A 228605-nucleotide genomic window follows, 5' to 3' on the forward strand; every position below is an offset into this window, starting at 1 on the left:
CCCTCGCTCCCCTCTGAGCTGCCTGAACAATCTGCAAGGTCGTGTCCTCCGTTACCTGACAGTGACAGCGACAGCGAATCAAGTGATGAGTCGCCCGCAGTAACATTGGAGTTGGGGCAGGGAACTGTTGACAGTTCACCTTCTAATAGCTGTAGCCCTACTGCCCCATGGACTTTGCCCCCACGTCAAGTAACTGGGCTTCCTTGAGAGCCTCAGTGTCCTGGGTTGACTATATGATGCTTTTATCCCCAATTATGTTATGTTGAATAATAAGTTTTGCACCTTTAAGAGTGTTCCAGAGAGTGAAGCAGCGGGAGAGAAGAAGCAGCAGGTTTTTTTCAGACACCGTACTCACTCCTCCACATTTCTGCCCCTGGACTGTTGTTGTCTGCGGATGGACTGACAGTGGGACAGAGCTCTCTTTTGCTTTTAGTTAGTTTTAGCTAGCTGAGGCAAAGAAGTTCCCTACTGTGGGGACTTTTGTTTTTTTCCCTTTTCCGTGGAGCTCTTGAAACCCGCTCTGGACTGAACACCCAGGGGAGCACGGGCAGCTGCATCTGTGGCCCACCAGGCCGGGCCTGGCCTGCAACATTTCCAGCACCGGAGGGACTGATCAGAGACAGAGTGAGCTGAGCCGCAACCCGGGGAGGGACTTTCTCAGTTTGTCATCTCTTTTGGAGTGGCAAGAGATTTTATTGTTTGATATTGTTAAGGTTTTGTTGTTTAATAGACAGGTTTTTTCCACCTTTCTCCAAGGAGGTATTTTCTCCCAGACCAGTTGGGGGGAGAAGAGCAGATTGGATCTGCTTTCCTACTGGAGCTCCTTTGGGGGATTCTCTCCCAAATTTGCTCTAAACCTGGACACTCAGGAGTTTTGGGAATTTGTTAGGAAGAAAGCAGCTGAAGAAAAGAATTGGGACATGATAGAAAGATTAGGTGCTCCAAGTGTACCTCAGGAGAACAGTGCTAATGCAAATGTTGCCTGTGATAACCCTATGGCTTTTCCAGGTTTTAAAGCAGCTCCTGGAACAGGGCAGGATGACAGTCATCATGTCTTTGCCTGGAAAGTTGTGCAAAATCTCCAATCGAAAGTGGCTCAGTATGGCATTAATTCCTCAGAGGTAATGCAATTAATATGTGTAATTAATGCAGATATGCTTGCACCTTATGACATCATGCATATTGCTACTATTTCATTCCAGCCAGTACAATACAGTGTATTTCAAGAAACTTGGAGGCAAGTGGCTGAGCGCACAGCTGTAACAAATATGCAGTTGCCTCAACACGACCCTCATCATGCTGTGGGTGTTGATGCCCTACTGGGCACTGGGCCTTTTGCTAGCCCAGATTCACCGGCAAGGTGGGATCCTTCAATTTTGGCACAAGCTCAGCAAATTGGCACGAGTGCTTTAATTAAATCAATGGAAATGGCAGCTCCAAAACAGAGATATGATACTATACAACAAGGGATGAGAAAACCATTTTTGCAATTTGTGGAAGAGCTTGCTGCAGCCATTGAAAGACAGGTAGATGATGAATCTTTGCGACACAAATTCTGTATACATTTGGCTAAAGAAAATGCAAACTCAGGCTGCAGAAAGATTATTGACACTTTACCTGGGGAACCCACATTTCCTCAAATGATGACTGCTTGCTTGAAAGTTGGTTCAGTAGACCATAAAATAGCAGCTCTTGCTGCAGTTCTAAGACCTTCATCGAAATGCTATAATTGTGGACAGCAAGGGCAAGTAATGGCACAGTGTAATACCCAGAAAATAACATCTAAGTCAAGCGCAAACAGCAATGTTGTGTGCAATTGTTGTGCTAAATTTGGGCACTATGCTCAACAATGCAGGAGTAAATATCATGCAAATGGTCAGCTGTTGCAGGGAAACAGGAAGAGGAGCGCAAAGGGGCATGTGTGGAAACAAATACCCCAACAACTACAGCAGCAAATATGGGCCTCCCCAGCACTGCAAAGCTAAACATTTGTGAACAATACTAAGGGGCAACAAGTGGGTCTGCAGGGATTGATATACCCACCACTGACACAGTAACCATTCTGACAAAAGAAATGTGCAAAGTGCCCCTCGATGCCTATGGTTGAATAGGACAGGGATTGAGTGCATTTTTGATAGGAAGATCAAGTACTACAATTAAAAGGTATTCATGTGCATTTAGGACTTATTGATGCTGATTATTTAGGACAGATTCATGCTATGGTACCCATTGATGACCCTCCTGTCACTATTCAGAAAGGAACTTGCATTGCTCAAATTGTACCTTTTGTGAGTTCTGTTCTGAATACAGTGGACCGAAGTCGCGGCACAGGAAGTTTTGGATCAACAGGGGTACCTCAAGTGTTCTGGGCTCAGAAAGTTACGGAGAACCATCCAGAAAAGACATGTATCCTCACCACCAGTGGATGTCATCCAGGAACCATATCAGTAACAGGCTTGATTGACACTGGATCAGATGTCACAATACTCTCATGACTTTGCTGGCCTCAATCGTGGCCTCTCACTCATGCAAGTTTTGGACTTCTGGGGTTGGGTGGTGCTTCAACAGGTGGCCTGTCAGCCATTGTAATTAATGTGAAACATCCTGATGGCCAACAAGCTAACATCAGACCCTATGTTGCCGATGCTCCTCAAAGTTTGTGGGGATGACATTGTTTATCTCAATGGGCTGTCAAAATACGTATTTTTAATAGGGGCCACTGTGATGCAGGGCAATGAATGTCCAGTTGTAGCCTTGATATGGTTGACAGATGAACCTGTCTGGGTTGGCAACCTCCATCACATTAATGTTACTTAAGTCATCAGTTCATTTGCTTCCCACAGGAGTTTTAGGACCATCCAGGCAGCGTATGCATGCATTGTTTTTAGGTTGGTCATCCATCTCTTTGATGGGACTTTTTGTTCTCCTTGGGGTTATAGACTCTGATAATGAGATTATGATCATGGCCTGGACACTCCAACTGCCTTTCACTGTTCCCCAAAGAACTTGAATAGCTCAACTGATTTTATTTCCCCAAACCATGAGCATACCTTTTACAGACGTAATATGAAATAGGGGATTTGGGTCTACTGGAACACCCCAAATATGTTGGGTACAACCTATACTAGAACAATAGCCCACATGCCGGTGTACTCTGACATTAAAAGGGCAAAAGATAGCACTTGACAGCCTCATAGACACAGGAGTTGAAGTTAGTTATCTCTCAAGACAAATGGCCCTCACAGTGGTCCCTTGCTAAAGTGCTCCAGGCACTTTCAGGCATTGGAGGAAGCAGCCACAGCTGTCAAACCCACCACTGGATACAGATCAAAGGGCCCGAGGGACACCGTGCCTCAATCATACTGTTTGTATTACCAGTACCAATGGTACCGTGGTGGGGGATGTTCTCTCCCAATGGGGCTTTAGGATTCAATCAGCTTTTTAAAGGGGGCCGTTGGAGAGCGACACTTTAAAACTAACCTGGAAAACAGGGAAAATGGTTTGGCCCCTACCATTGCCAAAACTTTGTGTATTAACAGAGTTGCTCCAACAACAACTCCAGAAAGAGCATTTTGTCTTTCTAACCGTCCTTGGAATTCTCACATGTTTGTTATCAAAAAACAAACTGGCAAATGGCGCTTACTCCATGATCTTTGAAAAATAATGCAGCTATGGAGGACACAGAGGCCTTACAGCCAGGTCTCCCATCTCCTACCATGATTCCCAAAAATTGGCACTTGACTGTTACTGATTTAAAAGATTGGTTTTTTGATATTCCTTTACATCCTGATGATGGTCCTAAATTTTCCTTTTCAGTTCCAAGCACAAAAATACAGGCAGCCTTAGAGCGATATCACTGGATAGTTTTACCTAAGGTCATGAAAAACAGCTGTACTATTTGCCAGTGGTATATTGCTAGGTCCTCAATTCTGTTCATCAACAAATGCCTAATGTTCTTTTGCACCATTCTATGGATGATATTTTTGTAACAGCTGAACAACAGGAAGTCATGGAGAAAGCCTTAGTTAGCCCTTGTCACCAAAGCTGTAAATCAGGCAGGGCTTTGCATAGCTCCCAAAAGGTACAAAAACATCCTTCGTGGAGGTATTTGGGGTGGTGCAAATATTGGGGTCTCTTCAATTTCTCCCCAAGCTCTTCAAATTCAGACAAATATTTGCACCTTACATGATGCACAAAAATGTTTGGGAACAATCAACTGGGTGCACTCCTTGTTAGGGAATTCAAATACAAAGCTAAAAGTCCTTTGTTTGAATGATTAAAAGGAGGTTCAGACCTTTTATCACCTAGAAAACTTACATTTCAAGTTCAGCAGGTGCTGCAATGCCCAGCTGATGTCATAATAAACCAACAAGCTGCACACTGGGCACCTGAGCTGCTTTTCTTTTTAATAATCTTGCATCCAGCAAAACAGCCCCATGCCTTGATGTTTCAATGGGACTCCAATGCACCAGACTCTTTGTTTATCACTGAATGGATTTACTTACACCCCAAATGACTAAAACCATCAGTACCCAACATGAAATGATGGCCCAACTGGTTGTTAAGGCCTGACAGAGACTTGTTTCTCTTGCAGGAGGGGAATTTTCCACTGTTTTCCTACCTTTAACCACCTTTTATTTGAATTGGATAGTTCAGGGATCAAGGCTCTTCAGATGGCCTTTCCTGAATTCAGTGGACAAATCTCAATACATCCTCCAAAACATGAGTTGTTTTAACAGCTTTTAAAAGCTTTTTTTAAGCTTTTTTTTTTTTTTTTTTTTTTTTAATTGACAGAAAAACCCAAGAGGAGTGAGGTTCCACTTCAAGCCTTAAGAGTATTCACAGATGGTTCTGGTCACTCTCAGAAATCTGTGGTAGTATGGAGAGACCCCTCTTCTAGTGGGTCTAATGGAGAGCAGATTTATCCATATCTAAGTGGTCCCCCCCAATTGTTGAACTTGCTGCTGTTGTCAGAGCTTTTCAAAAATTTTCTGTTCCTTTTAATCTGCTTACAGATTCAGCTTATGTTGCAGGAATAGTGATGAGAGCCAAAGCATCAGTTTAGAAAGAGTTGAAAATTCACAACAATTTTATTGGTTGCAGCTCCTTGTTTTTTCCTTAGAAAATTGAACATTTCCTTACTTTGTTATGCATATTTGTTCACATACAGACCGTCCCAGATTTTTAGCTGAAGGGAACAGGCAAGCTGGCCTTTTAACAATGCCTGTACAACAATCTGTTCTACCTAATAAGATAGAACAGCCTAAATTGATCCATTTGTTTTTTCACCAAAATGGTGTCACTTAGATTTGGCACTTTGGCATTAGTAAAGCCCAAGCTTCAAGAACTATTGCTGTTTGTCCTGATTGCCAAAGGTGCTGTTTTCTCTCTATTGCAGGAAGTATTAATCCCAGAGGGCTTCAGAGCCTTAAAGTCTGGCATCAGACGTTACCCATTTTTGTGAATTTGGTCATTTAAAATATATTCATTCCTCTATTGATACCTTTTCTGGTGCTCTTTTTGCATCTGCCCATTCAGGGAAAACAGCTTACGATGTCTCTAGACACTTCACTGCTGCTTTTGCCATTCTTGGTATACATCTGAAGTGAAGACAGGCAATGGCCCAGTTTATATTTCCCGTCAAGTTGCTAACTCTTTTGCCTTCTGGGGAATTATGCACAAAACAGGTATTCCTCATTCCCCAACAGGCCAATCTGTCACAGGCTCATGGCTCCCTCAAACATCTCTTGGTACAACAGAAAGGGGGGCCAGAGATGGCAACCCTGCCAAGAGACTGCAGAAAGCCCTTTATGTGATCAACTTTTTGAATTGTTCTTTGATGGACCCCAACCCACCGATTGTTCCACATTTTAATCATGATTCACAATTGCAACAAAAGGAAAGAAACCCCTGCATTAGTGAAGGATCCAGAATCTGGTAAGATATTGGGGCCTTATCCTTAGGCCACCTGGGGTAGAGGTTTTGCTTGTGTCTCCACAGAGAATGGTCCTGAGTGGATTCCAGCAAAGAATGTGAAGCCGTTTTTAAGAATCTTTGAGTGCATCACCTGAAGATTCACCTTGAACACCAACATTGGCGGAGAACCCTTGTGAACAGGACCTCACCACCACACCAGCGCCTGTTTAACCTCTAACAGACTTATGTCCTTGGGAAAATGGTTAAGATTACCCAGTGGTATCAGGGTTTACAGGGCTAGGAAAACTTCTGGGGGATTGGAGACTTGGTGGATGGATAAAAAATTTAGTTAAAATAGGCTTCTATGTATTAGGTATTGTATTATGTATTGTTATGGTTATTCCTTGTATTTTACAGTGCGTGAAAAAATTAATAGACAAGTCACTTAAGAGTGTATTTTTGTTTGAATGGATAGGGGGAGGTATGGGGAATAAAACAAAAAGTACAGTGGAACTGATGAAGGGGCCTGATATCTTAGGCCTGATTGAGCAGAAACTGTGGGAGGGACAGACACAGATTAAGGCTCCCTGGGCAAGAGGGGACCAAGAAACAAGATGTGAAACTTAGTAACTTAGTGATAAGATAATGTTACCAGGTGACCTGATGTCCTCAAGAATGTGTAACCAATGGGAAATTGTTACAAAAAATGGAGCCCTATATAACTACCATACAAGTAAAACCCCCTATAAATCCCTGGCATACTCAATAAAATTGGCTTCTGATCTAAACTCAGATGTCCCCGTCTCTCCATCATCATTAACCCCCCTAGGTGGGGGGAAGATGTTGGAGAGATTCCTTTCCCTTCTCTTTGTCCTGATGTGATTTGGTCGGTACATAAATTCACTCCCTGTGCCCAGGCTGGGTCTGTTCTCCCTGTGCCAGTGCTCGGGGTGGGATCTCTCCCATTCCTTCTCTCAACTCCCAGGCCTCTCCACAGGCAACAAGAGAATGCAATAAACAAGAATCAGCCAATCAGAGAGAGCAGTTCTGATGACTCACCAGTTGCTGGGCAGACCCACAGCACCCAGTGTTCCCTGGACCCCACCCTCCCTGCTCAGTCACACCCCAATCCTCCCTGCGCAATCACAGGAGGTCCCAGTCAGGTGCAAGGCCACGGGAAGGGGCTGCGGCTGCCACTGGCTCAGGAGCTCTGAGGGCAGAAAAAAGGGGGTGACACCGGGATGGGGGACACTGGCAGGGCTTCCCTTAATGGTGCCTCCATTTGTGTTGGCCCAAGTGAGAGCTTCTGGAGAATCTCTTCCCACACACAGGACACTCATTGGGCCTCTCCCCAGTGTGGATGTGCCTGTGGGTGACGAGGGTGGAGTTGCGCCTGAAGCCCTTCCCGCAGTCGGGGCAGTGGAAGGGCCTCTCCTCTGTGTGAATCTGCTGATGTACTGAAGCACAGACAGACGACTCTTCAACTAATTAAAGTTGAAAAGAAGGGTATTTTATTGCAGTGCTGGACATATAAGGAATCATTTCCAAATGGATGTGCAAGGATTTGCAGACTCCTGCTCTCTATTTATACAGAAAAGGTTTTACATATCCAAGCAGTTTCTAAGGATGCATAATACAGAATCATTATCTGCCCACTTTGTATTATAATCAGCTGAATACCTAATATGTCTGCGCAATTGCACTGCCTTAATTGGGTCTGTGGGATTTTGAAATAAGGGAGTGGGCGTATGTGAAGAAGAAAGCTCTCTTCCTCATGGTAAACTCTTCACCCATGGCGAGTTTGCAGGACTTTTTGATCTGCTGGTCATGGTCCAAGCCACTCCAAACTGATTATTCTTAAGGCAAGATATTTCTATGGTCTCTGCTCCTCCACAATTGCTACATCTATCCCTGTCACTCCGAGCTTTACTTTCTAATATATTTGTTACTCTTTCACTAACCTATGTGATTTTTGCTTAGCTAACATACCTTCTTAACTAATTTTAAAATCTTAACTAAAATATGCAGTCTTCTACTATCTCAGTTATACTCCCAGCTGGCCCCTTGACTCAACCACAGTTTTCAATTATCATAAATACATTTCCAGCTGACCCCTTGACTCATTATGATGAGATTGGAGCTGCTCAGAAACCACTTCCTACACTCGGGACACTCATAGGTTCTCTCCCCAGTGTGGATCTTGCAGTGATTGATGAGGTTGGAGCTCCAATCAAAGCCCTTCCCACACTCCCCACACTTGTAGGGCCGTTTCCCCATGTGGATCACCTGGAGCCAGATCACATCTGAGCTCCAGAGCTCCAGCTGAAGCCCTTCCCACATTCCAAGCACTTGTGGGGTTTCTGCCAGCCACGAGTTGTCTCCACCACCTCTGAGTTCTGAATGAATCTCTGGCTGCCTTCTGGACACAGGGGGCATCTTTCCTCCTCACAGCTCCCAGGGCTGGGTTTGCAACCCCTCCTTGTGTGGGATCTCCAGGGCTTATCCTCCCCATTGGATTCCCATGCCATGGAGCTGCTCAAAACGGCCTCTCCCATGAGGTTCTGCAGCAGGGATTTGCTCTCCCTGGTCTCCGTCTGCAGCTCAGTGCCTGGGGAAGGAAAGGAAAGAAAAGAAGAGGAAGGAATGAGGAAGGAAGAAGGACAGAATGAGAAGGGGAAGGAGCTGTGGACAAGGACAGGATGGGATTTGCCTCTTTGCCTGAGGGAAGGGGAAGGAGATCCCCCCAGTTCATCCTTGGCAGGACGGCATTGGTAGCGGGGTTGTCCTGCAGCCAGAGGAAATGTTGGGCTGAGACATGAAACAGAGGAGAGGGAGAAAGGGGCAGTGACTTCCTCCTTGCCTGCCTCAGTGTCCCAGGCCATCTTCCTTTTCCTCGCAGCCTCCTCCAGCTCCATCCAGACAAAGTTTGGGATTGACAAATCCTGGCTTGGGGGAAAAACAACAGGTGAGGCCCTTGGTCCTGCTTCCCAAGTCCAGCTCAAAAAGTAACTGCCCTGTTCGCAGTTGGATGGGCCCAGACCCTGCTCATCTCCAGCCTCCCCCACCCCTCCAGGCTGACAGGATCCCCCAGCTCCAGGATTGGCCTTCGTTGCTCTCCCCACTCTGATGCCAATCAGAGTCCCAATACCAATATCCCCCCCAGCTGGTACCACTGCCCCAGCCAGTACAGTTTGCTACAGGAACTTTCCACAGTTCTCCAAAGGGGCATCTGTGTCTCACCCTTGGGGCCCTGCAAGATCCAAACATCCCCTCCCCTGAAACAAACCCTCCCAGAGATCCTCCAATGGATTTGGGGTGAGTTCCCCCTCCCTACTCACCTGTGAGATCTGGGGGGGATAGATGCTGCCAGGGCCAGGGGAGCTGCAGACTCAGTGGGCGAGTGGGAAAACAGCGTGGTTCTGCTGCAGCTCCTCCTCTTTCTATTCTTCTTCCTGCTCTTCCTTTTCCCATCCTCCGCTTCTTCTCTCCCTCCTCTTCCTATTGCTCCTCCTCTGTGCCCAATCCAGATCCTCCTTTCACACCCTTCTCTCTCCCATGGCTGCAGCGTTTGGGTGGAAGGAACCAGGGAAACCCCCATGAGCCCCCCAGGGATGGGCAGGGGGCTTGGGAATCCACCCAGTGCAGATCCATTCCCCTCCAGAGCCCCAGGGAATCACTCCAGGGATCAAGCAATGGGGACACAGTGGGATCCCCACAGAACCACCCTTTTTCTATCCCATCCCAAACTTTCCCTCCCCTCTCCTATCATTCCCCCATCCCAAGGACCCCTCCCAACTCAATCTGGGGATCCCATCCCTCTCCCACTCTGAATCCTCTTTTTCCCTGCACTCCCACCCCTTTCCCATCGTGCCTTCAGCTCCACCTCTCGTCCCTATTTGGTTTTGGGGGATGCAGGTCCCTCCTGCTCAGTCTGGGGGGTCACATCCCCCCCTTTCCCTCAATTCATGCATCTCCTGGCTGCTTTTTCCTGGGAGCAATCCCTCAGTTTTGGGACTTTTGGGGTGTAGTTTAAGAGTGTGACAGCTCTGTCTGGCTTTCCCCTCCTGTTGTGGCCTCTCAGTTGCCCCTGACACCCTGGGGGTGCTGGGATTTTCTTCCTGGGGACAAGGATGTTCATCCCCTTCCAGGAGCCCAGTGCCCGTCTGGGGCTCCAGTTCAGGGGGTCCTTGAGCAACTGCCCCAGAACCTCCCCCAGGGTCTCCCAGCACAGCCAGAGCCACTTGGCCTGGGGTCCCCAAAGGCCTCAGCAAGCCCCAAATCCCTCCCAGGAACCCTCAACTCCCTCAAACCCAGCATCCCCCACATCCCCTGCAATGGCACCAGCCATGGCCATGTCCCCACATGTCACTGCCCATGTCCCACCATGTCATCACCCATGGCTGTCTCCCCACCATGTTTCCATCCCTGTCATTGTTCCCCACATCTCCATCCATGCCTGTGTCCACCCACATCCCCATGAATGGCTATGTCCCCCTCCATGTCCATGTGTCCCCCAACTGGCTCAGGAAAAATAAAATACCTCTTTGAAGAAAAGTGGAAAAAACTGTTTATTACACAATAAAACCTAAACAATATTAAACAATAAAACCTCTTGCTGCTCTAAAAGAGAGACAAACTCACAAAGTCCCTCTGTGGGATGTAGCTCAGCTCACTCAGTCCCTTATCAGTCCCTCTGGTGCTGGAAATGCCGTGGCCCAGGCCCGGCCCGGTGGGCCACAGGTGTGAGCTGCCCATGCTCTTCTGGTGTTCAGGCCAGAGCAGGTTTAAACAGGTCCAAAGAAAAGGGAAAAAACCCCACAGTAGGGAACTACTTTGCCTCAGCTAGCTAAAACTAACTAAAAGCAAAGGAGAGCTCTGTCCCGCTGTCTGTCCATCTGCAGACAACACAGTGCAGGAGCAGGAATGTGGAGGAGTGAGTGCAGTTTCTGAAAACAAATTCCGCATTTCTTCTCTCCCTCTTCACTCTCAGGAAAAGTCTTAAAGGTACAAAACTTATTATTCAGCATAAACAGAACAGACTGGGGATACAAACATCATATAGTCCACCCTGAACATACCTTCAACATCATTCAGTACTCCCTGATGTCACCAGAAGATAGGATTGAATGCAAAAGATTTTATGGGGTTGAAAGTCAACAAATCTGCCCTCCCCGAGGAACTTCCATTGTAGGTCTGTGTCCCAATGGATGTTCCTGCTGATGGGTTTATCTAGCTGCCCACAGGGAACCAGGAAGATGTGGAGCCTCCAAGCCAGGTGTCTTCCCAACACGGATCACCAGGACCATGGATCACCAGGGCTCTGCCCAACAACGCTCACTGAGGATCATCCAATGTAGATCGTCTCATGGGGGATAGAGCTGGAGCAGTGCACAAAGCTCTTCCCTCACGTGGGGCACTCACAGGGCTTCCCTTAGTGGCGCCTCCGTTGGTGTTCTGTCAAGTGAGAGCTCTGTGAGAAGCTCATCCCACACTCAGGACACTCGTAGGGCCTCTCTCCAGTGTGGATGCGCCGGTGGATGGTGAGTTTGGCGTTTTCCTTGAAGCCCTTCCCACAGTTGGGGCAGCGGAAGGGCCTCTCCTCTGTGTGAATCCGCTCATGTTTGAGGAGATCGGAGCTCCTGTGAAACCTCTTCCCACACTCAGGACACTCGTAGGGCCTCTCCCCAGTGTGGGTGCCCTGGTGTTTTCTCAGGTCAGAGTTCCACCCATAGCTCTTCCCACATTCCAAGCAGGTGTAGGACCGTTCCCCCGTGTGGATGACCTGGTGCCGAATCAATGCTGAGCTTCCTCTGAAGCTCCTCCCACATTCCCCACACTCAAAGGGCTTTTCCCCAGTGTGGATCTTCTGATGTTCCATCAGGTGGCACTTGATGCTGAAGCTCTTCCCACACTCCCCACACTCATAGGGCTTTTCCCCAGTGTGGATCCTCTGGTGTTGGATCAGGATGGAGTTGTGGCTGAAACTCCTCCCACACTCCTCACACTCAAAGGGCCTCTCCCCAGTGTGGATCACCTGGTGCTGCCTCAGGCTGGAGCTCCAGCTGAAACATTTCCCACATTCCAAGCACCTGTGTGGCTTCTCCCTGCCATGAGGCTTCTCCACCAGCTCCAAGCTCTGGCTGGATCACAGGATGCATTCCTGGCTCATGGGGGCTCTTTCCTCCCCAGAACTCCCTGGGCAGGGTTTGCAGCCCCTCTTCATGAGGTACATTTGGGGCTTTTCCTCCTCCTCCATCAGGCCACACCCTGAGAATTAAAAATCCTGGTTTGCAGAAAAAATCAAGAGGAGAGCAGCTTGGACTGGGAAAACCTCCATGCCCAAGTTCATCTGGGAAAGTCATTGGGCATCTTGTGTCTGAAAGAACCTCCAAAATACCATGATTCAGCACAAAAATCCTCTAAACATCAAGATGCAGATCAAAAATTTCCCAAACGTCAATATTCAGCAAAAACCTCCTTCAAAATACAGAGATTCAGCCCTCACAAAAAACAAAAGCACCAACATTTGCCCAGTAAAGCTCAGAAACCCCAAGATTCAGCCTCTGTGAAAATCATGGATTCCCCCTTCCCTGGTCACCTGCTGCATACGGACAAAGCTCCTGGGGCTGGGGGGGAGGCTGCAGATACAGGGAGGAGTAGAACCGTGTGGTGCCGCCTCTTTCTGCTCCTCCTCCTCCTCTGTTCCTGCTCTTCCTCACACTCCTCTTCCTCCTGCTATTCCTCCTTCTCCTGCACAATCCCACCTTTTCCTCCCACGTCCAGGGTTTCACCATTTTGTTCCTCGACCCTGCTTCTCCTTCCCTTCTCCTCCTGCCCCAGGCCCAGCACCCGCTGCCGGCTCCCTCTTGCCCCCAGACCCACAGCACCCCACGGCAGGGGCAGGGATGGAGCTGGGGCAGGTCGGGCTGGGGCAGCGCTGGGCTCTCGGCCGCTCCCGCCCGCACTCGGTCCCCACTGCAGCCGCTCCCGCCAGGACAGCGCGGGGGGGCCCGGCCTTGGCGCTGCCCCACTCCCACCTCCCCAAATTCCGCTCGCGGGGGGCGCTGGGGCCGAGGGGGGCGCTGGGCGCAGGTGGGGAACGCTGAGAGCTGCGGGTCTGCCTGGCAACTGCTGAGTCATCAGTGCTGCCCGCTCTGATTGGCTGAGCGCTGCCTGAGGGCTGGGGCTGCAGCAAGGGGGGACACCCTGCTCCAGGGGGGGATGTCCCACAAACGGGGGACCCTCATGAAAGGAAGAAGAGGAAAGTGTCTTTACAATCAGATGCTGTGAATCTGATGAGAGATAGAGCCAGGAACTTGTACGTAAGGAAGCGACAGGAGAAGCCATCAGTTTAAGAAAATGTTAACTGATGACACAGACTGCTGCTCAGCCAAGGTCCTGCCACATTCATGAACTTCGAGAAGAAGAACAACAAAGACTTCACAGAGCCATGAATATCGGTTGCTACACAAAAGTAGGGAGCATATCAAGGGGATATGTAGTAAGTGGATTGGGAAGTCTCTTCCTCTCAAGTACACCACCCAATGCGGAAAGGAAGAGGGAGATGCAGCTGGGAAAATTAGGATGAACAGGAGGCTGTGTCAACCAACTGGAGAGACCCTGTAGGAAATGTCCCATGGCCTCTCCCTTTCTTTAGGAATGAAATTACTTTTACAGGACTCCTCTGTCTGCTTTGTGGACAGAATCCTCTGGTGATGTCAAATTTTCCACACACCTTGGGACTCGTCCGGAATTCTATCCACCGTCTGGGGCAGCGGGCAGTGAGTGCAGCTGAAGGTGCCTCACCCAGTTTGGGTGATCGGCCCCCTTGGGGGCGGCAGCACCGGGGACTGTTTGGGTACCTGAGAGTGACCAGGAGACAGACGAGTGACACATCAGGGGGGGCTGTGAAGAGTCAGCAGGGAGAGAGCACTGAAAATCTCACCAGTGAGTGCACTGGGATCTTTGGGGAGTGAGCACGGCAGGGCACCCATGGAGACAGAAAAGGGAAAGCCAGGAAGGGGTCCTGTGCCAAAGGGATGATGATCCCAAAATATCTCTGAAGGGTCCCTTGGGAGAAGGGTGAGGTAGATTGCACACTCCCTCAGAGGCAATTAAGGACTTGGACACCCAGGGGGGCAATAAGAGAAGTGGAGAAGGGATTAGGACAACAGGGGATGGATGGCATTGGTGTGCTGGGAAGAGACTGGGTGAAGGGGAGTGTGCAGGAATATGGTTAAGGCAGGAAGCAGCAGGAGGAATCTATGTGGTGAGAAAAAGAAAAGGGGAGGAAGAGAAAAATACTCAGAATTTGGATGTTTTTCAGCAGAGTCTTATCCTCAACATTTGCCGGCTGATCATTTGTATCCCCGGTTTCCAGGAGAGGAAAACAAGGAGGTCAGGGTTTCAGGGGGTTTCTCTGTGGGGGGCAGCGGCAGCACCGGGCGCAGAGGTGCGGGACCGGGAGCACGGGCTGGGGGCCTGGGGGGAGCTGCGGGGCCGGGCCGGGGCTGTGGGGCAGCCGGGGCTCAGCGCCGGGCGCTGCCTGACCCCACCAGCCCCGGGCAGGGCCGGCAGTGGCCCCCGGCCCCCAGGAGGCTGCGGGACGCCCCGGCCGCTGCCCGGCCCCGTGGAGCTGCCGGCCCTGCCCGCCGGGGGGCGCCTTTGGACACTGCGGCAGGACAGGGACCGGCTCTGGGATACGGGCTGGGGAGGGCACCCTGAGCACAGGGACGAGGAGCAAGGAACACCTGGGAAATGTGGATTATACATGGAAGGACTGAGATTTTCTTTTCTTTTCTTTTCTTGGGATCACCACAGAAACGAATGATTTTGCAGAAAGCTCAGCAGCTCTCAGAGGATGAGCACCCACAGGCACCGAGGGGGGCTGCAGGAGGGGCAGAAGAAGGCCCTGCAGCACTTGGGCACAAAGGCCCAGCAGGTGAATGCAAGAAGGAAGCAGAAAAAGGCCAGGCTGAAGGCAAAGGCCAGGGCAGAGTTCCTACAGCCCCTGAGGGATCAACCCCAGGGCCCAAGGGGGCCCCAGCACCCAGGGCACGGGCTCGGCCACAAGCACCCGGCAGAGGCATTGCCCTCCTCACCAGGGGACAGCCCACCCAAACAGCCCCTGGCAAGGAATCAGGGCTCCAGCTGCAGGGCACAAGGACACTGCAAGCACAGACAGCAGCAACCTCAGGACCAGCAAGTCCACCCCTTGATGGACATGGATTGGCAGGGCTGTCACAGCTCCCATCACACCAGGGACCCTCCACACTGCAGCCCTTGAGAACATTCAGGTGGGTCTGCATTGAGAGGAGGCCTCTCCTGATGGACACAGGGGCCTCTCAATCCACTCTGAATCTTAGACCTAATGGGCAAAATAGGAAAGGCATGGTTTAATTATTAAGGGAATAAGTGGGAAAGATGAGCAGGTATGATTTCATCAACCACTACTAGGAGATGTAGGGGATACGCTTGAAATACATTAATTTCTTTTTCTTCCTACTGTGATTGCAATTTACTGGGAAGGAATTTGGTGGCTGGATTTTTATATTGTAAAAGTTGATACAGAGGCTAATGATGTTGTACTTATGTGTCAAATGTCTGGCAAGGCCTATGCTGAAGTGAACCCACAAATGTGGACAGTCCAGGGAAAGAGGGAAAATTAGATATGGACCCTCACCAAATTACTTTGAAGCAACAAGGACAAGAGGTTGCTTGTATTGATTTAAAATCAATACCCTATTCCAAGAGAGGGAAGGAAGGGCTTACAGCTTATTACTGACTCTCTCTTAAAGGCAGGGTTTTGGAGCCAGGGATCTCTCCCTACAACACTCCAGTCAAGAAACTGGATGGATGGACACAAGGAGGAATCACAGAATTTTCAAGTGTTAAAAAGCAGATTAACTGAGGCTCCTGCCCTGGCCCTCCTAGACAGGGAGAAAGAATTTGAATTATAGGTGGATGTTAAACAGGGCCATGCTGAAGAATTCTTGTGTTAAAATGTTTAACCCAGTGGCCAGAGTGGCCTCAATGTCTGCAGAATTGTGCAGACACACCTCACATGGGAACTGAGGCCTGAAAACTGATGACAACAGGAGGATCTCCTAGAGTTCAAGTCTGGCATCAAGTTAAAGCTCTGACAACCAAAAGAGCCTCTAAATGAATGAGCAGGGCTCGGTTATTACAGTATGAAACTTGTTCAGTGGCACAGGAGGATTCAGAACTGAGGACAGGGCAAGGGTTTAACCCAGCCTCCTGTTTGAACAGCCTGGAGAGGGGCTGGCAAGAAACCCAGGACTGCACTCAAGGGACAGAGCTCCAGACCCAGGCTGGGAGAGATTGATGGGACATTCCCTGGCCTGAGGGACAAAATGTGTTTCTGGATGGCTCTGCAAGGGCAGCAGAAGGGAAAAGAGCTACAAGACAGGCTGTTATTAAGGAAGGGGAATCAGACAAAGCGCAGGTCACCGCCCCATGCTCAGCTCAACCCAAGGAGCTGTGGGTGCTTGTAAGAGCCTGGCACTGAAATGCCCTGAGCAGGAAGGCTTCAATATCTTCTGCTGACACCATGGCACCTAACAGGGGGGCAAAAGCAATTCTGACTGCTTCAATCTGACTGATGCAATCACTGCATCACTTATTAGGGTATTTCTGAAATAATTAATTCATAGAGAAGGGATTGTGGAAGCAATAGACTCAGAAAGAAGAACTAATTTTACTCGAAAGATCCTTCAGGGGGTTATGGCAGCTTTAGGAATACAATGGGACCTCCATAACCCCTGGCACCCCCTGAGCTCAGGTCAGGAGAAATAAAGAAACACTTTTGGAAGCTGGTGATAAAAACCAAGATGCCGTGGGTACAGCTTTTGCCATTGGCTATGGCAAGAAGAAGAACCAAACCCAGGGCAGATATTCAATTATCTCACTTGGAATTGATGTCTGGAATTCCTTACCCTGGTAACTCTCCACCTTGTGCAGGGTGGAGATAAGGGATGTATGTTTCAAGCAGTCTGTGGCCAGAATCCTGTCTCTTGTGAAATCTCTCCCACAGGAAGCTGGGCTGGCACAGAGCCTGCCCTGGCACTTTGCTGTTGCCAACACCCAGCCAGGACATCGGCTCCTGCCTAAGGAGTGCAAAGCAGCACCACTGGTGGCCAAGGGGCCCATGCCAAGTGTCCCTGAGGCCAGAAACAGCCGCCAGCACAGCTGAACACGGGGGGGACCCCTCAGCCTGGCCTCAGGGGCTCTGAAGCCCCGGAGATTTGCACTTCCCGCCTGCAGCAGGACCATGGCAGCCGCCCCTGAGCCTGCCCTGAAGGCAACGCAGCAGCAGCCAGGGCTCCACAGCGGGCCAAGCCCCTGGGCCTGCCCACAGATCCTCTGCTCAAACCCTCGGAAATCCTGGCCACCCTCCTCTGGCACCTCCAGCCACTGCGGCCAAGCCTTGCTGCCACTGCTGCAGCTTCAGCGCTGGCTGGGCCTGCACTGCCACAGCTGCTGGGGAGCACCACGGCACAATTCCACTCTGGGGCTCACTCACACCCACACTCTGGGCTGACTGCGACTGCATTGCTGCAAAATGTACCCATTTTGGTTCTTTTAAATCTTCTTTCTCTCCTCAGGCTTGGTTTGCCTTTGCCTTGGGGAAAGGAATTTTAAAGGTTTTATTTAAAGGATGTTACACCACTCAACAGAGATGAGCTAAACATCTCCACAGACTGGGAATAGCCCAAAAGACACCCACAGAGATAACGACCAGCAACAAAACATCAACGCCCAGCAGCAAACAGCAACCAACAGCTACCCCAGACACTGCCCCCGCCACAGCTGGAGACACCTGGTCTGGAAAAGGCTGAGAAGGAAATCCAGGAGTGTGGACCGAATTAACTCCAGAGGGGAAGGAATCCGGATCTAATAGGAAACCAAATATTAAAAACTACACCACTTGGAAGCAATGAACATTAAACCAGTGGATTTAGATTGGTTCAGACTGTAGAAAGTTTAGGAAAAAACGAATAAATCTCACGTGTCATGGAATGATCTTCTCTGCACACTCGGGCTATGTGTGGATGGAATGATGTGTGCTGCATATCTTTGCCAAAACCAAGTAATGCCTTGACTCTCTAACACTAAAGATATTGTTGGAGGGTTTTTGTTTTCCCCGCAGTTTCAGTGACAAGAATACAACAGGAGAATCGTTTTTCAAAATAATCCTACTTTATATGGTTAGGTAGGTTTGGGACAGAAGTGTGAGAATCAAGTTTTGCTATGGGTTTTTCAACGTTCACCTAGAACTGCTTTAAAGGTGACCATTTAACTCAGAAACAGTTAATAGTTTGTTTAAATATTGTTTAAAAACCAAACAAAAAACCCTCCCCCCACCTAAAACCATAACAAAACAAAAAAACAACCAAACAAATAAATAAAAAACAAACAAAACCCACCAAAACCAACAACAACTAAAAAGCAGATTCTGGGGGGGGCGGGGGGGGCTGCATGGCTGCTCCGGAAGAGAAGCTTTATTCCAGGTAGCCCGGAGAGGAGCTTCAGAAATGCAAATTAACCCTGCTGAGGCAAAGCCTGGACAATGTACCTGGGTCTTCCTACCCGGGGCAGGAATTGGGCTGATTCCCTCTACCAGCTTGCACAGATGGAATTTGCACAGCTAAAGGCAGAGCCCATGGTGAGGATATCTGACTCTGCAACAGAAATTGGTACAGCTGCAAAAGGAAACAGCAAATGGAGAATGTTGTGGATGCAGCTCATTCAGCAGCTGAGCGAGGGGATGCAGGGGGCAGCCAGGCCTCCTGATCCAGGAATGCCTAGAGAAGGACAGGGAATGAGGGCACTGAGAATAATTCCAAAACCAAAGAAGACTCAGTAAGAAAAAAACAGAGTCAATGAGTCAATCTGCTTGGAGATAGGGCCAGGGACTTCTGGAGAAGGAAGTAACGGGAAAAACCATCAGTTTCAGACAATAGAACAAACTGACACGGACTGCTGCTCAAAATTCTTCTAAATTCCTGAACTTCGAGGAAAAGAACAAAGACTTAAGAGAGCCAGGAATATCGGCTGTTCTACAAAAGTGGGGTTGCACATTAACGAGGACATGCAGTTGGCGGATCGGGAGGTCTGAACCGTCCAAATACCTCAGCCAGTGGGCAAAGGGAGAGAGAGAATGGGCCAGGAAAATGAAGATAAAAAGGAGGCTGCGAACTACAATGGCAGAGAGCGCACGGCAAATGCCCCACGGCCTCTCCCTCTGCTCAGCAATAAAGTCACTTGTACAGGACTCCTCTGTCTCCTCGGGGCACAGAAACCTCCGGCCACGTCAATTTCCCCGCACAGCCCCGGGCACGGGGCAGCCGCCTCTGTCCCAGCCACAGGAACCGGGCCGAGCCAGCGCTGCTCCGGCAGCGGCTCCTGCCGAGGCAGCGGCCGCAAGGAGACCGCGGGCAGCCGCTCCCGCAGCGCCCTCACGCCAGCGGCAACACGCGCCGGACACGGCACAACGAACCCGCCTGAGCCCCCTGCCGCCCCCGAGGCCCGCAGCGAGCCCCGAGCCCCCGCACAACCCAGCGCGCCTCCCACCTGCGCTGCGGCCGCCTCCCAGCTCCGCCGCCGCCTCACCGCGCTCCGGCCGCTGCCGCCGCTCCCGGGCCCGTACACACGCTCCACCAATGGCGACGCTGCCGAGCCACGGCCGCCCTCAGGCCGCCACCGGGGCCTGCCCCGCCCCGATCCCACCAATCAACGCGCCAGAACCACGACTGACGGCACCGTCGCCCAATCGCAGCCGGGGGCGGGCTCTGCACACGGCACAGCCTCGCCCCGCGCTCTCAGAGCCCCCCGGGCTGCGTGAGGGCAGAGCCGGAGATGAGGAACAGCTCTGGAACGGGCCCGGGCCCGAGGGGGATTGAGCTGAAAACACAAACAAACTTCTCCGCACCTCCCGCCACGGCTTTCCCGGCACTGCGGCTCCGGTGGCTCCGGCTCAGCGGGAAGCCAGGAGCCTCACTTCTCATACCCCTGATTAGGAGCATCAGTGCATCGCTTTGATTTCCCTCAAATAGGGAAAACTGCCCCAAACCCCTGTGGATGAGTGGGCGCGGGGAGAGATTTCTGACAGAAAACTCCAAAAATTGAGAGCAGGATAATGAAGAGTAAGTGAAGAGCCTTAAATCCAGCTTTCCCCCACGCCTCCCTCCTTCCAGCTGCACCTCCTACCCCGGCAGTGCCGGAGACAGGGAATGGGGCCGTGCTCACTTCATGCCCCGGGGCTTCTCCCTCTGCTCGGGGACAGGAGTCGTTCCCCTGCTGCACCCTGGGCTCTCTCCCACCGGAGACTTCTCCAGGAACTTCTCCAAGCTGAGTCCATCCCACGGGGCACAGCCCCCCTCCAAGTGCTGCAGCGTGGGTCACTGTGCCCCGGGGTCAGTCCTGCCAGGACAGGCTGCTCCAGCGGGGCCCCTCTGGCCACGGGGGCACAGCCTCCTCTCAGGCATCCCCGTGCTCCAGCGTGGCTGCTCTGGGGGCTGCAGGGGGATCTCTGCATCCCCATGGATCTGCAGGGGGATCTCTGCATCTGGCACCGCCGTCTTTGGAGGCACCAGGAATAGCCTGAGCTCTGCCCGAAGCTCTTCTCGCATTCCCCACACCCTTCCCGGCACAGGGAGGCTTTTACCTCCTCACAGCTCCCCAGGCTGGGTTTGCAGCCCCTCCTCGTGTGGGGTCTCTGGGGCTTTCCCCCCCCCCGTTGGATTCCTGCGCCGTGGAGCTGTTCCAAATGGCCTCTTCCACGAGGTTCTGTGGCAGGGATTTGTTCTCCCTGGTCTCTGTCCACAGCTCAGTGCCTGGGGGAGGAAGACAAAGAGAGGAAGAGACAGGGAGAAGAGAAAAGGCAGGAGGAGAGGAAGGAGATGGGAAAGGAACGTGGATGGATGAAGGACAGAATGAGGAGAAGAAGGAGGGTGGACAAGGAGAAGATGGGATTTGCCTCCATGCCAGAGGGAAGGGGAAGGAGATCCCCCCAGTCCATCCCTGGCAGGATGGCGTTGGCAGTGAGGCTGTCCTGCAGCGATGCTGGGCTGGGAGATGGAGCAGCAGGGAGGGGAAAGGGGCAGTGATTCCTCCTGCCCTGCCTGGCTGTCCCAGTCTGGAGCGTCCTGGCGCTGCCGAGGCCCCTGGAGCGTCCGGCACTCAGGAGCCCGGAGCTCACGGCTGCTTTATAAAGCTGACAAAGTCGGCAGGATGGGTCTGGGTATGATCTCAGCAAACTGGGTTTATTGGTACAGGAGCAGGGGACAGAGCTTAACAGGGTCCAGGCACAAAGACAGGGTGCAAGCTGAGGGCACAGGGGGTTTTTATATGGGGTAGTGAGGGTGGAGCTGAGGGTCAGGGTCCAATGGACATGGGGGAAAATGGGGCAGAGGAGGGGGTAAGGGTCGGGACAGCTAATAGGGAAACAGGGGCAGAGGAATGCAGTAAACTGGGGCCAATGGAGGGACAGATAGGGAGAACATTCTAGGGGCTAACCAGAGATGGGTAATAGGGGGTGAACTTGGGTAATTAGGCCAACGGGCCAATGGGGTAACATAACTTTCCAAAAATCAGCATGTGACAGCAAAGATCTGTGGGAGAAGCAAGCTTCTCACCATAACCTTGAAATCTATTCTTCTCTTTGGGGACCAGTCCTCCATAGCTGTGGAATTGAGACTCTGATGGTAGAGTCCTGGGCCTCCACACCAGTACATCTTTCTTTTCCTTGCAGCCTCCTCCTCCGCCGCCCAGACAAAATTTAGGATTGACAAATCTGGCTTAGGAGAGCAACAAGATGTGAGCACCTTGGGTTTTGTGATAAAGGAACCTCACTCTTTAGAATTTTTGAAAGTTTAATAAGGAATAATAAGGGACAAATCAGTAACAGTGCTGGGTGTTGGCAATGGCCAGAGGCACACCGGTTAACCACAGCAACTCTTCTTGTCTACTTTTTCCATTGTATTGTTCAAATACATATTCATAATGATTATACATATTCAAACATTTCTTTGAACACATTTACATGTTCCAGGAATTCTTTAGGTTGGTTTGACCCCCAACTTGCCTTTTTAGAGCACGTGCAGGAATCGTGGATTGCTGTTTTGAGGGTTGTGTGTCACTGCCTCACAAGGGCCCCTGTTCTGTGGTTTCAGCAGGTGACAGTTATTGACAGTGGAAGGGTCAGTGGCAGGGGTCCTCATCACATCCCTTCCTTAGATGTTATCTGACCATGCAGACGGTTTTAGGTACTTCCACAAGTACTTTAAATGAACATTAGCTATTTCACAAATATCTCTGAGTCATTCTCAGTATTGTCAGTTAGTAACAAAAATAAAAGCATTAGTTATTATTTCACAATTATGGCTACTTCTGCAAAAGTTAACATTATAATGCACAATATCAGGCATGCACTTCAATATTTTGCAAAAGCCAAAACTATAATGTATGTTTTTCACACTGTCCACTAACTAAAATATCATCCATAAATGATGTTATGAGGATATGAGCTACACACGGGTCAGGGCATTGGCCACAAAAAGTTGACAAATTATATTATAGCAAAAGCAGTGAAAAGTGATTACAAACTGTACTATATCAAACTCATTGTGATTAAGAATATTTTGCAGAAGTCAATACCTAATAGCAAAAGCCAGCACTACCTAGTTATTTATAACAAACCCAGGGCAGGTTTTTCCCTTGCATGGAGCACCTGGGCCTTCCCCGGGCCCCTTCTGCCCTCCTGCAGAGCCGGTGGCATTTTCCAGCACACACAGTTTGTAGCCAAGAGCCGGGTGCAGCCGAGAAGGCTCCAAGCGCCTCCTTCCAGGCTGACTCTGCAGGTGCCGAGGCTGCTCTGGGCTCTGCCAGGGCTCTGCTGGGGCTCAGCTCTGGGCCAGGCTGGGCCCGCCCTCCCCTCACATTGCTCCGTGCAGCTGAGTCACAGCGGGAGAGGGAAGGGACACGTCAGGGGAGTTGAGGTTTAAGAGCGTTTTTATTCAGAAAACTTTCATAACAAACAGGCTGCTCTAACTACCATAACTAACTAGCAATGCTAACTACCCTAACTAACTACCAGTTCTAACTACCATGACTAACTAGCAATGCTAACTACCATAACTAACTAGTTGTCCTAACTACTGTAACAAGAAGCTGTCCTCAAGTGCTTCATCTGCTCTGCTGCTCCCTCAGGTTCTTTGCTGCAGTGATCAGAGGGGTCAGGCTGGAGAGAGGCTTGGCTGATGATAAAAATGGGTGCTGCCCAAAGGATAAAAAATAAAGAAATGAACTGTTACTTTCCAGAGTCAAGTTCCTCACAGGCTCTGTTCCAGGAGAGGGACAGGGAAATGGTTTGAAAATCGAGGGAAGCAGGCTCAGATTAGATCTAAGGAAGAATTTTTTAACCAGGAGAGTGGGGAAACACTGACAGGAGGTGCCCAGAGATGTGGGAGGTGCCTCCTGCCTGGAAACATCCAAGCTCAGGTGAGGCAGGGCTCTGAGGCCCCTGAGCTGCTTGAAGATGTCCCTGCTCGCTGTGGGGCACCAGGTCCAGATGAGCTCGAAAGGAGCCTGCCAGGCCACAGCGGGCGAGGATTCTGCTCGCTCTGCGTGTGGAACGCAGCGAGACTGGAGACTATCGGAGGGGGCCCCACAAGAAAACCCCTCCCTGGCGCTGCTGCTTCCCCTGCAGCCCTTGGCGCTCACCTGCAGCAGCTCCTGGGCAGCCCAGCGCCGCTCCTCGTCCGGCTCCAGGCTGCACTCGAGGCAGTCCCGCAGCAGAGCCGACAGGCGCCGGGGCTCCTGCAGCTGCGGGGTCCCGTTCTGCCGGATCAGAGCGCGAGCCTGCAGGGAAAGCAAACTCAGCGCTCTGCCAGCTCCCTTCACACCCACACGGGCTCACATCCACCCCGGGGCCTCAGCCCCAGCTCCAGGGCCCCTTTCCTCCCTGCCAGAGATGCTGCTCAGAGCTCATTTTGCTATGCCAAGCAAAAAACCCAAACCCTGGGGCTGCCACAGCCACTGCAACATCCAAATGATCTCGCCTTGAGAGCCAGTTTCATTGGCCGGCTTTGTTAGTAGGAACCTCCATCAGAAATAGCCCATTTTGCTTCTCCAAATATGGACACCAGCTTACAGGCCATTTTCCACAGTCACTGTGGTCTGCCTGTGTTATTTCAGAGGATTCTTCCATCAAGTGCATCTCTGCAGTGCCACTGACACTCAAGTAAATGCATTCCTGATGCCCCATCCCAGAAACTGCCAGGCAAGAAACAGGAGGTTTGTGATGCTGAAAGCTCAGGCTTGGTGACACGGAAAAAGTAGCTTGGACTAGGAAAGAAATACATTAGACTATGAGGATGTTAAACCATCATCTTCAGGTTTTAGACAAGTTTCCCAGTGAGAAGAATCAGGGGGGTGGTCATCTTGCAAAACCTCTTTTAGAAACTCCTGCAGAAATCTTGTTGGGTTTGGGGCTGGGATTTGGGGATGGTGTGGGGTTTTCTTGCAAGATAACATTAGAGCTGATGCACTTGCTTCATATTTCCAGGTCATCCTCTCAGCTAGAAGAGCTGCAACAATGAAAAGCCCAAAGCAAATTGTTGCTGGAGATTGCAGAATATTTGTCTGTGTGGAGGCACAAGTCCTCTGGGAATTCCCTTCCCATGTGCAGAAACCTCCAGCTGCTGCTCCCAGTGCAGGGTCCCCCTGTGCTCGCAGCCTCTGCAGCCACTGGAGAATTTGCCTCTTACCATGGCCGCCGTTTCCCTGAAGTAAGGAGGTTCTCCTTCCACCATCTCGATGGTCACAATGCCGAAGGACCAGATGTCCACCTTGGGGCCATAAGGAGATCTGGTCACAACTTCTGGGGCCATCCAGTGAGCAGTGCCCACCATGGAGCTGCGCTGGTCCTGCTCAGGGCTGAGCTGAGCGCAGAGGCCAAAATCAGCTGAGGACAGAAAGAAACCCTGTCAAAGGCAGCTGCAATGAGGAAACCAAGCACAAAGATTCCCCACGCTCAGTCTGAGAATGCAGTAGTGAAGTCAGCTGAAAAAGTCCTAAGGGCTGTAGCCAAGGAAAGATGGAACTGGGCCCTTCAAGAAACCCTCAGCTTTCCTGCAGTGGCTTTTACTGATTCCCTTGGAGCTTTAGATTCCCACTGCTGCCCCTCTGGAAGGGCCATGGCCAGAGCAAAGGCACTGCTGGCCCCCTGCTCCTCTCCTGAGCTCTCTGCAGGGGCAGCCGCTCTCAGCTGGCAGCAGGGGCCGGGCAGTGCCCCCAGCAGCCCTTGTGGGGCTCTGGCCCTCCCTGGGAAGCAGCCCCAGCCCCGCAGCCCGGGAGCGCCGTGCCTGGCCAGGAACACCCACCCAGCCTGACAGAGCCGTCCATGCCCAGGAGGATGTTGGAGCTCTTCAGATCCCTGTGGATCACCCGGTTGGAATGGAGGAAATCCAGGCCCTGCAGACACTGAGAGAGAACAAGAAACACAAGGGCAAAAATCAATGGCCGGAATATATCACACCAGAAAGGACAGCTCAGAATTCTGCCAGCAGCAGCTTTGCTGTGACAGGCCAGGAGTGCAGTGCACACAAGCTCCAGGCAAACGGTTCAAGGCAAAGCTGAGAACAGCAAATCAAATCCAAACCAGAAAGAGAGTACCACAACAGCAGGAGAGAGAACAAGAACAGAGTAGAAGTGCAGTGATGCTGGCAGGCCGTTCACTGCAGAGGCTCTTTCTTCTCCAGCTCACGAAAACAACAGAGAAACAAAGCCCTGAGCATGGAGCCACTCCTGTTCTCACACCCTGTTTGGAAGGACCATCGTGTCCCAGCCATGGGAGTGACAAGCAGGATCCCTCACCTCCCGACTGACAGCTGCCATCTCTCCTTCAGCCATGCGCGTCTGTCTGACAACGTCCCGCAAAGTTCCTCCATCCATGTATTCCATGACCAGCCAGAGATCTCCATCAACAAGGAAGCTGGAAGAGGAAAGCAATGGCATGGAGATGAAAGTGCAGAGCTCAATTCCCCCATGGAAAAGCCTGGAGTGGAGTTTTGTTTCCAGGTCACTTGTCAGTGAGGACAGAATCAGATGGAGAGACATTCCTGCCAGGCTGCACAGCCCTTGGAATCTGCACAGTCTAAAGGGGAAGGAGACACCTGTGAGAAAGGAGAGGCCTTGGATGGCAAGCAGGTGAAAAATGCAGTTTAGCAACAGCCCAGATCAATGTGGAACCACAACCCTTGGCCCCAGCTGGTTCAGCTTCTGAACTCATCAGTTCCACCATTCCCTCCAGAACAAGGCAACACAACTGCCAGGGTTATCCAGGGGAGGAGGCCGTGCAGCACTTGGGACAAAAGGAGTCAGAAAACCTTTCAGAAAGTCCCTTCAGAAACAGGCAAGGCCAGTGAAAAATGGGCAAATGAGGCATTTCTGGAAACAAGAACCCGATCTTCCTGGCATCTGTAGCAATGGAAAAGGGCTGGGAAGAAGAAGCCAAGGGAAATAATTTCTGCTGTGGTTTATCAGCACTTGCTGGGAGACACAGGAAACGGGGTCAACTTGAAGGAAAAACCAAAGCAAAGCAACAAAAGCACGTGGAGGGAGTGAACTGCCAGGCTGTTATTTTGGGAAGATGTGGCTGGGTCAGGCATTTTCAAAACAGGCTACAGACTCCTGATGCCAGGAAAGGTTAACGCAGGGCCCGGGCTCAGGATCAGAGCTGAAGCACTCACCTGTCCAAAGAGTTGACAATGTTGGGGTTCTTCTTGTCCTTCAGGAGCAGGATCTCATTCACAGCTCGTTCCCTGTTCTGCCCTCTGAGACTCATTTTCTTGATGGCCACCTGAAGGGACATTGCAGCCTTGAACTAGAGGAGTCTGTGGCAGGAGGCCACAGCAAACACGGAGCGAGTCTTTGTGGAGCGACGGAGCCGGGCTGTGCCAAACTGCCTTGGGATGGGACACCAGAGCTCAGCAAGGGCCATTCCCACAGCCCATTGCTCTGCCAGCTGGGGGCTGCTTACAGGACACATGGCCAGAGACATTTGGCCTTGCAAGCTCTGCAGAAATGGTCCCTCAGCTGTCAGCCTCAAAGCTCTAACAACATTCTCTGCACCTACAGTCTTCTCAAATGGCCTCAACACTCCTACTATTATTATTCAAACCCATTTTGCAAGCAGGAGGTAATTCTGGTTCTCTGAAAACAGAGCAAAACAGCCAGGAACCCCAAACCCCTATGGGATTTGGTCATGATTTCAGATGCAACTGCTCTGTTTGAGATTGCAGAACAAGCAGACACGCACACCCATTGCTCAGGTGATCCCTGTCACAGGCTGTCACTGACACCAGACTCAAACACAACTGCAGGATTAGGAGAGAGCTTTGCTCTGGACATTCGTCTTCTCATTTCTCTCCCTCTCTCTCTGTGAACAGCTGAAGTAGGACTAAAACCCCAAATTGAGCCCAAGCAGGATCTCTCCCTAATTAGGCCTTGAGGTATCCTTTGAAAATGAAAGGCAGGATGGACATAATAGTGTTATAGTTTAGCTAAGAATAGCTAAATAATGTTCCTGTCTGAGGTTGGGATGAAGATCAATTGGGCCTCAGTCTCCAGCAGCTGATGCATTCACACTTTTAGATATGAAGGCCAAGCCAGCGTGTCCTGCTCTGACAGACACCGCTGCCCTCCTTGCATTCCTTTGGCGCTTCAGAAGGACCAAGTCTGTCCCAGCTGTGCTCTGCAGGCTGACACTGCTCTGCCTTCAGAGGAGCAGCCTGGGCAGGAAAGCTCTGCTGGCCCCCAAAGCTGCAGCCACAGCTCCCAGCAGAGGGGAAAGCCCTGGAGAGCTGCCAGGCGTGCTGGGCGTGTTGGCACTGACCTCTCCTCCAGTGGCCCTGTCGAGTCCTTTATAAACGGTTCCAAAAGCCCTGGAGACAAAACAGCAGAGAAGAAAGAAGCAGCGCTTTAGGCCCTGTCAAGGAAAGCCAGCCCAGACAGGAGATCTCTGCTGCCTGCAGCGTTCACAAACACCTGGGTGCATCGACCCTTCCAACAACAGCACAGCAGCCACCAGCCCTCTGCCATGCAAGGTGTGCAGGAGAAAACTGAGACCCAACATGAAGGAATTGGGCTGGAGCAAATCCCAAATGTCCATGCTGAATTGCTTTAGTTCAAAACCTGAGGTGAGAAATGGGTGTCTAAAGACCTAGAAAAGAATGCATTTCATCCTTTTCCATTTCCTGCCTAAGACCTGCAGGTTCCATAAGGGCCCTGCCATCAGGCAGGTGATGCTTTTTCCCCCAGAGTGCATCAGCTCTGTGCCTGTTACTGAATGGATGGGGTCTGCTACTTGTGCTAGAATAGAGCACTTATTAGTTCATCTCTGGTTTCTGTTTCTAAACCATTAGGTTGATAACCCTGACCAGTGGATATTTTTTGAAGGAAAATATTTGAAAGAAATCTTCTTGAGAACTGTTTTCTGACAGTCACCAGATGGTGAGTTGCTCTTTTAGGCAATCCAGTTCCAGAGACAGAAGATCTTCCAGGTCCTGCTCCTTGCTGCAGGCAGGACGCTGCCACCCTCAGGGGCCTTTGACGGCGCCTTCTGACCACAATTATCAATTCTGATCAGGACTGAGAGACAGCAGGATGGTAGCCCAGTGTCTGAAGGTGTTTGGAGCTCTCCTGACTTCTCACTTGATCCTGCACCAGCACAACAACCTTATGGGCCCTGCTTGTGCAGCAGTAGCTGCCGTGCACTTACCCTTGGCCAATCTGCTCCACTTCCAGGTATTTCTCGGCAGGCTCCGCCTCGCTCACGGTGTTCCCTGAAAGAAACCACGTGGAAGACGCTCCCTCCCAGAGTGAGACCCCGCCTTGCAGCAGAGCCACAACCAGCCCCACTCCCTGGGGCCGTGAGCCCCTTGGTGTCAGCCGGGGAAGGACAATAAATGGCTCGGTGACATTCAGCTGCAGAGCAACACTGGGTGCAGCTGATGCCCAGACACACACACAGCACCTGCTCGGGCACCCAGGAACAGAGCAGACGTACTCAGCTGCATCAGGCACCACTCCCCTCTCCCCTCTGGCTGCCCGGCTGTGCTGCTGTCAGAATGTTCAGCCCAGGATCCCACAGCGGAGGGAGGTTCATTGTCCTCTTCCCAAGCAGAGGGAGCTTCTCCATCCTCTTCCCAAAATGCTGCAGCTTCTCCATCCTCTTCCCAAAATGCTGGAGGTTCGCCATCCTCTTTCCAAGCCAGGGGATGTTCGCTGTCCACTTCCCATGCTGGGAGATGTTCACTCTCCTCTTCCCATGCCACAGGATATCCTCCATCCTCATCCCACACTGGGAGATGTCCATTGTCCTCATCCCACTCCGTGGGAGCTTGGCCACTCTGGTCCCACACCAGGGGACATCCACCGTCCTCGTCCCAGGCCGGGAGATGTCCCCTGTCCTTGTCCCACCCCGCGGGAGCCTCGCCGTTGCATTCCCACCCCGCGGGATGTTCGCCCTCGTCTCCCAGAGCAGCGGGAAGTTCACTGTCATCTCCCAGCACTGAGGGAAGTTCACCATCGTCCCCCAGAGCAGCGGGAAGCTCACTGCTGTCTTCCTCCTCTTTGGCCTCCTCTTTGGAAGCAGAGGGAGCCCCAGGAGGTGCTGGTGCTGCTTCTGTGCCCTGTGGACAGACGGCAGCGTGAGGGACAGGAAGTTCTATCTCAGTTATCACCTTATTTATCCTCAGCTGCACATCCAGCTGCACTAAGCAGAAATTGGGTTTGGAGCTGTTCCAACTAACAATAGGCTGAAGTTGACATTGCCACTTATTGTTGGGAATTCGATATTCCACCATGGCTAAAGCCAGCAAGCAATCCTCTGCCTGTAAAACCAGACCTGCAGCTCTTCAAAAACTCTTCAGCAGAAAAGGAGAAAACTGCCAGGGATCCCTTTGCTGCTGCTGCTGCTGCAAAGACACTGACAGGAACTTTCCTTCAGCCTCCCAGGCTGGCCCTCGACTGCCACATGCCGAGCTCACAACTTGCTGCACAATTCCAAACACCAAAGGTTCCTTTCCCACTCACCGAAGGAGGAGCTGCTCGGAATCCAGACATGAGGTGCCCTGCAATGGGAGAGGGAACATGAACCAGATGCTGTTAGGAGAAAAACTGCCAATGCTGGGAAATGCCACGGAGCAAGGCAACCCCAAGAGAGCATTTTGCTTTCACTGCATCCCTCCAGGAGCCACAGTCCCTTCCCACAGCAAGCAAGAGAACAAGCACAAAATACTGGGCTGGGTCAGTTCTTGGCTGGAGCAGCAAAGGGAGGCAGTTCCAGGCTCAGATGGAACTGGCACAGACTCCCTGCTTGAGGGAACAGAACCCCCCAGGGCTCATTGCAGATGCTGTGCACGCCCCGCTGGCTGCAGACACCCCCTTTTTCAGCTGCAGCTGCTGGCAGGAGCTCTCCCAAAGCAATGGTGTCTTCATGGCCATTTGGTTCCAAAGTCAACTCAGCTCCAGAGGAAGAACAGAAAGCACACAGCAAGCCCAAAGGCACAGATGCTGCACCGAGGGAAAACCTCAACTTACGTGCCAAGTGGGTTAAAAAATACCCCGAATAAGCCACAGAGTACAGAGTGCAAACTGCAGCAGCCACGTGCTGGATCATTTTGGCTGCGCTGCACACGCCTGCAGCCTGTAGCCCTGCAAGCACAGAAGGACAGGGCTGGGCTGGCTGCTGAGAATGCCTCGGGCAGGAGGATCCTCCGGCAGCGAGCCCAGAGCCACTCTGGGCACTGAGGCCTCCGTGTCCCACAGCAACGGGAACACCACGGGGACGTGGCGCTGTTCCTGTGACATCCCAGCAGCAGCTCACGCAGAAACCGCCTGGAAGGTTCTCCTGTGTCACAAAGGAGCACAAAGAACCCTCCCAGGGCACAGCCCATGGGCCAAAGGATGCAAGAGGAACTCGGAAAATGCATCAAACAAGGACACCCCATAGCCCAGCCTGAACACTGAGGAGAACAAGGACAGGACCAAAGCAAAGGAAATTAAAGTGACCTTTAGTCACTGATAATTCTGACTAAAAGCAGCAAGCCTTGCTCCATCTGGGATCTTTGTTCTAGTTCTAAACACAAGCAAGGGTCTCCAGTCTAAATACACAAAAGGCAGGAACTGGCGAGGAGGTGGGATTAGGAAGGAGGAGGAGGAGGAGGGAGAGAGGAAAAGGGGGAGCAGGAAGAGGAGGAGCAGGAGCAGGAACAGGAGGAACAGGAGGTTCCAGTGCCCCCTGTGGCCGCAGCCACGGGACCATCGCCCCCAGCTCGTCCTGCAGCTCAGCGGGGAGGGGGTGGTCGTCCCAAATCTGTCGGGGGGTCCCTGAGAGGGTTTTTTTATTGGGGTGTGTTTGGAGCTCGCAGATTGTGGAATTGACCCCAAATATCATCTGGTGTCTCTGGGAGGTTTTGTTTTCTCTGTGTGTGTAGGTTTGGATTTTGCAGGAGCCCAAAGCTGAGCCCCTTGGGGGGATCTTTGGGGGCCCACGTGGCCATTGCCCAGTATGGGCAGGGGAGGACATTGGTCCTGGGGACCGCCGGGAGAGCAGAGGAGGGGAACCCCTGGGACCCCCAGAGTGGGGAGAGCAGAGAGGGGCGATCCCAGAGCTGGGGGACCCCGGCAGACTGGAAAGGGGGGGAGCCTGAAGAGGAGGGACCCCTGGGATCCCTGGGATCTCAAAGTAGAGCATCAGGGGAGAAGGGCCCCCATGGACCCCCAAAAGCCCCTGAATCATCCCTGAGCAGGACGCCAGAGAATGGAGAAGCCCTGGAACCATTGGACCCCCATGATCCCAAGGAAAGGAAATCAGGAAACCTCTGGAACACCAGAAGTGGAGAGATGAGTGATAGGGAAATCCTGGGAGAGCTTTTTGGGCTGAACCTTGACATTGTGGAGATTTTCATGGACAGAAGACTCCTGCTGACTTCTACAGATGGAATTGGGCAGGAGGAGCCTCTACTCCAAGGTGTTCCCACCTTGGTTTCCCCCAAACCAGGATCTGTCATTCCCAAGCTGTGGCCAGATGGCGGAGGAAGAAAAGCCCCAGAGATCCCGCATGAGGAGGGGCTGCAAACCCAGCCCAGGGAGCTGCAGGGAGGAAAGAGCCCCCCTGAGCCAGGAAGGCAGCCGGAGATCCAGCCAGAGCTCAGAGCTGGTGGAGAAGCCTCATGGCATGGAGAAGCCCCACAAATGCTTGGAATGTGGGAAGGGTTTCAGCTACAGCTCCACCCTGATGGAACACCTGAACATCCACCCTGGGGAGAGGCCCTGGGAGTGTGGGGAATGTGGGAAGAGCTTCAGTGGGACCTCCGACCTCAGCAAGCACCACAAGATCCACACTGGGGAATGGCCCTGTATGAGTGCTTGGAATGTCAGAGGAGCTTCAGGTGGGATTCAGAGATCGTCACTCACCAGCACTTGCACACCAGGGAGAGCCCTGCGAGTGTCCCGAGTGTGGGAAGAGCTTCGTGCGCTGCTGCAGCTCCATCCCCCATGGGAGGATCCGTGCTGGATGATCCCCAGTGACCCCCGTTGGGCAGAGCCCCGGTGACCCCTGTTCTGGGTGATCCCCGTTGGGTGGGGGGAAGGTGTTGGAGAGATTTCTTTCCCTTCTCCTTGTGCTGCTGTGATTTGGTTGGTAATAAATTCCCTCCGTGTGCCCAGGCCGGGTCTGTTGTGCCCGTGCGGGATTTGCTGAGGGATCTCTCCCGGTCCTTGTCCCCAGCCAGGAACCCTCGGTTCCATTTTCTGTCCCTGTGCGGCTGCGGGGGCAGGGACAGAGCGGCTCTGGGGGTGCCTGGCATCGGGCCAGCGTCACCGCTCGCCACGGGCACCGCTGAGATCCCGCGCCCCTGGGCACGCATTGCTGGGCTCACCTGAGCTCCCACCCGCCCAGCGCCCCAAGGTTCCCCCTCCCCAAAAAACTCCCAGCCCGGGGCTGCAGCGGCCCGGAAAGGCCTCAACCAATCAAAACACAGCCAAAACGCGCCGCAGCCAATGAGAACGCGGGGCGTTGAAGAGTCATCAGTTGTGTGGCGGAGCCTCTGAGATCGGGTCCCCAAAAGTGGCGGCAGCCAATGAGAGCGCGCGGCGCTGCCGAGCCCGCCCTGCTCCGGACTGGTGCTGCCAGCGCAGCGCGGCTGCTTTGGGGCTGCTGCTCCCTGCCCGGCCCCGGCCATGGGGCGAGGGGCGGCAGCTGGGGCCCTACTGGTGGCACTGGTGGTGCTGGGAGCCCCCCCGGCTGCGGGCGCGGAGCTCTCGGGTGAGCGTGGTCGGGAGGCGCTGGGACAGGGTGGGAGAAGGGGGAAAAGGGAGCGAAGGGGGAGACCGGAATGGAGGGGGAGGAGGAGGGGACCCCCCAAAGGGAGAGCGGGAGGGGCTGAGGATTGGGGGGAAAGTGAGGAAGGGGTGGGAGACGGTGGGAAAGTGGGGAAAAGGGGAGAGTGGGACCCCAAAACAGGAACCCAGCACCCCCCACCCGGACCCCACCTGCGTCCCCCGCCGGGGCTGTTTGGGGAGGGGGCGCGTGGGGGGCGCCCAGGTCGGGCCCAGAGCCCAGCGCTGCCCCAGCCCGACCTGCCTCGCCTCTATCCCCGAGCTCCCCCCTCTTCAATCATCGCCAGATCCCCACTGGGGAAAAGCCCTGTGAGGGTGGGGAGTGTGAGAAGAGCTTCAGCAACAGCTCCGACCTAAGGGCACGCTGCCACATCCACTCCAGGAGAGGCCCTGCGAGTGCCCTGATTGCAGGAAGAGCTTTATACGCTGTTCCAGCTCCATCTTTAGTGCAATACAACAATCCCCCATGGGAGGATCCCCATTGGATGATCCCCAGTGACCCCCGTTGGGCAGAGCCCTGGTTATGCCCATTCTGGGTGACCCTTGTTGGGTGGGGGGAAGGTGTTGGAGAAATTTATTTCCCCTCTCCTTGTGCTGCTGTGATTTGGTTGGTAATAAATTCCCTCCGTGTGCCCAGGCTGGGCCTGTGATGCCCATTTTGGTGTTTGATGAGAGATCTCTCCCTGTCTTATCCCAACCCAGGAACTCTTGGTTAAATTTTCTCTGCCCTGTGCAGCTGTGGGAGGCAGGGACAGAGTGGCTTTGGTGGGTGGCTGACATCAGGCAGCATCACCCAGGCCATGGGCACCCCTGAGATCCCAGTGTGGTGGTGCATTGCCCCCTCCTCCTTTCCAGGCTGCGGTGTGATCTGAGAAATGCTTGTTAGGTCTTGTCCTTGGAAACGGCACCTGGGTTTTGCTCTTTCCAAACTTATCAGAAACACTGTCTGCTCCCAGGAACTGCTAAAAGGTTCCTGTTTTCCTTATGACCAGCCTTGGAAAATATTCCTGTCTTGGTTTGGAAAGACAGGTATCTGCTTAAGGAAGGCAGGAGCCTCCCCTGAAATGGAAAATGTAAACCTCCTCCCTCTGAATTGTTATGAATTTGAAATTAAGGGGGCTTGCAGGCAAATATATGGGAGCAGGGATAAGAGTTCTTTATTAGGGAAAAAAATACAAGGACAAAATAAACAATGCAGTAAATCCAACCAACACTGCCAGAGTCAGAACACAACCTGACATCCTGTTGTTCAGGGTGTTGGTAGCAGTCCAAGTGGAAATGTGCCTGCAGTCCTCCTGGAGTAGCAGATACGGTTTTGTTGGAGCAGTGGTCCTGTAGAAAGGGTGAAGTCTTCCTCTGAATATCCAGTGGAAGAGGCAGCTGTTTCCTCTGGGGATCCAGTGGAGAAAGCCATGCTGGTGTTCCAGAATCTCAAGATTATATCTGGGTAGCAATGCTTGGCTCCTCTCTCTGGGCTCACATCTCCCAGTGGGATGCTGTAGATCTTATCAGCCATGCAGTGACATGCAACAGCCTATTAACAACAGATGTCTCCCCTGAGGGAGGATTGGTTGTGGAAAAGGTAAGGAAAACAGAAGACAACTGCCATTCAGATGGCAAATAGAAAGCATCTTGCTTGGCAGTCAGGACATTACCCACCCCTTATTCTATTTCCATCTGCATCACAATGAAACCTTACACAGAGTTCTCACTTAAGACTAGGTTTCCCTGTGGTCCACAATGGCTTTCTCCATCTTTCTGCATTACCCATCAAGTGTAACCAGGTCCTTGAGCAAAAACAATTCCACGGATGGGTTTGTCTTTGCCTGAGGTGGGATTAATCCAAACAGTCTTCCCTAAAATGCCTTTCATATGTACCACAGGAACTTTGTCTCCCTCCACTGTGTGCAGGGGTTCAGACTGGGCAGGACCAGCTCGATTTATGGACCCTCTGGTGTTGACCATCCAGGTGGCTTTTGCTAAGTTCATTTCCCAATTTCTAAAAGTCCCCCCACTGAGTGCCTTAAGGGTAGTTTTAAGTAGTCCATTGCACCCATCAACTTTCCCAGCAGTTGGTGCATGATAGAGGATATGGTATATCCATTCAATACTATGTTCCCTGGCCCAGGTGTTAAAGCCATTCTTGAAATGGGTCCCGTTGTCTGACTCAATCCTCTCAGGGCTACCATGCCTCCAAAGGACCTGGTTTTCAAGGCCCAGGATGGTGTTCCAGGCATTAGCATGAGACACAGGGTAGGTTTCCAACCATCCAGTCGTGGCTTCCACCATGGTCAGCAGGTAGCGCTTGCCCTGGCGTGTCTGGGGCAGTGTGATGGAGTCAATCTGCCAGGCCTCCCCATACTTGTACTTGGACCATCGCCCACCGTACCATAGGGGCTTCACTTGCTTGGCCTGCTTGAGGGCAGCACACGTCTCACAGTCATGGATAACCTGTGAAATACTGTCCATGGTTAAATCCACCCCTCGGTCTTGTGCCCACTTATAGGTGGCATCTCTGCCCTGATGGCCTGAGGCAGCATGGGCCCATCGAGCTAGGAACAACTCCCCCTTATGTTGCCAATCTAAGTCTATCTTCGACACCTCTATTTTTGCAGCCTGGTCTACCTGCTCATTGTTTCAGTGTTCCTCATTAGCTCTACTCTTGGGAACATGAGCATCTACATGGTGGACTTTCACAGGTAGCCTCCCTACCCTGGTAGCGATGTCTTTCCACTCATCAGCAGCCCAAATTGGTTTTCCTCTACGCTGCCAGTTGGACTCTTTCCACCTCTCCAGCCATCCCCACAGAGCATTGGCTACCATCCATGAATCAGTATAAAGGTAGAGTTTTGGCCACTTCTCTCTTTCAGCAATGTCCAGGGCCAGCTGAACAGCTTTGAGTTCAGCAAGTTGACTTGATCCACCTTCTCCTTCAGTGGCCTCTGCAACCTGTCGTGTGGGGCTCCATACGGCTGCTTTCCACTTCCAGTTCATCCCTACGATGCGACAGGAACCGTCAGTGAAAAGAGCGTAGCGCGTTTCCTCTGGAGGCAGTTGGTCATAGGGAGGAGCTTCTTCAGCACGTCACTGGTTCTTGTTCCTCTTCATCAGTGAGACCAAAGTTCTCACTTTCTGGCCAGTTTGTAATTATTGCCAAAATCCCAGGGTGATTCAGTTTCCAATATGGGCGCACTGTGTGATGAGAGCAATCCATTTACTCCATGTGGTGTCAGTGGCGTGGTGGGAGGTGGGAACCTTTCCTTTAAACATCCACCCCAGTACTGGTAGTTGGGGTGCCAGGAGGAGTTGCGCTTTTGTGCCAATCACCTCTGAGGCAGCCGGGACTCCTTCATAGGCAGCCAAGATTTTCCTCTCTGTGGAAGTGTAGTTGGCTTTGGATCTTCTGTAACTTCTGCTCTAGAAGTTGGTTGGCCTCGAGTCTCCCCAGGCATCTTCTGCCAAAGGCTCCAGGACACACCATTGTTCCCGGCTACAGAGCAGAGCACGTTCTGCACCTCTGGTCCTGTCCTGACTGGGCCAAGGGCTACAGCATGAGTGATCTTCTGCTTGATCTGTGCAAAGGCTTGTTGCTGCTCAGGGCCCCAGGGGAAATCGTTCTTCTTGCGGGTGACCAGGTAGAGAGGGCTCACAGTCTGACTGTACTCGGGAATGTGCATTCTCCAAAAACCTATCGCGTCTAGGAGAGCTTGTGTTTCCTTCTTGCTGGTTGGTGGAGACATTGCTGTGATCTTGTTGATGACCTCAGTGGGAATCTGACACCATCCATCTTGCCACTTTACTCCAGGAACTGGATCTTTTGGGTGGGTCCCTTGATTTTGCTCTTCTTGATAGCGAAGCCGGCTTCCAGCAGAATCTGGATGATCCTCTCTCCTTTCTCAAACACTTCCATTGCTGTGTTCCCCCACACAATGATGCCATTGATGTACTGCAAGTTCTCTGGAGCCTCACCCTTTTCCAGTGCACTCTGGATCAGTTCATGGCAGATGATGGGGCTGTGCTTCCACCCCTGGGGCAGTCGGTTCCAGGTGTACTGCACGCCCCTCCAGGTGAAAGCAAACTGAGGCCTGCATTCTGCTGCCAGAGGAATGGAGAAGAGCACCTTAGCATTGTCAATGGTGGCGTACCCCTTTGCTGCCTTGGACTCCAGCTCGTACTGGAGTTCCAGCATGTCCAGCACAGCAGCACTCAGTGGTGGAGTCACTTCATTCAAGCCACGATAGTCCACAGTCAATCTCCATTCTCTGTCAGACTTGCACACAGGCCAGATGGGACTGTTGAAGGGTGAGTGGGTTTTGCTGACCACCCCTTGGCTCTCCAGCTCACGGATCATTTTGTGCATGGGAATCACAGCATCCCAATTTGTCCGATACTGCCGGTGGTGCACTGTCGAGGTGGCAATTGCACTCGTTGCTCTTCCACCTTCAGAAGTCCTATTGCAGATGGGTTTTCTGATAGTCCAGGCAAGGTGTTCAACTGCTTCATGTTCTCTGCCTCTACAGCAGCTATTCCAAAAGCTCACTTGAGTCTTTCTGGGTCTTTGTAAAGCCATTCCAGAGGAAGTCTATGCCCAGAACACACAGGGCCTCTGGGCCAGTCACAATAGGATGTTTCTGCCCCTCTTTCCCAGTCAGGCTCACCTCGGCTTCCAACACAGTCAATCCCCGTCACCCTGGCAATGGAAACAGGTTCCGCCCCAATGTGTCCCGATGGTATTAGAGTACACTGCACACCAGTATCAACTAAGGCATCATATTTTTGTGGCTTTGATGTGCCAGGCCATCAGATCCACACCATCTAAAAGATCCAGTTTTCCCATGCCTCTTCCTGGCTACAGGCAGGGCCCCCCTAATCCTGGTTATTATTTCTTTCCTGGGCACGCATGCTAGAGGTTCTCTCCTTCAAGGAGATCTGATAGATCATACCCAGCAGCTCGGTCATGGGAGGTTGAGGCTACCTTCACTTTACTGGAGTTCCCTTGATTAGTGTTTCCCTCGGTGAGTTGATGCACTCGTGCTGCCAGGACAGAAGTGGGTTTTCCATCCCACCTTCCCATGTCTTCCCCATGGTCATGCAGGGAGAACCACACGTCAGCCCCTGGGGTGTACTCTCTCTGTCTAGCTGGGGAATATTGGGCTCTGACTTTGGGGCTGTGACTTGCACTGGTGCCATATGGGAACTGTTGCTCCTCACTGTGGTGGTGCTCACAGGGGTCCCAGGATGAGGGAAGAGATGAGAATGTTGACTCCACAGAAGTCAGAAGGCTTGATTTATTATTTTATGATATATATTATATTAAAACTATACTAAAAGAATAGAAGAAAGGATTTCATCAGAAGGCTAGCTAAGAATAGAAAAAGAATGAGTAACAAAGGCTTGTGACTGACCAAGATAGTCCAGACAGCTGGACTGTGATTGGCCAGTAATTAGAAATAACCACATGAGACCAATCACAGATCCACCTGTCAATTCCACAGCAGCAGATAATTATTTGTGGAGAGCTTTGTGGATAATTGGCTAGCTGAGAAAGGCCACTTCGATGTGATACCGTTGGATAAGGATAGGGGAAACAAGCTGGGGATTAAGTAACCAGTGTCCAATCACTGACAGAGGTCATGGTGATCTTCGCTGAAACAGGAAGATGGGGGAGAAAATCGCTTGCCAGAAAATGAAGATAGCCTAGATAGAGTAGTTATAAGAATGTAAACATAGAAACAAAATAATCATTAGAGCATAGAAGTAGGTGTGGTTGATCTAAGTGTGCTTTAACCAATAATGAGCTCAGCTTTTGCAATATGTATAAGCTTCATTAACACCAATATAAATATGTGTGAGCTATCAATAAACTTTGGGATTTGCTGTTCATGCATATTGTGTGAGGCAATTCTTCCACCGTTCACGACAATTATTGTTTACATTTTGTTCCTGAGGCCTCTCGGCTTCTCAGGAGGAAAAAATCCTAAGGAAAGGATTTTTCATAAAATATGTCTGTGACACCTCACCCCTCCCTCATCTCCTTCATCTCCTCTTTGAGATTTTTAATCACAGCAGAGACATGAGCCAGCATTGGGCCATTGATCATACTCTCATCTTTCTAAGCTTGTTGGCGACAGAGCCCACTGTCTCTTGGTTGGTATCTGCATTAATCGTTGCAATGAAGGTGGTGTATTGAGATGGCCCTAGATTTGCCAGGCTCCACAACATTTACCCTGTGCACCTGACCTTGTTGGGGTCATTTTCATGCTGTCCATCCCTCCCAAAGAGTCCCTCCAATACTGCTACTTCTCTCAGCTGTTGGATCCCTTCCTCAAGGGTCTTCCAGCACATTCTATGGTGGTGCTCCTGCATGCTCTCCCTGTGGACAAACCTCTCTCTGACACTCATTAAAAGCCGTTCCTAGAGGGAAGGGGACCCTGGCTCCCTTACAAAAATCTGATTGATACCTGAGTCCTGGGTTGAGGGTCCCAAATTTCTTGCCTCACCACCATCCAGTTGCACACCTGTACTTATAAGGTCCCAGACCCAAAGTAGCCAGGTTGTATAAGTCTCATATTCCCATCATACAATGTCTTTGTGCAGATTTTGGAGATTTTTGTACGTCAGGGACTCGGTGACGATCTCAACCTCTGGGTCTCCTGAGGGTTGTGAGGGCCCTCCCTTATCTGGGTGCCCTGCTTTCATCTTAGATCTCCTTGTTTCCACAGGAGCAACTGCTGCTGGCTGTGACTGCCTTTGCAGTTCAGCTGGAACCTGGACAGTTGTAACATCTGTGGGTTCCACTGCTGCACTATTAGACTCTCCCTCTTCGAGGCACTGGGAGGGCTTCTCACGAGCTTGGGAAATGTGCTCCTTCAGCATTTGGCTCACCTCGTTTATCTCCTTCACCAGAACCCCCATCCAATCTGGGTAGTTTATAGCTGAGGTGGGCTGTGGGGCAGGGCCAGGCTCTGGGGCAGCATCCCTTGTCTTTGGGGTAGGTGTCAGGGTGGTTATCCAAGTTAATCTTCTCTTATCTCTAAATGCTAAACAGAACAAGCCTTCCAGCAACACCAGCCACTGTTTGATATCATTAGTATTTAGAGTGGATCTGAACCCTTCAAAAACTGGTAGAGCAGACCCAAAGAGATGGCTAAAGGGTTGGGAGAAGATTTCCCCTGGTGTCATTTCCTCACAGCAGGTGCTAATATTAAAGTAACCCCAAAAACATACAGTTAGTGTGTGATAGCTGTGAATCCATGTGCCTGCTTTCCAGAGGAAGTTAAAAAGCCATTAATTCCTCCCCTTATTAACCCATAAAACAAACTGGATAACAGCCACAGTAGCCTTGGTTATAGGACCCATGTTTAGATAAGGGCCTGCAAATGGGAGAAATGTAGCCACAACCACATGCCACCCAAACCAAGGTAAGCTGGACCACATGATGACAGCTTAACAAGGTTTCTGTAGCAGCGTACAAAAATTAGATTACTCAAGAACTGTTACTTCCTTTTTATTTCTGTGCCCTTGAGCCTCACGTTAAGCACCAAAATCTGTCTTGGTTTGGAAAGACAGGAGTCTCCTAAGGAAGGCAGGAGCCTCCCCTGAAATGGAGAATGTAAACCCCCTCCTTCCAAATTGCTATAAATTTTAAATTAAGGGGCCCTCAGGCAAAAAATATGGGAGCAGGGATAACAGTTCTTTAGTAGGGAAGAAAATAAAAGGATAAAATAAACAATGCAGTAAACTAAAACAACACTGACAGAGTCAGAACACAACCTGACACCCTGTGGGTCAGGGTATTGGTAGCAGTCCAATTGGAATCGTGGCTGCAGCCCTCCTAGAGTGTCAGGTGGGTTCTGTTGGAGCAGGGATCCTGTAGAAGAGTGTAGTCTTCCTCTGAAGATCTAGGGGAAGAGAGCAGCTGTTTCCTCTGGGAAATCCAGTGGAGAAAGCCATGCTGGTGTTCCAGAAACTCAAGATTATATCCAGGTAGGAATGCTTGGCTCTCCCCTCTGGGTGGAGCATCTCACACTGGGATGCTGTCGTTCTTATCAGTTGTGCAGTGACATTCAATAGCCTGTTATCAACGGATGTCTCCCCAGTTGTGGAAGAGATAAGGAAAACTGCCTACTTAACAGAAGACAACTGCCATACAGGTGGCAAATAGAATACAATTTGCTTGACAATCCAGGACATTGCCCCAAGCAGAATTTATTGCCCCAAGCAGGATAATTTCACACCAGAACTGAAGCATTGTGAATATTTGTGGTTATTGGCTTTAAAACACTAGGACATGGAAAAGGGGAAATGGATCTGTTACCAAGAGAAGCAAGGTGGGTGGGAGCAGTGGGATGAGCTCTGCTGGCAGCTCTCAGCTTTCCCAGGAAGAGGGAAGGGGCCGGATCCAGCCCCATGGATCCCTCAGGTAGTGATTACTACCAGGATGAGAGAGGGTCACGGTGTCACCCTGTCCCTGTCCCCATTCCACAGGATGGACCTGGCTGGATCCCCTTGGGAGAGGGAGCTGCTCCAGAATCCTACCTGACCCCACCCCAATCCTGCTCCATCCATCTATCCCACTTGATCCTGCCCCAGTCCTGTCCCAGTCCTGCTCCATCGATCCTACCCGATCCTGCTCCATCCATTCTACCCAATCCTGCACTGGAATCCCTCCCTGATCCCACTCCATCACTCCTGCCCCAATCCTGCTCCATCCATCCCTTCTGATACTGCTCCAGAATCCAGCTCCATCCCCACTTTACAATTCCACCTGATCCCACTCTAGACCCATGCCCTGATCCAAAATCCCTCCCCAATCCCAGTCTGTCCATCCTGCCCCAATCTCCCTCTGGAATCCCACCCTGATCCCATGCTGTATCTGCAGTGGAGCCATTCATTCCCATGTCTTTTCCTGCAGAGAGAGAAGATCCATGAGATTCCAGCACGGATCACACACTGGGATTAACCCCAGGATCCATCCTGGGATCCGCACAGAGGGGATCCAGAGCTGGATCCGCCATTGGAACTCACCGGCCGCCGGGTTGTATCCATTTCTGTCCCTCCTCCCTGTGGAAACAAAGTGGGATCAGCATCAGTGTCACAGGATTCCCAGACCGGTGCTGGGTGGATCCGTGTCCCTTCCCGACCCCCATCCCATGTGTTACCAGATTGGAGCTTCCAGACACCGAATCTGATGAGGACAACGATGAGGATGAGGATGGCAGCGATGACAGACACAGCGACCACCATGGAGAGATTCCCGCCAGATGTCGGCTCTGGGAAACATGGGATAGTGAGGAGGGGGAGGGGAATCCCCATTTAGGAATTCCAAATTCCCAATCCCCACATTCCCAGCCTCACCCCAAGCGAAGATCCCGGGCTCTGGCATTCCGGGATGCTCCACCCTGCACCGGTACTGCTCCCGCTCCTCCGGCAGCGCCTCGATCCTGGCCCAGGTGTGGAAGGTGCCGTCGCTGTTGGGAACGATCCCGCCCCACTCCGTCTCCTGATCCAAGGTTTCACCCCCCTTCATCCAGCTGACTGCGATGGTGTTGGGGTAGAATCCGTACACGTGGCAGGACAGGATCAGCGTCCCGTGTTCCTCTCTTCCGGACACATGGACATCAGGGGGCTCTGGAATGGAATAATGGTGAGGGACATCCATGGAATGGTGAGGGACATCCCATTGGAACGGGACTGGGGTGAGTTCTACCTATGGAATTCCCACTGGAATAGGATGAGAGTGACATCTGCCCATGGAATTCCCAGTGGAATGGGATTGGGGTGAGATCTGACCATGGAATTCACACTGCAATGGGATTGGGATGAGATCTGACCATAGAATTCCCACTGGAAATACTGTGTTCCCAAGTCCTCCATTCCCAAATCCCTCACAGGAATTCTGCTCCCACCTTTGCGCTCCAGCTCCTTCTGCCCATATCTGATGTGCCTCTGGAGCCATTTTGGGCAGATGTGGTTCAGATAATTTGTCCACATCTCAACCCCGTTCAATTCCTGTTCCCAGCGTCTCCTGGTGATCTCAGCAGCGCTGTCGGCCGGCACGAATCTCCTGAATCCCAGGTCAAAGGAGATATGATCCCGCCCATCGTAGCCAATCTGGTGGGATCCACGGACACTCCCATCGGACAGGAAGTCACAGCCATAAACTGTCAACCTTGTGTGGAGACCTCAACCTTGTGTGGAGACCTGGGGGGATTGTACCCACAGAGACCCCTGGAATTGTGTCCCAGCCCCACAGAGCCCCATTCCAGCCCTTTGGAGCCGCAGAGTCTGATGGAGACCCACAGAGCCTCATCCCAGCCCCTTGGAGCCCCATGGATCCACATCCCAACCCCATGGAAGTCAACCCAACAGATCCCATCCCAGCCCCACAGATCCCAGCCCCATGGATCCAATCCCAGCCCCATGGATCACAAGATATTCCATCCCAGTCTAATGGATCCCCATTGCAGCCCCTTGGAGCCCTATGAATCCACATCTGACACCTATAGATCCCATCCCAGCCCCATGGATGCTCACCCCAGCCCTACAGACCCCACTCCAGCCCCACAGATCCCATCCCAGCCCCACGGATCCCCATCCTAACCCCACGGATCCCCATCTCAGCCCTACAGTTCTTATCCTAGCCCCACAGATCCCATCCCAGCCCTACAGTTCCCATTCCAGCCCCATAGATCCCATTCCAGCCCTATGGATCACAAGCTATCCTATCCCAGTCTAATGGATCTCCATTTTCAGCCCCTTGGAGCCCTGTGAATCCACATCCAAGATCTACAGATCCCATCCCAGCCCCATAGATCTGTACCCAAGTCCCACAGATCCCATCCCAGCCCCACAGATCCCATCCCAGCCCCATGGATTCATATCCCAGCCCCATGGATCCCATCCCAGCTCAACAGATCCCATCCCAGCCCCATGGATCCATATCCCAACCCATGGATCACAAAATATCCCATCCCAGCTTAATGGATCCCCACTTCAGTCCCTTGGAGTCCTGTGAATCCACATTGGGGATCTACAGTTCCCATCCCAGCCCCACGAATCCACATCCCACCCCCATGGATTCCAACCCAAGTGCACAGATCCCATCCCAGCTCCATGAATGACAAGCTATCCCATCCCAGTCTAATGGATCCCCATCTCAGCCCCATCGATCCCCATCTCAGCCCTACAGTTCCCATTCCAGCCCCACAGATCCCATCCCAACGCCATGGATCCCAACCCAGCCCCATGGATCTCATCCCAGCCCCATGGATCCATATCCCAACCCGTGGATCACAAAATATCCCATTCCAACCTAATGGATCCCCATTTCAGCCACTTAGAGCCCTGTGAATCCACATCTGAGACCTATAGATCCCATTCCAGCCCTATGGATCCAATCCCCAGCCCTACAGTTCCCATTCAAGCCCCAGAGATCCCATCCCAGCCCCATGGATCCCAGCCCTACAGATCCCATTCCAGCCCTATGGATCCCCATTCCAGTCCCACAGCTCCCCTCACTCATCGCCGCTCTGGTTGTACTGCTCACGCAGTATCTTCAGGTTCCTGACATCACTGTGCTGGTTCCTCACATTGGTCTGGGTCCCCATATCCAATATTCTGGCTTGACTCCATCCTTTATCCACTGCATCAGCGGCTCCACCCGGCCCCGCTCGCTGTCGTAGCGCACGAAGGGGATCCCATCCAGGTACCCAATATCCATGAACTGGGGGATCCCCGGGCTGGGCTCTGACACCATCACGTGCAGGTAACGCAGGGAGTGGAGAACTGGGGGGACACAGAGATTTGGGGGGATTGAGGAGATCATGGAACAATGAAAGGGGAACTGGGAGAGCTGGGAAGGGGTTTGGGGATCCTGGGGCCAAGGAAAGGGTGTACAGGGTGGGAGAGGTGGGATGGACAGGAAAGGGCCTGCAGGGGGTCCTGGTGTCCAGGAATGGGGGCTCAGGGGGTTCCAGGGTTATGGAAAGGGGGAGAGGAGGTACAGGGACTGGGAAAGTGGCATGGGGGTTCCAGGGGATGCATGTGCCCAGGAAAGGGGATCCAGGGGTCCCCAGTGCCAAGGAATAAGGGGTCACAGGGTGGGGAGACCTGGGAATAGGAATCTGGGGGTCCTTGATGCAGAGAAATGGGGGGGGCTGGGGACTGAGAAAAGAAGGAATGGAAGTCCAGGGGTCTCAGGATGAAGGAAAAGAGGGGTCTGGGGACTGGGGAAGGCAGGATGGATGGGAAAGGGGTTGCAGGGGGGAATTGGTACTGGATAAGGGGGTGCAGGGGGGTCCCAGTGCCCAGAACTGAAAATTCAGGGGGGTCCTGGGGCCCAGAATCCCCCCAGGGACCCTCCTGGACATCCTGAGACACCTCTCCCCGCAGGACGAGCAGGTCCCGGTGCCGGGGAAGAGGGTACAGGGGGGTCTCGGTGCCCGGACATGGGCGCCCAGGAATAGGGGCTCAGTGGATTCTGATGCCTGGGAATGGCGGTTCGGGAGGGTTTTCCTGTCCAGGAATGGGGTTCAGGGGCTGGCGAAGGGGGTTGAGAGGGGTCAGTAGACTCAAAATTGGGGTACAGGGTGGTTCCCCTGTCCAGGAATGGAAGTCTAGGGCGTTCCCGGTGGCCGGAAATGGAACTTCAGGAGTTTCCCCGTTTCGGGGTTCCCACTCACCTTTGGTCGCGCCCCCCGGGTCCCCCAGGAGCCCCAAGAGCAGCCCCAGAGCCAGCGCTGGAGCCATGGCGCTGCTCCGCTGCGGCCCCGCCCACAGCCCTGGCCCCGCCCCAAGGAAAAGCGGGGGCTGGGGTGTCTGAGATGGGGGAGGGCCAGGAAAGGGGGTGCAGGGGGGCTTTGGTGCCGGATGAGGGGGTGCAGGGGGGTCCCTGTGCCTGAGAATGGAGGGTTTGGGAGTGTTCCAGTCCTGGATATGGGGGTGCACGGGGGTCCTGGTGCAGCAGAATGGGGGGGGTCAAGGACTCCCAGTGCTGTATAAGGGGATGCAGTGGGGTCCCGGTGCCCAGAAATGGGGGTTCAGGGGGGTTTCCATGCCCGGGATTTGGGGTTCAGGGGGTTCCAGGCTCCAGATAAGGGGGTGCAGGGGTTATTGGGGCTGGGGAAGGGGGTACAGGGAGGCTCCCAGTGCCCCGAAGTTAGCATTCAAGGTGGTCTCTGTGCCCAGGAAGGGGGGTTCGCCTGGAAATGGAAGTTCGGGGGTCCCCCTGCCCAGGGATTGTGGTTCAGGGGGGTCCCGGTGCCGGAGCAGTCCCCGGTCCCCGGGCGGGTCCCGGTGCCGCAGCTTGGGAGACGCGAAAGTGACCGGGGCAGCGCGGGGAGGGAGAGGGGACAGAGCAAACCCTGGGAATTCCCCTGAACCCCCCCGGGACCTGCCAGGACATCCCCGCAGGACGCGCAGGGGGTGGAGAACTGGGGGCACGCAGAGATTGGGTGGTCTGGGGGCGTCCGAGAGCCGGGAAGCAGAACCGGGAGAGCCAGGAAGGGTCCAAGGTTCCAGGAAGGGACTGTGAGAGGCGGGCTGCGGGATCCAGGGGGTCCCTGAACCCAGAAAAGGGGTCCAGGAGTCTCCATTGTTCAGGGAAGTGGGGTCTGGGAGCTGGGAAAGGCAGAAAAGGGGGTTCAGGGGGTCCCTGGGTCACGGAAAGGGGGCTCTGGGGCTGGGAGAGGCGGGCGGATCCCGGGGACGCAGCTTGGGTGTGTCACGATCCGTCCTTATGAATGGGTTTCGTGATGGTTCGTGGATTGATTTCAGGGTGCAAAAGAACTGACACGGTACAAGGGGGTTTGCAGTGATAATCAAAACAAATGCACCTTTATTGAAATAACCACAGCAAAAATGCCTTGGGAAGGAATCAGGGGAAAAAGGAAAAAATAAGGGAAAAGAGGGAGGAAAAAGAATGGGTATATAGCTACCAAACGTCAAACTGCCAAGTCCCTCCATGTCCAGCCCATGGAGTTCACCAGGCCGCGTCCAGGGAGATCTCAGAGGCACAGTTCATCTGGACCCCAATTACATTCTTTTTTGATGGGGGAAGGGGGGATGGATTTTGCAACCAAATCAAAGGTAGTTTACTGTATCTTCAGGGGGAAAGAATGGTGTTTGGAAAGGGGTACACACAGTCCATGTTTGGCAGTAGGTGAGAGCCATTGTTTTCGTGGTTGACTGCCTGCACCTGCAACATCCATCTTGCTTTGGGCAGCTTTCCTTCCCCCGCCACTGCACACCTCTCCCGGGCTGGGGGTTTCAGTCCCAGTCTCTGGAAGAAGGTGAGAGGGGGCCTTCTCACACAGGGATTTCATGTCTCGGTCTCTTGATGAAGAGGCTTCTTACATCTCGGTTTGTCTGTCATGGTGGTTATGAACGAGCAAGAGGCACCTTCTTTGGGGGGACCACCCTAAAGCCTAGGAGAAGTTCAGCCAGGCCGAGAGGCGGGGAGAATTCCAGAGCTATTGTGCAAAAGGGCAAAATGCCCTTTGAGCTCAGTGTAGCATATAGCAAATGCACCTGTGAAAACAATAATTGAGCAACACTCTCAGGTCTCAGGCATATGACTTTCCCCTGCAGGATCAGAAACTTCAGACAGGAGGGGTCTGTTTTTCAGTGCTCCCCCGCAATGACGATCGTGAGGCAGATGAGGGATATTTCAGACAGACTCTCACACGACCCCCTGACTCACAATTGTCTTGAGGGATCTTTATCAGCAGCGCTCTGGAGTATCATTGATGAGTCTTCAGGACTGGCCGTACGTTGGTAGTATAACCCGGAAAAATAGGGACAGTATGACAGAGAGAAGAAAGAGAGAGAGAGAGAGAAAAAGGAGGAAAAGAAAGGATAGGAAAAAGAGGGGGAAAAGGGAGACAATAAACAAACATAATTAATATTGATTATAACAGTATTATTTTTCATAACAATTTTCAAAATGGTTAATTGTTGCAGTGTGATGTAATACTCTGTTTCAGCTATCCCAGTTCCTCCCTCAGGTGTGCCAACAACCTCTCCCTTCCCCTTCCCCTTGCCCCCTTGCTAAGTGCTGTCCGTCAATCTTAACATTCCAGCAAGGGCATCATCTGATTGGCAAAGTTCAAAAGATGCTTCTCAGCCCTGGCAACATTGGGCTATCCAGGTGTCACTTGTCTCCTGAGACTTCCCCCCTCCCACCTGGTTGGTGCCATACCTACCCCTTCCCTCCCCCTCTCCCCGGGCTTAAAATACCCAGCGACCACGTGGTTCTGAGTTCTGTTGGAGCTGTTGCAACATTCAGAGGTCTGTGACTTAGGAATAAAGCTCTGGATCAAAACCTCCAGCAGCGTCTCCTTTTACCTTCACCATCGCCTAAAGTCTTTCCACCAGAGGTAAACCTGAGTTCCTGCTTGCCTGGACTTGTCCCAAGCGCCAGCTTCAATACCCAGCTAGCCAGGGGTGTCTCTGGGGTGAGACCACCACAGCTGCCACGTTTGGTCCAGCAGCAAGGCCAGACAACCCCAGGCACGTTCCATCCGGCAATATTGGGAATTAACTCTAAGAGTTAATTAATTAAAATAGTATTATTTTTGTAACAATTTTCAAATGGTTGAAACAAATAACAAATAATCAAAAGCAAAACAATAAACAAATCATAATATAAGCATTAACTTTAAAATTATTTTCTAAAACAATTCACTAAAAATTGAAAGTAATTCTCACAAAATCATAAATGGGAATCCAGGATTGCTCTAAAACATATATGCTTAATTTGTAATTGCCTTGTGTCAATTGATTGGGGATGTCCACAGTGTAGAGGACATCAGCCAAGTTGTGTGCATTGACTATAGACATCAATCTTGTCAGCCGTTTCATCATCCTCCAATTCATAACAAATGGGACTGATGACAAGATAAAACCAAGCACAATTAGAATCAAAAGGGCAACGATGGGTTGACACACACTGTTCAGGGCACTCGTGGCAGTAGGTGACCACCCAAAGAGGGTATCCCACCACCTGTGCTCGGCATCTTTCTTTACCCTCTCCATAACACGGTGTATCTGTCTCACATTGTGATGAACAGTCACCAGGGCTTCTGTGCGTTTTTCTTTATCTTTTTGAGGATTTCTACCAAGTCTTGATGGAGCAGCACTTGACTTACCAAAGTGAGGTTCATCCTGATAGGAGTAGGCATCAGTTTGTGAATCAGTGTGTAGTTGGATTGCAATAGGTAGTGAGAGGTAACTGGAGCTTCATAAAAGAAATCACATCCTGTAATCTTGGTAAAGTTACAAGCACAAACATTTGAATAATTTTTAGTATCTACTACAATATTCTCTATGAATACAAAATCACAAGCAGTTCTGAAGCATGCACACCTGTTGCCTATATATACAAGGACTGTTTCAGAAGCCTCATTAGGCTGAATTTCAAAATGACAGATATTTTTCTCTGTGTCTGAAAAAATGTCTTGAGCTATGATTGCATTGCTTTCACAGATGAACCCTTGTTGTTCTCGGACAAGACAAGATTCTAAATTAACAGTTTGCCATTTCTCACCCATTTGACGGGCCCATTCCCAATGCTCATAAGGATAGAGAACAGCTCCATCATTATTCAGCCCTAATGCAATCATAGGAAATATCAAATGCACTGAGGCATTACGTATGGTTAACACAAAAGCCATGGCTGTGTTTGTAATGGGATTGTAAGTTAAATTCACTAAGTTCCACCAGGATTGGAATTCTCTTTCAAAATCAGTGGCACTGTCCCAAATTATTTTCCAAGTTTCAGTAGGAAAAGTGCCTTCTTCACCTTCTCTTATCATTGAGGCAGCAACTGACTGCATCCACAATTGTGCCTGGATACAGCTGAGAGCCAAAGAAATGTTGTTTTGTGTAGCACCGAGTGCATCATTTACCAATTTGTGGTCATTTACATTTACCTTTTCCCAATTTGTCAAAATGTTTGATAGCAGCCACTGGTGTGTTCCTAAAGCCAATGACTGCAGTAGTTGTTGTAACTTGGTCAAATCTCTAGTTGTCGCAGCCAATTTTATTCATTAATACTTCTGAATCAATACTCTTTAGAATTCCCAATCCTGTTCCCACAACACCGGTTATGTCTCTTAGCGTCCGTCTTTTAAAAGAGTTCCGCTTTTGCAACCAGGTCATCCAACCCTCAAAGGGAGTTTGCAAAAAAGGTGAACAGGCCGGCTGAATTTCTGAGACATTACTTTGCATCAGCAATTTGACTTGTTTAAGAGAACCATGCTGGATTGAACAGTATTTGTTGTTGTCCTGTTTTCCTAATTATATCTGGTCCATTTTCAAAAATTCTTGGGCTAAGCATAAGCGGTAGTTGGGCTGGAGTGGTGGTGGTGTAAATTGTAACCAGTTGGGCTATAGCATTTACTATAAACTTAAAATGTAGGCCCTACAGGCCTACATTTTTTGGACCAAAGACAAACCACTTCTATGGTTTGTGCCAATGTAAAATTGTGCCAACAATCCTGTAAGCTTGGGTGCGTACAAACCTTTTCATGCTTATTTGTTTGATCTGTCAAAACACCGATTGAGGTTGCGTTACTATGGGTAGTTCTGTTAATCATTCAGCATCCCATACTAATTTTTTTCCCCACTATCCCTTGAAGCTGCCAGGTTTTTTGGTTTTCCCATTCCTGCCTAGTGTATATCTGATTTTCATGCGTAACAACAGTTGATAGTTTTAAATCCTTCATATTTCCTGAGGATCCGGAAAAATGAACAAAAGCCTGGGACCAAGGCCATTCAGTATCAAGTTGACTAAGGGTGCTCTCAGTCCTTTCTACCCACTGGGGTGTGACTACTGTACTCAGTGTGGACTTTGTTATAGCATTTATCTTAAATTTGTAAACCAGGCCTTTTAAACTTTATGGATTTGTCAAGTTATTTTGCCAACGGCATGTCACATAAGTTGGTTTAGCTAAAGTAAAATTATGCCAGCAAGCAGTAGATTTATTTCTACAATCCTTTGTAATTGCATTGTTGGTTCTGGGGCCTAAAGTGTAGTTACCAATGTACTCCTGCCAGCAGCACAGAGTGAGGGGAATTTGCTTGGTACACTCCCACTTTGTCGTAGGACACAGTTCTGTTGTAGGGATGTGCAAATAGTTTTTTCCATCTGGTTCTAAAAAATTTCCAGCACCTGCAATGGAGGTGGCTTTCTCATAGAGAGATCATTCCACTTTTCTGCACGCTACCACAATCGACTCACCAATTGTTCCAGTTAGGGTTCTAGTCCAGTCCTTCTGATCCCATCCCCACTCACTTGGGCGATATATCTCAGAGTCATGCAGCACTATAGGCTCTAGGTTCAGGTGGCGACCCTTGGGATATGATCCTAGAACATTAGTGTGATGGATGGTAGCTTCAGACCACGACCACTCAGCAGGATTCTGTCCACGGAATTGTGGTAGGATGCAGAAAAGTATCACCAGTGTTATCATGGTTCAGATGATCCTCATGTCCCTCAGGGTTCTTCCGTAAAAGTAAACACAACAGAATCCTGCCACTAAGGGACAGAAAAAGTTAGAATGATGGAATTATCCAGTGTGTATTTATCCGATGCTCTCTCCCTAGAGCATCAGAGGCTACCCATGCATGTTTATTCAGAGGGGTTTTTAGCACTAGTGGTAGTTCCCCTACAGTAGGGAGGTCCACCAGAACAGGTTGTCCAGGGTAATATGCTGGAATCTTGAAATCATCTGGTCTCCCTAGAGAGGCAATTATGCTTGGAGCTATGTGGCAAAAAACAGTGATTTTGGGACACCCATTTACCCCCCCATCTGTCATTCACACTTTTCACAGCTTCCCATAACCGAACATCCCAATTTCCCTCCTCTGGTTTCAAAAGTCATTCCAAAAGACCATTGGTCCTTTCCACGATCCCGTTAGCTTGAGGGTAGTAAGGGGTATGAAAAGTCCATTTAATTCCTTCATTTTTTGCCAAATCCTGTACAATTCTAGCAGTGAAGTGGGACCCATTATCAGATTGAATTTCCTGTGGTTTTGGGAAAATTCCAAACCATCCCTGCGATGCTTTAACAGTATTATCTCCTGTAGCTCTTTTAAAAGCATTGGCCTGGACCATCCCAGATACAATTTCTACTCCTACCAGCACAAAGTGTTTAACTCCTGACTTCTTAAAGGGTCCAATATAGTCTACCTGCCACGCGTCCCATAAGCCTTTACCCTTTCTGAAATGCAGAGGGTCATCTTCCAAAGGATGTCTCTCCAGTCTCCAGTCTGCGATTGCTCACAGGTTGATACGCATGTTTTACACCTTTCCTTGGTGACAGGCCAATGCTGGGCAAGAGCTTCCTTGTACAAATCTTTCACACCTGTGTGCTGTCTTTTTACATGCAGCCATTCTAATAGTTGATCCCAGTCCTCTGTAATTTGTTCTTTTTCAGGGGACTTAGTCTTGCTAAACCAACAGCTTTATTGTTCCACTCTCCTGCTGGATTTCCATCTGTCTGGTGAAAGGCTGCCCACCCTAACAAAATTTCCTTGGCTTGCGATGTTCAAAATTTCTTGCCACTTTTCCTTTTGCCATACTGGAATTCTGTTACCTTCCCAATCATTTTGCTGCCAAAAAGGAAGCCACTCAGTACATCCTTTATACACAGCATAGGAGTCCGTGTAGATGCAGACAGGAGAGGTATTCTGTAGCTCATGTTGGAAAGCACTCCAAACAGCTCTCAGCTCCCCAGCCTGAGCACTGCCTTCTCCCTCGGTAATGATTCGTTCACCAGAGGAAATGTGGAGGGCTGCTGCCCTGTATCTCCACACCTTCCCCTCCTGTTTAGCAGAGGCATCAGGGAACCAAGAATTTGCTGATCGTTTGGGGGAGAAAGGAGGGGATACTTTAATTACAGAGGCAGGTTTGTCATGGCTGCTGCCCAAGTTCTCAGTTTCTTGGATCGCTAAATTTTTTACAGCGTTTTCTGTTATTGAGAGAATGTTACAGTAATGTTCAATCTGAGCATACCAGTTTGTAACTGAGGCACTTTGGGCCACTGTGTTGGGGACGGGGAGGGAGGTCCCAGTAGTGACTGTCTTAATAACTTTGAAAGGGCCTCTCAAGGCAACTGGTTGTTGTCATGCATTTTTTTCCACTTCTATGAAAGCTAAGCTAACCACAAACAATCCTTTTTCCCAGGTAGTGTATCTTTTCTCAGCATCTTTAAAACCACAGGAATAGAAACCAACAGGACTTGTTGGACCCTCAGGACCCTGCTGCCAAATGTGTACTGACAGCCCTGAGGAGCCAAATCCCCATTCCAGCTGAAAGGGATCTGTGGGATGGACAGGGTCCAGTGCTTGGTGAGCTGTTGCTTCAAAAATCAGCAACTGCAATGCTTCCTCCTGAGAAGGAGTCCAATCCCATTTCACCCCGTTTGCTCAGCAAGTCATGAAGGGGCCTGGCAATTATTGAAAGATCTGGAATATGTTTTCTCCAGAGCACTAATAATCCTAGAGCTTGCTGGAGATCTTTCCTGGATTCAGGCATTTTGATCTGATCTAAAGAGGTTAGGATATCAGGTAGAATACATGTCATACCTCCTTTCCAGCAAATTCCCAAAAACTTCACTTCCTGAGAAGACTTCTGAATTTTCTCTGGGGGCATCTGCAAATCAAGACTTTCTAAGTGAGAGATTATTTTCTGCTGATGTTTCCCTACTACCTCTATTTCACACACACCCCCCCCCCCCAGAATGTCATCAATGTATTGATAAACAGCTACGTTGTCAGGTTTGGGTATTTTTTCTAATTCCTGGGCTAAAGTAGGGTGGGCCAAAGTGGGGGAGTGTTTGTAGCCTTGGGGAAGCCTAGTGAAAGTGTATTGCTGTCCTTTCCATGCGAAGGAAAAACGGTCCATATCTTCTGGCTGTATGGGTATCATAAAAAACATGTCTTTGACATCTATAGTTGCCATGACTGAGTGAGCTTTTTCTTGAATTGATGTCATTAATTCAGCCAAATTTGGGACTGCTGCTGTAAGAGGGTCTGTGTTGGCATTAAGCCTGCAGAAGTCTACTGTCAGCCTCCACTTCTCATTGGGTTTCCAAACTGGCCACACTGGCAAGTTGAAAAGAGAATGGGTATTGACTATTACTCCTTGGTCTCACAAGTCCTGTATAACCAGTTGATGCCCTCTTTGGCACCAGAAGGTAGAGGGTATTGTTTTACATGAGTAATTTTGCTAGACAGTGAGGAGGATGCAGCTTGGAGTCTAATGTTAAGACATGGAACGCCAAATGACCACAGGAATCCCTCAGAATCTTCCCACTGCCTCCCAGCAATAACATCCATCCCTAATAAATTGTTTGGAATATCCCCAATTTTGACAACTAATTGATTCTCCTCTCCATGGAGTGTGAGTTTTACTAAGGCCACATTCATAGATTCTGTAGTTCCTAGGGCATTTAAAACATAACATGGTTTCTTTGTTGGAACAATTCTACACTTCTGGGCATCCTTTTTGTTAGTGCAGAGATTTGTGCCCCAGTGTCAATCAGAAAGGTTACAAGTGCCTGTTTGAGGCCTGTGATAGCTGTGATCAATATATCTCCTGATTTATGTTTAGTGAGCATTCTCAGATCCATCCATGCTCCAGCCCTTCGCTCACCTATAAGGGATGGAGAGCCTAGTTTCTCTGGTTCTCTGTTTGCTTTGGCTCACATCCTAAATTCTGAGGGAGAGGCTGGGAGAGGGTTTCTTTTGGCTCACTGGCTGGATTCTGAGAAGGGAGGGGTGCACTGGGTTGAACTGAAAAATTCGGTTTCTGATAGTGCCAATTCGTTATTATTTTCTGTAATTTATCAAGGGGCAAACCATCCATCACCTCTCTGGGGACCCCCCTTTTAACTTCCAACAACCACCAATGGTGGTGGTTAGAGATCTGTTTTCCCTTCCCTAAATTTTCACCGTGAGGAGCCGTGATAAACCAAACACCGTTTGTTTTTTCAGATTTCTCCTCCAGGGTTTTTACAGGTCCATATCATCTACTGTAATTAATCAAATCTACTGCAACCTCGCTCCATGCCCAACCTTTATGGCTACTGGCAGGTGAATCAGATTGAGAAGCTGGGGGCTGTGAGGGGATGGAGTATGGAGTGAAACCAGGATCAGTAGATTCAGTTTGGTCAGTGGGGTTACCAAGGAATCTATCTAGTCTCTCTATGGGACCCAAGGCCATTATGGTTTTCTGTAAAGTAATTGCTGTAGGTTTAGGAAGCCCTCAAATTAAAGGAGTCATAATTTCAGGCTTTACAGGTAATTGCATTGGTGACTGAAAACCAGGAATCAACTTTTTTCATGAATCATTTGCAGGCAGGTGGCTTTGTGGGCGCCTTCCAAAAGCTGGTCGGGGGCACTGACTATAGCTAAAGGGTCTCCCCTTTCCAAAGGATTAATTCCCCTGGCCCAGAAAGGCACACATTGTGTCAGGGACCACGTGTCACGCTTATCTCCTGTTGTTAAGAAAACTCCATGTCCCCAGTACCCACTGGCCTCCTGTTCAGTTAATTTAATTTGATCTCCACCAGTGAGGGACACTTGGAAGACATATTCTATCTCCGATTCTTGTGGGAGGCGCCCAAATTCTTTCTTCAGCTTAGTCAATTTGGTAGTGCTGAATGGTATTTGTTTAGTTGTGATATGTGGTTCAAAATCTTCATCATTAATATAGTTATATTCTGTTTTAACCAAGGGTGGTCTCAAATGAGGGCAGCAGTTTTCTCCACAGTTTTTTTACTGCCTCTAGTTCCTTATGGGGATAAATCTGTTTAATGTGAGGAGTGTCTTTTCCTCTGCCTGTGTTGAGGAATCAGCATTCAGTGAATTCTTAACATGTTCCTCTCTAAGGGCAGCTTGTAACAGATGGATCTCATTCCTTTCTTCATTTAATTTTTTTTCCAAATTTCAACTAGGTTTTGAAGGGAGTCCATTATAGCTTTTTCCTCACTTCTTCACTTTAAGAGAGTTTTTATAGCTGCTGTGAGACAAGCTCCCAAAACTGAGCAGAGAATAGTTTTATTTTTGCCCAGTTTAAATTTTGTTTCATGTTGTAAAGAACATACTCTATCAATAACATTTTCCAAATTAAATCAGTTACTTTGTGCCCGTTCTTCTCCTCCGGGAGAAGGTTTGGCATTGTGTTTGGCTAGTAGAGCATAAAATTCAGCTTCAACTTTTGCGCTGAGGTTTTCCGTCATTTTGTGAAGGGACCAAAACCATGACAGGGAGGTGTAGACTTAAGGCACACAACCACACAGCCTCTGCTGTGTTTCCCTTGCTTCCCTGGGTGGGTGAAGAGACTAAATGTGCCTGGGAGGTTCTACTCAGTTACTTCAAGTAGTCCCTTCACTTCCCAGACAGTCCAGATTCACACATACACAAAAACAGTTTCCCTTTTTGCACTAAGAGATCTTTTGTGAAATTCTGAAGACAGAACCCTCAATTGAGTATGGGGGTGCTTTTCACCTAGGCATGTGCAGTTTGTGGGAAATTTGAGTCACTCCCTTTCCTTTTTAGACAACTGCTCACCCCTTTCGGGGTATCGGGCTCAGTGCGGCTGGAGTGAAACATCCTTCCCCTGTTACAGACTACACACAACCCTGCAAACCCCTCTGTCTGTCAGAATCCTGTCCATGACGGCAATTTAATGTCACGATCCACTCGTACAAGTGGGGTTGTGATGGTTCATTAACTGATCTCAGAGTGCAAAAACAACATGGAGGGGATTTCAGTCTTGATCAAAACAAATGCACCTTTTATTGAGTGCCCACAGCAGAAGCAATAGAAGGATTAGAAAGGAGATAAAGGATAGAGGGAGAGAGAAGAAGACAGGGGTGGGAATAGCTACCAACGGAGAGACAAAATCCTCGTGGTCCAGCCAATAGATCCATCTTGTCACGTTGGGGAGAATCTCAAATTCTTTGCATAACTCAGGGGTTTTTTATAGTCATCCACCAAGGGGAGAACAGATAAAAGACAATGGAGAATAAGTCTATTGAAAATGTGTAAGACAGTCCATGTTCCAAAACAGGACAAATCAATCTCAGTGGTGAGCGAGACCCATTGTTTTCAGGATTGGTGTCTATGAGAAACCAGTCTTGGTGCAGCAAACACACCTGCAGGCAACACTTGGCAAACATCCCACTTCAGTCAGGCCCGCGCCCCTGTGTTAGAATTTTAAGGGTCTCAGTCTCAGTCCTTGGGAGGGGGCTTCCCTTACAGCGCTTGTGAGGCAGATGAGGGATCTTCTATGGGGGGATCACCAGAGGTACCCCAGAAAGTTCATCTGGCCAAGAGGTGGGGAAATTCATGGGCCATTGTGATGAGCAGGGATGGTGAAGCAGGTGTAAGTGTACAGAGCAAGCCGCTCCCTATCAGCCCCTGCTCAAAGCAGTTGTAACGTGGGGGCACAGCAAGCACAGCTGCAAACAATCACTTGGCGAGCATCCACCCCAACCAGGCCAGAACTCCAGCCAGGGTCCTCAGGGTCTTCCTCTCTGTCCTTGTGACGGTCGTGAGGCAAATGAGGGAAACTTCAGACCATCTCTTACAGCAGTTTACTTTATCTCTTCCTCAACAATCCCCCCCTCTGGGAGATATCTTCTGTTATTGGGCCCTTGAGTGTCACTGCATGACTGATGAAAAATTCATCATCCCATTGTGAGATGCTCCGGCCAGAGGGAGGAGCCAAGCATTCCTACCTGGATATAATTTGACATTGGAAGAAGAGAGACAGCCTTTTCCCACTGGATTCCCAGAGGAGCAGCTTTCTTTTCCATTGCATTCCCAGAGGAAGTCCAGGCCCATCTACGCCACCACTGGACCTTCAGAGAAAACTCCACCCTTCTACAGGATCACTGCTTCAACAGAACCCCACCTGTCACTGCAGGAGCACTGCAGCCACCATTTAATAGGACTGCTACCACCACTGTGACCCACAGGGTGTCAGGTCATATTCTGACTCTGCCAGTGGGGTTTTTTTGTTTGTACTATTGCATTTGTATTTTTAGTTTTCCTCGTAAATAACTGTTATTCTTATTCCCATATCTTTGCTTGAGAGCTTTTTAATTTCAAAATTATAATAATTCAGAGGGAGGGGGTTTACATTTTCCATTTCACAGGAAGCTCCTGCCTTCCTTAGCAGACATCTGTCTTCAAACCAAGACAGAATGCCATCCATATAATGTAGGATAATGGCATCTGGGAGAGTCCTTTGGATGGGAGATAGGACAAGGGCCATGTACCACTGGCATATATAGGGGAGTTTTTCTCACTTTGGGGGAGGACTCACCGGTGGTACCGCTTCAGAGGTGCCTGTCTGTTCAGGGAGGGGATGGAAAAGGTGAATATGGGAGCATCTTGAGGATGGAGGGGGATGTTGAAAAAGCAGTCTTTGATATCAACGACCACCAGTCTCGAGTCACAAGGAAGCAAGGACGGAGAAGGAAGGCTGCAAGGGACCCATGTCCTCAATGACCTTGTTAATTTTACAAAGGTCATGGAGGAGCGTCCACCTGTCCTTGCCAGGTGTTTTGAGAACAAAGACAGGGGAGTTCCAAGGGCTGTTGGAAGGTACAATGTGGCCCTTGGAGAGCTGCTCCTCCACAAGAAGCTCGAGGGTATGTAATTTCTCTGTTGAGAGGGGCCACTGATCCACCCACGGTGGGGTGTCAGTCTTCCAGGTGATTGTGGGGTGGTGCACTCTGCAGTGGCCCCAAATAGAAATCCCGGGACAGAGGTGGAATATCAAGTCAAGCTCCCCACTGGGACAACAGGTCCCTGGCCCACAGGGTGGTGAGTGCCCTGACTACAAATGGCCTGATGGTGGCAGTTTGGCCCTCCAGTCCCTCTGTTGTGATAATACGCTCGCTCCTCATGGAGATGGCAGCTCCTCCAATCACTGAGGTGACTCCAGTGACAGGAGTCAGCTCCGGGTTCAGGGGCCATTGAGGTTGTGTAATGATAGTAACATTGGCCCCTGTGTCCACCATCCCTTGTAGGTGGATGTCATTACCTTTATTCAACTGACTGCACTTTATAAGGGGCTTGTCTTGGCCCATGATTTCAACCCAGCATGCCATTGGGTGCTCTGGGATATTGTCTATGCTTAATGGCAATAAAAAGGCTTGGGCGATCACAGTCTCTCTGTGCAGGAAGTGTGGTGGTTTTGTGCAGCAGAAAGTGACTGTGATTTCGTCACTTGGCCCAACAGTTTGTACTTCCACTATAATATGTATTTCATTTGGTCCATGAATACATTACCTATTACCAGCACATCCCTCAGGCCCTCTAGGGGTCCATATTTTCTGGTGGGAATACGATAGAAAGCAGAGTCATCAAATTGTATAGACAAAGCACTCACCAGTTGGTGTCACGTCCTGACCTGAACTTGCTGGAAAGCCTTGGTCACTCTGGTCTGTTGTTCGGAGTATGAAGAGCTCCGCGGGAATTTCCCACGTATTGGACCTCCAGAATAGTGGGGAGGGTACAGTGAAACAGCTTTCCATTTGCTGTCTTCACACGGGGCCACCCTGCAGTCTGTTGGAAGTTTTTTGGCTGATAATGCTGCTGGTGGTGGTGAGGTTACTGGTGATAACAAAACTGAGAACAGTTGTTAGAATGTCTGTTGCAATGCATACAGTGTGATGAATGGCACCTCTTTGGTGGCTGCTGGTCTTTAGGCATTTTGTATTCTGGACAGTCCTTCAAAAAAAGGCCTAGTTCCCCACAATTAAAACATTTTGCAGCATCTTGGGATGTTAAAAAGGCCCTCTCCCTTAGAGATTGCCCTTGCCACGGTGTGTTCAGTGGAAGATAATTTGTTGCAGGCCTCATCCATCTGGTTGATTGTAGGTTCTGGGTCTTAATATTGTTTTGCACTCATTGTTTGCCTTTGCCAAGGCCATTTTATTTAGCACTTCCTTCTTGGCCTCTGGGCTTTCTATTTGTCACTCAAGTGCAACTTTAAGTCTGTCTACAAATTTCATGAAAATTTCACTTGCCCTTGTTTAATGTTAGTGAAGCTCTGTGTATGTAGGGTGTCGTCGAGAGTGAGGAGCAGGGATGTCTTTGCAGCAGTGGTGATGCCACTGAGTGCAGCTTCTTGTAAGTCCTTTGCTTGGTCTTGTGGCTTCTGGAAGTCACCTTCTCCTGCCATTTGTTCAAGGGTTAAATTTGGTTTGTTGGCATCTTTTGAATATGTGTCCGCCAGTGATTTGAGATGCCTTTTTTACTGCCTCTCCCACAGCATGTACTCGACCGGGGTGTGAGACTCTGTCCAAAGTTTCTCTCATCTGCCTCACAATCGTCATTGGGGACCACTGAAGAAAAGACCCTTGTCTGAAGTTTCTGGCCCTGTTGGAGAAAGTTACGTGCCAACGGCTCCGAGACCTGAGCACAGTGCTAAGCTATTGTTCACAGGTGTTGTTTGCTGTATGCTACACTGAGCCCAATGAAAGAAGAAGGGGGCATCTTGCCTTTTTGCAGCAATAGCCTTGGGAGCTGTCCCACCTCTCGGCCTGGCTGGACTTCTCCTGAGTCTTGGGTGGTCCCCCACAGAAGACCCTCACCTGTTTTACAACCACCGTGACAGACAGACTGAGATGTAAGGAGCCTCTCCATCAAGGAGTGAGACATGAAACCCCCATGTGGAAAGGCCCCTCTGCTCCTTCCAAGGACTGGGAGTGAAACCCCCAGCCCGGGGCAGGTGTGTGGGGGAGGCAAGCTGACCAAAGCGAGATGTTTGCCTGCAGGTTGTGACTGCTGGACCAAGAAGACAATGGCTCTCGTTTACTGCTGAGAACATGGACTACCTGTTACATCTATTCTTTATTGTATCTGTTTCCCCCCCTCCCTCACAATTTTCAATAGAGTTATCATAATAAAAACCTCTGAGTTAGTGAGAGATTTCAAGATCTCCCCAGACGTGACCTGGTGAACTCCATCGGCTGGACATCAAAGGACTTGGCTGTTCTATGTTTGGTAGCTATATACCTTCCTTTCTCTTCCTCCCTCTTCTCCTTATTTTCCCCTTTTTTCCCCAATTCCTCCCCAATGCATTTGGTTATTCAATAAAGGTGCATTTGTTTTGATTATCACTGCAAACCCCCCTGTGACGTGTCGGTTTTTTGCACCCTGAGATCAAATCCATGAACAATCACGAAACCCGTTCGTAAGGATGGATTGTGACACGGGGAGAGTAGGCAATTCATGATATTTTTATTTTCATGCACGACCAAGACACGGTCAGAGAAGGTGGCTTCCAGAAATGTTTTTAAGAAATGCAACCCCCAACCATATTCCTTAGCCACTTTGCAGAGCTCCTTCAATTCCCCATAGGGGATCGGCTCCCAGGAATTGATTGCAGTCACTCTTCTGCTATGTTTACATATACTTGGCAAGCCCACAATCTTTTTGGTGGCTTCCCTCTGCAGCTTGGCCCAGTGATCCTCAGACTCAGGACTGGAATCCGGGTCTGCAGAATCCCTACTCTCATCCTCCGAGGAGGATGGAGGGCACTTGATGACTGCATGGAGCCTCTTGGGGCAGCCAGAATCTGCCTGTTTGTGGGCAGCTGTGGAAGCCAATATGGGCTCCTTCTGGTTGCTGTCATCACCACTTCTGGCTCCAATGTTGTGGGAATGGGAATGGGAGGGACCATCAGGAGAGGAGTCAAGAGAGGAAGGGGTAGGGATGGGGTGTGCACAATGGGGAGGGGATTCCCAATAGAGAGGGGAAGTCCCAACATGGACACACTTCCTGACACAGAAGGGAGGGGCAGGGTGTGATTACAGGAATAGAGAAAGTGGGAGGAGGGTCAGAGGTGTCATTTTTGGCAGAACAGGGAGGTGACAAAATGGCCATTGCCTTTGTGGGGTCAGCACCATTTTGTGGAGAAAGGGCAGAAAAACTTGGAGAGGGAGAAGACAAGATGGCGGGGCTGGCCACATTCCTGGCACCATCTGGGAGAACAACTGGGGGTGGTAGAACTGGGTACATGGGCATTGGAAAGAGGGTTAGGAGAGAGCCCAAGGCAGCATGGCCAGTGCTGCCCTGGAGAGGGGACAGAGGACACTGGGAGATGTCAGGGTGACGGTAGCAACCCTGTGCCTGCTGGCAGGATCCATCTCCCGATCCTCCCTGAGGCAGGGAAGAGAGTTTAGGGATGCGAGGGGAGGAACGGGGAGAAGGGGTGTTAAACTGGGGTCCCGAATGTTTCCCAACATTTTCTACAGACTTATCAATAAGGCCAAAGGATAAAATTTCCCCACTGAAAGATCCCCTTTAACTCAAAGAACATAGAATCTTTTCCCTATATGGTCCCAGAACTCATTAAAATGAATTCCCTCATAACATCAGGAAAATACTTGAACAACCAATGAATAAAACATTTTAAATCTCCCTTTGAAAAATGAAAATTTTCCCCAACAAGGATTCCTTTAACTTGGGTATAAACTTCCCTCTGTGGGTGGGTCAGTTTGGCTCCCATCCCCACACTTTCTCCCAACATCCAAGAGGAAAAGAAGGCAAAGGAAAGACAAAAAAGGGTGACCCCCAAATATAGTACTCACATGACAGTGGGTCAACAAAACCTCTCCAGGTTGTCCGTCAGCTTCAACCGATCTTCTCGCCTCAAGAAGGTTGCCGGTCACCTGTGCGATTCCCCCAATAAAACTTAGGAGTCTCCTCTGGGAATTGGCTGCTCTGAACATGGCTTAACTTCAGTAGCCAAAAAGCTACTGAAGACACCTCCAGGAATGCTCCGGACAGGTCCCTGTTCAGGCTGCCAGCTGTCACAAGCCACAAGCCCGTTGGTGGTGGAGAGAGAGGCAGCGGAGCCGTGACCTTCCAGAAGTGTCTCCAGTAATGAAGCCGCTCGGTGGCACAGGCACACACACACACACACACATACACAATCACTGCAGCACACACTTCTCTTGTAGAATCACCAACGACAAAGAAATGGGAAGGGTCTTTGTATGGATGCCAGAGAAGGAGGTTTATTCCAGCCACGCACAAAGGGGTTCAGGGACAAAGACAAAAAGAACAGTGGAAGGTCTGGGTTTAAATACAGGGGACATGGGGGGGGAGGGATGGAACAGAGCATCAGGGCCAATGGGCTGAGGGCTCAGGGCAGTAAAGAGGGGAGATGAGGGGTGGCAACCAATAGGGTAAAGAGGGTGGGACACTGAGGCAATATGGGGCCAATGGATAAGCAGGGAAGGGAGAACATTCAAGGACATAAATATAAGGAAAAAGGGAGGGAGAGGCCAACAGTCCAACCAGGGAAGTAGAACTGGGTACATTTGCATATACAACAAAGCATCCTGGAAGAGGGTCTGCTCAATTGCCCTGAACAGGGGAGATTTCTCCAAGTTGGGGTCTGTCTGTCTGTCCAAAGGTCTATAATGGCCTTTGTTCTGTAGGCCCACCGGCCTCCACAGACGCTCAGCGGAAAAAGGGGTTAGAAGCTTTGCTTGTGAAATTTGTGAGACATGCAAACCAGAATATTGCAGCCCTCATGATTGACCACCTGGCCGGAGAAGGAAGCCACTCAGACCCTGTTGGGCAAACCCACATTCCTAGTGAGGCCCTTGAGGGTATTACTGAAGCTGCGCATAGCACATTTTTAAAGGTTCCTGATGCTGTGAGCCCCCCAAAAAGTATTTACTTATGTAAAGCAAGGACTGGCGGAGCCTTATATGCAATTAAATGGCTGCTTGAAACAAGCTCTTAAAAGACAAATTGAGAATGACATTGCCAGACAGGTGTTGCTTTCAAAATTAGCTGCTGAAAATGCTAATGAGAATTGTAAAAAACTTCTGAAGTCCTTGTCTAAGGAGGAGCCCATCCTGCTGTAAATGATAGAGGCATGTAACCACCAGTATGCCCTTGCATAGGGCAACCGTTACTAATGAAGCTTACTGTGGGGGCTGGTATAGCAAATGCCTTTGTGTGGAAGGGGCCAACAGCAGGCCTGTTAGCTAAAGGAGTGAGAAGAAAGGAAGCAAGCAAGAAGTTGATAAGGATTCTCTCCAAGGCTGTAACTAAGGAGACCAAGAGAAGTGAGGAATTGAAGAAAGATGAGAACTTTGCAGCTGGAGGAAGTATTTTTAGAAAGTCAGTTGAAGTCACTGTAACTTATTACCAATGATGTTATGTTGATTTATTGTGGCCAATAGTTAGGGTAGAAGAAGTATAAACAATTAGAAAGTGTATAAAAGGTCAGCCATGTTCAATAATAAAGAGTTACCATCTGAGACTGCTTGTGGTCTCTGCCTTGTGTCATGACTGCCTTGAAAGCGACATCTGGTAACCCCAATGTGATTCAACACCCTTAAGAACATACTTGATCTGGACCCAAACGGGGTCCTTGTGACTGGCAAATGTGACTCACTGGGACGTAGTGGGGGAGGCGGCGTTGGTGCAGCTGAGAGTGGCGGGTGGAAGCCACAGGGAAGCCCAGACCTGATTTTCTCCTATCAAGACACCTGGAAGTAGGTGAGCCACCAACTAGTAATAATGGGAAATAATTTATCTAATGAAGAAGAGACTGTTTTGGCTACATGGAAAGTTTTGTTAAGAAATAAGGGAATTAATACTTCAGACTATGCCCTTCGTAGTATATTGCTGTGGGCTAAATCACAGGATTTTGGCACTGATCCCGACACAGCATTTAGTGTGAAAGCATGGGAAAAAGTCGGGGACAGACTGTAGGAAGTCATCTGAGTGGGAGATAAAACTGTTGTTGATCTAGCTGTTACCTGGGGATTGCTTTTTGAGGCATTAAAGGAATGGAAAACCGAGCGAGAACAAACTGAGCACGACATGGATGAAGAATCGGGGTTGATAACAGAAACTGATGAAGGGGATGAGGCAGAGGGGGCCTCTGATGGGGAACTTGGTGAATCTATCCTTGAAGAAGGTGCAGGTGCCATGCAAGTTACCAGGTAGGCTACCAAAGCTTCCAGGAAAGCTGCCAGAGCTTCTGGGCTGGATGCCAAAGCTTCTGGGACAGCTGCCAAAGCTTCTGGGAAAACTGCCATAGTATCTCCTTCTCAGACTCCTAAACCTCTTTATGTCACAGCTGCGCAGCAGCTCCTGATGGTGCCTGTATACACCACACCACTGCACCAGGTAGCTGAAATGTCTTTAGCAGAGAGAGAAACCCAGTCTTCTGCCCCCCTGCTTCCCTCTGCTCTAGCCCAGCCATCTGCCCCTTCGCTCCCCTCTGAGCTGCCTGAACAATCTCCAAGGTCGTATCCTCCATTACCTGACAGTGACAGTGACAGCGAATCAAGTGATGAGTTGCCCGCAGTAACATCGGAGTTGGGGCAGGGAACTGTTGACAGTTCACCTTCTAATAGCTGTAGCCCTACTGCTCCATGGACTTTGCCCCCACGTCAAGTAACTGGGCTTCCTTGAGAGCCTCAGTGTCCTGGGTTGACTATATGATGCTTTTATCCCCAATTATGTTATGTTGAATAATAAGTTTTGCACCTTATATTATGTTGAATAATAAGTTTTGCACCTTTAAGAGTGTTCCAGAGAGTGAAGCAGCGGGAGAGAAGAAGCAGCAGGTTTTTTTCAGACACCGTACTCACTCCTCCACATTTCTGCCCCTGGACTGTTGTTGTCTGTGGATGGACAGACAGTGGGACAGAGCTCTCTTTTGCTTTTAGTTAGTTTTAGCTAGCTGAGGCAAAGAAGTTCCCTACTGTGGGGACTTTTGTTTTTTTCCCTTTTCCTTGGAGCTCTTGAAACCTGCTCTGGACTGAACACCCAGGGGAGAACGGGCAGCTGCATCTGTGGCCCACCAGGCCGGGCCTGGCCTGCAACATTTCCAGCACCGGAGGGACTGATCAGAGACAGAGTGAGCTGAGCCGCAACCCGGGGAGGGACTTTCTCAGTTTGTCATTTCTTTTGGAGTGGCAAGAGATTTTATTGTTTGATATTGTTAAGGTTTTGTTGTTTAATAGACAGGTTTTTTCCACCTTTCTCCAAGGAGGTATTTTCTCCCAGACCAGTTGTGGGGAGAAGAGCAGATTGGATCTGCTTTCCTACTGGAGCTCCTTTGGGGGATTCTCTCCCAAATTTGCTCTAAACCTGGACACTCAGGAGTTTTGGGAATTTGTTAGGAAGAAAGCAGCTGAAGAAAAGAATTGGGACCTGATAGAAAGATTAGGTGCTCCAAGAGTACCTCAGGAGAACAGTGCTAATGCAAATGTTGCCTGTGATAACCCTATGGCTTTTCCAGGTTTTAAAGCAGCTCCTGGAAGAGGGCAGGATGACAGTCATCACGTCTTTGTCTGGAAGGTTGTGCAAGATCTCCAATCGAAAGTGGCTCAGTATGGCATTAATTCCTCAGACGTAATGCAATTAATATGTGTAATTAATGCAGATATGCTTGCACCTTATGACATCATGCATATTGCTACTATTTCATTCCAGCCAGTACAATACAGTGTATTTCAAGAAACTTGGAGGCAAGTGGCTGAGCACACAGCTGTAACAAATATGCAGTTGCCTCAACACGACCCTCATCATGCTGTGGGTGTTGATGCCCTACTGGGCACTGGGCCTTTTGCTAACCCAGATTCACAGGCAAGGTGGGATCCTTCAATTTTGGCACAAGCTCAGCAAATTGGCACGAGTGCTTTAATTAAATCAATGGAAATGGCAGCTCCAAAACAGAGATATGATACTATACAACAAGGGATGAGAAAACCATTTTTGCAATTTGTGGAAGAGCTTGCTGCAGCCATTGAAAAACAGGTAGATGATGAATCTTTGCGACACAAATTCTGTATACATTTGGCTAAAGAAAATGCAAACTCAGGCTGCAGAAAGATTATTGACACTTTACCTGGGGAACCCACATTTCCTCAAATGATGACTGCTTGCTCAAAAGTTGGTTCAGTAGACCATAAAATAGCAGCTCTTGCTGCAGTTCTAAGACCTTCATCAAAATGCTATAATTGTGGACAGCAAGGGCAAGTAATGGCACAGTGTAATACCCAGAAAATAACATCTAAATCAAATGCAAGCAGCAACGTTATGTGCAACCATTCTGCTAAATTTGGGCACTATGCTAAACAATGCAGGAGTAAATATCATGCAAATGGTCAGCTGTTGCAGGGAAACAGGAAGAAGAGCGCGAATGGGCATGTGGGAAAACAAATACCCCAAGAACCACAGCAGCAAATATGGGCCTCCCCAGCACTGCAAAGCTAAACATTTGTGAACAATACTCAGGGGCAACAAGTGGGTCTGCAGGGATTGATATACCCACCACTGACACAGTAACCATTCTGACAAAAGAAATGTGCAAAGTGCCCCTCGATGCCTATGGTCGAATAGGACGGGGATTGAGTGCGTTTTTGATGGGAAGATCAAGAACTACACTTAGAGGTATTCATGTGCATCTAGGACCTTTTGATGCTAATTATTTAGGACAGATTCATGCTATGGTACCCATTTATGACCCTCCTGTCACTATTCAGAAAGGAACTTGCATTGGTCAACTCGTACCTATTGTGAGTTCTGTTCTGAATACAGTGGACCGAAGTCGTGGCACAGGAAGTTGTGGATCAACAGGGATACCTCAAGTGTTCTGGGCTGAGAAAGTTACGGAGAACCATTCAGAAAAGACATGCATCCTCACCACCAGTGGATGTCATCCAGGAACCATATCAGTAACAGGCTTTATTGACACTGGAGCAGATGTCACAATACTCTCGTGACTTTGCTGGCCTCAATCGTGGCCTCTCACTCATGCAAGTTTTGGACTTCTGGGGTTGGGTGGTGCTACAACAGGTGGCCTGTCAGCCATTGTAATTAATGTGAAACATCCTGATGGCCAACAAGCTAACATCAGACCCTATGTTGCTGATGCTCCTCAAAGTTTGTGGGGACGACATTGTTTATCTCAATGGGGTGTCAAAATTACTACGGATTTTTAATGGGGGCCACTGTGATGCAGGGCAATGAACGTCCAGTTGTAGCCTTGATATGCTTGACAGATAAACCTGTCTGGGTTGACCAGTGGCCCCTTACTAGGGAAAAGCTTACTGCTCTGCAAGAATTAGTCACAGAACAATTTCAAGCAGGAAATATTGAAATATTCCTGGAATACCCCTGTTTTTGTAATAAAAAAGAAATCGGGAAAATGGAGACTTTTACATGATTTACGGCAGATAAATGCTGTAATGGCAACAATGGGAGCTTTACAACCAGGCCTTCCTACGCCTACAATGATTCCACAGGAATGGCAAATAGTTGTCATTGATCTGAAAGATTGTTTCTTCACTATTCCATTGGCTGAGCAAGACAAAGAAAAATGTGCTTTTACTGTGCCTTCCATAATCATGCTGAACCCTGAACCCAATAAAAGATATCAATGGAGGCTACTTCCCCAAGACATGAAAAATTCGCCAACTATTTGTTAATGGTTTGTGGCACAGGTCTTGTCAAAAGTGCAGGAGCAATTTAATAACTGCTACTGTTATCATTACATGGATGATATCTTGTTGGCATCTGATAACAAACAACAGTTATCAGCTCTTAAACAATGTGCTGTAACAAATTTGAAAGCTTTTGGTCTGATCATTGCCCCAGAGAAAGTGCAGGAACACATGCCTTGGAAATACTGGTATGTTAGTGACTAACACTCAAGTTATGCCTCAACCTGTGAAGTTAGACATTGATGTTAAAACTGCTACTGATGGACAGAAATTGGTTGGTTTAATAGGTTGGATTAGATCATATTTAGGCATAACTAATCATCAGATGCAACTATTGCATGATTTGCTGTCAGGCACCACCTCCTCTACTGATGAGAGGCAATTGACCCCAGCAGCAAAGACCCTAGAAGAAATTGAATTAGCCTTACCACACACATTTGTTAACAGATTAGATACCTATGTTGGTGTTCAAGTGTTTAATTTTGAAGGACCATTAAATACCGTGTGGAATACCGTGTCAATGAAGTGATAACTGGGAAGATCAACTGCATATTCTGGAATGGATATTTTTATCTTTCAATAAAGATAACAAAACAGTAAAACCTCTTGCTGCTCTAAAAGAGAGACAAACTCACAAAGTCCCTCTGTGGGCTGTAGCTCAGCTCACTCAGTCCCTTATCAGTCCCTCTGGTGCTGGAAATGCCACAGCCCAGGCCCGGCCCGGTGGGCCACAGGTGTGAGCTGCCTGTGCTCTTCTGGTGTTCAAGCCAGAGCAGGTTTAAACAGGTCCAAAGAAAAGGGAAAAAAACACCACAGTTCAGGAACTTGTTTGGTTCAGCTAGCTAAAACTAACTAAAAGCAAAGGAGAGCTCTGTCCCGCTGTCTGTCCATCCGCAGACAACACAGTCCCAGAGCAGGAATGTGGAGGAGCAAGTGCAGTTTCTGAAAACAAACTGCATGCTGCTTCTCTACCCCTTCACTCTCAGGACAGGTCTTGAAGGTGTAAAACTTATTATTCAGCATAAACAGAACAGACTGGGGATACAAGCACCAAATAGTCAACCCAGAATATACCTCAGGGACCATTCAGTACTCCTTGATGTCACCAGAAGATAGGATTGAATGCAAAAGATTTTATGGGATTGAAATTCAACAAATCTGCTCTTCCCAAGGAATTCCCATTGTAGGCCTGCGTCCTGATGGAGGTTCCTGCCTCTGGGTTTATCTAGGTACCCTCAGAGAACCAGGAAGATGTGGAGCCCCCCAGCCAGATGCCTTCCAACTTGGATCACCAGGACCACGGATCATCAGGGCTCTGCCCAATGGGGGTCACTGGGGATCATCCGATGTGGATCCTCTCATGGGGGATGGAGCTGGAGCAGTGCACAAAGCTCTTCCCACACTCGGGGCACTCACAGGGCTTCCCTTAGTGGCGCCTCCGTTGGTGTCGGGTGAAAGTTGAGCTCAATGAGAATCTCATCCCACACTCCCCACACTCGTAGGGCCTCTCCCCGGTGTGGATGCGCCGGTGCAGGGTGAAGGTGGAGTTTTGCTTGAAGCCCTTCCCACAGTCGGGGCAGCGGAAGGGCCTCTCCTCGGTGTGACTCCGCTCATGTTTGAGAAGATCGGAGCTCCTGTGAAACCTCTTCCCACATTGGGGACACTTGTAGGGCCTCTCCCCAGTGTGGGTGCCGTGGTGTTTTCTCAGGTCAAAGTGCCACCCATAGCTCTTCCCACATTCCAAGCAGGTGTAGGGCCGTTCCCCCGTGTGGATGACCTGGTGCCGAATCAATGCTGAGCTTCCTCTGAAGCTCCTCCCACATTCCCCACACTTGTAGGGCTTTTCCCCAGTGTGGATCTTCTGGTGTTCCATCAGCTGGCACTTGATGCTGAAGCTCTTCCCACACTCCCCACACTCATGGGGTTGTTCCCCAGTGTGGATCCTCTCATGTTTCCTCAGGCCAGAGCTGTATCTAAAGCTCTTCCCACATTCCACACACTCATAGGGCTTTCCCCCAGTGTGGATCCTGTGGTGTTGCATCAGGCTCCCCTTCTGGCAGAAGCTCATCCCACATTCCCCACACTCGTAAGGCCGGTCTCCAGTGTGGATCATCTTGTGTTGCATCAGCTGGCCCCTCTGCCTGAAGCTCTTCCCACATTCCCCACACTCAAAGGGCCTCTCCCCAGTGTGGATGACCTGGTGCTGCCTGAGGCTGGAGCTCCAGCTGAAACGCTTCCCACATTCCTCACACTCATAGGGCTGCTCCCCAGTGTGGATCACCTGGTGCTGGATCAGATCTAAGCTCCGACTAAAACCCTTCCCACATTCCAAGCACTTGTGGGGCTTCTCCCTGCCATGAGGCTTCTCCACCAGCTCTGAGCTCTGGCTGGATCTCCGGCCGCCTTCCTGGCTCAAGGGGGCTCTTTCCTCCCTGCAGCTCCCTGGGCTGGGTTTGCAGCCCCTCCTCGTGCGGAATCTCCAGGGCTTTTCCTCCTCCTCCATCCAGACACGCCCTAGGAATGAAAAATCCTGGTTTGGAGAAAAAAACAAGATGAGAGTGCCTTGGACTGGGAGTTCCTCCTTGCCCAAGTTCATCTCATAAGGTCATTGGGCATCTTGTGTCTCTAAGAACCTCCAAAACACCACAATTCAGCACAAAAGTCCTCCAAACATCAAGACACAGATCAATAACTTCCAAAACATCAACATTCAGCAAAAGCCCCCTCCAAATATAAAGATTCAGCCCCCACAAAAAAACAAAGCACCAACAATTAGCCCAAGAAAGCTCAGAAACACCAAGATTCACCCCCGGGAAAATTGTGGATCCCAATCCCCTGGCATCTGCTGCATGTGGGGGGGGGGCAACGCTCCTGGGGCTGGGGTCAGAGGCTGCAGATACAGGGAGAGGTGGAACCTTGTGCTGCTTCCTCTTCCTGTTCCTCCTCCGGTGTCCCCACTCTTCCTCACACTCCTCTTCCTCCTGCTATTCCTCCTTCTCCTGCACAATCCCACCTTCTCCTCCCACGGGCATCGTTTGACCCTTTTGTTCCTCAACCCTGCTTCTCCTTCCCTTCTCCTCCTGCCCCAGGCCCAGCACCCGCTGCCGGCTCCCTCTTGCCCCCAGACCCACAGCATCCCACGGCAGGGGCAGGGATGGAGCTGGGGCAGGTCGGGCTGGGGCAGCGCTGGGCTCTCGGCCGCTCCCGCCCGCACTCGGTCCCCACTGCAGCCGCTCCCGCCAGGACAGCGCGGGGGGGCCCGGCCTTGGCGCTGCCCCACTCCCACCTCCCCAAATTCCCCTCGCATTTGGAGAACAGGGCATGGATGGTGTTGGTGTGCTGCAAAGGGACTGGGTGAGGGGGAGTGTGCAGCAATATGCTTAAGGCAAAAAGCTGCAGAAGGAATCTTTGTGGGAAGGAAAAGGATGATGGAAAAGCAGAGGAAGAGAAAAATATTGAGGACTGGGATGTTTTTCAGCAGGGTCTTATCCTCAACATTTGCCAGCTGATCATTTGTATCCCCGGTTTCCAGGAGAGGAAAACAAGGAGGTCAGGGTTTCAGGGGGTTTCTCTGTGGGGGGCAGCGGCAGCACCGGGCGCAGAGGTGCGGGACCGGGAGCACGGGCTGGGGGCCTGGGGGGAGCTGCGGGGCCGGGCCGGGGCTGTGGGGCAGCCGGGGCTCAGCGCCGGGCGCTGCCTGACCCCACCAGCCCCGGGCAGGGCCGGCAGTGGCCCCCGGCCCCCAGGAGGCTGCGGGACGCCCCGGCCGCTGCCCGGCCCCGTGGAGCTGCCGGCCCTGCCCGCCGGGGGGCGCCTTTGGACACTGCGGCAGGACAGGGACCGGCTCTGGGATACGGGCTGGGGAGGGCACCCTGAGCACAGGGACGAGGAGCAAGGAACACCTGGGAAATACAGATTGTACATGGAAGGATCCAGATTTTCTTCTAAGGATTGGGTTTGGGTCCTTGGAGAAATGAATGATTTTGCAGAAAACTTAGCAGCTGTCAGAAGGTTAGGGTTAGGGTTGAGTTGCTGATGAGAGCTGATTGCTGGGTGCTTGGGACCTCTGTTTTTTTGGGAGTTTTCCCAGGAGCGGGGGAGGGGGGGGACGGGGGAAGGGTGCAGAGATGCCGGAGGATTCAGGCTGGGGGTAGGGGCTGGGCGCAGTTGCTGGCCCTCTCTCAGTTTTCTGTCCCTCTCTCAGGTTTTTGGAGGAAGGCAATTGGAGCTGCTGCTCTTAGGCTGCTCTTTCCACTGCTGCTGACAGAGCCCGTGTGAAAAATGTCTATGATTGGCTTTTCACAAACATTAAAATGAGTATTATACATGTTATGTTAGGAAGTTATGCTGTAACAATTTTTTTAAGTAGTGTGTTAAATGTAGTTTTAGGTTATAACATAATGTTAAAATAGAAACTTATGTATGTGGGATAGTTTTTTAAAAAAGGAATGAGGACTCACACCAGATAGCAGCCACAGGACACCTAAATCTTTCAGAGAAGAATATTTTATTGCTCAATTATCAGAAGAAATGTACTTGTTCCTGCCTTGCTCAGCCCTGAAGATGCCATCAGGATGAAGAGGAAGAAGCTGACACTGACCAGACAGAATCCTTTGTTGGAATGGAATTTATGTATCACGTATGAGATGTACAAATATGCAATGGGCTATGGTTTTTCACAGTTAATCCTCTATTAACGTGTGTCCTTTTTTGGGCTTACTTTGCCCAGGAAAAGGTACCCGAGCCGTTTGTAACTCTTTGTTTCCATTGTCTTGTATTGTCCTAAATCCTAATTGTCCAAATTTTTATTACTCTAATTGTATTACTATTTTTATAACCATTTTATTACTATTAAACCTTAAAAAGTTTAAAAACAAGTGATTGGCGTTTTTCACAATTATGGTAGCAGAGGATGGTTACCAACACCTCACTGCCGGTGCTTTAGGAGAGTCAGAGTGGGGAAGGTGCCCCCTGCCCTCTTCAGCAGCCTCGCTCTGTTTGCCCTGGGGTGACCGACAGATGCAGGTTATGGTGGACAAAAGGAGACAATAAAACAAAGACAAGGGAAAAAGGGTCCCTACAACCATGGCAATTGGCCCCCTAAGAGTAGTAATGTACACGAAGAACATGGGAAGGAAAAGGGATTGGTAAGTATTTCTCAGGGGGGATGAATGTGAGTGAATGAGAGGCGGGCTGGTTGTGCCAGACCTGCCAAGTGAGTGCTGGAGTCTCCCATGCTGCGTTTCTGACTTTCCACGGTAAGTGGCCAGTAAAGAGACAAAGTGAATGTTAAAAGGAGTGAGAGAATCCCCCGGGGTAACTGGGACTGGGTCTCAGAGAGGGGCTGGACCCCTCGGAGGAAGGGAGCAGAGGAGTTTCCTAGCCCAATCCACTAGGAAATGGGACAAAAGGGGCTCCTAAAAACCTGCTGGGTTGAGGGATAAGAGTGCCCAAGATCATCCAGAATTGAAACCTGCTGGGCTGAGGGATTAATATTCCAAGAGCATTCAGGGTTAAGCAAAATTCTGCTGGATTGAGGATATGCTCAAGAGCATTTGGGATTGGACAACATAGGTGGATTGAGAAATAAAAAAATGCCCAAGTGTTGGGGAAGATGAAACAGGAAAGCCTTATAAATATGATTGTCTGGCAAAAGATTTTGACAATATAGAAACTATAAGCAAGATTGAAATCAAAGCAAGCTTTGAGATACCTCAGTTACTGAACAACTGGAAAACAATGGTGTGGCTGGCTGAAGGTAATCCCCTTTTGATGGAACAATTCCCTCTGCTTGCAGACAGATCCGAGGGTCAGAGCAGATCCTGCCAGCTTGGCAGAAGGGGTCCAAAGAGGAGTTTTTACGGTTTAAAATGTAACACAGTGTGGTAATGTAATGATTCTTATAGGCTGTATGTAAATGCTATAGGACGTGCATCTTGTACTAGATTGGCTAGTGAGAAATAGAATATTCGACACAGAAGATTTATTGTGTTGTAATGGGAACCTCACTCTCTTACACTTTTACCCTCTTACTCTCTTACCCTCTCATCCTCTCTACCCCTCTCTTCTCTCGGGCCTGCTCCAGCTGTGCCTGGCAGCTCCAAGCAGGGCCCTGCACCCGGGCCCTTTGCAATAAACCGCAAGTTCCAGGGCCTGGCTGCAGAGATCTCTCGTCTCCATCCGTCCCGACCGTCCTACCCCCCGACGCTCCTACACCCAAGAGCATCTGGGGTTGGCCAACACAGCTGGGTTGAGGAAAATCCAATAGCACCAGGACTGGCCAGAAATACCTAAAATTGTAATAGGTGATGTGAAAGTAAAAGGTACCTTATTGTTGTTGTGTGTGTGAGAGTGAGTCACACACAAAATCAGCCTCAGCTTCCCGGGCAGGTGGGAAGGGGGGGCTGTGGAAAGAGGTGTGTGTGACCCACAAATAAGCCATTGTCCCTTGGGTGGGTGGGGGCTGTGGCAGAGCATGTGTGTGACTGCAAACGGGCCATTGTCCCCCCGGGCCTGTGAGGGGGCCGTAGCTGAAGAGTGTGAGTGACACAAATCAGCCTCACAGGTGAACGGGCACCGGAGGCAGCAGAGTCAGGGCCCTCCCAGGAGGCCGGGAGATACTGAGACCCAGAGGCCAACGCCAAGGGGAGGGGGCCACAGGGAGCCGCGATTCTCTGTCAACAGGGATCCACTTTGTGTCCTGAGCGTGTGAAAGAATGTGTGGAAGTGAATGAGAAATAGAAGCGAGTGAATGTAGAAAAATGAAAGGATATGTAATGTAGATTGTGTATTTTAAGCTTCACTATATCTCCTTGGAGAGAGGTGGATTGCACTGAAAGTAGTGTGAGAAAAAGGTTTTTTGTTTTTAAGTGTGTAGTTGAAAGAAAAGTGGTATTTAGGTTGTTAGTGAAAGTGAAAAACAGAGGCAGATGATGAATAGATAAGATCTTGAAAAATGAGACAGAAAACCAGTAAGTTGGATTACAGGGGGAAAAAAAGAAAAAAAAATAGCCCTTTGGGAGTTATGTTAGGTAACAGAGATACAACTCCTTGCAAAAGGAGAAAGTACAGGGTATGTAGTAGTTGATGGGAACAACATGCAAACTATGGAAAAAGGGAAATTAACCTTAAACTAGTAAGCTCAAACTTGTGAATTATATACTTTAAAAAGAGCACTAGAATATTTAACACAAAATAAAGGAACCATATATACTGATTGAAGGTATGCCTTTAGCGTAGTACATACCTTTAAAAATTTGGAAAGGAAAAAGATTACTTAATTCAAGAGGAAAAGGTTTAGTACATGAGGAACTTATTTCAGAGGTTTTAGAGGCATTAAAATTACCTAAAAGACATAGCTATAGTACATATTAAGGAACCCCAAAAGGGAAAGACCCCAGAAATAAGAGGAAATAATTTGGCAGATGACGAAGCCAAGGATACAGCAGAAAGTGGAGCTGAGTGAGTTATGTTAATATTAACTCCAAACGAGGAAAAACTGGAAATTCCTAAGTTTAGGGAAGCCGAGAAAAAAGAATTAAACAAGACAGGAAGTGAACAAGATAAACCAGGGAAATGGAAACTTCTTGATGGAAGACAATTACTTAATAAAATGTGCTTACTAGGAAAATATTAGAAGACATGCATCAGAAAACCCACTGGGGTACTCAAGCTTTGTGTGATCATTTTTTAAGGAACTATGGGTGCACTGGGATTTTTGGAGTAGCAAAGCAAGAAACTGAAAGATGCTTAATTTGCCAAAGGATAAATAAAAAGGTGATGAGAAAAACAACATTAGGAGGTCGTGAGTTAGCTCGTCGACCATTTCAAAGTATCTAAGCAGAAGTTTAGATTTGTTAGGCTCTGGATTTATTTGTAAAAAAACCCATTTAATCTAGAAGAAAGAGAATATGCCATAGGTTAGAGAGGAGATTTTAGGAGAATAAAAATCTTTAAAGCATGAGAAACACCCGAGACAAAACAGGAAGAGAACAAGGGGAAATGAAAGGGAGGGGAACAAGAGGAAAAGTCAGAAAGAGAGTGGGATCCTCTGCAGCTCTTGCCCCCTCCGTTCGCGGCCGAGGCGCCTGTCCCGGGTCCCGGCTCGCTGCCCGCCTCAGCTCCGCCTGCCCCGGTTTCCATCCCAGGTGCGGGCTCACTGCCCAGGGCAGCTCCACCTGCCCCGGCGCTGGCGGTGAATTTGTGTGCCCTGCTCCCACTGCCCGGCCCGCGGCCGCTCTGCCGGCCATGCTGGGGAAGATGGGGGTTGCTCTGTCCTGCCGCGTGGGCCGAGGTCACCGCGCCGACCGCACCGAGGGCGGGTCCCAGCCATCCCATCCCCGGCTGCCCTGCCCGTGCCAGCTGCGCTGGGCACCGCCGCTGCTGCTGCCGGGGTCTCCCACCTGCCTTTTCTCTGCCGGGAGCTGCCGGATCAGCCGCCATAAGCCATGTGGGGGCTGCCCACGCTCCGGCTCGGTCTCCACGGGAAGATCCCCCTCTGGCGATTCCGGCAGCAGACCCTGCCCACACTCCGACCGAGCCTCGGCGGGATATCCTCCCCTGACCCCGGCCTGCTCCGAGTTACATCCCCTTGGTAACCACAGCTCCAGCTGTTCAGGGAAACTCTCTCTCTACAGGAAGCACCTTATCTAAACACTAGGAGCTCACTTAAAAGGCAGCCCTCTCCAAATTCTTTCTCAAAACACAGGAGAAAGGCTATAGAAGGTAAAAAAGTGAAAGAGTTAGATGAAGGGATTGCTCTATTTCGGTTAAGAGAGGTTCCCATGGCAGGGATGCGCTGCCCTGCCCCGCGGGAGCCACCAGCGCCCCTGCCGGCCGTGCCCGGAACTGCACCCAACAGGAAAGCGCCGCAGCCGAAAGGCCGGGACTGGCTCCGGGCTCTGTTTGTTGGCACTGCCGGAGCTGTGGTTGTTTGTTTACTTTATTATGCACACTAGTAAAGAACTGGTATTTCTATTCCCATAGCTTTGCCTGAGAGACCCTTGATTTCACTATTGTAAAAATTAAGAGGGAGGGGGTTTGCATTCTCCATTCCTAGAGAGGCTTTTTCTGCCTTCCCAAGCAGACACCTGTCTTGTAAAGCAAGACAAGCACCCACAGGCACTGAGGGGGGCTGCAGGAGGGGCAGAAGAAGGCCCTGCAGCACTTCGGCACAAAGGCCCAGCAGGTGAATGCAAGAAGGGAGCAGCAAAAGGCCAAGCTGAAGGCAAAGGCCAGGGCAGAGCTCCTACAGCCCCTGAGGGATCAACCCCAGGGCCCAAGGGGGCCCCAGCACCCAGGGCACGGGCTCGGCCACAAGCACCCGGCAGAGGCATTGCCCTCCTCACCAGGGGACAGCCCACCCAAACAGCCCCTGGCAAGGAATCAGGGCTCCAGCTGCAGGGCACAAGGACACTGCAAGCACAGACAGCAGCACCCGCAGGACCAGCAAGTCCACCCCGTGATGGACATGGATTGGCAGGGCTGTCACAGCTCCCATCACACCAGGGACCCTCCACACTGGAGCCCTTGAGAACATTCAGGTGGGTCTGCATTGAGAGGAGGCATTTTCAGATGGACACAGGGGCCTCTCAATCCACTCTGAATCTTAGACCTAAGGGAGGGAAAAAAGGCCAAAATGTCTTTGATTATTCATGGCATAAGTGGGAAAGCTGTATGGTTTTATTCAACCACTATTAGTAGATCTGGGAGATGGATTTGAAATGCATGAAGTTTTATTTGCTCCTAATTGCTATCATGATTTACTGGGAAGGGATTTGATCGCTAAATTTGGAACACAAATTAATATTATAAAAGGTGATACAGAGGCCAGTTCTGTTGTACCTCTGTGTCAAATGTCTGGCCAGGCCTATGCTGAAGTGAACCCTGAAGTGTGGGCAGCCCCAGGGAAATAGGGAAAATTAGATATGGAGCCTCTCCAAAGTACTGTGAAGCAACCAGGACAAGTGGTGTCTAAAAGCAACAGCCTATTCCAGGGGAGGGAAGGAAGGGGAATCAGACAAAGCGCAGGTCACCGCCCCATGCTCAGCTCAACCCGCGGAGCTCTGGGTGCTTGTAAGAGCCTGGCACTGAAATGCCCTGAGCAGGAAGGCTTCAATATCTTCTGCTGACGCCATGGCACCTAACAGGGCGGCAAAAGCAATTCTGACTGCTTCAGCAAGCACTGGATCAGAGATCAAGGTATATTCTCCCCCAGGAAGCTGGGCTGGCACAGAGCCTGCCCTGGGACTTTGCTGTTGCCAACACCCAGCCAGGACATCGGCTCCTGCCTAAGGAGTGCAAAGCAGCACCACTGGTGGCCAAGGGGCCCATGCCAAGTGTCCCTGAGGCCAGAAACAGCCGCCAGCACAGCTGAACACGGGGGGACCCCTCAGCCTGGCCTCAGGGGCTCTGAAGCCCCGGAGATTTGCACTTCCCGCCTGCAGCAGGACCATGGCAGCCGCCCCTGAGCCTGCCCTGAAGGCAACGCAGCAGCAGCCAGGGCTCCACAGCGGGCCAAGCCCCTGGGCCTGCCCACAGATCCTCTGCTCAAACCCTCGGAAATCCTGGCCACCCTCCTCTGGCACCTCCAGCCACTGCGGCCAAGCCTCGCTGCCACTGCTGCAGCTTCAGCGCTGGCTGGGGCCTGCACTGCCACAGCTGCTGGGGAGCACCACGGCACAATTCCACTCTGGGGCTCACTCACACCCACACTCTGGGCTGCCTAGAATAAGATTACACCATGAGAATGTTTTTTCTAAATAATCCTACTTTCATATTGTCAGTTAGGTTTGGGGGTGAGAATCAGTTTTTATTCTCAGCAGAAGAAGTAGAAAATATCTTTATTGCTTTGGATTCTTTTTCAGTGTGTGTTTGCCTGGCTGGTGGAGATGGCAAAATTTTGGTCCACGTTTTCTGGTGTTTACCTCCAGGCTGCGTTTAGAAGAGCTTTAAAGGTGACCCTTTAACTCACAAACCGTTAATAGAACACTCTTCAAAAAAACCCCCAAACATTAAAAATACCCCAAACCCTGGCTTTTGGGGTGGGGCGCATGAGAGTCATGCTCTGGAAGAGAAGCTTCATTCCAGGCAGCCTGCAGAGGAGCTTTAGAAATGCAAATGAACACTGCTGGGCAAAGCCTGGACAATGTACCTGGGTCTCTTGCCTGGGGCAGGAATTGGGCTCATTCCCTCTGCCCCTCAGCCCAAGCTCTGCCTGCTTGCACTGATGGAATTTGCACAGCTCAAGGCAGAGCCCAGGGTGAGGATATCTGACCCTGCAACAGAAACGGGTGAAGCTGCAAAGGGAAACAGCAAATGAAGAATGTTGGGAAAACTTCACTATAAATAAATGGGGGGGAATCATCCCTCTGCCCACTCCAACATGTGCTGTCGCTGTCAGTGTTATATAGGGTGTATTAGAGCACTGAAATGTTCTTGCTACCACAAGTTCAGGGAAATCAGTTGGGAATCCAAGTATTTGATGATTTAAGTAGAGAAAAGCATCAATTGATGCAGTCCTTGCTGGAGAGCGCGGCCAAAAATGGAGAAAAGATGAACGGCCAGCAGAACAAATCCTATAACACCATGGACCAGCCCCTGGGAACCCAAACCAATTCATGTCAGGAGCCACAGAACCTATTTCTCATTTCAATGGCATCATTAGATTACAAGCTGCCCTGGGAATAACCAACCAGACAGCTCCAGCTCCTGACCTTCCTGCTGAGCAATCCCTGAAATGAGGAACATTTCAGTGGATTGGTCAGCCGTCCGCGACTGACGGCACCGTCGCCCAATCGCAGCCAGGGGCGGGCTCTGCACACGGCACAGCCTCGCCCCGCGCTCTCAGGGCCCCCCGGGCTGCGTGAGGGCGGAGCCGGAGATGAGGAACAGCCCTGGAACGGGCCCGGGCCCGAGGGGATTGAGCTGAAAACACAAACAAACTTCTACGCACCTCCCGCCACGGCTTTCCCGAAGCACTGCGGCTTCTCTGGCTCCGGTCAGCGAGAAGCCCCGGAGACTCACTACTGCTACCTCTAATTAGGAGCATCAAGGAATGGCTTTGATTTCCCCCAAAAAGGGAAAATTGCCCCAACCCTGTGGATGAGTGGGCGAGGGGAGAGATTTCTGACAGAGAACTCCAAAAACTCAGAGCAGGATAATGAGAAGTGAGTGAAGAGCCTTAAATCCAGCCTTCCCCCACGCCTCCCTCCTTCCAGCTGCACCTCCTACCCCGGCAGTGCCGGAGACAGGGAATGGGGCCGTGCTCACTTCATGCCCCGGGGCTTCTCCCTCTGCTCAGGGACAGGAGTCGTTCCCCTGCTGCACCCTGGGCTCTCTCCCACCGGAGACTTCTCCAGGAACTTCTCCAAGCTGAGTCCATCCTATGGGGCACAGCCCCCCTCCAAGTGCTGCAGCGTGGGTCACTGTGCCCCGGGGTCAGTCCTGCCAGGACAGGCTGCTCCAGCGGGGCCCCTCTGGCCACGGGGGCACAGCCTCCTCTCAGGCATCCCCGTGCTCCAGCGTGGCTGCTCCGGGACCTGCAGGGGGATCTCTGCATCCCCATGGATCTGCAGGGGGATCTCTGCATCCCCATGGATCTGCAGGGGGATCTCTGCATCCCCATGGATCTCTGCATGGAGCACCACCGTCTTTGGAGGCACCAGGAATAGGCTGAGCTCTGCCTGAAGCTCTTCTCACATTCCCCACACCCTTCCCGGCACAGGGAGGCTTTTACCTCCTCACAGCTCCCCAGGCTGGGTTGGCAGCCCCTCCTCATGTGGGATCTCTGGGGCTTTTCCTCCCCATTGGATTCCTGCGCCGTGGAGCTGTTCCAAATTGCCTCTTCCACGAGGTTCTGTGGCAGGGATTTGTTCTCCCTGGTCTCTGTCCGCAGCTCAGTGCGTGAGGGAGGAAGGACAAGGAGAGGAAGAGACAGGGAGAAGGGAAAAGGAAAAGGCAGGAGGAGAGGAAGGAGATGGGAAAGGAACATAGATGGATGTAGGACAGAATGAGGAGAAGAAGGAGGGTGGACAAGGAGAAGATGGGATTTGCCTCCATGCCAGAGGGAAGGGGAAGGAGATCCCCCCAGTCCATCCCTGGCAGGATGGCGTTGGCAGTGAGGCTGTCCTGCAGCAATGCTGGGCTGGGAGATGGAGCAGCAGGGAGGGGAAAGGGGCAGTGATTCCTCCTGCCCTGCCTGGCTGTCCCAGTCTGGAGCGTCCTGGCGCTGCCGAGGCCCTTGGAGCGTCCGGCACTCAGGAGCCCGGAGCTCACGGCTGCTTTATAAAGCTGACAAAGTCGGCAGGATGAGTCTGGGTATGCTCTGCAGCAAACTGGGTTTATTGGTACAGGAACAGGGGACAGGTAAGGTTCATCTACAACCGGCAACTGTTCATGCACTTTAACAATGACGTGGGTCAGTACAAGGACCGGGAGAGATCCCTCAGCAAATCCGGCACGGGCACAACAGACCCGGCCTGGGCACAGGGAGGGAATTTATTACCAACCAAATCACAGCAGCACAAGGAGAAGGGAAAGAAATCTCTCCAGCACCTTCCCCCTACCCAACGGGGATCACCCAGAACAGGGGTCACCAGGGCTCTGCCCAACGGGGGTCACTGGGGATCATCCAGCACAGATCCTCCCATGGGGGATGGAGCTGGAGCAGCACACGAAGCTCTTCCCACACTCGGGACACTCACAGGGCCTCTCCCTGGTGTGCAAGTGCTGGTGAGTGACGATCTCTGAATCCCATTTGAAGCTCTTCTGACATTCCAAGCACTCCTAGGGCCATTCCCCAGTGTGGATCTTGTGGTGCTTGCTGAGGTCGGAGGTCCCACTGAAGCTCTTCCCACATTCCCCACACTCCCAGGGCCTCTCCCCAGGGTGGATGTTCAGGTGTTCCATCAGGGTGGAGCTGTAGCTGAAACCCTTCCCACATTCCAAGCATTTGTGGGGCTTCTCCCTGCCATGAGGCTTCTCCACCAGCTCTGAGCTCTGGCTGGATCTCAGGCTGCCTTCCTGGCTCAGGGGGGCTCTTTCCTCCCTGCAGCTCCCTGGGCTGGGTTTGCAGCCCCTCCTCGTGCGGAATGTCTGGGCCTTTTCCTCCTCTGCCATCTGGCCACAGCTTGGGAATGACAGACCCTGGTTTGGGGAAACCAAGGTGGGAACGCCTTGGAGTAGAGGCTCCTCCTGGCCAGGTTCATCTCTAGAAGTCAGCAGGAGTCTTGTGTCCATGAAAATCCCCACAATGTCAAGATTCAGCCCCAAAAAACTCTCCCAGCAGTTCCCTATTGCTGATCTCTCCACTCTTGGGGTTCTAGAGGTTTCCTTTCCTTAGGATCATGGGGGTCCAATGGTTCCAGGGCTTCTCCATTCTCTGGCGTCCTGCTCAGGGATGATCCAGGGCCTTTTGGGGGTCCATGGGGGCCCTTCTCCCCTGATGCTCTGCTCTGAGATCCCAGGGGTCCCAGGGGTCTCTCCTCTCCTCTCCAGGCTCCCCCCCTTTCCAGTCTGCCGGGGTCCCCCAGCTCTAGGATTGCCCCTCTCTGCTCTCCCCACTCTGGGGGTCCCAGGGGTTCCCCTCCTCTGCTCTCCCGGGGGTCCCCAGGACCAATGTCCTCCCCTGCCCATACTGGGCAATGGCCACGTGGGCCCCCAAAGATCCCCCCCAAGGGGCTCAGCTTTGGGCTCCTGCAAGATCCAAACCTACACACACAGAGAAAACAAAACCTCCCAGAGACACCAGATGATATTTGGGGTCAATTCCACAATCTGCGAGCTCCAAACACACCCCAATAAAAAACCCTCTCAGGGACTCCCCGACAGATTTGGGACGACCTCCCCCTCCCCGCTCACCTGCAAGACGAGCTGGGGGCGATGGTCCCGTGGCTGCGGCCACAGGGGGCACTGGAACCTCCTGTTCCTCCTGTTCCTGCTCCTGCTCCTCCTCTTCCTGCTCCTCCTTTTCCTCTCTCCCTCCTCCTCCTCCTCCTTCTTCCTAATCCCACCTCCTCCCCAGTTCCTGCCTTCTGTGTATTTAGACTGGAGACCCTTGCTTGTTTTTAGGACTAGAACAAAGATCCCAGATGGAGCAAGGCTTGCTGCTTTTAGTCAGAACTATCAGTGACTAAAGGTCACGTTTCATTTGCTTTGGTCCTGTCCTTGTTCTCCTCAGTGTTCAGGCTGGGCTATGGGGTGTCCTTGTTTGCTGCATTTTGAGTTCCTCTTGCATCCTTTGGGCCATGGGCTGTGCCCTGGGAGGGTTCTTTGTGCTCCTTTGTGACACAGGAGAACCTTCCAGGCGGCTTCTGCGTGAGCTGCTGCTGGGATGTCACAGGAACAGCGCCACGTCCCCGTGGTGTTCCCGTTGCTGTGGGACACAGAGGCCTCAGTGCCCAGAGTGGCTCTGGGCTCGCTGCCGGAGGATCCTCCTGCCCGAGGCATTCTCAGCAGCCAGCCCAGCCCTGTCCTTCTGTGCTTGCAGGGCTACAGGCTGCAGGCGTGTGCAGCGCAGCCAAAATGATCCAGCACGTGGCTGCTGCAGTTTGCACTCTGTACTCTGTGGCTTATTCGGGGTATTTTTTAACCCACTTGGCACGTAAGTTGAGGTTTTCCCTCGGTGCAGCATCTGTGGCTTTGGGCTTGCTGTGTGCTTTCTGTTCTTCCTCTGGAGCTGAGTTGACTTTGGAACCAAATGGCCATGAAGACACCATTGCTTTGGGAGAGCTCCTGCCAGCAGCTGCAGCTGAAAAAGGGGGTGTCTGCAGCCAGCGGGGCGTGCACAGCATCTGCAATGAGCCCTGGGGGGTTCTGTTCCCTCAAGCAGGGAGTCTGTGCCAGCAGAGCCTGGAACTGCCTCCGTTTGCTGCTCCAGCCAAGAACTGACCCAGCCCAGTATTTTGTGCTGTTCTCTTGCTTGCTGTGGGAAGGGACTGTGGCTCCTGGAGGGATGCAATGAAAGCAAAATGCTCTCTTGGGGTTGCCTTGCTCCGTGGCATTTCCCAGCACTGGCAGTTTTTCTCCTAACAGCATCTGGTTCATGTTCCCTCTCCCACTGCAGGGCACCTCATGTCTGGATTCCGAGCAGCTCCTCCTTCGGTGAGTGGGAAAGGAACCTTTGGTGTTTGGAATTGTGCAGCAAGTTGTGAGCTCAGCATGTGGCAGTCGAGGGCCAGCCTGGGAGGCTGAAGGAAAGTTCCTGTCAGTGTCTTTGCTGCAGCAGCAGCAGCAAAGGAATTCCCATCAGTTTTCTCCTTTTCTGCTGAAGAGTTTTTGAAGAGCTGCAGGTCTGGTTTTGCAGGCAGAGGATTGCTTGCTGGCTTTAGCCATGGTGGAATATCGAATTCCCAACAATAAGTGGCAATGTTGACTGTAGCCCATTGTTAGTTGGAACAGCTCCAAACCCCATTTCTGCGTAGTGCAGCTGGATGTGCAGCTGAGGATAAATAAGGTGATAACTGAGATAGAACTTCCTGTCCCTCACACTACTGTCTGTCCACAGGGCACAGAAGCAGCACCAGCACCTCCTGGGGCTCCCTCTGCTTCCAAAGAGGAGGCCCAAGAGGAGGAAGAGAGCAGTGAGCTTCCCGCTGCTCTGGGGGACGATGGTGAACTTCCCTCAGCGCCGGGAGATGACAGTGAACTTCCCGCTGCTCTGGGAGACGAGGGCGAACATCCCACGGGGTGGGAATGCAACGGCGAGGCTCCCGCGGGGTGGGACAAGGACAGGGGACATCTCCCGGCCTGGGACGAGGACGGTGGATGTCCCCTGGTGTGGGACCAGAGTGGCCAAGCTCCCACGGAGTGGGATGAGGACAATGGATATCTCCCAGTGTGGGATGAGGATGGAGGATATCCTGTGGCATGGGAAGAGGAGAGTGAACATCTCCCAGCATGGGAAGTGGACAGCGAACATCCCCTGGCTTGGGAAGAGGATGGCGAACCTCCAGCATTTTGGGAAGAGGATGGAGAAGCTGCAGCATTTTGGGAAGAGGATGGAGAAGCTCCCTCTGCTTGGGAAGAGGACAATGAACCTCTCTCCGCTGTGGGATCCTGGGCTGAACATTCTGACAGCAGCACAGCCGGGCAGCCAGAGGGGAGAGGGGAGTGGTGCCTGATGCAGCTGAGTACGTCTGCTCTGTTCCTGGGTGCCCGAGCAGGTGTTGTGTGTGTGTCTGGGCATCAGCTGCACCCAGTGTTGCTCTGCAGCTGAATGTCACCGAGCCATTTATTGTCCTTCCCCGGCTGACACCAAGGGGCTCACGGCCCCAGGGAGTGGGGCTGTTTGTGGCTCTGCTGCAAGGCGGGGTGTCACTCTGGGAGGGAGCGTCTTCCACGTGGTTTCTTTCAGGGAACACCGTGAGCGAGGAGGAGCCTGCCGAGAAATACCTGGAAGTGGAGCAGATTGGCCATGGGTAAGTGCACGGCAGCTGCTGCTGCACAAGCAGGGCCGGGTGTTGTGCTGGTGCAGGATCAAGTGAGAAGTCAGGAGAGCTCCAAGCACCTTCAGACACTGGGCTACCATCCTGCTGTCTCTCAGTCCTGATCAGAATTGATAACTGTGGTCAGAAGGTGCCGTCAAAGGCCCCTGAGGCTGGCAGTGTCCTGCCTGCAGCAAGGAGCAGGACCTGGAAGATCTTCTGTCCCTGGAACTGGATTGCCTAAAAGAGCAACTCACCATCTGGTGACTGTCAGAAAACAGTTCTCAAGAAGATTTCTTTCAAATATTTTCCTTCAAAAAAGATCCACTGGTCAGGGTTATCAACCTAATGGTTTAGAAACAGAAACCAGAGATGAACTAATAAGTGCTCTATTCTAGCACAGGTAGCAGACCCCATCCATTCAGTAACAGACACAGAGCTGATGCACTCTGGGGGAAAAAGCATCACCTGCCTGATGGCAGGGCCCTTGTAGAACCTGCAGATCTTAGGCAGGAAATGGAAAAGGATGAAATGCATTCTTTTCCAGTTCTTTAGACAGCCATCTCTCACCTCAGGTTTTGAACTAAAGCAATTCAGGGTGGACATTGGGATTCGCTCCAGCCCAATTCCTTCATGTTGGGTCTCAGTTTTCTCCTGCACACCTTGCATGGCAGAGGGCTGGTGGCTGCTGTGCTGTTGTTGGAAGGGTCGATGCACCCAGGTGTTTGTGAACGCTGCAGGCAGCAGAGATCTCCTGTCTGGGCTGGCTTTCCCTGCCAGGGCCTAAAGCGCTGCTTCTTTCTTCTCTGCTGTTTTGTCTCCAGGGCTTTTGGAACCGTTTATAAAGGACTCGACAGGGCCACTGGAGGAGAGGTCAGTGCCAACACGCCCAGCACGCCTGGCAGCTCTCCAGGGCTTTCCCCTCTGCTGGGAGCTGTGGCTGCAGCTTTGGGGGCCAGCAGAGCTTTCCTGCCCAGGCTGCTCCTCTGAAGGCAGAGCAGTGTCAGCCTGCAGAGCACAGCTGGGACAGACTTGGTCCTTCTGAAGCGCCAAAGGAATGCAAGGAGGGCAGCGGTGTCTGTCAGAGCAGGACACGCTGGCTTGGCCTTCATATCTAAAAGTGTGAATGCATCAGCTGCTGGAGACTGAGGCCCAATTGATCTTCATCCCAACCTCAGACAGGAACATTATTTAGCTATTCTTAGCTAAAGTATAACATTATTATTATTTCCATCCTGCCTTTCATCTTCAAAGGATACCTCAAGGCCTAATTATGGAGAGATCCTGCTTGGGCTCAGTTTGGGGTTTTAGTCCTACTTCAGCTGTTCACAGAGAGTGAGGGAGAGAAATGAGGAGATGGATATCCAGAGCAAAGCTCTCTCCTAAACCCTGAAGTTGTGTTTGGTCTGGTGTCAGTGACAGCCTGTGACAGGGATCACCTGAGCAATGGGTGTGCGTGTCTGCTTTGTTGTGCAATCCCAAACAGAGCAGTTGCATCTGAAATCATGACCAAATCCCATAGAATTGCTAAGGGGTTCCTGGCTGTTTTGCTCTGTTTTCACAGAACCAGAATTACCTCCTGCTTGCAAAATGGGTTTGAATAATAATAGTAGGAGTGTTGAGGCCATTTGAGAAGACTGTAGGTGTAGAGAATGTTGTTAGAGCTTTGAGGCTGACAGCTGAGGGACCATTTCTGCAGAGCTTGCAAGGCCAAATGTCTCTGGCCATGTGTCCTGTAAGCAGCCCCCAGCTGGCAGAGCAATGGGCTGTGGGAATGGCCCTTGCTGAGCTCTGGTGTCCCATCCCAAGGCAGTTTGGCACAGCCCGGCTCCGTCGCTCCACAAAGACTCGCTCCGTGTTTGCTGTGGCCTCCTGCCACAGACTCCTCCAATTCAAGGCTGCAATGTCCCTTCAGGTGGCCATCAAGAAAATGAGTCTCAGAGGGCAGAACAGGGAACGAGCTGTGAATGAGATCCTGCTCCTGAAGGACAAGAAGAACCCCAACATTGTCAACTCTTTGGACAGGTGAGTGCTTCAGCTCTGATCCCGAGCCCGGGCCCTGCGTTAACCTTTCCTGGCATCCGGAGTCTGTAGCCTGTTTTGAAAATGCCTGACCCAGCCACATCTTCCCAAAATAACAGCCTGGCAGTTCACTCCCTCCACGTGCTTTTGTTGCTTTGCTTTGGTTTTTCCTTCAAGTTGATCCCGTTTGCTGTGTCTCCCAGCAAGTGCTGATAAACCACAGCAGAAATTATTTCCCTTGGCTTCTTCTTCCCAGCCCTTTTCCATTGCTAAAGATGCCAGGAAGATCGGGTTCTTGTTTCCAGAAATGCCTCATTTGCCCATTTTTTACTGGCCTTGCCTGTTTCTGAAGGGACTTTCTGAAAGGTTTTCTGACTGCTTTTGTCCCAAGTGCTGCACGGCCTCCTCCCCTGGATAACCCTGGCAGTTGTGTTGCCTTGTTCTGGAGGGAATGGTGGAACTGATGAGTTCAGAAGCTGAACCAGCTGGGGCCAAGGGTTGTGGTTCCACATTGATCTGGGCTGTTGCTAAACTGCATTTTTCACCTGCTTGCCATCTAAGGCCTCTCCTTTCTCGCAGGTGTCTCCTTCCCCTTTAGACTGTGCAGATTCCAAGGACTGTGCAGCCTGGCAGGAATGTCTCTCCATCTGATTCTGTCCTCACTGACAAGTGACCTAGAAACAAAACTCCCCTCCAGGCTTTTCCATGGGGGAATTGAGCTCTGCACTTTAATCTCCATGCCATTGTTTTCCTCTTCCAGCTTCCTTGTGGATGGAGATCTCTGGCTGGTGATGGAATATATGGATGGAGGAACTTTGCAGGACGTTGTCAGACAGACACGCATGGCTGAAGGAGAGATGGCAGCTGTCAGTCGGGAGGTGAGGGATCCTGCTTGTCACTCCCATGGCTGGGACACGATGGTCCTTCCAAACAGGGTGTGAGAACAGGAGTGGCTCCATGCTCAGGGCTTTGTTTCTGAGTTGTTTTTATGAGCTGGAGAAGAAAGAGCCTCTGCAGTGAACGGCCTGCCAGCATCACTGCACTTCTACTCTGTTCTTGTTCTCTCTCCTGCTGTTGTGGTACTCTCTTTCTGGTTTGGATTTGATTTGCTGTTCTCAGCTTTGCCTTGAACCGTTTGCCTGGAGCTTGTGTGCACTGCACTCCTGGCCTGTCACAGCAAAGCTGCTGCTGGCAGAATTCTGAGCTGTCCTTTCTGGTGTGATATATTCCAGCCATTGGTTTTTGCCCTTGTGTTTCTTGTTCTCTCTCAGTGTCTGCAGGGCCTGGATTTCCTCCATTCCAACCGGGTGATCCACAGGGATCTGAAGAGCTCCAACATCCTCCTGGGCATGGACGGCTCTGTCAGGCTGGGTGGGTGTTCCTGGCCAGGCACGGCGCTCCCGGGCTGCGGGGCTGGGGCTGCTTCCCAGGGAGGGCCAGAGCCCCACAAGGGCTGCTGGGGGCACTGCCCGGCCCCTGCTGCCAGCTGAGAGCGGCTGCCCCTGCAGAGAGCTCAGGAGAGGAGCAGGGGGCCAGCAGTGCCTTTGCTCTGGCCATGGCCCTTCCAGAGGGGCAGCAGTGGGAATCTAAAGCTCCAAGGGAATCAGTAAAAGCCACTGCAGGAAAGCTGAGGGTTTCTTGAAGGGCCCAGTTCCATCTTTCCTTGGCTACAGCCCTGAGGGCTTTTCCAGCTGACTTCACTACTACACTCTCAGACTGAGCGTGGGGAATCTTTGTGCTTGGTTTCCTCATTGCAGCTGCCTTTGACAGGGTTTCTTTCTGTCCTCAGCTGATTTTGGCCTCTGCGCTCAGCTCAGCCCTGAGCAGGACCAGCGCAGCTCCATGGTGGGCACTGCTCACTGGATGGCCCCAGAAGTTGTGACCAGATCTCCTTATGGCCCCAAGGTGGACATCTGGTCCTTCGGCATTGTGACCATCGAGATGGTGGAAGGAGAACCTCCTTACTTCAGGGAAACGGCGGCCATGGTAAGAGGCAAATTCTCCAGGGGCTGCAGAGGCTGCGAGCACAGGGGGACCCTGCACTGGGAGCAGCAGCTGGAGGTTTCTGCACATGGGAAGGGAATTCCCAGAGGACTTGTGCCTCCACACAGACGAATGTTCTGCAGTCTCCAGCAACAATTTGCTTTGGGCTTTTTGTTGTTGCAGCTCTTCTAGCTGAGAGGATGACCTGGAAATATGAAGCAAGTGCATCAGCTCTAATGTTATCTTGCAAGAAAACCCCACACCATCCCCAAATCCCAGCCCCAAACCCAACAAGATTTCTGCAGGAGTTTCTAAAAGAGGTTTTGCAAGATGATCTCCCCTGATTCTTCTCACTGGGAAACTTGTTGAAAACCTGAAGATGATGGTTTAGCATCCCCATAGTCTAACATATTTCTTTCCTAGTCCAAGCTACTTTTTCTGTGTCACCAAGCCTGAGCTTTCAGCATCACAAACCTCCTGTTTCTTGCCTGGCAGTTTCTGGGATGGGGCATCAGGAATGCATTTACTTGAGTGTCAGTGGCACTGCAGAGATGCACTTGATGGAAGAATCCTCTGAAATAACACAGGCAGACCACAGTGACTCTGGAAAATGGCCTGTAAAGCTGGTGTCCATATTTGGAGAAGCAAAATGGGCTATTTCTGATGGAGGTTCCTACTAACAAAGCCAGCCAATGAAACTGGCTCTCAAGGCGAGATCATTTGGATGTTGCAGTGGCTGTGGCAGCCCCAGGGTTTGGGTTTTTTGCTTGGCATAGCAAAATGAGCTCTGAGCAGCATCTCTGGCAGGGAGGAAAGTGGCCCTGGAGCTGGGGCTGAGGCCCCGGGGTGGATGTGAGCCCGTGTGGGTGTGAAGGGAGCTGGCAGAGCGCTGAGTTTGCTTTCCCTGCAGGCTCGCGCTCTGATCCGGCAGAACGGGACCCCGCAGCTGCAGGAGCCCCGGCGCCTGTCGGCTCTGCTGCGGGACTTCCTCGAGTGCAGCCTGGAGCCGGACGAGGAGCGGCGCTGGGCTGCCCAGGAGCTGCTGCAGGTGAGCGCCAAGGGCTGCAGGGGAAGCAGCAGAGCCAGGGAGGGGTTTTCTTGTGGGGCCCCCTCCGATAGTCTCCAGTCTCGCTGCGTTCCACGCGCAGAGCGAGCAGAATCCTCGCCCGCTGTGGCCTGGCAGGCTCCTTTCGAGCTCATCTGGACCTGGTGCCCCACAGCGAGCAGGGACATCTTCAAGCAGCTCAGGGGCCTCAGAGCCCTGCCTCACCTGAGCTTGGATGTTTCCAGGCAGGAGGCACCTCCCACATCTCTGGGCACCTCCTGTCAGTGTTTCCCCACTCTCCCGGTTAAAAAATTCTTCCTTAGATCTAATCTGAGCCTGCTTCCCTCGATTTTCAAACCATTTCCCTTTGTCCTGTTGCAACAGAGCCTGTGAGGAACTTGACTCTGGAAAGTAACAGTTCATTTCTTTCCTTTTTATCCTTTGGGCAGCACCCATTTTTATCATCAGCCAAGCCTCTCTCCAGCCTGACCCCTCTGATCACTGCAGCAAAGAACCTGAGGGAGCAGCAGAGCAGATGAAGCACTTGAGGACAGCTTCTTCTTACAGTAGTTAGGACAATTAGTTAGTCATGGTAGTTAGCACTGGTAGTTAGTTAGGGTAGTTAGCATTGCTAGTTAGTTATGGTAGTTAGAGCAGCCTGTTTGTTATGAAAGTTTTATGAATAAAAACTCTCTTAAACCTCAACTCCCCTGACGTGTCCCTTCCTTCTCCCGCTGTGACTCAGCTGCACGGAGCAATGTGAGGGGAGGGCGGGCCCAGCCTGGCCCAGAGCTGAGCCCCAGCAGGGCCCTGGCAGAGCCCAGAGCAGCCTCGGCACCTGCAGAGTCAGCCTGGAAGGAGGCGCTTGGAGCCTTCTCGGCTGCACCCGGCTCTTGGCTACAAACTGTGTGTGCTGGAAAATGCCACCGGCTCTGCAGGAGGGCAGAAGGGGCCCGGGGAAGGCCCAGGTGCTCCATGCAAGGGAAAAACCTGCCCTGGGTTTGTTATAAATAACTAGGTAGTGCTGGCTTTTGCTATTATGTATTGACTTCTGCAAAACATTCTTAATCACAATGAGTTTGATATAGTACAGTTTGTAATCACTTTTCACTGCTTTTGCTATAGTATAATTTGTCAGCTCTTTGTGGCCAATGCCCTGGCCCCTGTGTAGCTCATATCCTCAGAACATCATTTATGGATGATATTTTAGTTAGTGGACAGTGTGAAAAACATACATTATAGTTTTGGCTTTTGCAAAATATTAAAGTGGATGCCATGTGTTGTGCATTAGAATGTTAACTTTTACAGAAGTAGCCGTAGTTGTGAAATAAGAACTAATGCTTTTATTTTTGTAACTAACTGACAATAACAACTCAGAGATATTTGTGAAATAGCTAATGTTCATTTAAAGTACTGTGGAAGTAGCTAAAAGCGTCTGCATGGTCAGATAACATCTAAGGAAGGGATGTGATGAGGCCCCTGCCACTGACCCTTCCACTGTCAATAACTGTCACCTGCTGAAACCACAGAACAGGGGCCCTTGTGAGGCAGTGACACACAACCCTCAAAACAGCAATCCACGATTCCTGCACGTGCTCTAAAAAGGCAAGTTGGGGGTCAAACCAACCTAAAGAATTCCTGGAACATGTAAATGAGTTCCAGGAAATGTTTGAATATGTACAATCATTATGAATATGTATTTGAACAATACAATGGAGAAACTAGACAAGAAGAGTTGCTGTGGTTAACCGGTGTGCCTCTGGCCATTGCCAACACCCAGCGCTGTTACTGATTTGTCCCTTATTATTCCTTATTAAACTTTCAAAAATTCTAAAGAGTGAGGCTCATTTCTCACAAAACCCAAGGTGCTCACCCCTTGTTCTTCCCCCAAAGCCAGGATTTGTCAGCCCTAAACTTTGTCTGGACGGAGGAGAAGGAGGCTGCGAGGAAAAGGAAGATGCACTGGTGTGGAGGCCCATGGGAGTCTCAATCTCCCACCCGTGTAGGACTGGTCCCTAATAAGAAGAATAGATTTCAAGGTTATGGTGACAAGCTTGCTTCTCCTATAGATCTTTGCCGGCACATGCTGATTTTTGGAAAGTTATGTTACCCCATTGGCCTGTTGGCCTAATTACCCTAGTTCACCCCTATTACCCATCTTTGATTAGTCCCTAGCTCTCTGTCCCTCCATTGGCCCCAGTTTACTGCATTCCTCTGCCCCTGTTTCCCTATTAGCTGGCCCGACCCTTAACCCCTCCTTTGCACATTTTCCCCCATATCCATTGGACCCTGACCCTCAGCTCCACCCTCACTACCCCATATAAAAACCCCCTGTGCCCTCAGCTTGCACCCTGTCTTTGTGCCTGGACCCTGTTCAGCTCTGTCCCCTGTTCCTGTACCAATAAACCCAGTTTGCTGAGATCATACCCAGACCCATCCTGCCGACTTTGTCAGCTTTATAAAGCAGCCGTGAGCTCCGGGCTCCTGAGTGCCGGACGCTCCAAGGGCCTCGGCAGCGCCAGGATGCTCCAGACTGGGACAGCCAGGCAGGGCAGGAGGAATCACTGCCCCTTTCCCCTCCCTGCTGCTCCATCTCCCAGCCCAGCATTGCTGCAGGACAGCCTCACTGCCAACGCCATCCTGCCAGGGATGGACTGGGGGGATCTCCTTCCCCTTCCCTCTGGCATGGAGGCAAATCCCATCTTCTCCTTGTCCACCCTCCTTCTTCTCCTCATTCTGTCCTACATCCATCTATGTTCCTTTCCCATCTCCTTCCTCCCTTGTTCCTTCTTGTTCCTTCCTCTCCTCCTGCCTTTTCCTTTTCCCTTCTCCCTGTCTCTTCCTCTCTTTGTCCTTCCTCCCTCATGCACTGAGCTGCAGACAGAGAACAGGGAGAACAAATCCCTGCCACAGAACTTTGTGGAAGAGGCCATTTGGAACAGCTCCACGGCGCAGGAATCCAATGGGGAGGAAAAGCCCCAAAGATCCCACATGAGGAGGGGCTGCCAACCCAGCCTGGGGAGCTGTGAGGAGGTAAAAGCCTCCCTGTGCCGGGAAGGGTGTGGGGAATGTGAGAAGAGCTTCAGGCAGAGCTCAGCCTATTCCTGGTGCCTCCAAAAACGGCGGTGCCAGATGCAGAGATCCATGGGGATGCAGAGATCCCCCTGCAGATCCATGGGGATGCAGAGATCCCCCTGCAGATCCATGGGGATGCAGAGATCCCCCTGCAGCCCCCAGAGCAGCCACGCTGGAGCACGGAGGATATCCCGCCGAGGCTCGGTGGGAGTGTGGGCAGGGTGTGCTACCGGAATCGCCAGAGGGGGATCTTCCCGTGGAGACTGAGCCGGAGCGTGGGCAGCCCCCACATGGCTTATGGCGGCTGATCCGGCAGCTCCCGGCAGAGAAAAGGCAGGTGGGAGACCCCGGCAGCAGCAGCGGCGGTGCCCAGCGCAGCTGGCACGGGCAGGGCAGCCGGGGATGGGATGGCTGGGACCCGCCCTCGGTGCGGTCGGCGCGGTGACCTCGGCCCACGCGGCAGGACAGAGCAACCCCCATCTTCCCCAGCATGGCCGGCAGAGCGGCCGCGGGCCGGGCAGTGGGAGCAGGGCACACAAATTCACCGCCAGCGCCGGGGCAGGTGGAGCTGCCCTGGGCAGTGAGCCCGCACCTGGGATGGAAACCGGGGCAGGCGGAGCTGAGGCGGGCAGCGAGCCGGGACCCGGGACAGGCGCCTCGGCCGCGAACGGAGGGGGCAAGAGCTGCAGAGGATCCCACTCTCTTTCTGACTTTTCCTCTTGTTCCCCTCCCTTTCATTTCCCCTTGTTCTCTTCCTGTTTTGTCTCGGGTGTTTCTCATGCTTTAAAGATTTTTATTCTCCTAAAATCTCCTCTCTAACCTATGGCATATTCTCTTTCTTCTAGATTAAATGGGGTTTTTTACAAATAAATCCAGAGCCTAACAAATCTAAACTTCTGCTTAGATACTTTGATATGGTCGACGAGCTAACTCACGACCTCCTAATGTTGTTTTTCTCATCACCTTTTTATTTATCCTTTGGCAAATTAAGCATCTTTCAGTTTCTTGCTTTGCTACTCCAAAAATCCCAGTGCACCCATAGTTCCTTAAAAAATGATCACACAAAGCTTGAGTACCCCAGTGGGTTTTCTGATGCATGTCTTCTAATATTTTCCTAGTAAGCACATTTTATTAAGTAATTGTCTTCCATCAAGAAGTTTCCATTTCCCTGGTTTATCTTGTTCACTTCCTGTCTTGTTTAATTCTTTTTTCTCGGCTTCCCTAAACTTAGGAATTTCCAGTTTTTCCTCGTTTGGAGTTAATATTAACATAACTCACTCAGCTCCACTTTCTGCTGTATCCTTGGCTTTGTGATCTGCCAAATTATTTCCTCTTATTTCTGGGGTCTTTCCCTTTTGGGGTTCCTTAATATGTACTATAGCTATGTCTTTTAGGTAATTTTAATGCCTCTAAAACCTCTGAAATAAGTTCCTCATGTACTAAACCTTTTCCTCTTGAATTAAGTAATCTTTTTCCTTTCCAAATTTTTAAAGGTATGTACTACTCTAAAGGCATACCTTCAATCAGTAGATATGGTTCCTTTATTTTGTGTTAAATATTCTAGTGCTCTTTTTCAAGTATATAATTCACGAGTTTGAGCTTACTAGTTTAAGGTTAATTTCCCTTTTTCCATAGTTTGCATGTTGTTCCCATCAACTACTACATACCCTGTACTTTCTCCTTTTGCAAGGAGTTGTATCTCTGTTACCTAACATAACTCCCAAAGGGCTATTTTTTTTTCTTTTTTTCCCCCTGTAATCCAACTTACTGGTTTTCTGTCTCATTTTTCAAGATCTTATCTATTCATCATCTGCCTCTGTTTTTCACTTTCACTAACAACCTAAATACCACTTTTCTTTCAACTACACACTTAAAAACAAAAAACCTTTTTCTCACACTACTTTCAGTGCAATCCACCTCTCTCCAAGGAGATATAGTGAAGCTTAAAATACACAATCTACATTACATATCCTTTCATTTTTCTACATTCACTCGCTTCTATTTCTCATTCACTTCCACACATTCTTTCACACGCTCAGGACACAAAGTGGATCCCTGTTGACAGAGAATCGTGGTTCCCTGTGGCCCCCTCCCCTTGGCGTTGGCCTCTGGGTCTCAGTATCTCCCGGCCTCCTGGGAGGGCCCTGACTCTGCTGCCTCCGGTGCCCGTTCACCTGTGAGGCTGATTTGTGTCACTCACACTCTTCAGCTACGGCCCCCTCACAGGCCCGGGGGGACAATGGCCCGTTTGCAGTCACACACATGCTCTGCCACAGCCCCCACCCACCCAAGGGACAATGGCTTATTTGTGGGTCACACACTCCTCTTTCCACAGCCCCCCCTTCCCACCTGCCCGGGAAGCTGAGGCTGATTTTGTGTGTGACTCACTCTCACACACACAACAACAATAAGGTACCTTTTACTTTCACATCACCTATTACAATTTTAGGTATTTCTGGCCAGTCCTGGTGCTATTGGATTTTCCTCAACCCAGCTGTGTTGGCCAACCCCAGATGCTCTTGGGTGTAGGAGCGTTGGGGGGTAGGACGGTCGGGACGGATGGAGACGAGAGATCTCTGCAGCCAGGCCCTGGAACTTTCGGTTTATTGCAAAGGGCCCGGGTGCAGGGCCCTGCTTGGAGCTGCCAGGCACAGCTGGAGCAGGCCCGAGAGAAGAGAGGGGTAGAGAGGATGAGAGGGTAAGAGAGTAAGAGGGTAAAAGTGTAAGAGAGTGAGGTTCCCATTACAATTCAATAAATCTTCTGTGTTGAATATTCTGATTCTCACTAGCCAATCTAGTACAAGATGCACGTCCTATAGCATTTACATACAGCCTATAAGAATCATTACATTACCACACTGTGTTACATTTTAAACCGTAAAAACTCCTCTTTGGACCCCTTCTGCCAAGCTGGCAGGATCTGCTCTGACCCTTGGATCTGTCTGCAAGCAGTGGGAATTGTTCCATCAAAAGGGGATTACCTTCAGCCAGCCACACCACTGTTTTCCAGTTGTTCAGTAACTGAGGTATCTCAAAGCTTGCTTTGATTTCAATCTTGCTTATAGTTTCTATATTGTCAAAATCTTTTGCCAGACAATCATATTTATAAGGCTTTCCTGTTTCATCTTCCCCAACACTTGGGCATTTTTTTATTTCTCAATCCACCTGTGTTGTCCAATCCCAAATGCTCTTGAGCATATCCTCAATCCAGCAGAATTTTGCTTTACCCTGAATGCTCTTGGAATATTAATCCCTCAGCCCAGCAGGTTTTTAGGAGCCCCTTTTGTCCCATTTGCTAGTGGATTGGGCTAGGAAACTCCTCTGCTCCCTTCCTCCGAGGGGTCCAGCCCCTCTCTGAGACCCAGTCCCAGTTACCCCGGGGGATTCTCTCACTCCTTTTAACATTCACTTTGTCTCTTTACTGGCCACTTGTGACTGTGGTCACAAGGGTTTTCAGGATGAAGAAGAGACGAGAATGTTGACTCCATGATCAGAAGGCTTGATTTATTATTTTATGATATATGTTACATTAGACTATACTAAAAAGCAATAGAAAGGAAAAGGTTTCTTGAGAAGCTAGCTAAGCTAAGAATAGAAAAGAACGAATAACAAAGATCTGTGTCTCAGACAGAGAGCAAGAGCCAGCTCTGCCATGAGTGGTCAAGAAATCCAAACACCCACAGGAGACCAATCACGGGTCCACCTGTTGCATTCCACAGCAGCAGATAACCATTGTATACTTTGGTTACTGAAACTGCAGCTTCTCACAAGGAAAAATCCTAAGAAAGGATTTTTCATGAAAGTTGTCTGCGACAGCCACTTACCGCGGAAAGTCAGAAACGCAGCATGGGAGACTCCAGCACTCACTTGGCAGGTCTGGCACAACCAGCCCGCCTCTCATTCACTCACATTCATCCCCCCTGAGAAATACTTACCAATCCCTTTTCCTTCCCATGTTCTTCGTGTACATTAATACTCTTAGGGGGCCAATTGCTGTGGTTGTAGGGAGCCTTTTTCCCTTGTCTTTGTTTTATTGTCTCCTTTTGTCCACCATAACCTGCGTCTGTCGGTCACCCCAGGGCAAACAGAGCGAGGCTGCTGAAGAGGGCAGGGGGCACCTTCCCCACTCTGACTCTCCTAAAGCACCGGCAGTGAGGTGTTGGTAACCATCCTCTGCTACCAAATTGTGAAAAACGCCAATCACTTGTTTTTAAAATTTTAAAAGTTTAATAGTAATAAAATAATTATCATAATAGTAATACTATTAGAGTAATAAAAATTTGGACAATTTGAATTAGGACAATATGAGACAACAAATACAAAGTGTTATGGAGTCCGGGTACCTTTTTCTGGGCAGCACAAGCCCTAAAAAGGACACCTGTTAACAAAGGATTAACCCTTAAAAACAATAGCCTGTTGCATATTCGTACACTTCATACATGATGCATAAATTCCATTCAAACATGGGATTCTGGTCAGTGCCACCTTCTTCCTCTGAATCCTAACAGCGCCTTTGAGGCGGGAAGAAGTTCATTTCTTCTGATAAGAGGGCAATAAATTCTTTTTCTCTGAATGATTTAGGTGTCCTGGGGCTGCTATCTCGCTGCAAGTCCTTTCTTTAAAGAAAGTCTCTTACCAAGCATAGTTTCTATTTTAATATTTTGTAATAACTAAAAACTGTATTTAACCCACTTCTTAAGAGAATTAATACAGCATTAGTTTCTAACACAAGATGTATAATATTCATTTTCATATTTGCGAAAACCCAATCACAAAATATGCACTTTTCACAATTATAATCCCACTTACTTCCAGTCTCTCCCAGTATTGTCCCAGCTGCCGCCAGCATGGTTCCAGTTGCTTCCTCAATCAACTCAGTGAGTCCCAGTATGATGCCATTTGCTCCCAGTTGCTCCCAGTCAGGCCCAGTATGGGGGATGCTGTGCAGGGTGTGCTCGCTGTGACACTCAGTCACTCCCAGTATTAGTCCAGTCACTCCCGGTATGATCCAGAGATGAGCCCAGTGTGCTCCCAGTCTCTGCCAGAATAAACCAGTTTTGCGCTACATGGTTCCAGTTGCTCTCTTTCACCCCCACTTTCCTTCCAGTCGCTCCCAGTATATCCCAGTGTACCCCAGTTATCTCTAGCATCTTTCCAGTTCCTTCCAGTATGATCCCATTTGCTCACAAGCACTCCCAGTCAGCCTCAGTGTAGTGGCACTCACTGCCAGTATGATCCCAGTCACCTCCAGCCATGATCCCAGTTCATCCCCGTGTAAGCCCAGCAGTTTCCAATCACCCCCAGTATGCACCCAGTTCCTTTCAGTTGGTCCTAGTATGTTCCCAGTTGCTCACAGTGACTCCCAGTCACTTCCAGTATATCCCATTTGCCCCTAACATGGTCTCAGTTGCCCCCTGCAGGCTCCTACTCACTCCCAGTACAATCCCAGTATGATCCCAGTATGATCCCACTCTCCATTAGTGCAATCACAGTGTGCCCTGGCAGGGCAGTATGATCCCAGTATGATGTCAGTACAAGCCCAGTACAGTCCCAGTCACTCCCAGTATGATCCCAGTATGATGTCAGTACAAGCCCAGTACAGCCCCAGTCACTCCCAGTACGGTCCCAGTGCAGCCCAGTCCCTGGCAGTGCTGCCACTGCTGGGATCCCCCAGCCCTGTGTGCGTTCCCCCCTGGCGGATGTGCCGGGAGGAGCCCCAAGGGCTGGCAGTGGCCAGGCAGGGTCCCCAGCAAGGCCCAGTTTGGATGTGCAGCCCCCAGTTTGCCCAGTTTGCCTCTCCTTTGGCCCGGGCCGGGTTCCCCCCGCCCGCAGCGGCTGGGAGCAGCTGAGAGCCCCGCGCTGCCCATCCCGACCCGTCCCGGCTCCATCCCCGCTCCTGCCGCGGACTGCGAGGGCTGCGGGAACGGGGCACCGAGGGTGTGGCTGCTGCTGGGGGAGGAGGAAGGAGGGAAGGGCAGGGATGAAGGGGGAAAAGGAGGTGGGGCTAGGGGGGAGGAGCAGGCGGAGGAGGGATGGAAGAGGAGGGACAAAAGCGGATCAAGGCTGAACTGAGGGAACCACGCCTTCGATCCCTGCCTGAATTCGCAGCCCCCACCTGTGGGATCATCGCCCCCCCCATGGCTCCGGTGAGCGGGGAGGGGGAGCTCGGCCCAGATATCCAGAGGGTCCCTGGGTTGGGTTTTTGGGGGGATTTTGGAGAATGAAGAAGTCCAAGGCTGAGCGGAAAAGGCCCCTTGGGGGGACATCGGGGGGTGGCGGTGGCGGCTGCCAGCAGAGGCAGCCTGGAGGAGCAGAGCCCTGTGTCCCCCAGGAGCCCAAAGTGGGGAGGCCAGAGAGGGGGGAGCGCCGCCATTGGCGGGAGCCTCAAGAGCCTGGAGAGGGGCAGGGGGGACTCCTTGGAGCCGCTGCAGCCCAGAGCAGAGAATGAGGGGAGAAGGGAGCCCGGGAGCCCAAATAGCCCCGGCATCCCGAAATGGGGAGAGCGAAGCGGGGGGAGCTTTTGGGATTGCTGGGACTGCCAGCAGCCTGGGCAGGGCGGGCACCGAGGAGAATGGGGATCCCCAATCCAAGCGTAACCCCCAGTAGCTGGGACAGGGTGGAACCCCCGAACACCAGAGGGGAGGGACCAGGGACAGGGAACTCCTGGGTGGCTTTTTCAGGGCTGAATCTTGGTGTTTGGGAGGTTTTTCTGGAGCCCAGATGGCCGCTGACTTGTAGAGATGGACTCGGGCAGAGGAACCATCAAACTCAACGTGCTCATCCCTTGTTTTCCCCAAACCAGGATTTCCCCTTGCCAACACTTGGGAGGCTGCGAGGAAGAGGAAGATGCCCTGGGTCACTGAGGCAGGTGAGGGGGAAATCAGTGTCTGTTGAATGCTTAAAATCACAGGGTTTTGGAAAAGCTTCAAAAGACAAGCCTCAGAGACAGTAGAACTGATTAGAGCTTTGCAGTAACCGTAAGATTGGTCAGCAGAAAAGTTATATAAGTAGAAAGTAGGGAGAAATAGAACAATGGTCTGTGCATTAACACTTATCTAGAATAACTCCCTAACCTGCAGAAAAGTGTATCTAGAAAGATATTAGGAAGTTCCAAGCTTAATAATGGAGCTCTGTGCATTGTGTTTTAAGGCTTACAAGCAGGTATTGTATTTGAAATAAGGGAGCATTGTTTTAACCGTCAATGTGCTTATAGTGCTTGGATAGAACTACTGTCAGTATGGCTTTGCTTTGCGTGATTGGTCAAAAACCTTTTAAAGTAAGTTTTAACATGAAGTTCTTTGTCTGCTACCTGTGATGTGAGCTACTGGCATCTTCCCATTGTCATAACCAAGTAATGAGACAGATGCTGGGAAATAAAACAGCTCAAGACACGTTCCTAGCAGTCCTGTCCTGTTTGTGATTTGTGCACAGCCCCGAGCTGGCGATGAGTGCCCCTTTCCCCTCTGTGCTGCTCCATCTCCCAGCCCAGCAGGGCCCCCGGCTGCAGCTCAGCCCTGGGGGGATCTCCTTGCCCTTGCCTGTGGCACGGAGGCAAATCCCATGCTGTCCTTGTCCTTCCTCCCCCAGAGCAGGAGCTGAGCATGGAGAGCAGGGAGGACAAATGCCCGCGGCAGAACCTGGTGGCAGAGGCCGTTTTGAGCGGCTCCACGGCGCAGGAAGCCAACGGGGAGGAAAAGCCCCGGAGCTGCCGCACGAGGAGGGGCTGCAAACGCAGATGGCGGGGATGTGAGGGGGAAAGAGCCAGCCTGGGCCGGGAAGGCGGCCGGAGATGGAGCCAGAGCTCAGAGCTGGTGCTCCATGAGCAGCTCCATGATGGGGAGAAGCCTCACACATGCGTGGAGATTGGGAAGAGCTTCAGGTGGAACTGCGACCTGATTGTGCACCAGAGGATCCACACTGGGGAACGGCCCTACGAGTGTGGGGAGTGTGGGAAGAGATTCAGACCAGGTCCCATCTCCTCCTGCACTATCGGATTCACACAGAGGAGAGGCCCTTCCAGTGCCCTGACTGTGGGAAGGGATTCAAGCACAACTCCACCCTCATCACCCACCAGCGCATCCACACAGGGGAGAGGCCCTACGAGTGTCCCCAGTGTGGGAAGAGCTTCTCCAGGAGCTCTCACTTGACCCAACACCAACGGAGGCACCGGTAAGGGAAGCCCTGGGAGTGCCCTGAGTGTGGGCAGAGCTTCGTGTGCTGCTCCAGCTCCATCCCCCACTGGAGGAGGCACTTTGGGCACAGCCCTGGTCACGCACATTCCCTGTGATCCATGTTGGGAACACACCTGGCTGCTTAGCCCTTTGGTTTGGCCTTAATTTTCCTCTGCTTCACCTTCATCCTTGAAAAACTCTCCAAACTGGGTTAGATGAAGGAAATTGATCGAATATATCTGCAGTTCCATAATTTCTCAGTTGTTTTAGAGGAAATTTAGGATTTGGGGACACGTTCTGTGTGGAATGCTGCTGTTGCTAAGAGGCAGGAATTTGATCTCATCCTTCTTGTGTTGCTAAGAACTCCTCCCCTGACCCAAACCCCAACTCCACCCTTGGGATACCCTATAAAAACCCCACCGCCCTGCCTTTGCCCTGTCTTTGGGGGGTAAGAAATGGATTCCCAGAGGATCAGCCATTTTCCCACTGGATTCCCAAAATTTCAGCTTTTCTTCTCCTTCTCCTTCTCCTTCTCCTTCTCCTTCTCATTCTCCTTCTCCTTCTTCTTCTTCTTCTTCTTTTCTTCTTCTTCTTCTTCGTCTTCTAAGGGAGGAGGTTTACATTTTCCATTTCAGTAGAGGCTCCTGAAATGGGGAGACACTCCCAAAGACGGGACATGTAAAATAGTTCCTGAAAGATGTAAATGAGTTTGTCGATATGCATGAGGGTCTATGAATATGCAACAGACTGATGGAATTAAAACCAGATTAATTAAGGGGTGTCCCCGGAAATAACTCGGAGGTCTCAGTGGCCATAACAACCTTTGCTGGATGGTCCTTGTCTCCCATGACATCAGCCTGTTGCATATTCATAGACTTTTTGCATATCCATAAACTACTTTACATATTCCAGGAGCAAAATTGGCTTCATCCTGTTTGGGGGTCCCACCCCCCTTCCAGCTCAATTTAGGGTGTCCCATCCCCTTCTCAGCTCAATTTGGGGGTCCCACCCCCCTCTTTTCCCCTCTCTCCTTCCCCTTTCCAATCGTTCCCCCAGTCCCCTCCCCTGTGTTTGGTTTTGGGGGCTCCAGGCCCCTCCTGCTCCGTTTTGGGGTCCCGACCCCGTTTTGGATTAATTTGGGGCCCCCAGCCCATCCTCAGGGTCACCTTCCCCCGGTCCCCAAATTCCGCTCCTCGCAACTGATGAGTCATCAGCGAGACACGCTCTGATTGGCTGGAAATTACCCCGCGCAGTCTCTGATTATTGAACGCAGTGAGAGGCCTTGACTGTGCCTGGCAACTGATGAGTCAGAGTCGGGCCGGGCGCTGATTGGCTGAAAATCGCTGAGCGGGGCCAGTGCTCTGAGTTTCTGCCCAGCAACTGGATTGTCATCAGTACTGCGCGTTCTGATTGGTCGGGATCTGTCATGGCGTGGGGACGGGAGGAACTGGGCTTACTTGGGGTTTATTTGGGTTTATTTAGGATTTGTTTGGGGTTTATTTATGGTATTTATGGACTATTTGGGGTTTATCTTGGGTTTTACTTGGTTTATTTCTATTTATTTGGGGTTCTTTGGAATTATTTGGGGTTATTTGGGTTAATTTGGGCTTATTTGGAATTATTTGGGGTTCTTGGGGTTTATGTTGGTGTATATGTTTTTTTTTTAGGTGTACTTGAAATCATTTGGGGGTTTTTATTTTAATTTGAGGGGAGTTTTTTTTGTTTGTTTTTTGGGGTTATTTGGATTTGTTTAGGGTTATTTGGCAGACTTTTAGGTATTGTTTGGGTTTTTTTAGGGTTATTTGGGGTTTATTTCGAGTGTTTCGGGGTTCTTTGGGTTATTTGGGGTCATGTGGCGTCAAAAAATCAGGGAATGTTTCTCCTTCAAAAAACGGGAATTTTTCCTTAATAATCTGAGAGGTTTTCCCCAGAAAACCGGGAATGTTCTCTTAAAAATCCTGGACTTTTCCCAGCCAATAGCGGACGCCCCGCCCCAAACCATCCAATCACCTCCCCTCAGGAACACCGGCCTCCCCGTGCGCCAATCCAACCAATCACCACACACCTCCCGTCAGATACGCCCGCCTCTGATGTGCCGAACCAACCAATCACCGCAGGTCTCCCCTCAGCAATGCCCGCCTCTCTCGAGCTGAACTAACCAATCATCGCGCACCTCTCCTCAGCAAAGCCCGCCTCTCCCGCCCCTCTCCTGTCAATCACCACGCCCTCTATGAAAACAACCAATCACCGGGCGTCTTTCCATTGCAACTCCTGCCCTCCCCGCGCCGCTCCAGCCAATCAGAGCCGAGCCTGAAGCGGCGCCCCCTGACCCCGGGGGCGGGCATGGAGCGGGCGCCCCCCTTCCACCTCCTCCGCCCCCCGGGACCCCCTCGGGGACCCCCAGGAGCCGCCCCGGGCTCGGGCGGGTCCTGCGGGAGGCGCTGGAGAGAGCAGGGGAGGTGCTGGGAGAGGACGGGGGGCTCCGGGAGCTGCTGAGGAGGCGCAGGAACAGGTGAGGGGTCCTGGAGGGGTCGTAAGGGGAATTTGGGGAGGGGTCTTGAGGACGTTTGGAGGGATTTGGGGAGGGTCTGGGGGGAACTTGAGGGGGTTTTAGCGGGGTCTGGAGGTGCTGGGGGGGCTTTGGGGGGGAATTTGGGGAGGGTTCTTCGGGGGGTGTCACGATCTGTCCTAACAGACGGGTTTCGTGATGGTTTGTGGATTTGATCTCAGGGTGCAAAAAGAACCAACACGGTACAAGGGGGTTTGCAATGATAATCGAAACAAATGCACCTTTATTGAATGACCACTGCAAAATGTGAGAGAGGGATTAAGGGAGAGAAAAAGATAGAGGAAGAGAGAGACAAAAGAGAGAGAGAGAGAAAGAGGGGGATAGAGCTACCAAACATAGAGATGAAGTCCTTTGGTCCAGTCCAGTCGAGGATCCGCCTGTTATGTCGGGGAGATCTTGAAATCTCTGGCTAACTCAGAGGTTTTTATTATGATAACTCTATTGGAAATTGTGAGGGAGGGGGGAAAACAGATACAATAAAGAATAGATGTAACAGGTAGTCCATGTTCTCAGCAGTAAACGAGAGCCATTGTCTTCTTGGTCCAGCGGTCACAACCTGCAGGCAAACATCTCGCTTTGGTCAGCTTGCCTCCCCCACACACCTGCCCCGGGCTGGGGGTTTCAGTCCCAGTCCTTGGAAGGAGCAGAGGGGCCTTTTCACATGGGGGTTTCATGTCTCGGTCTTTGATGGAGAGGCTCCTTACATCTCAGTCTGTCTGTCACAGTGGTTGTAAAACAGGTGAGGGTCTTCTGTGGGGGACCACCCAGAACTCAGGAGAATCCAGCCAGGCCGAGAGGTGGGACAGCTCCCAAGGCTGTTGTTGCAAAAAGGGCACGGTGCTTCCTTCTTCTTCTCATTGGGCTCAGTGTAGCATACAGCAAACAACACCTGTGAAAACAATAACCTAACATTGTGCTCTCAGGTCTCGAAGCCTTTGGCTTGTGTAACTTTCTCCTACAAAGCCCGAGATTTTCAGTGGTCCCCAGTGACGATCGTGAGGCAGATGAGGGATATTTCAGACAGACTCTTACACGACCCTGTGACTCACAATTGTCTTGAAGGGATCGTCATCAGCAGGGCTCTGGAGTGTCGCTGATAGGTCTTCATGACTCGCTGTACGTTGGTAGTAGAACCCGGAAAAATAGGGACAGCATGACAGAGAGAGAGAGAGAGAAAGGAGGAAAAGAAAGGATAGGAAGAAGAGGGAAAAAAAAAGAGAGACAATAAACAAACATAATTAATATTGATCACAACAGTATCAATTTTATAACTATTTTCAAATGGTTAATTAATTAAAATAGTATTATTTTTATAACCATTCTCAAATGGTCAAAACAAATCACAAATATCAAAAGCAAAAGCAATAAACAAATCATAATATAAGCACTAACTTTAAAATGATTTTCTAAACCAATTCACTAAAAATCAAAAGTAATTCCCACAAAATCATAAATGGAAATTAGGATTATTCCAAAACACATATGCTTCATTCATAATTGCCTTGTGTCAAAGTCTTGGGGATGTTCACAGTGCATGGGACATCAGCCAAGTTGTTTGCATTAACTATAGACGTCAATCTTGTCAGCTGTTTCATGCTCCAATTCATAACGAATGGGACTGCTGATAAAATAAAACCAAACAGATTTGGTATCAAAAGGATAACAATGGGATGACACAGACTGCTCAGGACACCCGTGGCAGTAGGAGACCACCTAAAAGAGTATCCCACCACCTGTGCTCGGCATCTTTCTCCACCCTTTCCATGACACGGGGTATCTGTCTCACATTGTGATGAACAGTCACCAGGGCTTTCTGTGCGTTTTTCTCAATCTTCTCAAGGATTTCAACTAAGTCTCGATGGAGCAGCAGTTGTCTTACCAAAGTGAGATCCATCCCAATAGGAGTAGGCATCAGTTTGTGAATCAGTGTGTAGTTGGATTGCAATAGGTAGTGAGAGGTAACTGGAGCTTCATAAAAGAAATCACATCCTGTAATCTTGGTAAAGTTACAAGCACAAAAATTTGAATAATTTTTAGTATCTACTACAACATTCTCTACAAATACAAAATCACAAGCAGGTCTGAAGCATGCACATCTATTGCCTATATATATAAGGACTGTTTCAGAAGTCTCATTAGGATGAATTTCAAAATGACAGATATTTTGCTCTGTGTCTAAACAAATGTCTTGAGCTATGATTGCATTGCTTTCACAGATGAACCCTTGTTGTTCTCGGACAAGACAAGATTCTAAATTAACATTTTGCCATTTCTCACCAATTTGACGGGCCCATTCCCAATGCTCATAAGGATAGAGAACAGCTCCATCATTATTCAGCCCTAATGCAATCATAGGAAATATCAAATGCACTGAGGCATTACGTATGGTTAACACAAAAGCCATGGCTATGTTTGTAATGGGATTGTAAGTAAAATTCACCAGGTTCCACCAGGATTGGAATTCTCTTTCAAAATCAGTGGCACTGTCCCAAATTATTTTCCCAATTTCAGTAGGAAAAGTGCCTTCTTCACCTTCTCTTATCATTGAGGCAGCAACTGACTGCATCCACAATTGTGCCTGGATACAGCTGAGAGCCAAAGAAATGTTGTTTTGTGTAGCACCGAGTGCATCAATTACCAATTTGTGGTCATTTACATTTACCTTTTCCCAATTTGGCAAAATGTTTGATAGCAGCCACTGGTGTGTTCCTAAAGCCAATGACTGCAGTGGTTGTTGTAATTTGGTCAAATCTCTAGTTGTAGCAGCCAATTTTATTCATTAATACTTCTGAATCAATACTCTTTAGAATTCCCAATCCTGTTCCCACAACACCGGTTATGTCTCTTAGCGTCCGTCTTTTAAAAGAGTTCCGCTTTTGCAACCAGGTCATCCAACCCTCAAAGGAAGTTTGCAAAAAAGGTGAACAGGCCGGCTGAATTTCTGAGACATTACTTTGCATCAGCAATTTGACTTGTTTAAGAGAACCATGCTGGATTGAACAGTATTTGTTGTTGTCCTGTTTTCCTAATTATATCTGGTCCATTTTCAAAAATTCTTGGGCTAAGCATAAGCGGTAGTTGGGCTGGAGTGGTGGTGGTGTAAATTGTAACCAGTTGGGCTATAGCATTTACTATAAACTTAAAATGTAGGCCCTACAGGCCTACATTTTTTGGACCAAAGACAAACCACTTCTATGGTTTGTGCCAATGTAAAATTGTGCCAACAATCCTGTAAGCTTGGGTGCGTACAAACCTTTTCATGCTTATTTGTTTGATCTGTCAAAACACCGATTGAGGTTGCGTTTCTATGGGTAGTTCCGTTAATCATTCGGATCCTATACTAATTTTTTTCCCCACTATCCCTTGAAGCTGCCAGGCTTTTTGGTTTTCCCATTCCTGCCTAGTGTATATCTGATTTTCATGCATAATGACAGTTGATAGGTTTAAATCCCTCACGTTTCCCATGGATCTGGAAAAATGAACAAAAGCCTGGGACCAAGGCCATTCAGTATCAAGCTGACTAAGGGTGCTCTCAGTCCTTTCTACCCACTGGGGTGTGACTACTGTACTCAGTGTGGACTTTGTTATAGCATTTATCTTAAGTTTGTAAACTAGGCCTTTTAAACTTTATGGATTTGTCAAGTTATTTTGCCAACGGCATGTCACATAAGTTGGTTTAGCTAAAGTAAAATTATGCCAGCAAGCAGTAGATTTATTTCTACAATCCTTTGTAATTGCATTGTTGGTTCTGGGGCCTAAAGTGTAGTTACCAACGTACTCCTGCCGGCAGCACAGAGTGAGGGGAATTTGTTTGGTACACTCCCACTTTGTCGTAGGACACAGTTCTGTTGTAGGGATGTGCAAATAGTTTTTTCCATCTGGTTCTAAAAAATTTCCAGCACCTGCAATGGAGGTGGCTTTCTCATAGAGAGATCATTCCACTTTTCTGCACGCTACCACAATCGACTCACCAATTGTTCCAGTTAGGGCTCTAGTCCAGTCCTTCTGATCCCATCCCCACTCACTTGGGCGATATATCTCAGAGTCATGCAGCACTATAGGCTCTAGGTTCAGGTGGTGACCCTTGGGATATGATCCTAGAACATTAGTGTGATGGATGGTAGCTTCAGACCACGACCACTCAGCAGGATTCTGTCCACGGAATTGTGGTAGGATGCAGAAAAGTATCACCAGTGTTATCATGGTTCAGATGATCCTCATGTCCCTCAGGGTTCTTCCGTAAAAGTAAACACAACAGAATCCTGCCACTAAGGGACAGAAAAAGTTAGAATGATGGAATTATCCAGTGTGTATTTATCCGATGCTCTCTCCCTAGAGCATCAGAGGCTACCCATGCATGTTTATTCAGAGGGGTTTTTAGCACTAGTGGTAGTTCCCCTACAGTAGGGAGGTCCACCAGAACAGGTTGTCCAGGGTAATATGCTGGAATCTTGAAATCATCTGGTCTCCCTAGAGAGGCAATTATGCTTGGAGCTATGGGGCAAAAAACAGTGATTTTGGGACACCCATTTACCCCCCCATCTGTCATTCACACTTTTCACAGCTTCCCATAACCGAACATCCCAATTTCCCTCCTCTGGTTTCAAAAGTCATTCCAAAAGACCATTGGTCCTTTCCACGATCCCGTTAGCTTGAGGGTAGTAAGGGGTATGAAAAGTCCATTTAATTCCTTCATTTTTTGCCAAATCCTGTACAATTCTAGCAGTGAAGTGGGACCCATTATCAGATTGAATTTCCTGTGGTTTTGGGAAAATTCCAAACCATCCCTGCGATGCTTTAACAGTATTATCTCCTGTAGCTCTTTTAAAAGCATTGGCCTGGACCATCCCAGATACAATATCTACTCCTACTAGCACAAAGTGTTTAACTCCTGACTTCTTAAAGGGTCCAATATAGTCTACCTGCCACGCGTCCCATAAGCCTTTACCCTTTCTGAAATGCAGAGGGTCATCTTCCAAAGGATGTCTCTCCAGTCTCCAGTCTGCGATTGCTCACAGGTTGATACGCATGTTTTACACCTTTCCTTGGTGACAGGCCAATGCTGGGCAAGAGCTTCCTTGTACAAATCTTTCACACCTGTGTGCTGTCTTTTTACATGCAGCCATTCTAATAGTTGATCCCAGTCCTCTGTAATTTGTTCTTTTTCAGGGGACTTAGTCTTGCTAAACCAACAGCTTTATTGTTCCACTCTCCTGCTGGATTTCCATCTGTCTGGTGAAAGGCTGCCCACCCTAACAAAATTTCCTTGGCTTGCGATGTTCAAAATTTCTTGCCACTTTTCCTTTTGCCATACTGGAATTCTGTTACCTTCCCAATCATTTTGCTGCCAAAAAGGAAGCCACTCAGTACATCCTTTATACACAGCATAGGAGTCCGTGTAGATGCAGACAGGAGAGGTATTCTGTAGCTCATGTTGGAAAGCACTCCAAACAGCTCTCAGCTCCCCAGCCTGAGCACTGCCTTCTCCCTCGGTAATGATTCGTTCACCAGAGGAAATGTGGAGGGCTGCTGCCCTGTATCTCCACACCTTCCCCTCCTGTTTAGCAGAGGCATCAGGGAACCAAGAATTTGCTGATCGTTTGGGGGAGAAAGGAGGGGATACTTTAATTACAGAGGCAGGTTTGTCATGGCTGCTGCCCAAGTTCTCAGTTTCTTGGATCGCTAAATTTTTTACAGCGTTTTCTGTTATTGAGAGAATGTTACAGTAATGTTCAATCTGAGCATACCAGTTTGTAACTGAGGCACTTTGGGCCACTGTGTTGGGGACGGGGAGGGAGGTCCCAGTAGTGACTGTCTTAATAACTTTGAAAGGGCCTCTCAAGGCAACTGGTTGTTGTCATGCATTTTTTTCCACTTCTATGAAAGCTAAGCTAACCACAAACAATCCTTTTTCCCAGGTAGTGTATCTTTTCTCAGCATCTTTAAAACCACAGGAATAGAAACCAACAGGACTTGTTGGACCCTCAGGACCCTGCTGCCAAATGTGTACTGACAGCCCTGAGGAGCCAAATCCCCATTCCAGCTGAAAGGGATCTGTGGGATGGACAGGGTCCAGTGCTTGGTGAGCTGTTGCTTCAAAAATCAGCAACTGCAATGCTTCCTCCTGAGAAGGAGTCCAATCCCATTTCACCCCGTTTGCTCAGCAAGTCATGAAGGGGCCTGGCAATTATTGAAAGATCTGGAATATGTTTTCTCCAGAGCACTAATAATCCTAGAGCTTGCTGGAGATCTTTCCTGGATTCAGGCATTTTGATCTGATCTAAAGAGGTTAGGATATCAGGTGGAATACATGTCATACCTCCTTTCCAGCAAATTCCCAAAAACTTCACTTCCTGAGAAGACTTCTGAATTTTCTCTGGGGGCATCTGCAAATCAAGACTTTCTAAGTGAGAGATTATTTTCTGCTGATGTTTCCCTACTACCTCTATTTCACACACACACACCCCCCCAGAATGTCACCAATGTATTGATAAACAGCTACAGGATCAGGTTTGGGTGTTTTTTCTAATTCCTGGGCTAAAGTAGGGTGGGCCAAAGTGGGGGAGTGTTTGTAGCCTTGGGGAAGCCTAGTGAAAGTGTATTGCTGTCCTTTCCATGTGAAGGAAAAACGGTCCATATCTTCTGGCTGTATGGGTATCATAAAAAACATGTCTTTGACATCTATAGTTGCCATGACTGAGTGAACTTTTTCTTGAATTGATGTCATTAATTCAGCCAAATTTGGGACTGCTGCTGTAAGAGGGTCTGTGTTGGCATTAAGCCTGCAGAAGTCTACTGTCAGCCTCCACTTCTCATTGGGTTTCCAAACTGGCCACACTGGCAAGTTGAAAAGAGAATGGGTATTGACTATTACTCCTTGGTCTCACAAGTCCTGTATAACCAGTTGATGCCCTCTTTGGCACCAGAAGGTAGAGGGTATTGTTTTACATGAGTAATTTTGCTAGACAGTGAGGAGGATGCAGCTTGGAGCAGTCTAATGTTAAGACGTGGCACGCCAAATGACCACAGGAATCCCTCAGAATCTTCCCACTGCCTCCCAGCAATAACATCCATCCCTAATAAATTGTTTGGAATATCCCCAATTTTGACAACTAATTGATTCTCCTCTCCATGGAGTGTGAGTTTTACTAAGGCCACATTCATAGATTCTGTAGTTCCTAGGGCATTTAAAACATAACATGGTTTCTTTGTTGGAACAATTCTACACTTCTGGGCATCCTTTTTGTTAGTGCAGAGATTTGTGCCCCAGTGTCAATCAGAAAGGTTACAAGTGCCTGTTTGAGGCCTGTGATAGCTGTGATCAATATATCTCCTGATTTATGTTTAGTGAGCATTCTCAGATCCATCCATGCTCCAGCCCTTCGCTCACCTATAAGGGATGGAGAGCCTAGTTTCTCTGGTTCTCTGTTTGCTTTGGCTCACATCCTAAATTCTGAGGGAGAGGCTGGGAGAGGGTTTCTTTTGGCTCACTGGCTGGATTCTGAGAAGGGAGGGGTGCACTGGGTTGAACTGAAAAATTCGGTTTCTGATAGTGCCAATTCGTTATTATTTTCTGTAATTTATCAAGGGGCAAACCATCCATCACCTCTCTGGGGACCCCCCTTTTAACTTCCAACAACCACCAATGGTGGTGGTTAGAGATCTGTTTTCCCTTCCCTAAATTTTCACCGTGAGGAGCCGTGATAAACCAAACACCGTTTGTTTTTTCAGATTTCTCCTCCAGGGTTTTTACAGGTCCATATCATCTACTGTAATTAATCAAATCTACTGCAACCTCGCTCCATGCCCAACCTTTATGGCTACTGGCAGGTGAATCAGATTGAGAAGCTGGGGGCTGTGAGGGGATGGAGTATGGAGTGAAACCAGGATCAGTAGATTCAGTTTGGTCAGTGGGGTTACCAAGGAATCTATCTAGTCTCTCTATGGGACCCAAGGCCATTATGGTTTTCTGTAAAGTAATTGCTGTAGGTTTAGGAAGCCCTCAAATTAAAGGAGTCATAATTTCAGGCTTTACAGGTAATTGCATTGGTGACTGAAAACCAGGAATCAACTTTTTTCATGAATCATTTGCAGGCAGGTGGCTTTGTGGGCGCCTTCCAAAAGCTGGTCGGGGGCACTGACTATAGCTAAAGGGTCTCCCCTTTCCAAAGGATTAATTCCCCTGGCCCAGAAAGGCACACATTGTGTCAGGGACCACGTGTCACGCTTATCTCCTGTTGTTAGGAAAACTCCATGTCCCCAGTACCCACTGGCCTCCTGTTCAGTTAATTTAATTTGATCTCCACCAGTGAGGGACACTTGGAAGACATATTCTATCTCCGATTCTTGTGGGAGGCGCCCAAATTCTTTCTTCAGCTTAGTCAATTTGGTAGTGCGGAATGGTATTTGTTTAGTTGTGATATGTGGTTCAAAATCTTCATCATTAATATAGTTATATTCTGTTTTAACCAAGGGTGGTCTCAAATGAGGGCAGCAGTTTTCTCCACAGTTTTTTTACTGCCTCTAGTTCCTTATGGGGATAAATCTGTTTAATGTGAGGAGTGTCTTTTCCTCTGCCTGTGTTGAGGAATCAGCATTCAGTGAATTCTTAACATGTTCCTCTCTAAGGGCAGCTTGTAACAGATGGATCTCATTCCTTTCTTCATTTAATTTTTTTTCCAAATTTCAACTAGGTTTTGAAGGGAGTCCATTATAGCTTTTTCCTCACTTCTTCACTTTAAGAGAGTTTTTATAGCTGCTGTGAGACAAGCTCCCAAAACTGAGCAGAGAATAGTTTTATTTTTGCCCAGTTTAAATTTTGTTTCATGTTGTAAAGAACATACTCTATCAATAACATTTTCCAAATTAAATCAGTTACTTTGTGCCCGTTCTTCTCCTCCGGGAGAAGGTTTGGCATTGTGTTTGGCTAGTAGAGCATAAAATTCAGCTTCAACTTTTGCGCTGAGGTTTTCCGTCATTTTGTGATGGGACCAAAACCATGACAGGGAGGTGTAGACTTAAGGCACACAACCACACAGCCTCTGCTGTGTTTCCCTTGCTTCCCTGGGTGGGTGAAGAGACTAAATGTGCCTGGGAGGTTCTACTCAGTTACTTCAAGTAGTCCCTTCACTTCCCAGACAGTCCAGATTCACACATACACAAAAACAGTTTCCCTTTTTGCACTAAGAGATCTTTTGTGAAATTCTGAAGACAGAACCCTCAATTGAGTATGGGGGTGCTTTTCACCTAGGCATGTGCAGTTTGTGGGAAATTTGAGTCACTCCCTTTCCTTTTTAGACAACTGCTCACCCCTTTCGGGGTATCGGGCTCGGTGCGGCTGGAGTGAAACATCCTTCCCCTGTTACAGACTACACACAACCCTGCAAACCCCTCTGTCTGTCAGAATCCTGTCCATGACGGCAATTTAATGTCACGATCCACTCGTACAAGTGGGGTTGTGATGGTTCATTAACTGATCTCAGAGTGCAAAAACAACATGGAGGGGATTTCAGTCTTGATCAAAACAAATGCACCTTTTATTGAGTGCCCACAGCAGAAGCAATAGAAGGATTAGAAAGGAGATAAAGGATAGAGGGAGAGAGAAGAAGACAGGGGTGGGAATAGCTACCAACGGAGAGACAAAATCCTCGTGGTCCAGCCAATAGATCCATCTTGTCACGTTGGGGAGAATCTCAAATTCTTTGCATAACTCAGGGGTTTTTTATAGTCATCCACCAAGGGGAGAACAGATAAAAGACAATGGAGAATAAGTCTATTGAAAATGTGTAAGACAGTCCATGTTCCAAAACAGGACAAATCAATCTCAGCGGTGAGCGAGACCCATTGTTTTCAGGATTGGTGTCTATGAGAAACCAGTCTTGGTGCAGCAAACACACCTGCAGGCAACACTTGGCAAACATCCCACTTCAGTCAGGCCTGCGCCCCTGTGTTAGAATTTTAAGGGTCTCAGTCTCAGTCCTTGGGAGGGGGCTTCCCTTACAGCGCTTGTGAGGCAGATGAGGGATCTTCTATGGGGGGATCACCAGAGGTACCCCAGAAAGTTCATCTGGCCAAGAGGTGGGGAAATTCATGGGCCATTGTGATGAGCAGGGATCGTGAAGCAGGTGTAAGTGTACAGAGCAAGCCGCTCCCTGTCAGCCCCTGCTCGAAGCAGTTGTAACGTGGGGGCACAGCAAGCACAGCTGCAAACAATCACTTGGCGAGCATCCACCCCAACCAGGCCAGAACTCCAGCCAGGGTCCTCAGGGTCTTCCTCTCTGTCCTTGTGACGGTCGTGAGGCAAATGAGGGAAACTTCAGACCATCTCTTACAGCAGTTTACTTTATCTCTTCCTCAACAATCCCCCCCTCTGGGAGATATCTTCTGTTATTGGGCCCTTGAGTGTCACTGCATGACTGATGAAAAATTCATCATCCCATTGTGAGATGCTCTGGCCAGAGGGAGGAGCCAAGCATTCCTACCTGGATATAATTTGACATTTGGAAGAAGAGAGACAGCCTTTTCCCACTGGATTCCCAGAGGAGCAGCTTTCTTTTCCACTGTATTCCCAGAGGAAGTCCAGGCCCATCTACGCCACCACTGGACCTTCAGAGAAAACTCCACCCTTCTACAGGATCACTGCTTCAACAGAACCCCACCTGTCACTGCAGGAGCACTGCAGCCACCATTTAATAGGACTGCTACCACCACTGTGACCCACAGGGTGTCAGGTCATATTCTGACTCTGCCAGTGGGGCTTTTTTGTTTGTACTATTGCATTTGTATTTTTAGTTTTCCTCGTAAATAACTGTTATTCTTATTCCCATATCTTTGCTCGAGAGCTTTTTAATTTCAAAATTATAATAATTCAGAGGGAGGGGGTTTACATTTTCCATTTCACAGGAAGCTCCTGCCTTCCTTAGCAGACATCTGTCTTCAAACCAAGACAGAATGCCATCCATATAATGTAGGATAATGGCATCTGGGAGAGTCCTTTGGATGGGAGATAGGACAAGGGCCATGTACCACTGGCATATATAGGGGAGTTTTTCTCACTTTGGGGGAGGACTCTCCGGTGGTACCGCTTCAGAGGTGCCTGTCTGTTCAGGGAGGGGATGGAAAAGGTGAATATGGGAGCATCTTGAGGATGGAGGGGGATGTTGAAAAAGCAGTCTTTGATATCAACGACCACCAGTCTCGAGTCACAAGGAAGCAAGGACGGAGAAGGAAGGCTGCAAGGGACCCATGTCCTCAATGACCTTGTTAATTTTACAAAGGTCATGGAGGAGTGTCCACCTGTCCTTGCCAGGTGTTTTGAGAACAAAGACAGGGGAGTTCCAAGGGCTGTTGGAAGGTACAATGTGGCCCTTGGAGAGCTGCTCCTCCACTAGAAGCTCGAGGGTATGTAATTTCTCTGTTGAGAGGGGCCACTGATCCACTCACGTTGGGGTGTCAGTCTTCCAGGTGATTGTGGGGTGGTGCACTCTGCAGTGGCCCCAAATAGAAATCCCGGGACAGAGGTGGAATATCAAGTCAAGCTCCCCACTGGGACAACAGGTCCCTGGCCCACAGGGTGGTGAGTGCCCTGACTACAAATGGCCTGATGGTGGCAGTTTGGCCCTCCAGTCCCTCTGTTGTGATAATACGCTCGCTCCTCATGGAGATGGCGGCTCCTCCAATCACTGAGGTGACTCCAGTGACAGGAATCAGCTCTGGGTTCAGGGGCCATTGAGGTTGTGTAATGATAGTAACGTTGGCCCCTGTGTCCACCATCCCTTGTAGGTAGATGTTATTACCTTTATTCAACTGACTGCACTTTATAAGGGGCTTGTCTTGGCCCATGATTTCAACCCAGCATGCCATTGGGTGCTCTGGGATATTGTCTATGCTTAATGGCAATAAAAAGGCTTGGGCGATCACAGTCTCTCTGTGCAGGAAGTGTGGTGGTTTTGTGCAGCAGAAAGTGACTGTGATTTCGTCACTTGGCCCAACAGTTTGTACTTCCACTATAATATGTATTTCATTTGGTCCATGAATACATTACCTATTACCAGCACATCCCTCAGGCCCTCTAGGGGTCCATATTTTCTGGTGGGAATACGATAGAAAGCAGAGTCATCAAATTGTATAGACAAAGCACTCACCAGCTGGTGTCACGTCCTGACCTGAACTTGCTGGAAAGCCTTGGTCACTCTGGTCTGTTGTTCGGAGTATGAAGAGCTCCGCGGGAATTTCCCCACGTATTGGACCTCCAGAATAGTGGGGAGGGTACAGTGAAGCAGCTTTCCATTTGCTGTCTTCACACGGGGCCACCCTGCAGTCTGTTGGAAGTTTTTTGGCTGATAATGCTGCTGGTGGTGGTGAGGTTACTGGTGATAACAAAACTGAGAACAGTTGTTAGAATGTCTGTTGCAATCCATACAGTGTGATGAATGGCACCTCTTTGGTGGCTGCTGGTCTTTAGGCATTTTGTATTCTGGACAGTCCTTCAAAAAAAGGCCCAGTTCCCCACAATTAAAACATTTTGCAGCGTCTTGGGATGTTAAAAAGGCCCTCTCCCTTAGAGATTGCCCTTGCCATGGTGTGTTCAGTGGAAGATAATTTGTTGCAGGACTCGTCCATCTGGTTGATTGTAGGTTCTGGGTCTTAATATTGTTTTGCACTCATTGTTTGCCTTTGCCAAGGCCATTTTATTTAGCACTTCCTTCTTGGCCTCTGGGCCTTCTATTTGTCACTCAAGTGCAACTTTAAGTCTGTCTACAAATTTCATGAAAATTTCACTTGCCCTTGTTTAATGTTAGTGAAGCTCTGTGTATGTAGGGTGTCGTCGAGAGTGAGGAGCAGGGATGTCTTTGCAGCAGTGGTGATGCCACTGAGTGCAGCTTCTTGTAAATCCTTTGCTTGGTCTTGTGGCTTCTGGAAGTCACCTTCTCTTGCCATTTGTTCAAGGGTTAAATTTGGTTTGTTGGCATCTTTTGAATATGTGTCCGCCAGTGATTTGAGATGCCTTTTTTACTGCCTCTCCCACAGCATGTACTCGACCGGGGTGTGAGACTCTGTCCAAAGTTTCTCTCATCTGCCTCATGATCGTCATTGGGGACCACTGAAGAAGAGACCCTTGTCTGAAGTTTCTGGCCCTGTTGGAGAAAGTTACGTGCCAACGGCTCCGAGACCTGAGCACAGTGCTAAGCTATTGTTCACAGGTGTTGTTTGCTGTATGCTGCACTGAGCCCAATGAAAGAAGAAGGGGGCATCTTGCCTTTTTGCAGCAATAGCCTTGGAAGCTGTCCCACCTCTCAGCCTGGCTGGACTTCTTCTGAGTCTTGGGTGGTCCCCCACAGAAGACCCTGACCTGTTTTACAACCACCGTGACAGACAGACTGAGATGTAAGGAGCCTCTCCATCAAGGAGTGAGACATGAAACCCCCATGTGGAAAGGCCCCTCTGCTCCTTCCAAGGACTGGGACTGAAACCCCCAGCCCGGGGCAGGTGTGTGGGGGAGGCAAGCTGACCAAAGCGAGATGTTTGCCTGCAGGTTGTGACCGCTGGACCAAGAAGACAATGGCTCTCGTTTACTGCTGAGAACATGGACTACCTGTTACATCTATTCTTTATTGTATCTGTTTCCCCCCCCTCCCTCACAATTTTCAATAGAGTTATCATAAAAAAAACCTCTGAGTTAGTGAGAGATTTCAAGATCTCCCCAGACGTGACCTGGTGAACTCCATTGGCTGGACATCAAAGGACTTGGCTGTTCTATGTTTGGTAGCTATATACCTTCCTTTCTCTTCCTCCCTCTTTTCCTTATTTTTCCCTTTTTTCCCCAATTCCTCCCCAATGCATTTGGTTATTCAATAAAGGTGCATTTGTTTTGATTATCACTGCAAACCCCCCTGTGCCGTGTCGGTTTTTTGCACCCTGAGATCAAATCCACGAGCAATCACGAAACCCGTTCGTAAGGATGGATTGTGACACAGGGAGAGTAGGCAATTCATGATATTTTTATTTTCATGCACGACCAAGACACGGTCAGAGAAGGTGGCTTCCAGAAAGTTTTTTAAGAAATGCAACCCCCAACCATATTCCTTAGCCACTTTGCAGAGCTCCTTCAATTCCCCATAGGGGATTGGCTCCCAGGAATTGATTGCAGTCACTCTTCTGCTGTGTTTACATATAATTGGCAAGCCCACAATCTTTTTGGTGAGCTCTGAGCCCTCCCAGTGGCTTCCCTCTGCAGCTTGGCCCAGTGATCCTCAGACTCAGGACTGGAATCCAAGTCTGGGAATCCCTATTTTCATCCTCCGAGGAGGATGGAGGGCACTTGATGACTGCATGGAGCCTCTTGGGGCAGCCAGAATCTGCCTGTTTGTGGGCAGCTGTGGAAGCCAATATGGGCTCCTTCTGGTCGCTGTCATCACCACTTCTGGCTCCAATGTTGTGGGAATGGGAATGGGAGGGACCATCAGGAGGAGTCAAGAGAGGAAGGGGTAGGGTTGGTGTGCACAATGGGGAGGGGATTCCCGATAGAGAGGGGAAGTCCCAACATGGACACACTTCCTGACACAGAAGGGAGGGGCAGGGTGTGATTACAGGAATAGAGAAAGTGGGAGGAGGGTCAGAGGTGTCATTTTTGGCAGAACAGGGAGGTGACAAAATGGCCATTGCCTTTGTGGGGTCAGCACCATTTTGTGGAGAAAGGGCAGAAAAACTTGGAGAGGGAGAAGACAAGATGGCGGGGCTGGCCACATTCCTGGCACCATCTGGGAGAACAACTGGGGGTGGTAGAACTGGGTACATGGGCATTGGTAAGAAGGTTAGGAGAGAGCCCAAGGCAGCATGGCCAGTGCTGCCCTGGAGAGGGGACAGAGGACACTGGGAGATGTCAGGGTGACGGTAGCAACCCTGCGCCTGCTGGCAGGATCCATCTCCCGATCCTGCCTGAGGCAGGGAAGAGAGTTTAGGGATGTGAGGGGAGGAACGGGGAGAAGGGGTGTTAAACTGGGGTCCCGAATGTTTCCCAACGTTTTCTACAGACTCAACAATAAGGCCAAAGGATAAAATTTCCCCACTGAAAGATCCCCTTTAACTCAAAGAACATAGAATCTTTTCCCTATATGGTCCCAGAACTCATTAGAATGAATTCCCTCATAACATCAGGAAAATACTTGAACAACCAATGAATAAAACATTTTAAATCTCCCTTTGAAAAATGAAAATTTTCTCCAACAAGGATTCCTTTAACTTGGGTATAAACTTCCCTGTGTGGGTGGATCAGTTTGGCTCCCATCCCCACACTTTCTCCCAACATCCAAGAGGAAAAGAAGGCAAAGGAAAGACAAAAAAGGATGACCCCCAAATATAGTACTCACATGACAGTGGGTCAACAAAACCTCTCCAGGTTGTCTGTCAGCTTCAACCAATCTTCTCGCCTCAAGAAGGTTGCCGGTCGCCTGTGCGATTCCCCCAATAAAACTTAGGAGTCTCCTCTGGGAATTGGCTGCTCCGAACACGGCTTAACTTCAGTAGCCAAAAAGCTACTGAAGACACCTCCAGGAATGCTCCGAACAGGTCCCTGTTCAGGCTGCCAGCTGTCACAAGCCACAAGCCCGTTGGTGGTGGAGAGAGAGGCAGCGGAGCCGTGACCTTCCAGAAGTGTCTCCAGTAATGAAGCCGCTCGGTGGCACAGGCACACACACACACACACACAATCACTGCAGCACACACTTCTCTTGTAGAATCACCAATGACAAAGAAATGGGAAGGGTCTTTGTACGGATGCCAGAGAAGGAGGTTTATTCCAGCCACGCACAAAGGGGTTCAGGGACAAAGATAAAAAGAACAGTGGAAGGTCTGGGTTTAAATACAGGGGACATGGAGGGGGGCAGAGCAGAGCATCAGGGCCAATGGGCTGAGGGCTCAGGGCAGTACAGAGGGGAGATGAGGGGTGGCAACCAATAGGGTAAAGAGGGTGGGACACTGAGGCAATATGGGGCCAATGGATAAGCAGGGAAGGGAGAACATTCAAGGACATAAATATAAGGAAAAAGGGAGGGAGAGGCCAACAGTCCAACCAGGGAAGTAGAACTGGGTACATTTGCATATACAACAAAGCATCCTGGAAGAGGGTCTGCTCAATTGCCCTGAACAGGGGAGATTTCTCCAAGTTGGGGTCTGTCTGTCTGTCCAAAGGTCTATAATGGCCTTTGTTCTGTAGGCCCACCGGCCTCCACAGATGCTCAGTGGAAAAAGGGGTTCGAAGCTTTGCTTGTGAAATTTGTGGGACATGCAAACCTGAATATTGCAGCCCTCATGACTGACCACCTGGCCGGGGAAGGAAGCCACTCAGACCCTGTGGGCAAACCCACATTCCTAGTGAGGCCCTTGAGGGTATTACTGAAGCTGTGCATAGCACATTTTTAAAGGTTCCTGGTGCTGTGAGCCCCCCAAAAAGTATTTACTTATGTAAAGCAAGGACTGGCGGAGCCTTATATGCAATTCAATGGCTGCTTGAAACAAGCTCTTAAAAGACAAATTGAGAATGACATTGCCAGACAGGTGTTGCTTTCAAAATTAGCTGCTGAAAATGCTAATGAGAATTGTAAAAAACTTCTGAAGTCCTTGTCTAAGGAGGAGCCCACCCTGCTGTAAATGATAGAGGCATGTAACCACCTGTGTGCCTTCAGCATAGGGCAACCCTTACTAATGAACCTTACTGTGGGGGCTGGTATAGCAAATGCCTTTGTGTGGAAGGGGCCAACAGCGGGCCTGTTAGCTAAAGGAGTGAGAAGAAAGGAAACAAGCAAGAAGTTGATAAGGATTCTCTCCAAGGCTGTAACTGAGGAGACCAAGAAAAGTAAGGAATTGAAGAAAGATAAGAAGAGAACTTTGCAGCTGGATGAAGTATTTTTAGAAAGTTAGTTGAAGTCACTGTAACTTATCCCCAAGGATATTATGTTGACTTATTGTGGCCAATAGTTAGGGTAGAAGAAGTATAAACAATTAGAAAGTGTATAAAAGGTCAGCCATGTTCGATAATAAAGAGTTGCCATCTGAGACTGCTTGTGGTCTCTGCCTTGTGTCATGACTGGCCTGACAGTGACATCTGGTGACCCTGATGTGATTCAACACCCTTAAGAACATACTTGATCTGGACCCATACGGGCTCCTAGAGACTGGCAGCCATGACTCACTGGGACGTAGTGGGGGAGGCGGCGTTGGTGCAGCTGAGAATGGCGGGTGGAAGCCACAGGGAAGTCCAGACCTGATTTTCTCCTATCAAGACACCTGGAAGTAGGTGAGCCACCAACTAGTAATAATGGGAAATAATTTATCTAATGAAGAAGAGACTGTTTTGGCTACATGGAAAGTTTTGTTAAGAAATAAGGGAATTAATACTTCAGACTATGCCCTTCGTAGTATATTGCTGTGGGCTAAATCACAGGATTTTGGCACTGATCCCGACACAGCATTTAGTGTTAAAGCATGGGAAAAAGTCGGGGACAGACTGTGGGAAGTCATCTGAGTGGGAGATAAAACTGTTGTCAATCTAGCTGTTACCTGGGGATTGCTTTTTGAGGCATTAAAGGAATGGAAAACAGAGCGAGAACAGGGCAGGATGCGGATGAAGAATCAGGGTTGATAACAGAAACTGATGAAGGGGATGAGGCAGAGGGGGCCTCTGATGGGGAACTTGGTGAATCTATCCTTGAAGAAGGTGCAGGTGCCATGCAAGTTACCAGGCAGGCTACCAAAGCTTCCAGGAAAGCTGCCAGAGCTTCTGGGCTGGATGCCAAAGCTTCTGGGAAAGCTGCCAAAGCTTCTGGGAAAACTGCCATAGTATCTCCTTCTCAGACTCCTAAACCTCTTTATGTCACAGCTGCGCAGCAGCTCCTGATGGTGCCTGTATACACCACACCACTGCACCAGGTAGCTGAAATGTCTTTAGCAGAGAGAGAAACCCAGTCTTCTGCCCCCCTGCTTCCCTCTGTTCTAGCCCAGCCATCTGCCCCTTCGCTCCCCTCTGAGCTGCCTGAACAATCTCCAAGGTCGTGTCCTCCATTACCTGACAGTGACAGTGACAGCGAATCAAGTGATGAGTCACCCGCAGTAACATCGGAGTTGGGGCAGGGAACTGTTGACAGTTCACCTTCTAATAGCTGTAGCCCTACTGCTCCATGGACTTTGCCCCCACGTCAAGTAACTGGGCTTCCTTGAGAGCCTCAGTGTCCTGGGTTGACTATATGATGCTTTTATCCCCAATTATGTTATGTTGAATAATAAGTTTTGCACCTTATATTATGTTGAATAATAAGTTTTGCACCTTTAAGAGTGTTCCAGAGAGTGAAGCAGCGGGAGAGAAGAAGCAGCAGGTTTTTTTCAGACACCGTACTCACTCCTCCACATTTCTGCCCCTGGACTGTTGTTGTCTGCGGATGGACTGACAGTGGGACAGAGCTCTCTTTTGCTTTTAGTTAGTTTTAGCTAGCTGAGGCAAAGAAGTTCCCTACTGTGGGGACTTTTGTTTTTTTCCCTTTTCCTTGGAGCTCTTGAAACCCACTCTGGACTGAACACCCAGGGGAGCACGGGCAGCTGTATCTGTGGCCCACCAGGCTGGGCCTGGCCTGCAACATTTCCAGCACCGGAGGGACTGATCAGAGACAGAGTGAGCTGAGCCACAACCCGGGGAGGGACTTTCTCAGTTTGTCATTTCTTTTGGAGTGGCAAGAGATTTTATTGTTTGATATTGTTAAGGTTTTGTTGTTTAATAGACAGGTTTTTTCCACCTTTCTCCAAGGAGGTATTTTCTCCCAGACCAGTTGGGGGGAGAAGAGCAGATTGGATCTGCTTTCCTACCGGAGCTCCTTTGGGGGATTCTCTCCCAAATTTGCTCTAAACCTGGACACTCAGGAGTTTTGGGAATTTGTCAGGAAGAAAGCAGCTGAAGAAAAGAATTGGGACATGATAGAAAGATTAGGTGCTCCAAGAGTACCTCAGGAGAACAGTGCTAATGCAAATGTTGCCTGTGATAACCCTATCTATGGCTTTTCCAGGTTTTAAAGCAGCTCCTGGATCAGGGCAGGATGACAGTCATCACGTCTTTGCCTGGAAGGTTGTGCAAGATCTCCAATCGAAAGTGGCTCAGTATGGCATTAATTCCTCAGAGGTAATGCAATTAATATGTGTAATTAATGCAGATATGCTTGCACCTTATGACATCATGCATATTGCTACTATTTCATTCCAGCCAGTACAATATGGTGTATTTCAAGAAACTTGGAGGCGAGTGGCTGAGCGCACAGCTGTAACAAATATGCAGTTGCCTCAACACGACCCTCATCATGCTGTGGGTGTTGATGCCCTACTGGGCACTGGGCCTTTTGCTAACCCAGATTCACAGGCAAGGTGGGATCCTTCAATTTTGGCACAAGCTCAGAAAATTGGCACGAGTGCTTTAATTAAATCAATGGAAATGGCAGCTCTAAAACAGAGATATGATACTATACAACAAGGGATGAGAGAAGCATTTTTGCAATTTGTGGAAGAGCTTGCTGCAGCCATTGAAAAACAGGTAGATGATGAATCTTTGCGACACAAATTCTGTATACATTTGGCTAAAGAAAATGCAAACTCAGGCTGCAGAAAGATTATTGACACTTTACCTGGAGAACCCACATTGCCTCAAATGATTACTGCTTGCTTGAAAGTTGGTTCAGTAGACCATAAAATAGCAGCTCTTGCTGCAGTTCTAAGACCTTCATCGAAATGCTATAATTGTGGACAGCAAGGGCAAGTAATGGCACAGTGTAATACCCAGAAAATAACATCTAAATCAAATGCAAGCAGCAACGTTATGTGCAACCATTCTGCTAAATTTGGGCACTATGCTAAACAATGCAGGAGTAAATATCATGCAAATGGTCAGCTGTTGCAGGGAAACAGGAAGAGGAGCGCAAAAGGGCATGTGTGAAAACAAATACCCCAAGAACCACAGCAGCAAATATGGGCCTACCCAGCACTGCAAAGCTAAACATTTGTGAACAATACTCAGGGGCAACAAGTGGGTCTGCAGGGATTGATATACCCACCGCTGACACAGTAACCATTCTGACAAAAGAAATGTGCAAAGTGCCCCTCGATGCCTATGGTTGAATAGGACAGGGATTGAGTGCGTTTTTGATAGGAAGATCAAGTACTACAATTAAAAGGTATTCATGTGCATCTAGGACTTATTGATGCTGATTATTTAGGACAGATTCATGCTATGGTACCCATTGATGACCCTCCTGTCACTATTCAGAAAGGAACTTGCATTGCTCAAATTGTACCTTTTGTGAATTCTGTTCTGAATACAGTGGACTGAAGTCGTGGCACAGGAAGTTTTGGATCAACAGGGATACCTCAAGTGTTCTGGGCTGAGAAAGTTATGGAGAACCATCCAGAAAAGATACGTATCCTCACTGCCAGTGGGTGTCATCCAGGAACCATATCAGTAACAGCCTTGATTGACACTGGAGCAGATGTCACAATACTCTCGTGACTTTGCTGGCCTCAATCGTGGCCTCTCACTCATGCAAGTTTTGGACTTCTGGGGTTGGGTGGTGCTTCAACAGGTGGCCTGTCAGCCATTGTAATTAATGTGAAACATCCTGATGGCCAACAAGCTATCATCAGACCCTATGTTGCCGATTTGTGGGGATGACATTGTGGGGACGACATTGTTTATCTCAATGGGGTGTCAAAATACGTATTTTTAATAGGGGCCACTGTGATGCAGGGCAATGAATGTCCAGTTGTAGCCTTGACGTGGTTGACAGATGAACCTGTCTGGGTTGGCAACCTCCATCACATTAATGTTACTTAAGTCATCAGTTCATTTGCTTCCCACAGGAGTTTTAGGACCATCCAGGCAGCGTATGCATGCATTGTTTTTAGGTTGGTCATCCATCTCCTTGATGGGACTTTTTGTTCTCCTTGGGGTTATAGACTCTGATAATGAGATTATGATCATGGCCTGGACACTCCAACTGCCTTTCACTGTTCCCCAAGGAACTTGAATAGCTCAACTGATTTTATTGCCCCAAACCATGAGCATACCTTTTACAGACGTAATATGAAATAGGGGATTTGGGTCTACTGGAACACCCCAAATATGTTGGGTACAACCTATACTAGAACAATACCCCACATGCTGGTGTACCCTGACATTAAAAGGGCAAAAGATAACACTTGACAGCCTCATAGACACAGGGGTTGAAGTTAGTTATCTCTCAAGACAAATGGCCCTCACAGTGGTCCCTTGCTAAAGTGCTCCAGGCACTTTCAGGCATTGGAGGAAGCAGCCACAGCTGTCAAACCCACCACTGGATACAGATCAAAGGGCCCGAGGGACACCGTGCCTCAATCATACTGTTTGTATTACCAGTACCAATGGTACCGTGGTGGGGGATGTTCTCTCCCAATGGGGCTTTAGGATTCAATCAGCTTTTTAAAGGGGGCCGTTGGAGAGCGACACTTTAAAACTAACCTGGAAAACAGGGAAAATGGTTTGGGTGGATCAATGGCCCCTACCATTGCAAAAACTTTTTGTATTAACAGAGTTGCTCCAACAACAAATCCAGAAAGAGCATTTTGTCCTTTCTAACCGTCCTTGGAATTCTCACATTTTTGTTATCAAAAAACAAACTGGCAAATGGCGCTTACTCCATGATCTTTGAAAAATAATGCAGCTATGGAGGACACAGAGGCCTTACAGCCAGGTCTCCCATCTCCTACCATGATTCCCAAAAATTGGCACTTGACTGTTACTGATTTAAAAGATTGGTTTTTTGACATTCCTTTACATCCTGATGATGGTCCTAAATTTTCCTTTTCAGTTCCAAGCACAAACATGCAGGCACCCTTAGAGCAATATCACTGGATAGTTTTACCTAAGGGCATGAAAAACAGCTGTACTATTTGCCAGTGGTATATTGCTAGGTCCTCAATTCTGTTCATCAACAAATGCCTAATGTTCTTTTGCACCATTCTATGGATGATATTTTTGTAACAGCTGAACAACAGGAAGTCATGGAGGAAGCCTTAGTTAGCCCTTGTCACCAAAGCTGTAAATCAGGCAGGGCTTTGCATAGCTCCCAAAAGGTACAAAAACATCCTTCGTGGAGGTGTTTGGGGTGGTGCATTGGAGTCTCTTCAATTTCTCCCCAAGCTCTTCAAATTCAGACAAATATTTGCACCTTACATGATGCACAAAAATGTTTGGGAACAATCAACTGGGTGCACTCCTTGTTTGGGAATTCAAATACAAAGCTAAAAGTCCTTTGTTTGAATGATTAAAAGGAGATTCAGACCTTTTATCACCTAGAAAACTTACATTTCAAGTTCAGCAGGTGCTGCAATGCCCAGCTGATGTCATAATAAACCAACAAGCTGCACACTGGGCACCTGAGCTGCTTTTCTTTTTAATAATCTTGCATCCAGCAAAACAGCCCCATGCCTTGATGTTTCAATGGGATCCCAATGCACCAGACTCTTTGTTTATCACTGAATGGATTTATTTACCACACCAAATGACTAAAACCATCAGTACCCAACATGAAATGATGGCCCAACTGGTTGTTAAGGCCTGACAGAGACTCATTTCTCTTGCAGGAGGGGAATTTTCCACTCTTTTCCTACCTTTAACCACCTTTTATTTGAATTGGATAGTTCAGGGATCAAGGCTCTTCAGATGGCCTTTCCTGAATTCAGTGGACAAATCTAAATACATCCTCCAAAACATGAGTTGTTTTAACAGCTTTTAAAAGCTTTTTTTAAGCTTTTTTTTTTTTTTTAATTGACAGAGAAACCCAAGAGGAGTGAGGTTCCACTTCAAGCCTTAACAGTATTCACAGATGGTTCTGGTCACTCTCAGAAATCTGTGGTAGTATGGAGAGACCCCTCTTCTAGTGGGTCTAATGGAGAGCAGATTTATCCATATCTGAGTGGTCCCCCCCAATTGTTGAACTTGCTGCTGTTGTCAGAGCTTTTCAAAAATTTTCTGTTCCTTTTAATCTGCTTACAGATTCAGCTTATGTTGCAGGAATAGTGATGAGAGCCAAAGCATCAGTTTAGAAAGAGTTGAAAATTCACAACAATTTTATTGGTTGCAGCTCCTTGTTTTTTCCTTAGAAAATTGAACATTTCCTTACTTTGTTATGCATATTTGTTCACATACAGACCGTCCCAGATTTTTAGCTGAAGGGAACAGGCAAGCTGGCCTTTTAACAATGCCTGTACAACAATCTGTTCTGCCTAATAAGATAGAACAGCCTAAATTGATCCATTTGTTTTTTCACCAAAATGGTGTCACTTTGATTTGGCACTTTGGCATTAGTAAAGCCCAAGCTTCAAGAACTATTGCTGTTTGTCCTGATTGCCAAAGGTGTTCTTTTCTCTCTATTGCAGGAAGTATTAATCCCAGAGGGCTTCAGAGCCTTAAAGTCTGGCATCAGACGTTACCCATTTTTGTGAATTTGGTCATTTAAAATACATTCATTCCTCTATTGATACCTTTTCTGGTGCTCTTTTTGCATCTGCCCATTCAGGGAAAACAGCTTACGATGTCTCTAGACACTTCACTGCTGCTTTTGCCACTCTTGGTATACATCTGAAGTGAAGACAGGCAATGGCCCAATTTATATTTCCCATCGAGTTGCTAACTCTTTTGCCTTCTGGGGAATTATGCACAAAACAGGTATTCCTCATTCCCCAACAGGCCAATCTGTCACAGGCTCATGGCTCCCTCAAACATCTCTTGGTACAACAGAAAGGGGGGTCAGAGATGGAACCCTGCCAAGAGACTGCAGAAAGCCCTTTATGTGATCAACTTTTTGAATTGTTCTTTGATGGACCCCAACCCACCGATTGTTCCACATTTTAATCATGAATCACAATTGCAACAAAAGGAAAGAAACCCCTGCATTAGTGAAGGATCCAGAATCTGGTAAGATATTGGGGCCTTATCCTTAGGCCACCTGGGGTAGAGGTTTTGCTTGTGTCTCCACAGAGAATGGTCCTGAGTGGATTCCAGCAAAGAATGTGAAGCTGTTTTTAAGAATCTTTGAGTGCATCACCTGAAGATTCACCTTGAACACCAACATTGGCGGAGAACCCTTGTGAATAGGACCTCACCACCACACCAGCGCCTGTTTAACCTCTAACAGACTTATGTCCTTAAGAAAATGGTTAAGATTACCCAGTGGTATCAGGGTTTACAGGGCTAGGAAAACTTCTGGGGGATTGGAGACTTGGTGGATGGATAAAAAATTTAGTTAAAATAGGCTTCTATATATTAGGCATTGTATTATGTATTGTTATGGTTATTCCTTGTATTTACAGTGTGAGAAAAAATTAATAGACAAGTCACTTAAGAGTGTATTTTTGTTTGAATGGATAGGGGGAGGGATGGGAATAAAACAGAGAGAACAGTAGAACTGATAAAGGGGCCTGATATCTGAGGCCTGATTGAGTGGAAACTGTGGGAAAGACAGACACAGATAAAGGTTCCCTGGGCAAGAAGTGATCAAGAAACATGTTGTGATACTTTGTGACGTTACCAGGTGACCTGATGTCCTGAAGAATGTGTAACCAAGGGAAATTGTTACAAAAAATTGAGCCCTATAAAACTACCATACAAGTAAAACCCTATATAAATCCCTGGCATACTCAATAAAATTGGCTTCTGATCTGAAATCGGATGTCCCGTCTCTCCATCGTCATTAACCCCCCTAGGTGGGGGGAAGATGTTGGAGAGATTCCTTTCCTTTCTCTTTGTCCTGCTGTGATTTGGTTGGTAATAAATTCACTCCCTGTCTCAGGCTGGCTCTATTTTGCCAATGCTGGTGCTCTGGGCGGGATCACTCCCATTCCTGCACTCAACTCCCAGGCCTCCCCACAGCCAATCAGAGAATGTGATGAACAAGAGTCAGCCAATCAGAGAGAGCAGTTCTGATGAGTCACCAGTTGCTGGGCAGACCCACAGCACCCAGTGTTCCCTGGACCCCACCCTCCCTGCCAGGTCACACCCCAATCCTCCCTGCGCAATCACAGGAGGTCCCAGTCAGGTGCAAGGCCACGGGAAGGGGCTGCAGCTGCCACTGGCTCAGGAGCTCTGAGGGCAGAAAAAAGGGGGTGACACCGGGATGGGGGACACTGGCAGGGCTTCCCTTAATGGTGCCTCCATTTGTGTTGGCCCAAGTGAGAGCTTCTGGAGAATCTCTTCCCACACACAGGACACTCATTGGGCCTCTCCCCAGTGTGGATGTGCCTGTGGGTGACGAGGGTGGAGTTGCGCCTGAAGCCCTTCCCGCAGTCGGGGCAGTGGAAGGGCCTCTCCTCAGTGTGAATCTGCTGATGTACTGAAGCACAGACAGACAACTCTTCAACTAATTAAAGTTGAAAAGAAGGGTATTTTATTGCAGTGCTGGACACATAAGGAATCATTTCCAAATGGATGTGCAAGGAGCTGCAGACTCCTGCTCTCTATTTATACAGAAAAGGTTTTACATATCCAAGCGGTTTCTAAGGATGCATAATACATAATCATTATCTGTCCACTTTGTATTATAGTCAGCTGAATACCTAATATGACTGCGCAATTGCACTGCCTTAATTGGGTCTGTGGGATTTTGAAATAAGGGAGTGGGTGTATGTGAAGAAGAAAGCTCTCTTCCTCATGGTAAAGAAAGCTGAAGAAGAAAGCTCTCTTCACCCATGGCGAGTTTGCAGGACTTTTTGATCTGCTGGTCATGGTCCAAGCCACTCCAAACTGATTATTCTTAAGGCAAGATATTTCTATGGTCTCTGCTCCTCCACAATTCCTACATCTATCCCTGTCACTCCGAGCTTTACTTTCTAATATATTTGTTACTCTTTCACTAACCTATGTGATTTTTGCTTAGCTAACATACCTTCTTAACTAATTTTAAAATCTTAACTAAAATATGTAATCTTCTACTATCTCAGTTATACTCCCAGCTGGCCCCTTGACTCATCCACAGTTTTCAATTATCGTAAATACATTTCCAGCTGATCCCTTGACTCATTACGATGAGATTGGAGCTGCTCAGAAACAACTTCCTACACTCGGGACACTCATAGGTTCTCTCCCCAGTGTGGATCTTGCAGTGATTGATGAGGTTGGAGCTCCACCCAAAGCCCTTCCCACACTCCCCACACTTGTAGGGCCGTTTCCCCATGTGGATCACCTGGAGCCAGATCACATCTGAGCTCCAGAGCTCCAGCTGAAGCCCTTCCCACATTCTAAGCATTTGTGGGGTTTCTGCCAGCCATGAGTTGTCTCCACCACCTCTGAGTTCTGAATGAATCTCTGGCTGCCTTCTGGACACAGGGGGCATCTTTCCTCCTCACAGCTCCCAGGGCTGGGTTTGCAACCCCTCCTTGTGTGGGATCTCCAGGGCTTATCCTCCCCGTTGGATTCCCATGCCATGGAGCTGCTCAAACGGCCTTTTCCATGAGGTTCTGCAGCAGGGATTTGCTCTCCCTGGTCTCTGTCTGCAGCTCAGTGCCTGGGGAAGGAAAGGAAAGGAAAGGAGAGGAAGGAATGAGGAAGGAAGAAGGACAGAATGAGAAGGGGAAGGAGCTGTGGACAAGGACAGGATGGGATTTGCCTCTGTGCCAGAGGGAAGGGGAAGGAGATCCCCCCTGGCAGGATGGCATTGGTAGCGGGGTTGTCCTGCAGCCAGAGGAAATGTTGGGCTGAGACATGAAACAGAGGAGAGGGAGAAAGGGGCAGTGACTTCCTCCTTGCCTGCCTCAGTGTCCCAGGCCATCTTCCTTTTCCTCGCAGCCTCCTCCAGCTCCATCCAGACAAAGATTGGGATTGACAAATCCTGGCTTGGGGGAAAAACAACAGGTGAGGCCCTTGGTCCTGCTTCCCAAGTCCAGCTCAAAAAGTAACTGCCCTGTTCACAGTTGGATGGGCCCAGACCCTGCTCATCTCCAGCCTCCCCCACCCCTCCAGGCTGACAGGATCCCCCAGCTCCAGGATTGGCCTTCGTTGCTCTCCCCACTCTGATGCCAATCAGAGTCCCAATACCAATGTCCCCCCCAGCTGGTACCACTGCCCCAGCCAGTACAGACAGTTTGCCACAGGAACCTTCCACAGTTCTCCAAAGGGGCATCTGTGTCTCACCCTTGGGGCCCTGCAAGATCCAAGCATCCCCTCCCCTGAAACAAACCCTCCCAGAGATCCTCCAATGGATTTGGGGTGAGTTCCCCCTCCCTACTCACCTGTGAGATCTGGAGGGATAGATGCTGCCAGGGCCAGGGGAGCTGCAGACTCAGTGGGCGAGTGGGAAAACAGCGTGGTTCTGCTGCAGCTCCTCCTCTTCTTCCTCCTGTTCCTGCTCTTCCTTTTCCCATCCTCTGCTTCTTCTCTCCCTCCTCTTCCTCTTTCTCCTCCTCTGTGCCCAATCCAGATCCTCCTTTCACACCCTTCTCTCTCCCATGGCTGCAGCGTTTGGGTGGAAGGAACCAGGGAACATCCCATGAGCCGCCCAGGGATGGGCAGAGGGCTTGGGAATCCACCCAGTGCAGATCCATTCCCCTCCAGAGCCCCAGGGAATCACTCCAGGGATCAAGTGATGGGGACACAGTGGGATCCCCACGGAACCACCCTTTTTCTATCCCATCCCCAACTTTCCCTCCCCTCTCCTATCGTTCCCCCAACCCAAGGACCCCTCCCAACTCAATCTGGGGATCCCATCCCTCTCCCACTCTGAATCCTCTTTTTCCCTGCACTCCCACCCCTTTCCCATCGTGCCTTCAGCTCCACCTCTCGTCCCTATTTGGTTTTGGGGGATGCAGGTCCCTCCTGCTCAGTCTGGGGGGTCACATCCCCCCTTTCCCTCAATTCATGCATCTCCTGGCTGCTTTTTCCTGGGAGCAATCCCTCAGTTTTGGGACTTTTGGGGTGTAGTTTAAGAGTGTGACAGCTCTGTCTGGCTTTCCCCTCCTGTTGTGGCCTCTCAGCTGCCCCTGACACCCTGGGGGGGCTGGGATTTTCTTCCTGGGGACAAGGATGTTCATCCCCTTCCAGGAGCCCAATGCCCGGCTGGGGCTCCAGTTCAGGGGGTCCTTGAGCAACTGCCCCAGAACCTCCCCCATGGTCTCCCAGCACAGCCAGAGCCACTTGGCCTGGGGTCCCCAAAGGCCTCAGCAAGCCCCAAATCCCGCCCAGGAACCCTCAACTCCCTCAAACTCAGCATCCCCCACATCCCCTGCAAGTTCCCCCCATGGCACCAGCCATGGCCATGTCCCCACATGTCACTGCCCATGTCCCACCGTGTCCTCACCCATGGCTGTCTCCCCACCATGTTTCCATCCCTGTCATTGTTCCCCACATCTCCATCCATGCCTGTGTCCACCCACATCCCCATGAATGGCTATGTCCCCCTCCATGTCCATGTGTCCCCCAGCTGGTTCAGGAAAAATAAAATACCTCTTTGAAGAAAAGTGGAAAAAACTGTTTATTACACACAATAAAACCTAAACAATATTAAACAATAAAACCTCTTGCTGCTCTAAAAGAGAGACAAACTCACCAAGTCCCTCTGTGGGCTGTAGCTCAGCTCACTCAGTCCCTTATCAGTCCCTCTGGCGCTGGAAATGCCGCGGCCCAGGCCCGGCCTGGTGGGCCACAGGTGTGAGCTGCCCGTGCTCTTCTGGTGTTCAGGCCAGAGCAGGTTTAAGCAGGTCCAAAGAAAAGGGAAAAAACCCCACAGTAGGGAACTACTTTGCCTCAGCCAGCTAAAACTAACTAAAAGCAAAGGAGAGCTCTGTCCTGCTGTCTGTCCATCCGCAGACAACACAGTCCCAGAGCAGGAATGTGGAGGAGTGAGTGCAGTTTCTGAAAACAAACTCTGCATTTCTTCTCTCCCTCTTCACTCTCAGGAAAAGTCTTAAAGGTACAAAACTTATTATTCCGCATAAACAGAACAGACTGGAGATGCAAGCATCATATAGTCCACCCTGAACATACCTTCAACACCATTCAGTACTCCCTGATGTCACCAGAAGATAGGATTGAATGCAAAAGATTTTATGGGGTTGAAAGTCAACAAATCTGCCCTCCCCAAGGAATTCCCATTGTAGGTCTGTGTCCCAATGGATGTTCCTGCTGCTGGGTTTATCTAGCTGCCCACAGGGAACCAGGAAGATGTGGAGCCCCCCAGCCAGATGTCTTCCCAACACGGATCACCAGGACCATGGATCACCAGGGCTCTGCCCAACAACGCTCACTGGGGATCATCCAATGTAGATCGTCTCATGGGGGACAGAGCTGGAGCAGCACACAAAGCTCTTCCCTCACGTGGGGCACTCACAGGGCTTCCCTTAGTGGCGCCTCCGTTGGTGTTCTGTCAAGTGAGAGCTCTGTGAGAAGCTCATCCCACACTCCCCACACTCGTAGGGCCTCTCTCCAGTGTGGATGCGCCGGTGGATGGTGAGTTTGGCGTTTTGCTTGAAGCCCTTCCCACAGTCGGGGCAGCGGAAGGGCCTCTCCTCTGTGTGAATCCGCTCATGTTTGAGGAGATCGGAGCTCCTGTGAAACCTCTTCCCACACTCAGGACACTCATAGGGCCTCTCCCCAGAGTGGGTGCGCTGGTGTTTTCTCAGGTCTGAGCTCCACCCATAGCTCTTCCCACATTCCAAGCAGGTGTAGGGCCGTTCCCTCGTGTGGATGACCTGGTGCCGAATCAGGGCCGAGCTTCCTCTGAAGCTCCTCCCACACTCCCCACACTCATAGGGCTTTTCCCCAGTGTGGATCACCTGGTGTCGTATCAGTTGGCCCCTCTGCCTGAAGCTCTTCCCACATTCCCCACACTCAAATGGCTTTTCCCCAGTGTGGATCCTCTGGTGTTGGATCAGGATGGAGTTGTGGCTGAAACTCCTCCCACACTCCCCACACTCAAAGGGCCTCTCCCTAGTGTGGATCACCTGGTGCTGCCTCAGGCTGGAGCTCCAGCTGAAACATTTCCCACATTCCAAGCACCTGTGTGGCTTCTCCCTGCCATGAGGCTTCTCCACCAGCTCCAAGCTCTGGCTGGATCACAGGATGCATTCCTGGCTCATGGGGGCTCTTTCCTCCCCAGAACTCCCTGGGTACGGTTTGCAGCCCCTCTTCATGAGGTACATTTGGGGCTTTTCCTCCTCCTCCATCAGGCCACACCCTGAGAATTAAAAATCCTGGTTTGCAGAAAAAATCAAGAGGAGAGCAGCTTGGACTGGGAAAACCTCCATGCCCAAGTTCATCTGGGAAAGTTATTGGGCATCTTGTGTCTGAAAGAACCTCCAAAACACCATGATTCAGCACAAAAATCCTCTAAACATCAAGATGCCGATCAAAAACTTCCCAAACGTCATTATTCAGCAAAAACCTCCTTCAAAATACAGAGATTCAGCCCTCACAAAGCACAAAAGCACCAACATTTGCCCAGTAAAGCTCAGAAACCCCAAGATTCAGCCTCTGTGAAAATCATGGATTCCCCCTCCCCTGGTCACCTGCTGCATACGGACAAAGCTCCTGGGGCTGGGGGGGAGGCTGCAGATACAGGGAGGAGTAGAACCGTGTGGTGCCACCTCTTTCTGCTCCTCCTCCTCCTCTGTTCCTGCTCTTCCTCACACTCCTCTTCCTCCTACTATTCCTCCTTCTCCTGCACAATCCCACCTTCTCCTCCCACGGGCATCGTTTGACCCTTTTGTTCCTCAACCCTGCTTCTCCTTCCCTTCTCCTCCTGCCCCAGGCCCAGCACCCGCTGCCGGCTCCCTCTTGCCCCCAGACCCACAGCATCCCACGGCAGGGGCAGGGATGGAGCTGGGGCAGGTCGGGCTGGGGCAGCGCTGGGCTCTCGGCCGCTCCCGCCCGCACTCGGTCCCCACTGCAGCCGCTCCCGCCAGGACAGCGCGGGGGGGCCCGGCCTTGGCGCTGCCCCACTCCCACCTCCCCAAATTCCCCTCGAGGGGGGCGCTGGGGCCGAGGGGGGGGGGGTGGAGGGGCAGGTTGGGAACGCTGGGATCCGCGGGTCTGCCTGGCAACTGCTGAGTCATTAGAGCCGCGTGCTCTGATTGGCTGAGCGCTGCCTGAGGGGGGGGGATGTCCCACAAACGCGGGATCCCCATGAAAGGAAGAAGAGGAAAGTGTCTTTACAATCAGATGCTGTGAATCTGATGAGAGATAGAGCCAGGAACTTGTACGTAAGGAAGCGACAGGAGAAGCCATCAGTTTAAGAAAATGTTGTTAACTGATGACACAGACTGCTGCTCAGCCAAGGTCCTGCCACATTCATGAACTTCGAGAAGAAGAACAACAAAGACTTCACAGAGCCATGAATATCGGTTGCTACACAAAAGGAGGGATCATATCAAGGGGATATGTAGTAAGTGGATTGGGAAGTCTCTTCCTCTCAAGTACACCACCCAATGCGGAAAGGAAGAGGGAGATGCAGCTGGGAAAATTAGGATGAACAGGAGGCTGTGTCCTCCACCAACTGGAGAGACCCTGTAGGAAATGTCCCATGGCCTCTCCCTTTCTTTAGGAATGAAATTACTTTTACAGGACTCCTCTGTCTGCTTTGTGGACAGAATCCTCTGGTGATGTCAATTTTTCCACACACCTTGGGACTCGTCCGGAATTCTATCCACCGTCTGGGGCAGCGGGCAATGAGTGCAGCTGAAGGTGCCTCACCCAGTTTGGGTGATCGGCCCCCTTGGGGGCGGCAGCACCGGGGACTGATTGGGTACCTGAGAGTGACCAGGAGAAAGACGAGTGACACATCAGGGGGGGCTGTGAAGAGTCAGCAGGGAGAGAGCACTGAAAATCTCATCAGTGAGTGCACTGGGATCTTTGGGGAGTGAGCACGGCAGGGCACCCATGGAGACAGAAAAGGGAAAGCCAGGAAGGGGTCCTGTGCCAAAGGGATGATGATCCCAAAATATCTCTGAAGGGTCCCTTGGGAGAAGGTTGAGGTAGATTGCACACTCCCTCAGAGGCAATTAAGGACTTGGACACCCAGGGGGGCAATAAGAGAAGTGGAGAAGGGATTTGGACAACGGGATGGATGGCATTGGTGTGCTGGGAAGAGACTGGGTGAAGGGGAGTGTGCAGGAATTTGGTTAAGGCAGGAAGCAGCAGGAGGAATCTATGTGGTGAGAAAAAGAAAAGGGGAGGAAGAGAAAAATACTCAGAATTTGGATGTTTTTCAGCAGAGTCTTATCCTCAACATTTGCCAGCTGATCATTTGTATCCCCGGTTTCCAGGAGAGGAAAACAAGGAGGTCAGGGTTTCAGGGGGTTTCTCTGTGGGGGGCAGCGGCAGCACCAGGCGCAGAGGTGCGGGACCGGGAGCACGGGCTGGGGGCCCGGGGGGAGCTGCGGGGCCGGGCCGGGGCTGTGGGGCAGCCGGGGCTCAGCGCCGGGCGCTGCCTGACCCCACCAGCCCCGGGCAGGGCCGGCAGTGGCCCCCGGCCCCCAGGAGGCTGCGGGACGCCCCGGCCGCTGCCCGGCCCCGTGGAGCTGCCGGCCCTGCCCGCCGGGGGGCGCCTTTGGACACTGCGGCAGGACAGGGACCGGCTCTGGGATACGGGCTGGGGAGGGCACCCTGAGCACAGGGACGAGGAGCAAGGAACACCTGGGAAATGTGGATTATACAAGGAAGGACTGAGATTTTCTTTTCTTTTCTTTTCTTGGGATCACCACAGAAACTTTGCAGAAAACTCAGCAGCTCTCAGAGGATGAGCACCCACAGGCACTGAGGGGGGCTGCAGGAGGGGCAGAAGAAGGCCCTGCAGCACTTCGGCACAAAGGCCCAGCAGGTGAATGCAAGAAGGGAGCAGAAAAAGGCCAGGCTGAAGGCAAAGGCCAGGGCAGAGTTCCTACAGCCCCTGAGGGATCAACCCCAGGGCCCAAGGGGGCCCCAGCACCCAGGGCACGGGCTCGGCCACAAGCACCCGGCAGAGGCATTGCCCTCCTCGGCAGGGGACAGCCCACCCAAACAGCCCCTGGCAAGGAATCAGGGCTCCAGCTGCAGGGCACAAGGACACTGCAAGCACAGACAGCAGCACCCTCAGGACCAGCAAGTCCACCCCTTGATGGACATGGATTGGCAGGGCTGTCACAGCTCCCATCACACCAGGGACCCTCCACACTGGAGCCCTTGAGAACATTCAGGTGGGTCTGCATTGAGAGGAGGCCTCTCCTGATGGACACAGGGGCCTCTGAATGCACTCTGAATCTTAGACCTAACGGGCAAAATAGGAAAGGCGTGAATTATTAAGGGAATAAGTGGGAAAGATGAGCAGGTATGATTTCACCAACCACTATGAGGAGATGTAGGGGATACGTTTGAAATACATTAATTTCTTTTTCTTCCTACTGTGATTGCAATTTACTGGGAAGGAATTTGGTGGCTGGATTTTTATATTGTAAAAGGTGATACAGAGGCTTATGATGTTGTACTTATGTGTCAAATGTCTGGCAAGGCATATGCTGAAGTGAACCCACAAATGTGGACAGTCCCAGGGAAAGAGGGAAAATTAGATATGGACCCTCACCAAATTACTTTGAAGCAACAAGGACAAGAGGTTGCTTGTATTGATTTAAAATCAATACCCTATTCCAAGAGAGGGAAGGAAGGGCTTACAGCTTATTACTGACTCTCTCTTAAAGGCAGGGTTTTGGAGCCAGGGATCTCTCCCTACAACACTCCAGTCAAGAAACTGGATGGATGGACACAAGGAGGAATCACAGAATTTTCAAGTGTTAAAAAGCAAATTAACTGAGGCTCCTGCCCTGGCCCTCCTAGACAGGGAGAAAGAATTTGAATTGTAGGTGGATGTTAGACAGGGCCATGCCGAAGAATTCTTGTGTTAAAATGTTTAACCCAGTGGCCAGAGTGGCCTCAATGTCTGCAGAATTGTGCAGACACACCTCACATGGGAACTGAGGCCTGAAAACTGATGACAACAGGAGGATCTCCTATTCACATCTGGCATCAAATTACAGCTTTGACAACCAAAAGAGCCTCTAAATGGATGAGCAGGGCTCGGTTATTACAGTATGAAACTTGTTCAGTGGCACAGGAGGATTCAGAACTGAGGACAGGGCAAGGGTTTAACCCAGCCTCCTGTTTGAACAGCCTGGAGAGGGGCTGGCAAGAAACTCAGGTGTTGTAGTGCGTTTTTATACTTTGTAATACTTTGAAGTAGTTTTGTTTTGTATCCCCATATTTTTCCCAAATGGTTTATCCCAAACTGTACCCCTCTCCCTTTACCTGTGTAATCCCTCTCCCGGCATGAGATCATCCCCAAACCCCCACCCTGGCTCTCTGTCAATCACTCAGCATCCCATCCCCTCCATCCAGAAGTTTCGGTCCAGGTCGTCGAGTGATTAGCCAGAGGCTAGGGGTCAGCCCCCCCAGCCTTGCCCCATACGCTGTCCTATTTGTTTATCCCCCAGCATCCATCCCTTAGGGTCACTTATAGGTTGGTAAAATGTTATCTACTTTTGGTTTCCACCTCCCTTTAAATGTGACCTTGGCACATCTCCCGGGCTCTCGACAGGAGGCCGCCTGAGGTGCAGGAGCTCCTTTGGGACTCCTAATAAAACCTTGGATTAACCCCTGCTAAGAGTCGGCCCTTTATCTTCTACCGCTGTCTCTGGTGTCTCTTGTGCTGTCTCTGGTGTCTCTTGTGCTGCAAAGGCGACCAGTCCAGGTACCCTCAGTACCCTCGGGGCACAGAGAGTGTCTGCCCGCTGTCGGCTATGTCGGGGCTGCCCCCCCCGGTGTCTGCCGACTCGGGACTGGCCGAGGGTTCCTGAGAGGCTCGCAGAGGAACCGAGACACCCAGGACTGCATTCAAGGGACAGAGCTCCAGACCCAGGCTGGGAGAGATTGATGAGACAATCCCTGGACTGAGGGAGAAAATGTGTTTGTGGATGGCTCTGCAAGGGCAGCAGAAGGGAAAAGAGCTACAAGACAGGCTGTTATTAAGGAAGGGGAATCAGACAAAGCGCAGGTCACCGGCCCATGCTCAGCTCAACCCGCAGAGCTCTGGGTGCTTGTAAGAGCCTGGCACTGAAATGCCCTGAGCAGGAAGGCTTCAATATCTTCTGCTGACACCATGGCACCTAACAGGGCGGCAAAAGCAATTCTGACTGCTTCAGCAAGCACTGCATCACTTATTAAGGTATTTCTAAAACAATTCATAGAGAAGGGATTGTGGAAGGAATAGACTCAGAAAGAAGAACTAATTTTACTCGAAAGATCCTTCAGGGGGTTATGGCAACTTTAGGAATACAATGGGACCTCCATAACCCCTGGCACCCCCTGAGCTCAGGTCAGGAGAAATAAAGAAACACTTTTGGAAGCTGGTGATAAAAACCAAGATGCCGTGGGTACAGCTTTTGCCATTGGCTATGGCAAGAAGAAGAACCAGACCCAGGGCAGATATTCAATTATCTCCCTTGGAATTGATGTCTGGAATTCCTTACCCTGGTAATTCTCCACCTTGTGCAGGGTGGAGATAAGGGATGTATGTTTCAAGCAGTCTGTGGCCAGAATCCTGTCTCTTGTGAAATCTCTCCCACAGGAAGCTGGGCTGGCACAGAGCCTGCCCTGGCACTTTGCTGTTGCCAACACCCAGCCAGGACATCGGCTCCTGCCTAAGGAGTGCAAAGCAGCACCACTGGTAGCCAAGGGGCCCATGCCAAGTGTCCCTGAGGCCAGAAACAGCCGCCAGCACAGCTGAACACGGGGGGACCCCTCAGCCTGGCCTCAGGGGCTCTGAAGCCCCGGAGATTTGCACTTCCCGCCTGCAGCAGGACCATGGGAGCCGCCCCTGAGCCTGCCCTGAAGGCAACGCAGCAGCAGCCAGGGCTCCACAGCGGGCCAAGCCCCTGGGCCTGCCCACAGATCCTCTGCTCAAACCCTCGGAAATCCTGGCCACCCTCCTCTGGCACCTCCAGCCACTGCGGCCAAGCCTTGCTGCCACTGCTGCAGCTTCAGCGCTGGCTGGGCCTGCACTGCCACAGCTGCTGGGGAGCACCACGGCACAATTCCACTCTGGGGCTCACTCACATCCACACTCTGGGCTGACTGCGACTGCATTGCTGCAAAATGTACCCATTTTGGTTCTTTTAAATCTTCTTTCTCTGCTCAGGCTTGGTTTGTCTTTGCCTTGGGGAAAGGAATTTTAAAGGTTTTATTTAAAGGATGTTACACCACTCAACAGAGATGAGTTCAACATCTCCACAGACTGGGAATAGCCCAAAAGACACCCACAGAGATAACGACCAGCAACAAAACATCAACGCCCAGCAGCAAACAGCAACCAACAGCTACCCCAGACACTGCCCCCGGCACAGCTGGAGACACCTGGTCTGGAAAAGGCTGAGAAGGAAATCCAGGAGTGTGGAGCTAATTAACTCCAGAGGGGAAGGAATCCGGATCTAATAGGAAACCAAATACTAAAAACTACACCACTTGGAAGCAATGAACATTAAACCAGTGGATTTAGATTGGTTCAGACTACATAAAGTTTAGGAAAAAACTAATAAATCTCACGTGTCATGGAATGATCTTCTCCGCACACTCGGGCTATGTGTGGATGGAACGATGTGTGCTGCATATCTTTGCCAAAACCAAGTAATGCCTTGACTCTCTAACACTAAAGATATTGTTGGAGGGTTTTTGTTTTCCCCGCAGTTTCAGTGACAAGAATACAACATGAGAATCGTTTTTCAAAATAATCCTACTTTATATGGTTAGGTAGGTTTGGGACAGAAGTGTGAGAATCAAGTTTTGCTATGGGTTTTTCAACGTTCACCTAAAACTGCTTTAAAGGTGACCATTTAACTCAGAAACAGTTAATAGTTTGTTTAAATATTGTTTAAAAAACAAACAAAAACCATCCCCCTACCTAAAACCATAACAAAACAAAAAACCAACCAACCAACCAAATAAATAAAAAACAAACAAAACCAAAAACAACAACTAAAAAGGCAGGTTCTGTGGGGGGGGCTACATAGCTGCTCCGAAGAGAAGCTTTATTCCAGGCAGCCACGAGAGGAGCTTTAGAAATGCAAATTAACCCTGCTGGGGCAAAGCCTGGACAATGTACCTGGGTCTTCCTACCCGGGGCAGGAATTGGGCTGATTCCCTCTGCCCCTCAGCCCAAGCTCTGCCTGCTTGCACTGATGGAATTTGCACAGCTAAAGGCAGAGCCCATGGTGAGGATATCTGACCCTGCAACAGAAACGGGTGAAGCTGCAAAACGAAACAGCAAATGGAGAATGTTGTGGATGCAGCTCATTCAGCAGGTGAGCGAGGGGATGCAGGTGGCAGCCAGGCCTCCTGATCCAGAAACGGCTACAGAAGGACAGAGAATGAGGGCACTCAGAATAATTCCAAAACCAAACAAGACTCAGTACGAAAAAAAACAGAGTCAATGAGTCAATCTGCTTGGAGATAGGGCCAGGGACTTCTGGAGAAGGAAGTAACGGGAAAAACCATCAGTTTCAGACAATAGAACAAACTGACACGGACTGCTGCTCAAAATTCCTCTAAATTCCTGAACTTCGAGGAAAAGAACAAAGACTTAACAGAGCCAGGAATATCGGCTGTTCTACAAAAGTGGGAATGCACATTAATGAGGACATGCAGTTGGCGGATCGGGAGGTCTGAACCGTCCAAGTACCTCAGCCAGTGGGCAAAGGGAGAGGGAGATGAGGCCGGGAAAATGGGGATAAAAAGGAGGCTGCGAACTAGAACAATGGCAGAGAGCGCACGGCAAATGCGCCGCGGCCTCTCCCTCTGCTCAGCAATAAAGTCACTTGTACAGGACTCCTCTGTCTTCTCGGGGCACAGAAACCTCCGGCCACGTCAATTTCCCCGCACAGCCCCGGGCACGGGGCAGCCGCCTCTGTCCCAGCCACAGCAACCGGGCCGAGCCAGCGCTGCTCCGGCAGCGGCTCCTGCCGAGGCAGCGGCCGCAAGGAGACCGCGGGCAGCCGCTCCCGCAGCGCCCTCACGCCAGCGGCAACACGCGCCGGACACGGCACAACGAACCCGCCTGAGCCCCCTGCCGCCCCCGAGGCCCGCAGCGAGCCCCGAGCACCCGCACAACACAGCGCGGCTCCCACCTGCGCTGCGGCCGCCTCCCAGCTCCGCCGCCGCCTCACCGCGCTCCGGCCGCTGCCGCCGCTCCCGGGCCCGCACAGACGCTCCGCCAATGGCGCCGCTGCCGAGCCACGGCCGCCCTCAGGCCGCCACCGGGGCCCTGCCCCGCCCCGCTCCCACCAATCAGCGCGCCAGAACCACGACTGACGGCACCGTCGCCCAATCGCAGTCGGGGGCGGGCTCTGCACACGGCACAGCCTCGCCCCGCGCTCTCAGGGCCCCCCGGGCTGCGTGAGGGCAGAGCCGGAGATGAGGAACAGCCCTGGAACGGGCCGGGCCCGAGGGGGATTGAGCTGAAAACACAAACAAACTTCTCCGCACCTCCCGCCACGGCTTTCCCGGCACTGCGGCTCCGGTGGCTCCGGCTCAGCGGGAGGCCAGGAGCCTCACTTCTCCTACCCCTAGTTAGGAGCATCAAGAAATCGCTTTGATTTCCCTCAAATAGGGGAAACCGCCCCAAACCCCTGTGGATGAGTGGGGGAGGGGAGAGATTTCTGACAGAGAACTCCAAAAACTCAGAGCAGGATAATGAGAAGTAAGTGAAGAGCCTTAAATCCAGCCTTCCCCCACGCCTCCCTCCTTCCAGCTGCACCTCCTACCCCGGCAGTGCCGGAGACAGGGAATGGGGCCGTGCTCACCTCATGCCCCGGGGCTTCTCCCTCTGCTCAGGGACAGGAGTCGTTCCCCTGCTGCACCCTGGGCTCTCTCCCACCGGAGACTTCTCCAGGAACTTCTCCAAGCTGAGTCCATCCCACGGGGCACAGCCCCCCTCCAAGTGCTGCAGCGTGGGTCACTGTGCCCTGGGGTCAGTCCTGCCAGGACAGGCTGCTCCAGCGGGGCCCCTCTGGCCACGGGGTCACAGCCTCCTCTCAGGCATCCCCGTGCTCCAGCGTGGCTGCTCTGGGGGCTGCAGGGGGATCTCTGCATCCCCATGGATCTGCAGGGGGATCTCTGCATCCCCATGGATCTGCAGGGGGATCTCTGCATCCCCATGGAGCTGCAGGGGGATCTCTGCATCGGGCACCACCGTTTTTGGAGGCACCAGGAATAGGCTGAGCTCTGCCTGAAGCTCTTCTCACATTCCCCACACCCTTCCCGGCACAGGGAGGCTTTTACCTCCTCACAGCTCCCCAGGCTGGGTTGGCAGCCCCTCCTCGTGTGGGGTCTCTGGGGCTTTTCCTCCCCACTGGATTCCTGCCCTGTGGAGCCATTCCAAATGGCCTCTTCCACGGGGTTCTGTGGCAAGGATTTATTCTCCCTGGTCTCTGTCCACAGCTCAGTGCCTGGGGGAGGAAGGACAAGGAGAGGAAGAGACAGGGAGAAGGGAAAAGGCAGGAGGAGAGGAAGGAAGAAGGAACAAGGGAGGAAGGAGATGGAAAAGGAACGTGGATGGATAAAGGACGGAATGAGGAGAGGAAGGAGGGCAGAGAAGGAGAAGATGGGATTTGCCTCCATGCCAGAGGGAAGGGGAAGGAGATCCCCCCAGTCCATCCCTGGCAGGATGGCGTTGGCAGTGAGGCTGTCCTGCAGCGATGCTGGGCTGGGAGATGGAGCAGCAGGGAGGGGAAAGGGGCAGTGATTCCTCCTGCCCTGCCTGGCTGTTCCAGTCTGGAGCGTCCTGGCGCTGCCGAGGCCCTTGGAGCGTCCGGCACTCAGGAGCCCGGAGCTCACGGCTGCTTTATAAAGCTGACAAAGTCGGCAGGATGGGTCTGGGTATGATCTCAGCAAACTGGGTTTATTGGTACAGGAGCAGGGGACAGAGCTGAACAGGGTCCAGGCACAAAGACAGGGTGCCAGCTGAGGGTACAGGGGGTTTTTATATGGGGTAGTGAGGGTGGAGCTGAGGGTCAGGGTCCAATGGATATGGGGGAAAATGTGCAAAGGAGGGGTTAAGGGTCGGGACAGCTAATAGGGAAACGGGCAGAGGAATGCAGTAAACTAGGGCCAATGGAGGGACAGAGAGGGAGAACATTCTAGGGACTAACCAGAGATGGGTAATAGGGGGTGAACTTGGGTAATTAGGCCAACAGGCCAATGGGGTAACATAACTTTCCATAAATCAGCATGTGCCTGAGCAAAGATCTGTGGGAGAAGCAAGCTTCTCACCATAACCTTGAAATCTATTCTTCTCAGTCCTCCACAGCTGTGGAATTGAGACTCTGATGGTAGAGTCCTCGGCCTCCACACCAGTACATCTTTCTTTTCCTTGCAGCCTCCTCCTCCGCCGCCCAGACAAAATTTAGGATTGACAAATCTGGCTTAGGAGAGCAACAAGGGGTGAGCACCTTGGGTTTTGTGATAAAGGAACCTCACTCTTTAGAATTTTTGAAAGTTTAATAAGGAATAATAAGGGACAAATCAGTAACAGCGCTGGGTGTTGGCAATGGCCAGAGGCACACCGGTTAACCACAGCAACTCTTCTTGTCTACTTTTTCCATTGTATTGTTCAAATACATATTCATAATGATTATACATATTCAAACATTTCCTGGAACTCATTTACATGTTCCAGGAATTCTTTAGGTTGGTTTGACCCCCAACTCGCCTTTTTAGAGCACGTGCAGGAATCGTGGATTGCTGTTTTGAGGGTTGTGCGTCACTGCCTCACAAAGGCCCCTGTTCTGTGGTTTCAGCAGGTGACAGTTATTGACAGTGGAAGGGTCAGTGGCAGGGGCCTCATCACATCCCTTCCTTAGATGTTATCTGACCATGCAGAGGCTTTTAGCTATTTCCACAAGTACTTTAAATGAACATTAGCTATTTCACAAACATGTCTGAGTTATTATTGTCAATTATTTACAAAAATAAAAGCATTAGTTCTTATTTCACAATTATGGCTACTTCTGCAAAAGTTAACATTATAATGCACAACATCTGGCATGCACTTCAATATTTTGCAAAAGCCAAAACTATAATGTATGTTTTTCACACTATCCACAAACTAAAATATCATCCATAAATGACGTTCTGAGGATATGAGCTACACAGGGGCCAGGGCATTGGCCACAAAAAGTTGACAAATTATACTATAGCAAAAGCAGTGAAAAGTGATTACAAACTGTACTATATCAAACTCGTTGTGATTAAGAATATTTTGCAGAAGTCAATACATAATAGCAAAAGCCAGCACTACCTAGTTATTTATAACAAACCCAGGGCAGGTTTTTCCCTTGCATGGAGCACCTGGGCCTTCCCCGGGCCCCTTCTGCCCTCCTGCAGAGCCGGTGGCATTTTCCAGCACACACAGTTTGTAGCCAAGAGCCGGGTGCAGCCGAGAAGGCTCCAAGCGCCTCCTTCCAGGCTGACTCTGCAGGTGCCGAGGCTGCTCTGGGCTCTGCCAGGGCTCTGCTGGGGCTCAGCTCTGGGCCAGGCTGGGCCCGCCCTCCCCTCACATTGCTCCGGGCAGCTGAGTCACGGCGGGAGAAGGAAGGGACACGTCAGGGGAGTTGAGGTTTAAGAGCGTTTTTATTCATCAAACTTTCATAACAATCAGGCTGCTCTAACTACCATAACTAACTAGCAATGCTAACTACCCTAACTACCAATGCTAACTACCATGACTAACTAGTTGTCCTAACTACTGTAAGAAGAAGCTGTGCTCAAGAACTTCATATCCTCCGCTGCTCCCTCAGTTGCTTTGCTGCAGTGATCAGAGGGGTCAGGCTGGAGAGAGGCTTGGCTGATGATAAAAATGGGTGCTGCCCAAAGGATAAAAAGGAAAGAAATGAACTGTTACTTTCCAGAGTCAAGTTCCTCACAGGCTCTGTTGCAACAGGACAAAGGGAAATGGTTTGAAAATCGAGGGAAGCAGGCTCAGATTAGATCTAAGGAAGAATTTTTTAACCAGGAGAGTGGGGAAACACTGACAGGAGGTGCCCAGAGATGTGGGAGGTGCCTCCTGCCTGGAAACATCCAAGCTCAGGTCAGGCAGGGCTCTGAGGCCCCTGAGCTGCTTGAAGATGTCCCTGCTCGCTGTGGGGCACCAGGTCCAGATGAGCTCGAAAGGAGCCTGCCAGGCCACAGCGGGCGAGGATTCTGCTCGCTCTGCGCGTGGAACGCAGCGAGACTGGAGACTATCGGAGGGGGCCCCACAAGAAAACCCCTCCCTGGCGCTGCTGCTTCCCCTGCAGCCCTTGGCTCTCACCTGCAGCAGCTCCTGGGCAGCCCAGCGCCGCTCCTCGTCCGGCTCCAGGCTGCACTCGAGGAAGTCCCGCAGCAGAGCCGACAGGCGCCGGGGCTCCTGCAGCTGCGGGGTCCCGTTCTGCCGGATCAGAGCGCGAGCCTGCAGGGAAAGCAAACTCAGCGCTCTGCCAGCTCCCTTCACACCCACACGGGCTCACATCCACCCCAGGGCCTCAGCCCCAGCTCCAGGGCCACTTTCCTCCCTGCCAGAGATGCTGCTCAGAGCTCATTTTGCTATGCCAAGCAAAAAACCCAAACCCTGGGGCTGCCACAGCCACTGCAACATCCAAATGATCTCGCCTTGAGAGCCAGTTTCATTGGCCGGCTTTGTTAGTAGGAACCTCCATCAGAAATAGCCCATTTTGCTTCTCCAAATATGGACACCAGCTTTACAGGCCATTTTCCAGAGTCACTGTGGTCTGCCTGTGTTATTTCAGAGGATTCTTCCATCAAGTGCATCTCTGCAGTGCCACTGACACTCAAGTAAATGCATTCCTGATGCCCCATCCCAGAAACTGCCAGGCAAGAAACAGGAGGTTTGTGATGCTGAAAGCTCAGGCTTGGTGACACGGAAAAAGTAGCTTGGACTAGGAAAGAAATATGTTAGACTATGAGGATGTTAAACCATCATCTTCAGGTTTTAGACAAGTTTCCCAGTGAGAAGAATCAGGGGAGATCATCTTGCAAAATGTCTTTTAGAAACTCCTGCAGAAATCTTGTTGGGTTTGGGGCTGGGATTTGCGGATGGTGTGGGGTTTTCTTGCAAGATAACATTAGAGCTGATGCATTTGCTTCATATTTCCAGGTCATCATCACAGCCAGAAGAGCTGCAACAACATAAAACCCAAAGCAAATTGTTGCTGGAGACTGCAGCAAATTTGTCTGTGTGGAGGCACAAGTCCTCTGGGAATTCCCTTCCCATGTGCAGAAACCTCCAGCTGCTGCTCCCAGTGCAGGGTCCCCCTGTGCTCACAGCCTCTGCAGCCACTGGAGAATTTGCCTCTTACCATGGCCGCCGTTTCCCTGAAGTAAGGAGGTTCTCCTTCCACCATCTCGATGGTCACAATGCCGAAGGACCAGATGTCCACCTTGGGGCCATAAGGAGATCTGGTCACAACTTCTGGGGCCATCCAGTGAGCAGTGCCCACCATGGAGCTGCGCTGGTCCTGCTCAGGGCTGAGCTGAGCGCAGAGGCCAAAATCAGCTGAGGACAGAAAGAAACCCTGTCAAAGGCAGCTGCAATGAGGAAACCAAGCACAAAGATTCCCCAGGCTCAGTCTGAGAGTGTAGTAGTGAAGTCAGCTGGAAAAGCCCTCAGGGCTGTAGCCAAGGAAAGATGGAACTGGGCCCTTCAAGAAACCCTCAGCTTTCCTGCAGTGGCTTTTACTGATTCCCTCGGAGCTTTAGATTCCCACTGCTGCCCCTCTGGAAGGGCCATGGCCAGAGCAAAGGCACTGCTAGCCCCCTGCTCCTCTCCTGAGCTCTCTGCAGGGGCAGCCGCCTCAGCTGGCAGCAGGGGCCGGGCAGTGCCCCCAGCAGCCCTTGTGGGGCTCTGGCCCTCCCTGGGAAGCAGCCCCAGCCCCGCAGCCCGGGAGCGCCGTGCCTGGCCAGGAACACCCACCCAGCCTGACAGAGCCGTCCATGCCCAGGAGGATGTTGGAGCTCTTCAGATCCCTGTGGATCACCCGGTTGGAATGGAGGAAATCCAGGCCCTGCAGACACTGAGAGAGAACAAGAAACACAAGGGCAAAAACCAATGGCTGGAATATATCACACCAGAAAGGACAGCTCAGAATTCTGCCAGCAGCAGCTTTGCTGTGACAGGCCAGGAGTGCAGTGCACACAAGCTCCAGGCAAACGGTTCAAGGCAAAGCTGAAAACAGCAAATCAAATCCAAACCAGAAAGAGAGTACCACAACAGCAGGAGAGAGAACAAGAACAGAGTAGAAGTGCAGTGATGCTGGCAGGCCGTTCACTGCAGAGGCTCTTTCTTCTCCAGCTCATAAAAACAACTCAGAAACAAAGCCCTGAGCATGGAGCCACTCCTGTTCTCACACCCTGTTTGGAAGGACCATCGTGTCCCAGCCATGGGAGTGACAAGCAGGATCCCTCACCTCCCGACTGACAGCTGCCATCTCTCCTTCAGCCATGCGTGTCTGTCTGACAACGTCCCGCAAAGTTCCTCCATCCATGTATTCCATCACCAGCCAGAGATCTCCATCCACAAGGAAGCTGGAAGAGGAAAGCAATGGCATGGAGATGAAAGTGCAGAGCTCAATTCCCCCATGGAAAAGCCTGGAGGGGAGTTTTGTTTCTGGGTCACTTGTCAGTGAGGACAGAATCAGATGGAGAGACATTCCTGCCAGGCTGCACAGCCCTTGGAATCTGCACAGTCTAAAGGGGAAGGAGACACCTGTGAGAAAGGAGAGGCCTTAGATGGCAAGCAGGTGAAAAATGCAGTTTAGCAACAGCCCAGATCAATGTGGAACCACAACCCTTGGCCCCAGCTGGTTCAGCTTCTGAACTCATCAGTTCCACCATTCCCTCCAGAACAAGGCAACACAACTGCAAGGGTTATCCAGGGGAGGAGGCCGTGCAGCACTTGGGACAAAAGCAGTCAGAAAACCTTTCAGAAAGTCCCTTCAGAAACAGGCAAGGCCAGTGAAAAATGGGCAAATGAGGCATTTCTGGAAACAAGAACCCGATCTTCCTGGCATCTGTAGCAATGGAAAAGGGCTGGGAAGAAGAAGCCAAGGGAAATAATTTCTGCTGTGGTTTATCAGCACTTGCTGGGAGACACAGCAAACGGGGTCAACTTGAAGGAAAAACCAAAGCAAAGCAACAAAAGCACGTGGAGGGAGTGAACTGCCAGGCTGTTATTTTGGGAAGATGTGGCTGGGTCAGGCAATTTCAAAACAGGCTACAGACTCCTGATGCCAGGAAAGGTTAACGCAGGGCCCAGGCTCGGGATCAGAGCTGAATTACTCACCTGTCCAAAGAGTTGACAATGTTGGGGTTCTTCTTGTCCTTCAGGAGCAGGATCTCATTCACAGCTTGTTCCCTGTTCTGCCCTCTGAGACTCATTTTCTTGATGGCCACCTGAAGGGACATTGCAGCCTTGAACTGGAGGAGTCTGTGGCAGGAGGCCACAGCAAACACGGAGCGAGTCTTTGTGGAGCGACGGAGCCGAGCTGTGCCAAACTGCCTTGGGATGGGACACCAGAGCTCAGCAAGGGCCATTCCCACAGCCCATTGCTCTGCCAGCTGGGGGCTGCTTACAGGACACATGGCCAGAGACATTTGGCCTTGCAAGCTCTGCAGAAATGGTCCCTCAGCTGTCAGCCTCAAAGCTCTAACAACATTCTCTGCACCTACAGTCTTCTCAAATGGCCTCAACACTCTTATTATTATTATTCAAACCCATTTTGCAAGCAGGAGGTAATTCTGGTTCTGTGAAAACAAAGCAGAACAGCCAGGAACCCCTTAGCAATTCTATGGGATTTGGTCATGATTTCAGATCCAGCTGCTCTGTTTGGGATTGCAGAACAAAGCAGACACGCACACCCATTGCTCAGGTGATCCCTGTCACAGGCTGTCACTGACACCAGACCCAAACACAACTTCAGGCTTTAGGAGAGAGCTTTGCTCTGGACATTCGTCTTCTCATTTCTCTCCCTCTGTCTCTGTGAACAGCTGAAGTAGGACTAAAACCCCAAACTGAGCCCAAGCAGGATCTCTCCCTAATCAGACCTTGAGGTATCCTTTGAAGATAAAAGGCAGGATGGAAATAATATTGTTATAGTTTAGCTAAGAATAGCTAAATAATGTTCCTGTCTGAGGTCGGGATGAAGATAAATTGGGCCTCAGTCTCCAGCAGCTGATGCATTCACACTTTTAGATATGAAGGCCAAGCCAGCGTGTCCTGCTCTGACAGACACCGCTGCCCTCCTTGCATTCCTTTGGCGCTTCAGAAGGACCAAGTCTGTCCCAGCTGTGCTCTGCAGGCTGACACTGCTCTGCCTTCAGAGGAGCAGCCCGGGCAGGAAAGCTCTGCTGGCCCCCAAAGCTGCAGCCACAGCTCCCAGCAGAGGGGAAAGCCCTGGAGAGCTGCCAGACGTGCTGGGCGTGTTGGCACTGACCTCTCCTCCAGTGGCCCTGTCGAGTCCTTTATAAACGGTTCCAAAAGCCCTGGAGACAAAACAGCAGAGAAGAAAGAAGCAGCGCTTTAGGCCCTGGCAGGGAAAGCCCGCCCAGACAGATCTCTGCTGCCTGCAGCGTTCACAAACACCTGGGTGCATCGACCCTTCCAACAACAGCACAGCAGCCACCAGCCCTCTGCCATGCAAGGTGTGCAGGAGAAAACTGAGACCCAACATGAAGGAATTGGGCTGGAGCAAATCCCAAAGTCCACGCTGAATTGCTTTAGTTCAAAACCTGAGGTGAGAGATGGCTGTCTAAAGAACTGGAAAAGAATGCATTTCATCCTTTTCCATTTCCTGCCTAAGATCTGCAGGTTCTACAAGGGCCCTGCCATCAGGCAGGTGATGCTTTTTCCCCCAGAGTGCATCAGCTCTGTGTCTGTTACTGAATGGATGGGGTCTGCTACCTGTGCTAGAATAGAGCACTTATTAGTTCATCTCTGGTTTCTGTTTCTAAACCATTAGGTTGATAACCCTGACCAGTGGATCTTTTTTGAAGGAAAATATTTGAAAGAAATCTTCTTGAGAACTGTTTTCTGACAGTCACCAGATGGTGAGTTGCTCTTTTAGGCAATCCAGTTCCAGGGACAGAAGATCTTCCAGGTCCTGCTCCTTGCTGCAGGCAGGACACTGCCAGCCTCAGGGGCCTTTGACGGCGCCTTCTGACCACAGTTATCAATTCTGATCAGGACTGAGAGACAGCAGGATGGTAGCCCAGTGTCTGAAGGTGCTTGGAGCTCTCCTGACTTCTCACTTGATCCTGCACCAGCACAACACCCGGCCCTGCTTGTGCAACAGCAGCTGCCGTGCACTTACCCTTGGCCAATCTGCTCCACTTCCAGGTATTTCTCGGCAGGCTCCTCCTCGCTCACGGTGTTCCCTGAAAGAAACCATGTGGAAGACGCTCCCTCCCAGAGTGAGACCCTGCCTTGCAGCAGAGCCAGAAGCAGCCCCACTCCCTGGGGCCGTGAGCCCCTTGGTGTCAGCTGGGGAAGGACAATAAATGGCTCGGTGACATTCAGCTGCAGAGCAACACTGGGTACAGCTGATGCCCAGACACACACACAGCACCTGCTCGGGCACCCAGGAACAGAGCAGACGTACTCAGCTGCATCAGGCACCACTCCCCTCTCCCCTCTGGCTGCCCGGCTGTGCTGCTGTCAGAATGTTCAGCCCAGGATCCCACAGCGGAGGGAGGTTCATTGTCCTCTTCCCAAGCAGAGGGAGCTTCTCCATCCTCTTCCCAAAATGCTGCAGCTTCTCCATCCTCTTCCCAAAATGCTGCAGCTTCTCCATCCTCTTCCCAACACGCTGCAGGTTTGTCATCATCGTTCCAAGTCAGGGGATGTTTGCTGTCCACTTCCCATGCTGGGAGATGTTCACTCTCCTCTTCCCAAGCCACAGGATGTCCTCCATCCTCATCCCACACTGGGAGATGTCCATTGTCCTCATCCCACTCCGTGGGAGCTTGGCCACTCTGGTCCCACACCAGGGGACATCCACCGTCCTCGTCCCAGGCCGGGAGATGTCCCCTGTCCTTGTCCCACCCCGCGGGAGCCTCGCCGTTGCATTCCCACCCCGCGGGATGTTCGCCCTCGTCTCCCAGAGCAGCGGGAAGTTCACTGTCATCTCCCGGCACTGAGGGAAGTTCACCATCGTCCCCCAGAGCAACGGGAAGCTCACTGCTGTCTTCCTCCTTTTTGACCTCCTCTTCGGAAGCAGAGGGAGCCCCAGGAGGTGCTGGTGCTGCTTCTGTGCCCTGTGGACAGACGGCAGCGTGAGGGACAGGAAGTTCTATCTCAGTTATCACCTTATTTATCCTCAGCTGCACATCCAGCTGCACTACGCAGAAATGGGGTTTGGAGCTGTTCCAACTAACAATGGGCTAAAGTCGACATTGCCACTTATTGTTGGGAATTCCATATTCCACCATGGCTAAAGCCAGCAAGCAATCCTCTGCCTGCAAAACCAGACCTGCAGCTCTTCAAAAACTCTTCAGCAGAAAAGGAGAAAACTGATGGGAATTCCTTTGCTGCTGCTGCTGCAGCAAAGACACTGACAGGAACTTTCCTTCAGCCTCCCAGGCTGGCCCTCGACTGCCACATGCTGAGCTCACAACTTGCTGCACAATTCCAAACACCAAAGGTTCCTTTCCCACTCACCGAAGGAGGAGCTGCTCGGAATCCAGACATGAGGTGCCCTGCAATGGGAGAGGGAACATGAACCAGATGCTCTTAGGAGAAAAACTGCCAGTGCTGGGAAATGCCACGGAGCAAGGCAACCCCAAGAGAGCATTTTGCTTTCACTGCATCCCTCCAGGTGCCACAGTCCCTTCCCACAGCAAGCAAGAGAACAAGCACAAAATACTGGGCTGGGTCAGTTCTTGGCTGGAGCAGCAAACGGAGGCAGTTCCAGGCTCAGATGGAACTGGCACAGACTCCCTGCTTGAGGGAACAGAACCCCCCAGGGCTCATTGCAGGTGCTGTGCACGCCCCGCTGGCTGCAGACACCCCCTTTTTCAGCTGCAGCTGCTGGCAGGAGCTCTCCCAAAGCAATGGTGTCTTCATGGCAATTTGATTCCAAAGTCAACTCAGCTCCAGAGGAAGAACAGAAAGCACACAGCAAGCCCAAAGCCACAGATGCTGCACCGAGGGAAAACCTCAACTTACGTGCCAAGTGGGTTAAAAAATACCCCGAATAAGCCACAGAGTACAGAGTGCAAACTGCAGCAGCCACGTGCTGGATCATTTTGGCTGCGCTGCACACGCCTGCAGCCTGTAGCCCTGCAAGCACAGAAGGACAGGGCTGGGCTGGCTGCTGAGAATGCCTCGGGCAGGAAGATCCTCCGGCAGCGAGCCCAGAGCCACTCTGGGCACTGAGGCCTCCGTGTCCCACAGCAACGGGAACACCACGGGGACGTGGCGCTGTTCCTGTGACATCCCAGCAGCAGCTCACGCAGAAACCGCCTGGAAGGTTCTCCTGTGTCACAAAGGAGCACAAAGAACCCTCCCAGGGCACAGCCCATGGCCCAAAGGATGCAAGAGGAACTCAAAATGCAGCAAACAAGGACACCCCATAGCCCAGCCTGAACACTGAGGAGAACAAGGACAGGACCAAAGCAAAGGAAACGTGACCTTTAGTCACTGATAGTTCTGACTAAAAGCAGCAAGCCTTGCTCCATCTGGGATCTTTGTTCTAGTTCTAAAAACAAGCAAGGTTCTCCAGTCTAAATACACAGAAGGCAGGAACTGGGGAGGAGGTGAGATTAGGAAGGAGGAGGAGGAGGAGGGAGAGAGGAAAAGGGGGAGCAGGAAGAGGAGGAGCAGGAGCAGGAACAGGAGGAACAGGAGGTTCCAGTGCCCCCTGTGGCCACAGCCACGGGACCATCGCCCCCAGCTCGTCCTGCAGGTGAGCGGGGAGGGGGAGCTCGTCCCAAATCTGTCGGGGGGTCCCTGAGAGGGTTTTTTATTGGGGTGTGTTTGGAGCTCGCAGATTGTGGAATTGACCCCAAATATCATCTGGTGTCTCTGGGAGGTTTTGTTTTCTCTGTATGTGTAGGTTTGGATTTTGCAGGAGCCCAAAGCTGAGCCCCTTGGGGGGATCTTTGGGGGCCCACGTGGCCATTGCCCAGTATGGGCAGGGGAGGACATTGGTCCTGGGGACCCCCGGGAAAGCAGAGGAGGGGAACCCCTGGGACCCCCAGAGTGGGGAGAGCAGAGAGGGGCAATCCCAGAGCTGGGGGACCCCAGCAGACTGGAAAGGGGGGGAGCCTGAAGAGGAGGGACCCCTGGGACCCCTGGGATCTCAGAGTAGAGCATCAGGGGAGAAGGGCCCCCATGGACCCCCAAAAGCCCCTGAATCATCCCTGAGCAGGACACCGGAGAATGGAGAACCCCTGGAACCATTGGACCCCCATGATCCCAAGGAAAGGAAATCAGGAAACCTCTGGAACACCAGAAGTGGAGAGATGAGTGATAGGGAAATCCTGGGAGAGCTTTTTGGGCTGAACCTTGACATTGTGGAGATTTTCATGGACACAAGACTCCTGCTGACTTCTACAGATGGAATTGGGCAGGAGGAGCCTCTACTCCAAGGTGTTCCCACCTTGGTTTCCCCCAAACCAGGATCTGTCATTCCCAAGCTGTGGCCGGATGGAGGAGGAGGAAAAGCCCCAGAGATCCCGCATGAGGAGGGGCTGCAAACCCAGCCCAGGGAGCTGCAGGGAGGAAAGAGCCCCCCTGAGCCAGGAAGGCAGCCTGAGATCCAGCCAGAGCTCAGAGCTGGTGGAGAAGCCTCATGGCAGGGAGACGCCCCACAAATGCTTGGAATGTGGGAAGGGTTTCAGCTACAGCTCCACCCTGATGGAACACCTGAACATCCACCCTGGGGAGAGGCCCTGGGAGTGTGAGGAATGTGGGAAGAGCTTCAGTGGGACCTCCGACCTCAGCAAGCACCACAAGATCCACACTGGGGAATGGCCCTGTATGAGTGCTTGGAATGTCAGAAGAGCTTCAGGTGGGATTCAGAGAGCGTCACTCACCAGCACTTGCACACCAGGGAGAGGCCCTGCGAGTGTCCCGAGTGTGGGAAGAGCTTCGTGCGCTGCTCCAGCTCCATCCCCCATGGGAGGATCCGTGCTGGATGATCCCCAGTGACCCCCGTTGGGCAGAACCCTGGTGACCCCTGTTCTGGGTGATCCCCGTTGGGTGGGGGGAAGGTGTTGGAGAGATTTCTTTCCCTTCTCCTTGTGCTGCTGTGATTTGGTTGGTAATAAATTCCCTCCGTGTGCCCAGGCTGGGTCTGTTGTGCCCGTGCGGGATTTGCTGAGGGATCTCTCCCGGTCCTTGTCCCCAGCCAGGAACCCTCGGTTCCATTTTCTGTCCCTGTGCGGCTGCGGGGGCAGGGACAGAGCGGCTCTGGGGGTGCCTGGCATCGGGCCAGCGTCACCGCTCGCCACGGGCACCGCTGAGATCCCGCGCCCCTGGGCACGCATTGCTGGGCTCACCTGATCTCCCACCCGCCCAGCGCCCCAAGGTTCCCCCTCCCCAAAGAACCCCCAGCCCGGGGCTGCAGCGGCCCGGAAAGGCCTCAGCCAATCAAAACACAGCCGAAACGTGCCGCAGCCAATGAGAACGCGGGGCGTTGAAGAGTCATCAGTTGTGTGGCGGAGCCTCAGAGATCGGGTCGCCAAAAGTGGCGGCAGCCAATGAGAGCGCGCGGCGCTGCCGAGCCCGCCCTGCTCCGGACTGGTGCTGCCAGCGCAGCGCGGCTGCTTTGGGGCTGCTGCTCCCTGCCCGGCCCCGGCCATGGGGCGAGGAGCGGCAGCTGGGGCCCTACTGGTGGCACTGGTGGTGCTGGGAGCCCCCCCGACTGCGGGCGCGGAGCTCTCGGGTGAGCGGGGTCGGGAGGCGCCGGGACAGGGGGAGAGAAGGGGGAAAAGGGAGCGAAGGGGGGAGCCCGGAATGGAGGGGGAGGAGGAGGGGACCGCCCAAAGGCCGAGCGGGAGGGCTGAGGATTGGGGGGAGGTGAGGAAGGGGTGGGAGACGGTGGGAAAGTGGGGAAAAGGGGAGAGTGGGACCCCAAAACAGGAACCCAGCGCCTCCCACCCGGACCCCACCTGCGTCCCCCGCCGGGGCTGTTCGGGGAAGGGGCGCGTGGGGGGCGCCCAGGTCGGGCCCAGAGCCCAGCGCTGCCCCAGCCCGACCTGCCTCGCCTCTATCCCCGAGCTCCCCCCTCTTCAATCATCGCCAGATCCCCACTGGGGAAAAGCCCTGTGAGGGTGGGGAGTGTGAGAAGAGCTTCAGCAACAGCTCCGACCTAAGGGCACGCTGCCACATCCACTCCGGGAGAGGCCCTGCGAGTGCCCTGATTGCAGGAAGAGCTTTATACGCTGTTCCAGCTCCATCTTTAGTGCAATACAACAATCCCCCATGGGAGGATCCCCATTGGATGATCCCCAGTGACCCCCGTTGGGCAGAGCCCTGGTTATGCCCATTCTGGGTGACCCTTGTTGGGTGGGGGGAAGGTGTTGGAGAAATTTATTTCCCCTCTCCTTGTGCTGCTGTGATTTGGTTGGTAATAAATTCCCTCCCTGTTCCCAGGCTGGGCATGTGATGCCCATTTTGGTGTTTGATGAGGGATCTCTCCCTGTCTTATCCCAACCCAGGAACTCTTGGTTAAATTTTCTCTGCCCTGTGCAGCTGTGGGAGGCAGGGACAGAGTGGCTTTGGTGGGTGGCTGACATCAGGCAGCATCACCCAGGCCATGGGCACCCCTGAGATCCCAGTGTGGTGGTGCATTGCCCCCTCCTCCTTTCCAGGCTGCAGTGTGATCTGAGAAATGCTTGTTAGGTCTTGTCCTTGGAAACGGCACCTGGGTTTTGCTCTTTCCAAACTTATCAGAAACACTGTCTGCTCCCAGGAACTGCTAAAAAGTTCCTGTTTTCCTTATGACCAGCCTTGGAAAATATTCCTGTCTTGGTTTGGAAAGACAGGTATCTGCTTAAGGAAGGCAGGAGCTTCCCCTGAAATGGAAAATGTAAACCTCCTCCCTCTGAATTGTTATGAAATTGAAATTAAGGGGGCTCGCAGGCAAATATATGGGAGCAGGGATAAGAGTTCTTTATTAGGGAAAAAAATAAAAGGACAAAATAAACAATGCAGTAAATCCAACCAACACTGCCAGAGTCAGAACACAACCTGACATCCTGTTGTTCAGGGTGTTGGTAGCAGTCCAAGTGGAAATGTGCCTGCAGTCCTCCTGGAGTAGCAGATACGGTTTTGTTGGAGCAGTGGTCCTGTAGAAAGGGTGAAGTCTTCCTCTGAATATCCAGTGGAAGAGGCAGCTGTTTCCTCTGGGGATCCAGTGGAGAAAGCCATGCTGGTGTTCCAGAATCTCAAGATTATATCTGGGTAGCAATGCTTGGCTCCTCTCTCTGGGTTCACATCTCCCAGTGGGATGCTGTAGATCTTATCAGCCATGCAGTGATATGCAACAGCCTATTAACAACAGATGTCTCCCCTGAGGGAGGATTGGTTGTGGAAAAGATAAGGAAAACAGAAGACAACTGCCATTCAGATGGCAAATAGAAAGCATCTTGCTTGGCAGTCAGGACATTACCCATCCCTTATTCTATTTCCATCTGCATCACAATGAAACCTTACACAGAGTTCTCACTTAAGACTAGGTTTCCCTGTGGTCCACAATGGCTTTCTCCATCTTTCTGCATTACCCATCAAGTGTAACCAGGTCCTTGAGCAAAAACAATTCCACGGATGGGTTTGTCTTTGCCTGAGGTGGGATTAATCCAAACAGTCTTCCCTAAAATGCCTTTCATATGTACCACAGGAACTTTGTCTCCCTCCACTGTGTGCAGGGGTTCAGACTGGGCAGGACCAGCTCGATTTATGGACCCTCTGGTGTTGACCATCCAGGTGGCTTTTGCTAAGTTCATTTCCCAATTTCTAAAAGTCCCCCCACTGAGTGCCTTAAGGGTAGTTTTAAGTAGTCCATTGCACCCATCAACTTTCCCAGCAGTTGGTGCATGATAGAGGATATGGTATATCCATTCAATACTATGTTCCCTGGCCCAGGTGTTAAAGCCATTCTTGAAATGGGTCCCGTTGTCTGACTCAATCCTCTCAGGGCTACCATGCCTCCAAAGGACCTGGTTTTCAAGGCCCAGGATGGTGTTCCAGGCATTAGCATGAGACACAGGGTAGGTTTCCAACCATCCAGTCGTGGCTTCCACCATGGTCAGCAGGTAGCGCTTGCCCTGGCGTGTCTGGGGCAGTGTGATGGAGTCAATCTGCCAGGCCTCCCCATACTTGTACTTGGACCACTGCCCACCGTACCATAGGGGCTTCACTCGCTTGGCCTGCTTGAGGGCAGCACACGTCTCACAGTCATGGATAACCTGTGAAATACTGTCCATGGTTAAATCCACCCCTCAGTCTTGTGCCCACTTATAGGTGGCATCTCTGCCCTGATGGCCTGAGGCAGCATGGGCCCATCGAGCTAGGAACAACTCCCCCTTATGTTGCCAATCTAAGTCTATCTTCGACACCTCTATTTTTGCAGCCTGGTCTACCTGCTCATTGTTTCAGTGTTCCTCATTAGCTCTACTCTTGGGAACATGAGCATCTACATGGTGGACTTTCACAGGTAGCCTCCCTACCCTGGTAGCGATGTCTTTCCACTCATCAGCAGCCCAAATTGGTTTTCCTCTACGCTGCCAGTTGGACTCTTTCCACCTCTCCAGCCATCCCCACAGAGCATTGGCTACCATCCATGAATCAGTATAAAGGTAGAGTTTTGGCCACTTCTCTCTTTCAGCAATGTCCAGGGCCAGCTGAACAGCTTTGAGTTCAGCAAGTTGACTTGATCCACCTTCTCCTTCAGTGGCCTCTGCAACCTGTCGTGTGGGGCTCCATACGGCTGCTTTCCACTTCCAGTTCATCCCTACGATGCGACAGGAACCGTCAGTGAAAAGAGCGTAGCGCGTTTCCTCTGGGGGCAGTTGGTCATAGGGAGGAGCTTCTTCAGCACGTCACTGGTTCTTGTTCCTCTTCATCAGTGAGACCAAAGTTCTCACCTTCTGGCCAGTTTGTAATTATTGCCAAAATCCCAGGGTGATTCAGTTTCCAATATGGGCGCACTGTGTGATGAGAGCAATCCATTTACTCCATGTGGTGTCAGTGGCGTGGTGGGAGGTGGGAACCTTTCCTTTAAACATCCACCCCAGTACTGGTAGTTGGAGTGCCAGGAGGAGTTGCGCTTTTGTGCCAATCACCTCTGAGGCAGCCTGGACTCCTTCATAGGCAGCCAAGATTTTCCTCTCTGTGGAAGTGTAGTTGGCTTTGGATCTTCTGTAACTTCTGCTCTAGAAGTTGGTTGGCCTCGAGTCTCCCCAGGCATCTTCTGCCAAAGGCTCCAGGACACACCATTGTTCCCGGCTACAGAGCAGAGCATGTTCTGCACCTCTGGTCCTGTCCTGACTGGGCCAAGGGCTACAGCATGAGTGATCTTCTGCTTGATCTGTGCAAAGGCTTGTTGCTGCTCAGGGCCCCAGGGGAAATCATTCTTCTTGCAGGTGACCAGGTAGAGAGGGCTCACAGTCTGACTGTACTCGGGAATGTGCATTCTCCAAAAACCTATCGCATCTAGGAGAGCTTGTGTTTCCTTCTTGCTGGTTGGTGGAGACGTTGCTGTGATCTTGTTGATGACCTCAGTGGGAATCTGACACCGTCCATCTTGCCACTTTACTCCAGGAACTGGATCTTTTGGGTGGGTCCCTTGATTTTGCTCTTCTTGATAGCGAAGCCGGCTTCCAGCAGAATCTGGATGATCCTCTCTCCTTTCTCAAACACTTCCATCGCTGTGTTCCCCCACACAATGATGCCATTGATGTACTGCAAGTTCTCTGGAGCCTCACCCTTTTCCAGTGCACTCTGGATCAGTCCATGGCAGATGATGGGGCTGTGCTTCCACCCCTGGGGCAGTCGGTTCCAGGTGTACTGCACACCCCTCCAGGTGAAAGCAAACTGAGGCCTGCATTCTGCTGCCAGAGGAATGGAGAAGAGCACCTTAGCATTGTCAATGGTGGCGTACCCCTTTGCTGCCTTGGACTCCAGCTCGTACTGGAGTTCCAGCATGTCCAGCACAGCAGCACTCAGTGGTGGAGTCACTTCATTCAAGCCACGATAGTCCACAGTCAATCTCCATTCTCTGTCAGACTTGCACACAGGCCAGATGGGACTGTTGAAGGGTGAGTGGGTTTTGCTGACCACCCCTTGGCTCTCCAGCTCACGGATCATTTTGTGCATGGGAATCACAGCATCCCAATTTGTCCGATACTGCCGGTGGTGCACTGTCGAGGTGGCAATTGCACTCGTTGCTCTTCCACCTTCAGAAGTCCTATTGCAGATGGGTTTTCTGATAGTCCAGGCAAGGTGTTCAACTGCTTCATGTTCTCTGCCTCTACAGCAGCTATTCCAAAAGCTCACTTGAGTCTTTCTGGGTCTTTGTAAAGCCATTCCAGAGGAAGTCTATGCCCAGAACACACAGGGCCTCTGGGCCAGTCACAATAGGATGTTTCTGCCCCTCTTTCCCAGTCAGGCTCACCTTGGCTTCCAACACAGTCAATCCCCGTCACCCTGGCAATGGAAACAGGTTCCGCCCCAATGTGTCCCGATGGTATTAGAGTACACTGCACACCAGTATCAACTAAGGCATCATATTTTTGTGGCTTTGATGTGTCAGGCCATCAGATCCACACCGTCTAAAAGATCCAGTTTTCCCATGCCTCTTCCTGGCTACAGGCAGGGCCCCCCTAATCCTGGTTATTATTTCTTTCCTGGGCATGCATGCTAGAGGTTCTCTCCTTCAAGAAGATCTGATAGATCATACCCAGCAGCTCGGTCATGGGAGGTTGAGGCTACCTTCACTTTACTGGAGTTCCCTTGATTAGTGTTTCCCTCGGTGAGTTGATGCACCCGTGCTGCCAGGACAGAAGTGGGTTTTCCATCCCACCTTCCCATGTCTTCCCCATGGTCATGCAGGGAGAACCACACGTCAGCCCCTGGGGTGTACCCTCTCTGTCTAGCTGGGGAATATTGGGCTCTGACTTTGGGGCTGTGACTTGCACTGGTGCCATATGGGAACTGTTGCTCCTCACTGTGGTGGTGCTCGCAGGGGTCCCAGGATGAGGGAAGAGACGAGAATGTTGACTCCACAGAAGTCAGAAGGCTTGATTTATTATTCTATGATATATATTATATTAAAACTATACTAAAAGAATAGAAGAAAGGATTTAATCAGAAGGCTAGCTAAGAATAGAAAAAGAATGAGTAACAAAGGCTTGTGACTGACCAAGACAGTCCAGACAGCTGGACTGTGATTGGCCAGTAATTAGAAATAACCACATGAGACCAATCACAGATCCACCTGTTAATTCCACAGCAGCAGATAATTATTGTTTACATTTTGTTCCTGAGGCCTCTCGGCTTCTCAGGAGGAAAAAATCCTAAGGAAAGGATTTTTCATAAAACATGTCTGTGACACCTCACCCCTCCCTCTTCTCCTTCATCTCCTCTTTGAGATTTTTAATCACAGCAGAGACATGAGCCAGCATTGGGCCATTGATCATACTCTCATCTTTCTAAGCTTGTTGGCGACAGAGCCCACTGTCTCTTGGTTGGTATCTGCATTAATCGTTGCAATGAAGGTGGTGTATTGAGATGGCCCCAGATTTGCCAGGCTCCACAACATTTACCCTGTGCACCTGACCTTGTCGGGGTCATTTTCATGCTGTCCATCCCTCCCAAAGAGTACCTCCAGTACTGCTACTTCTCTCAGCTGTTGGATCCCTTCCTCAAGGGTCTTCCAGCACATTCTATGGTGGTGCTCCTGCATGCTCTCCCTGTGGACAAACCTCTCTCTGACACTCATTAAAAGCCGCTCCTAGAGGGAAAGGGACCCTGGCTCCCTTACAAAAATCTGATTGATACCTGAGTCCTGGGTTGAGGGTCCCAAATTTCTTGCCTCACCACCATCCAGTTGCATACCTGTACTTATAAGGTCCCAGACCCAAAGTAGCCAGGTTGTATAAGTCTCATATTCCCATCATACAATGTCTTTGTGCAGATTTTGGAGATTTTTGTACGTCAGGGACTCGGTGACGATCTCAACCTCTGGGTCTCCTGAGGGTTGTGAGGGCCCTCCCTTATCTGGGTGCCCTGCTTTCATCTTAGATCTCCTTGTTTCCACAGGAGCAACTGCTGCTGGCTGTGACTGCCTTTGCAGTTCAGCTGGAACCTGGACAGTTGTAACATCTGTGGGTTCCACTGCTGCACTATTAGACTCTCCCTCTTCGAGGCACTGGGAGGGCTTCTCACGAGCTTGGGAAATGTGCTCCTTCAGCATTTGGCTCACCTCGTTTATCTCCTTCACCAGAACCCCCATCCAATCTGGGTAGTTTATAGCTGAGGTGGGCTGTGGGGCAGGGCCAGGCTCTGGGGCAGCATCCCTTGTCTTTGGGGTAGGTGTCAGGGTGGTTATCCAAGTTAATCTTCTCTTATCTCTAAATGCTAAACAGAACAAGCCTTCCAGCAACACCAGCCACTGTTTGATATCATTAGTATTTAGAGTGGATCTGAACCCTTCAAAAACTGGTAGAGCAGACCCAAAGAGATGGCTAAAGGGTTGGGAGAAGATTTCCCCTGGTGTCATTTCCTCACAGCAGGTGCTATTATTAAAGTAACCCCAAAAACATACAGTTAGTGTGTGATAGCTGTGAATCCATGTGCCTGCTTTCCAGAGGAAGTTAAAAAGCCATTAATTCCTCCCCTTATTCACCCATAAAACAAACTGGATAACAGCCACAGTAGCCTTGGTTATAGGACCCATGTTTAGATAAGGGCCTGCAAATGGGAGAAATGTAGCCACAACCACATGCCACCCAAACCAAGGTAAGCTGGACCACATGATGACAGCTTAACAAGGTTTCTGTAGCAGCGTACAAAAATTAGATTACTCAAGAACTGTTATTTCCTTTTTATTTCTGTGCCCTCGAGCCTCACGTTAAGCACCAAAATCTGTCTTGGTTTGGAAAGACAGGAGTCTCCTAAGGAAGGCAGGAGCCTCCCCTGAAATGGAGAATGTAAACCCCCTCCTTCCAAATTGCTATAAATTTTAAATTAAGGGGCCCTCAGGCAAAAAATATGGGAGCAGGGATAACAGTTCTTTAGTAGGGAAGAAAATAAAAGGATAAAATAAACAATGCAGTAAACTAAAACAACACTGACAGAGTCAGAACACAACCTGACACCCTGGGGGTCAGGGTATTGGAAGCAATCCAATTGGAGTCGTGGCTGCAGCCCTCCTAGAGTGTCAGGTGGGTTCTGTTGGAGCAGGGATCCTGTAGAAGAGTGTAGTCTTCCTCTGAAGATCTAGGGGAAGAGAGCAGCTGTTTCCTCTGGGAAATCCAGTGGAGAAAGCCATGCTGGTGTTCCAGAAACTCAAGATTATATCCAGGTAGGAATGCTTGGCTCTCCCCTCTGGGTGGAGCATCTCACACTGGGATGCTGTCGTTCTTATCAGTTGTGCAGTGACATTCAATAGCCTGTTATCAACGGATGTCTCCCCAGTTGTGGAAGAGATAAGGAAAACTGCCTACTTAACAGAAGACAACTGCCATACAGATGGCAAATAGAATACCATTTGCTTGACAATCCAGGACATTGCCCCAAGCAGAATTTATTGCCCCAAGCAGGATAATTTCACACCAGAACTGAAGCATTGTGAATATTTGTGGTTATTGGCTTTAAAACACTGGGACATGGAAAAGGGGAAATGGATCTGTTACCAAGAGAAGCGAGGTGGGTGGGAGCAGTGGGATGAGCTCTGCTGGCAGCTCTCAGCTTTCCCAGGAAGAGGGAAGGGGCCGGATCCAGCCCCATGGATCCCTCAGGTAGTGATTACTACCAGGATGAGAGAGGGTCACGGTGTCACCCTGTCCCTGTCCCCATTCCACAGGATGGACCTGGCTGGATCCCCTTGGGAGAGGGAGCTGCTCCAGAATCCTACCTGACCCCACCCCAATCCTGCTCTATCCATCTATCCCACTTGATCCTGCCTCAGTCCTGTCCCAGTCCTGCTCCATCGATCCCACCTGATCCTGCTCCATCCATTCTACCCAATCCTGCCCTGGAATCCCTCCCTGATCCCACTCCATCACTCCTGCCCCAATCCTGCTCCATCCATCCCTTCTGATACTGCTCCAGAATCCAGCTCCATCCCCACTTTACAATTCCACCTGATCCCACTCTAGACCCCTGCCCTGATCCAAAATCCCTCCCCAATCCCAGTCTGTCCATCCTGCCCCAATCTCCCTCTGGAATCCCACCCTGATCCCATGCTGTATCTGCAGTGGAGCCATTCATTCCCATGTCTTTTCCTGCAGAGAGAGAAGATCCATGAGATTCCAGCATGGATCACACACTGGGATTAACCCCAGGATCCATCCTGGGATCCAGAGCTGGATCTGCCTTTGGAACTCACCGGCTGCCAGGTTGTATCCATTCCTGTCCCTCCTCCCTGTGGAAACAAAGTGGGATCAGCATCGGTGGCACAGGATTCCCAGAACAGTGCTGGGTGGATCCGTGTCCCTTCCCGACCCCCATCCCGTGTGTTACCAGATTGGAGCTTCCAGACGCCGAATCTGATGAGGACAACGATGAGGATGAGGATGGCAGCGATGACAGACACAGCGACCACCACGGAGAGATGGGATAGTGAGGAGGGGGAGGGGAATCCCCATTTAGGAATTCCAAATTCCCAATCCCCACATTCCCAGCCTCACCCCAAGCGAAGATCCCAGGCTCTGGCATTCCGGGATGCTCCACCCTGCACCGGTACTGCTCCCGCTCCTCCGCAGCGCCTCGATCCTGGCCCAGGTGTGGAAGGTGCCGTCGCTGTTGAGAACGATCCCGCCCCACTCCGTCTCCTGATCCAAGGTTTCACCCCCCTTCATCCAGCTGACTGCGATGGTGTTGGGGTAGAATCCGTACGCGTGGCAGGACAGGATCAGCGTCCTGTGTTCCTCTCTTCCGGACACATGGACATCAGGGGGCTCTGGAATGGGATAATGGTAATGGACATCCATGGAATGGTGAGGGACATCCCATTGGAACGGGACTGGGGTGAGTTCTACCTATGGAATTCCCAGTGGAATGGGATTGGGGTGAGATCTGCCCATGGAATTCACACTGCAATGGGATTGGGATGAGATCTGACCATAGAATTCCCACTGGAAATACTGTGTTCCCAAGTCCTCCATTCCCAAATCCCTCACAGGAATTCTGCTCCCACCTTTGCGCTCCAGCTCCTTCTGCCCATATCTGATGTGCCTCTGGAGCCATTTTGGGCAGATGTGGTTCAGATAATTTGTCCACATCTCAACCCCGTTCAATTCCTGTTCCCAGCGTCTCCTGGTGATCTCAGCAGCGCTGTCGGCCGGCACGAATCTCCTGAATCCCAGGTCAAAGGAGATATGATCCCGCCCATCATAGCCAATCTGGTGGGATCCACGGACACTCCCATCGGACAGGAAGTCACAGCCATAAACTGTCAACCTTGTGTGGAGACCTCAACCTTGTGTGGAGACCTGGGGGGATTGTACCCACAGAGACCCCTGGAATTGTGTCCCAGCCCCACAGAGCCCCATTCCAGCCCTTTGGAGCCGCAGAGTCTGATGGAGACCCACAGAGCCTCATCCCAGCCCCTTGGAGCCCCATGGATCCACATCCCAACCCCATGGAAGTCAACCCAACAGATCCCATCCCAGCCCCACAGATCCCAGCCCCGTGGATCCAATCCCAGCCCCACGGATCACAGGATATTCCATCCCAGTCTAATGGATCCCCATTGCAGCCCCTTGGAGCCCTATGAATCCACATCTGACACCTATAGATCCCATCCCAGCCCCATGGATGCTCACCCCAGCCCTACAGCCCCACTCTAGCCCCACAGATCCCATCCCAGCCCCACGGATCCCCATCCTAACCCCACGGATCCCCATCTCAGCCCTACAGTTCTTATCCTAGCCCCACAGATCCCATCCCAGCCCTACAGTTCCCATTCCAGCCCCATAGATCCCATTCCAGCCCTATGGATCACAAGCTATCCTATCCCAGTCTAATGGATCTCCATTTTCAGCCCCTTGGAGCCCTGTGAATCCACATCCAAGATCTACAGATCCCATCCCAGCCCCATAGATCTGTACCCAAGTCCCACAGATCCCATCCCAGCCCCACAGATCCCATCCCAGCCCCATGGATTCATATCCCAGCCCCATGGATCCCATCCCAGCTCAACAGATCCCATCCCAGCCCCATGGATCCATATCCCAACCCATGGATCACAAAATATCCCATCCCAGCTTAATGGATCCCCATTTCAGTCCCTTGGAGTCCTGTGAATCCACATTGGGGATCTACAGTTCCCATCCCAGCCCCACGAATCCACATCCCACCCCCATGGATTCCAACCCAAGTGCACAGATCCCATCCCAGCTCCATGAATGACAAGCTATCCCATCCCAGTCTAATGGATCCCCATCTCAGCCCCATCGATCCCCATCTCAGCCCTACAGTTCCCATTCCAGCCCCACAGATCCCATCCCAACGCCATGGATCCCAACCCAGCCCCATGGATCTCATCCCAGCCCCATGGATCCATATCCCAACCCGTGGATCACAAAATATCCCATTCCAACCTAATGGATCCCCATTTCAGCCACTTAGAGCCCTGTGAATCCACATCTGAGACCTATAGATCCCATTCCAGCCCCATGGATCCAATCCCCAGCCCTACAGTTCTCCTTCAAACCCCAGAGATCCCATCCCAGCCCCATGGATCCCAGCCCTACAGATCCCATTCCAGCCCTATGGATCCCCATTCCAGTCCCACAGCTCCCCTCACTCATCGCCGCTCTGGTTGTACTGCTCACGCAGTATCTTCAGGTTCCTGACATCACTGTGCTGGTTCCTCACATTGGTCTGGGTCCCCATATCCAATATTCTGGCTTGACTCCATCCTTTATCCACTGCATCAGCGGCTCTGCCCGGCCCCGCTCGCTGTCGTAGCGCACGAAGGGGATCCCATCCAGGTACCCGATATCCATGAACTGGGGGATCCCCGGGCTGGGCTCTGACACCACCACGTGTAGGTAACGCAGGGAGTGGAGAACTGGGGGGACACGGAGATTTGGGGGGATTGAGGAGATCATGGATCAATGAAAGGGGAACTGGGAGAGCTGGGAAGGGGTTTGGGGATCCTGGGGCCAAGGAAAGGGTGTACAGGGTGGGAGAGGTGGGATGGACAGGAAAGGGCCTGCAGGGGGTCCTGGTGTCCAGGAATGGGGGCTCAGGGGGTTCCAGGGTTATGGAAAGGGAGAGAGGAGGTACAGGGACTGGGAAAGTGGCATGGGGGTTCCAGGGGATGCATGTGCCCAGGAAAGGGGATCCAGGGGTCCCCAGTGCCAAGGAATGAGGGGTCACAGGGTGGGGAGACCTGGGAATAGGAATCTGGGGGTCCTTGATGCAGAGAAATGGGGGGGGCTGGGGACTGAGAAAAGAAGGAATGGAAGTCCAGGGGTCTCAGGATGAAAGAAAAGAGGGGTCTGGGGACTGGGGAAGGCAGGATGGATGGGAAAGGGGTTGCAGGGGGGAATTGGTACTGGATAAGGGGGTGCAGGGGGGTCCCAGTGCCCAGAACTGAAAATTCAGGGGGGTCCTGGGGCCCAGAATCCCCCCAGGGACCCTCCTGGACATCCTGAGACACCTCCCCCCGCAGGACGAGCAGGTCCCGGTGCCGGGGAAGAGGGTACAGGGGGGTCTTGGTGCCCGGACATGGGCGCCCAGGAATGGGGGCTCAGTGGATTCTGATGCCTGGGAATGGCGGTTCGGGAGGGTTTTCCTGTCCAGGAATGGGGTTCAGGGGCTGGCAAAGGGGGTTGAGAGGGGTCAGTAGACTCAAAATTGGGGTACAGGGGGGTTCCCCTGTCCAGGAATGGAAGTCTAGGGCGTTCCCGGTGGCCGGAAATGGAACTTCAGGAGTTTCCCCGTTTCGGGGTTCCCACTCACCTTTGGTCGCGCCCCCCGGGTCCCCCAGGAGCCCCAAGAGCAGCCCCAGAGCCAGCGCTGGAGCCATGGCGCTGCTCCGCTGCGGCCCCGCCCACAGCCCTGGCCCCGCCCCAAGGAAAAGCGGGGGCTGGGGTGTCTGAGATGGGGGAGGGCCAGGAAAGGGGGTGCAGGGGGGCTTTGGTGCCGGATGAGGGGGTGCAGGGGGGTCCCTGTGCCTGAGAATGGAGGGTTTGGGAGGGTTCCAGTCCTGGATATGGGGGTGCACGGGGATCCTGGTGCAGCAGAATGGGGGGGTCAAGGACTCCCAGTGCTGTATAAGGGGATGCAGTGGGGTCCCGGTGCCCAGAAATGGGGGTTCAGGGGGGTTTCCATGCCCGGGATTTGGGGTTCAGGGGGTTCCAGGCTCCAGATAAGGGGGTGCAGGGGTTATTGGGGCTGGGGAAGGGGGTACAGGGAGGCTCCCAGTGCCCCAAAATGAACGTTCAAGGCGGTCTCTGTGCCCAGGAAGGGGGGTTCGCCTGGAAATGGAAGTTCGGGGGTCCCCGTGCCCAGGAATTGCGGTTCAGGGGGGTCCCGGTGCCGGAGCAGTCCCCGGTCCCCGGGCGGGTCCCGGTGCCGCAGCTTGGGAGACGCGAAAGTGACCGGAGCAGCGCAGGGAGGGAGAGGGGACAGAGCAAACCCTGGGAATTCCCCTGAACCCCCCCGGGACCTGCCAGGACATCCCCGCAGGACGCGCAGGGGGTGGAGAACTGGGGGCACGCAGAGATTGGGCGGTCTGGGGGCGTCCAAGGGCTGGGAAGCGGAACCGGGAGAGCCGGGGAGGGTCCAAGGTTCCAGGAAGGGACTGTGAGAGGCGGGCTGGGGGATCCAGGGGGTCCCTGAACCCAGAAAAGGGGTCCAGGAGTCTCCATTGTTCAGGGAAGTGGGGTCTGGGAGCTGGGAAAGGCAGAAAAGGGGGTTCAGGGGGTCCCTGGGTCACGGAAAGGGGGCTCTGGGGCTGGGAGAGGTGGGCGGATCCCGGGGACGCAGCTTGGGTGTGTCACGATCCGTCCTTATGAATGGGTTTCGTGATGGTTCGTGGATTGATCTCAGGGTGCAAAAGAACTGACACGGTACAAGGGGGTTTGCAGTGATAATCAAAACAAATGCACCTTTATTGAAATAACCACAGCAAAAATGCCTTGGGAAGGAATCAGGGAAAAAAGGAAAAAATAAGGGAAAAGAGGGAGGAAAAAGAATGGGTATATAGCTACCAAACGTCAAACTGCCAAGTCCCTCCATGTCCAGCCCATGGAGTTCACCAGGCCGCGTCCAGGGAGATCTCAGAGGCGCAGTTCATCTGGACCCCAATTACACTCTTTTTTGATGGGGGAAGGGGGGATGGGTTTTGCAACCAAATCAAAGGTAGTTTACTGTATCTTCAGGGGGAAAGAATGGTGTTTGGAAAGGGGTACACACAGTCCATGTTTGGCAGTAGGTGAGAGCCATTGTTTTCGTGGTTGACTGCCTGCACCTGCAACATCCATCTTGCTTTGGGCAGCTTTCCTTCCCCCGCCACTGCACACCTCTCCCGGGTTGGGGGTTTCAGTCCCAGTCTCTGGAAGAAGGTGAGAGGGGGCCTTCTCACATGGGGATTTCATGTCTCGGTCTCTTGATGAAGAGGCTTCTTACATCTCGGTTTGTCTGTCATGGTGGTTATGAACGAGCAAGAGGCACCTTCTTTGGGGGGAACCACCCTAAAGCCTAGGAGAAGTTCAGCCAGGCCGAGAGGCGGGGAGAATTCCAGAGCTATTGTGCAAAAGGGCAAAATGCCCTTTGAGCTCAGTGTAGCATATAGCAAATGCACCTGTGAAAACAATAATTGAGCAACACTCTCAGGTCTCAGGCATATGACTTTCCCCTACAGGATCAGAAACTTCAGACAGGAGGGGTCTGTTTTTCAGTGCTCCCCCCCAATGACGATCGTGAGGCAGATGAGGGATATTTCAGACAGACTCTCACACGACCCCGTGACTCACAATTGTCTTGAGGGATCTTTATCAGCAGCGCTCTAGAGTATCATTGATGAGTCTTCAGGACTGGCCGTACGTTGGTAGTATAACCCAGAAAAATAGGGACAGTATGACAGAGAGAAGAAAGAGAGAGAGAGAGAAAAAGGAGGAAAAGAAAGGATAGGAAAAAGAGGGGGAAAAGGGAGACAATAAACAAACATAATTAATATTGATTATAACAGTATTATTTTCATAACAATTTTCAAAATGGTTAATTGTTGCAGTGTGATGTAATACTCTGTTTCAGCTATCCCAGTTCCTCCCTCAGGTGTGCCAACAACCTCTCCCTTCCCCTTCCCCTTGCCCCCTTGCTAAGTGCTGTCCGTCAATCTTAACATTCCAGCAAGGGCATCATCTGATTGGCAAAGTTCAAAAGATGCTTCTCAGCCCTGGCAACATTGGGCTATCCAGGTGTCACTTGTCCCCTGAGACTTCCCCCCTCCCACCTGGTTGGTGCCATACCTACCCCTTCCCTCCCCCTCTCCCCGGGCTTAAAATACCCAGCGACCACGTGGTTCTGAGTTCTGTTGGAGCTGTTGCAACATTCAGAGGTCTGTGACTTAGGAATAAAGCTCTGGATCAAAACCTCCAGCAGCGTCTCCTTTTACCTTCACCATCGCCTAAAGTCTTTCCACCAGAGGTAAACCTGAGTTCCTGCTTGCCTGGACTTGTCCCAAGCGCCAGCTTCAATACCCAGCTAGCCAGGGGTGTCTCTGGGGTGAGACCACCACAGCTGCCACCTTTGGTCCAGCAGCAAGGCCAGACGACCCCAGGCATGTTCCATCCGGCAATATTGGGAATTAACTCTAATAGTTAATTAATTAAAATAGTATTATTTTTGTAACAATTTTCAAATGGTTGAAACAAATAACAAATAATCAAAAGCAAAACAATAAACAAATCATAATATAAGCATTAATTTTAAAATTATTTTCTAAAACAATTCACTAAAAATTGAAAGTAATTCTCACAAAATCATAAACAGGAATCAAGGATTGCTCTAAAACACAAATGCTTAATTCATAATTGCCTTGTGTCAATTGACTTGGGGATGTCCACAGTGTAGAGGACATCAGCCAAGTTGTGTGCATTGACTATAGACATCAATCTTGTCAGCCGTTTCATCATCCTCCAATTCATAACAAATGGGACTGATGACAAGATAAAACCAAGCACAATTAGAATCAAAAGGGCAACGATGGGTTGACACACACTGTTCAGGGCACTCGTGGCAGTAGGTGACCACCCAAAGAGGGTATCCCACCACCTGTGCTCAGCATCTTTCTTTACCCTCTCCATAACACGGTGTATCTGTCTCACATTATGATGAACAGTCACCAGGGCTTCTGTCCGTTTTTCTTTATCTTTTTGAGGATTTCTACCAAGTCTTGATGGAGCAGCACTTGACTTACCAAAGTGAGATTCATCCCAATAGGAGTAGGCATCAGTTTGTGAATCAGTGTGTAGTTGGATTGCAATAGGTAGTGAGAAGTAACTGGAGCTTCATAAAAGAAATCACATCCTGTAATCTTGGTAAAGTTACAAGCACAAACATTTGAATAATTTTTAGTATCTACTACAATATTCTCTATGAATACAAAATCACAAGCAGTTCTGAAGCATGCACACCTGTTGCCTATATATACAAGAACTGTTTCAGAAGTCTCATTAGGCTGAATTTCAAAATGACAGATATTTTGCTCTGTGTCTGAAAAAATGTCTTGAGCTATGATTGCATTGCTTTCACAGATGAACCCTTGTTGTTCTCGGACAAGACAAGGTTCTAAATTAACAGTTTGCCATTTCTCACCCATTTGACGGGCCCATTCCTGATGCTCATAAGGATAGAGAACAGCTCCATCATGATTCAGCCCTAATGCAATCATAGGAAATATCAAATGCACTGAGGCATTACGTATGGTTAACACAAAAGCCATGGCTATGTTTGTAATGGGATTGTAAGTTAAATTCACTAAGTTCCACCAGGATTGGAATTCTCTTTCAAAATCAGTGGCACTGTCCCAAATTATTTTCCCAATTTCAGTAGGAAAAGTGTCTTCTTCACCTTCTCTTATCATTGAGGCAGCAACTGACTGCATCCACAATTGTGCCTGGATACAGCTGAGAGCCAAAGAAATGTTGTTTTGTGTAGCACCGAGTGTATCAATTACCAATTTGTGGTCATTTACATTTACATTTTTTACAAATTTTCCCAATTTGTCAAAATGTTTGATAGCAGCCACTGGTGTGTTCCTAAAGCCAATAAGGACGACTGCAGTAGTTGTTATAACTTGGTCAAATCTCTAGTTGTTGCAGCCAATTTTATTCATTAATACTTCTGAATCAATACTCTTTAGAATTCCCAATCCTGTTCCCACAACACCGGTTATGTCTCTTAGCGTCCGTCTTTTAAAAGAGTTCCGCTTTTGCAACCAGGTCATCCAACCCTCAAAGGGAGTTTGCAAAAAAGGTGAACAGGCCGGCTGAATTTCTGAGACATTACTTTGCATCAGCAATTTGACTTGTTTAAGAGAACCATGCTGGATTGAACAGTATTTATTGTTGTCCTGTTTTCCTAATTATATCTGGTCCATTTTCAAAACTTCTTGGGCTAAGCATAAGCGGTGGTTGGGCTGGAGTGGTGGTGGTGTAAATTGTAACCAGTTGGGCTATAGCATTTACTATAAACTTAAAATGTAGGCCCTACAGGCCTACATTTTTTGGACCAAAGACAAACCACTTCTATGGTTTGTGCTAATGTAAAATTGTGCCAACAATCCTGTAAGCTTGGGTGCGTACAAACCTTTTCATGCTTATTTGTTTGATCTGTCAAAACACCGATTGAGGTTGCGTTACTATGGGTAGTTCCGTTAATCATTTGGATCCCATACTAATTTTTTTCCCCACTATCCCTTGAAGCTGCCAGGTTTTTTGGTTTTCCCATTCCTGCCTAGTGTATATCTGATTTTCATGCATAATGACAGTTGATAGGTTTAAATCCCTCACGTTTCCCATGGATCTGGAAAAATGAACAAAAGCCTGGGACCAAGGCCATTCAGTATCAAGTTGACTAAGGGTGCTCTCAGTCCTTTCTACCCACTGAGGTGTGACTACTGTACTCAATGTGGACTTTGTTATAGTGTTTATCTTAAATTTGTAAACCAGGCCTTTTAAACTTTATGGATTTGTCAAGTTATTTTGCCAACGGCGGGTCACATTAAGTTGGTTTGGCTAAAGTAAAATTATGCCAGCAATCAGCTGATTAATTTCTACAATCCTTTGTAATTGCATTGTTGGTTCTGGGGCCTAAAGTGTAGTTACCAACGTACTCCTGCCGGCAGCACAGAGTGAGGGGAATTTGTTTGGTATACTCCCACTTTGTCATAGGACACAGTTCTGTTGTAGGGATGTGCAAATAGTTTTTTCCATCTGGTTCTAAAAAATTTCCAGCACCTGCAATGGAGGTGGCTTTCTCATAGAGAGATCCTTCCACTTTTCTGCACGCTACCACAATCGACTCACCAATTGTTCCAGTTAGGGCTCTAGTCCAGTCCTTCTGATCCCATCCCCACTCACTTGGGTGATATATCTCAGAGTCATGCAGCACTATAGGCTCTAGGTTCAGGTGGCGACCCTTGGGATATGATCCTAGAACATTAGTGTGATGGATGGTAGCTTCAGACCACGGCCACTCAGCAGGATTCTGTCCATGGAATTGTGGTAGGATGCAGAAAAGTATCACCAGTGTTATCATGGTTCAGATGATCCTCATGTCCCTCAGGGTTCTTCTGTAAAAGTAAACACAACAGAATCCTGCCACTAAGGGACAGAAAAAGTTAGAATGATGGAATTATCCAGTGTGTATTTATCCGATGCTCTCTCCCTAGAGCATCAGAGGCTACCCATGCATGTTTATTCAGAGGGGTTTTTAGCACTAGTGGTAGTTCCCCTACAGTAGGGAGGTCCACCAGAACAGGTTGTCCAGGGTAATATGCTGGAATCTTGAAATCATCTGGTCTCCCTAGAGAGGCAATTATGCTTGGAGCTATGGGGCAAAAAACAGTGATTTTGGGACACCCATTTACCCCCCCATCTGTCATTCACACTTTTCACAGCTTCCCATAACTGAACATCCCAATTTCCCTCCTCTGGTTTCAAAAGTCATTCCAAAAGACCATTGGTCCTTTCCACGATCCCGTTAGCTTGAGGGTAGTAAGGGGTGTGAAAAGTCCATTTAATTCCTTCATTTTTTGCCAAATCCTGTACAATTCTAGCAGTGAAGTGGGACCCATAATCAGATTGAATTTCCTGTGGTTTTGGGAAAATTCCAAACCATCCCTGCAATGCTTTAACAGTATTATCTCCTGTAGCTCTTTTAAAAGCATTGGCCTGGACCATCCCAGATACAATTTCTCCTCCTACTAGCACAAAGTGTTTAACTCCTGACTTCTTAAAGGGTCCAATATAGTCTACCTGCCACGCGTCCCATAAGCCTTTACCCTTTCTGAAATGCAGAGGGTCATCTTCCAAAGGATGTCTCTCCAGTCTCCAGTCTGCGATTGCTCACAGGTTGATACGCATGTTTTACACCTTTCCTTGGTGACAGGCCAACGCTGGGCAAGAGCTTCCTTGTACAAATCTTTCACACCTGTGTGCTGTCTTTTTACATGCAGCTATTCTAATAGTTTGTGGGAACTCAGCACATCGCTCCCGATGTCCAGAGATGCCAGGAGAACCCTTGGGGGGTCTCGGAAATCCTGGAATGTTGCCAAGAGTGCTTGGTGGTTTGATTTTGATCCATCCACAGAAGTGACAGCAGTTTGAGGACATGAGAATCACTTTAGAGTGAAGGGTGTAAAAGGGACACATTTATAGGGTGAAATATAAACTTTAAGGTTTTTGGTACAGGGGGGTTATGGAGACAAGATGGGGGGATCAGGGCATGTCTCGTCCTTCTTCTTTCTTCTTCTTGTCTTCCATCTCCTGTGGTGATGTTGGCACTTGGGGATTGGTTTATGGTGAAGGTGTACTTGCTAATATGGGTGAAAAGTATTGGAAAATAAAAGTAAATATCATGTACGTAGATTTTAGTATAAAAAGACATGACCGCCCCGTGGGTGGTCACGAGTGCCCTTGGCTGCCTTGCAGATCAGACCTCTGTTGGGCAGACAGAAAATTTTGTAGATAAGAAACAATAAACAATCTGAAGATCGAAAAGCTGAAGAGTCCAGACTCGTCCTTTGAAGTGCGTGCCACCCAAGAACCACCCTACCCGTGTCGGGGCAGAGACAGAGAGCCGAACCCGACAATAGTTGATCCCAGTCCTCTGTAATTTGTTCTTTTTCAGGGGACTTAGTCTTGCTAAATCATCAGCTTTATTGTTCCACTCTCCTGCTGGATTTCCATCTGTCTGGTGAAAGGCTGCCCACCCCAACAAAGTTCCCTTGGTTTGTGATGTTTAAAATTTCTTGCCACTTTTCCTTTTGCCATACTGGAATTCTGTTACCTTCCCAATCATTTTGCTGCCAAAAAGGAAGCCACTCAGTACATCCTTTATACACAGCATAGGAGTCCATGTAGATGCAGACAGGAGAGGTATTCTGTACCTCATGTTGGAAAGCACTCCAAACAGCTCTCAGCTCCCTAGCCTGAGCACTGCCTTCTCCCTCGGTAATGATTCATTCACCAGAGGAAATGTGGAGGGCTGCTGCCCTGTATCTCCACACCTTCCCCTCCTGTTTAGCAGAGGCATCAGGGAACCAAGAATTTGCTGATCGTTTGGTGGAGAAAGGAGAGGATGTTTTAATTACAGAGGAAGGTTTGTCATGGCTGCTGCCCAAATTCTCTGTTTCTTGTAGTGCTAAATTTTTTACAGCTCCTTCTGTTATTGAGAAAATGTTACAGTAATGTTCAATCTGAGCATACCAGTTTGCAACTGAGGCCCTTTGGGCCACCCTGTCGGCGGGGGTGGGGTGGGGGGTCCCAGTAGTGACTGTCTTAATAACTTTGAAAGGGCCTCTCAAGACAACTGGTTGTTGTTGTGCAATTTTTCCCACTTCTATGAGAGCTAAGCTAACCACAAACAATCCTTTTTCCCAGGTAGTGTATCTTTTCTCAGCATCTTTGAAACCACAGGAATAGAAACCAATAGGCCTCCTCGGTGTTGCCACCACTTGGGGCGTGGCGTCCCGGGTCAAGGACGGCTCGGTGGCAGCACCTTTGCCACACAGACCAAGTACACGCACTCACCAATGTGGTGGATGGTGAAATGGTAACTATTTCTAACTGGTTTTTAATAAACAATGCTAACTTCTTTGAAATATAAGGTCCAAGATCAATAATAGGGCCTAATAAGGTAGAACCAAGGGCAATCAGTCATGGGGGCTGACTGAACCATGACTTAGGATATCTTTGCAGGACTTCCTCAGTTTTTTGGCTGATAGTTGTTAACACAGTTGACGATTTGAAATCATACATTTACCACAGCACCGAACTATCCTCCCAGAGTCTGCGACAGCTGACCTTAAAAGAAGAGTGATGTTGAGAACTCATGTCCGGATTCACGTTTCTCCAAAACTCCCTTTGAACCTTTTGACGCAGAAAAACTCTGGGCTGATTGGCGATCATTCCATTCAAGTAGAGCTAGAACCTGGCCAGAGTTCGAACTCTACTTGATGGATACCACTTAAAACAAGACTTTCAAAAACATTTATGTGAACCATGACTGATAACATTTTTGTTGAGCTTTTTTCCCCCAGTCCTTCTCTGCGCCGGCCTCTCCTTTAGTTTGGTCACTGAGTTTTTCACGACCCCGGTATGGTCTGCCATCGGGCTGCTTGATGATTCGTCACAGCCTTTAGGAAGCGGGGTATACGGGCCATGGGGGCGTCTGAGGATTCAGTCCTGCAAAACAAGCTTTACAAATTTCATTAGTTTTTGCCCTGAAGGTCCAGTTTTATCGACTTAAGCGGGCACCATTTAATTTTACTGTTTTTCTTGATGGCTGTGTACCCTCGCCCTGTGAGTACCAGCCTCCAACCCGTTTCCCATTCTCCTAACTAATTTTTAATCATGACTTGTGGGCCTTCCTCTAGTGCCCGGGTGGCCCAGTGCCTCTGGGCAGGACTTTTTGTTTCGTCTCCCCTGGGGAACTGATTTAAAGCCAGCAGGGCGGTTGCTAGGATGCGCGCTTGATCTTTTGGCCGGATGGAATTGGTAAAACCCTCTGTCAGGCTTCGACCTCGCCCCTTTGTCTTAGCATTGGGCCGCTCCCTCCCTCTAGGCTTGCCCTGCCTCCTGCTGGGGGAGGCCAGTGCCTTGTAATGAGATTTCCACCCCATGCTTCAAGCGGCGTCAGCTCCCCCTCTGTGTCTTTTCCTTCCTTTTTGCCTGCGCGTGTCTGCGCTTTCCTGCAGACCTTCTCTGTCTCTGCCGATCACGCCCGTGTCTGCATCCCCCCCTTCTGGCGCCCACCACCCCGTGGCGCGTAAGGCGGAGGCCCCGCCCAGGCTCCCTCGGACTCTGAGTTAATGGCGGTGCCCCGCACCTCCGAGTCAATGGTGGTGCCCTGCGCCTCCAAGTCAATGGCAGCGCCCCGCGCCCCCGAGTCAATGACAGCGCCCCGCGCCTCTATGTTAACGCCTGCACCTTGCGCTTCCTCTAGCAGCCCATCCCAAATGACCACTTTTTCCCCTCAGCCAGCGTGCCTGAGCTTGGGAGCTGCGAAGAGCATCCCCGCGGCTGTAAATCCCCACACTCGGCAGACTCACGATCACCCGCAGTCTGTGCGGCCGCCCCCGCACCCTGCCGGGGCCCCGCCTGCAAACAGTCCTGTGTGGTTTTCCACATTTCCTGCTCCTGCTGAACTTTTTGCAGAGCCTGCGTGACTCTGCCCCATAATTTAAGATTTCGCCCCGAGCCTGAGGACAAAGCCTCCTCTGCTAGGGCCCCGGTACAACTATCCCACACTTCGAGGTGGAAAATATCCACCAGCTGCCCAATAACCCCAATCCGCAGGAGCCTCGACACTACAAGGATAAAATCTCCTGGCTCGCAGTCTACGCCCCACTGCCTATGAATTTTAAAAATGACCTTTGGGAGGTACTCCATTTTCTCCTTCGCCGGTCCTCGGTGCCAGACTTCCTCCTTTGCCGGTCCTAAGCGCGAGACGTTCCCCTCTCGCCGGTCCTCTGGGAGCGTCCTCCCTGCCGGGGACAGTCCTGCTGCTCCGGCTGCCGTTCACTTGCCCAGGCGGTTCCTGCTTCCCGGATTGTCCCGGGTTTTGGCACCACTTGTTGCCGACACTTGAGGCGTGGGGTCCTGGGTCAAGAACGGCTCGGTGGCAGCACCTTTGCCACACAGACCAAGTACATGCACACACCAATGTGGTGGACGGTAAAATGGCCTTGATTAACAGTTGAACCAGGTCATTTATAACAGGGGTTAACGGTAAAAGGTAACAGTAAAAGGGGAGGGGTTCTGCCTGACCGTAACATCGCAATATCTTTACCTCCCACACATCGGACCCTCAGGACCCTGCTGCCGTAGCTGTACTGACAGCCCTGAGGAGCCAAATCCCCATTCCACCTGAAAGGGATCTGTGGGATGGACAGGGTCCAGTGCTTGGTGAGCTGTTGCTTCAAAAAACAGCAATTGCAATGCTTCCTCCTGAGAAGGAGTCCAATCCCATTTCACCCCGTTTGCTCAGCAAGTCATGAAGGGGCCTAGCAATTATTGAAAGATCTGGAATGTGTTTTCTCCAGAACACTAATAATCCTAGAGCTTGCTGGAGATCTTTCCTGGACTCAGGCATTTTGATCTGATCTAAAGAGGTTAGGATATCAGGTGGAATACATGTCATACCTCCTTTCCAGCAAATTCCCAAAAACTTCACTTCCTGAGAAGACTTCTGAATTTTCTCTGGGGGCATCTGCAAATCAAGACTTTCTAAGTGAGAGATTATTTCCTGCTGATGTTTCCCTACTACCTCTATTTCACACACACCCCCCCCCCCCGCCCCCAGCCCAGAATGTCATCAATGTATTGATAAACAGCTACGTTGTCAGGTTTGGGTATTTTTTCTAATTCCTGGGCTAAAGTAGGGTGGGCCAAAGTGGGGGAGTGTTTGTAGCCTTGGGGAAGCCTAGTGAAAGTGTATTGCTGTCCTTCCCATGTGAAGGCAAATAGGTCCATATCTTCTGGCTGTATGGGTATCATAAAAAACATGTCTTTGACATCTATAGTTGCCATGATTGAGTGAGCTTTTTCTTGAATTGATGTCATTAATTCAGCCAAATTTGGGACCTCTGCTGTAAGAGGGTCTGTGTTGGCATTAAGCCTGCAGAAGTCTACTGTCAGCCTCCACTTCTCATTGGGTTTCCAAACTGGCCACACTGGCAAGTTGAAAAGAGAATGGGTATTGACTATTACTCCTTGGTCTCACAAGTCCTGTATAACCAGTTGATGCCCTCTTTGGCACCAGAAGGTAGAGGGTATTGTTTTACATGAGTAATTTTGCTAGACAGTGAGGAGGATGCAGCTTGGAGCAGTCTAATGTTAAGATGTGGCACACCAAATGACCACAGGAATCCCTCAGAATCTTCCCACTACCTCCCAGCAATAACATCCATCCCTAATAAATTGTTTGGAATATCCCCAATTTTGACAACTAATTGATTCTGCTCTCCATGGAGTGTGAGTTTTACTAAGGCCACATTCATAGATTCTGTAGTTCCTAGGGCATTTAAAGCACATCATTGTTTCTTTGTAGGAACAATTCTACACTTCTGGGCATCCTTTTTGTTAGTGCAGAGATTTGTGCCCCAGTGTCAATCAGAAAGGTTACAAGTGCCTGTTTGAGGCCTTTGATAGCTGTGATCAATATATCTCCTGATTTATGTTTAGTGAGCATTCTCAGATACATCCATGCTCCAGCCCTTTGCTCACCTATAAGGGATGGAGAGCCTAGTTTCTCTGGTTCTGTGTTTGCTTTGGCTCACATCCTAAATTCTGAGGGAGAGGCTGGGAGAGGGTTTCTTTTGGCTCACTGGCTGGATTCTGAGACGGGAGGGGTGCACTGGGTTGAACTGAAAAATTCGGTTTCTGATAGTGCCAATTAGTTATTATTTTCTGTAATTTATCAAGGGGCAAACCATCCATCACCTCTCTGGGGACTCCCCTTTTAACTTCCAACAACCACCAACGTTGGCAGTTAGAGATCTGTTTTCCCTTCCCTAAATTTTCACCGTGAGGAGCCCCGATAAACCAAACACCGTTTGTTTTTTCTGATTTCTCCTCCAGGGTTTTTACAGGTCCATATCATCTACTGTAATTAATCAAATCTACTGCAACCTCACTCCATGTCCAAACTTTATGGCTACTGGCAGGTGAATCAGATTGAGAAGCTGGGGGCTGTGAGGGGATGGAGTATGGAGTGAAACCAGGATCAGTAGATCCAGTTTGGTCAGTGGGGTTACCAAGGAATCTATCTAGTCTCTCTATGGGACCCAAGGCCATTATGGTTTTCTGTAAAGTAATTGCTGTAGGTTTAGGAAGCCCTCAAATTAAAGGAGTCATAATTTCAGGCTTTACAGGTAATTGCACTGGTGACTGAAAACCAGGAATCAACCTTTTTCATGAATCATTTGCAGGCAGGTGGCTTTGTGGGCGCCTTCCAAAAGCTGGTCGGGGGCACTGACTATAGCTAAAGGGTCTCCCCTTTCCAAAGGATTAATTCCCCCGGCCCAGAAAGGCACACATTGTGTCAGGGACCACGTGTCACACTTATCTCCTGTTGTTAGGAAAACTCCATGTCCCCAGTACCCACTGGCCTCCTGTTCAGTTAATTTAATTTGATCTCCACCAGTGAGGGACACTTGGAAGACATATTCTGTCTCCGATTCTTGTGGAAGGCACCCAAATTCTTTCTTCAGCTTAGTCAATTTGGTAGTGCTGAATGGTATTTGTTTAGTTGTGATATGTGGTTCAAAATCTTCATCATTAATATAATTATATTCTGTTTTAACCAAGGGTCTCAAATGAGGGCAGCAGTTTTCTCCACAGTTTTTTTACTGCTTCTAGTTCCTTATAGGGATAAATCTGTTTAATGTGAGGAGTTTCTTTTCCTCTGCCTGTGTTGAGGAATCAGCATTCAGTGAATTCTTAACATGTTCCTCTCTAAGGGCAGCTCGTAACAGATGGATCTCATTTCTTTCTTCATTTAGTTGTTTTTGCCAAATTTCAACTAGGCTTTGAAGGGAGTCCATTATAGCTTTTTCCTCACTTCTTCAGTTTAAGAGAGTTTTTATAGCTTCTGTGAGACAAGCTCCCAAAACTGAGCAGAGAATAGTTTTATTTTTGCCCAGTTTAAATTTTGTTTCATGTTGTAAAGAACATACTCTATCAATAACATTTTTCAAATTAAATCAGTTACTTTGTGCCCGTTCTTCTCCTCCGGGAGAAGGTTTGGCATTGTGTTTGGCTAGTAGAGCATAAAATTCAGCTTCAACTTTTGCGCTGAGGTTTTCAGTCATTTTGTGAAGGGACCAAAACCATGACAGGGAGGTGTAGACTTAAGGTACACAACCACACAGCGTCTGCTATGTTTCCTTCTTGGGAAGGCAGCGGCGACCTGGTTTCGGAGTTCAGCACGGTGATCCCCTCCCGGGACCTCTCGGGCCAGTAACGGACGCTAACACCAATGTGGTGGACGGTTAAAGGCGATTTATTCTTCTGTCTCAAGGGGTTTTATGGACTAAGGGGTTTCTCTACGTCAGAAAGGGGTTTGGCTATACTTTCTAGGGTTAGTATGGAGTGGAAAGTTACTGGCATCTATAGGTTAGGGGGGCTACATGTTTGGCTACATTCCAAGGGTGATCCTTATCTCTGGGGAGAGGGGCAGAAGGAGTCCTGTAATTTTCCGTCACAGCCCGAAATCTTCCGAACGCCTGTCCCTTACCTACCACACTTCCCCCCCCCCCTTTCACAAATGAATGAGGTAGTCCTATACATAGGCACTGTAATGAGGTAGGAGGTTGAGCTCTGACTAGGGAAAAGGGTCTTGGGAAACCTGAGTAAGTTTCTGCCAGGCAAGTCTCTCGTGACTGGCATCAGTGCTCTGTCCATGGTGACCTGGCAGATAACAGGACTGTCCACTGGGCCCTGTGGAAGCACCCTCCATTGGAAACGGAGGTTAGGCCGATTACCGTTTGGAAACGCAACGGAAAAGGCGAAGTGTTCTCTGTCGTCCGGATGCAGGGGTATCGAGAAGAAACAGTCTTTGATGTCCAGCACTGCGCACGGCTGTCCTTCAGGGATAGCTGAATTCATGGGTAGCAGTGTCTGGACTGGACCCATGGGTCGAATCATCTTGTTCACTTCTCTCAAGTTGTGGACGAGACGATAACCCTCTCCGGACCTTTTGGGGATTACAAACACAGGGGTGTTCCATGGGCTGGTGGAGGGTTCTGTGTGACCCTTTTGCACTTCGCGGTCGACCAGTTCCAGCAAAGCTGCCACTCGAGGCTCTGACAAAGGCCACTGCTCCCTCCAAGTAGGATCTGATGATTTCCAAGTCAATTTGATCGGCAGCTGAGGGTGTAAAGCAGTGGCCTTTATGATAAATTTGTAATCCTGACTCCTAGCATAGCAAGGACGTCCCTTCCTATTAGTGGTGGAGAGTTTTGCAAAATGTAGGGGTAAATCGCTACTGTCTTCTGGTCCCTTGTTCGTGTGAAGTGTTATAGCCACCAGCTGGGTGCTTTTCCACGCCCAGGTTTGTCCCCCCACCCCGTTCACTGGAGGGACTTCCTAAAACTGCCAATGCCTGGGCCAATGCGACTGGGGGAGAATCGTGCAGTCTGATCCCGTGTCTGCCCAAAACTGAAGCCCTACGATGTGGGGGTCCTGACTGCCATAGAGGCGGCATGTCCCCCTCACCCTCAGGGGTTCCTTCCCTATTTTCATGGCCAGGGCCACCCAGGGGTCCTGGTTTGGGGCGTCCCCTGCTGGTCCTGTAGCGCTTGCGTGGCTTGTGATGATGGGGGGGTGTGAGGGTACGGTTGGTGGTGCTGCATAGCCCTTCCTTTGTATCGCTGGCGGGGGTGCAATACTGACTGCCTCGTGTGGGAGCATAGGGTATGAGGATCCCCTGCCCCACTGTGGGTTGGCATAGATGGGCCGTCTCGCATCCAGAGCGGGAGGGGGCTGAATATGGCCTGCATGCCCCCCCCCTCTCCCGTTTCCCCGGGGCCGGGATCTACAGTCCCTAGCGAGGTGACCTCTCCTCTCACAGTTCCAGCAGACCCCTCTGGGACGCTGCTGGGGCGAGGGTGTTGCCTGGGGACGCTGTGCCGGCTGGGGGCAGTTAGCCGCAACATGACCTGACTGACCACATTGGACGCAGGCCATCACACTGGTTAGGGTGTGTACGGTTGCCTGAAGTGGGGCCAACTGCTCTTCCCTCACAACATGCTTAATCATTTCAGCCAGGCTGGCCCCGGCTGGTAGGGAACGCAATATATCTTTGGTTACAGTGTTACATTGTTGCCGAAGGCAGTCAGTTACCACCGGGCCTTTTGCGACAGCGGGTAAATTAGAAGAGTCCACCGCAGCCTGAAGGCGGTCGACAAATTGTGTAAAGCCTTCACTCTCCCCCTGTTTGATGGTCGACCGTGGTGTCGGTTTGGCCACCACCCTGGATGCGGCGCGTATAGCTTCTCTGGCCGCCTGGGAAGTCGCCCTGACTTCCTCGATCCAAAGCTGTGCAGCTTGTTGCTGGGGTGTGGCTACTTCGTCATGCTTCCCCAACAACCTAGATAAACTCCACCCGTGGAGTGGCTGCCCTTCCCCCGCCGTCTGAGCGAGCATGGTTGCACATTGGTCCGTCCATTCCTGTTTAAATATTATCAAACCCGCCCCATCAAAAAGCATACGGCTTATTTGCACTATATCAAAAGGGAGTAAATCATCATTGGTAAAAAGACCATCCTCGAGAGTGGAAACCACCCCTGAGTTAATTCCTTTTTCTGAGATAGCTTTTACTATTGTCTGAACGTCTTTGGAATTAACGGGAGTATACGTTCTTTGCTGGTTCCCTTGGGGTCCCGTAATTCTCACCGGGAAGGCATGCACCGATGCTGCGGGTGCCCATTCTGCGCATTCGATTTTGATTTTACCCCAGTCGGTGAGTTCGTATTGGGGCTGGTTCCCGGTTGTGTTAAAAGTTTTAATTGGTTTCGTCCGAAACCGCATTGATTCTGTTTTCTCTGCCTCCGAGTCGCTGCTGGACTCGGTGGGCTCCGCAGAGCGATCTGGGGAGCTGTGGCTCCCTTCAGAGTCGGAAGTCGACTGCCAATATACTTCCGGTCTCTGCTGCCGTTTTGTCCGGCTACGGCCCCGCTCCTCCCCTCGGGGGCGGTGCTGATGCCGCTGCCGGTGCCGCCCCCTGGGCTCGCCCTGCCTCCCGCAGGGAGGGATCTCTCCCATATATGGTGGCATCAGTGGGCGCGGCTCCCGAGTGAGTGCCCGCCCTCTGTCGCACCCCCACGCATGCGCGTCTGCTGGGATCCGCGGCTCTCGGCCGGGCATGGGCTCAGCGCTGGTTTCCCGCGCATGCGTGTTCGCAGCTGGCCGCGGTTCTGGGTTCTTCCCGCCGCGAGCCGGCGGGCTCCACCCCTCTCCCCGGCCACCCGCGCCATATTCAAACGGGTAGGGCGGCGGATCCCCTCCGCCGCTCGCCCGCGCACCAGCCCTCTCGATATTTCGGGCTTCTGCCGCCAGCCCCTCCCAAAAGGACCGTGCGAGTCCCTCCGCTTCTTGCGCTAAGTCGGCCATCGGCAGGGAAGGGATGGCCGGGGGGCCCGCGGGCATTCCGGGGGGCTCCGGAGGTGGTCTGGGCCCCGGCGGGTCCCCCGAAGGGGTCAGGGGGTCCCCCGGGGGCTCCGAGGGCTCCGGGGGCTTTGGGCTGGAGGAGGGATGGGGTGTGCCCGGCCCCCCCGTCTCCCCGCTCTCAATCGAGTCGCCACCAGGGGGGTTTCGCGTTATCGCCCCCTCCCCCAGCTGTGGCGTGATTAACAAACAGGAGCGTGCAGCATTCCACGTCTCCTGTTCTTCTAATGCTTTGCGTAGGGCAGCTTCTGCCTTCCCCCACGCTTTCAGGCTTTTGCTGCTGCCTGTGGCTTTTGTGTCCTCTGCTAGCGCGACAGTACATTTCTGCCACACCTCAGAGTGTAATATATCTATGGGTCGAGAAATGACCCCAATCTCTAGGAGCCTCGTCAATGCGAGATTAAAATTCCTGAGTTCACATTTGATTCCCCATTGCATATGTATCAAACTTACGACCTTCGCTATCGCTTCCATACGAATCGCGGGTCCTGGGGCATCCCCCTTCTTCACTACAGCCGTTCCGGCATTGAGTGCTGTCCCCTGGCCAGGAGTACCCCCGTCGCCCGGACTCGTCGCTTCCCGGGTTTCAGCACCACTATGTTGCCTTCTTGTGAAGGCCGTGATGACCTGGTATCGGGGTCCAGCACTTCGATCTCCTTTGTGGGATCCCTTGTGGCCAATAACGGACACTGACACCAATGTGGTGGACGGTTAAAGGCGTTTATTGAGGGGTCTTAAGGGTATTTATGGACTAAGGGGTCTCTCTACGTCAGACAGGGGTTTGGCTATACTTTCTAGGGTTAGTGTGGAGTGGAAAGTTACTGGCATGCATAGGTTAGGGGGGCTACACGTCTGGCTACATTCCAAGGGTGATCCTTATCTATGGGGAGGGGGGTAGAAGGATTCCTGTAATTTTCCGTTACAGCCCGAAATCTTCCGAACGCCTGTCCCTGGCCTACCACAATCCATCCAGTCCGCTGTTTCTTGCTTGATGTCTTGGACCATTTGTTGCATCTTTCCGATGATTTTGTGGACATTTTCAGCTTTGGATGACAGATTCAGGCAACAGAGACCTTCAAACTCCTCACAATGATGATTATGTAGCAAGAGAAGAAAATCAATTGCAGCCCGATTTTGTAGGGTGGCTTGCCTTGTTGTTTCATCGTCTGCCAGGAGGTCTGAAAGTGCAGCTGATGTAATATTGGCCTGTTTAGCAACCCAACACTCTAGATGTGATAATTCACCTAGAGCTTTAGCTGCAGACACCCATGGCAAAAACACGGTGATCGCAACTCCTTTTGGTTTGGACCAATGTACAATTTTAGAATCGCAATTTGGGTCCAGATTCCTTAAATCTCTCTTTTTGCGGGCCGAATTGCGGGTGCTGGTTTTGGTTCGCCAATCCATGATTTGGGTTTTGTTGGGTGTAAACAGGCTCAGCTTTCCAATGGTGCATGGACCTCCGATTAGACGAGAGGGGATGCCTGCCCATGCCCTGTCACCACAAATGAGGCAAAACCCCTTAGGAAGGGCACGGGGCTTATTATCAGGGGTAGAAGGTATTCCTACTTGGGAAATTTTCTTACACCAAATTTTTGCTGTATAATTCACTTTAAACTGTTTGACTTCATGGTACAAATCTACTTGATCTTTTGGTGTAAACGTAAACTGAACACAATAGAATGCCTTGGCAGAACCAAGGAGTTCAAATTCTTGGGGTTCTTTTTCTGCTACTGCTTGTCTATCAATTAATTTTGACCAAGGGGATAATGGATTATATACTGGGGGAAGGGGAGCAGCTAATGTTGGCGGAAATTCATCATATTTAGATGGGATCCCCACAAGGCAAGTGGACATCGGGTCAGACACAGAAGAGGCTGACAGACAAATGTGGTCTTGGTTGAGGACTCTGGCGAGGGTGGTCCACACATTTGCCTGAGGCTGTGGAACAATCCACATCTGACCTGGATGGACGGCTGTCAACAGAAGCAACGGAAGGATGGGGCTCATTCTGATGACACCAGGGCTGAGTTCAGATCAAAGGTAAACACTAAAACTGAAAATAAAAAATGTTAGGGATAAGGTCCAGGTAACAACAATCTAACTTTAAAGAGTCTGACGGCGCTTCCTCCTCCAGCAGGCACTGGCTACCTGTGTTGTAGCTTTGTCCTTTGACACCTTAGGAATGTACGGTCTCACCCACCTGGAGGGGATCCATCTCAAGCCTGAGGGAGTGGATACGCACGCATATCCCCTACCCCAGACTACGAGCTCATGGGGCCCCTCTATTTTCCAAGTTTCAGGGTCCTTTATGAGGACTGGTGGACGGACTTTTAGTTTGTGCTGACTGTTCTCGTTAAAATGTCTTATAATAGGTGGGTTAAGGTTTTCATAGGTACAGTTCAAAAAATTCAGTGTCAACAGCGCTTTGGACAGCTGGATTTGAGGGGTCTCCGTTTTCATCACTTCATGTTGTCGGTGTAGAACCTTTTTTAGGTTCTGATGGGCTCTCTCCACCACAGCTTGGCCTGTCGGGGAATAGGGGATGCCTGTTTTGTGTTCTATTCCCCATTGCTGCAGGAAGCTCCGAAGGTCTTTGGACTTGTATGCTGGGCCATTGTCTGTTTTGATGACCTTAGGGATTCCTAATGTGGAAAAGGCTTGCATGAAATGCTTCTTTACCTCACTGGCTTTCTCCCTTGTGTGGGCAGAAGCATAGATGGCACCAGAAAAGGTATCCACGGAGACGTGGACATATTTAAATCTGCCAAATGATGGGATGTGGGTTACATCTGTCTGCCACACTTCGCAGCTCTGCAAGCCCCTAGGGTTTGCACCTGCACTTAAGGTAGGTAGTGACTGATTTTGACAAGAAGGGCATGTGGCTACGATGGCTTGGGCTTGTTTGTGCTTCAGGTGGAATTGCCGAACTAAGGCAGGTGCATTCTGATGAAAAAATTGATGACTGATCTTTGCTTGTTGGAATACATCTGGGAGCGGGGCCATCTTGGCTGTAGCCGCAAGGGCATCAGCTTTCCGGTTTCCCTCTGCAATGAACCCCGGCAGGTCTGTGTGTGACCTAACATGCATTACATAAAATGGGTGTTCTCGGCAAGAGATAATTCTTACTAACTTAGAAAGTAATTCATATAAAGGAATGTTGGAAACTTCTTGCAACACAGCATTCTCTGCCCTAGACACTACACCTGCAACATAAGCTGAATCAGTAACTACATTTAAAGGCTCGGGAAACTTCTCAAAAGCTCTGACTACAGCGGCCAACTCAGCAATTTGGGGTGATCCTTCCACCTTGGCAATATCTGCTTCCCACTATTGAGTTTGGGGATCTTTCCAAGTTACCACTGACTTGTGAGACGCACCAGACGCGTCAGTAAAAACTGTCAGTGCTTTTAGAGGTGTCCTGCTCTGAATACTTGTCAGTGATAATGAAAACTGAACATCTGAATTGAAAATTTTGTGGGCCGGTCGGTGAATCGAAATTTGGCCTGTGTAGCTATCTAGCGCTAATGCAAGGCTTCATTCTCTTGATAAAATTGCTCTAGCATTGCTTGAGACAGATGGCCTGATTTCAGGTTTAAGGAAATGTAAATGCAGTCAAAGTCACACCCTGCCAATTCTCTGATCCGAATCCTTGCTTTCCGGATCAATTCTGCCATCAGCTCCTGTGGCATTGTCATCCTTTTTGACCTGTTGTGACTGAGAAAGACCCACTCTATAATTAAGAGGGGATCTTTCTTGACCTGGTCACCTTTCCTTGCCTGGACAGTTTCCCACTGAAAAATCATCCCATGGAGGTGTGGCAACTTGCCTAAGATGATAAATTTGAAGGGGAGACCCTGCTGGCACCTGTGGGCCTGTCTAGTAGACATGATTTCCTGAACTTTCTCCAGTGCGGTTCTCGCTTCCTGGGTGAGGGTCCTAGGAGCACTAAGGTCATCTCCCCCTTTTAACAAATTGAAAAGGGGGGCTGGGTCTTCGGTGGAAATGCCTAGCCAAGGTCTCACCCAATTTAAGGATCCACAAAGTTGATGGAGATCCGCTAAGGTTTTGATATCATGTTTGATAGTCAATTTTTGCGGCACAATGGTCCGCTTTCCAATTTCAAGGCCCAGGTACTTCCAAGGTGGCATCTTTTGAATCTTTTCTTCTTGGAGCTCGAACCCTGCAGCAACCAATGCATTGATTGTCAGGTCAAGTGTGTGAGTAAGCATGTCATCACTTGGGGCACACACCAGGATGTCATCCATGTAGTGCAGGATGATGGAATCTCCTGCAGCTTCACGGACTGGAGACAACAAGGAAGAAACGTACCGCTGGCAAATCACAGGACTGACTTTTAGACCCTGAGGGAGGACCGTCCAGTGGTATCTCTTCATTGGGGCCTCCAGGTTAATGGTGGGAACCGAAAAGGCAAAACGCGGAGCATCGTCAGGATGTAGGGGAATGTGAAAAAAACAATCTTTGATGTCAATTACAGCTAAAGACCAATTTTGTGGAAGCATGCTTGGTGAGGGCATCCCTGGTTGTAGGGAGCCCATGTCCTCAATAACGTTGTTAATTTGACGGAGATCATGGAGAAGCCGCCACTTGTCTTTGTTTGGTTTTTTAATGACAAAGACAGGCGAATTCCACGGCGACGTGGTCTCCACAATGTGACCTTTTTCTAACTGCTCTTGTACAAGCTCTTCAAGCGCCTTTAATTTGGTTTTATTGAGCGGCCGCTGAACTACCCGTATTGGAGTATCAGTTTTCCAAATCAATTTTTGGGCATGGCGCACTTCAGCGACCGCTCCCCAAAAAACCTGCGGGTTTTCTGGGATGTCAATTGTGGTTCCCCATTGAACCATTAAATCTCTGCCCCAGAGGGGCTCTGTGTAATCTAAAACAAACGGGCGAATGGAAGCTATTTTGCCATTGGGTCCTTCAATTTGAACAACGTTTTTTGACTGTCTTGCCAATTGAATTCCCCCTACACCTTTCACGTGTCGTGCTACGTTTTGCAATTCCCAGTGTGATGGCCACTCTTTAGATGGAATGATCGTGACATCTGCTCCGGTATCTAAAAGTCCTTGTATGGACTTGTACTCGCCACCACGGTGCAACCCACATGATAGCTTGGGTTTTTCTTTTCCCAATACCTGAGTCCAGCAGACATTGGGATGGAGTTTACCTCTGAGGGTGTCTGCTTGCTCCTGGTCCCATGGAGGCTCAGGCACTGGGATGGCTTGGGCTATGATTTGGCCTTTGGGCAAGTACACAGGTGGGTGAGTACAATGGAGCCATATGACAAATTGTTTCGGGTCTGATGATATGAGACCCGAAGGAATATTAATTTCTTGGGGTGTGTGTTTTGTGTCCCCAAGAATGACATACTTACTGTGACGTTTCTGGCAAAGCTGTGTCCAAGTACCTGGCTGTTCAGGGTTAACAGATATGAAATGCCAGTTAGTGTCTTTGAGATGGAGAGCCTCTGTCAACGCCAACCTGTAAGGGTTATGGGGAGAGTCGGTAGTTAGAATTGGTCTGGGATTGTTCCAATGAAATGAATGTTCTGTTTTGTTCAAAGCCAGTGCCTCACTTGGCACAAATACATCTTTTACACTAGATTTCTTTTCCCTCCCCTGTACTTGAATTGAGCCCACCCTATTTTTGTCATAGCGCTGGGGAAAGGAGCGCTCTTTACTCAGTTTTTTGAGAGGTGGTCCTTTGGGGAATTCTGGTTTTTAAGCTTATTGTATTTAAAATCTAAAAACTGCTTTTTCAGAGGGCAGTCAGGCATCCAATGCCCTAACTTCCCACAAAGGTGGCAAGGTCTATTAGAGTTGGAGATTCTCTCTTGTGGCATCGTGGCGTGCTGGAGCTGGCTGGTAAATGGTGGCTCAGGGGCTTCCACTGCAGCAATCCTTCTCTGAGGTTTTGGTCTCTCGTCGTGGTCAGCGAGGGTGATGGTAACTTTCTTCTCACACACTTCAAGCATGGCCTGCAGCGTAGGCGTTGGGTCAAGAGGCAGGCTGAGGATAGCAGCTTTGCACTTCTCATTGGCATTTTCTTTAGCAATCTCGGTGAGGATTTCCATCCTGGCTCCTTCATTCTGAACTTGCAATTCAACAGTTTTTCTCAACCTTTCCACAAAACTCAAAAAGGACTCAGATGGAGATTGTGTTATTTTCAAATAATTCTCAATTGGAATACCAGGACGGAGCCCAAAGAAAGCTTTCTCAGCTGCTCTAGCACATTCTCTGAAAGCCCTTGTGGGAATGCCCTCTGCCTGACTCGCTCCATCCTCCCAACCTGCCCTCTGCCTGACTCGCTCCATCCTCCCAACCTGCCTGTCCACAGAGATGGTCGAGAGATATCATGTTACCATAAACATCACGAGCAGTAGCTTCATCAGCCCACAGAGCTGGTAAAATTGCTCTCAATCCTTTTTTCCATGCTGCATCCCACAAGAGATATTCAGAAGAGGATAACAGGCAGGAAAAAAGGTGTTTGATGTCAGCAGAGGTTAAAATATGAGCGAATAATGTAGCTTTAAGGAGTCCTCTAAAATATTCACTTGATCTCTCAAAATCTTTTTGAGCTTTGGCCAGTTCTTTAACAGAATCAACAGAAAGGGGGCTATAATTTGGCTGGAACGCCCCGTTTAAATCAGGGATATATGACACGGGGGCAGCAGAACAGAACTGTGCTGTTTCCGGGTTCAGTCTCCTGGCGTCAGCGTCTCTGGTTACACTGCCCTGGGAGCCGGAGGGCGGGCCGTGGGGGGGGCAGAGGGAGCCCGCGGCGGGTGGGCAGAGCTCTGAGGGGGCGGGGGGGCCGGGGCTGGAGCAGGAGGGGGGGCCGGGGCCGGGGCGGGAGGGACCGGAGGAGGGGCAGGGGGAAGGACGCAGGGAGGGCGGGTTTCGGGGGCGGGGTGTTCCGAGCAGAATGGGTTGTTGGGAGAGCGAAAAGGATTATGGGAAGGAGAAAGAACCGACATGGCCACGTGGTGTCCACCATTATGGTCAAAGGGAATTACCTGACGCGGCTTGGGGGTACAAAGGCGGGCACTAAGGTTATGGGACACGGTATTACAACTTGGGGAAGCAGGGGGGAGGGTGGTGTCCCGGGGAGTCAGGCCAGAAGTGTCCGGGTTGGAGACAGGGAGCTTCTGGGGGGGGCTAGGGAGAGTAGCTTTCTTCAGAATGTCTTGTGCCGGAGCTGGGGGTGGGGAAAAGGGGTTCGGAGAGGGAGAACAGAACTTGGAGGGGGGTAGATCGGGTTTTTGGGAAACAGAGGTGTTGAAACTGTTGCCGGATGGCTTTTCATGCATCTTTAAATTAAATTTTACAACATTTCTTATCTGCAGGGCTAAAAAAGCAAATTTTGTCGGAGAGGTGTCTCCTGATTTCCCTGCCTTCAATAACTCACTACCAATTTTGTCCCAAAAAGCCAAATCACTAATATTTTCAGTTGATACATCGGGAAAATGAAGAAAAAGCCATCTAACAAATTGTTTAACATCTGTTTTTGAAAATCGGATTTTTTCACTCTTAAGAATGTTTAAAAGATAATAATAGACACCCTTGTGAGATACAGAAAGCCTAGCACCCATTTTTGGCTATGATTTTAAATTTTGTATCTCAAATTTCACCAACCCAGGTGGGGGGGGGAGGAAAAAAAGCCTGCAGCTGGCAGCCTGCCCACAATAGAGAGAAAAAAAACTTCGGCCCTCCGCGGCGGGCCTGAGAACAAAAGGCAGGGAAACACCCCCCTCCCAAAGAGGGGAGAAACAAGAGAAGGGTAAAACTTACCAATCCAGCTGCAGAACAGGGAAACGGAAAATCCTGGGATGGTGCGTTCCACCTGAAACTGACTTCTGAGGGTACTTCAGAAGCTCCCAGCTTCGTCCACAGGAGAGCAACTCACTAAAACGGAGTGTGTTCTTCTGAGGTAGCTTGTCGGCCAAAGGCTTATCGAACAGACTGGAAGAAAGTCCGAGCCCCTTTCCGTGGGCTCTTGGAATGGTCTCAGAGCCCCATGGCTGGGCGCCAAGCTGTCTCAGTCTCTCTGCAGGCCTCTCAATGTCCCTGGGCCTTACCCGGGTCGGCAGAGACTGGGGGGAGCAGCCCCAACACGGCCGACTGCGGGGAGACACTCTCTGTGCCCCGAGGGTGCTGAGGGCACTCAGGCTGGTTGCCTTTGCTGCAGCAGAGACGACAGAGACATCGGTGGAAGAGAAAGGGGCCGTCTCCCAGCAGGGGATATTCCAAGGTTTTTATTAAGGAGTCCCGAGGGAGCTCCTGTACCTCAGGGGGCCTCCTGCCGAGAGCCCCGGGGGATGTCCGGAGTTCACATTTAAAGGGGGAGGAAACCAACATAGATAACATCCTACTAACCAATAGGTATCTCTGGGGGATGGGTGCTGGGGGGATAGACATACAAAACAGCGTATGGGGCAGGACTTGGGGGGCTGACCTCTGGCCTCTGGCTAATCACTCGACAACTTGGACCAAAACTTCTGGATAGGGGGCTGGAATGATAAGTGACTGACAGAGAGCCAGGGTGGGGGTTTTGGAGATCTCATCCCAGGAAAGGGATAACACAAGTAGAAGGAAAAGGGGGGGGGGGTACAGTCTGGAATAAACCATTTGGGAAAAATATGGGAATACAAAACAAACTACTTCAAAGTATTACAAAATATAAGAACGCACTACAACAAGGGATCTCTACCCCTTCAATTTCAGGGGTACTTACCACCATCAATGCCGTGGTTTTGGCCTCCTGATCTGCCAAGTTGTTTCCCCTGGTTTGGAACTGAATCCCATGTCCCTTTACATCAACCACTGCAATTCCCTCTGGCTCCCTTAGAGCTTCTAAGATTTGCCAGATTTGTTCCCCATGTGTCAGTCCCTTTCCTCTTGTGTTCATCAGCCCCCTTTCTTCCCAAATTTTCCCAAACGTGTGAACCACTCCAAAGGCATACCTTGAATCTGTGAAAATCGTTCCCTTTTTCCCTTTCAGTCCCTTCAATGCCCTCAAAACTGTGTAAAGTTCGCATGCCTGTGCAGACCAGCTCGCATTCAGGGGACCTGCTTCTATCACCTTTCCCATTTTCCCATCCACGACTGTGTATCCTGATTTTCTTTTCCCTTCTATCACTCTGCTTGGACCATCCACAAACCACTTCTCCCCCTTGTCCAGTTCCTCTTCCTCCAAATCCTCCCTAATTTTGGTCTGTAATTTGACCACCTCCATGCAGTCATGAACCAGCCTTTCTGCAGCCTCCTCAAACAGGAACTGCGCAGGATTCTGCGCAGTCGTTGTCCGCAACTCCAAGTCCTGTGAGTGAATCAAAATGGCCTCATACTTCAGCAACCTTGCATCAGTGAGCCATTTGTCCACTTTCTGCTGTAGTATGCCCCGCACATTGTATGGTGCAAACACTACCAGAGGTGCCCCGAAGGTCACCTTTTCCGCTTCCTCCACCAGCAAAGCCACAGCCACAACTGCTTGCAAGCACGTGGGCCAACCCCTGCTGACCAGGTCCAAAAGCCAGGACAAGTAACACGCAGGTTTCCTGACCCTCGCCCAATCCTGTGTTAACACCCTGTGTGCCGTGTGATTGCTAGCATCTACAAACAACTGAAAAGGTTTTCTCACATCAGGGAGGCTCAGCACGGGTGCTGCTGTGAGAGCTCCCTTAATTTCTCTGAATTCTTCATCATCCTTTAGTGTCCATTTGATCCGATCTGTGGTGAGTTTCTCAGAGAGAAATTTCACCTTTTTGCTGTAACTTTCAATCCACTGTCGGCAGTATCCCAACAACCTCAACAGCTGCCAGACCTCTCTTTTTGTCTGTGGGGATGGTAAGGCAATAATCCCTGCTACCCTTTCTGGGTCCAGTTTCTTTTTGCCCTTGGTTAGCCAATGTCCCAAGTACCTGACTTCGGGCTCTGTGAACTGCAACTTTGATTTTGAAACCTGCAACCCCCTCACCCCCAGAAAGTTCAAATGTCCGGTCAGCTGTCTGTCTCTGCCCAGACACACACAGGGTGGTTCTGGGGCGGCCGCGCTTCAAAGGACGAGTCTGGACTCTTCAGGTTTTCGGTCTTCAGATTGTTTATTATTTCTTATCTACAAAATTTTCTTTCTGTCCAGCAGAGGTCTGACCTGCAAGGCAGCCAAGGGCACTCTGACCACCCACGGGGCGGTCATGTCTTTTTATACTAAAAACTACGTATATCATATTTACCTTTATTCCCCAATACCTTTCACCCATATTAGCAAGTACAACTTGACCATGAACCAATCCCCAAGTGCCAACATCACCACAGGAGATGGAAGACAAGAAGAAGAAAGAAGAAGGACGAGACACGCCCTGATGCCTCCATCTTATCTCCATAACCCCCCTGTACCAAGAACCCTAAAATCTATATTTCACCCTGTAAAGATATCTTTCTTGCACCATTCACTCCCAAGTGACTCTCATGTCCTCAATCAGATGGCACATCCCTAGAAGGATCAAAATCAAGCCACCAGACGCTCCTGGCAACATTCCAGGATTTCTGAGCCCCCCAAGGTTTCTCTCGGTAACTCTGGACATCCAGAGTGATGTGCTGAGTTCCCACACATGAACACCTCCACCAACTCTCATCAGGCACTGGCCACAGCTCTCGCATTGGCCCAGTTGGTCCCAGGCTGTTGTCATTAAATTGCTAAAGTTCTATTGTCATTACATTGCAAGGGTTCCATATTCCTGGAGTTTCGTACCTCCTTGATGTTTCTTGTAGGCAGCTCCTCTAGGCACTGACTCTTCCTTGTCCTCGCAGCAGCCAACTGACTCCAGTTCCCCTCAACCAACCAATCCACTCTTCTATAACACTCTTCTTATTGGCTACAGCTGTGGCCTGTTAACATCAGGCCTGCTCCTAATCCTTAATAATTAACCCAGCTGCAAGACTTTAGGGGTTAAGATTACTTTCTATACTACCTTTATTTACTTATATTCTATTCCCCTACAAACCCTCTGTGTTCTCAGAGGTGTACCCATGTCTTCAGTGGCCACACCAGGTGCCAATATTCAAATCTGACCACTGCTTGGTTTGAGCACAAATTCCTGAAAAATTCACTTCCTTATCAACCCAGGGCACTCCACCCTTCACCTCTGAGAACACACATTTCCAAAATTATTATCAAAATTACACTGAACACTCTTCTACTTAAAACAATAACTTACAGTAAACCTCTACCCCCGGATTTTTACCATCAATCTACCTTAACCCAATACATGCTTTGCTCTTATTCCTCTTTGATCTCATCTCACAGTTTTTATCTTATCACTTGCCCAAATTCATTTGAACTGTTCCATAGCCTTACCTGCTACTGAGGTCAGGCAGACTGGCCTATAATTACCAGGATCCTCCATCCCACCCTTTTTATGATTGGGCATCACATTGGCCAGCTTCCAGTCATCTGGAACCTCACCAGTGAGCCAGGACTGCTGGTAAATGATGGAGAGCGGCTTCACAAGCTCATCTGCCAACTCCCTCATCACCCCAGGATGGATCCCATCTGATCCCATGGATTTATGAATATCCAAGTGGCTCGGCAGTTCTCTGACTGCCTCCTCTTGGAAAATGGGGGAAAGATTCTGCTCCCTGACACCACTCAGCAACCCAAGAGCACAGTTATCCTGAAGGCAAGTCTTCCCACTAAAAACCAAGACAAAGAAGGCGTTAGGCACCTCTGCCTTCTCCTCCTCTGCTGTTACAAAGTTCCCTTCGGCATCCAATAAAGAACAAAGGTTAGTCTTACTCTTCCTTTTACCATTAATATATATATAAAGATGTTTCCTTTACAAAAGTCGCTATTTTAAGTTCAAACTGAGCTTTAGCCTCCCTAATTTATTTAGCAGCCCTCTTAAACACTTCCTGAGAGACCTGACCCTCCTTCCAAAGAGAATACATCCTTTTTTTTAACCTGAATTCCTCCAAAACCTCCTTGCCCATCCAGGCTGGACATTTGCCTATTGACTCATCTTTCAGCACACAGGGACTGTGTCTGTGTCTGTTCCTGTGCCCTCAAGACCTCCATTTTCAAGCACTCCCACCCTTCCTGAACTCCTTTGTTTTTAAGGACTACTTTTGAAGGAACCCTCTGAATAACTCTCCTGAATAGGCCAAAGTCTGCCCTCTGAATGTCCAGTGTAAAAGTCTTATTAATGTTCCACTTGACTTCACCAAATATTGAAAATTTCATAATTTCATGATCACTCTGCCCCAAGCAGCCTCCAACCACCACATCTCCCACCAGCCCATCTCTATTTGCAAATAACAGAGCTAACATAGTCCCTCCCCTGGTGGAATGAGACAAAAAGTTGTCCTCCAGAAACTAAAGATTTCCTGGACTGCCTTTTTTCAGCTGTATTGAGTTCCCAGAAAATGTCCAGCAGCTTGAAATCGCCAACAAGAACAAGGGCTGATGATCCAGAAACATTCTCTAGCTGTTTATAGAATGAATTGTGTCGCTCTTGAGTAAGAAATGGCACAGATTCACAGGAAGGCTGGTTTGCACAGTGCAGCTTTAATACACAAATTCTCACTTTTTATAGACTGTTCAAATACATTTCACCTAATTAACAAAAACAACTCTCTTATAAACAATCTTTGAGAAAAACAGGAAAACAGTAAGTAGGAAAACACGACCTGCAGGTTTTTTATAATAACAAGCTGTCATTGTTTCTCTACAACTCCCTAAAAGTCTCACAAGTCAGCCCTGAGAAAACTTACCTGGTTTTCTCACTCTCTGACCAGGCTGTCATATTCACAGGTCCCCCTTTTTGTTTAAAGGAGGAGGTGGTGTTTGCAATCCTCTGCAGGGCCCCTTGCAGGAAGGAGAACAAACACAGCTCCACAGGTTCCTCTAGCAGTTGCTAGTTATCAGTCAGAACCTCAATCGGATGCCGATTTAAAATGGTCAGAGAGATCGGATCTTGTGATTCCCTCTTACAAGAAATGCACTATCAATCCTAAAATCATTTACTTATTCTAATACATTCTCAATACTAAGTCTAATATAATAACAACTTATCATTAATTTGTTCAAAGAACTGACAGTCTTAGCCTGTCAACAGTCCTTTTTCAGAAGCCAAGAAAGGATGGAATGTTCACTCCCCACTTGTGATTGAGGGTCATCACCTTGATCATCATCTGGAGGCTGCCTGTTGGCCACATGCTGGTTTTGGTGTCACAAATCAGGGTGGACACACCTCGCAGGTACCCATCGTACTCCAGTGTCTGTGGAAACACATGCAGACCCTCTTGCTTCTTCTGGTGAGATCAGCGGTTGCAGGTTGAAACCCCATGGACAAAAGGAGACACAAAAAGCAAAGAGAAAAGGCTCTTCCCTAAAACCATGGTAGCCCCAAAATTGTTGTGCATAAAGACTCAAAGAAGAAAAAGAGGATTGTAAGTACTCTTTGGGGGGTGTGGAGTGGGCAGGTACAGCGGGATGAATGTGTGTATGAATGAGAGGTGGGCTGGTTATCCCAGACCTGCAAAGTGAGTGATGAGTCTCCCATGCTGCAATTCCATTCTTTCATAAGAAAAACGGCCACTAAAGAGACAAAGCAAAAGACAAAAGGAGTGAGAGAATCCCCTGGGGATAACTGGAACTGGGTCTCAGGGAAGGGGTGGCACCCCTTGGAGAGAGGGAGCCGAGGGTTTTCCTGGTGCAATCCACTGGGAAAGTGGGATAAAAACTGGAGGGGTCCCCTAAAATTTGCTGGATTGAGGGATAAAGATGCCCAAGAGCACCCAGGATTGAACAACACTGCTGGATTGAGGGATACCCAAGAATATCCGGGGTTGGCCAGGAACGTTTTGAGATTTTATAAAACCCGTGGGTGGATATTAACAAGGGACTTGAGAACAAAGGTACCTTGTATTTTTGTGTTGTCCTGTTGTGAGTGGGAATGAGTGAGAAGTTTTAAATAAATACAGTGAGTGAGTGTGGATGAATGAAAGTACATGTAATATAGATTGCTTACCTTTATTTTCTGCAGGAAGGTGGATTGTGTGGGACAGTATTGGAAAGGAAGGGTTTTTTCATGCTGTGAGGAATGTTCAAGCTGTCAGGGGAATGGATTGCAGCAGGGATGAGTGGGTGGGGTCCTGGGGAAATGAGATAAGGAACCAGAGAAGAGAGCAGGGACCCTCTGGAAATACTGTCTCTCCCTGTCTCCAGTTTCTCTGCTCATGCCAGAAGCTCCAGTCTCCCTACCCATACCAGCTTCTCTGTCTGAGCCAAGAGCTTCAGCCCTCCTCACCCACACCGGCCATGATCACTCCTGTCCCTGCTGTGGCTCCTCCCCAGCTGACTGCTCCTGCACCTACCCCTGTTTCTTCCTTGATTTCAGCCACACTGTTGAATTCTGCTCCTCCCTCTGTCCCCTTTTGGATCTGGCTCCTCAGCCAACTTTCAGCCTGGTCTCTGTTCCCTCGGTGATTCCAGCTCCCTCTGTATCCATGGGGGAGGTTCAGGAAGGAGACAGAGCCCGGCGTGGTCAGGGTCCAGGAGAGGACTGGGGGTGCTGTTTCTGCTGCAGGGGGGAGGCCACCCTCACTCAGGAGGAGGCCTGGGGATGGCTCAGGGGGTGTGCCCGGTGAGGGAGTGGGAGGAACATTGGGCTCTGGTTTATTGTATTTGCGGGATGCCTGACAAAGGAAGAAAGGAATGATGTATTTGACCTTATGTTTTCAGAAGGTTAATTTATTATTTTAAGGTATTATATTATATTAAAGAAGACTGAACTATATTATATTAAAGAATACAGAAAGGATACTTACAGAAGATTAACAAGATAATAATGAAAAACTTGTGACTCTTTTGCAGAGCCCCAACACAGCTTGACTCTGATTGACTAATAAGACAAAATAATTTACAGTAGAAACTAATGAAACAATCACCTCTTGAATAAACAATCTCCGAACACATTCCAAAGCAGCAAAACACAGGAGAAGCAAATGAGATAATATTGTTTTCTTTTTTTTTTCTCTGAGGCTTCTCAGCTTCTTAGGAGAAAAATCCTGGGTAAAGGGATTTTTCAGAAAATATGAATGTGACCCTGTTTTCTGAGGAATGGGTGCTGTCAGGAGCCTTTGATAACTTTAAAAGTAGGCCCCCAAGAGGAAGTATTAGAATTTATAGTTCATACTGATGCAGAGAGAACTTATGTAGTAGATGTTCCAGGAGGATGTGATGTAGATGGTGTCACGGTGGAAATGGCTGGGGGAAGAGGAGAAAGGTTTAAAATCTCTGTCATTAAAAATGTCGTAATTAAAGGGGAAGCCAGAATGGGGATAGGAGATGTCTTCTTAGTTCCTGGAGCAGGTGTCAACTTCTTGGGAAAAGACTTACAAATCCAGCTGGGAATAGAGGTTATGCCAGAAGAAGAAAAGGCTGTGGACAAACTCTTAGAAATAAAGTAGTGGTGTGTACACCTGATGCAGTCCAAAATGTGTTAAAATCAAAAAGGAAAAAAAAAAGGAAAATAAAAAGCTGGGGGAAAAATGGTTAGTAGACTCTAAGATGTAAAAATGTGAAATAATGATAATTTAACACTAGAAGTAAAAAAAAGTTTGAATCCACCTCAATTTTTTTGGCAAACAAAAAGGTACCTTAACACATGATTGTTCAGAAATTGTGCAATACCAAACTGAAGTTCAGGAGGATGTAGCAGAACAAGCCCTCCTAGAGGGGGAAAAGATATATGTTGATGGTTCATCCAAATGCTTATTAGAGAAAAAGAATCCCTGGGCAGCCAGGGTGAGGGTTGTTGAGGCTGTGGGTGTTTGACCGCTCTTGTGCGGGCGGCAGAGTCTCGGGGCTGCGGCAGGGGCTGATCCATGGGGGCGGCCCCGCGTGACAACTTCCAGCGTTTGCCCCCCGGTGGAGGCGGCGCGGGGCGCGGGTTTGTGTGGGCGCCGCTGGGGCTCGGCAGCTGCTTGGTGGTGCCGGGGTCTCGGAGGGCGCGGGGTTGCTGCACACGCTCAGCAGCCCGGCAGCGGCGCTGGGCACGGCTTGCACAGTTTGCTGCTGAGGAGCGCGGCTGCCGCAGGGACGGAGCGGCCCGGGGGTGGCTCCCAGCCTGCTGGGGTCCCAGTGCAGGGCGGCAGCCTCAGCCCCAGTAGGTGGGTGAAGAGAGAGAGAGAAAAGGGGCGAAAGGGCGGTGAGGCACATCCCCAAGGTCCCCACAGGGGCCCTGCTATGAGTGAAGAGAGAGAGAAGAGGGGGTGGCATGAGAATAAGCGATAAGACCAAAGCAGAGATGGCCTTGATCTCTCGCTAATTCTCAAAAGCTCACCAAGTTATTTTTGTTCTCTTAAAGCAAGATTCTTTTTCTCTTTCTTCTTTTTTTGCTGATAGGATGGGGCGGAGGGTTTGTTCTGAGAAGGTGTTAGAAGAATGGATCTGTGAAGGCTGAACAGCTAAATACTGCACAGACGATAAAAGGCAATAGATGTTAAGACTGGCCTGGCTCTCTTTTTTTTTTTTTTTTTGGTTTATGTTTTTGGTTGTTTGGTTTGGTTTGGTTTTCTTTGGTTTTGGGTGGTTTTTTTGTTTAACTAATTGTGGCTCACAAGAAGAGGAATTTGCCTCTGAATTTTCCCTTCAGTGCTGTTAAGGCTTCCTGCCTTAGAAAGAAGGGGAAGCATCCTAAGCATGGCAAGTCCCTTTTTCTCTAGGAGAACTGTCCTTTATGTGATCCCAAGAGCTGAACAACCTAGCGCAGCTCAAGACTCAGCTGGGTACAAGAAGAACAAGCAGCTGTGCCCAAAAAAACTCCAAAAAAACCCAACTTGTTGCTGAACCCAGGAAGTTTTGAAGAATGCTAATGGCAAATCCTGATGTAGAGTTGCCTTTCCTCCAGTCACTGTCCTGTGCTATTGAGAAGTCCTTTTCAGGTACTACTGACAAATGAGGCAGCAATCCAAGCCAAGGGAAAAGAGAGTGGATCCAGGCCAGCAGAATCAAAGGAGCTGTGAAGGAACCTGAGGAGTGGACTAGCACATTTAAACCGGGTGATACCAAATTGGCTCCTAAGTTGGGACTGGGTGGTAACGAACTGCGATGACCCAAATGATCCAAGGAATGTACAAAGAATCACAGCTAATTGAGAAACAAGGCCAGGTTTATATCAGTGGTTTCAAGTGCCATCTGGACAAGTCCTGAGACATGTCAGATATCCAATTTGGGGAGGAATACTTCCACTCCAAACAGGAGCATCAGGACTATTTTGGTGAGAGAATTCTCATGTTCTGGCCTTAGCCTGTGACTTCTACAAAGAGGAGGAGGAATTACAACTTCCATCAGGGCCATACCATATACCCTGTTTGCTTCATCCTAATATCAGATATGCTGGGTTATAATGCTGAGTTAAATGTAAATGTTTAAATTGTGGGAAAAATTGGTATTGCAGTTTCCACAATCGATGCTCATGTTGGAGGAAGTGTCGAGCACCAAATCTATCCCCTATCCAGATAGAACTCAGAACAATTGAAATAATAACTTTGTTTTGTGGATGGGAGTTATTAGTGCCTGTTGAGCAGGAGATACCTGAGGAACAGTGGGAAACGACAATTACAGAGTGTCAAAAATGATTTGCCTGGAAATTAGCAAAAAGGGAGTGACAAAGAGAAGAGGGCAAGACTGGATTGGCCGCTGTACTCGCCACCGAGAAGATCAAATACACCTGCTATGGGCAGCAACCCCATAGGCATGGCAGGTGGGGGTATAAGCCATACCAGACCTCTGTTATTCCTTTTTCTGTCACTCATCTTCTGTCTTTTCCCTTTAGGGATACCAGCAAAATTGTGTCACAAATGCTATCAAAAGCATTACAGGGAAAGAAATCAAAGTTCCTCTTTTATTACACACACCCATGTCAGCAGTCACTGCTATGACCCATCCAAATTAAGTACCTGTAGGCAAAACAGGGGAAAATATTGCATTGCGAGAAACTTAGGAAAAAGTGAGAATATATTGGGAAGTGAATGTCCAAAAGGGGAGAGATGGATTTGTTTCACATTTGCCTTAAAGGTAGAGTCCAAGATTTGGTAAAAGAAGAATCAGTAAACAAAAAGGTAAAACCAGCACAGCAATCTGACTCTGTATCAGCCCCAATTAATAAGCTGAATCATATTATAAGACTCCAAACAGTTGTAGAGATAATAACAAACATAACCAGATGGGGATTAGAATTAATATCAAGTCAACAAAGCCAAACAAAACCCATAATATATCAGAATAGATTGGCTTTAGACTATCTATTGGCCAAAGAAGGGAGTATTTGTGAAAAATTTAATATATCAGGTGTAGATATATTAAAATAGATGACCACAATGAAAAAAAACCCACACACTGATCCAAAATTGGGAACCAATGTTAAAAAAACTAGCTGGTGAGATCATGTATAGAATGGTGGAAGAAATTAGGCTTCTTCCATTTATGTGTTACAGCTGTTTGAATATTTCTTCCTTGTTTGATTCCTTGTTTTATTCAGCTAATTATCAGCGAAGTTCCAAAGCATAAGAAACATTGCTCAAGCTAAATGTTTTATAAAGAATAAGAGGGGAGTTTGTTATAGATGCTGTTCCAGATTGCAATGCAAGATGTTTTCCATGACCATCTGTATGGCAGATTATCTTTGTCAAGCGGGCAGTTTGCCTTATCTCTCTCTTTGAGTGACCACATTCACACCTCCCGGGGAGGGGACATCTGTTGATAACAGACTATTGAATGTCACTGCATGACTGATAAGAACTATAACATCCCATTGGGAGATGCTCCGCCCAGAGGGAGGAGCCAAGCATTGCTACCCAGATATAATCCAGAGGTTTTTGAGACACCAGCACGGGTTTCTCCACTGGATTCCCCAGAGGAACAGCAGCTGCCTCTTCTTCCACTGGATCTTCCGAGGAAGAACACATCCTTCCCTACAGGACCCCCCCTGCTCCAACAGAACCACCCCTGACACTTCAGGAGGGCTGCAGCCACATTTCCAATTGCACTGCTACCACACCTTTACCCACAGGGTGTCAGGCTGGGTTCTGACTCTGTCAGTGTTGTTCTAGTGTACTGCATTCTTTATTTAATCCTTTTATTTTTTTCCTTCCCTATTAAAGAACTGTTATTTCCTGCTCCCATATTTTTGCCTGAGAGCCCCTAAATTTAAAGTTTGTAGCAATCAGGAAGGGTGGGGAGGGTTTACATTCTCCATTTCAGGGGAGACTCCTGCCTTCCTTAGCAGACTCCTGTCTTTCCAAACCAAGGCAGCCACACGTCCCGTGTCTGTGTCACGCCCCTGCGACTGTGCCGGCCACCCAGCACCGGGACTGGTCCCAAAGAGGCCGTGGCAGGGCCTGTGGAAGGCCCCGGTGCCCTTCCTGCTCAGCTGCGGTGGCAGCCATGGGGGCTCATTCTGCTGCCCTGAGCAGGCAGAGAGAGGAGCAGCTGCTTCTTGTCTGGGCTGTTGCTAAAGTTCCTGCTGGGCTGTGTCTTCAACACTTGGGGCAAGGTCTTGCCTGCAAGCTGGGGCAGTTTGGGTGGCGTGGGGGTGTCCCCAGGGCATGTGGAGGTGTGTCCTGGGGCTCTCTGTGACACAGTGCACCATGGTCACCGTGGGATGGAAAGGGACAGAATGTGAGAGTGTGACCCTTTGTGACACATCGTGACAAAGGTGCTGGTGGTGCCACGGCCACGCCACAGTGCTGGGTGCATGCGACGGGACAGGACAGGACAGAGCAGTGCTGTGAGGAGCCCCCACACAGCCAACTCGTTCCTTGCTGACCCGGAGCTTTTCCCGGGCGTTCCCTGTGCAGGTGACCTCGAGGCCAGGCTGCGGGACTCGGTGACGTGGAGCATTTCCCAAGCGTCTGCCATCCCTGCGGCCGGTGCCCTCGAGGACAGACTGCGGGACTTGCAGTCCTATTTCCCTTTTGAGACTTCTCTCTTGCTGCTGCCCTCGAGGACAGACTGCAGGAGTTCCTGTCCTGTAGCCTTCCCGAGGCTCCTCTGTTGCAGGTGCCTTCAAGGCACAGCTGCAGCACTTGCTCATCTTCAGCTCTTCCGAGGCCTCTCTGCTTCAGCAAGCACTCATAACTGCAAAGAGTGACATGGAGCAGAGACCCCCCAGCGTGCCCAAGCTGGCCTGGGTGGAGGAGGAAGAGGCTGGAGCTACCTCAGCACAGCAGCCTGAAGAACTGGAGCAGTTCCAGCTGCTGCAGGAGCGTGAGTGTCAGAGCTGGGCCACAGGGCTGGTGCCTGTAGCCAGCCTGGCCCCATCCCATCCCATCCCATCCCATCCCATCCCATCCCATCCCATCCCATCCCATCCCATCCCATCCCTGTGGACATATCCATGGATAGGACAGAAGCTGGGCTGGAGCACCTGGCAGCCACGCTCCATCCCCCGGGGCATCCCGAGGCTCTCCCTGCCTGGGCAGCGCAGGGCTGGGCTGTGTTCTCTGGCCTCTCCCGCAGCCCCTCAGCTCTGGCTGCGCTCGCTCTTTGCCAGATGCAGCCCAGGACCGGACACAAGAACAGGAAGCCGCCCGTGGCCGCTTGGGCAGAACGGCGCAGGTACCTGCGGCCATCCCCACCTGGGCTGGGCCTGCTGGCACTGCTCAGCCAAGCACCAGGCTTGGAGCGCTCCATGGATTCTCCCTCTCTTGCTGCCCTTCTCCTGCGGACCCTCTGTGAATTCATCACGTGCCTTTGGCAGGAAGAGACCGCCGGTGTGGGCACGGGCGTCTTGGCCAACCTTCCGTTCCTCGATGCCGAGATCGATGCTGCCATGCTGGATTTGCTTGTGGAGAAGGGTGTCTCCAATCCAGTGCAAGTAAGCAGCCTGGGGCAAGGGCTCGATGGCCCCAGCAGTGGTGTGGTGCCTCGAGCTGGCTCTGCCGGGCTCCCTCGGCCTTTGAGGCCCGGCCCAATGCGGTTGGAAGGGAAGCACTTCTCAGGGGGAGTTGCTGCTCTGGCAGCTCTCCAAGTCTCCCCGTGCCCTCTGCAGGTGCCCGCCATGGTGAGGTCCATCCACCAGTGGCTCACGGCCAATGAGGCTGCTGGGCACAGGCTGGACAGGGCCCTTCTGGAGCTGACCGAGGAATACCCCTCTGACGTGCTGATCACCCTCTTGCGCTGGGCCCCATCGTGTGACAGGTAGGGCAGCCCCACGTGCCTTGAGGGCTTCGGGTTCACCGGCCCATCACCCTGTAGAGCCTGTCCCTGCTGACTGCCAGACAGGCGCCGGTTCCAGGATCCACTGGCTCCTCGGTTTTCCAGGGCTGCCATGTCAGCTCCTGAGCCTGGTGCCACGCTCCCTCCCTGCCCCTCGGGGCCTGTACCCACGTGGGCTGGCTGGCCGCTGCCAGCCAGGGGCAGTGGGCAGAGGCAGGGCTGAGGGCCAGCGCGGGGCCCTGCAGCTGCCCAGGCCACGGTGCTGTGGCCGAGCCTGCCCTGACACAGAGCTCTGACCCCACAGAGCTGCCGCCACCATGTGGGGAACCATCATGTCCTCGAGCAGGACTGCGGAGCCGGCGCTGCGGCTACTCCTCGATGTGCTGAGCGCCTGGCCAGTGCACAGCGTGTACACTTCCGATGGGGACAACGCAGGAGTCTTTGCCCTGGCTGTGAGTTTCTGGTGCCGGCCTTTGCCAGCCCCCAGGCCGCCTCTCCAGCAGCCAGCTCTCTGTCCTCCCCCCAGCTGCATCCCCCTGCCTCAGGCACTGGGCTGAATCCTGCCTTAGGGGAGGGGTTCAGGGGCACCAGGCCCGCTGCTCCCCCCGTGTCTCCCCCGGCCTCTCCCCCACATGCTCAGGCCCTGCCATGTGGATGTCTTGGCACTGAGCCTTGTCTCTGGCTGTTTTATTTCTTGCAGGCAACTGTGGCCCTGTGGAGAGTCTTCAATCTGGCCTGGCGCTCGCCTGTGGTGCTGGAGTATTTCTCCAATCTCTTTCTGCGTCTGCTCTTCCAAGCTTACATCTGCATGCAGGATATGCCAGAAGAGGTTGAGACCTTCTGGCAGGGATGCCAGGAGCAACACGGCCTCTCCGCCAACCCCAACAGGTGCTCCGTGCCCGTCCTCCCAGTCTCCCCATCCCTCCCACGCCCCCCAGGCAGGAGCCGGGGCTCCCAGCGTGACCTGGGCTTTGCTCTGCACACAGCTTTGCGCTGCAGACCCTGAAGGCCCTGCTCTGCCAAATGCGCTATGAGCACGTGGTGCTGTCCATGGAACGCAAGCGTGCCTGGGACACGCTGCTCTGTGCCGACACCCACCACTGTGCAGTGCGTCTGCTGGCCAGGTGAGACCTCGTTCTCCCCACCGCCCCTCTCCTTTGTGACTGCAACACCCCACACAGTCCCCGTGCTCATGGGCAGCAGGGCCTTGTCACCAAGGGAGGGATGAGCAGACTGGAAAAGGCCGGCACAGGAGGCTGCCCGGGAACAGCCGCCTCCCAAAGCGCCCTCGGGATGCTCGGGAGCAGACCAGAGCTCTGCGAGTCAGCCCTGGGAGACGTTTGCCCGCCCGGCCCAGGAGCAATGGTGCCTTTTTCTCCCTGCCAGGGAGATGCGCCGTGTCTCCATCATCTGGTGTTGTGGCATGGCATCCTGCCTCTTTGACCTGCTCAGCCAAGGCATTTCAGACTGGGAGCTGCCCGCCCTGGCCTTCCTGGTGGAGGTGAGCCCCATGGCCAGCGCTGCCTGGCTGAGCTGCCTCCCAGCCCTCTGCCCTCTCGTAGCCGCAGCTGCCTGGGATGCTGCCCGTGCCCTGTGCTGCTGCCTTGGCTCGGCCCTGTGCACTTCTGAGCTCCTGCCAGCTGGGCACCTCTGTGCCTGCTCTGTGCCTGCTCTGTGCCTTTCAGGTCCTGGATTGCCTGGACTTGAGCGAATGCGGTAAAAAAGTCCTGGAGATCTTGACAAGGCACCTGCAGAGCGAGTCCAGGCAGATGCGTGGCGTGGCGCTGCGAGGCCTCGTGGTGCTCACCTCGATGGTGAGAAGGAGGCAGCAGCTGAAGCTGTGCTGGCAGCGTGGGGCTGGGGCAAGCAGGGCAGCTGTGCCAGCTGCTCCCAGCTCTCCAGGGTCGCTGTTCAGCTGCCTGAGTGCTTTGGGACAGGCCTTGGGCCTCTGAGCCCTGCAGCAGCAGCAGCAGCAGCAGCAGCAGCGTGGGGTTGCCCGGCCTTGTTTTGCACACAGGATCCAAGCATGTACAGCCTGACTGAAAGCCTTGGGAAGCTACTGTGGGATAGGGATGAAGACATCGTGGAGAAGACCCTCATTGTGCTCAGCCTCCTGCTGCTGCAGAAAGACCTGGCAATAGCCAGCCCCATCGCCCTGCAGCTGGCTGAGGCGCTCTGGCACCTCTTTGACAATGTGAGGCTCTGTGCCCCCAGCCACGGGCACTTGGGTGCTGCCTTGGGCCTGGGCACAGGGAGGCCTGGAGCAGCTGATGTGGAGGGCTTTGGCTTCCTTTTCAACAGGACAACAGCCTTGTGCAGCTGCTCTCCATTCGCCTCTTCCAAGACGTGATCACCTTGGTAGTGGCAAAGGGAGAAAAGGCCCTGAAGAAGCACGTGAGCCAGAGCCTGCTCCCACTCTTCTTCCACTGCCACGATGAGAACGGGCGTGTGGCACAGGTGAGGCCTCCTGGGTGTCCCCATGGAAGGAGCTCAGCTGTCTCCCCAGCCCCTGGCACCTGACGGGCTCCAGCCTCCTCCCGGCCCTGGCACAGAGATGCAGGTCCGGTGCCCTGGGCTGCGGTGCCATCTCTGGGTCTCTGCTGCTCTGCAGGCCTCTCGGGAAACACTGCTTTCTGCAGTAAGCTTCCTGAAGAGGAAGGATCTCAAGCAGCTGCTGCAGACGGATCAGATGTGGAGATTTGCCGAGTGCTTGGTAAGGACAGCCTGGAATGCCCGGCCCAATCCCTGGAGAAGCCGCCTGCCCACGGCGCCCAGTCTGTGGGGCTGGCAGCTGTGGCCCCTGCCCAGTGCCGCAGGCAGGGGCACCAGCCTGCGCCCCACACGCCGCTCCCTTGCCTGGGCCGTGCGGGCTCTTCTCCAGGCTCCTGTGGCCCCAAGGCCGGTGCCGATGGAGGCCCGAGCCAGCCGGGCTCTGCTGCGGGGCGGCACCGCGGCTCGCCGGGCCCTCCGCCCCGTGCCGAGCCCGGCGCCTGCGGCTGCTGGCCGGGCCTCAGGGCTCTGTGGGCAGGGGGAGCAGTGGCGGCCGTAGGCAGCGCCCGGCCCAGAGGCAGGGCCCGCATCAACCCTTTCCCTCCGTGCCCCGCCGCTCTCTGCAGCTGGCAGAGGACAGGAGCCGAGCGGCCGAGCAGCTGCGCCTGGCCCTGCCCTACGTGCGGAGCGCACAGGAGCCCCTGCGAGAGGCGGCCGTCAGGTTCATGGGTGAGCGCCGAGCCCGGCTCCCTCCCCGGCCCGGACCGCCGCAGCTCGGCCCCAGCCCCGCCTGCTGCCCCGGCAGCAGGATCCGGGCGCGGGCATGTGCAGCCCCGGCCGGGCTCGGCATTGCTGCTGCCGCCCTCTGGCAGCCGTGGCCTGGGGCGGCAGCGTGCGCCAGGGGCCCGGGCTGAGCCCTGCCGGGCCAGCAGGGCGTGTGGCCTCGGGGCTGGCAGCGCCCGTGGGCGGCAGCTGTGGCTCTGAAGGCAGGACACGCTCTGTGTTCCCCAGGGATGGCCGGGCGCTTCCTGACAGGGCAGCAGCCGCACTTCCGCATCATCTGCAGGGGTGAGTGCGGCCCGCGGGCTCTCGCCGGGGGCTGCCGCTGGCACCTGCGTTCCCTGGCCCGCCCGCCCACGGCTCCGCTCCCTGCGCGCCCCAAGGTGCCCACAGCACAGACACCTTGCAGGCGCCTGGGGGACATTCCTGGCCAGCAGCTGCCAGCTCGTCCTTCTTGCCTCCTGCTTCCTCCAGGCCGTGCCAGGAGCTGCGTGCTATGCACGAGCCTGGAGGCTCTCCCCAGTTCCCCGCAGATCCAGCCTCTGACTGGGCCTCTGTTTCTCTCTCTGCAGCCCTTCAGGACATGACGGATGACACCAGCCCTGCCATCTCATGCCTGGCGCTTCAAGCTCTGTACATCCTTTTAGCTCTACAGAGCGTTCCCTCCTCCCGACTCCAGAAGATGCGAGACCAACTGCGCCGCCTCTGGCACTCGCGGCCTTTGCTGTGTGGCCGCGGCTGAGTGTCCTGCTGCGGCGCTGTGCAGAACTGCTCCGGGAGGCTGCGTCTGCTGGGGCCACCTGAGCCTGCGGGGAACACCTCTCCTCTGCCAGCACTTCCTTTCCCTTCACCCCCTGGAGGAACATTAAATTGCTGTTGTTGGATAGCCGCCTGTCCAGGAGCTTTCTCTTGGTGCAGTGTCTTCAGGCCAATGGGGAAGAGGGGGAAAAGGCTGCTTGGTCTGTGCAATTTGCCCAAGCGTGCGGTGTGGAAGGGAAAGTGGCGAAACGCCCCTTGGCCTTTGGTTGTTCCTGCAGGAATGCTTTTGTTCCTGCATCAAGTCTTCTGGAGCTGGGGGAGCAAGTGTGTTCCGTGTCCATGGAAGAGCAGAAATCGGCAGGATGTGTCTGCTTCCAGCACTTGTCTTGGCTCTTCCTTCGCAGTGCTGGCAGCATCATCAGAGACACACCACAGGTTCTCTCATGCCAGGGTCATCCCAATCTTCTGCACTTGCCCAGGTTCCTCCCAGGTTCACCAGGGAAAATGGCTGCTCGTGCCAGTCCATTCCCTTGCCCAGAAGGCACCTGCTTGTGTTTGGACACGAGCTGCTGGCCACAGCCAGACAGGCAGCACCTGGATGTCATGATCCGTCCTTACGAACGGGTGTCATGATGGTTCATGGGTTTGATCTCAGGGTGCAAAAAACTGACACAGCACTGGGGATTTGCAGTAATAATCAAAACAAATATACCTTTATTGAATGACCACAGCAAAATGCAATAGAGGGATTAAGAGAGAGAAAAAGATGGAGAAAGAGAGAGAAAGAGGGGGATAGAGCTACCAAACGTAGAGACGAATTCCTTTGGTCCAGTCCAGTTGAGGATCTGCCTGTTACGTCGGGGAGATCTCAGAGTCACAGTTCATCTGGACCCCAATTATACTCTTTTTCGATGGGGGAAGGGGGATGGATTTTTGTCACGGTTTGATGCTGGCACAATCCCAGTGCCCCCATGAAAATACCTTCTCCCTGGTGTCTACTGTGAGATGTGACCAGGAATAGAGCAAAGCAGGCTCCAGCTTAGGAATAGAAGGAAAAAAATTTTTATAAACTTAGAATATATAAAAAGAAACACACAGAACTCAGGATGAAAACCTTCCAAACATTCCTCCTCCCCCCAGCCAAGTTCCCAATACATCACAGTAAGGCAAAACCTTGGACTCTCAATTCAGTAACCACCCCTCAGATCACCAACTCTCAGTCCATCGCCACCCCTCAGATAATCAATTCTCAGTTTATCAAGAGGAGAGGAGTCCGTCTTGTACCATAGGCTTCCCCAGGAAACACAGTTGAAACCTCTTGTGTTTCCATGTCACACATGGCACTGCCCAGAGAACATTTGCCATCGTGACATCTTTCTTCCATGTCCAGTGCTCTCACCACTGTACATGGACCAAAGCTGCTTCTGGGGTTCCCCTTTTAAGGATGCTTTGCCCAGTTCCAAAAAAGCACAGTCTCTCACTTTTGGGACACCTGTCCCCTCCAAATTCACCCCCTGGGGCCGAGGGGTCTCAAGAACAGAGATCTTCTTCTTCACTGAAGATCGAGGGCACCACCACCCTCCTCACCTGCCTCTGTTCACGCTGCTCCTTCACATAACATCACTGCACTCTCTTGGCTCTGAGCCATTGCTCCCCCTAAATGCAGTCTCTGTGTCACAGGAAAAATGGTTCTGTCCATGGCAATACAAGAAAAGTCCAGCCAAAGGCCACTCCATCACCTCCGCCCACCCAATATTCTTCTCAACTTCTCTCGTGGCCCCTTTCCTCCCATTTCATCTGTATCTCTCCTCATTTAACTCCAGGAGGATCAGCATTTGCAAGGTTTCCATCATCCAAGAAAATGGTTAAAAATCTCAGGCTCTGCCTGTCCAGACCTCCCACGCTGGCCCTGCCCGGCACCTTCTCGCCACACCCCCTCCTTCTCCTTCTCGCCGGCCGTGCTATCCAATTTCAAGGTGGCACAAACACAGGCACAGACACAGACACCGGCTCTCTCTCTCTCTCTCTCTCTCTCTCTCTGGGGCTGCTGCCCGATCCCTCTCGGTGCTCCTCCACCCTCCCATCCTGCAGGGGCCTTCACCTCCCCTTTCTGTCCAAGGCCCGGCTCACCTCACCCGGCCGCATGGCTTCCCCTCCCGCAGCCAGCCCGCAGCCGGGCAGGGCAGCTCTGAACCTTTCACCAACCGGAACCAAGAGAGCTTCCCCTGGGCATTCTCTGCTTTTAACCCCCGTGTTCTCAGAGGCATATCCATGTCCTCAGTGGCCATACCAGGTGCCAATATTCAAATCTGAGCACCTATTGGTTTGACCACTGCATCCCAAAAAAACTCACTTCCTCTCAAACCAGGACAGGGAGGAGAAATGTTTTGGAAGGTTTTCATTCTGCGTTCTATGTGTATCTTTTATATATTGTAGGTTAATATTTTTTTTTTCTTTTATTCCTAAGCTGGAGCCTGCTTTGCTGTATTTCTGGTCACATCTCACAGCAGACACTGGGGACAATGTATTTTCATGGGGGCACAGGCATTGTGCCAGCATCAAACCATGACACCTGCTCCCCTTCAGAAACACAACTTTATTAACAAGGGGTCAAGACAATTATTAACTATTATTAAAATTTCAAAAAGACATAAATTTAAATTTAAAAAACATTGCATTATATTTTAATAAGTTGTATAAATTTTAAAATAATACTGAATTGTTTTTTAATATTATTTAGAGATTCTTAACAAGGGCTGAGCTCCCCCTTGACGCTCACTGCGGGATGTGGGGAGGGGGCGATGATGACGGAGCCGGGGGGGGCTGCAGCTCCAGGGGGGCAGGGAAACCACGGGGTTCTGGTGCTGCTGCTCCTCCTCCTCCTCCTCCCTCCGGGCCCAGCCCCCACCCTTTGTCCCCCTCCCTTTGCCCAAATCCGTCCCATCGCCGACCCCCAAACCCCTCCCTATCGCCCCCCAATAAACGGCCCCGGGGCCAACTGGGAAGCTTTATTGGGAGCACTGGGAGCAGGCACTGGGCGGGGGCAGAGCGCCAGCGGGGCTGGGGGGACACGGGACCCCCCCCAAAATCAGCGGAGCGGGGACGGAGCGGGGGGTCCCGGCCGGGCCCGAGCCCACGGGGAGGGGCTGCGGCCGCCGCCGGCTCAGGAGCTCTGTGGGCAGAGAAAAGGGGGTGACACCGGGCTGGGGGCCCCGGCGGGAGCGCACACGCTCCGCCACGGCCGGGACGCCACCCCCGGCACCTGCCCTGACCTTCTTGCGCACGTAGAAGCCGAGCCCCAGCGCCAGGAAGACGAAGCCCAAGACGAAGCCCCCGATGCCCGTCAGCATCTTGCTGCGGGCGGCGTCCGGCGGCATCTCTGGGGGGCGGCAGGGCTCAGCACTCCCAAAACCCCTCAGGGACACCCCGAGCCCCTCCCAGTGCCCTCCCTGTGGCCCCCAGCCCAGCCAGGAGCCCCTGAAACCTCCCCCTGATCCCTTTTTGTCCTGGCCAGGAGCCACCAAAGCCCCTCCCGTCCCTCTGAGGATCCCACAGCCCCCTCCCAGTTGCCCCCAGCGCCCCAGGAGCCCCAAAGCCTCTCGCAGTCCCTTGGCAGCCCCAGCAGGACTCAGCCAGAGCCCTCCCAGTCTGTGCCCAGCACAACCGAGCTCATGGCGAGCCCCGCTTTGCCATGGCCGATCTCCTTCCAGCGCCTCCGGGCTCACTGCGATCCCTCCCAGTCACACCCAGCGCCCCCAAACTCCCTCCCAGTCACACCCAGCACCCCCAAACTCCCTCCCAGTCACACCCAGAACCCCCAAACTCCCTCCCAGTCACACCCAGCACTCCCAAACTCCCTCCCAGTGCCCACCAGGACCCCCCAACCCCATCCCACCCTCCCCAGCATCCCCCAAACCCCTTCCCAGCCCTTGCCCAGCCCCTAGTCCCTCTCCCAGTTCTAGCCCGGCTCTCTCCAGCTCCCTCCCAGTGGCTCCCAGCACAGCCCAGTGGCTCTGCCAGCGCCCCCAGGGGCTCCCCCGTACCCCAGTGCCGGCTCAGGGGCTGCTCCAGGCTGACGTGCTCCACCTGGCAGCTGTAGGTGAGCCCTCGCCGGGGCGGGGTTTCCAGCAGCACCAGCAGCTGGTAGGTCCAGTCCCCGTTGGGGACCACGTCGGTGGCCACCACGTGCTCCGAGAGCTCCTGCTGGCCCTGGAACCACCTCACCTGGATGGCAGCAGGGTAGAAATCACGGAGCAGCGAGAGAGAAAGAGAGAGAGAGAGAGAGAGAGAGAGAGAGAGGGGGGGGGGGGGACACTGGGATCAGCTGGGGGGCACTGGGAGAGAGAGAGAGGGGAGGGCTGGGGTGGGCTGGAGAGGGACTGGGAGTGACTGGGAATAGGCTGGGAATGGATTGGGAGGGCCTGGAGATGGACTGGGAGGGACTGGGAACGGCCTGAGAATGGACTGGGATGGACTGGGAGGGACAGGGGTGACACTGAGATAGGTGGGAGGGGATGGACGGGCACTGGGAGAGAGAATGGAGGTCTGGGAGTGAACTGGGACTGAGCTTGGAATGGACTGGCAATTGACTTGGAGGAGCTGGATGGGACTGTGAAAGACCGGGAGAGGCTGAGAGGTAATGGGAGGGATTTTGGTGGCACTGGGAGGAACTGGTAATGAAGTGCGCGGCACTGGGAGGCCGAGTCAGCGCAGGGCACTCGGCGCTGCGGGTCTGCCTGGCAACCCATGAGTCACCAGAGAGACGCGACCTGATTGGCTGAAAAGCGTCACCGTTACGCGTCGCTGAAATGGACGCGCGTGGGGACACTGGAAGGGACTGGGATGGACTGGGAGGGACAGGAGGACCTGAGATGGGCCCAAGGAGGGCTGAGGGATCCAGGGGCGATTCCCAGGGAGGTTTCTGAGGCTCCAGGGTCATTGGCAGGGCAGGGCGCCAGGGGACGCCCTGCCCCGCGATCACCTCTCTGCTCCACGGTGGTGAACTTGGCATAAATATCGTAGTTGTGCCGACAGAGCCAGTCCACCGCAGTCCGTGTTTTCTGCATCCATTCCGGATCGCTGTTTCTGTCCCTGGCCCACCTCTCCCCATAGTGGGTGAACCCCACGTACACCCCGACGTCGCTGTCGAATATCAGGAACTGATCCCGGTTGTAGATGTATCTCGCAACGAACCTCACCTTTTCGGTGCCGTTAATGAACTGACATTCGTACTTATGCATGTGCTGGAACACCCCTGTGAGTTCAGGACACAGCTAAGGGCTTGCCTCCCCATTCCCCCCAGCAGCACCCCAGAGCTCCGGGGGCCACCCCGGATCCCCACTCCGCACCCCCTGTGCCCCACGGCCGCCATGGGACTCTCCTGTCCGCGCTGCCGCTTCCTCTTTGCCGCCCTTCCTCCATTTCCCCTTTCACGTCCTCTCCCCTCCCACCTCCGGCCGCTCCCAAATCACTTTTGGGGTCCCATTTCCCCATTTTCCCACAAATCCCCCAATCCACAACCCCTCGGGCTCAGTTTTGGGGTTCCCCCTCCCCTTTTCCCCACTTTCCCACCTTCAGCCACCCGTCCCTCCCCTCCCCCCACCCCTCAGCCCCTCCCGCTCTCCCTTTGGGGGGTCCCCTCCTCCTCCCCCTCCATTCCGGGCTCCCCCCTTCGCCCCCTTTTCCCCCTTCTCTCCCCCTGTCCCAGCGCGTCCCGACCCCGCTCACCCGAGAGCTCCGCGCCCGCAGCCGGGGGGGCTCCCAGCACCACCAGTGCCACCAGTAGGGCCCCAGCTGCCGCCCCTCGCCCCATGGCCGGGGCCGGGCAGGGAGCAGCAGCCCCAAAGCAGCCGCGCTGCGCTGGCAGCACCAGTCCGGAGCAGGGCGGGCTCGGCAGCGCCGCGCGCTCTCATTGGCTGCCGCCACTTTTGGGCAGCGATCGGCCGCGGGCTTTGCCCGGCAACCGATGACGCAATACAACACCCCGAGATCTCATTGGCTGCGCCGCCTCCTGCCTGCGCTGCCATTGGCTGAGGCCTTTCCGGGCCGCTGCAGCCCCGGGCTGGGGGTTTTTTGGGGAGGGGGAACCTTGGGGCGCTGGGCAGGTGGGAGCTCAGGTGAGCCCAGCAATGCGTGCCCAGGGGCGCGGGATCTCAGCGGTGCCCGTGCCGAGCGGTGACGCTGGCCCGATGCCAGGCACCCCCAGAGCCGCTCTGTCCCTGCCCCCGCAGCCGCACAGGGACAGAAAATGGAACCGAGGGTTCCTGGCTGGGGACAAGGACCGGGAGAGATCCCTCAGCAAATCCCGCACGGGCACAACAGACCCGGCCTGGGCACACGGAGGGAATTTATTACCAACCAAATCACAGCAGCACAAGGAGAAGGGAAAGAAATCTCTCCAACATCTTCCCCCCACCCAACGGGGATCACCCAGAACAGGGGTCACCAGGGCTCTGCCCAACGGGGGTCACTGGGGATCATCCAGCGCAGATCCTCCCATGGGCGATGGAGCTGCAGCAGCGCACGAAGCTCTTCCCACACTCGGGACACTCACAGGGCCTCTCCCTGGTGTGGAAGTGCTGGTGAGTGATGATCTCTGAATCCCACCTGAAGCTCCTCTGACATTCCAAACACTCCTAGGGCCATTCCCCAGTGTGGATCTTGTGGTGCTTGCTCAGGTCGGAGGTCCCACTGAAGCTCTTCCCACATTCCTCACACTCCCAGGGCCTCTCCCCAGGGTGGATGTTCAGGTGTTCCATCAGGGTGGAGCTGTAGCTGAAACCCTTCCCACATTCCAAGCATTTGTGGGGCTTCTCCCTGCCATGAGGCTTCTCCACCAGCTCTGAGCTCTGCCTGGATCTCCGGCCGCCTTCCTGGCTCAGGGGGGCTCTTTCCTCCTCACACCTCCCTGGGCTGGGTTTGCAGCCCCTCCTCGTGAGGGATCCTTGGGCCTTTTCCTCCTCCTCCATCTGGCCACAGCTTGGGAATGACAGACCCTGGTTGGGGGAAACAAAGGTGGGAGTGCCTTGGAGTAGAGGCTCCTCCTGGCCAGGTCCATCTCTAGAAGTCAGCAGGAGTCTTGTGTCCATGAAAATCCCCACAATGTCAAGATTCAGCCCCAAAAAACTCTCCCAGCAGTTCCCTATTGCTGATCTCTCCACTTTGGGGGTTCCAGAGGTTTCCTTTCCTTAGGATCATGGGGGTCCAACGGTTCCAGGGCTTCTCCATTCTCTGGCGTCCTGCTCAGGGATGATCCAGGGCCTTTTGGGGGTACATGGGGGCCCTTCTCCCCTGATGCTCTACTTTGAGATCCCAGGGATCCCAGGGGTCCCTCCTCTCCAGGCTCCCCCCCTTTCCAGTCTGCCGGGGTCCCCCAGCTCTGGGATCGCCCCTCTCTGCTCTCCCCACTCTGGGGGTCCCAGGGGTTCCCCTCCTCTGCTCTCCCGGCGGTCCCCAGGACCAATGTCCTCCCCTGCCCATACTGGGCAATGGCCACGTGGGCCCCCAAAGATCCCCCCCAAGGGGCTCAGCTTTGGGGTCCTGCAAGATCCAAACCTACACACACAGAGAAAAAAAAACCTCCCAGAGACACCAGATGATATTTGGGGTCAATTCCACAATCTACAAGTTCCAAATACCCCCCAATAAAAAACCCTCTCAGGGACTCCTGGATAGATTTGGGACGAGCTCCCCCTCCCCACTGAGCTGCAAGACGAGCTGGGGGCGATGGTCCCGTGGCTGCGGCCACAGGGGGCACTGGAACCTCCTGTTCCTCCTGTTCCTGCTCCTGCTCCTCCTCTTCCTGCTCCTCCTTTTCCTCTCTCCCTCCTCCTCGTCCTCCTTCCTAATCCCACCTCCTCCCCAGTTCCTGCCTTCTGTGTATTTAGAGTGGAGACCCTTGCTTGTTTTTAGAACTAGAACAAAGATCCCAGATGGAGCAAGGCTTGCTGCTTTTAGTCAGAACTATCAGTGACTAAAGGTCACGTTTCCTTTGCTTTGGTCCTGTCCTTGTTCTCCTCAGTGTTCAGGCTGGGCTATGGGGTGTCCTTGTTTGCTGCATTTTCCGAGTTCCTCTTGCATCCTTTGGCCCATGGGCTGTGCCCTGGGAGGGTTCTTTGTGCTCCTTTGTGACACAGGAGAACCTTCCAGGCGGTTTCTGCGTGAGCTGCTGCTGGGATGTCACAGGAACAGTGCCACGTCCCCGTGGTGTTCCCGTTGCTGTGGGACACGGAGGCCTCAGTGCCCAGAGTGGCTCTGGGCTCGCTGCCGGAGGATCCTCCTGCCCGAGGCATTCTCAGCAGCCAGCCCAGCCCTGTCCTTCTGTGCTTGCAGGGCTACAGGCTGCAGGCGTGTGCAGCACAGCCAAAATGATCCAGCACGTGGCTGCTGCAGTTTGCACTCTGTACTCTGTGGCTTATTCGGGGTATTTTTTAACCCACTTGGCACGTAAGTTGAGGTTTTCCCTCGGTGCAGCAGCTGTGCCTTTGAGCTTGCTGTGTGCTTTCTGTTCTTCCTCTGGAGCTGAGTTGGCTTTGGAACCAAATGGCCATGAAGACACCATTGCTTTGGGAGAGCTCCTGCCAGCAGCTGCAGCTGAAAAAGGGGGTGTCTGCAGCCAGCGGGGCGTGCACAGCATCTGCAATGAGCCCTGGGGGGTTCTGTTCCCTCAAGCAGGGAGTCTGTGCCAGCAGAGCCTGGAACTGCCTCCCTTTGCTGCTCCAGCCAAGAACTGACCCAGCCCAGTGTTTTGTGCTTGTTCTCTTGCTTGCTGTGGGAAGGGACTGTGGCTCCTGGAGGGATGCAGTGAAAGCAAAATGCTCTCTTGGGGTTGCCTTGCTCCGTGGCATTTCCCAGCACTGGCAGTTTTTTTCCTAAGAGCATCTGGTTCATGTTCCCTCTCCCATTGCAGGGCACCTCATGTCTGGATTCCGAGCAGCTCCTCCTTCGGTGAGTGGGAAAGGAACCTTTGGTGTTTGGAATTGTGCAGCAAGTTGTGAGCTCAGCATGTGGCAGTCGAGGGCCAGCCTGGGAGGCTGAAGGAAAGTTCCTGTCAGTGTCTTTGCAGCAGCAGCAGCAGCAAAGGAATTCCCATCAGTTTTCTCCTTTTCTGCTGAAGAGTTTTTGAAGAGCTGCAGGTCTGGTTTTGCAGGCAGAGGATTGCTTGCTGGCTTTAGCCATGGTGGAATATGGAATTCCCAACAATAAGTGGCAAGGTTGACTGTAGCCCATTGTTAGTTGGAACAGCTCCAAACCAAATTTCTGCGTAGTGCAGCTGGATGTGCAGCTGAGGATAAATAAGGTGATAACTGAGATAGAACTTCCTGTCCCTCACGCTGCCGTCTGTCCACAGGGCACAGAAGCAGCACCAGAACCTCCTGGGGCTCCCTCTGCTTCCGAAGAGGAGGCCCAAGAGGAGGAAGACAGCAGTGAGCTTCCCGCTGCTCTGGGGGACGATGGTGAACTTCCCTCAGTGCCGGGAGATGACAGTGAACTTCCCGCTGCTCTGGGAGACGAGGGCGAACATCCCGCGGGGTGGGAATGCAACGGCGAGGCTCCCGCGGGGTGGGACAAGGACAGGGGACATCTCCCGGCCTGGGACGAGGACGGTGGATGGCCCCTGGTGTGGGACCAGAGTGGCCAAGCTCCCACGGAGTGGGATGAGGACAATGGACATCTCCCAGTGTGGGATGAGGATGGAGGACATCCTGTGGCTTGGGAAGAGGAGAGTGAACATCTCCCAGCATGGGAAGTGGACAGCGAACATCCCCTGGCTTGGAAAGAGGATGGCGAACCTCCAGCATTTTGGGAAGAGGATGGAGATGCTGCAGCATTTTGGGAAGAGGATGGAGAAGCTCCCTCTGCTTGGGAAGAGGACAATGAACCTCCCTCCGCTGTGGGATCCTGGGCTGAACATTCTGACAGCAGCACAGCCGGGCAGCCAGAGGGGAGAGGGGAGTGGTGCCTGATGCAGCTGAGTACGTCTGCTCTGTTCCTGGGTGCCCGAGCAGGTGCTGTGTGTGTGTCTGGGCATCAGCTGCACCCAGTGTTGCTCTGCAGCTGAATGTCACCGAGTCATTTATTGTCCTTCCCCGGCTGACACCAAGGGGCTCACGGCCCCAGGGAGTGGGGCTGGTTGTGGCTCTGCTGCAAGGGGGGGTCTCACTCTGGGAGGGAGCGTCTTCCACGTGGTTTCTTTCAGGGAACACCATGAGCGAGGAGGAGCCTGCCGAGAAATACCTGGAAGTGGAGCAGATTGGCCAAGGGTAAGTGCACGGCAGCTGCTGCTGCACAAGCAGGGCCGGGTGTTGTGCTGGTGCAGGATCGAGTGAGAAGTCAGGAGAGCTCCAAGCACCTTCAGACACTGGGCTACCATCCTGCTGTCTCTCAGTCCTGATCAGAATTGATAACTGTGGTCAGAAGGCGCCGTCAAAGGCCCCTGAGGCTGGCAGTGTCCTGCCTGCAGCAAGGAGCAGGACCTGGAAGATCTTCTGTCCCTGGAACTGGATTGCCTAAAAGAGCAACTCACCATCTGGTGACTGTCAGAAAACAGTTCTCAAGATTTCTTTCAAATATTTTCCTTCAAAAAATATCCACTGGTCAGGGTTATCAACCTAATGGTTTAGAAACAGAAACCAGAGATGAACTAATAAGTGCTCTATTCTAGCACAGGTAGCAGACCCCATCCATTCAGTAACAGGCACAGAGCTGATGCACTCTGGGGGAAAAAGCATCACCTGCCTGATGGCAGGGCCCTTATGGAACCTGCAGATCTTAGGCAGGAAATGGAAAAGGATGAAATGCATTCTTTTCCAGTTCTTTAGACAGCCATCTCTCACCTCAGGTTTTGAACTAAAGCAATTCAGGGTGGACATTGGGATTTGCTCCAGCCCAATTCCTTCATGTTGGGTCTCAGTTTTCTCCTGCACACCTTGCATGGCAGAGGGCTGGTGGCTGCTGTGCTGTTGTTGGAAGGGTCGATGCACCCAGGTGTTTGTGAACGCTGCAGGCAGCAGAGATCTCCTGTCTGGGCTGGCTTTCCCTGCCAGGGCCTAAAGCGCTGCTTCTTTCTTCTCTGCTGTTTTGTCTCCAGGGCTTTTGGAACCGTTTATAAAGGACTCGACAGGGCCACTGGAGGAGAGGTCAGTGCCAACACGCCCAGCACATCTGGCAGCTCTCCAGGGCTTTCCCCTCTGCTGGGAGCTGTGGCTGCAGCTTTGGGGGCCAGCAGAGCTTTCCTGCCCAGGCTGCTCCTCTGAAGGCAGAGCAGTGTCAGCCTGCAGAGCACAGCTGGGACAGACTTGGTCCTTCTGAAGCGCCAAAGGAATGCAAGGAGGGCAGCGGTGTCTGTCAGAGCAGGACACGCTGGCTTGGCCTTCATATCTAAAAGTGTGAATGCATCAGCTGCTGGAGACTGAGGCCCAATTTATCTTCATCCCAGCCTCAGATAGGAACATTATCTAGCTATTCTTAGCTAAACTATAACACTATTATGTCCATCCTGCCTTTCATTTTCAAAGGCTACCTCAAGGCCTAATTAGGGAGAGATCCTGCTTGGGCTCAGTTTGGGGTTTTAGTCCTACTTCAGCTGTTCACAGAGAGAGGGAGAGAAATGAGAAGACGAATGTCCAGAGCAAAGCTCTCTCCTAAAGCCTGCAGTTGTGTTTGGGTCTGGTGTCAGTGACAGCCTGTGACAGGGATCACCTGAGCAATGGGTGTGCGTGTCTGCTTTGTTCTGCAATCCCAAACAGAGCAGTTGCATCTGAAATCATGACCAAATCCCATAGAATTGCTAAGGGGTTCCTGGCTGTTTTGCTCCGTTTTCACAGAACCAGAATTACCTCCTGCTTGCAAAATGTGTTTGAATAATAATAATAAGAGTGTTGAGGCCTTTTGAGAAGACTGTAGGTGCAGAGAATGTTGTTAGAGCTTTGAGGCTGACAGCTGAGGGACCATTTCTGCAGAGCTTGCAAGGCCAAATGTCTCTGGCCATGTGTCCTGTAAGCAGCCCCCAGCTGGCAGAGCAATGGGCTGTGGGAATGGCCCTTGCTGAGCTCTGGTGTCCCATCCCAAGGCAGTTTGGCACAGCCTGGCTCCGTCGCTCCACAAAGACTCGCTCCGTGTTTGCTGTGGCCTCCTGCCACAGACTCCTCCAGTTCAAGGCTGCAATGTCCCTCCAGGTGGCCATCAAGAAAATGAGTCTCAGAGGGCAGAACAGGGAACGAGCTGTGAATGAGATCCTGCTCCTGAAGGACAAGAAGAACCCCAACATTGTCAACTCTTTGGACAGGTGAGTGCTTCAGCTCTGATCCCGAGCCCGGGCCCTGCGTTAACCTTTCCTGGCATCAGGAGTCTGTAGCCTGTTTTGAAAATGCCTGACCCAGCCACATCTTCCCAAAATAACAGCCTGGCAGTTCACTCCCTCCACGTGCTTTTGTTGCTTTGCTTTGGTTTTTCCTTCACGTTGACCCTGTTTGCTGTGTCTCCCAGCAAGTGCTGATAAACCACAGCAGAAATTATTTCCCTTGGCTTCTTCTTCCCAGCCCTTTTCCATTGCTACAGATGCCAGGAAAATCGGGTTCTTGTTTCCAGAAATGCCTCATTTGCCCATTTTTCACTGGCCTTGCCTGTTTCTGAAGGGACTTTTGTCCGGTTCGGCTGTCTGTCTCTGCCCCAACATGGGTAGGGTGGTTCTTGGGTGGCACGCACTTCAAAGGACGAGTCTGGACTCTTCAGCTTTTCGATCTTCAGATTGTTTATTGTTTCTTATCTACAAAATTTTCTGTCTGCCCAACAGAGGTCTGACCTGCAAGGCAGCCAAGGGCACTCGTGACCACCCACGGGGCGGTCATGTCTTTTTATACTAAAATCTATGTACATGATATTTACCTTTATTTTCCAATACTTTCCACCCATGTTGGCAAGTACACCTTCACCATAAACCAATCCCCAAGTGCCAACATCACCACAGAAGATGGAAGACAAGAAGAAGAAAGAAGGACGAGACACGCCCTGATCCCTCCATCTTGTCTCCATAACCCCCCTGTACCAAAAACCTTAAAGTCTATATTTCACCCTATAAATGTGTCCCTTTTACACCCTTCACTCTAAAGTGATTCTCATGTCCTCAAACTGCTGTCACTTCTGTGGATGGATCAAAATCAAGCCACCAAACACTCCTGGCAACATTCCAGGATTTCTGAGCCCCCCAAGGGTTCTCTTGGTAACTCTGGACATCCGCAGTGATGTGCTGAGTTCCCACAGACTTTCGGAAAGGTTTTCTGACTGCTTTTGTCCCAAGTGCTGCACGGCCTCCTCCCCTGGATAACCCTGGCAGTTGTGTTGCCTTTTTCTGGAGGGAATGGTGGAACTGATGAGTTCAGAAGCTGAACCAGCTGGGGCCAAGGGTTGTGGTTCCACATTGATCTGGGCTGTTGCTAAACTGCATTTTTCACCTGCTTGCCATCCAAAGCCTCTCCTTTCTCACAGGTGTCTCCTTCCCCTTTAGACTGTGCAGATTCCAAGGGCTGTGCAGCCTGGCAGGAATGTCTCTCCATCTGATTCTGTCCTCACTGACAAGTGACCTGGAAACAAAACTCCCCTCCAGGCTTTTCCATGGGGGAATTGAGCTCTGCACTTTCATCTCCATGCCATTGTTTTCCTCTTCCAGCTTCCTTGTTGATGGACATCTCTGGCTGGTGATGGAATACATGGATGGAGGAACTTTGCGGGACGTTGTCAGACAGACACGCATGGCTGAAGGAGAGATGGCAGCTGTCAGTCGGGAGGTGAGGGATCCTGCTTGTCACTCCCATGGCTGGGACACGATGGTCCTTCCAAACAGAGCGTGAGAACAGGAGTGGCTCCATGCTCAGGGCTTTGTTTCTGAGTTGTTTTCGTGAGCTGGAGAAGAAAGAGCCTCTGCAGTGAACGGCCTGCCAGCATCACTGCACTTCTACTCTGTTCTTGTTCTCTCTCCTGCTGTTGTGGTACTCTCTGTCTGCTTTGGATTTGATTTGCTGTTCTCAGCTTTGCCTTGAACCGTTTGCCTGGAGCTTGTGTGCACTGCACTCCTGGCCTGTCACAGCAAAGCTGCTGCTGGCAGAATTCTGAGCTGTCCTTTCTGGTGTGATATATTCCAGCCATTGGTTTTTGCCCTCGTGTTTCTTGTTCTCTCTCAGTGTCTGCAGGGCCTGGATTTCCTCCATTCCAACCGGGTGATCCACAGGGATCTGAAGAGCTCCAACATCCTCCTGGGCATGGACGGCTCTGTCAGGCTGGGTGGGTGTTCCTGGCCAGGCACGGCGCTCCCGGGCTGCGGGGCTGGGGCTGCTTCCCAGGGAGGGCCAGAGCCCCACAAGGGCTGCTGGGGGCACTGCCCGGCCCCTGCTGCCAGCTGAGAGCGGCTGCCCCTGCAGAGAGCTCAGGAGAGGAGCAGGGGGCCAGCAGTGCCTTTGCTCTGGCCATGGCCCTTCCAGAGGGGCAGCAGTGGGAATCTAAAGCTCCAAGGGAATCAGTAAAAGCCACTGCAGGAAAGCTGAGGGTTTCTTGAAGGGCCCAGTTCCATCTTTCCTTGGCTACAGCCCTGAGGGCTTTTCCAGCTGACTTCACTACTGCATTCTCAGACTGAGAGGGGGGAATCTTTGTGCTTGGTTTCCTCATTGCAGCTGCCTTTGACAGGGTTTCTTTCTGTCCTCAGCTGATTTTGGCCTCTGCGCTCAGCTCAGCCCTGAGCAGGACCAGCGCAGCTCCATGGTGGGCACTGCTCACTGGATGGCCCCAGAAGTTGTGACCAGATCTCCTTATGGCCCCAAGGTGGACATCTGGTCCTTCGGCATTGTGACCATCGAGATGGTGGAAGGAGAACCTCCTTACTTCAGGGAAACGGCGGCCATGGTAAGAGGCAAATTCTCCAGGGGCTGCAGAGGCTGCGAGCACAGGGGGACCCTGCACTGGGAGCAGCAGCTGGAGGTTTCTGCACTTGGGAAGGGAATTCCCAGAGGACTCCAGCCTCAACACAGACGAATGTTCTGCAGTCTCCAGCAACAATTTGCTTTGGGCTTTTCGTTGTTGCAGCTCTTCTAGCTGAGAGGATGACCTGGAAATATGAAGCAAGTGCATCAGCTCTAATGTTATCTTGCAAGAAAACCCCACACCATCCCCAAATCCCAGCCCCAAACCAAACAAGTTTTCTGCAGGAGTTTCTAAAAGAGGTTTTTCAAGATGATTTCTCCCCTGATTCTTCTCACCGGAAAACTTGTTGAAAACATGAAGATGATGGTTTAACATCCCCATAGTCTAACATATTTCTTTCCTAGTCCAAGCTACTTTTTCTGTGTCATCAAGCCTGAGCTTTCAGCATCACATACCTCCTGTTTCTTGCCTGGCAGTTTCTGGGATGGGGCATCAGGAATGCATTTACTTGAGTGTCAGTGGCACTGCAGAGATGCGCTTGATGGAAGAATCCTCTGAAATAACACAGGCAGACCACAGTGACTCTGGAAAATGGCCTGTAAAGCTGGTGTCCATATTTGGAGAAGCAAAATGGGCTATTTCTGATGGAGGTTCCTACTAACAGAGACAGCCAATGAAACTGGCTCTCAAGGCGAGATCATTTGGATGTTGCAGTGGCTGTGGCAGCCCCAGGGTTTGGGTTTTTTGCTTGGCATAGCAAAATGAGCTCTGAGCAGCATCTCTGGCAGGGAGGAAAGTGGCCCTGGAGCTGGGGCTGAGGCCCCGGGGTGGATGTGAGCCCGTGTGGGTGTGAAGGGAGCTGGCAGAGCGCTGAGTTTGCTTTCCCTGCAGGCTCGCGCTCTGATCCGGCAGAACGGGACCCCGCAGCTGCAGGAGCCCCGGCGCCTGTCGGCTCTGCTGCGGGACTTCCTCGAGTGCAGCCTGGAGCCGGACGAGGAGCGGCGCTGGGCTGCCCAGGAGCTGCTGCAGGTGAGAGCCAAGGGCTGCAGGGGAAGCAGCAGCGCCAGGGAGGGGTTTTCTTGTGGGGCCCCTCCTATAGTCTCCAGTCTCGCTGCGTTCCACGCGCAGAGCGAGCAGAATCCTCGCCTGCTGTGGCCTGGCAGGCTCCTTTCGAGCTCATCTGGACCTGGTGCCCCACAGCGAACAGGGACATCTTCAAGCAGCTCAGGGGGCTCAGAGCCCTGCCTGACCTGAGCTTGGATGTTTCCAGGCAGGAGGCACCTCCCACATCTCTGGGCACCTCCTGTCAGTGTTTCCCCACTCTCCCGGTTAAAAAATTCTTCCTTAGATCTAATCTGAGCCTGCTTCCCTCGATTTTCAAACCATTCCCTTTGTCCTGTTGCAACAGAGCCTGTGAGGAACTTGACTCTGGAAAGTAACAGTTCATTTCTTTATTTTTTATCCTTTGGGCAGCACCCATTTTTATCATCAGCCAAGCCTCTCTCCAGCCTGACCCCTCTGATCACTGCAGCAAAGAACCTGAGGGAGCAGCGGAGGAGATGAAGCACTTGAGGACAGCTTCTTCTTACAGTAGTTAGGACAATTAGTTAGTCATGGTAGTTAGCACTGGCAGTTAGTTAGGGTAGTTAGCATTGCTAGTTAGTTATGGTAGTTAGAGCAGCCTGTTTGTTATGAAAGTTTTCTGAATAAAAACTCTCTTAAACCTCAACTCCCCTGACGTGTCCCTTCCCTCTCCCGCTGTGACTCAGCTGCCCGGAGCAATGTGAGGGGAGGGCGGGCCCAGCCTGGCCCAGAGCTGAGCCCCAGCAGAGCCCTGGCAGAGCCCAGAGCAGCCTGGGCACCTGCAGAGTCAGCCTGGAAGGAGGCGCTTGGAGCCTTCTCGGCTGCACCCGGCTCTTGGTTACAAACTGTGTGTGCTGGAAAATGCCACTGGCTCTGCAGGAGGGCAGAAGGGGCCCGGGGAAGGCCCAGGTGCTCCATGCAAGGGAAAAACCTGCCCTGGGTTTGTTATAAATAACTAGGTAGTGCTGGCTTTTGCTATTATGTATTGACTTCTGCAAAATATTCTTAAT

General features: G+C 51.0%; 6 protein-coding genes and 5 pseudogenes across 9 annotated transcripts; 3 read left to right on the forward strand and 8 right to left on the reverse strand.

The window, feature by feature from the left end:
- Positions 1-7404: 7404 nt before the first annotated feature.
- LOC143695917 (uncharacterized) lies at positions 7405-135245 on the reverse strand (the record flags this gene model as incomplete). Its single annotated transcript, XM_077191129.1, is given in 6 exon segments — positions 7405-8206; positions 11367-12005; positions 70349-71239; positions 82525-82814; positions 118451-118461; positions 134540-135245. Coding segments are annotated over 6 exon segments (2745 nt in total), but the record flags the coding sequence as incomplete, so codon positions are not given.
- Positions 23122-37019, reverse strand: LOC143695840 (serine/threonine-protein kinase PAK 3-like). The gene is made up of 12 exons (XM_077191050.1): positions 36821-37019; positions 30541-30654; positions 30034-30071; positions 29255-29630; positions 28718-28781; positions 27833-27881; positions 26688-26797; positions 25813-25930; positions 25320-25419; positions 24705-24901; positions 23659-23796; positions 23122-23211 (listed from the first exon to the last, which is right to left on the reverse strand). The coding sequence occupies exons 1-12, from the start codon at positions 37017-37019 to the stop codon at positions 23122-23124; spliced, it is 1593 nt and encodes a 530-aa protein (XP_077047165.1).
- Positions 42276-46122, reverse strand: LOC143691872 (class I histocompatibility antigen, F10 alpha chain-like; annotated as a pseudogene). The gene is made up of 5 exons (XR_013185425.1): positions 46026-46122; positions 44873-45129; positions 43251-43532; positions 42700-42972; positions 42276-42614 (listed from the first exon to the last, which is right to left on the reverse strand). The product of XR_013185425.1 is annotated as a class I histocompatibility antigen, F10 alpha chain-like (transcript).
- Positions 55098-56588, reverse strand: LOC143695841 (uncharacterized; annotated as a pseudogene).
- Positions 85460-91864, forward strand: LOC143695842 (serine/threonine-protein kinase PAK 3-like). The gene is made up of 9 exons (XM_077191051.1): positions 85460-85538; positions 86206-86269; positions 87100-87148; positions 88191-88300; positions 89058-89175; positions 89569-89668; positions 90087-90283; positions 91191-91328; positions 91775-91864. Exons 1-9 carry the CDS (start codon positions 85460-85462, stop codon positions 91862-91864), a joined length of 945 nt encoding a protein of 314 aa, XP_077047166.1.
- On the reverse strand, positions 112628-114118 carry LOC143695843 (uncharacterized; annotated as a pseudogene).
- Positions 135246-146978: 11733 nt separating the features above from the next.
- Positions 146979-160892, reverse strand: LOC143695893 (serine/threonine-protein kinase PAK 3-like). Its single transcript, XM_077191097.1, has 12 exons — positions 160694-160892; positions 154421-154534; positions 153914-153951; positions 153060-153510; positions 152568-152631; positions 151692-151740; positions 150542-150651; positions 149667-149784; positions 149174-149273; positions 148560-148756; positions 147515-147652; positions 146979-147068 (listed from the first exon to the last, which is right to left on the reverse strand). The coding sequence occupies exons 1-12, from the start codon at positions 160890-160892 to the stop codon at positions 146979-146981; spliced, it is 1668 nt and encodes a 555-aa protein (XP_077047212.1).
- Positions 160893-163373: 2481 nt separating this feature from the next.
- LOC129132002 (class I histocompatibility antigen, F10 alpha chain-like) lies at positions 163374-169490 on the reverse strand (annotated as a pseudogene). The gene is made up of 7 exons (XR_013185354.1): positions 169394-169490; positions 168302-168497; positions 168231-168250; positions 166620-166895; positions 166111-166382; positions 165810-165845; positions 163374-163450 (listed from the first exon to the last, which is right to left on the reverse strand). The product of XR_013185354.1 is annotated as a class I histocompatibility antigen, F10 alpha chain-like (transcript).
- Positions 169491-206198: 36708 nt separating this feature from the next.
- On the forward strand, positions 206199-207699 carry LOC143695894 (uncharacterized). The gene is made up of 4 exons (XM_077191098.1): positions 206199-206622; positions 206909-206973; positions 207116-207232; positions 207613-207699. The coding sequence occupies exons 1-4, from the start codon at positions 206508-206510 to the stop codon at positions 207697-207699; spliced, it is 384 nt and encodes a 127-aa protein (XP_077047213.1). The 5' UTR covers positions 206199-206507.
- A 1281-nt stretch (positions 207700-208980) lies between these two features.
- LOC143695932 (maestro heat-like repeat-containing protein family member 7) lies at positions 208981-211545 on the forward strand. Its single transcript, XM_077191165.1, has 7 exons — positions 208981-209074; positions 209259-209387; positions 209591-209767; positions 209875-210030; positions 210185-210286; positions 210690-210792; positions 211075-211545. Exons 1-7 carry the CDS (start codon positions 208997-208999, stop codon positions 211428-211430), a joined length of 1101 nt encoding a protein of 366 aa, XP_077047280.1. The 5' UTR covers positions 208981-208996; the 3' UTR covers positions 211431-211545.
- Positions 211546-214595: 3050 nt separating this feature from the next.
- On the reverse strand, positions 214596-217463 carry LOC129132047 (class II histocompatibility antigen, B-L beta chain-like; annotated as a pseudogene). The gene is made up of 5 exons (XR_013185427.1): positions 217330-217463; positions 216584-216856; positions 215646-215960; positions 214875-214981; positions 214596-214774 (listed from the first exon to the last, which is right to left on the reverse strand). The product of XR_013185427.1 is annotated as a class II histocompatibility antigen, B-L beta chain-like (transcript).
- Between the last annotated feature and the right edge of the window lie 11142 nt (positions 217464-228605).

The sequence above is a fragment of the Agelaius phoeniceus genome, chromosome 27, assembly GCF_051311805.1.
Source record: "Agelaius phoeniceus isolate bAgePho1 chromosome 27, bAgePho1.hap1, whole genome shotgun sequence".
Taxonomy (NCBI): Eukaryota; Metazoa; Chordata; class Aves; order Passeriformes; family Icteridae; genus Agelaius; species Agelaius phoeniceus.

Bases quoted from the DNA above. Each gene is read 5' to 3' on its own strand.
- LOC143695840 (XM_077191050.1), bottom strand. From the start codon at position 37,019: ATGCACATTCCCGAGTACAGTCAGACTGTGAGCCCTCTCTACCTGGTC. The intron at 26,798-27,832 runs GTCAGTGCCAAC...ATGTCCCTTCAG, and splicing joins ACAGGGCCACTGGAGGAGAG to GTGGCCATCAAGAAAATGAG. The intron at 23,212-23,658 runs GTGAGCGCCAAG...TCCTTTGGGCAG, and splicing joins CTGCCCAGGAGCTGCTGCAG to CACCCATTTTTATCATCAGC.
- LOC143695842 (XM_077191051.1), top strand. From the start codon at position 85,460: ATGGTGAACTTCCCTCAGCGCCGGGAGATGACAGTGAACTTCCCGCTG. The intron at 86,270-87,099 runs GTAAGTGCACGG...TTTTGTCTCCAG, and splicing joins GTGGAGCAGATTGGCCATGG to GGCTTTTGGAACCGTTTATA. The intron at 91,329-91,774 runs GTGAGCGCCAAG...TCCTTTGGGCAG, and splicing joins CTGCCCAGGAGCTGCTGCAG to CACCCATTTTTATCATCAGC.
- LOC143695893 (XM_077191097.1), bottom strand. From the start codon at position 160,892: ATGCACATTCCCGAGTACAGTCAGACTGTGAGCCCTCTCTACCTGGTC. The intron at 149,785-150,541 runs GTGAGTAATTCA...TTCCTCTTCCAG, and splicing joins ATTGTCAACTCTTTGGACAG to CTTCCTTGTGGATGGAGATC. The intron at 148,757-149,173 runs GTGGGTGTTCCT...TTCTGTCCTCAG, and splicing joins GGACGGCTCTGTCAGGCTGG to CTGATTTTGGCCTCTGCGCT.
- LOC143695894 (XM_077191098.1), top strand. From the start codon at position 206,508: ATGGAGCAGAGACCCCCCAGCGTGCCCAAGCTGGCCTGGGTGGAGGAG. The intron at 206,974-207,115 runs GTACCTGCGGCC...TGCCTTTGGCAG, and splicing joins GCTTGGGCAGAACGGCGCAG to GAAGAGACCGCCGGTGTGGG. The intron at 207,233-207,612 runs GTAAGCAGCCTG...ATCACCCTGTAG, and splicing joins GTGTCTCCAATCCAGTGCAA to AGCCTGTCCCTGCTGACTGC.
- LOC143695932 (XM_077191165.1), top strand. From the start codon at position 208,997: ATGGCATCCTGCCTCTTTGACCTGCTCAGCCAAGGCATTTCAGACTGG. The intron at 209,075-209,258 runs GTGAGCCCCATG...TGTGCCTTTCAG, and splicing joins CCCTGGCCTTCCTGGTGGAG to GTCCTGGATTGCCTGGACTT. The intron at 210,031-210,184 runs GTGAGGCCTCCT...GCTGCTCTGCAG, and splicing joins AGAACGGGCGTGTGGCACAG to GCCTCTCGGGAAACACTGCT.